This window comes from Ursus arctos, chromosome X (assembly GCF_023065955.2).
Source record: "Ursus arctos isolate Adak ecotype North America chromosome X, UrsArc2.0, whole genome shotgun sequence".
Classification (NCBI taxonomy): domain Eukaryota; kingdom Metazoa; phylum Chordata; class Mammalia; order Carnivora; family Ursidae; genus Ursus; species Ursus arctos.
This window is the reverse complement of record NC_079873.1, coordinates 116,731,939-117,004,944: the sequence shown is the minus strand read 5'-3', so window position 1 is coordinate 117,004,944 and position 273,006 is coordinate 116,731,939. Positions and strand designations below refer to the sequence as shown.

The 273,006-nt window shown below is 44.6% G+C and overlaps 3 protein-coding genes and 1 non-coding gene across 17 annotated transcripts; 2 read left to right on the top strand and 2 right to left on the bottom strand.

Annotated features, from left to right (window-relative positions):
* The first annotated feature begins 21,972 nt into the window (after nucleotides 1-21,972).
* VGLL1 (vestigial like family member 1) lies at nucleotides 21,973-32,189 on the top strand. Its single transcript, XM_048213309.2, has 2 exons — nucleotides 21,973-22,174; nucleotides 31,720-32,189. The coding sequence occupies exons 1-2, from the start codon at nucleotides 21,973-21,975 to the stop codon at nucleotides 32,187-32,189; spliced, it is 672 nt and encodes a 223-aa protein (XP_048069266.2).
* A 51,362-nt stretch (nucleotides 32,190-83,551) lies between these two features.
* LOC113241904 (U6 spliceosomal RNA) lies at nucleotides 83,552-83,658 on the bottom strand. The gene has a single exon (XR_003311746.1). It is a non-coding gene; the product is annotated as a U6 spliceosomal RNA (small nuclear RNA).
* A 43,712-nt stretch (nucleotides 83,659-127,370) lies between these two features.
* Nucleotides 127,371-138,890, top strand: CD40LG (CD40 ligand). The gene is made up of 5 exons (XM_026479732.4): nucleotides 127,371-127,593; nucleotides 129,394-129,525; nucleotides 133,380-133,434; nucleotides 135,245-135,307; nucleotides 137,740-138,890. The coding sequence occupies exons 1-5, from the start codon at nucleotides 127,438-127,440 to the stop codon at nucleotides 138,114-138,116; spliced, it is 783 nt and encodes a 260-aa protein (XP_026335517.1). The 5' UTR covers nucleotides 127,371-127,437; the 3' UTR covers nucleotides 138,117-138,890.
* An 11,091-nt stretch (nucleotides 138,891-149,981) lies between these two features.
* ARHGEF6 (Rac/Cdc42 guanine nucleotide exchange factor 6) lies at nucleotides 149,982-262,409 on the bottom strand. Of its 14 annotated transcripts, none has more exons than XM_044392447.3 (23): nucleotides 261,464-262,409; nucleotides 245,083-245,509; nucleotides 243,808-243,891; nucleotides 217,166-217,250; nucleotides 214,872-214,996; nucleotides 213,386-213,587; nucleotides 203,853-203,923; nucleotides 190,043-190,137; nucleotides 187,354-187,449; nucleotides 185,750-185,872; nucleotides 171,585-171,723; nucleotides 168,926-168,985; nucleotides 167,024-167,170; nucleotides 164,259-164,345; nucleotides 163,389-163,467; nucleotides 162,429-162,571; nucleotides 161,028-161,165; nucleotides 159,478-159,498; nucleotides 158,278-158,371; nucleotides 157,141-157,230; nucleotides 155,192-155,291; nucleotides 153,521-153,575; nucleotides 149,982-152,428 (listed from the first exon to the last, which is right to left on the bottom strand). In XM_044392447.3, the coding sequence occupies exons 2-23, from the start codon at nucleotides 245,245-245,247 to the stop codon at nucleotides 152,288-152,290; spliced, it is 2,340 nt and encodes a 779-aa protein (XP_044248382.1). In that variant the 5' UTR covers nucleotides 245,248-245,509; nucleotides 261,464-262,409; the 3' UTR covers nucleotides 149,982-152,287. The 14 variants fall into 14 exon arrangements, with proteins under 14 accessions (XP_044248382.1, XP_026335518.1, XP_057170798.1 ...); XM_026479733.4 differs by having other exon boundaries at nucleotides 161,028-161,153; nucleotides 261,464-262,407; XM_057314815.1 differs by lacking the exon at nucleotides 159,478-159,498.
* Nucleotides 262,410-273,006: the final 10,597 nt, after the last annotated feature.

Sequence of the window (273,006 nt, the reverse complement as noted above, 5' to 3'; positions counted from 1 at the left end):
ACTGAGGGTTTCAGAGGGGAGGGGGGTGGGGGGATGGGCAAGCCCGGTGATGGGTATGAAGGAGGGCACGTATTGCATGGAGCACTGGGTGTTATATGCAAACAATGAATCATGGAACACTACATCAAAAACCAATGATGTACTGTATGGTGACTAACATAATTTAAAAAAATACATATACCTATATAGTGACTAACATAATAAAATTTTAAAAAATGAAAAAAGAAAAAAAAAGATCTTACTGGCCTTGCAATATTCACGAGATATTTGAAGTTATTCCTGCTTTCTACAAAAGAAACCCGACAGGGCAAATTTGGAGTAATTGGTTGCAAAGGTCTCTGCTTTTCTCCTCCATTTGTGAGAACTCTGTGCTCTTTCTGAAGCCCCAGGTGGCCAAATCTGGTCCATTTGGAAGCCATTGCCTTTTCCTTTTAAGAGCGGAGTCTATTTTTCTGGTATGAAATTATTTGAGCATTCTGAGGCTCGGAGAAAAGGTTGGCATTAGCTGATTTTCTGAATACGCCTTTCTCAAATAATGTGAATCTTTAAGTAAACCAAACATTTCAATGTAATGCCAAGAAGTGCTCTTAATTTGTTTGAACAAAGCCAGGGCTTGGACAATAAGAAGAGGCTTATAAATGTGCCCCATGTGAGTATTTGCCTGTATTCTTAGAGATTATTTTTTCCTTATGAAGTCTCACATACAAACTGCATGCCATTTTGATTTTGATTTTTTTTTTTTTAGACGGTCACTTCATTTAATATCAGACCGCTCGGATGATTTTTGCCTCTTACCGCACCTCATTTACATGACTGGCTTGTTCATCTCTAAGTAAAATACTAGCCTGATGTAAGAAAACAAAGTGACAATTAGCCCTTTATAAAATCACAAATCGGGGACTGCAAACAGCCGAAAATCCCGGACACCAGTTATCACAGGGATCAATTGCTTGAGAAAAATACTTCGTGGTGTAAAGTAGTAAACTTTAAACTGAGTTCATAACTAAGTCCCACAGATTTGTCTCACTTCTCACACGCACATAGAGAACAAAAGCAGGGCCGCTGGTGTCTATAGTCCAGTTCTCTGTAGAACTTCCAGACTATGACAGTGAGGTGCGCTGCTGCTACCGGGCTGGGGAAGGAAGGCGAGCCCAGCGGCAGCACGAAGGTGGCTTTGCCGACACCAGCATTTCCACCACTTCTTAATGCTTCTGCTGCAATAGCAATGGTGATGTGAGAAGAGTAAAGCTCTAAGCAGAAAGCACTGCTTCACACCTGTCAGAATGGCTAAAAACAACACGAGAAACAACAGGTGTTGGCGAGGATGTGGAGAAAAGGAACCCTCCTACACTGTGGGCGGGAATGCAAACTGGTGCCGCCACTCTGGAAACCAGTATGGAGGCTCCTCAAAAAGTTAAAAATAGAGCTACCCTATGATCCAACAATCGCACTGCTGGGTATTGACCCAAAGATACAAAAATACGAATTCAAAGGGATCCATGCACCCCTGTGTTTTACTGCAGCGTCATGTATACTAACCAAATGATGGAAGCCGCCCAAGTGTCCATCCACAGACGAATGGATAAAGAAGAGGTGGTATGTATAACATACATATACAATGGAATATTCTTCAGCCATAAAAAAAGAATGAAATCTTGCCATTCGCAATGACATGGATGGGTCTAGAGAGTATAATGCTAAGCAAAATTAGAGAAAGACAAATACCATATGATTCCACTCATGTTTAAGAAACCAAAAAATGAGCAAAAAAAAAAAAAAAAAGACAAAGCAAGAAACAGACTCTTAACTATAGAGAACTGATGGTTACCAGAGGGGAGGTGGGTGTGTGGGGGGGGATTAAGGAGCGCGTTTGTCGTGTTGAGCACTGGGTGAGGTATGGAAGTGTTGAATCACTATACTGCACGCCTGAAACTAATATAACACTGTACGCTAACTATACTGGAAAAAAAAAACCCTGGGGATGCCTAACTGGCTCAGCTGGGGCGAGGGGGGGGCATGTAACTCCACCTGGGGGGTTGTGAGTTCAAGCCCCACACTGGGTGTAGAGGTTACTAAAATTTTTTTTTTTAAAGATTTTTATTTATTTATTTGACAGAGATAGAGACAGCCAGCGAGAGAGGGAACACAAGCAGGGGGAGTAGGAGAGGAAGAAGCAGGCTCATAGCAGAGGAGCCTGATGTGGGGCTCGATCCCATAACGCCAGGATCACGCCCTGAGCCGAAGGCAGATGCTTAACCGCTGTGCCACCCAGGCGCCCCTAAAATTTTTTTTTAATTGGCTAAAAAATAAAAAAGCATTTTTTGATCTGCCATTCCCAACTTCTTCATAGAAATTAGATTTAAATAATAGTGATAACTTGACCTCTTTTGTTCTTAAAGTATTTTATACTACTTTTAAGCAATGTAAGCTTTGGGGTTTCTGTTTTTTGTTTTCTTTAAGTAACCCACACCCAATGTGGGGCTCGAACTCAGGACTCCGAGGTCAGGAGTCACACGCTCTACCAGCTGAGCCAGCCAGGAGCCCCATAAAGCTTTGGTTTATTGGTGATTCTTAAGAAATTATAGATTAGGGTCTCAAAAATTTATATATCACTTCAATCTTTTTTTTTAAGATTTTATTTATTTATTTGACAGAGACAGCCAGCGAGAGAGGGAACACAAGCAGGGGGAGTGGGAGAGGAAGAAGCAGACTCCTAGCAGAGGAGCCTGATGTGGGGCTCGATCCCAGAACACCGGGATCACGCCCTGAGCCGAAGGCAGGTGCTTAACAACTGCGCCACCCAGGCGCCCCCACTTCAATGCTTTTGCTATCATTCTTCACTGCACTTGATAGCACATACTGAAATACTAGAAGTGTTAGTGTATTTACAGTTACTATAAGCATCTGTTTAATATAATTTGGTTCAATCAATTAACAAGTAGAGATTAGGCTGCTGCTTGCCCATTAATATGCTAGAAGAGGTAGGACGGTGGGGATAAAGGCAGCATTAGGCATAAACCCCCCTCAAACGGCAGTCGTAATCTATGTGAGACAAGGCAGCCCCCGCAATGTGGCATTGGTCCAGCAATCTCATTTCCAGAGCCTAGAACAGTGCCTGCCACATAATAGAGGCTCAGTAAACAGTTGCTGAATGAATTCATTTATGCTATGGATATATTTGCATACCCCCATTCATCACCATTGAAGAAGTTCATTGGCTTCCCCACTACCTTGTTACCATTCGTGGTGGTTTCAGTGTTGAAGTAAACAATGCTGCTCTTCTCCCCAGCCTTCCTGCCCCAGCAGCCCAGCTGTGCAAACCAAGCATCTAGGAATCATTGATTTCTCGGTCTCCTTCACCACCCCGCCACTTCCAAGCCCTGCTGGGGCTTCTAAGCCCAAATACAGCCAGAATCTGAATACTTCTCCCCATGCCCTGCCCCCCCCCCAGCAGTACGAAGCGCCATCAGCCCTCAGAGAGCTTCTGAGCTGAGCTCCCTATTTGTACCCTTGTCCCCTTCCAAGAATTTCCTTACTTTCCAGGGCAATTAAAACTTCACTACGTGAAATGCCCCGATAGCACGCCATTACCGTGCTCCAGTGGCTCTTAGAATAGAATCCAAACTCCTTACTGTGGCCTGCCCACATAGTTCAGAGTGGTCTTGCTGGCCTGCCCGTCCAGACTCATCGCAGCGTGGCTCTCCCTAGCGCACCGCCCTTCAGTCACGCGGGCATTAGCTGTTTCTCATCCTGATCTCAGGACTTTTGCACGTGCCTTGGCCTGAGATGCCGTTTTCCCAGCCAAGCTACATCTGTGTCATCCTTCGGACAGCTTAAGTCTCACCTACTTAGAAATCCTGACAATCCTATCTGCAGGACCCCGCCCCCCCCCCAGCTCCCCCTCCATGCCGCCACCGTGGAACCCTCTTCTGAGCAGTCATACACTCTAACACTTTCTGGTTTCTCTGTTTACTTGTCTTGTTCCCTCCTCCCCTCCCCCTAGCTCCATAACGACCAGGCTTTCTCCTGGCCTCTTCTGTCTCTCCAGGGCCTACAGCAGTGACTGGCACGTAATAGACAACCGAATACCTTTCCAGGCTTGGGAATAATCATCCTGAATGTGTTGTATTCTGTAAGGAGCTCCACATTTTTTAGAGAAATGTGCAGAACTTCAAGTAGGGCAAGGGAAGAGGAGTAATAACAATTATCTATAATATTAAACCTGTGAGAGAAGATTTTGAAAATACGAGGCTCGCTGGTAGAGTTAATCACTACTTGGGGACGTAAAGATTATATTATTACAGTTGTATTATCTTCTCGTTCATTATCTTCATGGGGAACTGGATTTGTATTAGAGTAAAAAGTCTTGGTAAGACATGTTAAGCTTTCTAACATCACCAGGACCTCTCAGAGGGGAGCTTATGGAATCCACATTTCTGGAAATTACTGGATATAAAAGGTCTTTCTTAAACGAATTATGTAAAATTTCCTTTGGAAAATACTGATTTGATTTCTTAATGACTTGATTTGGGGGGCCTGGGGGGCTCAGTTGGTTGAGCATCTGCCTTAGGCTCGGGTCATGGTCCCGGGGTCCTGGGATGGAGCCCCATGTGGGCTTCCCTGCTCAGCGGAGAGCCTGCTTCTCCCTCTTCCCCTCCCCCCTGCTTGTGCGCTCTCTCTCTCTCTCTCTCTCTCTCTCTCTCTCTCTGTCCCTCTCTCTAAATGAATAGACGGAATCTTTGAAAGAGAAATAAAATGACTTGATTCTCTGGCTTCCCACACTCTTCTTCCCTATCATTTATTCTCTCTACCTGCTCCGCAAACTGGAAAATTTTACCACAAATCTGTGACGTTACCGACTTGTTTGGGTCCCTTCCAGTCTGACTAGACACGTTATCATTAACCATTGGAACTATCTTCGTCTTTGATGACAATGAAGAAATGAGAGCCAGAGATTCAAATGCAGATGTCAGCACTACTGTAGGGATTTGGACCCGTTGGCAAGAAGACTACATTTCATTTACATATTTACTGATAGCTCTGTTACAAATTCGCTGCCCTAATACCCAGGCCGGGAACTTCATCTCCAGTTCCGCTTGGATGTGGAAATCACCCAGAATGATGACAGGGGTGATGGTGAAGCCAGCAAACCTCTTCAAATGAAAGAGTGGGAGTGTACAAGCATTTGCATGGAATACAAGAACAGGTCTACAAATCTTAGACTTTTATATCTGAGTCCCATGCGATTGGGAGTTTGTTTATAAAACTTTCTGAAGTGGGGCGCCTGGCTGGCTCAGTTGGTGGACGATGCGTTTCTTCTTTTTTTTAAATTTTTTTTATTATGGTATGTTAGTCACCATACAGTACATCCCTAGTTTTTGATGTAATGTTCCACGATTCATTGTTTGCGTATAACACCCAGTGCACCATGCAATACGTGCTCCCTCCTTACTACCCATCACCAGTCTATCCCATTCCCCACCGCCCTCCCCTTTGAAACCCTCAGTTTGCTTCCCAGAGTCCATAGTCCCTCGTGGTTCATTCCCCCTTCTGTTTACCCCCCCTTCATTCTTCCCTTCCTTCTCCTACCGATCTGCCTGCTATTTCTTATGTTTCATAAATGAGTGAAACCATATGATAATTGTCTTTCTCTGCTTGACTTATTTCACTTAGCATAATCTCCTCCAGTCCCGTCCATGTTGCAGCAAATGGTGGGGATTCATCCTTTCTGATGGCTGAGTAATAATGTGACTCTTGATCTCAGGATGGAGTTCCAGCTCCACATTGGATGTAGCGATTACTTGAAAATAAAATCTAAAAAAAAAAAAAAAACTTTCTGAAGTATTAGTTCCTTTGCTCATTCATCCGAAGAACTCAAACTATGGGCCAGACATTGTTTTAGGTCTGTGAATACAGGGATTAACAAGAAGGAATTGGGGGAGAAAAGGACAATACTCATATATTTTTAAAAGATAAATTCAGGGGGCGCCTGGGTGGCTCAGTCGGTGAAGCGGCTGCCTTCAGCTCAGGTCATGATCCCACTGTCCTGGGATCGAGCCCCACGTCCTGCTCAATGGGGAGTCTGCTTTTCCCTCTCCCTCTGCCCCTCCCTCTGCACGTGCTCTCTCTCTCTCTCTCTCTCTCAAATAAATAAATAAATACAATCTTTTAAAAAAGATAAATTCAGATAGTGCTGGAAACAAATCAAATCAGGGTGAGTTGCTGCAGATGATTTGGTAGAGAGAGAACATTCTTTAGGGTGATAAGAAGGGAAGGTGGCCAAGGACGTGACATTTAAGACAGCACCCAAATGATGAGAAACATCATGCCAGGTGAAGAGCTGGGGAAGACGGTTCCGGACAGAGGGACTAACAAACAGAAAGGTTCTGAGGCATGGCTCGAGAGCCATGGAAAGGCTATGGGTTTATTTGGAATGGCGTGGGAAGCCATTACAGAGTTGATATTTATTTATTTATTTGAGGGGGAGGGGGAAGGGGCAGAGGGAGAGGGAGGGAGAGAACCTTAATCGGGCTCCACTCTGGTCATGGAGCCCAATGCGGGGCTCCATGTCACCATCCTGAGATCATGACCTGAGCCAAAATCAAGAGTGAAACGCTTAACCGACTAAGCCACCCAGGCGCCCCGAGAGTCGATTTGTAAGCAGAGCGGTAATGCAACCTGATTTCTGTTTCAAAGGGATCTTTTTAACTGCTGTGTAGAGAATGAACTAGAAGAAAGAGTAGAAAGGAGGCAATTTTGGTAGTCCAGGCAAGTAGAGATAGTGGTTTGGACTCGGGTCATAGCTGTAAGAGTGGTGAGAAATGCTTGGGTTCAAGACACATTCCGGAGGTAGGTATAGTGTGGGAGATGAGGACGTTAAGAAGTTTGGGTTTTGTAAGTACAGGTGTTTCTACTATAACGATGATTCTGAAAACCTTCACATTCTGCTAAAGCATGTGCTAAAAATAATAGGGTTTGGGGAAAATCTAGGGTTAACGTAAACCACCTCAAAACCCCTAGAACATTGTAACCAAAGCATTAAGAAGAGCAACACCAATTCCAATAATAGTAATATCTCTGCTAGAGTTCTACCTCTGATGGCATTTGTGCCCTGTGTCCCCCAGCCAGTTAATCGTTCCCCCGCCTTCAACCCCGGGTGGGCTTCCTCTTCCAGGATGGGAGTCCTGGAGGGCGTTCCCTTCTAACAGACACCATTTTCATTGAAGTTAAATAAATAATCCAGGACATAGGCTTTGTTATTTTTCATCATTTTAACATGGGAGAAATGCCTTTATAACAGCTTCATCTGTACTCACAGCTTTGAGAGATAGCTTCCCATAGAAAAGACCATAGCCGTGATCGGAACCACTAAGCTAGCCACACTAGCACTAAGGGAAGGTCTCCATAGATTTCCTGCTTTCTGCTTGGGCTCTTCCTATATTGCTAAGGTCTGCTTTTTAATGGTGAGGACATTTGCCACAGATTGCTTCAGATGTTGCCGTGCTAGAAAAACAGCATGTGAACCAACACAATTTCTGTGTTATACCAACGTCAGTCCCCTATCGCTTATCGCTTATCCGGTAATTCCCACCAAAGAAACACACACTGTAGCAAACAGACGGTACAAGAGAAAGCCTTTTGAGCTTCTAAGCAGAAGAGTGATGTGATCTAATTTATGCTTCAGAAAGATCATTGTAGGGTGCCTGGCCAGCTCAATCGGTTGAACATGCATCTGGAGATCTTGGGGTCATGAGTTCAAGCCCCCCATTGGGTACAGAGATTACTTTTAAAAAATAAAATAAAATAAAATAAAATAAAATAAAATAGGAAATAAATAAATAAATAAATAAATAAAAGATCCCTGTGACTGGAGAGGAGAACAATGCAGGAGAGGGCAGGAGTCCAGGTGACAGATGATGGTGGTTCAGACTGGACAAGTAGCAGTAGAGATGGAGAGAAGCTACCGCATTTCATCCAAGTACAGTTCGGAGGTAGAGGTGACAGAGGTGACAGCATCCGCTGATGGAGTGGATGTGGGGATTGAGAGCAAGGGAAGACTCAAGCATGACTTTCTAGGATTGTGTCCTGGCCAAGTGAGTGACTGCTGGTGCCCCTCGCTGTAGTAGGGAAGCCTGGGGAAGGGACGGGTTCGACAAGGGGAGCAACGGATGGCTTCCGTCCCAGCCACATGGTTTGAGATGTCTATATGACATCTGCATGAGATGCCAAACAGGCAATCTGATATGCCTTTAAAGCCCCGGGTTGAAGTCAGAGCTGGAGATTGAAATTTGGTGACATCAGCATAGAGATGATATTTAAAGCCAGGGGCCTGGGTGAGGAGTCTTCAGCCTTCCAACATTCCTGCCATATCTGACTCTGGTTCTGTCTGTCTGTCTCTTCCAACTGTTTTTTGCCTTTTAATACGTCTTGTAAGTTCTTCTTGTCTTTTCTTTTTTTAAAAGATTTCATTTTTTACGTCATCTCCACACCCAGCGTGGGGCTCAAAGCCACAACCCCGAGATCAAGAGCTGCATGCTCCACTGACTAAGCCAGCTAAGCGCCCCTGTTTCCCCCAAAACTCAACTACTAACAGTCTACTGTTGATTGAAAGCCTTACCAATAAAATAAAGCCAAGTAACGCACATTTGGTATGGTGTATGTATTATAAACTGTATTCTTACAATAAAGTAAAGCTAGAAAGAAGAAAATATTATTGAGAAAATCATAAGAAAAAAGAAAATCATAAGGAAGAGAAACTACAGTTCCAGTAATGTATTTTTTTAAAAAATCCGTGTGTAAGTGGACCCGTGCCTTTCAAACCCACGCTGTTCATGAGTCAACTTTCCCTTCCCCCAGGTCAGTTAAGCTCTGATAAAAGCCCTAGCAACTTGCTTCTCTCGAGGGCAGACCTTGTTAAGAAAAAACAATGCAAACAAACAAAAACCCCAGAATGGTCTGATGTGTTCAAAGTGCTCCGTTGCCCCCTCCCCCTGCCAGAAGCAGGAGGCGGGATTTTTCTTGGAGAGTCAGCGGGAGAACCTGACCAAGCTCCTAGAGCTAAAACGCACAAAATTGTGGCGACCCACTGATGCCTGGGCTCGCCTGGACTCTTCGGTCTCTCGCGCGAAGCCTCCAGCGACATGTCAATTACATGGCAGGTTTCCTGCCCTGCGCTGCTTCCCCTGGAGCTTTCTGCTCCGGGAGGTTGTGATTCTGTACTCGCCTGTCCGTCCCTCCAGTTTTCAGGGCAGCAGTTTGCCCTGTGACCTCACTTCTCTAGTGAATGTCAAAGAAGAGTTGTTGATTTTTCAGTTGGTTCAGCTCTCCGCTTGTTAGGACAGAGTGGTGGCTTCCAAGCTTTTTACTTGCCAGACCTGCATGGGGGAATCTTTTTTTTTTTTTTTTTTCAGTGGGTTCTATTAAATCACGTAGTGTGCTGCTGGGATGCCACAGAAGGAAGGAATGGCTGTGCAGGAGAGGAGAGCATAATGGCCGAGTTCAAGCCCCGGAGTAGGGCTGTTTCAGTGGGAGGGATGCAATCAAGTGGCCTTTGGCTGGGCAATTTCATTGATCGATGCGAGTTGTCTAGTGGCCAACATCACCTATAGCCCTGCGTTGTGTCCAGCAGTTTTCTCATCTCACCCTACCAGGCCAAAACACACTTTGTACTTTTCGTTCACTTTGGCCACCGGACTAGCAGAACAGTCTGCTTAAAAGTCGCATGTTGAATCGCAGTGGAGATCCGGCACTGCAGAGATGGGCAGCAGTCCCCCAGCAGTGCTGGTGCCTGTAGGAGCACAGCCTGGGGACTCCCAGAAATACTCTGGGGGGAAGAAGCAGACCCAACAAGGGCTTAAGAGTCCTGCAAAAGTAGGTGATCAAGGGAGCTCAGATCATTTGAATACTAATGTCAATGTGACCTCGTTTGTGCGCAGAGACTGACAAGGCTCTGGTGAAGTGCTCTTAGGTCGGTGCTTCTTAAGCATGTAAAACCCAAAGGACTCGTGAACACTGCTCTCCCTCTTCAGAGATTGTGATTCAGTAGGTCTGGGGTAGAGTCTGAGATCCAGCATTTCGAGCAGGATCTCGGGTGCCACTGCGACTGCTGGTCTTCATAGGAGTCTGGTCTGGGACCAGTGGGGCCCAAGGAAGCCCAGATTCCTTCTCAGTGGAGGAGGTCAGGAAAAGCTTCGTAGGAGAGGTATGTGAGCTGCAACAGTGTGGAAGTTTGGGGAATGCCGGCACCAGGAGGAGTTGAAGGGCGTTTATTTATTTGTGTGGTGTTGGCAGCTGAGATTAAATTGGTCACGTGGCAATGGACACCGATTGTTAACACAAGCATAATGAATGCATCTGCGACCATTCCAAGGAAATACTGATTTCAGGTAACGCAATCTTATTGGATGTGTTTTAGTAAACAAATACGAGGGGGGAAGCTTTGAATGACCCTTGGTTATTTCTGTACTGTGAATTTAGATTATAGGAATCATAATTCATTTATAACACTTTTTTAAGTGTATTTTTTTTGCTTTATTTTTAAATTTCTTTTGATTGTATTTTTAGAGATTTTATTTATTTATTTGCGAGTGAGTGAGCACTAGAGACAGAGAGACAGCGAGCATGAGTAGGGGGCAGACGGACAGGGGGAAGCAGGCTCCCCGTTGAGCAGGGAGTCCAATGCGATGTGGAGCGGGGGCTTGATCCCAAGACCCTTGTATCATGGTCTGAGCCGAAGGCCGATGCTTAACTGACTGAGCCACCCAGGCGCCTCTGTCTTAATTTTTTTTAAGTTTTTTTTAATTCATTTCAGAGAGAGAGAAAGAGAGAGTGAGAAAGAGCGCCAGCAAGGGTGGGGGAGGGGCAGAGGGAGAGGGAGAAGCAGACTCCCAGCTGAGCAGGGAATCCAACATGGGGCTTGATCCCAGGACCCTGGGATCATGGTCTGAGCTGAAGGCAGAAGCTTCACCGACTTAGCCACCCAGGTGCCCCAAAATGTATTTTTTTAAAAGTAATCTCTGCACCCAACATAGGGCTAGACCTAAACGACCCCGGGATCAACAGCCACATGCTCTTCCGGCTCAGCCAGGCGCCCCTAATTTTGTCTTGTTTTTAAATTAAGCAAAGACTAACAGTGTTATCAGTCTCTCTGGAGTTTCGTGCCGATGAACGGTGTTCATGTTGAAACCCCGCAGCTGCCTTGCAATTATCTTGTTACAAATCTGAAATCTGTTTTTGGGATGCCTGGCTGGCTTAGTCAGTAGATCGGGCGACTCGATCTCAGGGTCGCGAGTTCAAGCCCCATTAGATACGGAGCCTCCTTAAAAAAAAAAAAAAGAAGAAGAAGAAGAAGCATTAAAATCAAAAATCTGTTTTTGTGAAATGCAAATTTATTTTTGCATATCTTTTAGTATTTCTTTAAAAGAGACTTCATAAAGTAGCTTCCCTGCATCATCTTTCCTGCATCGTAAATCAGTATATTCTATATTTTCATTGATGCTGCCAAATTGCCCTCCACAAGTGTGGGACTCACACCACCACTCAGAGCAACAGTGTGCAAATGTGTTCAGTCTCCTCTTAAAGGAGGTTTTAGGAGTGAAAGGAAGCAGAGGTAATGACCAGCTGTGGACAGCAAGTTCAAGAAGTCTTGCTGAAGGGGAACAGAGGAATGGAAGTGGAGGCAGGCGGTTGATAAAAATGCGAGATACGTGGGCGTATTTGAACGATGATGGAAACAGCAGAGATGGGGAAATAGAAGCAGGAGAGAAAGGGGATAACAGAGGTTTGGGATAAGCTTCCAACTTGATTCATTACCAAGTGAATTGGCAATTGTCTCAATACCATCAATTGATTAATCCATCTGTTCCCTACTGATTTGAAATCTTAAAAATATGAAAATTTCAGGGGTGCCTGAGTGGCTCAGTCAGTTAACCGTCCAAGTCTTGGTTTTGGCTCAGGTCGTGATCTCAGGGTTGTGAGATCAAGCCCTGAGTTGGGCTCTGTGCTGGGCATGGAGCCTGCTTGAGATTCCCTCTCTCCCTCTTCCTCTGCCCCTTTCACCCTGCTCCCCCCCTCCAAAAAAATGAATTTTCCCTTGTGTACTTTACAGATCATTCCTCTGATCGTCCATGACTTGGGCTTCCAAGCACGTTATGTCCATTGCTAATCACCTTTCTTATTTCGGCGATTATGTTACCAATTTGTAAGAACTCTGCCTCACTCTCTTGATTACTTCTTTTTCATAGCAGACTGATTTTGTTCTATGGACACAATATTCTCTTGGACATCTCTCAAGATACTGATTGGCATTTTTAAAACGTTTTCCACATTGGCTTTTCCTTGAAAAGTCAGTGGTTTTGCTCATTCATCTTAGTTTTTCTCTGCTGTGCTGTTGGTTTTGTTTAAGTGTCTGGTGATTGGCCATTCATCGGAAGGACTAGATCACTACAGTTTGGTAAGTGGTTTGGGGTCCTCTGCGGTTGTGAAGGTCGCTGTTCACCTGAGAGGTTTTTCACTCTGCCTTTGACACAGCTGTGCAGGGGAATGGTTGGGGGTATGCCCACGGGAGGATTCCGATTTCTGAAGCAGACGTAGGGAACAGGTTGCAGTCAGTGTCTTAACCAGATGCATAGAACTTCAGAGACTTAAACTGTTCTGCTGGGGTGCCTTTTGTCTCTAAATTCTTACGGCTGGTCCCCCAATTACCTGGGCACTCCCTACTCTCTCCAACCACAAAGTCCATGCTGGGCCCCCTCTCTGGGCACAAGAAGTGCTTTATTTAGAAAGCCGTTCTCACTGGCTGTAGCCAGGGGTGAAAACTACAGCAAGACACTGTGCACAGAGTTGGAGAAGGGCCCATTTGCCTTGGCAGACCTTTAACTAACTTCTCTGCTTTCTGCTCCATGACTCACTCTAGCCCCTACTAATTCAGAGCTTTTTCTGGGGCTCTATTTGGAAGATTCATAATCATTTCTCCAATATCCTTCTCTTATTCCTGTGCTAGCAGGCTATGGGTTCCACCTTATGATTCCCAGAAATTTCTTATTGTTTTCGAAAGGTCACACTGCTTGGCTTGGACAGTTCTTAACCTCTCTGTGGCTCTGTTTACTGTTTTTGCAGTGTGAAATTTTATTTTGTTGATATTGCCTCATTGGGCTAGCCCTATAGCATCGGCAAACATTTTTTCTGCTTCTTCTTTTTTTGTTGAAGTGTAGTTGACATAACAATATGTTAGTTTCAACATAGTGATGCAACGTTTATATACATTAGGCAGTGATCACCCTGATGCATCTAGCTACTGTCTGTCCCCCGCACAGTGTTGTTACAATATTACTAACCATATTCCCTACGGGACTTACTCATTGTATAACTGGAAGTTTGTATCTTTTAATCCCCTTCCCCTTTCGCCCAACCCCCTCTGTTTACTCATCTTTCAATTTGGATAATAATAGTGCCTGTTTTGTGGAATTATTTAAATGGCTTAATACATGTAAATTGTTTAGTGCTGCGGTGGCCCATTGGAAACACCGAATAGCTCTCAGCCGGTCCATTCCTCTGGTCTGCTAGTGAGACCTTTTCTGGTTTCCCAGCATTGCTCCGGAGTTGTTCTTATTTTTATATTTCTTCTGGCATTTTAGTGGGATTTTGGAAGGAAGAGGCGGTGAAATACATAAACTCTGTCCATCACCTTGAACTGGACGTGAGCACTTGCTTTTGAAAACGGTAAAAATGAGCGTTCTGGGTAGTTACTTAGACTAGCACAGCTATAGGAAAACTTGGAGACCATCTAATAGAGCTCTCTCTCTTTTAAAAGGAGCAAAGAAATGAGAAATACCTTCCCCAAGTTTGCGGATCTATTTAGAGGGACAGATCCTTGCTTCCCAGTCCAGTGTCCCTACCACTAAAAACCAGAAGTACCAAGGTTACAAACTTCATATGTCTGTGCCCATCTTGTACCCTTTCCTCCCCTTATGACAGAACAGTCCCTCCTTCTATCTAAAGCCAATCCTTCCACCCGGACTTTCATCCCATCCTCTCCGGCTTTCCTCGGCATTTTCAACCTCTTGCTTTAAACTAGGTCCTTTAATCATGTGGAAAAAGAAACAACAGGGGCATCGGGCTGGCTCAGTTCGTGGAGCGTGCAAGACTCCTGATCTTGGGGTTGTAAGTTCGAGCCTCACATTGGGTGTAGAGATGACTTTTAAAAATCTTAAAAAAAAAAAAAAAAGAAAAGAAACAACAAACCTATTGGAGCCCTCCCTCCACCCCCAGACTCTGCTGCATCTTCCTACTCCTTTTCACCTCCAAACTCCTGCAAAGTACCCTCCCCATTGTGCTTTCCTTTCCCCCCTCCACCCCACTTGCATCTGCCTCTGGCCTCGTCACTCCAGCACACATCTCTCATTAAGATCTTGTGTGACCCCCATGCCACTCAGTCCAACAGAACATGTTAAGGCACCAGATTCTTCCAGTTCTCGGCAGCGCTGGACCCAGGTGCTGAGCTCCGCCCTTTGTGAAACCTGTTCTTCTTTGGGCTTTGGGACGCTAACACCCTCCCCTCTTTTATCCCACTTCCTTGCCCAGTCCTTCTCAGTAATGTTTGCTGGCTCTTGATGCCAACCTGGCCAGTCAATGTTGTGGTCACACAAGGCTTGGTCTTCCTTCTCTTTTTCCTCATTTTCAAAGTAGCTTAATTCTTTATGTCTCCCTCTCTACACTCCCTGGGTGAGTTAGAGTCCAAGGCTTCGCTAGCCATCCATATACTGTCAGCCCCTGCATTTAGATCTCCAACTCAGACCTCTCCCTCTACTCACTGACTGCTGTCATGTCTTCTTAGATGGCTCCAGGACACCTCAAAATCAACACGTTCAAACAGAAAGCTTTATTTTCTCTCCTGAAGAAGGCACCCTCTCGCAATGTTTCATAGTTCAGTGAAAGGCACGCTAATCGATCAAGTTATGCAACCCCCAAACCAACATTTTCCTTGGTACTCCTCATCCCCTAGAGCCGATTCAGCGCCAAACCTGTCGATTTTATTTTCTGACTTCGTCTTGAATCCATCCGCTTCTCTCTACATCCACTTCCTCCCCAACCCCCAGCCCCCAGAGGCAGCTGCCTTCATCTCTGCCCTAGACCACTGGAGCGCCGCTCTCACGGGTCTGTGCCCGTGGCCTTGATCCCGCAATCCTTTCTCCGCACCACAGCCAGACTGATGGCTTCGGCTGTATCTGCTCAGGTCGATTTCCTCCCCCTCCCTATCCCCACGGCCCTCCACACAGACCTCCATTAAGCCCTTTAGTAGCTTCTTTTTATTCCTGGGAAAAAGACAAAATTCCTCAATATGGCCTGCAAAGCCCTGCTGGCTCTGGCCCCTGCTCAGCTTTCTAGGTCATTCCTCCTCACGTAGTGCTCCCTCTACTGTCTCCAACACCAGCGCGGCTTCCTTTTTCCAACACTCTCTGTGCCAGGCCCCTCCCACCACAGGGCCTTTGCACTAGCTATTCTCCCCTCTTCATGTGGTTAACCCTTTCTCAGCCTCTCAGATCTCAGGCCCCGCGTTATTTCCCCAGGGAAGACGGTCTTCCCTGATGGAGTCAGAGCTTCTTATCAGAGGCTCTTCTAGTACCAGACGCTGACTTAGTACCATTGCTGTTGTACGTTTATTTGTGTGACTGAATAATTTCTCTCTCCCTCGCCACTCATTCATTCATTCACTCATTCATTCCACAAATGTTTACTGAGCCCCCTACTGTATGCCAGGCATTATTTTAGAAGGGGCCACGCACTGTAAAGAAATAAATACACAATATAACGGCAAGCGGTGAAAAGTGCTGGGAAGAACAGGGAAGCGGGGTAATTGGGCAGAGACTATGGGAGCCTGCTGACTTGGGTAGGATGGTTGGAGAAGACTTCTGGAGCGGCTGTCGGAGCAGAGATGTAAATGCAACCAGAGGGCAAGTCCAGAGGCCGTGTGGGGGATGGGCATCCCCGGGGAGAGGAAATGGGAGGGTGAAGACAAGAGGATGTTGACCCTATTCAAGGAACAGCCAGGAACCCTGTGGGGCTGGAGTGGAGTGAAGGGGAGGGTGGTGAGATCAGGATGGGGGGGTGGTCATTCCCTTGGGGCCTTGTAGCCCAGACTTGGGAAGAGAAGCCGTAAGAAGCTTTTAAACAAGGAGTGACTGGATTGTCTGCGTGTTCTCAAATGATCACTGGTGCTGTCTTGAGGTGAACAGATTGAAGCAGGGAGCGCCGCTAGGCTCTGGCGTGGGCTGACGAGCCATGGTGGGCGCTCAGCCGAGGGCGAGCCTGGGGGTGGAGGTGGCTTGAAAGCACAGGATGGAATGCAGTTTGAAGGTAGAACTTTCAGGATTTGTTGATGGGTTTCTCCAGATCCTGCAGTGGATTTCCTTTTCACTTTGAGCAAAAGTCAGAAGCCTCGGCAGGGCCCGTGAGGCCTGTCTCTCCTCCCTCCCTCCTCTTCGGCCATGCTGGCCTCCATGCCCTTCCGTGAACAGACCCAGCATGAGACCCCTTCTGCATTTGGTATTCCATACCCACATGGTTTGATCAAATGTCACGTTATCAGAAAAGCCTTTCTCGGTGGTCCTGTATGTCCCCCTTCCCTGCTTCACTTTCCCGGTCAATTCCTCTGCTGTACTTACTACCATCTGCCCGATACATATAGTGGGTACCTGTAACATGAACACCGGGGCATGTAAACTGTGCATATTTATTCCACAAAGGCAGACACCTGGTCTGTGTCATTCATGCTAGAACAGAGCTCCCAGAACAGTGCCCGGCACACAGCAGGTGTTTACTAAAAGTTTGTGAAATATTGTTGAAACGGAGAAACGAATGGAGCAAAGAATGGCTCCAGGGTCTGGGACCTGAATGACGGTGTTGCCGACCGGGGTCATCTTGAAGATTTTTCAAGGTGAGAGTCGGGACGCCCTGCTCCAAGCCTCCAGCTGTGGTCCCTGAACTGCTTCATACTGTCGCGGGTTCGGAGACACACTCCCTCCCTCTGGGGCCCACGGAAGCCCGCGACATGTCCAGAATTCTAGGAGTCTGGGCTCCCCTTCTCTTCCCGCGGGGAGAAGGGGAGAAAGTCGTGATGAGCCAAACACGCTTGCCCAGTTCCTGAGAGTGAAGGTGTCATCAGTCTAAGGCTAGCCCCATAACTGACGTTTCAGACATTACTGACTCTGTATGTGGTTTCCGGCAAACAACTGGCAGCCTACTTTAAGACACGATATCACTAAGTGCTTTTTTTTAATGCAAAAAGAAAGAAATAAAAAAGAGCTACCTATTTTCCTCATTCCTGCAGGTGCCCAACCCGAATGACTTGTTGGAGCGCATTTTCTGCATTCTTAATAGATAGCCAGCAGGAAATGCCTCTTATAGCCCGGGCTGGAGGGGTAGAAAGTAGCGAGGGGAGGGTACAAAATCCCCAGCCCCAGCTTCCGCAAGCATTGAGCTGCTCCTAGGTGGGCCCAACCACTCAGCATCACTACACGCCTTTGCTCAGCTATCTCCGTCCATGGTCAGGAATTAAGGTAGGAGAAGCTGGTGATTTCTGGGGGGCAGGGAGGGATGGAGATTCAGCTGGGCAGGAATTGGGGCAGGGGGAGCAGTGAGCATCACGTGCTTTGCTCACCGCGATACAATCTGGTCCCTTTGGGGCTTTCGTTCCAAGTGATCCCTGTGACAACCTCTCTGACACCCCAGCCCACGCCCAAGGTGCTGGGTAGCATTCTGCAGCAGGGTGGTAACCGTGTCCTTGCAGGCAGACTGGTAGAGTTGAGGCCGAACTGCTGGCATTGGATGCCGTGTTAAAATATTGTGCAGACGTTTGGGCATCATTTTGAGGTCGAATTGGAGCGCTAGGTGTCTTTATAGTTTGTGCGTTGGGGAAAGGTTGCAAGGTGCCGTGTACTTTCGTAATTACGCTATTTTAACTGCACAGCTAGCAAAGCTTGACCTCAGGGTTTTGTCTGCAAGGGGCTTTTACCACAAGCCAGGGACTGGGACAGGATCGTCTTCTCCCAGAAAGTCCCCCCCTCTCTTCCCCTCACTGCTGTCCCCTCGGTTCCAGCTTTGCAGCACCCCTTCTCCTAAGCCAGACCCCAGCCAATTCACCCCTGCATCAGGAGACCCCTCGCAGAGGGCTCAGTTGGAGATGGAACTGTCCACGTTTCTGCAGAGGGGGCAGTGAGACGGAGCTCTGCAAAGGCTGTAGCCAATAACGGTTCTCAGAATTTCAGTATCCCCGAGATGCACATCTTCTCCACGGAGGTCTGAGTGCAGCCCGGAGAACTGCTTGAGAGCTCAATCCAGAGAAGTAAGCCTGATTCTCCTTTGGGAGGTGTGTCCGTGTGTTTGGGGAGAGGTCGCCCTTGTACCTTAATCAGGATCCCAGTTGCCTAAGGTCTGATCCCTCCGAGGTGATGGGGATGAGACAGTGCTTCTGACTTTTTCCCTCTCGAACCTTTCCTGGCTGTGGCCAGTAGCCTGTGGTCTCTGTGGTCCTTACCCGAGAAGACTAGGAGCAATCTCCATGGCCCTGATGTCCCAAAGGTCTGGTCGGCTGCCTTCCTTGTAACTTCAAGGGGGACTCCTCTACGATAGATTTGCAAAACTGTGTTAAGCCTGAGCCTAGAGAAGTGGCCACTGGCATCTCCAGGGGTAAAACTGTGAGTCTTCCAAAGGTGCTAAGCAGCCCTTGCAAGCAGAGGCTCTAAGGAGAAGCCCGGAGGGAGGGAGTGGACAGATGTTTTGTCTGCGGTCCCTAAAGGAAACCAGATGGCCGGCTTACGGCCTGGCTCAAGCCTCCCTAGAGATCAGAAGTCCAGCCTTCACATTTGATAAATGGGGAAACTGGAGCTCATGGAGGGGTTCTGTGAGTCCCACCGGGTAGACAGCAAGGGATGGTGGGGAAAGGACAGACCTTGAAGCCGGAGAGCCCTGGGTTCAAATTCCAGCTCGGCTCCCACCTAGCTGTGTGGCATGGGCAGTTCATCTCACTTTCTGGGCCCCAATTTGCTCATCTATAAAACGGGGCTAATACTACCTACGTTGAGAGTTGTAAAGACTAGAGAAAATATGCATAGAGCTTCTGGCACAGAGGCGGTATTTTGTAAACTGTAGCTTTAGGAAAAGGGCTGGCTCCAACATTTATCATTATTTTATAATTTGTAACACCTCCACTTTCTTTTTTCTTTTTTGGCTGTGTCTGGGAGGTAGATTTGACGTATGACTGTGTAAATTTCAGGGGTTACATGTTAGTTTGATAAATTTATGTATTGTAACATGATTGCCATTATAGTGATAATTAGCACCTCTATCACCTCGAATAATTATCCTTTCTTTTGAGTAGCTTGAATAACTTAGTCCTAGTCTCTTTGCAAGTTGGGGGAGTGTGCTGCTGTACTGTGCCTTGGATCTCAAGGGCTTATTTACTGCTTGTGACATTGTACCCTGAACAACACCTGCCCAGTCCCCCCCAGCCCCCAGCCCCCGGTAACCACCATTTTATTCTGTTTCTAGGAGTTGAACTTTTTAAAATTCCACGCGGAAAATACATGGGTTTGAGTTGCGTGGGTCCACTGACGCGAATGTTTTTACAGTGCAGTGCTGTACGTGTATTTTCTCTTCCTTAGGATTTTTTTGCGTTTCTTTTCTCTAGCTTACTTTATTGTAAGAATACAGCGTATAATACGTATTCAAAATGTGTGTTAATTGACTATGTTGTTGGTAAGACTTCCGGTCAACAGTAGGCTGTTAGTAGTTAAGCAGTCAAGTTATATGCAGATTAACTCCAAGAAGCTGGATATAGAGCATGTGGTTTTGTTTCTTAAATCGAGAAACAACTTACCTTTAGTGACATGCGCAGATCTTAAGAAGCATACAGTTTGATGAGTTCTGACAGATGTTGCCAACACCGCGGGGAGTTCCTCCCTCCCCTCCCCATTTCTGCCCCACTGCCAGCCACTGTTCTGATTTCTGTCCCCACAGTTTGTTTGTGCCTGTCCCGTGTAAGTGGAATCCTATAATCTGTGGTCTTTTGTGTCTGGCTTTTTTTCCGCCCAACATGATGTTTTCGTGATTCACCCATGCTGTTGGGTAGATTGGTAGGTTGTTCCTCTTTATTGCTGAATGACAGTCCATTCTGTGACAGTGCCACAGCTCGTGTATTCATCCTCTCGATGATGGGCATTTGGCTCGTTTCCACTTTTTGGCTACTTTAGACAAAGCCGCTGTGAACCACACGGACGAGGCTTTGTGCGGACATACGTTTTCGTTTCTCTTGATTGTACGTGCCTAGAAGTAGGATTGCTGGGCTATATATAAGCGTGTGTTTCCCTTGAGAAGAAACTGCCCAACAGAGTGGCTGTTTGCATGGCTTTGGGAATAAGGATGCAATGGATTCATTTTTCAGGTGGTGCCTGGTTCTGTTTAGCACGGCTGTCGACCAGGGGAAACAGTGATGTGCTTAATGGAAGGCTTCTGGAGATGGCAGAATGCAATGATGGCTGGGGCCAGAATGAGTCTGAAAGGAGACCTTTTTAGAAGGGCCCCCTGCTCGCTGCCAGATTCCTTCTTGACATTTCTAGCAGGACCATGAAAGAATAGGCTGCAGAATTCATATTCTCCAACCTCTTATTTTTACCCAAGAGGAATCTGAATCCAGAGAGGCTATGTGCTCTCCCCAACATCACACAGCTGAGGAAAACCCCAGGTCCTCTGACTCCTAATTGGTCTGATTTCCTTGCATTGTGCTTTCTCTGCATGAAATGCAACTCAGGCATTCAGCCAATTGTTTACTGACCTACTTATGCTAGGTGCTAGGGATAAAGAAATGAATAAAAAGCCCCCCCCCATCAAGGACTAGAGAGGAACAGAGACTATTAAACTCTAAACAACTGCATTAGATTCCCAAGAACGAATAAAAGTGCCATTAGCCAGAGCACGCTGCCAAGTCCGGTCGGGTGGCTAAAGTTAAAGAAGCTTCTGGACAGGCTACTTCTAGTAAAGAGATGCTGTGCGGCCTTCCTTTACGGTGTGCCCGGTCCTGACTTTGGTGCATGAGGACAGCCCCTGCTCTAAAGGAGCTCGCGGTTAGGATGCTGTGATGGAGGCCAAGTTTAAGGCAACTCGGCCAACAGCAATTGCGCGCCGACTCCGTCTCAGGCTCTGTTCTAGGTGCGGAGGATACGGCGGTGAACAGGGTTGACAATCGGACAATCTTCCAGGAACTTTGCACCCATGTTGCCACATATATTAGCGTAGAAAACGTTGGGTTTTGAGATCTGTATTTGGTTCAGAATGTGTCTGTCTGGAGGCCTTAGGCCTCGTGTCGTTTGTAATTGGCCGTTCCTGGCGTGGGGTCGGGGGGTGGGGGTAGGACACCATCGGAGGCGGATGGCCGGCAACAGCGGAGTCTGAGAATTTGATGTGTCTTATTCTCGCACGCAAGGGGTCAAGATGGAGAGCAATGTTTGTTACGGAAAGTGAAGTCGGGGACTAACCACTAGATGGCTTAGTCAAGTTCTCCAGGGGTGCCCAGGCCTTTGTCCAGGGGCATCTACGTGCAGTTCTGGGTCAGTCTTGGCTCATTTGGTTTTGGAAGAGGAAGGCACTTCCCCAGAAGTCAAGTTACCCTTTTGTCCTCCATGCCTTTTTTTTCTTTAAACTTCCCGCTGTTCTTCTACGTGGGTCGTCAGATGATAATTCTCCTGTGTGATTCTTGAGGGCCCCTTCGGCACCTCGTAGAGCTCTGTCTTGTTCCCAGAACATCGATCGGACGAGGCTCCTGACCTGGTCCTCAGTGGCTCCCTGGAACGGCAGTGAGACCTGGTACTGCTTGCCCCCAAAGCGCCTCTCATTCAAACTATAGCCAAGCCACCTGGAAAATAGAGCGCCAGTAACATTTTGTGTTCGATCCGCAGCTGTCCCCTGCCGGTGTTGCTCACCATGGAAGAGATGGGGAAGACTGGTGTCCAGCTGCAGAAACCTGTAAAGACTGAGTGGAATTCCCGGTGTGTCCTGTTCACCTATTTCCAGGGGGACATCGGCAGCGTAGTGGACGAACACTTCTCCAGAGCTCTGAGCAATATCAAGAGCCCCCAGGCATGGAGCCCCTTGAACCAGAGCTCAGATGTGATCCTGAGGAATGGTGAGCATGTTGGGAGGGGGGAGGCTGGAATTCTCAATCCAGGCGATCACGGAAAGAGCAGTTCTCCCATGCCCTGGATGCACTGGCGGGTGTATGTATTTGCGGAAGGCAAGTCACACTGTAAGTGAGAAGCTGCACCCATTTCTTGGAAGTTTAGTGTGAAAATCAACACTGTAATCCAGCTAGTTCACCTATTTCATTATTTCCTTAATCCAGTGCTGGGTTCACTGCTTAGTACACTGTAAGAGCGCCATGACGGTTCACCATGACTAGGCTTTATTATTTATTTCTTTATTTTAAAGATTTTATTTATTTATTTGTCAGAGAGAGAGCAGGCGAGCACAAGCGGGGGGAGCGGCAGGCAGAGGGAGAAGCAGGTTCCCCGCTGAGCAAGGAGCCCAATGCGAGACTCAAACCCAAGACCCTGGGGTCATGACCTGAGCCGAAGGCAGACGCTTCACCGACTGAGCCCCCCAGGCGTCCCAGCCTTTATTATTTATTATTATGATTATGACTACTGCTCCTACTACTGGCCTGACAGTGTGTCCTGGGAAGGTGCACCCAGCCTCCTTTCAGCTAATAGCGGATGATCCGCTGAGCAAGGGCAGGGCTCCAGAGAAGTCCACGGAGAGTCTCGCCGCACCTCTCTCCCCGCCCTTAACAGCATCGGGCCGTCAATTGCACACACTGTTTGGTAATTTTTTAAAAAATAAGCATTCCTGGGGCGCCTGGGTGGCTCAGGCGGTTTAACGTCCGACTCTTGGTTTTGGCTCAGGTCATGATCTCAGGGTCATGAGGTCAAGGACCGAGTTGGGCTCTGTGCTCAGTGCAGAGTCTGCTTGGGATTCTCTCTCCCCCTCCCTCTGCCCGCCCACTCCACTCGTGTGCGCTTTCTCTCTCTAAAATAAATAAATAAATAAATAAATAAATAAATAAATAAGCATGCTTACATCTCCAAACAAGTATTTCAGGAAAGCTGTGTCAAAGAGTTCTCATCAGAATACCCAGGTTTGGGGAAAGCTATAAAAATTAAGCTTGCAGGGCTGTTAGTAGGACTTTCGTGGACCCTAGCCACTTCTGACTCTATGGGCTTCTTCCTCAGTACAGCTATGAAAGAGGACATCTTGTGAGTGCACTGGTATAAAAACAACTTTAATCCAGGCTGGATTCATTTTTATGTATTCATTATTTTGTTATATTCGTTTTTCTTCGAATTTAAAAGATGTTAAAACATTTTCATGGGCCCCTAAAAGTATCTGTGGGCCCCAGGCACCGTACCTGCGGTGCCTCATGGAGAAGTCACCCTCACCAGATGGTTGGGAGTCCGTCCGCCATTTTGAAATGTGCAATAGACCAGGGTCTGGTTGATTTTAAGAACTCTCTGTTGTAGTTGCCCAGCACCCACGTTGAATGCCTGGCCCCCACTGGAGGATGTACATGCCTCCAAAGGGTTGTTCACTTTGTGCAAAGATGCCAAGTGGGGGACGTCTGCCTGTGGGGGAAGATCTCCCCTCTTTTCAGGAGCCATTGTTCCGGCTTTGCTCTTTGGGCCTGGACGGGGAGTTGGTGTATATCTGACGTAGTCACCTTTGCAGAATTTACTTCTGTCCTAGAAATCATTTTTCCAGTCAGGTGACGAGATTTTCGGAGACTCTTGTGAGTTAAGTAAACATGTGGAAGGGGATGTGGTAGCAGTAGACAGAGGAAACGATGTAGGGTTTGCAGTTACAATGGGCACAATGGAGGGTGGGGTGGTGATGGCCAAGAGCGCATTGAGTACTTCGGAGCAGGAGCAGGAATGACTGATTGAGTCATTTGGGGAATTAACGTGTAGTAAGAGCTGATAAATGGAATAAGTGGGTTTCGGAGGATCTAATCGGCTCCTTGGAAGAGTCAAAACCCCAAGCTCTTCATGCATGGATTTCACATGCATGGACCTTGGCTATTTGGCTTTGATCGACTTCTGAACACGTTGGCTTGGATTCATTATAATCATTCCCTTGTAAGCGCCATCTACCTATAGTCCCTCACGTCCTCCGTCCCGCTTGCCTGATAAAACCCAGCCTGAAATAAAACCAACTCTTGGCCTCTTGCCCCATTTCATAGCAAGACTCAAAAATGGCACCCTTGCACACTCTGTCCTCTTCCTCTCCTGCTCTTTGGAACTCACTCCACTCAGGCTTTCACCCTTATCACTCCTTAACCACTCTCATCAAGGTTAGCCAGTGACCTCCACTTGCCAAATCAATGGTCTTTCCCTGTCTCCATCTTTTTTTGACCTGTCAGCAACATTGGCTGCAGTTAGTTGCTCCCCCCTCTTAGAAATGCCTCCTTCCTTGGATCTCATAACATCACATTCTCTTGGTTTTCCGCCTTCCTCCCAGGTTACTACTCCTTGGTCTCTTTTGCTGGATGTCCTCTTCTCTTCAGCTTCTAAATGTTTGGAGGCCCCAGTGTTCGGATCTCGGACAATTTGTTTATCTACACTCACACCCTAAGGGATCTCTTCTGTCTCTTGGTCTTAAGTACCATCTGTATCAATTCCAAATGCATTTACCTCCATCCCAGACTGCATTTCAGTCCTGTCTATCCAGCTGCCTACTTGATCCCTTCACATGTCTACTAGGAATCACAAACAATGAGTGTCAGGTTGAGCTCTTACTCTCCTCCCCGAGCTGCTCTGTCCACTGTCTCCCCGTCTCAATATACGGCAGCTGCATCCTTCCAGTTAACTGGAAGTCATGTTTAACTCCTCTCTTCATCCCCTACCCCATGCCCAGCCCTTTGAAAAATTCTGTCCGTTTTACCTTCAAAATATATCCAAGTTCTGACCACGTCTCCCCACCTCTGCTGCTATCATCTTGGTCCAGGAAACCGTCATCTCACCCCTGGATTTTGGCAGTAGCTTCCTGACTGGTCTCCTTGCTTCCACCTTTGTTCCCCTTCTTTCTGTTCTCAAGATAGCTGTCGGAACAATACCACTAAATGGAAAGTCTCATCCTATGTCTCTTCTGGTCAGAACCCTCCAGGAGCTTCTCGTCTCACTTGGAATCAAATCCAAAGTCTTGCACGGGGCCCCGTTTTCATTCTGATTTCATATCCTACCACCCCCACCTCATGTAATCCAATCTAGCCTCCTCCTATTTGTAGAACATGTCAAGTATGATCCTACCTCAGGCCCTTTGCACCTCCCCACCCCTCTCCCTGAAATGCTCTTTCCCCAGATAACTGCATGACTTCCCCCTTTTCTCCATTCAGGTCTCCATCGGAATGTCCCCTCTCCAGCCAGGCCCTCTCCGCACAACCTCCTTTAAAAATAAGAACACTCCCCCACCGTCACCCTCTGTCTTCTTACACTATTTTATTTTATTTTTTTTAGCATTTGTCACCACCGGGCATATTATATATTTATGTATTTTCTTTCTTATCTCCTCCCATCCTCTAAACTCTGAATTCCGTGGCAGCAGGGACTCCGTTAATTGCTACTTCCCCAGTACCTAGCCCAAAGCCTGACACACGGAAGGTGCACAGTCAAATATTGCTTGAATGAATGAAATCGTGATTCAGATCACAGGGTACTGATGTCTGCCACGGATGGAGTCGCCGAAGAGAGTGTGGTGTATGGTTTATTAACCATGTGATCTCAGGGCACATCACTCCCTCTATCTGTGCCTCAGCTTCCTCCTCTCTAAAGCTGGGTATTATTCAACTATAGGAGGAGTCCGTGAGATCATGCGTGTCCACTGGCACGCAGTGCCATGTAGGTGTTCGTTATGTTTGTGTGGTGGGTATGAAAGCTTGGCGTATTGAGTGGCTAGGGCGGATATGGGGGCCTGCGTTCAAAACAGTAGGATCACAGAGCAGCAGGCCTCTTCTGGAAGACTGTGAGTTTTCTAGGGGGCTTCTGCCATGTAGCAGCTGTATGGTTTCCTATGCCTTCTGACTTCTTTCTATTCTGGGACACCCCTGTGCATGAAGGGAACTGGGACGTGGCCCTGTTTCTTGCCCAAGCCAACCTTCCCAGGCCAGACAGAGCGGCAGCCATCTTTTCCGCTTACCTTCTTGGTTGCATTTACCCTGTGGGAATCTCATGGGTCCCTTGACTGTGAAGATGTCTTCCTCACAGAGTGTGGGGCAGGCAGGGCAAAAGTTGGTCCAGCTGACTGAGCAAAGGAAGGCCTGTCTTCCTCAAGGCCTCTCATCACGGTTAAGAATCAAGTTTCTCAGAGGCTCTGCTGCCTCTCGGGAGGCCCCCGTGAAAGAAGGCCAGTCCCCCAGTGGTTCTCACAAGAGGTGTTATGTGAGAGCCCCGCAGCAGCTTCGGAAATGGTGGGAAATCCATAAAGTGGCCTTTCATTACTGACCGTTAGCAGCCTCTCAGTCCCTGCAGGCCAGCCCCAGGCCGCCAAGCCCTGGCTGAACCATGCCCAACAGAACAGGCTCCCATTCACAGGCTCCCGTTACGGACTCGGCCACTTTCTAAGGGCGCTCTGTCAAGCCAAATATGCAAAGCCCAAACACAGAGGCCCATGTGGCTAGGAAATGCCATCGAATTTGCTGGCTGTTTTTCCCAAATCCAAATTATTTTTTTATTTACTTATGTATATTTTATACTGGCTGGACTTTAGAAAAGAAAACACAGGCTGGAGGCATTTTTGAATGATCTCCCTTTTTAAAGGACATTGAGGATTTCAGAGTAGGTAACCAGGGAAGCTTCAGTAGTTGCCACTTCCGGGGGGGGGGGACAGGGTCCGGATGCACATCCCACTCCATGGTCCTCCCCCCGCCACGGGAAAGGGCTGCGTGAGAAGGTGAATGAGCACCCAGAGGTCTTCTGTAGTGAGACCCAAAAGATCATACCTCCTCTCTCCCCTCAACCATAATCCAGTGAGGGTGGGGGAGAAACACTGGGGTTTTTGTTTTGTTTTGTTTTTTGAGTGTGAATATCCATTTGAAATAGTCATGTTAGTTGTTCCTGGCTCCCGTGAACACTGATAACTTCGTGTCTTTCTTTCCAGTGAGGGAGAGGAATCCACACCAACATAGAGTGAGCTCCCACTGGATGCGAGACCCCATGCTCCAGTGACTGTAGGCACTTCAGTCCTCAAAGGCCACTGAGATTTCGGAAGGTCAAAGATAGGCAAACTGAATATGGTGTCAGAAAACAGGAGAGCCGTTACCTCTAGGGAGGTGGGCTCCTGGGATGGTGGCCATGTTCTGTTCCTTGATCTGGGTGCTTGTTACCTAGTTCGTGAACATTCCCCCAGCGGCACACGGGCACATTCTCCTGCAAGCCTGTTGTATTTCCCAAAGCCACTTTACAAGGGGTATTAATAGCCTCACTTCACGGAGGAGGAAGCGCAGCCCAGGTAGGGTTAAACGTTGAGATGGGTCATACAGCCAGTGAGGGCTAGAGATTGAAACCCAGGGCCATCGGACTCTACTAGTCCACTGTCCCGCCTTTGTAGACCCTCCTGACAGCACTCCAGTGAGAGGGCTAATACGCAGGACTATCGCTAATGCTGTTGACAATGGCTAAGAATTCTGGAGCACATCCTGTGTGCGGGGCCCTTTGCTGGGGGCTCCCACATGGATTAGCTCATTGAATCCTCACACCAGCTAGTGGTTAACTCTCACTGTGCCCATTATCCTGGGAAGGAAACTGAGGCTCAGAGAGCCAAATGACTTGTCCAAGATTCCACCGCCAATAAGGGGTGGCTCTTCGAGACCAGGGCAGTTTGACTCCGATCCTGAGCTCTTAGACACTTTCAAATACTGCATTTCATCTTCCTTTTCATCTGGGCAGAGTCTCTGGATAATCAGCAAAAGACTGGTACCCTGGGGAGGTGACGGTAAAGGAAGGAGTGGGACTGAGCAGGCCACCCTAGCGCCTTGGAACAGGACCGTGTCCTGTAAGCTGTCCTTCTGTCCCCGGTGTTGTTTCAACCTCAGCTAATACAAACAATATCCTCTTTGTTTCTGGGGTGAATGAATAAGAGGCCAGTGCCACTAGCCAAGAAGACCGAGAAGGGAGAGTCAGTGCGCACAGATCGGACAGGCCGAAGGTTGGACTGTCACGGTGCAAGATGTGAGTGTGTTCGGAGGGTGCTTGGTCTTAACTTCGTCATAAAGCATGATTTGTATTAAAGGCAGAGACAGAGAGAGGGGAGGCGGATGAGAAGCAAGGATGGGTGGAAGGAAAGCCACCATTATGCATTGCTCTTTTACAATTGCGACTCTGATTCAATGAGTGAAGTAGCTTCCTCAGTTTTTACTTAAAAAAAAATAACTTTTTTTAATCACAAAAGTACTGTTATTTTTTGAAAATTAGAAAACGAAGATAAGCATTCAGGACATAAGCACATGTGTATCTATGCATACATGCTAAGTTTTACACTGTAACATCATTTTGTACTTAAGTCGTGTATGTGTGTATTTATATATATATATATATATATATACACACCTGTATATATACATATATATGTGTGTGTGTGTGTGTGTATCCCAGGACCCCAAGATCATGACCTGAGCCAAAGGCAGCCGCTTAACTGAGCCCCCCAGGTGCCCCTACAATATCATTTTAATGGCTCCAGAGTATCCTTTTCAGAGATGCACCAAATCTGTTACACTTTTGGACATCAGGTTGTTGCCAATTTTTCACTATATTATAAATATCCTTTTGAAAACCCTCGGAGCTACGTTTTTGCACACATCATTGATTATATCTCTCAGTTGTTATAAGGGGAATGACTGGATCAAAGGGTGCGTACAAATAGCCCCCAGAAACGAAATGCCATCTGCCACCATCCAGCCCCCCGTGTGTGAGAGCACCCAGTTCACTGCATTCTCTGCAGTCCCGGGGAGGCAGAGCTGCTAAGGGCATGAGGTTTGCAATCAGCCAGCCAGAGCGTTTGCCAACTGCGTGGCCTTAGGCGAGTTACCTGAGCCACTCCAAGTCTTTATTTTGTCATCTGGGTCGCCATGAGGATCACGTGAGCTCACGCGGGCAGAATGCTAAGCGAAGCGCCTGGCCCCTAATAAGCGCTCAGGAAACAAAACTTGTGGATTTGCGATCGCTCCTACCTGCGTCTGGCGTATCAAATCCTGGAAATGGACACGCGCTGAGCAATGGCTTCTGAAAATTCTCTCCTGCAAGTACTGTCTACACCACCCGCCCTCCATACCTGCCCTCGAGTGCTGCTGCTGCTGCTGCGGGCTCTTGCGCTCAGCCCCGGGCTCTCCCCTTCCCCAGCACTGTCTGAGGCTAGGACGGGACTGAGAGGCACGGTCTAGATGCTCAGAGTTGGGGTACATGGGATGGAAGCCTTCTGTATCCCAACTGAAAGGAAGATCCAGGCGGCCCCAAGAGTCCCAGAACCAAAACGTTCCTGGACTGGTCTCCATTCATTCATGTAGTTTGGGGTTTGATAAAGCAGCAGTCTTCCCTGGGGCTCCCTCTCTCTCATCTCTAGAGGTAACTAAGAGGCGGGGACCTTGGGTAAGAAAGTGTCACCAGGGCCACTTCTAACAGCGGCAGCAGCCACCTCGAGCCAGTCAGGGCTGTGGCTTAGAATGCCTTCACGGTTGACAGGGTAGGTGAGTGTGGTTGCAGCAAAGAGTGCCCCCCAAAAAATTCAGGGTCTCCACTCCACGGGGCACCAACATCCAAGTCTGCTCTGGAAAGATGGCTTTCCCTAGGTCCCCCAGGATCCACTATGGGTTTGCTGTGAATTTGGGATTTGGGACACTGCCTCCCCCCATGCTGCCATCCAAACTGTGCTCTGGTGCAGTCAGTGACCAGATGGGCCTTGGACATTTTGATTGGAAAATTCTGGAAGGCCTAAAAAAAAAAAAAAAACAGAAAAGAAAAGAAAATTCTGGAACGGAAACATTTAAAGGAAATACTCAAAAGCCACTGGGGTCCTGCCTTGTCTATTTCAAGCATTCAGTCTCTAGGTCATATGTATGAAACCTGTAAGGCCAGTTCAGATGGCAACTGCCCGCTTGTCGGGCTACACATTGTTTCTAACTTGTGCTCAGAACACGTAGTACACTTATTCAACGTGAAGCACGCCTCGCGATTATACTAAGTCAGCTTAATCACTCTCTTTGTGCTGCACAGTGCCCTGAATGGCTACCGGTCTGCAGATACCAATTCTCAAAAAGTAGCATTCATCCCCAAGAACAAATCTTAGTATGTTTCCTTGCCCTTGGTTTCATTAAAAGAGGCCAACCGTCGCCCCCCGCTCATTGCGAGCAATGTGAAATGTTGGGTAGAATATTTGTGCCACATAGGTTTGGACTTCTTTTGCTCTTCTGTGTATTACATGAAAAGCTATGATGGGAGGGCGAGCGGAGGGAGGGAGGGGGGGCGGGCGGGCGCTCCGGTGTCGCTGTGCAGACCACTCAAGACGCTTTTATCTTGTACAAAATCCAGGCAAGTGGAACATTCGGGAGAGCTGGGAGAGGCACACATGGACTGGGGGGGAAGGGGGGGAGGGGACCAGACAGTCTCTCCAGCCCTCCAATCTTCCTTTGTCTCCACGCCCACGCCCCCCTTCATTATCTTGGATAGATGAGAGGCTCTAGGCTTTAAGCACCATCTGCCGGAGCTCTCTCCCTCCTCCCCTCTCGCCTGAGTGGGTGTTGCGAATGGGGAAAACATCCATCCATGTCATGAGCTGCCCTAGACTTTTCGAACACTCAGATTCAGCTGCTACCCTAGGCACAGTTAGAATAGCATCTATGAGACCAAAGGAGACCCCCCCCCCAGCTAGTCCACAAGAACTTTGTGAGAAGAAACTGAGTCACTGCTTGACCTGGAGCACGTTTTTTTTTGCTTTTGCAGAACGAGGTCCAAGCAATCCCTTCCCTACCCGTCACTTCTTGCTGCAGCTCAGATCCCTGTTTGACTGATCTGCTTTGCTAACTTGGTCCGGTCTTAGCGTCCCCATGCCCCCGATCCCTCTAGAAAATGGGGTTTCGACGCCTAGACTTGGTATGAGTGACTTGGACGCAGGCAAGCGTTAAGCCCTTTATAAAGCCTGTGGAGGTGTCCTTCTCTCTGGTGTATTCAAACCGCGAGCTATGAAATCAAGCCAACCAGCAATGACCGAACACACATCACATGGAATCAAGCAATTGTACTTCTAGAAAAGTTTCCTGGAGGGGCTCATTGGACATGGGTGCAAAGATGTTCATCACGGTGTTGTTAATATAAGTGAATCCCATGCTGGCGCTGGCTCTATTCAGTGCCATGGGAGGGTATTTGCGATATTTTAATGATGCAAAAGCAGCCTTAAAAATCCTATGTGATGTGAAAACCACGTGGACCTGAATAGAAACAAATCCTAGAAAGAAGTATACCTAAAGGTTGTAGTCTGAGTGGGGTTTGTTTTTTGGGGTTTTGGTTGTTTTTTTTTTTACTTTTTCTACATTTTCTTCACATTAAAAAACAGTCTGTAGTCACCCGAAACAATTAAGCTATTTCCATTTTGAAAGCAATAAACACCTAACATGTCTTGTGAATCTTTCCTTCCCAGATACTGACATGCCTCCAAATCAGTGGCGTTTCTCTTCTCCGTGGACCAAGCCAGAGCCAGAAGCATCTTTTGCATATGGCGCCACCCACTGCAACTTGCACGGGCCCAGTCTCCTGACTCCGGATCAGTACCCAGTGTCCCTGGCAGGGAGCCCCTCCGTTGAGTCTGACGAGCTGTGGCATTACCCCTCCCTAGGCAGCCCCAGCTCCTCAGAGCTTGGCTACCCTCAGGCCTACTCCAGTGGGCACATGGTTCCAGAGCCCCAGCCTGATGAGAAGTACGAGCCCTTCCTAAGTCTCCTCCAACAAGACCGACACCTAGTCCACCCTCCGGAATCGGCAGTGTGGGAGGATTGCAGCTCTGCCCAGGTAGCCAGAAGCGTGGGATTGCTCTGCGACTTGTCCTCCAGCTCAGCCCACGGTAGGGAAATGCCTCTAGATACGTGGAGGATGGCCTCTGATGGGTTGTAGTGGAGAGGGAGTTGGCAATGAGATGGGGTGCTAAGGCTAATTGCTCCCTCTTCAGACATGGGGCTTCCGAGGGATGGAATGTTCTGCTTCGATGTTCTGTAGATCTTCACTAAGCTTCATCAACATTCACAGATTAATGAGTCAGGGTTACAGAGATAGGCTGCCAGATGGACTTGGCCCCGGATATTCACCCCAGTCTGTTGACTTAGACTTATTCTAGAAAAATGATTTAGGCTGCTGCCTAAAATCTCGGGGTCCTGCGTTCACCTCACCGTCAGCCACCAAATAATCCACTTGTAAAACAGAACTCTCTGACATACCTACAGGCTCTAACTCTATTCTCTAAACAGGTTGGCAACTTGCAGTGATGCCAGGTTCCTGGGCAGAAACAAGGGCAATCTATACCAACCATCTGCTCCAAACATTAAAATTCAAAGCCACCGTAGAGGCGGTCGCATTGCTGCCTGGAGACCGCCACAGTGCCTGGCTGTCTTTGGCTCGCGCCTGCGCCCTGGGTCCCTCCTGCTCGGTCTCCCTTGGGTGCCTGTGTCCTGGGCACCACCCCTCCCTCCTGAACGAAAACCACCTTATAAGGCTCATTCACTTCTTCATTCACTCATTCACCCAACAAATATTTAATGAGTGCCCCTACTAGGTGCCAAATGCCTACCAAAACACAAGACTCCCTTCTTGAAAGGCTGGGGGAGAACTGGCCTGAGGTAGACTTTCACCAACAGAACAACCCCGAATTTGCCTTTCATATGAAACATTGGTAATAGTCTGTATTTTATGGTTTCATGGGGCCAAGTCCACATCCTCTGGCGTTCTGTATACTCGGGATGAATTTTCTTTTACAGCCCCCTAGTCCGTACGTGTCTGTAGTTCTAGTGTTCCACGCCTGAAAGAAATTGCTAGAAGTTGCCTTTCCTCGGAACTAAATATACAGTACACAAAGGGCCTGTTCAGTGCAGCCTACCGAAGTCAGGCACTGTGTTCCAGCCTAATGTTAAAAACAAATTTCCCATTAAAATACCACTCTGTCATTTCCAGAGTCTGATTAGGAATGTACTTCAAGAGTAAATCATAAAAGTGTCATGCTTGGGAAACCCATGAAAATTCCCACCCCTGTACTCTTTTTCAAAAATCTGTTCCTCCTGGATTCAGAGGAAAAATTAGGCCAACTGTGTTTGCATATATGCCTGTGCATACACACAGCAGAGCCCTGTTTCAACAGTTGGTTAGAACACAGATGGCTCCAATCCTCACCTCCCAAACATAACAACTATACGGTTCAAGCCCAATTCAGCAAATATTTAGTGAACATCTACTATACGCCAGGAGCATCGTGGCAAAATTAGGATGCAGGCGTGATCCTATTTCTGAAACCTCTAGACAATTCCTAAATGTTCATCACCAAGGCTGACTACTGCGAACTTCACGCTCTCCTACTAACATTGACGTTAGTTGTATTAATTGGCCCGATGGTCTAGGATTCTGTTGGGGAAGACAGGAACACTGCCTGTAAGATGGGAACAAGCCCCCAAGGTACCTTAAAAACAGAAACTTCCCTGTTTTTGTAACATCTGATAAGAGAAAATATGCCCAGTGTCTATCAACGGAGGGGGAGGGGGCGCCTGGGTCGTGGCTCAGTTGGTGAAGCGTCTGCCTTGGGCTCAGGTCATGATCCCAGGGTCCTGAGATCGAGCCCCGCGTCCAGCTCTGTGCTCAGCAGGGAGCCTGCTTCTGCCCCTCCCCCTGCTCATGCTCTCTCAAATAAATAAATAAATAAATAAATAAACAGACAAACAAATAAATAAATAATCTTTAAAAATAAAGCGAGGGGCAGGCCATTTGGAGTCCCTGGAGATTTCTAATCCTGTGTTCTTCCTTTCTAGATAAGAAAATATATTTCCCCCCAGATGGTGGACCTGCCGTTGCCAACCTTGCAAGTGAAAGTAAGTATCTGGTTGTGCCTTTCACACTTTGTCACTAGAGCCTGAGAACAATATTGGAGGAGAAGCTCATGGTGTGAAACCCAGGCTCTTCCGCTGATAAGACCCTGATTTCTCTTACTTGGTGTTTTCATAGTTGGACTTTGTTTCATCTTCATCTCAAAGAACCCATGCGCTTGGTGCCTTGTAAAATGTCTTGACCATTTTCTTTCTTCTTCTTCTTTTTTTCCCCATTTTCTTATTTTGTTCTCCGAGCAGCTGAATTGAGTTCTTTTACCTGAACTACATTTAACCCAGATGACTCAGCGAAATGAACAAATTCATGAGGATTAGTTTGCTTGTCCCAGATGTTTCATTTTCAGCCTAGGACATACGGCCATGCCAGGACTCTGTGACCCAGGAAAATGCCACTTGAGGCTAATGACCAGGACTCTGGGCTCCATGCTCAATTTGAAAGTGGTGTCAGGAGAAACTTACAATGGGGAGCAATCTGGGTGGAAAGGCATGAGGATCTTTATGGCCTGGATTCTAATCTGGGCTCATGACTTACTAGCTTCAGACACGTGGGCACATTTCTTAACCCCTCCGTTCCTCAGTTGGCTCATTTGTAAAGTGAGGATTAAGATAGTGTATCCCCCCATAGAGTGTCTATGAGGATTAAATGACATAGCATATGTAAATGCTTAGGACCTACATTCCAATGTAAATTAGCCGCAGTAAGCCATTAAAAGTAAGCTACCAAACCCACAGAGTAAGACTGGCACACACTAAGCCATCAGAAAGTGACTGTTGCTCCGGGCTGTGGGTATAAGGAAGGCAAGAGCTGCCACCGTGGCCCCGATCTCAAATGCTTTACAGGCTAGTGTCGAGTGGGGGGAGGGCGGCAGTAGACCTCATTAGAATGTTAGCTCCATGAGGGCCAAGACTTCGAGGGGCGTATACCCACATCCCAGCACCTGCAACAGAGCGCCGCACAGAGGGGAAGACGTATTTGTTGAATGGATGAATGAGTGAGTGCTGGAAACAGTAGAGAACGTTGAAGACAGAAATAGTAAAAATACTACATCACCGATCCAGTACAAATTCTTTTGTTTGAAGCCCTTGTGTAAGACAGACCAACAGACAAGCCAGAACCACCCTTGGTGATTAATTGGCCGTGCCCAAGTGAGGAGAGGGATTTAGGGCTGGTTCAAGAGCTTTAGTGTGGCTGAGTCAGGCTTCACATCAGTCTACCCAAGAGGCTGAGTTCTGCTAGCCTACTAATGAATGACAGTCGGGATTATAAAGTCTCCTCTAAGTATTTGTTAATAGTTTGTACGTTTCTTAATGTTAAGCCTTAGAATTACTGAAAGCTTGATGCTTTAAATCGTTCCTAGGCCAAAAATAACAGCAACAACATGTACGGGGTTGGGGGGGGGACTATGAGCCAAATCCCACACGCGCCATCCTGCTCCGTGCCCACAGTGACCTTGTGAATGGGGCATGTGCATATCTTAGGTGCCTGAGACAACAGGTCTTCGGTGAATAGGGATTGAACGGATGCATAAATACTCTCATTTCATAGATGAGGAGACGGGGTCTCAAGCAGGTGGCAGGGGTGTTCCTCTCTTTGCTCTCAGTCTTAAAGCCGTCCTCAACCATAAATGACAATACACATAAATCCTGAAAAACAATTCCAAGTTAAATCAAGTGTACCACAGTGAGAGTTGGCAACGGTTAAGATCGTTTCACTGCATATGGGTTCACTATCTGTGGCCAAGACACTGTCCTAAAATAAGCCGGGGCGCGGGGGATGCTTGGAAAGCAGGCACAGGAACAATATCACCTTGGGCAAAGGGCAAGTGGATGGACTTTCCGAGCAGAGAGTGGTTGAAAGGAGATGGGGAGTGGGACCCTGGCTATGCCAACAGTCCCAAGTCAGCTCTCCTGCCACTGTGGCTCTGGGCACAGGGAGGCAGCAGGGCCCAGGGACTGGGAATGGGGTCCACTTCCGGGAACCCCAGCAAAGCCCCTGCTTTTCAGCATGCCGCCAGGTTCCCAGTGTCTGCTGATGGTGAGGACCACGGGGGAGCGTGGGAAATGCACAGATTCCACGTCCTCACTTCCTGTGGGTTCCGCACGGAACTCCATTGCCTCTAGACGTTCGATTCTTTGTATATTTTGTATGAACCTGATTTCAAAGTGAACTGGATGAGCCTTTCAGTAGGAATTTCAGTAGTTCTGAAAGATTCCGTGTGTGAGGCCCCAGATAAGGATTGGTCAAAGGAAGGAAGGTTGAGTCTCCTCCTGCCCCTCCGATATGGGTCCAGTCCCCTCCTGCTAGCCAAGGCAGATTACTTAACCTCCCTACACCTCCCTCAGCAACTTTTCCTCTCCCCCCATCCATCACGCTCACCCACCAAAGCCTCCATCCCAGACGAACCTCACTGTCTCCCTTCTGTGAATCACCCTAAGCAAACAGTGCTCAGGAAAGCCACCCCACCCGGCTGTTTCTACTTGCGACTCCTGACCTCAGACTTCAGCTGGGCACTCAGGAAGCTGATGACTCCCATACTCGCCCACTTTTCAACCCCCAGATTCACACTCTCAGCTGATGCTCTAGCCCCAGGGTTGATGGAGAAAGCAGGGTTCATCTGATTAGTGCCCTTGACTCCCCACAAACAAACGTGCAAATTGACTTGCACCTGTGTCCTTATTCTCCTTTAAGATTTTATTTATTTGACAGAGAGAGAGAGAGAGAGCAAGGGGAGGAACAGAGGGCGAGGGACAAGCGGACTCCATGCTGAGCGCGGAGCCCGATGGGGGCTCCATCCCACCACCCTGAGGGTATTTGCAAGTGAGTGGCTGTAACACGGGAGCCTGGTCTCTGAGCTGCACAAAGAAGGACAGAAAAGGGGGCCGATGAGGGGAGATGGGTAGTGGAGGTCGATGAACTGGAAGATTAGGTTATGGAAATATGTAGCGCTAAGACGACTTACGCCAATGACATGGGAGGTGGTGGGTGGAGAGTGGATGTTTGAAATGGAAATGGCAAGGGTGCCCCCTGTGTAGGCGACAACCGAGTCTAGTGTCTGGCCGTGGGAATGGCTGGCTGAGGTAGAAGGAAGCAAAAGGTCATTAGAGATGAGAACGGTAAGATTCACGGAAGTGAAGCAAAATAAGAACCAGTAGCTACCTACAAGGCAGGTACTATTATCCTCATTCACAGGATGGGAAAATTGAGGTTTAGGGAGGTTAAGTAATTTGCCCAAAGTCAAGGTGAGTGAATGCCAGAGTCCCTTTTCTCTGACTTCCAAGTCCTTGGTCTTCCCTACAATGCCGATTCCACTCTGCTACGTATAAAGACAGTGCCTCTTTAAAAAAATATATGTGTATATATATATATGTATAAAGATTTTATTTGAGAGAGAAAGAGAGAGAGCGCGAGAGGGTGTATGTGTTGGTGGGGAGGGGCAGAGGCAGAGGGAGAGAGAGAGAATCTCAAGCAGACTCCCCACGAGCACCGGGCTCGCTCTCACAACCCTGAGGTTGTGACCTGAGTCGAAAGCAAGCATCGGGTGCTTAACCGACTGAGCCACCCAGGTGCCCCAAAGACACTGCCTCTTTAACAAAATAGTAGCTAACATTTACTGAGCATATATGCGCCAGACACTGTTCGTAGGGCTTTCCGTGTGTTTAATTGACTTGCATTCACTCACCTTTCCAGAACCTTGGGAGGTAGGTTGCATTAGCGGCCTCGTTTAACTGATGAGAATGTGGAGCTCAGATAGGCTAGGTAACTCGTCCTCGGTCGCACAACGAGGGGAGTCAGGATTCAAACAGCTTCTTCCTCATTATGCTTATCCTGTTTTTCAGAAAACCAGGCTCCAGAACGAAGAAATGTGTTCTTTTACTGAACCTCAGTCCGAAGAAGAGAATTCCTTTTTCCAAGCCTGCTTGTGATTTTCTACTGTGAATCTAGAGGGCCTAGAGACCGCACCGTCCTTTTCCTCTTTCCGTCACCTGTTTCCCCTTAAAATTCAACGCTTCTCTTGCTTGGCACCTATGCGCTGCGGCAGGCGTTTTCAGACTTCAGTGACTCCCCAGCGCATGACATGGTTAAAAGAGCAGTTCAGAGATGGGAACCATAGAGGACCCCCTCCCCCCCCCCCGCCCCGCTTCTCCCACCTTCCCTGCACCTGCTGCCTTCCTACTTAGAAATCAGTCCCCTTACCCTCTACCAGCAGGGTCTTTCAAACCAAGACTGACCACGTGGGGTCCTATGGGGTTGTCCCACTTTGTTAACTGAATGGAGGAGATACCAGGAACGGCCCAAAGGTTTTTAACCTTAACCCAGACTATGGCCACCTGCCCTCCTGCCTCTACCAAAGGCAAAATGAAAACGGGGTGGGCAAGACCCATTGAAGAAGTTGAGGCTGGGTATTCCCTGCATCTTCAGAGTCTGGAAGGAAGCTGAGAAAGTTCAGGAAGGCTCTCATGAATGAGGTCCTTTCGCTTGGGATTTCTGATTCCTCAATTCTAAAAAAAAGTGATTCCCAGTGGAGTTGCTGAGAAATCTGAGAACTAACTTATTGGAAATTAGTTAGCAGACTGCCCCATTCTGGGCTGGGCCTACACTAAGTTCTGTGCCAAGAGCATTTCTTAGTTGCGGATCCATGAGTTTCTTTCTGCCCTCACTTTGAGGGCGAGGCCTCTGGCATCCGACCTCCTGTGGGTGTTCATCTGGACCTTGGTGACAACTTCCAGCCGGACACAGGGGCCCACCTGGCTTCCACAAACAAGGAAGCCTTCCCTTTAGCTCTTTCACCGTTAGTGACATCTGGGAACCATTAGCTCTTTTCAGCACAGAGCCGTTGTGGCCACCCATGTGGATAGCCACAGCATCTTAGACAAATTGGAGGGGAAAGACAAGGCTTCATCTAAGACATGGCAGCAGGACCTCCCTACAGATTGTTCCAGATCAAAATGACATATTTCTTCAAACTCCTTCATGGCTCTAATCTCCTTGTGGCCAGTGTGAGCTTGGCACTTAGCCTGTGACAACCCCAGAAGCCCTTGCTGTCAACGCCATCCATGCAGCACCCCTCCCCCCTGCTTGCTCCTGTGTCATAGCTCGGAGGGTGGATAATAAAACCACTCTTGGGTTATGCTATTCTTGGTTCCAAATTCTTTCACATCCATGATCTCATGCCAACTTCCCAGCAACCCTGAGACTGGCATTACCTCCATGTAATACATGTGGGTACTGAGGCTTGGTGTTGGTAAGTGACCTGCCCAAGGTCTCCCCACCATACTGCTTATCAAGGGTTAACATCAGCGTGGCTTTTCCATCTTTTTCCTCCCGCCTGCTGTGTAAATAAAGACCACAGCTCTTGTGTGAGTGAATCCATGACCTTGGCAGTTTAATACAGTAACTGTCTCGAGACTACAGCTTTTCCAGTGTGTCACATATGTTTCCTAGATTTAGTGAGAGAAAAGATACTTGGCTAATACAGTTTCTGAGTTACCTTCAAAAGCCATGTTCTTTTTTAGGTGATGGTTGGGGAAATTCAGGGTGGGGGCTCAGCCTAGCACTTTGCTGCATAATCACACAAGTGTGTGTTTCTCTCGACTCACTCTAGAAAGATTAATCTGTGCTCAAAGATAGTATGTACCATCAGGATCGAACTCTTAATATGCTATTTAGGGAAAAAGAAGAAATGATTCCAAGAAGGCTGGCATCTTCTGCAGACTGGTAAAATCTGATCACATTTCCTTGCGGATTCCCAAGCTCTCTCTTGAGTAAAGCTGAAAGCCATAAACCATGTTCCCACTGTAATAAAGAGGGAAGACCAGGCCTCCTGACATACACCAGTAAATCCCCACCCAGATCAACTCCTACTTAATCCTAGAGTTAGACTTCTGGCTTTCTATACCTGTCCTTTGTTTCCTTTCCCACCTCACTTCCAAAAGCTACCTCGAAAAGCACTTCTTTGACTCACTTTTGGCAATTTACTCTCGGAATTAAAAATCCACACACGAAGGTGGCGTGGCTGGCCCTTTGTGTTGTCTGTGGCTTCATCTCCACTCCTAGTTGATAATCTTGTGAGATGCTAGTTTGGGGGTGAGGGGTGTAGAATTAGCAGATGGATCAAGGTTTGAACCTGGGAAGTTGGGGCCCAATAGGGCTAGAGTCCACAAACCTCGTTTACAACTTTATAATTTTAGGAAATGGGCGAGTGACCTGATTGACTCACCAGCTGCCGCCCCTCCCCCCAAAACACAAGCCCATTCCTGAACTTGACAGTTGGGAAGAATGGTAATTGCTTCAAATGGGAAACTCCCATACTTGAATGATGCCTGTACCAAAAAAGCAAGGAGAAAAAGGTGACAACTTACTTTTTCTAGAAGCAAAGACCATCTTAAGAATTCCAAGTAAGAAGGGTGCCTGGCTGCCTCAGATGGAAGAGTCTGTGACTCTTGATCTTGGGGTTGTGAGTTGGAGCCCCATGTCGGGTGCAGATATCACTTAAAAAACCCCCACTAAAACATTAAAAGAAAAAAAAAAGAACTCTGAATAAGAATGTTGTTTGCAGATCTGACTGAGCTGGTGTTTCCATTCCACGAATCAGCATCACGGGTAGTACTGGAAATAAAGTCATCCCTCCACAAATGAATGCTAACTAGAATATAACTGTTCTCTCTCTCTCATAAACACGGTTTCTGCCCTTTCCATAATGGTTTTCCTAGCTTGATATAATGAATTGAAAATAATTTAGTAAACCATTTGTATCTTCCACATGTGCAATTAATAATGCAATGGCCCATCTCAATGCCTTTACCTTGTGTAAGATTTTAAAACCATTTGTCGCTGTGAATTTTTACAGATTAGTGGGGATGAACTGGGCTCTTGCATGTTTATAAGGCTTACAGTTTTATCGCTATTTTTTAATAAATTTAATTAAGATTAAGTTAAGCCTCAAAGATCTTCTCAAAGAGCAGTCTGGTTATTTTTTTTCCTTTTAATGATTATGCTTTGACGCAAGTTGAGTCTATTTATAGCAATGACAGTTACGTTTTTGGTGAAAACACGGTGACCCTCCACTAATCTTTCCAAATGAGCAGACTTTTTTTTTTAAGATTGTATTTATTTATTTGAGAGAGAGAGGGAGAGCACATGAGCAGGGGGAGGGGCAGAGGGAGAAGCTTAGCAGGGAGCCTGACATGGGGCTTGATCCCAGGATCCTGAGATCATGACCTGAGCTGAAGTCAGACTCTTAAAAAGACTGAGGCACCCAGGCGCCCCTCCTTTTTTAAAATAATTAATTAATTAATTTTAGAAAGAGTGTGTGCGAGTGGGGGGAGGGGCTGAGGGAGAGGGGGAAGCTCGACAAGGGTCTCCATCTCATAACCCTGAGATCATGACCTGAGTGTAAACCAAGAGTCAGACCCTTAATGGGCTGAGCCACTCAGGCACCTCCAAGCAGCCTTTTCCTAATGCTGCTGCAAGCCCGGAGCGAGGACCCCTGGGTTCCAGTCCTGACTGCAGCGGGCTCTCCTCTCCATTGAGGCCCCCACCCTGCCCGGTCTCCTTTTCTCTTTGTAGAAAATGAGATGATCCCTAAAGTCATTTCCAGCTCTGATGGGCTGCATTTTGAAACAAATGTATTTACAACAAGGCCTACCAAGAGTTGCCATACCGGGGCTCAAAGAAGCAGCCAGGGTCGGGAAGACTGAGGAGCAGAAGGAAGAACTGTGCGGGTCCCAGATTTGCTTTTTCGCTGCCGGAAGGGCGGTTCACTGAGTGCCTGGCCCGAGTCTCCCTCTGTTCACCTCCGCTTCCTCCCCCCTTATACCTTTCACAGGTTGAAGCCCCCAGAAGCTCGCACCCCTAACTCAAGTGCCTGCTTCCTCTTCCACTGTCAAGGATCCTTGCGATTACCTTGGGCACTAGATAATCAGGATAATCCCCATTTTAAGTGAAACTGATTGGCTAAGTGAAACTAATTTCATCTGCACCCTTAGTTCCCCTTTGCCGTGTCGCTGAAGATAGTCATGGGGTTCGGTTCGGGGATTAGGACGGGGACCTCCCTGGGGCTATTATCCTGCCCTGCCACATCAGGGCTGGAAACCGCCTACCTATCTGATGTAATTGCTCCCCCCACCCCAGGCTATCGTATCGGAGGCCCTCTGTGTGGCAAATTCCCATGACAAAATTAGCAGTTTTTCTTTTAAATGAAGTGGCCACTCTTTCAAATAGGCATACCCCTTGGCCTGGCAACCTCACCTCTAGGGATGTATCCGAGGAAAATAATTTGACAAACGCACACAGATTTCAGTATATAGGTGTTCAACTCTGCATTGTGTAGAATGGTGAAAAATCAGCAACAGCATAAATCCCCAACTGCAGGGCATTTGTTAAACAAATTACATTTCATCCATCCACTCCAATCCAATATAATGTACAGCCTTTAAAAATGATGCTATAGGGGCACCTGGCTGGCTCCGTGGGCGGAGAATGCGACTCTTCATCTCGGGGTTGTGAGTTCGAGCCCCACATGGGGCGAAGAGATGACGTGAATAAAAAAATAAATAAATAAACTTTAAAAAAACGATCCTGCAGGTCTATAGTCCTGAAAATGCACATTATTAACTACAAAAACCGACCACACATGCACTGCACACACAGAGGGACTTAAAGCTCATTGTACAATAGCCGCATATTACTCGAAGAGGTGTAATTGTTTATTACAGTATTAGTAGTGGCAAAAAAAAAAAGCTAGAAGTGACCCCAGTTTCTGTCAAAAACAAATTGGCTAAACAAATGATAATACATCTCTACGATCGAACACTGGGAACACAAAGAGTCAGGTAGATTTACGTATGCCGAAATGGAAAGCAATATCATTGAGAAAAGCAAGTTACAAAATAGCAGTTTGGTGTTATCCTTTTGTGGTTTCTTGGAAAAGGAGAGGTGAGTGTGTGTGTGTGTGTCGGGGGGAACGAGTGGTTGCTTTGCCCGGTATTATGCAATTTCAGGGGTACCATTCACTTTTATCATGATCTTTTTTTAAAAAATTTTTTATTATGGTATGTTAGTCACCATACAGTACATCCCTAGTTTTTGATGTAAAGTTCCATGATTCATTACTTGCGTATAACACCCAGTGCTCCATGCAATACGTGCCCTCATTACTACCCATCCCCGGGCTAGCCCATCCCCCCACCCCCCTATCGTGATCTTCTATGGAACTAAGGGTCTCTCTGAAACACAGGGGGTGTGTATGTGTGTGTATGTATATGCAGGAATGCGTGTGTCTGTGTGTCTGTGTGCATGTAGCCAGTGTATGCGTATTTGTACATGCATAGAACATGCATGGATACTTAGTGGGAGAATCTCAATCTGTCAACCGTGATTTCTTTGCCGAGTGGGTTTGGGGAGCTGATGTGTGCATAGTGTGTATTTGTGTCCGGTGGTGTTGGTCAGGGAAATTTTACTTTTCACGTTATACCCTTTTGCGCTGTTGGAGCTTTTTACAAGCATGTGTAATTTTCCTGAGAAAATAGTTTTCATACGTGGCTTACGCAGAAAATTCTTAGAAAATGAACCGTGGTTCTCTCTAAGTGGTGTGATTATTGTGAAGCAGCAAATGTGTTCTGTTCTTTCAAAGCTTCCCTAATAACCCAGAGCCATTCTCTTTTTGAGTCCTGGTCCTTTTGTGAGACTGGAGGAGAGTGAAACACTCCCGGGGTCAGACACAGCCTGGAGAGATGACCCAGGCCAACCCCCCCCCCCCTTCAGACGCTCACGTTATTGAAGTGATTCAAGACAAATCATGGTTTATCAGGAAGTGTTAATAACCTTCTTTGGGAAATACTAATTACCTGTATTCAATGATTATTTTCTTTCTCGACTGGTTACAACTCTGTAGACCTAAAAATGAATTTTCTAAAAACACCTATTGTCTGTTCCGAAGTTACTTTCACACGCACTGATCCATTTTGAACAGCACAGTGACCCATGCGACTGACAGACAAGGAAACTGAGGCTCAGGGAGATAGGTTTACGTGTTGCCAACAACGGGAGAAGGGACGGGGTGAGTGTTTAATGAGCACTGCCTATGTGCTCGTCACGGCATACAACTTACTTCATTCTATCTTTCCCCCATCCTGCAGATGAGGAAATCGAGGCTGTTAGAGGGCCAGTAGTTTCCCTCAAGGCCCCTGTCTCGCTCCGTTAGTTGCCATAACGAATTAGCAGACTGGGTGGCTTCTGAACCACCGAGATGTATTTCTCACACTTCTGGGGGCTGCAAATTCCAAGTCCAAGGCACGGGCAGATTTGGTGGGTCATAGACGGCCATTTTTGCTGGGTTCTCACAGGGGGAAGGGGCGAGGTTGCTCTCGGGTCCCTTCCACAAGGGCACGGCTCCCATTCATGAAGCCTCCACCCTTAGGACCTAATCACCTCCCAAAGGCCCCACCTCCGAAAACCGTCACTAAATACTCAGGGATTAGGGTAAAGCCTAGAAGTTGGCCAGGGCCGGCGGGGGGGGGGGGGGGGACGGGGAGGGGACAAAAACATTCAGTCTATAGCCGCCACACAACTAGAAACTCGGCCGAGCCACAATTCCAAACCCGCTCTTCCCTTGCCCCCCGTTCGCCCCCAGGGATCTCCGCGACTTCTCCCTGGTGCGCCTGGAATCCCTCTGAGATAGTCCTGCAATTGCAAAAAATAATAATTTTAACTTTTTCTTTTTACAGAATCCTGCATGCAAAAGTCTCGAAGCTCCCGCTCCCCTCCGTCGCGAGCAAGGAGGGCTGGCAAACAGGAACTCGGCTCCGAGATTTGGTTAACAAAAGATAAGACATCACGACTGCAGAATCATCCTTTTGTTCCCGCGGTAGTAGGCCCCGGAGCAAGCGAGAGCTGTTTGTTTTTGTGATAATGACTGCTTTTTCATGACAATTATTCATTATTCGCATATTTATATATTGTAATTTAATAAGCACGGTAAAAACACAGGCCCTTAGAGGAATACGTGCCTGAAGTGATCCCTTCGTAAACGCTGTTAGTGGAGGAGGGGAAATTGGGAGGTGTATTTCCCCAGAATCACAGTTTCCATTTTGTGAGATGGAAAGTTCTAGAGATGGGTTGCACAACAATGGGCATGCACTTGATAGACTGAACTATACACTTAGAAATAGCTAAGATAGGCAATTTTATGTTACATGCTTTTGAGCACATTAAAAAAATTGCTTTAAAAACCCCTTAGAGAGTGCTGGGAGCTTTAAGAGCAAGGAGGTGGACGCGTTCTATTCTTTGCTCTCACAGCGTGAGTGTGTTCCTTGCTCTCACTCTGTGGTTAGTGCTGACCCGGACTCTGCAAACTGCAGACCCCAATCTGTGGTGCTGACGACAGGTGAGGAATCAAGCTGCGAAGCTCAGAATAACAGCGTGAGGAAGCGACCATCTCCTCGTCCTGACAAGCTCTATTATGACACAAGCCACTGACCCGAGCCTTTAGAGACGCTCTCAAAGAACTGTGAACTTTAAAAAACCCATTTATGTATCACTTGTATTGGGACGTACCACTAGATGGTACAAAAAACCTAGATTTCTGGTAATAATTTGTTCATGTTGTGAAGGCAACAGCAATGTTTGTCATTTGAGGTACTCTAAATCCGGTCTCTTGTTAATTTGCTTTCTTCTAGCTAAGGACAAAAAAGCATTTTGGGGGAAGCCATTTGGGATCCATTTGCCAAATTTTCCAAGCCTTTGGCTGGGATTTTGTGTCTCAAAAGCTCATTGCAATGGTGAGATGTCTGCTCAAACTGGCTTAACCTCAGAAGCTTCTGGAATTATTGAAATTATGCAAGAAGCCTTTCAATTCTAGGTCAGGAGAGCTTGGTATCTTGAGAGTATACTGCCATTTGTACTGAAAAGAAATACTTTGGACTTCCGAAAGGGGAAGTAGCAGGATCCCACATCTACATAGTTTAAAAACAAAAGCCCGGCAGAACAAACCTATGGTGTAAAATGTCAAGGTTATAAAAGACCTAAGACTAGAATTGAAAAATGAAACCAAACCAAACCAAACCAAAACAAAACAAAAAAGCACCAAAAACCCAAAAAAGACAAACTTCGGTGTTAACATGTCTGTTCCTATCACCCTCAAAAGCGGAAAGTCGGTCTGCAAGACTCCACTAGCTGATACCAGAAGGTACAACCTAACCAGAAGGTTCTGGAAATTCAGGTACACTTTCCTACTCGCAAACCAATGCTTTCTGTGATGCAGAAGGAACAGATAATCAACGGATGTTTAAGCCAGGCAGAAAGCCAACCAATGGGATCTTCAGTCTTAGTTCTCCTGTTATGTTACCTGCAGCGGATCGAGTTGATCATTCTGAATAAACCGAAAAGCATCACGGCCACCACTTCCTAAAGAAAAGAGCCCGCTTTCAGAAGGGCAATCCTCATGCCTGAGTCATCTCTGTATTTTATCATGCCTTGCACGGTGCCTGACACAGGCACCTCATTTGGTACATTTTTGTCCAATAAATAAATGAATGAAAACGGCATCGTGCCGCTGACCCATTGCTATTCCTATTGGCTGACAAAGACAACAAGTGAACTTTGTGGATCCTTCGTGGACTCCCACAGCTGACCCTTCGAGGGGGCTCAGGGCATCCCCTGACACCCGGGCTCTGAGAGAGCTAAGGCTGGAAAGAATGGGTTTCCCTCTAGAACAAAGTTGACAGGGGAGATTTCGTTCTAGCCATCCGGAGCAAGGCTTCAGACGCACAGGGTTTGCGGTCCACGTCCAGTTTTGTGACCAACTTTGGGCAATGACTTGATCCCTCTGAGCCTTGTTTCTTTGTCAGGGTTTGTGGTGAGCATCTTCTCAGGGCTGCCGTGGCCCACGCTCGAGGTGCGTGTGCGTGCACAATTCTGAAACTCCGATTTCCCGCGTACTCACCGTGCACCGGGCTCCAAGCTAAGTGCTTTAGACACATCAGCTCATTGAATCATCACAATAAGCCTACGAGTCATGAATTAGAGTCACTCTTTTGCAGAGAAAGGAAAATAAAACTCGGAGTGCTCAAGCGAGGGACCCAGCCCACGCAGCTGGGAAGCCGCGGAGCTGGGATGCAAGCCCGGTTTTGTCTGACTCCAAAGCCCATACTCTTAACCCCTACACTCAACTGCTGTAGCATAATTAAGGGGCATTAAAATGGAACCCTGTAAAAGCCAGAGAATAAAGTAAATAAATAGAAAGCTTTTGCTTTCCCTTGAAAGGCCATTAGTTCCAGCGGCCTTTCGGTGTCAAATGGGAAAGATAATAAGGTCGGCCCATCAGTTAGCAGAAGCAGGCAATCCACTTTACCACTATGCCGGGCCCTTCCTCCCACTGCTAGCTAAAATAATTACCGTTCATTCAGCCCCTTTAATGACGCCCAACCTGGGCCTGGGCGGCTTTCATTTGGCTCTCTACTTCACCACAGAACATCAAATTATACGTAGATAGGCAGCCCTCTCGAAGGGACCTTTGAAAGCGCTATTTAACAACAACAACAAAAAAAGCAGAACTTTCCAGTTTTCCATCTTCTAAAGCCAGGAATCCTTTCCAAATTCTGCACGACGTTTTGCCAAACGCATTCAAGTGGGAAGCTGTCCTGCCCCACAGGGTTTCGGGCCTCAGGGGTACTGTGCCTAACTTCACACTGGGAATGGCCTTGGTGACTAAAACTGCTCCCGTTGCCCTAGTTTCAGGCCGAAATTTGCAAACTGCTTAGGTTCGGGGAAACATTTTAGTCAAACCGGGCCCGATTTCCACCCCTTTGGAGAGAGGCCAAATGCAGCGCAAGGTTAGAGACGGAAGGAGGCCCGGCCCGGATGCAGGCGGAGGGGTGGGGGTGGGGGCTTGTGGGCAGAGGGGCCCGGACTCGGGGGTCTCTGCTGCTCTCTGCTGGCCGCAGGCGGGTGCTGTCGGCGCCGAGGAGGTGACTCCTTCACCCTGCCGCCGCTGGGGCTGCCCCGGCTGGGCCACCAACACTCGCGCTCCCGCCAGCTCTGCCGTGTGGCAGGGGCTTTCTCTCCATGCCAGGTACCGAGCGAGGTGCCGTGGAGCCAGAGACGGCAAGTTCTGGTCCTTGGCCTTGGCGAACTCCGTCTAGTGGGGAAGACAGAGTCCCAAACGGAGAATTAGAATCAAGGGTGTTTAGTGTCACGAGAGAGCGTGGAACAGGGTCTCTGCGCTCTTTCCAGCCGCACTACTGAGCCCCTACTCTGCGTCAGCTGCCAAGTGCGAGCCGGCCACAGAGCCTTACTGTCGCAGCCGTGCGCCCGGTACACATCGCATTTGAGCATCACAACAAGCTGGTGAGGTATGCAGAGCAAGCATGAATATCCCCATTATATAGATCAGGCAACTGAGGCTCAGACGGGTTGCGTGCGTTGCCACATGGGACACGGCTGCCTGTCAGGTTACAGAGCTTGCCCTTGACTGTACCTTGGAGCCCACTCGCTCCATCGCAGTGCGCAGCTTTACGCAGCTCACCGAGAGCTCCGAAGAGTAACAGCGAAGGCCAAGTGCTCTGGAGTCCCACTGCTCTCTAGCTGTGTAGCGTCAGGCCAAGGACTTCTCTTTGCCGCGTTTCCCCCCTCCTTTAAAAGGGAAGAAAAACAGCTCAGTGTTCAGTCTTCGGGAGATGATACTTTTTTTCTCTTGTCTCCAAGAGTCCCTGCAAAAAGAACAGAGCTCAGAGGACGGAGGAACTAATTCGGCCCTAGAGGGGTGACCTCTGCCGTTCTGGGGGCAGGGGCAGGGACAGGGGGAAACTACCGGAGGGATCAGGACTTGTAAGAGAGAATTGTAGAACATTCTTGTTAACAATCTCACCAGGGGGTGGGGGACCTGTCCATACTGCTGTGGACTCATGGGGAAGAATCGCTTGCCATTCATGCCAACGACCCGACTTAGGGCTGACACATTAGCAGTCGGTTTCAATTATATTTTAAGAACAAAAATGCATGGTATACATTTTAATAATTAGAGTTGGCTCCGATTAACAGCCCATGTATCAAAGACGGTCCTTATAATACGCACACACATACACAGTTGGAGATTTTTATCTGGCTGGAAGTAAATGCATTTTGTAGCGAAAGGGAAAAAAAGAATTAAAAAACATTGAAAAAATTCTCAAGAGAATTTTTTTAAACCATAGGGAATTTATTATTGGACAAAATTTATCTTATCCATATCTGCAAAACAAGGTTAGTAGGGGTTGGTCCTGGGAGTGTGGGCAAGGACTTAATTCTATAATAGCATTGAAATGGAATCTTCTGGATCCCACGACAGTCCCTCTTCCCCGTTTGCTCCTTCCCTTAAATCTCTCTGAGGCTCCTCTTCGGCATCTTCATGAACTCTTCTTTCCCTACCATCTCCTAAATGTTAGTGTCCCCCAGGGATTTCTCGTTGGCCTACAGCTCTCACACACTGCACCCTCTTCCTAAGCGCATCGTTCCCCATAACATCAGTGACCACTGATAACCAAGGTGATTGCTCCAGAATCCCTGTATCCTGCCAAGACCTCTCTTGGGAGCTCCACACTTATCACCCACCTGCCTTCTGGACACTGGTACCCTAAAGTCCCACAGGTACCAGCCCTTCTCAGATGGCTTCGTCCACCTGTTCTCTCTGCATCACTTAGTGAAGCCATCCTTAACCTAACCAGTCAAGGTTAAGAACTTGGAAGTCATTCTTTTCTAAAAATTGAGATATAATTTGCATAGCCACCCTTTCACAGTGTTCAATTCAGTACTTTAAGCAAATTCACAGTTGTGCAACTGGCCTCACAATCTAGTTTTAGAACGCTTCATCACCCCCCCCAAAAGATCCCTCTTACCCATTAGCAGTCCCTCCCCATCCCCTGCTCCTCCCACCCTTGAAAACAATGAGTCTACTTTCTGTCTCTTTGGATTTTGCCTATTCTGGGTTTTTCATATAAATGGGATCCTACAGTGTATGGTCTTTTGTGACCGGCTTCTCTGCCCTAGCATAATGTTTGCAAGGTTCAACCATGTTGTAGCATGGGTCAGAATTTCATTCTGTTTTATGGACGAACAATATTCCATTGTATTGTATTTCATTGTCATTCCATTCATCAGTTGAGAGACCTTTGGGTTGCTTCCAGATTTTGGCAATTATGAACAATGCTGCTGTGAACACCCATCTACAAATTTTTGTGTGGACGTATGTTTTCGGTTCTCTTGGGTGCATACCCAGAAGTGGCATTTCTGGACCATACGGTAATCTATGTTTAGGTTTTTGAGAAACTGCCCCCCGTTTTCCAAAGTGAATGTGCTGTGTTACACCCGCCAGCCTTGTATAAGGGTCCAGTTTCTTTGGGAGTCAATCTTGATTCTTCCTTCTCCCTGAGTTCACACGCATCTAATCAATCACCCAAGTCTTGCCAATTGAACAAACTCAACATCTCTTCAAACTGTTCTCTTCCTCTCCAGTCCTACTATTATTGGCTTTGGTCTGTCCTACGTCATCTTGCACCTGGACCATTGCAATTACCTCCAGACTGATTGTTGACTCTGCCTTCTCTCCTCCACTCGCTGTCGTAATGGGCTCTCTACACAGGCACTTGACAATATCTTTGTCCTGCTTGTGCTTGAAACCCTTTAATGCAGTGCCTCTCAACCCTAGCAGCTTCGCAGAGTCACCTGGACAGATTTCTTTCTTTTTTTTTTAAGATTTTATTTATTTGTTTGACACAGAGAGATAAAGCATAAGCAGAGGGAGCAGCAGGCAGAGGGAGAGGGAGAAGCAGGCTCCCTGCTGAGCAGGGAGCCCAACACGGGGCTCCATCCCAGGACCCTGGGATCACGACCTGAGCCGAAGGCAGATGCTTACAGGACTGAGCCACCCAGGCGCCCCACTTTGACAGATTTCTAATATCCTGATGCCCGAGTTACACCCAAGGCTGATTAAATTGGAATCTCGGGGGTTGGGAATCCGGGCATCAAGCTCTCTGGGTGATTCCGATACATAGCCAAATAGAAGAAACGCTGATTTCGTGGCTCCCTATTGCTCATATGCTAGAGTTTTGGCTCCTTAACATCCAGATTCTTCACCATCCAACCATCTGTCCCCCTCTTCATCTGCATCTCTTACCCTTCCCAGCCTCACACGGAAAACCCCAGCCGGTTGACATTGCCAATGTCATGAGTCTGACTGGGTCCTAGAATGGCTTCAGACCCCCTGCCCAGGACTTCCTCTTATGCCCGGGTTCGTAGAGGCTACTCCAAGGGCATTATTTGGACCCAATAGGGGACCACCTTCACAGGTGGGTTGCCTTCCCCTCAGGCCTTTAAGAGTTTATTCCCATGATCCCACCTCTATTTGCGAAGGAGCCCCAAACCCACTCTTCTTTGCAGCTTGGCCTTTTAAAATCCTCCCTTCTGGCTTTAATTTTTGGCTTGTTCTTTCCTGTGTCCAAACTGAAAGCCCAAAGTGAGAGAAACCCACGCTGCAGAGTGACTCGCTGGGGTTTGGTGCCAAAAACCTTACAACGCCCACTTTCCAATCAAGGGTGACTAAATTATGAACTAGCACCGCCCCCACCCCCTCCTTTTTAGTTCCTCACTCCCTTGCTATCACCTATTTTATAATTAGTAGTTGATTAGCATGAAAAAGATCTTCCTTCCTGAATGAGGCCTCACAATTGGGTTTTTCAACTTCTGACCCAAATTGCCGGACCATTTAGGGTTGTTGTTTGCTTGCTTGCTTGCTGGCTTCTTCTTTTCACTTGCCAGATCCTTGAAGCACATTTGGAATTAAACAGCTTGAAAGCAGTTAGTCTGTTTCTGCACACAAACAGAAGAGCACCTAAGTTTGCGTTTCCACCAACGGTAGAAAAACTACTTTTTCCTTTTGTAGGAAAAGATAGAGATCAACAGCCATGGGGACCAAAGTTAAAGCTTCACTGGAGGGAAACCGGATCCCGTTTCCCACGTGACACAGAGTTTGTATTCCCAGGGCAGGACTCGACCAAATCAGGGCTCTCTCGTTTTCCGGGAGAGTGTGGATTCTGCACAGTTGGGTTTTTTGGGTGGACCCGATGGATGGTTTTGAAACGTTTCCCCCACTGGTTTATTACGGGCCAAGACAGAGGCAGCACTGTCGCTCTGTCCCTGAGAAAGCTCCTCTTGCAAAGCGTCCCACTTCCTTTACAAAATTTACTGAATTTCGCTCATCAGCAAGAACGTGAAAATGTCTTTTTCACTTCTTTGTGATCATCTCCCCAACTCAGCAACTTCGTGCACCCCTGTCACTTTGATTTATTCAAATGATGCGAAATGTCAACCTATTGAGATCTGGAGGGGACCGTGGGTAGTGTCACCCAGTGCCCTGAAAAGCCAACGGATTTCAACTCTCTGAACGGATGTCAGAGAGGGGCCAAGCTGAGCCCGTGGGACCTCTTCCTGCCATGCTTCCTGGTGGAGGGCTTCAAGGTGACTCGAACACACGGAGGAAGCCACACGGCACCATCTTGGCCAAAAGCAAAAGAGTCACTGAAATAACGAAGCAGGACCTGTTGGTCCCAACCACCATCTGATCTTACTGGATGGGCGACAGCCCCAGGAGAGTGACAATCTTCATGAGGGTGTTACTGGTGGAGAACTTCATGGGAGGCCTCATTAGTTAGTCTGTGAGGATGGCCTCTTGCGGGGCTTGGCACGGAGGTAGGAAGCCCTCCTGGCACGTAGCTATTGCTATGATTAATAAAAGTTCATTTCCATAGGGTGCCGCGAATGGCTGACTCAGCCTCAGACACACCGCGTTCCCGAGGTCCCTCCTGCTGCTGGCTGGCCTGGTGCTCTGGTGCAGGCAAGACCATCACAAGAACCCTCAGGGAAATGTCTCAGTTCTCCTAGTGGGCTGGAATTCAGGGAACTCTAACGGCTCTGGAAATAACTGGATCCGTGTCTGAGGCTGGGAAAGGCAGGAATTCTCTGTTCCTATATGGCATTCGGTGCGAATGTTGCAGGAAGACCAGACCTATGGTACCTTGCTTGCTTCCTAAGGAAGCAAGCTGGTGGTCACCTCTCAAGAAAAGGCTAAGACACTTGGCAGGGCCTTGTGCCTCTGTCACAGGGAGGGGCACCTTAGCTCCGTGTGAAGGAAGTCGGTCATGAGGTGCTATAGATAACAGAACTCTGACCTTGAGTCGAGGTCAGGTTGGCTTCCTCTAGAGCCCTTGCCAAGTGGCCTTTGTGGTTAAACAGCACACTGAGCTCTCTCTTAACTTCTTTAGAGGGGGGACAAAAGGGTGAATTCGCCGGGCTGGCTGCAGTGAACGTTAGGGAGCGTCCTCTGTGCTGAGGCCTGGACAGTCCCAGGCGAAGTCCTCCTGAAATTCGCAGTCTCGGTGGAGACACAGATGGTGACAGGCTACAGCCAGCTCCTACTGGCTCAGGAGAGTTCATAAGTGTTCGGGAATATTGCAAACCAACTGTGAAACACACCAGTATTACAAATTAAATTATATAAACTAACCATTAGATAAAATCCAATTAAAACAAAGGTAACGAGTACTCAAAGCTTAGCACTTCCTAATCCTTTTTCTCTGCCTTTTATTATTCTCTCTGCTCTGGAGGTAATCCATGGCTATTGGAACTCTATGGTGCAAATAATATATACAATACAGAGTCTAATAATACGATACCCTGTAATGCTGTGCTGCTGACATTTCTTCCCAGCTCAGTGTTGAGTGACCTCACGCTGGTAGCCTGAGATGGGCCACGGCGGGAGTACTTGTATCATGGAAATCAGCCACCATGAGAACGCAGGAATTTTTTTTCTTCCAGAAAACCAGTTGTTAAACATTCCCCAGGACCGCACCAGAGACAGACTAGCACATAGGTGATTACGGTCAATCCGGTGGTCCCCACCGCTATGGGATTTCAGCATAGGATTGGAGGTTGGGGGGGTGGGGTGGGTGAGGAAGTGTCACAGAAGGCTTCAGAGAGGAACCAGTGCTGAAGAACCCCCCTGAAAGATAATTAGGAGCGAAGGCCCAGAAGCAAGATGGGGTAGAACCGGAGAAAACGGTGAGATGTGCTGCTTGCCCTTGGGGCCTCTCCATGCCGTGAGAGAGACCGATGAAGAAACAGGTGGAAGGAAATGCAGGGGCTGCTCTGGAAGCACAGAGGAGGGCACCCCGTTAGTGGGGGGAAAGGAAGGTTTCCTGGAGGAAGTGATGTGATACACTTTTTTAAAAATGATTTCTTTCATTCTTCCTGAACTATTTTGTAAAGCTTATTTATTTATTTTTTCATAATCTCTACACCCAACGTGGGGCTCCAGCTCACAACCCTGGTGCCTGGCTGGCTCCCGCGGCAGAGCATGTGACTCTTGAACTCGGAGTTGTAAGTTTGAGGCCCACGTTGGGTGTGGAGATGACTGAAAAATAAAATCTTAAAAAAAGAGATTGAGAGAGAGAGTCAGAGTCGAATGCTCTTCTGACTGAGCCAGCCAGGTACCTCCAGGATATCAGGATATGCTATCTTGAGCTGAGATCAAAAGATAATTAGGAGTGGCCAACTCTCTTGGAAACAGAGGTAGAAAAGTCATGTTCTTACATATTAAAATATGTTACCCAACATATTCTTCATAAAAGAGTAGTAATTGTTCTCTCACCCAATGTAGGGCTCTGCTTTATATCAGCCCCGACCAAGGGCTTCCAACTTCTGCCTGAATACGGGTGTGGTGGTGGTAGGGAAATTGGGGTCATTTGTTGAATTCTGACCTAAATGGGACCCAATCCCTTGTTTGCGGGAGTGATTACTAAATCCTATCTTCAAAGGTCTGGTGTTTGCTAAGCCCTTGGATTTCATGGGCAATGCATAAACCGCACCATTCTCTTCCCAATACTATACATTCTTATAAACACCATGGCCTAACTTATCCAAGAAAGACTGGCCCCGGGATAAGGATGGAGTACATTCTGGCCTACGCGTCAGGATCAGGCCCTTTGCATTGTGAAAGGGTCCCTACCTACAGAGAATCTAAGAGATGATGTTGTCTCACTTTGGTAATAACACTTGGGGAAAATACCTACTCTCTCTTTGCATTTGGGGCCTTAAAAAAAAAAAACCTAAAGGTCAGATTAGCAACCTAAAAATGAAACTAGAATGGAGGCCAGGCAAAGAGTAGTGTAATATTTGAGTCCCTGCTGGGAGGAAGCAGATCGAGTTATCCGAGCACCCGGATGTGAAATGTTCGCCCTCCGTGTTACTAACAGGATGAATCCCTCTGCAAATAAACTCTTGGAAAGAAACCTGGGCTCAGCTTTCGCAGACACTTTGAGTTTTCATTTATTCCTTTGTGTTCTACCCAAGTTTCTCGTTGGCGGGGAACAGAAACCCACCAAGCTAGTTCGGATGAGGATGGGCGGGGAAATTGAATTAATTCAGAAATAGTTACTTGAGGATCCACTGTGCCAGGTTCTGCGCAAGGATTCCCTGATAAGCAGTGACTGACATGGACACAGCCCCTGTCCTCAGAGAGTGTACCGTCTAGTAGAAAAAACAAGCACCAAACTCATCATTAGGCACTTTGTCATGGAACCGTAAATGCGATGTGCCCTCTGAGGGAAAGGAACCAGACTGTGAGATCCCATAGGATCCCAATCTAGTGGGACTGGAGGAAGGGTCAAAGAAAGCTCCCCTAAAGAAGTGACATTTATCACTTCATAATGTATATACATGTAGAATCACTATGGTGTGCACCTGAAACCGACATAATATTGCGTGGTAACTACACTCCAATTAACAAAAAAAGTGATATCTGAAAACACTTAGGAGTTTGCTTTTAGCTGGGATAAAGGAGGCACATCTGGTCCAAAATCAGCATGAAAATGGGAAAATTAAAACTCAGAAGCAATGTAGAAAATAATCCTCCAAATCTATTTTATTTATTTTTTGAAGATTTTTATTTATTTATTTAACAGAGAGAGAGAGAGAGCAGAAGCAGGGGGAGCAGCAGGCAGAGGGAGAGGGAGAAGCAGACTCCCCGCTGAGAAGGGAGCCTGATGAGGGGCTTGATCCCAGGACCCTGAGATCATGCCCTGAGCCGAAGGCAGATGCTTAGTGACTGAGCCACCCAGGTGTCCTCCCCCCTTTTTAAAAGATTTTATTTCTCCAAATGTATTTTATACTTGCAGGATCCTCCAATCAGAATGCCCAGTTATGTTCCCAGAGCTTCCATTCACCCGGAGTGTAATTTCTTGGCTACCCCTGACGAAATGCCGTCTAGTATGGCATTTCAAATGTCTGCATCTCCAGTGCTAGACCCAGCCGGCACCCCAGAAAGGAATTTGCACTGGTGAATGGATGGCCTTAGTCATGGGAATGATAGGACCCAAAGGCTGTGGGAGTGCTGATGGTTTCAACAGGGCATTATTGGATTTTAAAATTTTAATTCTCTGGCTTCGCAAACAACTGTCTCATCTATTCAGGCTGCTTTAACAGAATACATTCCACTGCAGAACCGAAATGTATTTCTCATGGTTTTTGGGACCGGGAAGTCCAAAATCAAGGCACCAGCAGATTGAGCGTCCGGTGAGAGCCCTTCTCCTGGTTTATAGATGGCGTTGTGTGGCTGGGTCCTTACATGTGGAAGGAGCAAGGGAGCTCTCTGGGGTCCCTTTCAGAAGGGCACTGAACCCATTCATGAGGACCCCACCTCATGACCTCATCATCTCTCAAAGGCTTCATTCCGTGATACTCTCATCTTCGGGGGTCAGGTTTCAACATATAAATTCGGGGGGAGGACACAGTCCATTGCAACAGTGATTTATTTTCCTAGTGCTGTTAAATTAATAACACTGTTGACTTGTGTTTCATACTTCACATAGCAGGTATCATGTGCTTTTGGAGTGCTGCTGTGTTTCCATAGTTACTTCCCATCTGAGAAGTTGGAGAGGAGGCATTTGTACTGACGCCTACCCACTCTGGCCTCATCAAACTTGCCTCTGACTGAGAGCGATTAAGAGCACCCCCCGAAAGGTGCCTGGATACATCAGCAAACACTGAGTCACTGGGCAGGATCCTGTTTGTACCGTTCTTATAAGCATCTCTCTGTCCCCGCCCCCCACCAAGATAACTACTGGGTAGAGAAGAGAGCCTCTTCTCTTCCCCCACCTAGTTCTCTCTTCTGGCATATGGCTCTGCTGGTGTAGACAACAGAGTTGTTGAGCCTAGGAAAGCCAACTGACCCAAGGTTTGTGCAAAATTCAGCACTTCGCATTTTGCAGAAAATTTTCAGTTACATTTGCATAAAAGAGCCTTTCCTCTTTACATTTCACTTTGAATTCTACCTTTGGCTGAACCCAAATATCAGAGTGAAACTCAGTCAAAACCACAGTGTAGACCCCAAAGAAGTAAAGGTTTACTTGAAACTTGAAGATTTTCTCAAAAGTTTTTGGGAGGGTGCAGGCAAAAGACCAGCCTTACTCAGATTTATAGGAAGGACTGCCGTCTCAAACCATGGGTTGTAAGGCCTTGGTTACCACTAGAGGTGGGGGGTGAAATAAAAATAATGATACTACTAATAACATGATCACGATGACAATTACTAGTAACACCACTATGCGTTGGGCTTTTACAAGATGCCAGGAGGTGTCATGCTAGGCATTTTTTTTTACTCTCATTGGCTCATGCAACCAACCATCTGGGGTAGTTATGATTATGAGCCCACTTTACAGATGTGCAAATGAGGCTTACAGAAGTCAACACACATGGCTCACGTTCTCACAGCCTGTGAGTGTCAGAGCTGGGATTTGGATATGTTTACCTTGACAGTGACTGTGTTCTTAACCCAGGCCAGGTAGAGTAGGAAATATTTGAACTCATCCTGGGCTCATTTCCAAAGCAAAGGAGCAGAGTGCCATTATGTCTGGATTCCTATAAATTCATGACAAATATCACACCTCTTATATATACAATTATATATGCTCTCTAAAGTTTAGGATGCTGGTGCTCTTGTTAATTCTTGTTCTGACTAGACATGAATTTCACCCTCATGCGAGTGCTTCTTACTGTGTTAATAAAAATGTGTTTTCTTGGGATGCCTGGGTGGCTCAGTTGGTTAAGCACCTGCCTTCGGCTCAGGTCATGATCCGAGGGTCCTGGGATGGAGTCCCGCATCGGGCTCCTTGCTCAGCTGGGACCCTGCTTCTCCCTCTACCTGCTGCTCCCCCTGCTTGTGCTCTCTCTCTCTGCCAAATAAATAAATAAAATATTTTTAAAAATGTGTTTTCTTGGGGTGCCTGGGTGGCTCGGTTGTTACGGTCTGCCTTTGGCTCAGGGTGTGATCTTAGGGTTCTGGGATCGAGCCCTGCATTGGGCTCCGTGTTCTGCTGGGAGCCTGCTTCTTCCTCTCCCACTCCCCCTGCTTGTGTTCCCTCTCTCACTGGCTGTCTCTCTCTCTATCAAATAAATAAATAAAATCTTTTTAAAAAAATGTGTTTTCTTGCCCGTCTTGAAAACAAGGAAGGACTAGGAGGAGGCAGCCTGATAGGGGACCCCATGCTTTAGCGGGGTTAAAAAAAAGAATCTTGGTTTTCCTTGGGTCCACCACTCTGGGCAAAGCCACCCACTTTGGCAATACAATTTGGGGCTGTTATACATGGCGATGAGTTTGGGTCAGGAAGGTAGGTGAGTAACAACAGCACTAATAAAGAACATATATACAGACCTCAGGTAATGAAGGACCTCATACATGGAGTCTCTCACTTGCTCTCCAGATGTTTTTTGTAACATTTTCTGTTGAAATAATTATAAACTCCCAAGAGGTTGCAAAGAAATGTACAGGGAAGTCTGAAGCAGCCTTCCCTGAGCTTCCCCTAATGTTGACATCCCACACAACTCTAGTACGATGTCAAAGTCAAGAAACTGACATTAGTAAACTCCACAGAGCTTATTCAAATTCTACCCATGATACACAGACACATGCACTCGAGTGTGTGTGTGTGCACGTGTGTGTGTGTGTGTGTGAGAGTGGCTCTGTGCAATTTTATCACGTGTGAAGCCTTATATAACCACCAGCACAATCAAGATACACAACTATACCATCACCACACACTCTCTTGTCTTACCCCATGGTCACACCCCTTCCCTCCCCTCATCCCCGGCAACCACCAGTCCGTTCTCCATCATTATAGTTTTGCCGTTCTGAGAATGCTATATAAACGGACTTATGCAGTGGGTACTCTTTTGAGATTGGCTTTTCTCCCTCAGCGTGATTCCCTTGAGACTCACTCAAGTTGTTGCATTTATCAGTGGTGCGTTCCTTTGTACTGCTGAGTAGTATTCCTTAGGAGGGATGCCCCCTGGTTTGTTTAACCAGTCACCCATCGAAGGACAGTCGGGTCCTTTCCAGTTTGGGCTATTACGAATAAAGATGCTACCAACATTTGTGTACAAGTCCTTGCATGAGAATGTTAGATCTGTGGCGTTTTTGTGGTATTCCTTTATTTTCTAATGGCTGCAGCATCGGCTGTGATATCCTTATTTCATTCCTGACGTTGGTGATTTGTACCTTCTCTCTGTTCAAACTTGCTAGCGGTTTATCAATTTTATTGAGTTTTTTTTTGAAGAACCAGCTCTTTGTTTCATTAATTTTCTCTATTGATTCCCTGTTTTCAATGTCATTAATTTCTGTTCTTATCACTATTCTTTCCTTCTTTCTGCTTCCTTTGTATTTACCTTGCTCTCCTTCTCTAGGTTCTTAGGAAGGTTCGATTATTGATTTAAGACTTTTTTCCTTTTCTAATGTAAGCAGTTAGTGCTATAAATTCCCCCTTTTCGTGCTGCTTCAGATGTATCTCATACATGTTGACATGTTATATTTTCATTTTTATTCAGTTCTGTGTATTTTCAAATTTCTTTGCAGACTGCCTCTTTGACTCACGGATTGTTAAGTGTGTGGCTTCGTTTCCAAGTGTTTGGGGATTTCTCTTTTATCTTTCTCTTATTGTTTCCTAGTTTGATTTTGGTCAAAGAACATGCTCTGTATTTCAATTCTAAATTTAAATTTGGTAAGTTTTTTTTTTCTTTTTTAATGACCCGGGATGTAGCTATCTTGGTGAATGTCCCATGAGTGCTTGAGAAAGAGCGTGTATTCTGGGGCGCCTGGGTGGCTCAGTCGGTTAAGCATCTGCCTTCGGTTCAGGTCACGATCTCAGGGTCCTGGGATCAAGTCCTGCATTGGGCTCCCTGCTCAGAGGGGAGTCTGCTTCTCCCTCTCCCACTATCCCCTGCTCATGCTCTCTCTCTCTCTCAAATAAATAAATCTTAAAAAATCATTTTTAGGGTTCCATTTTATTTATTTATAATGCTTTTGAGTAATTTGGTTTGTATAGTTCTCTTCGTGGTTGCTCTGAGAATTACTACACACATACATATATTATCACGGATTACTAATGTTGACATTTTACTACTTTGAGTGAAGTATGGAAACCTGAATTCCATTTAGGTCCCTTTACCCTCCCTACTTTTCAGATATAATTATCTTAAATATTTTCTCCACATGCATTGAGCTCCATATCAGATACTGTTATATCATTTGCTTTGGCCATAAAATATTAAAGAAACTCATGAGGTGAAGGATAGTCTGTCATGTTCGCTGCTATGTTTACCCATTCTGTGTGCTTTTTTCCTTTCTGAAGGTTGCAGCCTTCTTCTGCTGCAATTTTTTTCCTCTTTAAAGATTCTTCCTTTAGCTATTCTCTCAGGAAAGGTTTGCTAGTGGCAAAATCTCTTAGCTCTCCATAATCTGAGAATGTCTTGATTTCCCCTTCATTCATGAAGGTTAGTTTCAATGGATACACACTTTGTGGTTCACAGGTCTTTTCTTTCTGTATTTGAAAACTGTTGTGTCACTTCCCTTTGGCTTCCATGATGTCATATGAGAAACCGACTATAATTCAAATGGGGTGTTCCCTATAGGATTATCTACAATTTTGTGGTTCTCTTTGGCTGCTTTCAAGACTTTTTCTTTGTCTCCACTTTTCACAAACTTCAGTTTCTTGAATCCGTAGGTCTATATCTTTTGTCAACTAGGGGGAGTTTTCGTCTATTATTACTTTGAATGTTTTTTCGGTCCCAGTCTCTCTGTCTTCTCTTCTTGGGACTCTCTATAAATGGATGTTTTTATGTGTTTCAAGATAATTTGTAAATTCAAGAGAATTTTCAACAGATTGTTGAAGTATTTTTATGGCATCTGCTTTAAAGTCCTTGTCAAATAATTCCAACTTATGAATCATCTCAGTATTGGTATCAGTTGATCGTGATTGTTTTTTCACTCAGATTTTCGTTTTCTTGGATTTGGTATGACAGGTGATTTTTAGATAATTTTTTTATTGTATCCTGTACATTTTGACTATTATGTTAGGACACTCTTCATTTTATCTAAATCTTCTGTTTTATCACGTAGTTGCCCTGCTTAGTTTAGCGTGTAGGTCCTGCTTTACATGTGTGGGCTCTAGTGCCAATGAAAATTTAATTTTTTGAGCTTTTGGAAGCCATCATCCTGTAGGCATCTGTTCTGGGTTTAGGCCATCTCTAAAGATTTTTGAAACTCCCAAAGAAAACTGATTTTAGTGTTCCAAGCTTCTGTGAAGTCCGTGGGGTTTCTATTCAATTATAATTTTCTAAGGTCATAGAGATAGAGCTCAAAACCTTCTGTTCTGCTACGACAGTTACCAGTACTTTAGTAAATTATGTTAATTACAGAGAATTTTCTCACAATAATTGTGATATTTTTGTCCACTCTATTTAAAGTTGGTCAATGCTGAAAATTATACCTTCCTTAATGTCTTGCATCTACCTTTTACTTACTAACAGATTTTCTTACAGAATTCACTCTAAAACACTTTTCCCTCTGTCATCTTCATGAAATGGTGGTAGTTATCTTAAATATGTATTGTAAACAAACACATTTTAACTTCAACTAAGAATTTTCAAGGATATTCTTTCTGAAGGACTAAGAAAAGTCATACTATATAACTTTTCTATACTCTCATTTTAAAAAATTACTTTGTTCTCCATCACAAACAAGATAGTAGGTGCAGTTTTCAATAGAGTAGTCAAGGAATGCCATCTCTGAAGAAGGTAACATTTGAACTGGGATGACACAATGAGAAGGAAGCTATGCAAGCATCTGGGGGAATAGTCTTCAAGGCGAAGGAAACAAGTGCAAAGGCTCTGAGATGGGAACATACTAAGTGGGTTTGGGGAAAAACAAAGAAATCAGTGGGGCTGCAGCAGCATGAGCAAGGAGGCAGGTAATAAGAGATGAGATGAGATAGAATAATAGGAGTCAGTCCTAGAAGACCCCATAGACCATCGTCAAGACTTTGGATTTTAATTCTAAGGGATTTCACTTAGATGGGTAGCAAGGCATTGGAGGACTTTAAAAAGATTTTGAAAGACATGATCTGACTTACATTTTAGAATGATCACTCTGGCTGTGATGTAGAGAATGAATTGGAATGGAAGCAAAATAGAATCAGGGAGACCAATGAAGAGGGTGACTTTACAGTGGTCCAAGCAAGGATGGCCAGTTTCTCTGAACCATACTTAAAATAGGGGAGTGGGTCATGATGGAGATGATGAGCGGTGGTCAAATTTTAATATACTTTTGAGATACGGCCCATTGGAATTTTTGAGGGTTTAGATGTAAAGGATGAAGAGAAAGTGAAGAATCAAGAATGACTCTTGGGTTTTTGCTTGAACAGCTATTGAACTGAGTTGGGGAAGGATGTGAGAAGATTGGGTTTGTAAGGATGGGGTAGAAGATAAGGAATCAAGTGTTCTTCTTCGGCCATGTTAAATTTGAGATGTCTATTATACATCTAAAGAAGTGGCTAAGCAAGAGGTAGTATACATGAATGTGGACCTCAGAAAAGAGGTCTGGACTGAAGATAAAAACTTTGGAGTCATCAACATACATAGATAATATATAAAGCCACAGGATTTGATGAAATCATTTAGAAAGTGTAGGCAGATCAAAGAGTTCAAGGTCAAATTCTAGAACATGCCAACATTTATAGATGTGATTAAAGGGAAAAACCAGCAACAAAATTGAAGGAAGCAAGCAATTTGGGTAGGAAATTATGGTGTCACTGAAATCAGGAGAAGTAATTATTTCAAAAAAGAAGGAATGTTCAATCATGTTGAATGATTAAGAGTTCGAATAATATGAGAATAGCAAAGTGACTATTGAATTAAGCGATGTAGACGTCATTAGCGACTTTGACAAATGTATTTGTAGTGGAGTGCTGGAGATGAAAACCCAATTGGATACTACTGAAGAGTGAAGAGGCAACTGACGAATGAATAAACAAAATGTAGCCTATCTGTAAAACAAAGTATTATCAGCCATGAAATATTGATCCGTGCTGCAACATGGACGAATCTTGAGACATTATGCTAAGTAAAAAGTAGCCAGTCTCAAGATACCACATATTATATGACTCCATGTATATGAAATGTCCAGAATAGGCAATTCTACAGAGACAGAAAATAGATTAGTGGTTGCTTAGGGCTTGGTAGGATGGGAGGGGTATAGAGGGTGATAGCGAAGGGTACAGAAATATTTTTGAAGATGAAATGCTCCAGCTCTATGAGTATACTAAAAACCATTGAAATGTACCCTTGAAATGGGTGAATTGTATGATATGTGAATTATATCTTTAATAAAGCTGTTTTTTAAAAAAAGAGTGAATGGAAAATGAAAAAAGAGAATATAGACAATTTTTTTGCAAAAATTCTTTGCAAACATTTTGCTTTGAGAGGAAACAGCTGGAGGAGGATATAGAATCAAAAGGGATATTTTTTTAAGATAGGAATTAGTAGAGTATGTTTGTATGTTCATGACCTTGATGCAGCAGAAAGAGTGAAATTGGTGATGCATTAAAGAAGGGATCCCCATAGATATGTCCAACTACCTGCAGGATAGCTCCACCTGGATGTCCTATTGGCTGTAACTCAAAATTTTATCTCAAATCCATTCAGTGTACTCCACCTCCATTTGCTACGGCCGTGGCCCAAGCCAGCAGCATTGTTCACTGGACTCTTGTAAAAGCCTCCTGACCTGGTCTGTCTGTGGCCACTCTTGGTGTTCTCAAATCCATTCCCTACCATGCAGCCAGAGTGATCTTCCTAAACTGTTAATCTGATCTCGATTTCCCTACTTAAAGCCCTTCGGTGATTCCTCATTGCTCTTACAATATACTATAAGCTCCTTAACTTGGCCTAGAAGACTCTCCAAGATCTGATGTTAAGTCTATATCTTCATCCCTGACCATTCTCCCCTTTATACATTAAGCTGCAGTCATAGTGACCTTCTTCCTGTTCCTGGAATTCATCCCCATGTGTTTTCTCACCTCTGAACATTTGCACATGGATATTCATTCTCTCTTATTACAACTCACCTCTCGCCTCATCACCCTGTGGCATGCCTTACTTCTACTCATCCTTTAGGACATTTTTCCTAGGTTGTCTTCTCTGACCACCTATATTAAATTAGGTCCCCCTCTACGTATTCCCATAAATCCGAGGTCTTGCTCTCACAGTGTGTGGCATACATTTTTGTATCTGTTGAATTATCTCTCTTCCTCACTAAAGTATATGCTCCAGGAGGACAGAATCTAGGTTTTCCTTATTCACTGTTTGTGTTATTTGCTAAGCCTACTGTTACAAGAGACCACAAACTGGGTGGCTTAAACAACAGAAATGTATTGTCTCACAGTTCTGGAGACTAGAAGTCAGAGATCATGTTTGGGCAGTGTTGGTTCCCTTGGAGGGCTGTGAGGGAGAATCTGTTCCAGGCCTCTTGCCTAGCTTCTGGGGATTTGCTGGCCATCTTTGGGGTTCCTTAACTTGTAGATGCATCATACAGATCCCTGCCTTCACGTTCACACGGTGTTCTCCCTGTGTGCATGTCTCTGTGTCCAAATTTCCCCTTTTTATAAGGACACTTGTCATGTTGGATTAGGACCCACCCTAATGACTTAATCTTAACTATCACCTCTTTAAAGACCTTATTTCTAAATAGGGTCTCATTCTGAGGTAGTAGGGATAGTAGGAGTATGGTCAACGTATCTTTTTCAAGGGAGACACAATTCAACACAAAACACCGCTCTATCTCTAGCACCCAACACAGTCCTTGGCTCCAGGCCTTTAATTCCCCCAGTGAATACTGAATGAACAAAGGAATGAATCCATGGGTGGATTTTTTTTTAAGATTTTATTTTTAAGTAATCTCTACACCCAATGTGGGGCTCGAACGGACAACCCCCAAGATCAAGAGTCACGTGCTCTACCAACTGAACCACTCACGCACCCCTCCATGGATGGATTTTAAAGCATCTTCACAACGATAAGAAATATGGTGTGTGTAAAAATAGAAATGGAAAGAAAACTTCCAAACTCTTTCTATGAGGCCAGCATTACTTGATCCCAAAACTAGACAAAGACCCCACCAAAAAGGAGAATTACAGACCAATATCCCTGATGACCATGGATGTAAAAATGCTCACCAAGATCCTAGCCAATAGGATCCAATAGTACACTAAAAGGATTATTCACCATGACCACATGGGATTTATTCCCGGGCTGCAAGGGTGGTTCAACATCTGCAAATCAATTAATGTGATACACTACATTAATGAAAGAAAGGACAAGAACCACATGAGCCTCTCAAGAAATTCAGAAAAAGCATTGGACAAAGTACAGCATCCTTTCTTGATTAAAACTCTTCACAATGTAGGGATAGAGCGAACATACCTCAATATCTTAAAAGCCATATATGAAAAACCCACAGCAAATATCATTCTCAATGGGGAAAAACTGAAAGCTTTTCCCCTAAGGTCAGGAACATGGCAGGGATGTCCACTCTCACCACTGTCGTTCAACATAGTCCTAGCCTCCACAATCAGACAACAACAACAATAAAAAATAAAAGACATTCGAATCTGCAAAGAAGTCAAACTCTCACTCTTTGCAGATGACATGATATTCTATGTGGAAAACCCAAAAGACTACACCCCCAAATTGCTAGAACTCATACAGGAATTCAGCAACATGGCAGGATATAAAATCAATGCACAGAAATCAGTTGCATTTCTATACACTAACAGTGAGACAGAAGAAAGAGGAATTAAGGAGTCAATCCCATTTACAATTGCCCCCCAAACCATAAGATACCTATGGATAAACCTAACCAAAGAGGCAAAGGATCTGTGCTCAGAAAACTGTAGAACACTCATGAAAGGAATTGAGGAAGACACAAAGGAATGGAAAAACGTTCCATGCTCATGGACAGGAAGAACAAATACTGTTAAAATGTCTATGCCACCAAGAGCAATCTATATATTCAGTGCAATCCCTTTCAAAATACCATCACCTTTTTTCACAGAGCTGGAACAAATAGTCCTAAAATTTGCATGGAACCAGAAAGGACCCTGAACAGCCAAAGGAATGTTGAAAAAAAAAACACCAAAGCTGGTGGCATCATAATGCCAGACTTCAAGCTCTACTACAAAGTTGTAATCATCAAAACAGTATGGAACTGGCACAAAAACAGAAACACAGATCAATGGAACAAAATAGACAACCCAGAAACATACCCTCAACTCTATGGTCAACTAATCCTTGGCAAAGCAGGAAAGAAGATCCAATGGAATAAAGACAGTCTCTTCAACAAATGGTGCTGGGAAAACTGGACAGCCACATGCAGAGGAATGAAACTAGACCATTTCCTTACACCACACACAAAAATAGACTCAAAATGGACGAAAGACCTAAATGTGAGACAGGAATCCATCAAAATCCTAGAGGAGAACACAGGCAGTAACCTCTTTGACCTCAGCCACAGCAACTTCTAACTAGACACGTCTCCAAAGGCAAGGGAAACAAAGGCAAAAATGAACTCTTGGGACTTCACAAGATAAAAAGCTTTTGCACAGCAAAGGAAACAGTTGACAAAACCAAGACAATCAGTAGAATGGGAGAAGATATTTTCAAATGTCTTATCAGATAAAGGGGTAGTATCCAAAATCTATAAAGAACTTATCAAACTCAACACCCAAAGAACAAATAATCCAGTCAAGAAATGGCTAGAAGACATGAACATACATTTCTTCAAAGAAGACCTAGAAATGGCCAACAGACACATGAAAAAAAATGCTCCACATCACTATAGACATCAGGGAAATACAAATCAAAACAACAATGAAATACCACCTCACACCAGTCAGAATGGCTAAAATGAACAAGTCAGGAAATGATAGATGTTGGCGAGGATGCGGAGAAAAGGGAACCCTCTTACACTGTTGGTGGGAATGCAAGCTAATGCAGCCACTTTGGAAAACAGTATGGAGGTTCCTCAAAAGATTGAAAATAGAGCTACCCTATGACCCAGCAATTGCACTAGTGGATATTTACCCCAAAGATACAAAAGTAGTGATCTGAAGGGGTACCTGAACCCCAATGTTTATAGCAGCAATGTCCACAACAGCCAAACTATGGAAAGAGCCCAGATGTCCATTGACAGAAGAATGGATAAAAAAGATGTGGTACACACACACACACACACACACACACACACACACACGCAATGGAATACTACTCAGCCATCAAAAAATGAAATCTTGCCATTTGCAATGATGTGGATGGAACTAGAAGGTATTACGCTAAATGAAATAAGTCAATCAGAGAAAGACAATTATCATATGATCTCACTCATATGTGGAATTTAAGAAACAAAACAGAGAATCATCGGGGAAGAGAGGGAAAAATAAAACAAGATGAAATCAGAGAGTGAGACAAACCATAAGAGACTCTTAATCATAAGAAACAAACTGAGGGTTGCTGGAGAGGCGGGGGTTGGGGGGATGGGATAAATGAGCACTGTGTATTATATAAAACTGATGAATCACTGACCTCTACCTCTGAAAATAATAATAATAATAATAATAATAATAATAATAATAAAGAAATACTGTGTGTGTGTGTGTGTGCGCGCATGTGCACGCACATGCATGTGTCCATGTGCATCTGGGTCCATGTGTTTCTCTAGAGACTGGACCCCTAGCCTTCCATCAGATCCTCAGTAATTTGTGCCCTGCAAGTGCTAAGACCCACTGGTTTATAGGGCAAACACTGCTTTGCTGTGATATGGGAGCCCATCATAGGGCTCCACTGAACTCTGCAGCCTAACCTTTTACACCTTCAACACCTTGTCTCCAGTCACACGGATGAACTGTGGATTCCCTTCATGAGCCATTCTCTTGCTCGTCTCTGAGCCTTTGTATATGCTGTTATCACCTCTGCCTCATCCAGAATCCATCCTAGTCTATCTGCCAGATTCTTACCCATCTTTTAAAATATCAGTTCTGGGGTTAGCCCTTCTAGGAGAATTTCTTTGACCTCTCTGGAGAGAGGTAAGCATTTCTCCTTTTGGGTTCCCATGTTCACACCTTCAGTAAAGAACATACCATAGACAATTACGTCTGTGTCTTCCACTAGACCCTGATGTCCTGGAGCATGAGGACCAACTCTTACCTCTGAATCCTGACACTAGATGAGTGTCATTCACAGAATAGGTCTTTAAGAATGAATTTTCAAAAAGAATGACTGGTGGCTGGGTGGCTCAGTCAGTTAAGCGTCTGACTTCGGATCAGGTCATGATCCCAGGGTCCTGGGATCGAGTCCCACATCGGGCTCCTAGCTCTGCAGAGAGCGTGCTTCTCCCTCTGCCTGCCACTCCCCCTGCTTGTGCTCTTTCTCTCTCTCTGACAAATAAATAAAAATCTCTAAAAAAAATGAAAAAAGAATGACTGCCCTGAGGAAGACAGGTTCCAACTTAAAGAATAAGTTTCTCACTCTACCAATAAAATGTGTTGCTTAGTAACCTAGTGTTTCTCCTCTAGACACTGCATGGCCACTCATGATGAATGATACTCTAGAAAGAGGATATGCACAGGTGAGAGGTTGGCCTGCATCTGGCCAAGTTCTTTTCCAAATCTGAGAGTTTCTGATTCCCTGAAAGTTTGACCTTCATCTTTAATTTCCTTCTGACTGGAATTGGGCTTATGAATTGGATGACATGTCACCTTTGAGCTGACTTACTAGGCCAGGGTTAGAAAAGGTACTTTCCAGAAGTTCACCATCCCAGGCAGACTCACAGTGCCTGGCTTTGCCTTCTCGGCACCTCTGACGTCCCATCTGAAAACTGACTAATACTTGCTAATTTTATGTTTTGAAATTCTTTGATGAAAAGGCCATATATGTAAGTATCAGGTAGTGTTATGAATAATAAAAAATGGATGAAGTTTCTATTGCTCATTCCTTGAGTGACACTAGAAAAAATGGATGTCTCTTGCAAAATTACAGGTCATGTCTGCATTGGAGAAAAGAGACTGGTAAAGCATATTCAATCCCTCAATCCTTTGAATTCAACACAGCAATGTATTCGCTTTTTCAAGACTCTCCTGTCTTAGTCCATTCCAGCTGCTGTAGCAAATTACTGTAGGCTGGGTGGCTTATAAACAACCGAAACTTATTCTTCATAGTTCTGGAGACTAGGAAGTCCAAGAGTCAGGTACTGGAAGATTTGGTGTCTGGTGAGAACCCACTTCCTGCTTCATAACTGGCCATCTTCTGGCTGTGTCCTTCCGTGGCTAAAGGGTGAGGGAGCTCTCTGGGCTCTCTGATAAAGACACTGATCCCATTCATGAGGGCTGCATGCTCATGACCTACTCTCCCCCCAAAAGCCCCACCTTCTAATACCATCACATTGAGGGTTAGGATTTCAACATACGCATTTTGAGGGGGACTCACACATTCAAAATGTAGCATCTCCTGATTATGAAAATGCCATAGGACCTTTCTGTGTCACTGTGGGCTGTGCTCAGCAGACTTCCATCCAACAATGGAGCCTCACTGCAGTGGCTATCCAGTGCTCTGTCTACTCAGAGCAGCGCTCCCTTTCTGGGAAATGCTCCCTTCTCCACTCCAGCCTTGCATTGGAAGGACTGCAGCTATGTTCTTAGAGAACTCTGTTACCTGGACACAGTGATTGGTATAGACACAAGCACCTGATCTCAGGTAAGCCAATCCTTCCTCGGATCTTTTAATACTTGACATTAGAAAGAGTGAGTAGTGGGGCGCCTGGGTGGTTCAGTCGGTGAAGTGTCTGCCTTCCGCTCAGGTCATGATCCCAGGGTCCTGGCATCGAGTCCCACATTGGGCTCCCTGCTCAACAGAGAGCCTGCCTCTCCCTCTCCCTCTGCCCCTCCCCCTGCTTGTGTGCTCTTTCTCTCTGTAAAATAAAATAAACAAAATCTAAAAAAAAAAGAAAAAGAAAGAAAGAAAGAGTAGAAATCCTTTCTGGCAGAAACTCTGGGAGGTATGAGCACAGAACTGGCCAGCTGCCATGCATCCAGCTCTGCGAAGAGATTTTCTGAAAGAATGAAGCTGACACTCAGAGAGGCAGAGATGGGAGTCAGAAAAAGAAAGGGAGAGGAAAGGGGAAAGAGAGAGAATCCTGTCAGTTATTCAAGTCCTTCATTCCAGTCGTCTCTGCCCTTCCCATGGCTTGGTTATGTGAACCAGTAGGTCTCTCTTTTTGTATAAGCAAAATTCCAGCTGGGGTTAAGTCACTGGCAACCACAAGAATCCTGAGTAATATACACATGGAACATGCCATTAGCTCTGGAAATGAGTGAGGAGCCTTATGCCTCCAAGTACTTTCAGCTCAAGACAAGGTATTTTCTTTTTTCTTTTTCAAACCACTTTATTGAGATATGACTCACATATGAAGAGCTATACATCAAATATCAACATATAAAACTTGATGAGCTTGGAGATAGGTATACACCTGTGAAATGATCATCATAATCTTTTTTTTAAAGTTTATTTATTTAAGTAATCTCTACACCCAACGTGGGGCTCAAACTCATGACCCGGAGATCAAGAGTCACATGCTCTTCTAGCTGAGCCAGCCAGGTGCCCTTGATAATCTTTTCCATGAACATATCCATCACCTTCAAAGTCTCCTCCTACCCTCTTTATCATCGTCATCATCATCACCATTATTTTGTGATAGGAACACTTAAATATAAGATCTATCCTCTTAGCCAAAATTTCAGTATACAATACAGCATTGGGAACTCTAAGCACTGTGCTGTACCATAGAGCTCTAGGATTTATTCATCTTACAACTGAAACTTAGTACCCTTTGACTAATATCTCCCTGTTTCACCAACCCCCAGCCCCTGGCAACCAACATTCTACTCTCTGCTTCTACGAGTTTGACTATTTTAGATTCCTCATTTAAGTGGGACCATATAGTATTTGTTCTTCCATGTGTCTGGCTTTTTCACTTCACGCAGTGTCTTCCAGGTTCATGAGACAAGGCATTTACTACCCAAGGAACTTCTCTCAAGACTCAAGAACGTCCACTCCTCCTCCCATGGCAATAATCTTGGGGGTCTGTAAAAGGAAAGAGAAGGAGCTGACTTGCACATGAGAGGGGCTTTACAGATCACATGGTCAAACCTTCATGGTATAGATGGGGAAATGGGGCTCCAGAGAGGGGATGAGTTGAGGATCCCAGAGTCACACAGTAAATCAGCAGCATAGCCAGAACTAGATTCCAGTCCTCTTCATTTCTTCTAACTCGCTAGTTTTCCAATGGCTCCCCAGTCTGAAATTATATAAAGGAAATTGCAGTGCACTTTTAAAAAACACCGAATTTTGTTTTCTTCACAGATTATGCATCAACCTCTGCTCCCACTCATTCTACTCTTTCAAGTTAATGACTATGCAAAATGTCAGGAATTTCAATTTATGTACCTGCTGGAGACTTACGGCAATAACACTTAAAATTTTAGTTCTGCAAACTACTTTGACTCACAGCCAATTCGAAACTTTGGCATAAAAGTCTAATGAAGGATCAGGTCCTTAGTCTTTTATTTTTCCTCTTACAAAACTGCCGCTGTTTTTGGCCTTTAAAAGAATGATGTGGCCAGCTTTCATTTTGATAATTGTATCCTCAAGACTTCCACAAACTGATGAAACTGTCATTGCTGTGGAAGTTTCCTGCAGCCATTAAGGAAGTATAGTAGGTATTTTGGAAATGATTTTGACATTCACGTCATTGTCAGGACCTTAAATATTTCTTCAGAGGGAAATGTGCACAAGTGAGATATTGCTTGTGATCAATCCGTTTGTTGGCCAATCAATCAATCAATCAATCATTAAGTGCCTGGTAGGTACCTCGCAAGGCTGTACTTGGGGAACAAAACAAGTAAGGCCCCTGAAACACTTAAAATATAGTTCTATCGATATGTTTTCTGTTTTATTTTTTTAAGATTTATTTATTTACGTTGGGAGGAGGGGCAGAGGGAGATGGAGCGTCAAGTAGACTCTGTGGTGAGCGTGGGGTGGGGCTCTATGCAGGGCTCTATCTCATGACCCTGAGATCACGGTCTGAGCCCAGGCTTTGGAATCAGGCCGTGGTGGAACTGAATGAACTTTACTAATTGTGCAAACCTGAAGAAGTTACAGCCCACCGCAGCCCCTCGCTGTCTTCATCTGTAAAGTTATTATAATAAACAGTATATGTATTAATAACACTATTGATAAATAATATCAGTATTTTAATTAATAGCTAATAATGCACACTGTCAATTAGTGCTCAACATCAACATCATTAATGCTAGTATTATTAATCAATATTATTAGTAATATTAGCATTAATAATTTATATTAAGATTAACATTAATTGATATAAATGTTGATATTTGTTATAAGAAATAATGTATTATTCTAGCAATTATACTTACCCTTCAGGGTTGTTCTGATAACGGAAGGATATCATTTACCTGGCATATAGTAGGTGCTCAATAAACGCTAACTAGTATTATGAAAAACAATATATGTTTATGTCCAATTGTTCACAAAAGTGTGACAATTCAGGAAAGCAGGCGTAATCAAGAGCATGGGCTCCCCAGTCTGACAGAATTGGAGTTCAGTCCCAGCCATACCAGTTTAACTAGCTGTTGTGACCTTGGACAGACCACTAGACTCCTCAGATCTTAGCGTTCTTGTCTCTCAGATAAGCATAACAGAAGAACAGAATCTACCGCATAGAGGCATTGGCCCAGTTTACCAAGACGCCGTCCGGAGAGCACTGAGCACAGTGCGTTCGCTCAGGGGTGAGGCTGTCAGCATCTACACTGTAGGGACACTGTGGCCACTTTACAAATCACTGTTATTTAGCTACCATTTCCTTTCCAGTAATCACAGGTAGGAACAACTGAGTCACTCATTTTCATCTGTTTTTGTCATAAGGGTCTGAAATAGCAGCAAAAAATAGATTTAAGGATACTTTTTAAAAAGCACTTAAAGGTTTTCAAGATGATCGCATTTCCAGCGGTCTGTTATGTTTCAGGGCGAGAGATTCAGTTCTTCAGCAACGACTCTTCTAGATACTAACGTCACTAAGTAATCTAGTGTTTGGGGAACTTTGAGAGAAGAGGCACACTGCAAATACATGGAAGTGTTTACAATGAAGTGAAATTAGTCTTTTAAGCACTCTGAGATGGTGTACAAATTAATATTTCTTTTTTTAAAAGATTTTTATTTATTCATTCGACAGAGAGAGAGACAGCCAGTGAGAGAGGGAACACAGCAGGGGGAGTGGGAGAGGAAAAAGCAGGCTCCCAGTGGAAGAGCCTGACGTGGGACTCGATCCCAGAACGCCAGGATCACGCCCTGAGCCGAAGGCAGACGCTTAACGACTGAGCCACTCAGGCGCCCCTAATATTTCTTTTTTTAATAGTTTTTTATTATGTTATGTTAGTCACCATACAGTATATCCTTAGTTTTTGATGCAATGTTCCATGAGTCATTATTTGCGTATAACACCCAATGCTCCATGCAATACGTGCTCTCCTTAATACCCATCACTGGCCTATCCCAGTCGCCCACCCAACTCCCCTCTGAAGCCCTCAGTTTGTTTCCCAGAGTCCACAGTCTCTCGTGGTTCATTCCCCATTCTGTTTACCCCCCCTTCATTCTCCTACCGATCTCCCTGCTATTTCTTATGTTTCATAAATGAGTGAAGCCATATGATAATTGTCTTTCTCTGCTTGACTTATTTCACTTAGCATTATCTCCTCCAGTGCCGTCCATGTTGCAGCAAATGTTGAGAATTCGTTCTTTCTGATGGCTGAGTAATATTCCATTGTATATATGGACCACAGCTTCTTTTTTTTTTTTTAAGATTTTATTTATTTATTCATTCGACAGAGATAGAGACAGCCAGCGAGAGAGGGAACACAAGCAGGGGGAGTGGGAGAGGAAGAAGCAGGCTCATAGCGGAAGAGCCTGATGTGGGGCTCGATCCCAGAACGCCAGGATCACGCCCTGAGCCGAAGGCAGACGCTTAACCGCTGTGCCACCCAGGCGCCCCTGGACCACAGCTTCTTAATCCATTCGTCTGTTGAAGGGCATCTCGGTTCCTTCCACGATTTAGCTATTGTGGACAATGCTGCTATGAACATTGGGGTGCATATGGTCCTTCTCTTCACTACGTCTGTATCTTTGGGGTAAACACCCAGTAGTGCAATTCCTGGATCATAGGGTAGCTCTATTTTTAACTTTTGACGGGACCTCTGCACTGTTTTCCAAAGTGGCTGTACCAACCTGCATTCCCAAATCCAACTGCTAATATAGTTCTAAAGGAAAGATAAGACAGTCCAAAGACTGCATTGTTTCAAGTGTATTTTGTAAGAAAAGAAAAAGATGCATTTAAACATTTTCACTGCATTAAAATTCTTAAAGTTAATTTTCTTAAATCCATTTTTGAAATAAAGAAAGCTTGTGCTGGATACAGCATCAGGAAGCAGAAGAGGGAAAACTCATCGACTATCGGCCACGTTACCCGGTCTCAATCTTCACAACAGCCCCATGAGGTGGCTGCTCATGTTACCCCATTTTGCAGAGGAGAAAACAGGCCCATGACATGATGGAGTTTGTTTTAGAGCCCACGGTGAAGCAGTGGTTCAAACGCAGGTCTATTTAATTGCAAGTTGCATATTCACTCCAGACCTGACCCTTGCACTGCCACCTATGACCTCAGTGATCTTGAACATGTCATGTCGTTTATCTGAATTGTTGCTTATGTTGCTTTTGGCTTCATGGAGTAGAGTAACCAACGTCAGTTTAAGCAATTAATTTAATTTTCTCACATAATAAAAAGACTTTGGAAACAGGTGGCTCTAGAGAAGGGACTGCAGCTCGAGCCTCCAGTTCTCTCTTTCCACTCTGCCACCTTCAACGAGAAAGCAAAGTCCCACCTTGGCAGTGTACTCAGCAGCTCCAAGGAGATCACACAGGCACCGGACAACTTCCAGAATCAGGATGTGGGTGGAGGGAGGAGACTTTCTCTCTCTATGCCTCTCTCTTTGATCAGAGAGGAAAACCTTTCCCAGAAGCCTCCCCCCTTTTCCGCCAATGGACTTCCTCTTTGTCCCATTGGCCAAACTAGGCCACGTGACCAGCCATAAATGTGGCAGTGGGATCCATGCTTGGCTTGGACCAATAGTGACAGCAGTCGGGGACACCCTGAGATCAAGAGCTCTTGGCTTGAAGGCCTGATACAGTCAGGGTTCTGCTGTCAAGAAGACGTTGAGGCAGCAAGGCCAATGAGCAGTATCCAACAGGATCATTTCCTTTTCAACCAGTGAGAAAGTTGTTCCTGGGACACCTCTCAATGAGATGGAGGAGAAGGCTCTAGGTGCCGTTAAAAAACAAAACAAAAGGGCCCTCAACACCTGAGACAGATAAAAACACACCTCATGAACATATGCACTGCCCCCTCACATTCTTTCTCCATCCCTTAAACTACACTGGTCTTTTATAAGTCCTTTTCCCCATCAAAGCTGAACTTGACATTCCTTTTAAACTAGTTTGTGAAGGTGGTAGTCCTAGGAGTGGGAGCGCATAGATAGCACTTTGTCCTTCCTTGGTCTCCCTCCTCCCCCCACCCTACCATCCTAACATCTGATCACCATCAATCTGGGTATAGGAACTAGTCCTGTCAAAAGAAAGAAGGAAGGAAGGAAGGAAGGAAGGAAGGAAGGAAGGAAGGAAGGAAGGAAAAGAGAAGGAAAGAAGGAAGGAAGGGAGGAAGGAAAGAGGAAAGAAAGAAAGAAAGAAAGAAAGAAAGAAAGAAAGAAAGAAAGAAAGAAAAAGGGAGGGAGGGAGAAAGAGAGAGAGGGAGGAAGGGAGGAAGGGAGAAAGTGAGAAAGGGAGAAAAGAAAGAAAGAAAATACAGTGAAATAGTCCCCTGCAGTAACATAATAGATAGATCCAGAACAGATCTGTTTTCTGTTTGATTTCTAAGTGAATTTTATTTGACCACAAGTCTATCCCAATCGGAAAATTTTCTACCACATTTTATATTGTGCTAAAAAAAAATCAGCAGTTGTCACATTCTCTTTAAAAGCGACTGTCAGATTAAATCTCGTAACAGCTTAGTGACTTAAAACACCTCCCCAGAATGGTTTAGGGATGTGTGCTATGGTAAGAATTCTCATTTATTATTTTGTATTCAATATTTTACCATCAGCCTTTTACCCCAGGGAAATGTAGAAACTGAATGCTTGTCAAAATATTACCTAGCCTTTCTGAAATTGCGGTGCTGTGCAAACTGTATTTGCTCTGTAATGTGGAGTCTTGATAATACTATCTTTTTTCCCCACGATGTAGAAAATTTCCTTTCCTTTCTTTATGGGAAATGTTCTTGTTTTCCCACAGGTTTTTTTTTTTTTGAAAAGACTTAAGGCAGACCATTTTTGCCTCTCCAATGATAGTGATTTGGTTATCATTTCAACCTTTTTCTCTAGTCCTTTTTTTTTAAGATTTATTTATTTATTTGACAGAGAGACAGCCAGCGAGAGAGGGAACACAAGCAGGGGAAGTGGGAGAGGAAGAAGCAGACTCACAGCAGAGGAGCCTGATGTGGGGCTCCATCCCAGGACTCCAGGATCACGCCCTGAGCCAAAGGCAGGTGCTTAACCGCTGTGCCACTCAGGCGCCCCTCTAGTCCTTTTAATTACTTCTTGAGCTGGGAAAAAATTGAGTACCTGACTCTTCTGTGCTAGCACCCCAACTATTTCATCGAGCAAAATGAAGTTAAGAGGGAGTAATTATCTTGTGAATCCGATCTGTCCTCACTGTGGATAGCCAGCCTAGAACCCTTCACCTCACCTTGGTCTCAACAGCCTTGGAAAGAGGAAAGGCAAAAATGTACCTGACTTAGGACCACTTACCCCCTAATCTGGCCTTGACTGTGTCTTCATTCATTCATGCACAATCACTAGCTGTGCCCTTCCAGGCACCGAGGAAACGGCAACGAAGAAGACAAAGTTCTCTGCCCTCCAGAAGTTTCTACACACCCTGTGTTGTGGAAAATTTATATCCTCCAATGAGGCAGGGAGCTCAAATTGGAACCCGTATCTCTGGAATAATCATACTTAATATTTATTAAGTGCACTGTGCTTTATCTGTAGAGGTTAAAAGATTCAAAATGCTAGTATTTGATTTTTTTTTTTTACCTACAGAAGTGAGAATTTCAGAAGGTTCGACCTATCGTTATCACACGAAATTCTCATAACAATTTTATAAGGTCAGTAATACATCCTCTCCACTTTACATATGGGGAAAGAGGCTGGGAGAAGTTAAATAATGTAGCGGCTTGAGAGGAGTTCAATAATGTAGCCACTTGGCACGGCTGGGCTTTGAAGTTGGATCTGTTTGCTTTTAGCCTCTACACTATGCTGCCCTCCTAAGTTAGTGTCCCTACTTCCCACCGTGCTGTTTCTTGCCCCAGGGACCACATATTCAATTACTGATATATTCACTGAAAAGCAGAAATCTGGACTTCACAAATTCAGCGGTTCTAATGAAATCAATTATACAGATACTCATTGCATAGCCTGGATCTGAAGTGTCAAAATAATTCTTATGAAATTTCTTACAGATTTGAAAAGCTATTTTGAAAACAGTCTCCTCGGATGTTTGAAATCAAATGATGGGAGGAATCAAGACTATTGTAAAATTTGTGCTAATCTAAAAGCAGGATGTTTGGATCACGTCCCTGGTCCTTCTCTACAACTTGATGTCCCTCTCGTACAGCTTATGTCTGATGATACGTCGCTATATTCGCAGACCCCCTGGCTAAGGAACCTCAAGATCTTTTTTTTTTAAAACTCTTCCTCCTTCATCTTTTGACAATATCTTCTAACCAATTAATCAGCAAAGCCTGATAGTGCTACAAAGCTCATCTTTTAAATCCAACGTCACGTCCCCCATTGCTACTGCTCGGCAGCATGAAGGTAGAGCAGAAGATGACACCGAGGGTCCAGCTGCACACATGTTTTTGTCCACCCAGATAACATGCGCAACAAGAAGACAGGGTTTCTTTTTGGTAAAGAATTTTCATTTTTATGAGGGAGGGGGAAGGGCAGAGGGGCAGGGGGAAACGGTCTCAAGCAGACGCCACGCTGAGCGTGGAGCCCGATATGGGGCTGGATCCCATGACCCTGTGAGCATGACCTGAGCCGAAATGGAGAGTCCGCCGTCCAAAGGACTGAGCTGCCCAGGCGCCCCAAGAATGCAGGGTTTCTCGACATTGTTCTACTTGTGTGTCCTGTGTCCATGTGATGCTCAGCACATCAAGGGAGTGTGGCCCTCCACTTGGAATCCTTGACAGCAGAATCCCCATGAAAACCTGAAAAACTCTAAGCTCAACAGAAATTTGAAAATAAAGTTGCCTAAATGGGAGTCTTCTTCAGTGGAGGATGGATGCCTGGTGCTCCGTGGCGGTCTCATGAAAGGTCAAACATCAGATTAGGGCAGAAATGAGATCGGGGGTAAAGTTGAAGAGGCTTATTCATCAGGCATTAGTATCCCCTCCCCCAAAATCTCTCCCAACCATATGTGTTAGTTTCCTAGGGTTGTCACAATAAACTACCACAAAATGGTGGCTTGAAACCACAGAAATGGATTCTCTTGCAGTTGCAGAGTCTGAGATCAAGGTGTCAGCAGAAAGGCTCCTTTTGGAGGTGCTGAGGGAAAAATCGGGTCCATGCCTGTCTCTCAGCTTCTAGTGCTGGCTGGCAACTCTTGGCCTTCCATGGCTTGTACCTGCATCACCCCATTTTTTGCCTCCATTATCACATGTCCGTCTTCCCTGTGTGTCTTCACATGACCTTCTTATAAGGACACCACTCACGGGCTTTAGGGCCCACCCTAATCCAGTATGACCTCATCTTTTTTTAACTTATTATTTCTGCAAATACACTATTTCCAAACAAGGCCATGTTCAGAGAGGACAAGAATTTTGAGGGGGGCACTATTTAACCCAATACACCTTATACAGAGATTAAGTACCAACAGAATTATAATGGGTGCTTGATATGATGACTAGACTCTTCTTTAACTTTTTCCTCCTAGGGGAAAACAAACAAAAACAAAACTCCAGTTTTGAAGGGAATGTACATAATAGCAGAATCTGAATGGAATGTTTCTGGTTGCTTTTTTTTTTTTAAGATTTTATTTATTTATTTGACAGAGATAGAGACAGCCAGAGAGAGAGGGAACACAAGCAGGGGGAGTGGGAGAGGAAGAAGCAGGCTCATAGCGGAGGAGCCTGATGTGGGGCTCGATCCCAGAATGCCGGGATCACGCCCTGAGCCGAAGGCAGACAGTTAATCACTGTGCCACCCAGGCGCCCCTCTGGTTGCTATTTTGTAAGCTCCCCCTTTCTTGGAAAACATGGAAATGGGAAATGTGTTTACAACTTCCCATTAGTAGATGGTGTTAATGATTGGCCTCTGATTCTTACTGGAGTCAACTAGTTCATTCTCAAGACATCTTGGTGTTGCCCTCCCCCCATCTTTTGCTTTTCTGCCAAACCATGTATTAACATACCAACCAGCTTCCAGCAACATCAGCTGGGTAATCATTGTAATTTCAAGGAAAACATAGTTCGTCTCATCAACTTGGGCAAAGATTCTTGGAAGCAAATACCATGACATAATTATCAGATCAAATAATCATAATATTACCCATTATCTACACAATTCGTGAACATCTTATTCGCATGGCCATTGGTTAGGACTGTTACGAATGCTGCAGATTGAAGCCAGCTGATGTTGGAGTCTCCAAACAGGCTACAAATTCCAGGGCTTTCCCATCCTGTGACTCCTTAGAGGAGGGCCTCATTCACAGTGAAGCTTGCCAACTGCAGAGTCGAAGAAGATTCAACAGCTCTGCTACCAAAGGAGCGAAATCTTCTTACAATTGCTTTCATCTTTGAAATGGAAATCTCAAGAAAGAGACAGCTGTTTGTGGTGAGAAATATAGCAAAGGCCCCTGTCTTGGGCAAAGTAGGGGTGATGAGAATTCAAAACTATATCATGATGAAAATGTGGACCCCTTAGATCATCTGGAAAACCTTCTTCTTTCTGTTCAGGATTGTCTGTTTTGTTTGCTTCATGATAACATAAAAGCCTCTCACCCTATCTCAAGGAGAAGGCTGAATGACATGCAAGCAACTGTTGAAATCCTCATGTTTGCTCAAGTTCTGTTTTGGAGGGAAAATTCTATTGCTTACCAGCCATATATATATATATATATATTTAAAAACTAAGCATGTCCAGTGTATTCTTCTCAAATTCACCAATCAGATAAATCACTTCATCAAATAAGAAAGAGCTTACTAGTAATTCCTGGGAAAAGATTTGCATTGACAAATATTTCAAATCTATTTCATCCCTGTCACCTGACACGTCATTTTGTGCAAAACCAAGCCAGTCAAAAGAACTTCAGAAGATCCTTTGTTGTTGATGGTTTGTAATTATTTATTTCATTGAATGAAAAGACTTTTTTTTTGCTGTGACACAAATGTGAATATCTCCACTCTGTACCCCCACCTCACCTGTACACTTTCAAACAACTAGAGAACTCAAAAATAAGCCCCCAGCTCCACTCAGATTGACCTACTGTGTCCCTAAAGTGCAAGTATACATAATAAACATAATGATGGAACTCAAGGGAGAGGATGTGGTTCATTCCATCCTTTTCATTGGTCTTTAAATAAACATATATGTGTTTACTACCCTTCCACTTTGGAGAATTTTTTTTCTGTCATTTGCTGTATGGGGGAAATGTAGCTCCAAGAAGCACTTTTCCCAACAAAGTGTGAGCTCGCAAAACAACACAAATGTCTAATGATGTGTACGTGTGTGTTTGCTTGTTTTTTTTTCACCTTTATGGAGGTTAATTGACAATTAAATTGTAGCATATTGAAAGTACAATGTGGGGCTTTGATATACATATACATTGTGAAAGTCTCACTATCAAATTAATTAATGCATTCATCACCTCGTATAGTGATTTTTTCTGCAAGAATGCTTCAGTTTTACTCTCAGCAAATTTCAACGATACAATACAGTATTATCAACTATTGTCACCATGTTATACATTAGATCCTCAGAACTTATACATCTTATAACTGGAAGTTTGTACCCCTTTCCCAGCTCCTTCCAATTTCCCCACTTCCCAGCTCCTGGCAACCCCCAATTCTACTCTCTGTTTCTATGAATTTGACTTTTTTTCCCTTTTTCTTTCTTTCTTTGAAATTTCACATATGAGCGATACCATGTAGTATTTCTCTTTCTCTGTCGGGTTTATTTCACTTAGCATAATGCCCTCCAGTTTTATCCATGTTGTTGTAAATAACAGGATTTCCTTCTTTTTAAAGATTGAATAATATTCTATTGTATCCGCACATACACCACATTTTCTTAACCCTTCATCCATTAACAGGTACTTGTTTCCACACTTTGGCTATTGTAAATAATACTGCAATGACCATGGGAGTACAGATAGCTCCTCTAATAATGGTTTCATTTCCTTTGGATATAGACTTGGTAAGTAGGATTGCTGGATTGCATGGTAGTTCTATTTTTAATTTTTCGAGGAGCCTCCGTTCTGTTTCCCATCGTGGTTGTACCAATTTGCATTCCCACCAATGGTGCACTAGGGTCCTTTTTTCTCCATAACCTCTCCAGCATTTGTTATTTTTGGTCTCTTTGATAATAGCCATCTTAACAGGTGTGAGGTAGTCTCTCACTGTGGTTTGGATTTGCATGTCCTGATGATGAGTGATGGTGAGCATCTTTTCATATGTCTGTTGGCCATCTGGATGTCTTCTTTGGAACAATGTCTATTCAGGTCCTTTGTCCATTTTTAAATTGGGTTATTTGGGTTTTTGTGGGGTTTTTTGTTTGTTTGTTTTTTGTTGTTTTGTTGTTTTGCTATTGGGTTGTATGGGTTCCTGGTTTATTTTGGATATTAATCCTTTATCAGATATGTGGTTTGCAAATATTATCTCCTATTCTGTAGGTTGCCTTTTCATTCTGTTAAATATTTCCTTTGTTGTGCAAAAGCTTTTTAGTTTGATGTAGTCCCACTTGTTTATTTTTGCTTTTGCTGTCAAATCCAAAAAAAAAAAATCATTTCCAAGACCAATGTCAAAGAGCTTATTCTCTTATGTTTTCTTCCAGGGGTTTTATGGTTTCAGGTCTTATGGTCAAGTCTTTAATCCATTTTGAGGTGGTTTTTGTGTGTGGTGTAGGACAAGGGTCCAGTTTCATTCTTTTGCGTGTAGCTGTCTAGTTTTCCCAACACCTTTTACTGAGGACTCTGTCCTTTCCCCATTGCATAGTCTTAACTCTTTTGTCAAAAGTTAATTGACCATAGATGCATGGGCTTATTTCTGGGCTCTGCATTCTGTTCGATCAATCCATACGTCTGTTTTTATGCCAGTACCATATGGTTTTGACTGTGAGGCTTTGTAATACAGTTTGAAATCAGGAAGTGTGGTGCTCCCAGCTTTCTTCTTTTTTCTAAAAATTGCTTTAGTTATTTAGGGTATTTTGTGGTTTCATACAAATTTGAGGATTATTTATTCTGGTTCTGTGAAAAATACCATTGGACTTTGATAGGAATTACATTGACTCTGTAGATGGCTTTGGATCATATGGACATTGTAACAATATTAATTCTTCTAATCCATGAGCATGGAACGTCTTTCCATTTATTCGTGCCAATTTCTTTCATCAGGGTCTTCCAGTTCTCAGTGTACAGATCTTTCACCTCCTTGGTTACATTTATTCCTAGGTATTTTATTCTTTTTGATGCTATTACGAATGGTATTGTTTTATTTTTTGAGGCATTTTAGAATGCTTTATTATTTTTCTTTTTTTTTTAAAAATAGGGAACGCTTCATGAATTTGCATATCATCCGTGTGCTGGGGTCATGCTAATCTTCTTTGTATTGTTCCAATATGAGTATATGTGCTGCCGAAGCAAGCACAATGGCACTGTTTTCTTAATTTCTCTTTCTGATAGTTTGTCGTTGGTGTATAGAAACATAGCTGAGGGGCGCCGGGGGGCGCAGTAGGTTAAGCGTCCGACTCTTGGTTTCTGCTCCGGTCATGATCTCAGGGTTGTGAGATGGACCTCTGCATCGGGCTCTGAGCTCAGTGGGGAGTCTGCTTCTCTTTCTCCCTCTCTCTCTGCCCCTCCCCCCACTCGTGCGCGCTCTCTCTCTCTCTAAAATAAATAAATAAATCTTAAAAAAAAAAAAACCCGCAACTGATTTTTGCATGTTGACTTTGCAACCTGCTACCTTACTAAATTTCTGTATTAGTTCCAACACTTCTTTGGCTGCAGTCTTTAGGGTTTTTGATGTATAATATCATGTCTTCTACAAATAGAGACGATTTTACTTCTTCACTTACAATTTTGCTTCTTGCTACTTCTTTGGATGCCTCTTATCTCTTTTTCTTGCTTGATTGTTCTGGCTAGACCTCCAGCACTATGTTGAATCAAAGTGGCAGGAATAGGCATCCGCATCAGAATTACCTGTGGTTTGTCTTTTAAAAATACAGATTTCTGGGCCTCTTCAACTCCCTTTCTCTTTCCCCACATTGGCATGCCCCATCCTCAACTTCTGCTTTCTACCTTTACTTACTTTCCTATTACTATTCCAACTTTTTTAGTCTATTCTCAACACAGGAGTCAGAGTGATCCTTTAAAACTCTTAAGTTAGATCCTGCCTCTCGTTGCCTTTCCTCAAAATTCTCCAGTGGCTGCAGTCACAGGGTCCTTCCTGCAGAGTTCAGTTCTCATGGGGCTTCTGGACTGTTCTTTTCTCTCCTTGTACCTTCAAGCCGAGGAGTCACTTGCCCCTACCCCATCCCTGCGATCTCTGTTGACCTTGTCTCTTATTGCCCTTCCCCTGGGGTCACTCTACTCCAGCCAGCAAGCCTCCTTGATGTTTCTCAGGTCTGTTTCTGCCTCAGCCCTTCGTTTTTGGCCCAGATACCCACATTGATTATTCCCTCACTTTTTAAAGTGTCCTGTCCAAATGTCACCTTCCCTGAGAGTCCTTCCTTTCCTGTAAAATAGTCCCGCCTTTCCCGTCCACACCCTGCTGGGCACTGCCCAGCTCTCTCGCCCTGTCTTATTTTCTCCCTATCTTCACCCAGCATATTACAGCTTCATTGTTAGTTTGTTTACTGCCTGTCTCTCTGCACTAAAATGTAAGCTCCAAAAAGGAAGAGGTTTTTAAAAATATTTTTTAGAGACTTTATTTATTTGACAGAGAGAGAAAGAAAGCACGAGTGGGGGGGGGGCAGATGGAGAGGAAGAAGCAGACTCCCCACTGAGCAGGGAGTCCTATGCAGGGCTTGATCCCAGGACCCTGAGATCACGACCTGAGCGGAAGGCAGACTGAGCCACCCAGGCGCCTAAAAAGGAAGAGCTGTTGTTGTTGTTGTTGTTGTTGTTTTCTCGCAGCTCCAGCCCTAGTGTCTAGCCTGGCACACAGGAGGCTGTAAAGAAACATTTTTTAAATAAATGAATGAAAGAATGAACCACATAGAGGCAGGTAAATGCCGAGATCAAGATGGATACACACTAAACTGGTCATAACGGTACATCTGGGGAGTGGGATTATGGAAGGGGGACTTTCATTTTTGACTTCAGCTTCTCTACTGTTTGAATTTGTATAGCAAGCATGTGCTACCCTTGTAATTAGAAAAATAGAATTAATAAGGATTTTGAAAAGAAAATGAGCGTTCAAGGGCCAAAAAGCTGCTGAGGAGATTAGGTCGGGCAGCAGGTGGCAGGGTTGATTCAACTTGGGCTTCGCACTGCCAGGGTGCTGTGCCCCGGAGCCCGCAGGCACGCTGGCTGGTCCGGGCAGAATGCCAGGGAGCGTGGTGTGAGTAGAGCAAATAGGGCTGCAATTAACACACAGAGGGATGTGACCAGCGGCTGTATCTGGGTGTGGGGTTACTGCAGATATGTTTTTTTTTCAATCTTCTGTGGCCTTTCGTGTATATTTTGATTTTTTTTCCATGATGAACATAGGGAAAAGGAAAGTGCTTCATCTTTTGAAATGAACGTTTTGAACGGTGTCAAATCTTGCTCCCCCCGCCCCCCAAGCAGGAGGCTGCCCTGGGTCCAGAGTTTAGAACTTCCCTGTCCGTGTGAGCCTCAAGGAAATGCCTTCAGCTAACTTTGGGAAAATAAACTGGGCATTCAAAGTTCCCAATGTCAGTAGGTTGTGGGGTCACTTCTGCTTCAGTCTACTAGGAATTTTCCAGGTATTAGCTGAGGAGTTTGGAGTTACTGTTTTGAAACTTTAGTAGATTCATGACTACAGCCCATATATTTCTCTATACTGAAAGAAGAAAATCCAGAAAAATATTTTCATCAGACTCTTCTCTCTTACTCATCTCCCCAAGCTTCTTTCTGCTTGATAACAGCTGCTCTCACCAAGAAGCATTTCAAAAACAGGATGATTTTGTCCTTGCCAACAGAAACCAATGATTAATGAAAGGCACAGCTCTACACGGCTGAGGCTGGAGGCGGGCGGGGGGGGGGGGCAGTACTCCCACTGCTGGCTGAGTGGGACCATCCTCGTGCCAGTTGGCCTCCAGGATCTACGTACGTATCTCACCTTGGTGTGAAGCTTTTGCTGTTAGTGCCCCCCCCCACGCCCCCACACCTGGCACACACAGACATACATGCGTGTGTACACGCGCGCACACATCTCGCCTTGGACACGAAGCTCAGGAGGCCCCTGTGTATTTCACCCTGTCACCAGGTGCATCTTCCTTCGCCCCACCTGTGCGGCACCCCACCCAGTGGCCAGGGCCGCCTGGGCCACGCCCATCATCCACTTGCGTGCGTGCTTCCCCAGCACTCCCGCATCTTTACTCCCAGCTCCTGCTGCTATACCCGTCCTGCGTGGACTTCAGTCAGAGCTCCGTTGTGCAAGGAACAGAGACCCACTCAAGCTGGTTTCGCAACGACGTGTGGGAGGGGGCAGGCGGGTGGGCCATGGATTCTCAGGAGGAGATCGAGATCTTAGGGCACTCCCAAGACAGCCAGCGCGGTGGGACCTGGAACAGGGAGCGTGGCAGCTACAATTTCTGGGGCTGGAAGCCCAGGATCTCTCTCGGGGTCTCTGGTCTGCTCTGCATGCCTGCTCCTTCCTCTTCTTTCTGTTGACTGGTTTCCTCCTCACTTTTGCTCATAGACGGTCCCTCACCTTTGACCCCACTCCAAGTCTGCCTTGGAGCCTTTCGGTCTCAGTCGGTGGCTCAGAGTCTCAGCGGCCTTCTACCCTATTCCCAAGAAAGGAATCCGATTGCTCAAGTTTATCTCTTCAGCCAGGCCACAGTTCTCCAGAGAGCGCTGACCTTCCTAGGGACCGGCCATCATTAGTCAGATGCCCACCAATCCTGCTGTAATCAGACAACGTTGGGTAGGGCGGGGTCTCAGGGACATTTAGGCTCAGAGAAGCAACATGCAGACCTCTTGTGGAAGGGCAGGCAAATTATGAGCTTGTCTAATACAGCAAGCCTGGACACTGTGGTCTGGTGCAAACCCAGACCAAAGGGCCCTGTCCACCGACAAGGACTGACAAACCCTCCATGATATTTGTGTGTCCCATCTGTTCTCGGAGAATCCCAGAACTGTCAGGTCCTAAGGTTCATTTGGCCTTCTGATGCCTGTCCCAGCCCCTGCTCACTGGTCCCCACTAAGTCCTTTCGTTGAAACAAAATGTAAATTCGTAATATAGAATATCACGCAGAGGAATGAGGTACTGAACATGCTATAACACAGAGGAACCTTGAAAACATGCTGAGGTAAAGAAGCCAGTCACAAAACACCACATCCTATATGATTCCATTCATACGGAAGTCCAGAATAGAGACATCGACAGAGACGGAAAGAACATCAGTGGTTGCTTAAGATGGGAGGTGGGGGGGTGTGAGGAAGTGTTAGCTAAACAGTATGGAGTTTCTTTTTGAGGTTATGAAAATTCCAAATTTCTCAGATTAACTCTGGTGATGGCTGCACACATCTGTGAACACACTCAAATTCACCTCTCCCCAAAACTCCACATGGCAGAACTGCAAAAATCCTTTCTCTCAGACTGGTGAGAAATTGTTCGAGCAAGAGAACTCTAACTTCCAATTAATTTTGCCTCATCCTGAGATGAGTTGGGACACAAATCCCAACAAAGGTAGTCAAGCGTGGTAGCGAAATTCCATCCCGGAGCGCACGAGTCCCCCCCACTAGTTTTAAGAATAAAAGCATGAGGGGATAGACATGTGGGAGACGGCATTAGACTTTCCCAAGGAAGTTGTTACAGTGAGCAGAGCAATTGCTTTTGCCTGTGGGAAGGGTTGCATTTCGATGTGGGACAGGTGGTGGCCAGGAGGGCAGAATTCCTTTTGGGAAAGTGGAAAATGTCCCATCTCGTTTGACTGACCACCGAGCGATTTGCCCTATACCTCAGCTGCGCTGTAGCATGCCACCGTATCATCTCCAAGCATTTCTAAAGGTAAGCAGAGAGGGGCGCCTGGCTGGCGCAGTCGTTAAGCTTCTGCCTCCGGCTCAGCGCGTGATCCCAGCGTTCTGGGATCGAGCCCCGCATCAGGCTCCTCCGCTGGGAGCCTGCTTCTTCCTCTCCCACTCCCCCTGCTTGTGTTCCCTCTCTTGCTGGCTGTCTCTCTGTCAAATAAATAAATAAAATCTTCAAAAAAAATAATAAAGGTAAGCAGAGAAGCACCATGTTTCCAAAAACGAATAGCAGAAAAGAAATAGAGGGGAAAGAGGAGAACAGACAGGGCACACCATGAGGGACAGACCAACCGTGGGGCAAACTTTGCCAAGCCTGACCTTCCGAAAGGCTAGTTTATATTACTTAGCTCTCAAGTTCGGTGTCTCTGTTAGAAGTTTTTAAATGTGTTTATCTATTAAATATCTTTATAATTAGAACCTATTGCTAACGCACCAACATGGGCTCGCAGAGAACTCATACAAATAGCAAAGAGCAAAACACGCTTTCCACAATTAGTTGGTGCTAAAAAAAAACCAAACAAACAACTAAGATGTGATTCATATGCTTATTTAGCCTTTATCACAGAATTTTAAAACAGGGAAATTGAATCACTTTAATTGACACTGAAAAGTACAACAGAGAACAAGGTAAAGCAATTCATATTAATGGGTTTTTTAAAAAAGATTTTATTTATTCATTTGACAGAGAGATAGAAAGAGAAAGAGCATGAGCGGGGGGGGGGGAGTGGCAGGCAGAGGGAGAAGCAGGCTTCCCACAGAGCAGGGAGCCAGACTTGGGACTCGATCCCAGGACCCCAGGATCATGACCTGCGCTGAAGGCAGAGGTTTTGCCCGCTGAGTCACCCAGGGGTCCCCGTATTTACATTTTTGTTTAAAATATAACATATATCACAAAACATGTAAAAATGAGAATAGTGAGGCATTCTTTTTTTAAAAAAACCTCTCCCACGACACGCACTTTACATGAGGAATGAAGTTTCCTGATGTCCATGTCAGCTGTAGTACTAAGTTTTATTTCTTTTTGCTGTCGTTGTTTGTCTTAAGTTTATTTCTTAACTTGCTTTTTGTCACCCAGTGATAGGAAAATCCCATTTTACAAAGGTCTGTGTCAAAAAAGGAGGAACACACACCGCACAGCTGGCAGCATTTGGAAACTCTTAGAATAGACGACTCTAAAACTCATGAAAGATTGGATATTCTACAGCTGTTTTCCTCCAATTTTTGGAAGTGGGGCGGGGCTGGCCCATCCTCACTTTGAAATATTCTGGCTTCTTCCTTGCTTGATGCAGACACAGTTTAAAGACATAAATCTCTGTTCCTTTTTTTAAAAAAGATTTTATTTATTTATTTGACAGAGTGAACGAGCACAAACAGGGGGAACAGTAGAGGGAGAGGGAGAAGCAGACTCCCCGCTGAGCAGGGAGCCCGATGCGGGGCTCGATCCCAGGACCCTGGGATCATGACCTGAGCCGAAGGCAGACGCTTCACCGACTGAACCACCCAGGCATCCCCTAATTCTCTGTTTCTGCTGTCAAACTACTTCTTTTCTGTCACAAGCTCATAGGAAACGAGTGGCCAAAATATACACATTGAATAGACAAGATATGATAATAATATCACAAACCTACGGCACCAGAAAGACAATCACGGCCCATTTCCTCACCTCTTCAGCCCAGAGATGGCATTAGCACAGAATTAGTAAATCCTCACTCAGCTTCCCTTTGCAGAGATTGCCAGAGCCCTAGCTCTCTGTGCTAGCAGTTGACCTAGCCTCCAAAATAAAGTAAGAAATTTTCCACTGCAAAGCTTCTGCCCGCTCTTGGGGTAGGTGGCTCTGTGGTCGGTTTACTTCCTTGCCTCTGGAGCAGTCTGAAAGCAGGAGAAAGAAAACACCGGCACTTGCTTTGTGTAACAATATGATTTGGCAGGGCGAGCCTGGCAGGTTTTGGGACCCTTTGGAAAGTGTTTCTATTTCTCACTTTGATTTGGACTGGACTGTCCTTAATAATTAATGGGGCCCCATTGGAGACGTGTTGACCCTAGAGGATCAGATCCCTCCTAAGGGCTCTTGAGTCAGCCTGCCTATGTTCACATTTACCATTTACCAGCTGTGGGGCTTTGAGCAACCTTAAGGTTACTAGCTGTGTAACCTCTCAGAGCCTCAAATACATCATCTGTCAAAGGTTGATAAAAACAGTCCCTCCATGGGCGCCTGGCTGGCTCAGTCAGTGGACCGTGCGACTCTTGATCTCGGTGCTGTGAGTTCGAGCCCCATGTTGGATGTAGAGATGACTTTAAAATATTCAATGGGGCACCTGGGTGGCTCAGTCGGTTGAGGGTCCAACTCTTGATATCAGCTCAGGTCTTGATCTCAGAGTCATGAGTTCAAGCCCCACATTGGGCTCCACGCTGGGTATAGAGTGTGGTTAAAAAAATTAAAAATTAAATCTCAAAAAAGAAAAATAGTCCCTCCACGATGGAGTCGTGATGATTAAATTGTCATATCTCATTGAATCTAAGACATCATCGATTGTAGGATAGACCGTTATTTTATGTACCACTCAAAAAGAAAAGACAGGTTACTCCTTAAACTCTATACACCTTGAACACCTTGATTTTGAGACATCCTGGTTTCAGAAATGTTAAAATATGAGATGTGCACATTTCCTGATCAATGAAATACAGTAGTTAATACTGATAAGGTGCTTACAGCAATGGCTGGCATACAGTAAGTGCTTCAAGTTTGCTGTTCTGGGGTGGGATCTCCCAAAAGGAAGGCAGCCATCTCTACCTTGAAAATGGAAGCCTTATTGAGAAGTGCGCAGCCTTCAATAGGAGAGAGCGAGGCTGGGAACCCGATGTGTCCACAAAGGACCCTTGTATAGAAACTAATTCTTTCATGCTTTCTGTTGCACAGCACAGAGGCAAAAGCCACATTTAATGTATGGCTCCCATCGTCTGTCCCTCGTTGAAATTCTCTCCAGTTACCCTCACCCCCGCCCCTTCGCTGAAGTCTGACACTCCTACAGAACTGTGTGTGGTGGGGTCTGAGAGGACTACAAGGGGAGGAGAGCCCATTCCACATTCAGCTTGGAGCTGATGCCCAGGCAGAGGCATAGCAGCACCCCAGGAAGGGCCACTGTCCAGGAGCTCCACGGGGTGACAAATTTGGCCGTGAGCAGTGGCCCATAGGGAAGAATCGCTGAGAGTGGCCTGGGGGGACCCAACCCCACACGAGTGGCTGCCCAATGAACACCTGATTGAGGAGTAAATGTGAAGGCAGAAAACTTCCTTCCCCAGGATTTTAGAGAAAGAGAGACCTTTGGGGTGACAGAAGTGGCTAAGACTTGGGTCACGTCAATGACGCTATTAAAAGACAATCCACGTAATTCATGCCAGCAGTCTCTGAATTGGATCTATATCTTTACTGTATGTCCTCATTTTTAAAAAGAACATTCTCCACATTTGATTATTTCTGAAATCAGGATGTATAATTATGATGGTGGTGATGAGAATAAAAATAATAATAATAGAATAATAACGGCTAACGCTCATATACAACTTAACGTGTGCCAGGTGTTCTTCTAAGTGACTTATCTGCATGAACTTATTTATGACCCTGTGAGTTAGGTCCAGTTATTATCTCCTCCTTCACAGTTGGGGAGACTGAGGCACAGAAAGGGGAAGTACATTTTCCAAGATGTCACATGTGCGCATCTATAAAGAGGCAGAGGTGTGCAGAGCCATGACCCTAACCATGACACTGGCATCCAGTTTACCAAAACCATGGCATTTGTGTTCTTTCCCAAGGCTATCTCTCAGCCAGTGGTGCCTCGTAGATACCCAGTGGTATCTTAAAATTAAGGAAACCCAAGTGGTGGTGAAACAGTCCCTACAGTCCAATTTCAGTCCCATCTTTGTGCACCTGCGCGGGACAGGACAGGACAGGACAGTTTCCTATAAGATGAGGATGATCACAGCATTTTCTTTTTTTTAAGATGTTATTTATTTTAGAGAGAGAGGGAATGTGCGTGTGCATGGGAGCAGGGGAGGGGCAGAGGGAGAGAAGCAGACTCCCCGCTGAGTGCAGAGCCTGACATGGGGCTTGATCCCACGACCCCGAGATCGCGACCTGAGCCAAAACCAAGAGTCGGAGGCTGAACCGACCGTGCCACCCAGGTGCCCTGGTTATAACATTTTCTACCTCACAGAGCTGCTGTGACAATAAAAAGAAATAATGCATGTGAACTTCCTTGAACACAGCAAGTGCTCAATAAATGGAGACCATTTTCATCTCTCATTTGACTTCCTGGAGTACTCAGATGAAGGGCCTTCCCCTCCAGTGTTCAGTGAAGGGGGTGGTTCTTACACAATGAAGACTAGCATCTTTAGACAGTGCCAGCCCTCAGCCAGCTCAAGCTTTCTAGACTCTTCTCAGTGCTTTTAGAACACACAGTAAAGGGCTCACTGCAAGGCCGCCATACACCTGGGGAACCGCCACTACCACAAACCAAGCATGACTTTGTCCCGGATGGGAATGTATAACATTTGCTCGTTTAAACTGGAAAACAATGCCTCTTGGTTTTTGTTTCGTGTCATTCAACCTTTTTGAATATTTCAAACCTGACCTAGGTTTGCAAGAAGCCCCCGAAGACTTTGTCAGGAACAGCAAACATTCAAGCAAACAAAAATCAGACAGTGCCGTCTTGAAGCGATGAATGGCCACATGCCAAGTAATAAACTGGAAATTAATGATTCAGGTGCTGAAGTGATACCTAATTAACGAGTGGAGAGGATGTTGGGAGTGAGTCTGTGGTAATCAGACAAATCCCCTTTGCTTAACTGTAAGCTTATGTCCTCTTGTTCTTCCTGTGGAAAAGAAGGCAAGCTTTTAATCCTCCCCTAGGTAAAAACCCTTTTAATGGGTTATTAGCATGGAATCAGTGAATTTTAAGAAGGGGTTTGAGAAGAAAAGTGTGGTCGAAAAGGGAGAGAAAACTGCCAGATGACCTGAGCGCTGGGAGAACCCAAGGCTGCGCTGTTGTCTTTTATAGGAGACATCTTGAAATTGGCCCATGGATTACAGTAAGTGAGTCCTGTTCCTCGGGGAATGTGCATGGATCTTTGGTGTGAAGATTTCAGATTTTTCCCCTCAGCATGTGTCCTGAGGGGCAAGACACAAACCACAGCCAACCATCAAAGCAAACTCATGGCCCTCTCATTATGAGCACACTGCTTCAACCAGCTAACCAGACACAACTAAGGCAATCAAGTCATCAATCCAACTGCTTCCCCAGGGCCCCCGACACGATTTCTTGCTGTGTATAATAACCAAACTCTGGGACCTCATCCGAGTATTCAGGCAAGTTTTGCCTTGGCTCAGTGTCTGAAAATGAAATCAGTCATTTCTGAAAGCGGAATATCTGCCAGGGCCATCTCTGGGCATGGGGCCCCCCAACTCATAGTTTCCAGATAATATTATATGGTGCTCATTTGGGCTTCAGCAGTTCACAGCCCTGATTCTCTGAGGAAGGAGCAGGTATGACAAACACTTGAGGGGAAATGTGTGGGTGGGTAACAAATAATTATAAGCCAGCTGGTAAACATTTGGTGAACTATTCTAAGTGGGTTGAATCCTTAGGGGCTAAGTCACCACCTCTGATCTTTTCTGGAAGTAGTTGGGAAGGAGATAATACATGGAATAAGCAGCAGAGACAGAGTTTACGCAAACACACGGAGCAGCCGGGAACACTGAGAGCTGGGTAACACTTGTTGCAGATGGTGGAACAAACAGGAATAGCATAATGATTAAGAGACAGGCAGAGGAAGTGGGCTGCCTAGATTTAGATCCTGCCATGCCATTCCACAGCTGGGCAAGTTCATTGATCTCCTCAGGCCTCAGTGTCCTCATCTGTAAAAAGGAGATAATAGCAGGATAGCTACCTCATGGTGTTACTGCAAGAGTAAGTGTGTTATTAAATAGAAAATTATAGGGGTGCCTGGGTGGCTCAGTCGGTGAAGTGGCCGACTCCTGATTCAACTCAGGTCGTGATCTCAGTGTCCTGGGTTGGAGCTCCCTGTCCTTGGGCTCCGTGCTCAGCAGGGAATCTGCTTGAGGTTTCTCCCTCTCCCTCTTCCCCTCTGCCTGCTCATGCTCTTGTCTAAAATAAATAAATCTTAAAAAGGAAGAAAACTATAACAGCACAGCTAAGCAGGTGCTAAGTATTGTTCCTGAGTTTTTTTTTTTAAGATTTCATTTATTTATTTATTTGACTGAGAGAGAGAGAGAGAGGGAGGAGAGAGATAGCACAAGCAGGGGGAGCGGCAGGCAGAGGGAGAGGGAGAAGCAGTCTTCCCGCTGAGCAAAGAGCCCAATGCAGGACTTGATCCCAGGATTCCATGATCATGACCTGAGCTGAAGGCAGATGCTTAATGCACTGAGCCACCCAGGCACCCCTATTGTTTCTTAGTTCTAAATGTTTCGAGAATGTTCTACCGACCTCGGCTGCTATGCCAGTTTACTGAGCAGCCATTAATTAAGGGCAGGGCAATTCAAAGGTGGGTGAGAGGAGAGCTGCCATGAGGAAAACTTCCAAATTCAGGTCATTGATTACCACGCAAAGTCTAAGTTTTTTTACACACCCACATTTGGGGGACAGGGGAAAGTGGGAGTGTTCCCACATGGAAATGAAAGACCAAAATTGCTTATTTCAGGAAAGGCAAAAACAAACAATATGGAGATGCAATTGGGGCCGTCCCCACCTACTTCCTAGGCGGCTTCATAGGAAGCTGGCATCGGTCCTTTGAGCAGTGTGGGGTCATCTGGGTCTGGTTCTGTCACACACCTACTCTTTTCTATTCCACCGTGTAACAAAGAACCAAGTCACCGTTCTTGGGTTACTGATCACTCTGATGAGTGCGACTCTTCATTTCCTAGTAACCGTTTCCTTCCTCATTACTAAGCCCTACCAACCGAAGGCCTCTGAGCCCTTCCACTCTGACTCAAAACAAGAAGCCCGCATGGCAAGCCCGACGCCATGAATCAGAGCTTTTCCAGTGTTTGTTGATAGGAAGGGAAGAATGCAGGTATGGCAACGGTGATCACAAGATCTACGGCTTTGGAAACCTCTCAAACCAATTTCTAGTCACCCGTCATCTAAAGATTTTTCCTGAGGGGTAAAGCACCTTGATGAGAAGGCGGAAATGATGACACAGAAACTGCAAAGGGCTCCCCGTCTACCCCCACCTCATCCTATGCTCCGCTCTGTCCCGTGGCCCCCAAGGGCTTCATTGCTCGGGATGGGGAGGAAGGGATTTGACACCAAATTCACATTAAGGTGTTAGCAGTCATCAGTGTGACCCCTTTAGGTAGTAGGATTTACAACTTGAAGGGAATCCCGGGCACGGTGAGAAATCTCTAGTGGCGGACACCCAAGCCCTGGGACTTCTAGTCCCCAAGCCCCAGAAGAAAATGAGCTGGTTTGGATGAGACTTTTCTCAAGTATCACAACTAAACCATTTCTCCAACCCTGGTCAATCTCTAACCAATTACCCCCTTCCATTTTCTTCATTACACTTATCACTATCTGAAATTGTCTTGTTCGTTGACCTATGTATTTGATTATTGTCTGTCTACCCTCCTAAGAATGTACTATACATTAGGACAGGGACTTTGTCTGGTTCGTTCACTCCTAAATCCTTTAGGACCCAGAACAGGGTCTGCCATATAATAGGTGCTCAATAAATACTTGTGAAGCGAATGAACGAATAATGAACTGAAGTGATTTTTTAGCAAGTTTTCCTGAAAGTAAATTGTTTACCTCCCCACATAGCCTTTGACAATTCAGACCCCATAATTTTTTTTTATGGAGCAAAAAGACTGTCCCATCCTCCCTATACATTAAATAGCATAGGGTTGTGGCAGTAATAAGAAGATGTTTTGTCACTCAAAGGACTTTTGGGAAGAGGTGAGCTGGAATTTGTGCTGCCAGAGGCCAGAACACTCTTGTGGATATGTGTACACCAGCTTGGGGCCAGATGGGAACACGTCACTTCTCACGTAATTGAAATGCTGGAGAGGAATTTGAAAGATGAAGAGAGCAGGTCTCCACATGACATCCCCATGGCTCTGAAGGTTCAAAGGTTTCTACTTTGTTAGATGTACATCTTCTAATGACTCCCCGCTCTCCATGGCATTTGCTTACGATAACCCTCACAACAGGGAAGGGGTTTGGAACAGTTCCCCCCCAAGAATGTGTCACTCTGGCATGTGGGTTATTTTGAGTCAACGGCAATCGAGACCCTGCAGGCTCAAGAGAAACTTTTGCCCCTCCCTTAACTACATAGAAGAATCTAAATTGGAAGGTCTTTCCAGAATAAGGGTTATTAGCAGAGATACATTTTCTCTGAGTGACCTACCCGTATGGCAGAGCAAACATCAAATTACCAACATTTGCTCTTCTTATTGCCCTGTGAAGTACTTTCCTTTTCTCTGAAGTCCCAGACCCCTACTCCCTTCTCCTTAGTTCAGGATGACACACAGACCTCAGTCTGCCTGTCTTTGGAATTTCCACGTCTGTGTGGATTCCCTGTAGGTGTGCCATTAAATTTGATTTTCTCCTGTCAATCTGTCTCAAGTCAGTGGCTTCTTAGTCCAGCTAGAAGGACCCTTGAAGGGGACAGGAATTTTTGCTCCCCGACAACAACAGTGAGGTGCGTAGGTGGCAAGTATTATTAGGCCTCTGTGCAGGTGGAGAAAGTGAGACACAGCCAAGGTGGGTGAGTTGAACCAACGAGGTGGCCTACTGCGTATTCCATTCAAGCTGACACTCACTGAGCGCCTGCTTCGCATGGGCATAACTCTCGAGCTGTGTCAACCAATCGCCCATGTTATTTTTCTCATTTAGATAGGCCTGGGTTCGCTTAGCTCAGGAGTGGGAAAGGCTTCTGTGAGAGCCTAGAGGCTGCGCTCGAGCTCACAACCACCAACGAACAGAGTTGGGAAGGCCAGAGCCCCTGTGATGACACCCAGTGCTTAAGAGTGGTGGGTTTCCTGTATAGAATGAAAGGGACCTTCTGACTGGTTCGTGATCACAAGGCTCCCTCTGGGGCCAGGCTCCGTGTCTCCCTTGCGTGATCTCATTAGGTTCTCATAACCCTTGAGGTAGGAAGTCTCTTTATCCCCTTCTACAAAGCTTTACAAAAGCTCACTGACTTGCTCAAGGTCGCAAAGCAAGTAAGTGGCGGAGCCACTTAAATGGGGATCACCTGGGTCTCCCTCTTTCTGGAGGGAACCCTCGGGCATTTGTTTCCAGCTGAAGACGTACCCACCGGCATACTACAGCAGCCAGCTGGAGCACTGGGGCTCTGGCATCCCACGCAGAGCAGAAAGCTCATTCAGCTCGAGTCCCACCCAAGCGCCACTGGCATCAACAGCACAAGCGCTCAGTAAGTGTGTGGTGACCGTGTGAATAATGTTGGTAATGAAGCCATTTGACCTTTCAGAAAGGGTGACCACATGTTTAGAGTCTTCCGTTGGAAAGTAATATTTTAGAAAGATCTCTATCCAACAACACTGTCATCTGTAAGTTCCCACACATAAAGGGCTGGCCTTCAGTTATATGGAAAATGGGCTTCTGTGGAAGAGCCCCCCTGCCCCCCCCCACTCAGTTCTGGATAGCTGGGCTTGTTTGCCTCCACTGTCCCCCCTTCCTGCGCAAGGACAAGGCCATGGTCCATTGCAGGGATTGTGCGCATAGGCTCTGAAGTCAGGCTGCTGGGGTTGTAATCTTGGCTCACCCACTTGTGAGCCCTGTCATCTTAGGCACACGACTTCATCTTTGTGCCCTCCATTTCCTCACCTGTCGTGTAGATGAAAAGAGTTCTTATTCATAAAGCACTTAAAACAGAACCTGGCGTGTAGTAAACACTGCATAAGTTATCACGCTGCTTCCAGTAAGAAATGACCCTGTGACGACAGACTGGCTCGTAGATAGGCCCCCCAATACACAAAGTAGAAGCAGCATGTTGAAGGTTAAGCCTAGAAGGTACAACTTCCGACACCAAGTATTTCTCTTTCCTCTTTCCACTGCTTGTTGGTGAGCTCCAGCGTAGTTAGTGGCCCACTCGAAGCCACACTCTGTGACCACCAAAACTCAGAATTGCCCACCTTTATCTTCTAGCAACTCCACTAGGGTGACTCAGCACTCGCTTTGATCCCCCCTGAGCACTGACGCCCGAGGCGAGCCCAAACCACAGCAGTGGGTGACATGGGCAGTGTGTATCGGGCAGCCCCTCTCACTCCTTCCTTCAGAGGCTCCCTCCTCCAATCTCCCAGGCACTCAGGGCCCTCAGTGTGGGAGCCTGGTGGGACAGGACTCCTGGCAGAGACATCCCTCAGGCTATTGGCCTTCCCAGTCTGGGATCCTGAGGGAGCAAATCCTACCTCTCCAGTAGCTAGCTGGATTCAAATGGCCGAAGCCCTCATTCACGGAACAAATCAACTTGGCCTACAACAGCTTCCTAATCTTTATTAGTGATCTGCAGGACTGTTCCAAGATTGTTGTTTTTTTTTTTTCCACCCCCTCAGGATGTCCTCCTTCCTCTTGCCAGGCCACCCTTGACAGCTATGACCTCTCTTTTTTTCAAAGTCAGCCATGGCAAACCACATCTTAGGAGCCTCTGGATACGTCTATAACATCCCTCCTTATGTTCTCAGTGGTGAAATGTTGGATGCCTTTATATCTTTTTAAAAAATTTCTGAGGTAATCTGTTAACTGTTTTTCTTTTAAGGGTAAGAGATTTGGGGAAGGGGCCCCTGGCTGGCTCAGTTGGTGGAGCATGTGACTGTTGATCTTGGGGTTGTGAGTTCAAGCTCTACAATGGGTGTAGAGATTACTTAAATCTTTAAAAAGAGAGAGAGAGATTGGAGAAATTTACATGTATAGAAAACTCCAGAAGATTAAAGGCATGGTTGTCTTTTTTTTTTTTTTGATTCAGAAGAGCACATTTTATCAGTAAAATATAAGATCAATTCATGGAGAGTTTTCATGAAACATTCATTTGTCCTTATGAAATGTTGTATTTTGTGCAAATAGAAGTATATGGTGTATGATTTTAGTATCGAGTTGATGGCATTGCATCCCTGATATCTGACTTCTCTTACTTACCAAACACTTTTCCCTTCACTAGGCAGCCCTATGCTCTGATTTCTTTCCACTCTTCTGCTCCTTTCCACTCCCTCCTCCCTACTCATCCCACCTCCATCATTAGTTGCCCAACCCAACTTATTGTAGAAACAAAGACAACATGCTATGGGTTGAGTTGTGTCAAAAACTCAAGTAATGAATCATGGAACTTTACATCAAAAACTTGGGATGTACTGTATGGAGACTAACATAACATAATAAAAAATTTTTATTAAAAAAAACCTCAAGTGTTGAAACCCCAAGCCCTAGTACCACATAACATGACTATATTTGGACACGGGGTCTTTAAAGAAGTGATTCAGGTAAAACGAGGTCATAGGGGTGGGTTCTAATCCAAGATGACTGGTGTCCTTATCAGAAAAGGAGATTAGGACACGGATGCACGTGGAGGGAAGACCATGTGGAGAAACAGAGAGAAGATGGTCATTTATAAGCCAAGAAAAGGAGCCTCTGAAGAAACCAATCCTTGGACTTCTAGCTTCCAGAACTATTAGACATTAAGTTTCTATTGTTTAAGCCACCCAGTATGCGGTTTTTCGTTACATCAGTCTAAGCAAACGAATACACTACATGTATGTGCGATTAATATTATTCGTTTTGGATAGGTAAGGTGATCAAGGACCCAAATTTTTAATAACCTGAGGGGCCAGGTATCCTGGGCCGAGTCTTCAACAGCACAGATATATTCTAGAGCTCAGGGCCACTGCTGTGAAATAACCGTTAGCAACAATGCTCTCAGCACTTTGTCCTTAGGGTCTGGCATTCTGGCACCAGGAAAGTCTGTGTCATAGTTTGTTCTGTTTATGGGGAACAACAAAGCTAAGGGGGCCAGATCCACTTTCCAGATGCCTCTCTCCTGAGATCACAGCCCACATTGTCTGAGGCCTGTAGTTAAGAGGTACCAGCCCCAACTTGAAACGATAAGCCTGACTGCCTTGGCCACTGGCATAGGCTCAGGTAATGAGCACGGAAGAAAGAAAAAGAACACACTCTAGAAGCATAACAGAAAGCAAAAGGCCCTGGGTTGAGAAACCTGGCTTCTCAATCTTCTTCTCAAGGACCTTGGATAAGTTAACCTAACCTCTCAGGGCCTCTTCGTTCATATCTGTAAAATGGATAAGTTGTACCCCCTTCCTGCTAAGGCAGAGGTTCTCAGGGTGGGGTCAGCACGAACCAGCTGTAGCACAATCATCTGGAACATTTGTTTCCAGTAAAATCCTGGGCCCTACCCCAGACCCACTGAACCAGAATCTCGTATCTTGGGGCCTTGGAATCTGCATCTTAAACTCTGTCGCTCTAAGGTCTCTTAATTTTTTTAAGATTTATTTATTTATCTGAGAGAGAGAGAGTGAGAGAGAGTGAGTGGGGGAGGGGCAGAGGGAAAGGATCTTCAAGCAGACTCCCTGCTGAGTGTGGAGCCTGACACGGGACTCAATCCCACAACCTGTGAGATCATGACCTGAGCCGAAACCAAGAGTCAGATGCTTAACCGACTGAACCACCCAGGTGCCTCCAAGGTCTCTCTCAACTCAAAATCTCACCAGTCTATGACCCATTATCCACTCTGCCTATCCCCCTTATCTGCTTAGAACTAGGATCATTTTCTCGCTTGGACCCTCTGTTACTTTTAGCTGTTGGTTTGATCCTTAGTGTAGCTGGTGATATCCTCAAGGGTTTTTAGCTATAAAAGCCATATTTGTACTTTTAAGCAAGGAGAAAAGCAAAAATAAAGGTTTGGTGGTGAATAAGTTTGAAACTACTAGCTTAACATAAACTTTTGATATTGTCTGGCTTTTAATTCTCCAGAACTTGTTTGGTTCTCATGGACACAAATAATCAGTGGGTAGCCTCACTAAAAATTTCCTTGAACTTGTTCCTTTGACCAAAAACAAAAAACTAAAAACAAAAAAAACCCAACAAAAAACAGCAGAGAGAAGGGTTCACTAATCATTTGAGTTCCACCAAACATCACATAATTGTTTTGCATATCAGTATTTTGGCCTTTCCTGCTTAAAGGTCTTTCCTTGGGTTTGCAAACAGGAGTTTGAGAAGAGTCCTGGTACTGACTGAGCTTTCTTGGTAATGTCACAAAATTTCCAACCACAAAGTCTATCTCCATTTGAGTCAGAGCAATTAGAGGAAGACTAATGGCTGTGGACAAAAGTACTAAAATATTTTATTGAGGAAGCCAAATAGGTAATTCAAATGGGAAAATGTCTTTTTACCATGGTGGGGTACAATCCGCTGCCTTTTTAGCAGGGAGATGCTCAGAAGATAGTCTTAAAGAAGAGGAGAAAATATGAATATTCGAGACTCTCACAGGCTGTAGGGAATGGCATTGAAGGATGATGTCCTGGGCCCTTCTGTAACATCTGTTTTCATGCTCTTTCTATAGCTCAACCTTTAAACCTTCATTTCCGGATGATCTGGGTTGGTGCCTCAGGGACAGGCTTATTTCAACTAGTCTCAGATACTATTAATCAAAGTCAATAGTAAGTTCACAAACACGCGTGATCTTGGGCTCAACATAAACACATACCATAGAGATAGTTAGAAAAGTCATTGTTAGCAAAGCTGAATAGTGGTTAAAGGAGTGGTACCCTGTACAGAAGTCGGAATCGGTAAAGCCACCAGATGTTCAAATGGCTCTTTTCACTTGAGAATACACTGGCGTTGGTAGCTTTGTTATTTCCTGACCATTGGCAGCCAGTGATGAAGATTTTCTTGTACCAAGATCATACTTTTATTTTTCATGGAATCCATGATAATACAGAGGGTCTATACTTAAAAAGAAGCTCACAGTGCAAATGATTTGGATTGATAATGCTTGTGTGAATCAACGAAGACAAGTTACAGATGGCAAAAATGTCCAAACATTTACAAGGCTCTAAGTAAAACTTAGGGTTAGAAGTTTTCAGCAATGTGACAAAATGCAGTTACCCTTATCAGGACTATAGAGTCTGGGTAACACCTCCATCAGCTGAGCCACTTAGAGTCAGAAAGATTCTGCTGCTCACCTTCAGGTTTCATTTGATGCCCTCCAAGATGCTAGAATCTTCTCACTAGGTTACCACGGAGTAAGGTGTAAACCCATCAGGGTACACTCCACCAAACCAACCAACCAGATTAAAAGGGTGTGGGAGAGGCCTCCACACATACAGCCTCCACATCAAGGCCCCTGAAACGTCTCTTTAGCTAGGAGTAGGTGATATAGGTGCCAATACAGAATCCGAGTTTGAGGGCGGTAAACTTGAGCTGCTGAAAATGGTTCATCCAGTTGCACCCGTACGTACTCCATTGCTCCTGGAGGGGTATCTGCTTAGACAGCCCAGAGATGGATGATACTCATGCCTGGGGGCTCCAACCTAAGGGTCTTTGAAGAAATGACTGTCTTCACCAGACAGAGTAAAAGCTCTTTGAGAGCAGCTGCCATGTCTCCAATCTCTTAACCCTGTGCCTTTTGCGGGTAAGTAGGAGAAAAACCACAATCTCACAGTGATGTGATGTTATTAAAAAGAAAGCATTCTGTTATGCTGCCTTTTAAAACGGGGGTCAGGGGCACCTGGGTGGCTCAGTTGGTTAAGCGTCCAGCTCTTGGTTTCAGTTCAGGTCATGAGCTCAGGGTTCTGGGATCGAGCCCCACATCTGACTCTGCACTCAGCGGGGGGTCTGCTTAAGAGTCTCTCTCTTTCTCTTTCTCCCTCCACTCCTCCTCCCTGTAAAATGAATAAATAACTCTTTAAAAGAAATGGTGGTTATTAGAATGTGGAGCAACATCAGATGATTAGTAGGAAAGGCTAAGTGGAGACACCTGTGCGAGGTGACGGATGTGGTAATTAACTCAATGGGGACACCCTTCCACAGCGCGTACGTACATCAAATCATCACAATGCACACTTTCAATATCTTACGATTTTATTTGTCAATTATACCCCAATAAAGGTGAAGAAAAGCTAAGTGAAAAAAGCACCATGTAGTCATTATATAGATTCTATAATCACAGCCATGAAAAATTTTACGTGAAGGAAAGACTAGAAGGAACTATGACAACAATGGTTACGCTAGGAAGGTAGGTTTATGAGTAATTTTGTTCCTTTTCTCTTTTTTGGCAGTATCATGAAATAATACTTTTTTCAGAATTATATTTAAAAGAGGGGTTTTTGTCTAGTTGTTATAAAGTTAAGTTTCCAAGTTGAAAGCATGATTTGATTTTTTTTTCCCCTGGCCTAACCCAATCTTCCAGAAACTGAGAATCTCAATGAAGTGAGCAGTTCTTCATCCTAAAGAGGTTGCCCAGGAGAGGAGCTCAGCGGGGCTCTTAGCTTCAGTGAGTGGTCCTGGAGAAACTCTGAGTCATCCCAGAAACAAGAGCCAGGAGTCTCATTCCTGTCCTGATTCCTTCTAAGTCAAGGCCATGGTGCGACCCGTGCTTCTGTGTGCCTGCCAGTGTGGTTTCAGAGGGCTGAGTCTCAAGGAGGATAAAGAGCAGCTGGAAGCCCCTGATTTGGGCTCCTCGTGGACGGGCCGGAAATAGGGAAATGGAAATGAGCATGCTGGGTAAAAGATGATGTCTCCTCTTCCTGGGAAGGAAGATGACCTTTGTGGCTAAGTTTGCCACTTAGAACTTTCCCTGTCCCCACAGATCATCAGGTGAATCACCAGGTTCACCAAAATCTTTTTGGGAGGGCTGCTTACTACCTTGACACACACACACACACACACACACACACACACACACACACACACATTCAAAACCACACTTGAATTGATCCTGCAGTTTTGTGTTTTGTTTTTTTTTTTAATGTAGAGAATGAAGGGTCAGGGCACCATAGAAACTTAATACCTAGTGTTTGGTGAGACAAAAACAATTAAGTGCCAGTACCTGGTGCTACATAATTGAGCGCCATATGAATGGAAGAATGCTCTGAGGTTACCAGAGCAACCTCCAAAGTTTTCTGCCTCCCTCTGGGCTCTGGAGCTGTTTTCATTTATTAGGCTTTTGTAATTAATAGTTATGGAACGTGCTTCTGAGAGACAGGGCTGAAATCATCTTTTCATTTACAAAATCAGTTCCTAATAGGGACATATTTGGCAACAACTTAAATAGAAAAATGCTCACCCCACCCAAGGTTCAGTGGAAAGTGAGTATGAAGTTCTATGCCCAGTATGAATCCAGTGATGCAAAAGTTATGTATATTTATTTCTTTATTTAGAGAGACAGTGCATGCAAGCCAGTGAGCCTAGAAGGAAATACTCCAAAATGTTATCAGTGGTTATCTTGGGGTTGCGGGTGCTTTTTGTTTCCTTCTTTATATTTTTCTGCATTTTAAAGTTTCCCACAATGAGCACTTATCAGTTTTCTCATCAGAAAACCAGAGCTCCATCAGGCATTCGTGGGTGAAACATTCTAAAAAGAAGAGCCCTACCTAAAAATAATAAAATGGGTTTAAGAACAATTTTAAAGACATCTCTGGCTAATTGAAAATGAATTCTTCACAGAAATGAAGTCTCTTTGAGGTAAACTTTTTTTCTGCTGAGATCTAATGGGGCAGCCGCACCCTCCCCCAGACTTGCCCTTGTATCTTGACCAATCACCCAGGGCCTGAACAAGCAGGAGCTGAGGGCCTATGGTATGCCCAGCATTGCACTGGGTGTGATGGGGCTGCAGAGGTCTCTCCTCTCTGTTGCAAGTGAGCTCAGCCCCCATTAGCTATGGGAGGAATTTGGATTTTTTCTGACCGTGCTTCCTCCAGCATTTCCTACTGTAGTGAGAGCAATCATGCACAGAGGTTCAAAACACGAACCCCGGAATCAGATTTGGATTTTCATCTGCTCGGTGCTGCTTCCTAGCTTGGCTGGGTAACCTGACCCTTCCCAGCTTCAATTCTACCTCGCAAGCTGCTCATGGGCGCCTCCGGTGAGATAAAGCATATGAAATCCTTGGCATGGACTGGGCATACCATAAGTACCCCAACTATGCTAGTCCCATCCTGTTTCTTCCCACTGTCACCCCAAGTTCTGGAGTATTGCAATATCTTGCCAGGTGTCACACAGGAAAGAATCACAGAAACAACAATATAAGGCATTGGGTGGGGAAAAGGGGGATGGTAATGTGGGATGAAGTGTGAATATTTGATACCATTTCCTAGCCATCCAGAAGAGACACAGACTTTCTCTATATAAGGAAAGGCCCAGTTGGGTGATAGATGATTTAGTTGCCACAGGAGCTTAGATAAAAGAGAGAATCCTATGGGGCTTCCTGGAGGAGGTACAGCTGGGGTTGAGTCTTGGAGAGAGGAGTGTAGGGAGGTGTAAAAGGAGAGGAAGATATTGTAGGGAAGGTGAATGGAGGGGAAGGCATAATGGAGGCTGGGCTGTTGGTCTAAACTCATACCTTGTTTACAGCAGTAGTTTGCAGGTAGAATATAAAAACAGCAGAGTCCTTCAGGGAACATTCTGTGGTCCAGTCCCCTCATTTTACATCTAAAAAAACTGACACCCAGAAGGGGAAGGCCACACCGTCACACAGCTGGTCAACAGCACAGCCAGGACTAGAACCTTGGTCTTCTGCCCCATCCAGAGCCCAGTGACGTGGCACGAGACTGGGAGAGCCTTGAGGGCAGGGATCCTGCCTTTGTTGAAACTGAGTGGGGGTGGGAAGGGAGGAGTAGGGCATGACTGCAAAAGGGGATGTTCTAGAATTGGATAGTGGCAACGGTTGCACAATTTTGTGAATATACTAAAAAACCATTGAACTGTACACTTTATTTTTTAAGATTTATTTATTTATTTGAGAGAGAGAGACAGAAAGTGCGTGGGAGGAGGGGCAGAGAGAGAGGAAGAGAGAATCCTCAAGGAGACTCCCTGCTGAGTGTGGAGCCTGATGTGGGGCTCTATCTCACCGCCCTGAGATCATGACCTGAGCCGAAATCAAGGGTCGGCCGCCCGATAGACCAAGCCACCCAGGTGCCCCTGAACTGTACACTTTAAATGGGGGCATTATATGGTATGGGATTTATATCTTGATAAAGGTGTTATAAAAAGTGGGGTGCCTGGGTGGTTCAGTGGGTTAAGTGTCAACTCTTGATTTCGGTTCAGGTCATGATCTCAGGGTCCTGGTATCGAGCCCCACGTTGGGCTCTGCACTCAGTGTGGAGTCTGCTTGAGATTCTCTGCCTCACCCTCTGCCCCTCCCTACCCCCTCTCCCTCTCTCTCTAATAAATAAATAAATAAATAAATAATTTTTCAAAAAGCATACTGAAGACCCCAGGGCCCATCCTGGGTTGCCAGGAGAGGAATGGGGCAAGGGAATGGCAGGACAATAGAATACTGTATGGTAAAGACCATTTATCAAGGGCAAAACTTCACACACACCAAGCAAAAACACCTGGGTGCCTTTGAGGTGAGACCTCGAATTCATTCTCTGAAGTTCTTCGGTTTGGCCTTAGATGCCATTTCTCCCCCTCCTTCCCTCACTCAGAATGCCCTTGATCTCTTCATAAACAGTTGAGATCAGATGGTAGGAGTGCCAGGTGTTAGGTTCTGGGTGCTGGCCAAGAGCTAGCGGCGTGTGTGGAGACCCTGTGGTTTGGGAACTGCTCAGGCCATCAGAGGCCCCAGGCAGCACCCCCATTGCCTCTGATAATATGGCAGGCACCAAAGAGGGATTCAGCTTTAATGTCTACCTGGTTTACATGCTCTACAGCTTTCCAAAACCTTCTGTGAAGTTGTAAGGAGCCCCTCAACTTCTTGAACACAGTGGTAAGGCTTTCGATGAATCAAAACACATGTATCCACAACTGTTTTCCCTTAGTTCTCATTCATTCTTCTTTCATTCATTTGCCCATTCGTTCCACAAAACAGAAATGGCCCCTTCCCTTGTGGACTTTCTGATCTAGTGGGAGAGAATCACTGTGACAGGCAGAATTCTAAGATGGTCCTTGAGAGCCCTACACCCTGAGGTACGTGCCTTGTATAATCCCCTCTACTTGCATGTGGGCGGGACCTACGAGTAGGATGGGCTATTACTCCTGTGCTTATGTTACGTTGTATGTGAAGGGATGCTGCAGATAGAATTAAGGTCCGAAATCAGCTGGCTTTGGGTTACTCAAAAGGGAGATTCTTCTGGTGGAGCTGACTTAATCAACAAAAGAAATTGTCAGATGACAGCTGGGATAAACATTACAGAAGGGGAATGCAGGGTGCTGAAAGGGTCTACAATCGGGGTATTTAACTATATATATTTATATATAACTATATATTTATTTAACTTTATATATATTATAAAATATGTTATTTTATGTATATATAACTTTAGTTACCACCTGACATCATGTATACTGTTTTCCAGGTGCTGTTCTTGGTGCTTTGTCTAGGCCTTGCAACAGCCCTAGGAGCAGAGACCATTGTCCCCATTTTGTAGATGGTGAGATGAAGACACAATGAATTTACTAAGTTGTCTGATGCTGTGTGCTTGGAAAGGGGTGGGATTGGGAAGCCAGGCAGTGTGGTTCTGGTGCTGAGGGTCAGTCCAAGCCGATGAGCCCGGGAAAACCTTCCTTGAGTGCAGAGGTAGGCAGTGCTTCAGGGGAGACAAGAAGGATGAGCTTAGTTCTTGCATCTTTTCCCTTCTTGCGTGTCTATGGTACCACCCAGTCCTGATTCTCTTTCGACCCTCTCCTCACTTCTCTTTTTTCTTTTACCTAATTTTGAGATTCTCCTAAGGTTTGGTTGCTTCCTCTCTACCCTCTTTTTAATGTCCTCTTCCTTTCTGCAAGTGCACCCACTCTAACGAACGGTCTTTTAGGGTATTATGGAGTCAGCTGGCCACTTCTGAATAATGAATCAAAACTAATTTCAAAATTAAATGGCATATATGTCAATTTGCGGAAAGGTAGTAAACGTGTCTGGAACTTCGAGAGAAATGGTGGCTGCACCAGCCTGCACGTCTAGCTACCCAGTAGAATCTCGTGAGAAAGCTACTCAGGTGATTCTAATGGGTAGCCAGGGCTGGGAACCATTGGCTTAATACCAATAAAGCCAATTAGTACAATCTGCCTTTAAGGGGGTCTAGGAGTTAGCATGGAGGGGTGGGCGTGAAGAGTGTTACTCCGTTGACAAGACCATGCATGAGTAAACACAAGCTAGAACAGCAATAAAAACATCCTACATCCACTGGTGCAAATGAAAAAAATCAGGAGAACAGAAAAAAGATAGTACATCACTTCCCTTAGTCTACTCCACACAGAAAGTAAGGCAGTTAAGAAGGTGGGAGGAAATGGTGCTGTGTGATAGATAGGACTTTCCATATATATTGCTGAATCCTCATGACACTTAGAAGCAGATATTATTATCCCTATTTAAAATACTTGTTTTGGGGGCGCCTGGGTGGCACAGCGGTTAAGCGTCTGCCTTCGGCTCAGGGTGTGATCCTGGCGTTATGGGATCGAGCCCCACATCAGGCTCCTCCGCTATGAGCCTGCTTCTTCCTCTCCCATTCCCCCTGCTTGTGTTCCCTCTCTCGCTGCCTGTCTCTATCTCTGTCGAATAAATAAATAAAATCTTTAAAAAAAATAAAAAAATAAAATACTTGTTTTTTATTTAAATTCAATTAATTAACATATAATGTATTATTGGTTTCAGAGTAGAGGTGAGTGATTCATCAGTCTTATATAATACGCAGTGCTCATGACATCACGTGCCCTCCTTAATGCCCATCACCCGGTTACCCCATCCCCCCACCCACATCCCCTCCAGCAACCCTCAGTTTGTGTCCTGTGATTTGTTTAAAATATTTAGAAACTGAGGCACAAATGGGATGCCATATACCCAAGGTTATAGAGATAGTAAGACTGAAAAATACACGTAACTTATGAATGAAGAATGTCAATATTCTTCCTCTTCTAAAAGTATTATTAGGAATTGATGGTGAATTTTTTGCTTTTCCACCATGGATTACAATAGTGTTTTTTCTTTGTTCTGTTATTAACATAAATTTGATTAACAGATTTCTCTAATATTAAACCATTCTTGCATTACTTGAATGGGTCCCTCATCGTGAAGGTGTATTAACATACTGCTGATTTCCCTTACTAATATTTTACTTGGCATAGTTTCAATACATATTTATGTGCGATGATAGGCAGTTTCATTTTTTACACTCTTTTTTAGGTTTTTACATTTTATTTTATCATAAGAACACCTGAGATTTATCCTCTTAATTTTTTTAAAAGATTTTCTTTCTTTGAGAGAGTGAAAGAGAGCACAGAGGGGAAGTGAGAGGGAGAAGCAGACTCCCCACTGAGCAGAGAGCCCAACGTGGGGCTGGGTCCCAGGACCCTGAGATCACGACCTGAGCCAAAGGCAGATGCTTAACCGACTGAGCCACCCAGGCGCCCCTACTCTTAACAAATGTTTAAGCGTGCAATACATTATTGCGAATATAGGCAAGATGTTGCACAGCTGATCTCTTGAACTTATTCATCTTGCTCAAACTGAAAGCTTATGCCTGTTGATTAGTAACTCCCCGTCCCCCCCCATCCCAGCCCCCAGCAAACACCATTCCAGTCTTTGGTTCCATGAATTTGACTACTTTATTTAAAAAATTTTTATAAAGTTTTATTTATTTTAGAGAGTGTGAGAGAGAGCAGGGGAGGGGGGAGGGACAAAGGGAGAGAAAGTCTTAAGCAGCTCGGAGCCTCAAGTGGGGCTCGATCTCATGACCCTGAGATCACGACCTGAGCCAAAACCAAGAGTCAGACGCTTAACCAACTGTGCCACCCAGCTGCCCCGGAATTTGACTATTTTAGGTACCTTATATAAATGGAATCATGCAGTGTTTGTCTTTCTGTGACTGACTTATTTCATTTAGCATAATTTCCTCAGGGTTCATCCATCCTTCTTTTTTAAGGCTGAATAGTATTCCACTGTGTGTATGTACTTCATTTTCTCTTTCCGATCATCTGTCAATAGATATTTAAGTTGTTCCCACATCTTGGCTATTGCTGCAATGAACATAGAAGTGCTACTATCTCTTCAAGATGCTAATTTCAATTCTTTTGGATAAATGCCCAGAAGTGGGATTGCTGGATCACATAGTAGTTCTATTTTTAGTTTTGTGAGGAATGTCCATACTGTGTTCCATAGTGCTGCACCATTTTGCGTCTACACATGCAAGGGTTCCAATCTCTCTATGTTCTCAGCAACATTTGTCACCTTTTTTTCTAATAGTAACAATCATGACAGGTGTGAGGTGATGTCTCATTGTGGTTTTGATTTGCATTTCCCTGATGCTGAGTGACGTTGAGCATTTTTTTAAATATACCTACTGGCCATTTATAGGTCTTCTTTGGAGAAGTGTCTATTTGAGTCCTAAGCCCATTTTAAAATAGAGTTGTTAAGCGTTTGTTTTTGTTTTTGTTTTTACTCTGAGTTGTAGAAGTTCCTTATATATTTCAGAGACTAACCCCTTATCAGATATACGGTTTGCAAATATTTTCTCCCTTTCTGTAGGTTGCCTTTCATTCTGTTGATTGTTTCCCTTGCTGTGCAGAAGCTTTTTAGTTTGACATAGTCCCACTTGTGTATTTTTGTTGCCTGTGTTTTTGGTGTCTTATCTTTGAAAGCCTTACCAAGGCCAATACCATGAGGCTTTTCATCTATGTGTTCTAGGAGTTCAATGGTTTTGGGTCTTATGTTTAAATCTTAAGTTCATTTTAAGCTGATTTTTGTGTGTGTAAGATAAGGTCCAATTTCATTCTTTTGCATGTGGATATCCAGTTTTCCTAACATCATTTGTTAAAGAGACTATTCCTTTCCTATTGTGAATTCTTGGCATCTTTGTCAAATATCAGCTGACAGCATATATGTGGATTTACTTCTGGAATCTCTATTCACTTCCAATGGTCTTTATGCTGTTTGATTACTGTAGCTTTATAATATATTTTCAAATCAGGAAGTATGAGGCTTCCAGCTTTGTTCTTTCTCAAGATTGTTTTGGCTATTCAGGGTCCTTCATTGTTCCACATGATATTTAGGATTTTTTTTCTTTTTCTGTAAATAATTCCATTGGCATTTAGTCAGAGCAGCATTGAACCTGTAGATTGCTTTGGGTATAGACATTTTTACATTATTATGTCTTTCAATCCTTGAACATGTAATGTCGTCTTTCCACTTGTTTGTATCTTGCTTAATTTTTTCATCAATGTTTTGTAGTTTTCAGTAGACAAGTCTTATACCCCCTTAGTTAAATTTATTCCTCAGTATTTTATTCTTTTTGGTACTCTTATAATGGAATTGTTTTCCTAATTCCCTTCTCAGAGAGTTCGTTGTTAGCGAATAGAAAGGCAACTGGGTTTTTTATATTGATTCTGGGTCCTACAACTTTAGTGAATTCGTTTATTAGTTCTAACAGTTTTTTAAAAGGAATTTTTAGGGTTTTCTATATATAAGATCATGTCATCTGCAAACAGGGATAATTGTACTTTGTATTATCTGATTTGGATACATTTTATTTCTTTTTCTTGCCTGGTAACTCTGGCTAGAACATCCAGGCCTATGGTGAATAGAAGTGGCAAAAGTGGGCATCGCTGCCTTGTTCCTGACCTTAGAGGAAACTTTCAGCTTTCCATCATTGAGTATGAGGGTAGCTGTGGGCTTGTTCTATATGGCTTTTATTATGTTGAGGTACTTTCCTTCTATTCCTAGTTTCTTTAGAGTTTTTATCATGAAAAGATATTGGACTTTGTCAAATGCTTTTTCTGCATCAGTTGAGATGATCATGTGATTTTTATCCTTTATTCTATTCTTGTAGAATTATCATGTTGGTTGATTTGTGTACATTCAACCATCCTTGTATCTTAGGGACAAATCCCACTTGGTCATGGTATTTGAGCCTTTTAATGAGCTATTGAATTCAGTTTGCTAGTATTTTGTTGAGGATTTCTGCTTCTATATTCATTAGGGATATTGGCCTATCGTTTCCTCGTGGTATCAGGTATCATTGTGCTGACATCATAAAATGAGTTTGGAAGTGTTCCCTTCTCTTCAATGTTTGGAAAAGTTGGAGAATGAATGGTATTGATTCTTCTTTGATGTTTGGTAGAATTTACCTGTAAAGCCATCTGGTTCTGGACTTTTCTGTCTTGGAAGGTTTTTGATTATTGATTCAATCTCCTCACTCATACTGGTCTGCTCAGATTTTCTAGTTTTTCATGATTCATTGTTAGTAGGTTGTATGTTTCTAGGAATTTATCCATTTCTTTCAGTTTATCCAGTTTATGGGTGTATAATTCTTCATATTAGTCTCTTATGATCCTTTTTATTTCTGTGGCATCAGTTGTAATGTCCCTTCTTTCATTTCTGATTTTATTTATTTGAGTCTTCTCTCTCTCTCTCTCTCTCTCTTTTAGTTAGTCTAGCTAGGCATTCACCAATTTTATCTTTTCAAAAAAATCAACGTAGTTTTGTTGATTTTTTTCAATTGATTTTCTATTTCATGTATTTCTTCTCTAATCTTCGTTATTTCCTCCTTTCTGCTAACATTTACAAGCAACTTTTGAGTTAAAAATGTTCTGGATACGGGGCACCTGGGTGGCTCAGTTGGTTGGGTTCTGCCTTCAGCTCAGGTCATGATCTCAGGGTCCTGGGATCGAGCCCCATGTCTTGCTCCCTGCTCAGTGGAAAGCCTACTTCTCTCTCTCCCTCTGCCTGCCACTCCCCCTGCATGAACTCTCTCTCTGTCAAATAAATAAATAAAATCTTTTAAAAAATGTTCTGGACTTCCTGAAACTGACATTAATTTTTCTTCTCTGTTTCCTCTACTTCCTTTTCCCCATCTGTTGAATCAAATCTCCTGCGTTAGAGGAGGTGGCTAAAGAAGAGCCACAGAACTAAGTGAGGGGGTGGGGAGAGAGTGGAAAACTATCAGAAACCTTCATTGGGAATTAGATTTTTCCTGCCTCCCCCCTCCTACCCAAAAAGGCCTACATTTCTTCCGGGCCATGGTTTGAGCCTGCCATTCTAGAATGTTCCATAATGCAACTATTACTTTCCTGCAGAGGTCATGAAATGTAGATTTTTGGCTTTCCGGTCTTGCTCAAAGATCGTCTTCATTTCAGTGAAATACCAGTCCAGAAGCTACTTTGAAAAGTGTCATATGCTGTCCCCAGCCTCGGTTTAGGAATAACTTGTGCAAAAGCCACAATTGCTCTTCTTTACAAAACCTCTACTGTGGTTTTCGCACATCACTGCTACCTTGAGCACAGTCTTTCCTCTTTCTTACAGGAGTAAGAGAAAGTATTAGTACTAAGTCAGCTCTGTTCACATTTCCGGTTTCAGAGGAGCTAACTCTGAAGTTGCAGTAATTTTCATTGTTCACCAACTTTGTGAAGGATACTCCCCAAACCCACCCCACTGATAGAAAATTCTCTTGAATCCTAAGCTGTAAAAGAACATTTTGCTTTTACGTGTGAGTAGATTTTGAGAACGGTTTTTGTTAATAATTATGAAAATAAGGGGCGCCTGGGTGCCTCAGTTAAGCGGCTGCCTCCAGCTCATGTCATGGTCCCGGGGTCCTGGGATCAAGCTCCCTGCTCAGCAAGGAGTCTGCTTCTCCCCCGCGCCGCTTGTGTTCTCTCTCTCTCAAATAAATAAAACCTTTAAAAAAGAATTATGAAACTAGGAACATTGGTAACTGACAAAAACATTAATTCCTAAACTCAGCCACATGAGTGATATCCTGGGTTGGCATTTTGTATCTAGAGGCTCCTAATGTTAAGAAGTATGCAGTGTTGGAAAAGAGGGAAAACCCTCTCGGACCTCCCCTGCCATACAGCTCAAAGGCCTGGAAGACTTCCTTTACCAGAATACATATGGCTCCACCTGGACACAGAAATGTGTGATCTCCCAAAATCTTTTGCTATCAAAACTGTACCCTCTCCTTGTCTAGCAAATTAGCCAGGAATGATCCTTAATTAAGATGGTGGTGTGAGCTTTCCTTTTTAAGGCAACTTCCTTACCTACGATGAATTGGCTCATAATCCTCCTTTAGCTTCCGCTTCCTGTCCTGGTGTATGTGAAAGAGGCCAGGAAAGAGAAGAATTGTGAAATCCTACAGGGTCTCCAGAGCTCTGCTCCTGACCCCAGTGCTCAGAGGCCCGTGACCCTCCCCCCGTTTCTCCAATTTCTTGGCTGGCTTCCCAGCTTCCAGAGACCCAGTTCTTGGCACCGACACTAGCCACATTACCCACCCCCACCCCAAACCCTTCCCCGGGCAGGGCAGCGGGTAGCTTTAAAGCTTCCTGGGAATTTGCCCTTGAAAAGAAAACCTGGATACAAAGCCCGCCCTCTGGGAGTGCCACCAACAAGGCCTGGTGGGAATGGTGGGAAGGTGTCACCCTCGTGGAGGATGAGGGGGATATTCTTAGGAGAAAGCATGAGAACTGGAGGTTGGGCTAGGGGTACAGCCAGGGATGGAAGTGTCTTCTGCCTGCCCCGCCCGACTTCCTTTTCCCTATTTGTTTCAACAAATCTTCCTTTTTGACTTACTTTTGGACACTTTCTGCACTTCTCTTTTTCTGTTCCTGAACTAAGACGCTTCTGTAACCACTTGGCTGCCATTTCCTCTCTCTGTCTCTGTGTCTCGGTGTCTCTTGATGTGCTCCTTATGTCAGGACCAAGTAATTCTGCAATTGAGAAGCCCGCCCATCTGCAGAGCCTACCCTCCCTTTGGCCCTGGATCTTTCTGCTGGGTGGTGCTATTTTTGGACAAGGAGCTCTTTTTATTATTTATCCATCTGTCTGCCTATTTATTTTAAAGGTCTTATTTTTGAGTAATTCCTGCACCCAATGTGGAGCCTGAACCCACAACCCCGAGATCAAGGTTGAGCCAGCCAGGTGTCCCAAGGAGCTCTTTCTAGACTCACCTTGAATCGTACCACATAGGTACCCCATTGTAGGTGATATGAGAGGTCATCCCTAGAAATCAGATATTCTTTGCCTGGGGGTGGGGGTGGGGGTGGAGGAGCAGAATGTGGAAGGACAGAGACTGAGAAGAGAATGGGATCCCTTCAGCAATGCTGCTACCTTTTGCAGAGCACGGAGGCTTGAACAAAAATGTTCCTAGTAGCAGAAAATGCTCTGGGGGAGCTTGCATTTGTCATATTCATTCGAGGAAATGTACTGACCACCTACTATATGCCGAGCACCATTCTCAGTGCTGGAGAGATAAGTCCTTGGGCAACAAGACAGGCAAAAAATGCTGTCCTTATGGATCTTACATTCTAGAAACTTCTACTGGACCAGGTGTCAGGACCATGAGTGCTAGTCACAGCCCCATGAGTTATTAGCTATGAGACCTTGGAGAAGTTCTTAAACAACAATCTGAGCCTGATAATTCTCATCAATCAGAGGGGTATGAGGTTGAATGGGTTGATGGATATAGAAGTATGCTCTGTAAAGAGTATCAAATACTATATAAATATATGGTTTTATTTTTGTCTACCCTCACGTATGGCAGGGCTTTTAGGGAGTAGTTCCTAACTGTGGGCCTATAAGAAATGAGGTACCCTGGGACTATCTCACTTAGAAGGAGTCTATGAGTGCATGAGAGTACTAATAATCAAAGATAGGGAGGTGGATAAATGACAGGTGGATAGAGACACATATTTTTAACACAAGTAATACATATTCATTGTGGGAAACTTAGAAAATACAGAGAAGTTAAAGCAAACAGATAAAGACCTTCCAGAATTTATCACTCTGAGATGAGTCTTGTGGTACCTTCCAGGCTTATTTCTCTATGCATGTACAGACCAGTGTAGAGCATAATCAGAGGGGTCACAGTCCTTATGCTTGAGAGCATGTCCTCTGTTGATGAGCGTTTTTCTCATCATGTCACGACCGGCACAGCATTTTACAAGATGGGGCCAACTTTTTCCATACAAGTGTTGTATTCGTTTCCAATGGCTTCCATAACCCTACAGCAAGCTTGCACACTCCGCACATAAACTACCACACATCAGGAAGCTTAAAACAACAGAAATTTATTCTCTCACAGTTCCGGATGCCAGAAGTTCAAGATCAAGGTGTCAGCAGGGCCATGCTCCTTCTGAAGGCTCCAAGGAAGAATCCTTTCTTGCCTCTTCCAGTCTCTGCTGGTTGCCAACAATCCTGGATGTTACTTGGCTTGTGGCAGTGTCACTTCAGTCTCTGCCTCTCACATTGCCATCTTCCTTCGGTGTGTGTCTGTGACCAAATTTTCCTCTTCTTATAAGGACACCAGTCATAAGGCCCATCCTAATTCAGTATGGCCTCATCTGATTTCAACTAATATCTGCAGAGATTCTATTTCCAAATAAGGTCACATTCACAGATTCCAGGTGGACAAGAATTTGGGGGGGATGCTATTAGACCCAGCACAAGCATCAACCCCATTGTTTATTTGAATGTGCCTCAGATATGGTTGGTTCTTTGGTGTCAGGAGAGCAGTCTCCAGGCATCCACGACCCTGTCACAATAGGGGGTGCCAGGGTGCTCCTCGAGGCAGAAAACACCTTGAAGTCAAAATCCTTGATTGGAGGGGCATCTGGCTGGCTCAGTTGGTAGAGCATGCAGGTTCTGATCTCAGGGTTGTGAGTTCAAGCCCCATTTTAGGCATAGACATTACTTTTTAAAAATCCTTGATTGAATTAGATGCTGGATGAGATGTAGACGTGCTCTGGTGGGAGCTGTTCTAAGTCTGCCCTTAGCAAGATGGCACCATTCGCTGTGGAACATTGTGAAGGAGAAAAGTTCTCAACTCTGTTTATTTGCAGGTGAACACTTGAGCCACAACAGCTCTCAAAAGTGTGGTAATCGTTTCCAACTATTAACCTGTGGGCAAAAATTAACATGGGCGCAGAGAATGGAAGGGAGCATAAAACTCATTTCTAGTTAGCACTTATAGGCACTTTGGGGACACTCTCAACTTACTCTTACACAAGTGAACTATGGAAACATTCTATTTTTGCCTTGGTATTTGTACTGACTCTATCACAGGGGTCCTTCTAAGCCAATAAATATCCTTCTATACCAAAATATATTAAACTACTGGTCCTAAACCCTTTGATACAGCCCTTCCGCTCCTCCCCCCTTCCCCCTCGTGGTCCCTGACATCTTACCATCTAATTGAATCTCTTCACCTCCTTTTGCACCCCCACTCTGCCAGAAAAAAAAATGCTTCCTGCCCCTGGCCTTTCCTTAATTATATGCAGACATGGTTGGATGTTCTTTGCTAGGCTGCTGAGTCAGAAGCCTGGACGGGCCAGCTGCAGTCTTAATGAACTGACTCAGGAAGGAAGTGCTAACAGAGATGGTGCACTGTGCACTCAGTGGGTGGGAGCCGATGGCGGCTAGAAGACCTGAGCCTTGTGAGGGGCAGCTGATTGCCAGGAAAGAGCATTGGCTGGAAGTTTGGAGGCCCGTGCTAGTCTCTGCTCTGCCACTAACTTGCTGCCTGACTTTGGTAAGTCATCCCCTTTCTCCGAGCCTCAGTTTCCCCACTTATGAAAACATGCGACTGGCCCCAGGAGACCCTGTGGGAGAACTAGAGGTCCTCTGAGTGAGGTCCTGCTAAGAAGACAGTCTCCTGCAAGGTTATGGAGGAAATGGATTAGGGGCAGAAACGCTGTTTCAGAAACAGCGCCAGGAGTGAACCACAGGAGGGATCAGAGAGGGACTGCTCAAGCCTAGGGTCAGAACTAAATCATGGAACTTTACATCAAAAACTAGGGATGTACTGTATGGTGACTAACATAACATAATAAAAAAATATTAGAAAAAATAAAAATAAAAAAATAAAGAGCGCAGCTTGGAGAATAGTAGTTACAAGTTGGGGAGAGACAGAGTGAGAGAGACAGGAGAGAACCCTGAACTTGTGGAGTCAAGAAGAAGGATTGGGTCAGGGTAAGTAAGAGGGGCCCAAGGAAAGGCTGTGTGGCGGGGTCTTGGCGCATTGGAGCTAGGGGCCAGCCTACCAAAGTTCTGGAGCTCCAGGGGAGGTGCAGAAGGAAGGCTGAGACCGGAATGAGGGATGTTAGAAATGGGCTACAACCACACAGACAAGCCTTAGATGTTCAGGCTGATTTCTGAAGGAAAATGGGTGCCAATAATGTACCCACCCGTAGAACACTTGATCCCTGAGACTCTTCACTCTGGAACAAAGGGGATTTTTTTTTACTGTAAAGTCCTAATATTCTGTGCTCCACCTTAAGGGCCCATTGGAAGAAGGTGGGGTGCAGTACAGAGCCCAGAGCAGGGCTTTGATCCCAAACATGCAGCCTCAAGAGGAGAAAGAATCTGAAATCTCTGGGACTTTGCATGTGCTATTTCCTGTACCTGGAGTGCATTCTACTCTCATCCAGAAAATTCCCTCAAGGCTCTAACATGACCTCTTCCAGGAACCTTCTCTGACCCCCTCACACCTCATCCTCACTCCTCCTGCGTGCTCCCACAACCCCATCTACTTGCCCTATTGTGATGCTTCCCCAGTGCACCTGTGGTTGACTCCTTGCTTTCCTAGCTCTTTAACTAGCAGTTCTTTCTTTTTCGTTTTGGCTCCCCAGACCTATCAGAGAGACTAGTGCTTGCTAAGTGCTGGGCAAATATTTGCTACATGGATGTTGACTACTTGGTGTCAGCCACAAGGCACGTCAAGCAGTCCTGACATAGAAGACAACAATGGGAAAACCTTTGGGAATTATACAGAAAGATGCCATGGGACTTGTGTCTTTCTGCTAGACACACAGCAGGAAGTGTTAAACTCATCCAAGGGGTGCAGCAGCCTCCAAGAGCCCAGTTATGCCTAGAAATTTCTTCTAGAATTTTCCTCAAAACAGGCTGTTCCTGCTCTTTGGGGTTGGGGAGAACAGCGGGAGCGAGGGGACAGAATTCTGCATCCAGAACACAACACTGGAGTTTTTATCCTTAGATCCAGAAAAAGAAGAATCACTTACCCATTCTCCCTCATGTAAGGGAGCTGCTGACTGCCTCAAGGATGAACTTCTCTCCCTTGGCCTCTTTCCAGGCTTGGCCAGACAGGTAGAGAGAACACCAATGAACATTTACCCTGTCCCACATGGAGTAGATTGCCTTACATAATTTTCTCATCTAATTCTCTGGACAACGCTATGAAGTAGGTACTATTGTTATCTTTGCTTTATAGACAAAGCAACAGAGGCAGAGAAAGGTTAAATAGTTCGCCTAAGATCCCATAGCAAGTAGAATAGTCTGGAATGTCTGTTACCAAATTCTGGCTATTTCCACCACCCTAATCTACCTCTCAGAAGGATTGTTACACCCAAAGACTCTTCCCTAGTCAGGTTAATGACATTATTATTTTCAAGTAATTGTTTTAAATGATCATGCTCTATCTTTTTGAAAAATGTTAGCAACAAAGAGGACATATGGGTAGCATAAGAGCACAGGCAAAGATGTTCAACATCATTAACCTTTAGGGAAATGCAAATCAAAACTATAATGAGGTAATTATTATAGACCTGTTAGAATGGCTAAGATAAATAATACAGATGATACCAAGTGCTAGTGAGGATTAGGAGTAACCGGAACTCCCAGTCAGAACTATCTTTGGTGGGGCGCCTGGGTGGCGCAGTCGTTAAAGCGTCTGCCTTCGGCTCAGGGCATGATCCCGGCGTTCGAGGATCGAGTCCCACATCGGGCTCCTCCGCTGAGAGCCTGCTTCTTCCTCTCTCACTCCCCTGCTGTGTTCCCTCTCTCGCTGGCTGTCTCTCTGTCACATAAATAAATAAAATCTTAAAAAAAAAAACAACTATCTTTGGTGATAAAAGGCAGGAGAGTGGTTACCTTTGTGAGAACTAGAGACGACTGGGAGAAGACACGAGGGGGGTTTCAGCGGTGCTGTAAACGTCTACATCTGGGTGATGATTACAATGGGTATGTTTACTTCATAAAAATTCATTAAGCTTATGATTTGTGCATTTTTCTGTATGTAAAGGTTTGCTTCAATAAAATCTTATTAAAAATAAATTCTTATAAAAGTAAAATATGTTCACGGTAAAAAATAATGCAAAAAGTACAGAGGGTATAGAGCAAAGAGTAAAAGTTGTCCCCCCACCTCCCAGTTCTACTTCCCAGGGGTAATCAGTGTTACTTGTGTTTCTTGTCCGTCTAAGCATATAGGTAAATATAGCTTATTTTTTCTTACGCAGATGGGGAGTGGAGGCAGAGTGCCCACAATTCAGAAACAAAGAGTGAGCATTTGCCAACAAGATTCACTTTGGGGATCTGGGATAGAGGTAGGCGACTGGTAGTAACAGAGATTGAGGATTCTGGTTACACTAGCTAAACTAATACCTAAAACTAGACCAATATTCCAAACATCCCTATCCCCAACATCATTCATCTATGCTGGAGATGATTATCCCCAAACCCCTCCTACCTTTTTCCTCCTGAGCCTTTGGAGTGTCAGAATCAATACAGTCAACTAGAAGATTTACTGCAGAATGAAGAGATGGAAGATTCTGGACTAGAAAAGCCAAAGTAGATGGACACTGAATGTTGCGATTTGTCGGTGGAGTGCTAAAAGCCAGGATTCAAAGTTATGACAAGTATGTCTTCTCCTAGGGAGCCTTCCCTGATATTTTTTCTATCCCAGCCACCTGCTGGGTAGGTACTCTTCCTTAACGTTCCAAAGCAGTCTGTGTTCATCTCTACTGTGGCACTTCTCACATTGTTTTATGTTTGTCTGCTCATGTATTGGTTGGCTGCTCTGAACTGGGAGCTCCTGGTAAGGTAGGGACTATTGTCTTTATCTCTGTATCCCCAGCATCCAGCTCAGCACCTGGCCCACAGTAGGCCCTCAGTGAATGTTGATTTGAGCAAATGAACTGATTGAAAGAAATGTCTCCTGTAATTGCTTCTTACCAATCCAGCCAACAAGGGCAACATTGTGGATGGAGGCACCAGAGAGCACATCATCTCTGGCTTTTTGCTGCAGATCTACGTGGAGAATCCCACATGGGGCAACAAAAATTCTCAAGGCCAGATAGGACTTTGCGTTGGAAGCTTTAAAATGCAATATCTGGCTTTGAAGAGGATGTATAACACAAATAGTTTACTATGCATCGATAATGGAAACTTCCATATTCTGTTGTCTAATAGAAAATAAACAATAATTTTTAAATTCTCTTCCTTTGAGTGTGATGTGTTTAGGTTAACATGTTGATTGTTCAATGTTTTTTTAAAAAAGATGTGATTTTTTTTTTGCCTTCCAGATCTCACAGAAATGCCTGAAAAGAAACTTTAAAAAAATGATTAAGTACAGGGCTTTTTGTTGTAGTATTATTACCTTTTAAAAAGATTTGTTTATGTGTTTATTTATTTGAGAGAAAGAAAGAGAGAGAGAGGGTGAGGACAAATGAGGGGAGGTGCAGAGGGAGAGAATCTTCAAGCAGACTCCCCACTGAGCTCAGAGCCCGACTGGGGGCTCAACCTCCCGGCCCATGAGATCATGACCCGAGTGGAAACCAAGAGTCAGACGCTCAACCAACTGAGCCACTCAGGCGCCCCTATTGCAGCATTGTTCAATATCATGTGACTGGAAACAACCTTAATGTTTATCAATAGGGAACTAGTTAAATACATTGTGGTATGTCATTATACAATGGAATACTATGCAGTTGTAAAAAAGAAGAGTAGTAAAGAAGCCCTTTGCTGACATGGAATAATCTCCAAAATATATTGTTAAATGAAAAAACAAAGATGCAGAGCAGTGTATTGTACACTACTGTGTGTAAAAAGCGTGAAAGAGACTATGAACTTATTTGAATGCATGGAAAAGCATCTCTGGAAGATATATAAGAAATTGACAACACTGGTTCACAATGGAGGACTGGGAGAAAGAGGTGGAAGGATGACTTTACATTGCACATTCTTTTATATCATTTAATTTCTAACCATGTGAAAGCATTATTTGGCCAAAAATAAATGTAAAAAGAATGAAATCACAACCATGGGAAACAAGAAAAGGTGACAGCAGTGCGGAATAAATTTTGAGTGATACCAACAAGTAATAAAGGCAATGAATTTGGACTAGAAGAGAAATCAGAGCAGAAAACATTACAATTCAGGAACTCAGGTAGGAGTGGGTTTTCCCAAGGAAACACCAATCTCAAAGACAGTGAATGCAAAGAGCAGGGGTAGGCTGAGAGGTAATCATTATGGTACTCATCGAAGAGTTGCAGTGGAAACAGCTGGGACAGGTGGGCTCTTTTCTCTCTCACTCCCTTCCCCCATGAACCCTTTGTCAGCAGCAGCATTTGGCCTTTGCCCTCAGGCTGAAGATGCCTGAGAAGGGCTCTAGGGAGGGTGCTAAGACCTCTGTGAAAGACAGGAAAAAGAAAACAAAAGGAAAACCAGCATCAGTCAAGAGTGAAACCCTCTAAAGGGCTTCACCCCCAGAGAAAAGCCCTCCTTGTTTTATCAGTTGTGGGGGTCCCTGGCCTTCCTGCCTCTCCACCCACATAACCTAAAGGGAAGCCTGCCCGTTGACAGGCTCTACCCACTGAAACAGAACCCACAGTCAGCCCTCCCATTCCGGAGAAGGGTTTGTGGGGGGAAACAGATCAGTGCAATTGCAGAGGAAACCCATGCTATCCACCCATAAAAACAAACATAGTTCTTCATTCATAAATATGACCAGACAACAAAAGGTCAACAGATATTTGAGGAAAACTATCAACATGAGAGAGAAGGCCCGAAATAAACAAATGGAACTGACCCCATAGGACAGAAAGATAATTAGAGGAATAGAAGAAAACTCAAAACAAATATATTCTGATTTGTATCACCAGAGAGGCTAGCCAGCACTACTCTATCAGATTAGAATGTTGTACAGCTCCCCTTTCTATCCCCTTAAAAGAAAATTCTGCAAATTGGCAGAGATTTTACTAATTCTTTACAATGTGTCAGGAAGTAAGGATTTTGAGATTTTTTTTAATTGTCTCTTTTCTCTAGGAGCTAATGGTAGGGAAATTGAACAAGTCAATTATGAGGTAATGTGGCAAATGCTAGGGTGGATGAAACACAGAAGATGGATTAAGATGGATTAAGCCTCCCACCTTGTCTGCTGGGAGGGCATGTTTCAGAGGGGGTGTCTCTTCATCAACCCTAATGGATTAGGGCAGAGGGAGTCAGCATGTGCACAGGGAACAGCTTGACCAAGAACAGTACATTTAGGGGAATCAGCCTAGCTTGATATGGCTGATCTCAGGGTTGAGCAGGACCAAGTTGCGAGAGATGAAGACAGAAAGGTGGCAGGGGGGCAGATCACGTTCTGTGCTAAGAATTGAGATGCTATGCTCTAGGCGACGGTTTCCCAGACATGTTCAGGGAAAAGAATCCGTGCGAGGCCGTTTGTAGAACAAACAAAATGGTGATATATTTAACTCTTTCCTATGTACTGGAAATAATTTTCCTAGCAGAAACTATGACTGTGCTCTAGGTTATCAATATAAAATCACAACCACAAGCACAGTCACACCAAAAACAAACTGTTGAAGTATGATCCATTGTTTTTTGAACTTTTCCCTTGATACCTATTTGCTGCAATTCAGTCACTGGCTAGCAGGAAAGCAGTAGTAAAAAAAGGGGGGACAGAGATTTCACAAAATTTTGCATAAGAAAAACTGAAAAATGAAATAAGTCAATCCATTAACTTCATTATTTCTGTGAACTAAGAGAAAGATGGTCAATATTTGACTTTGGCTGTAGGCACATTCTTGCACTCCAGAGATCTACAGATTTCTTGGAAACTAAGGTTAAGGATCACTTTTGGGGGGCGCCTGGCTGGCTCAGTCGTTAAGTGTCTGCCTTCGGCTCAGGACGTGATCCCAGGGTCCTGGGATCGAGCCCTGCATCGGGCTTCCTGCTCCACTGGGAGGCTGCTTCTTCCTCTCCCACTCCCTCTGCTTGTGTTTCCTCTCTCACTGGCTATCTCTCTCTCTGTCAAATAAATAAATAAAATCTTAAAAAAAAAAGAAAAGAATCACTTTTGGATGCATTAAGCAGCTGAAGATTTGTAAAGGGGGCCCGACACCAGGGCCAAGGCCACTCCTTCTTGGGGGAGAGACAGGTATGGGACTTCCTGACACAAAGGATGTTTGATCGAGAATAAGAAATCAGAAAATAGAGCCCAAGTTTGGAAGCTGGAAAGGGAGCCAATTGCTGGAGAGGAGCAGGGAGAGGAAGAACAGAAGAAAGAGCAGACTTCAAGGACTGAAGAGCAAGCAGGCTATTCCAGAGCTAATCCCATTGCCGTTGACCATGCCAGGGCACTGCGTCGATCTGTTTCCCTGCGTCTGGTGTAGAATCTTATGGGGTCAAGCCAGATTAGGTAATATGGTTACTTATAAGATTTAGAATTAACATTCTTCTGGCAGTATGAAGGGTGGATGGTGTAGGGCAGGAAGGGAAGCAAGGAGATAAATTCGGTGAGTACAAGTCAGTAATCTAGCAGAGAGGGGATATGGGCCTGGACTCTCATGTTGGCACACAAAAAAAATGGTGGTGGTCAAGAAGCTTTGGGGAAGAAGAAGCTCCTGGGATTGGGAAGGACTCTGGGCAAGAGAGAGGGAGGAAGTCTCTGACCTGAGCCATTAGGTGGGTATAGTAGCACTGTACCCCAAGATAGGAAGAAGCTTGAGGGAGAACAGGTCTGGGTTGGAAGTGGAGTTAAGCATAGGGCATGCAAATATGAGGTGGCTTTGGGATATCCAAGTGGAGATATTCAGAGGTAGCTATACTTAAAAATCTGAAGTTCAAGGTTGTAGTTATAGATTTGGGATATATCACAACAAAGGTGATACGAAAACCATGACAGTGGATGGGAATCACCCAAGGCAAATAAATGTGTAGAATGAGGAGCAAGGAGGGGGTGGAGGAGGGGAAGGGGGGAGAGGAGGATGAGGATGCGGAATACCAAAGTTTTAAGGGGAACAAAGGAAACAGGGAATCACACAAAGACATATTCTGAGAGGCAAGGGGGAAGAGCCCTCAGAAGGGTGACAACAGAATCATAGGCTAACAGACTAATAGAAAGGTCACAAAAAATGAACCCTAAAAAGTATTCAGCCCAAACTATTGAGCTAATAATGGTGGGAGCAGTTTCAGGGTAATATTGGGGACGATATTAGGATAGGAGAATGAGGATGGGGAAGTTAGACTTCAGGAAGCTGAAGTTGAAGAAGTGGGAGGCAGGGAGATTAGACAACAACTCTTTCTGGAAGGTGGTCACGTGAACAAATCCTGACATTGCCTGCATCTCTGTGGTGGTCCCTTTAGCGTCCTCTCCCTGGGCGCTTGGCTGAGCTGATCTTGGTAGGGCCCTTGCGTGTTCCGTAATCATATGAAACAGGCTTTGGAGAAGTCCTCGAGCCCATTTTGGCTCTTGTGATCATTTTCCTTCGGTGGAACTCAGGTTACTTGTCTAAGAACTGAAGTCTCTGACCTGACTGATGAAAGTTTATCACGTGCATCGAAGCCACCTACTTGGCAGAGGTAGTGAAAAGCTGCACAGCTCTGGGCCCAGGACAGGATGCTGGCGCGTGGGAGGGGAAGAGAGCAGGTGCTAACAATACAGACAGTGTGCCTACCAGAGCACGTTGCTACATTTCCTATTTGTCTCTCAAAACAATTTTATAGGAATCACCAAAGTGATCTTATCATGGTTTCTAGACCAGGTTGGGATGTGATGTAGGGATTTCCACAGCTGCTTTTGTTTCAAAGGCAATCTGATAAGAGGACACAAAAGCCATTGAGAAATGCGTAATCCTACACACCTCAATGATTCAGTTCGTTGTCAAAACTTGGGGTGTTTTTTGATGTTGTTATTGTTCTTTTGTTTTTTACTAGTATGTAAGGAGGTGGCAATTATTTGGAAAACTCATTATCTTTGGCTAAACAAATCCCCCCAAATTCAGGATGAGTTGTTTGTCTATTGTTTAACACGTCTCAAAGATCTTTCATGCACATTTTCATTTGATCTTTGCAGCAGCTTTAGGATAGGCAAGGCAGGAGCAACTGCCCCCTTTGGATATGGGGAACCGGAGACCTGGAGAGGTAAAGTGATTTGCCCGAGGTCCGTAGCAATTTGTTGGTAGAGCAAGGACTAGAATTCAGTTCTCTTAACTGGAGCCTGTTTTCTCTATTCTGGGCCATTACATCAGTATCAGCAATTATCTGACAGGCTGGAACAGTGTAGACAAGCAAAGATTCCGACTTTAACCTCGATCCCAGAGTTTTGGACCCATTTCCTTCAATACCCTACTCCTCTTGGCCCTTGAGAAATTTATTTTTCTTGAATTCCCTGTCCAGCTAAATTTTTTTAAAGAAACCGTCAGCACTCCTTTTTCTTCATACCATGTAGGCTTGAAAAGATGCTGGGATTTCGTTGGGTTTGAAGATTAAAGAAGTCTTGAGTAGCAATTAGCAGGGGGTATATCAGTCATAAAATCAATCCAAACTTTTGTTGACATTCGTTTCTTTCCCTATATGCCAGGTTCCCGGTTTGTATTAGTAAGACTGAAATTGAAATAAGTCTGTTGCTGGTGGACGCATTTGTCACTTTCCTTGAAACTGGTGAACCCAGAAAGCTAGCAATAGGAAAATACTGCCATTGTGTGTTAAGAAGTCTATGACATTTCAAGGCAAGAATGAATGTATGGAAGAAGAAACTTGTTTCTTCTTTATTAACAAAAGGGAAAGCCTGGAAGTGAATGATATGGGTATAATTTAGAAAAAAAAAAAAAACCTTTACGTAACTTTTTTGCTGGGAGAGAAGACTACGAAGCACATTTTCCAGGAAGTGTGGGCTGCAACGATTGTGCGCTCTTAACTAATCCTGAGTAAGGTGGCCACTTTGACAGTGTTCTCATGCTGCCTCTGCCACCTTCTCGGTCTGAAGATATCATTTCAACTCTAACACAGCATGATCGAAACATATAGCCAAACTGCTCCCCGATCTGTGGCCACTGGACCACCCGTCAGTATGAAAATTTTTATGTATTTACTTACTGGTTTTCTCATCACCCAGATGATTGGGTCAGCACTTTTTGCCGTGTATCTTCACAGAAGATTGGACAAGGTAAGCTGAACCAGGAGCCCTTGTTAACTCGAGTTGGGGGGTCCTTATTGATTTGCGGGTTGACTGGTTTTACTTCTACCCAGATGATGGACAGAGATGGGAACCCACATAGCTAAAATGGTCTCGTGGCACAATGTTTGTCCTCTAGTTTGTAAGGTCTCCTGTTCTTGTCTCTGGTCGAGAGCTTGGGCTCTGGAGTCAGACTGCCCAGGTTCAAACCTTGACTCTGTCCCCTATTAGCTCTGCGATCCAGGCCAAGTTATTCTATATTTCTGGGCCTCAGCTTCCACATCTGAGAAACGGGGAAGATAACAGTACTCATAGATTAAATGAATTTGGCCTTGTAACCAGCTTAGAACAGAGCCCCGTGCAAAGTGAGCAAATAATTATTTGCTGAAGTTTTGCTTAGAAAGTAAACTTGTTCTGATGGAGACGACTTTTTTAAATTGCTACCTAGAGAAGGAGAGTATGAATTTGATCTCAAACGTCATAGTGTTTCAGATTAGCACAGACACGGATAAGTCTGGAATTTGCAGTCTTAATAGTAAAAGCGGCATTCTCTCTATAACTTCTCAAACATTGATCGTAGTTGCGAGCTGCTCAGTTTCCCTCTGAGATGTCTTACATTCTCTAGTGGCTGGGCTTACAGGAACAAAACAGTAGAGTAACTTAGGAGGAAGGTTTGCATTCTCAGGACAAAAGAACTGTTGGGGTTTGTCCCATTTCGGTGTGTTTACCCACTTCCACTGAGGGGCATTATTGACTGTACCAACGGAATGGCAATCATATATGAAAAGGAGAAATTTGATGAGTTATCTGGCTGTTCTTATAAGTCTGGATGTGGGAATTGTGGACGCACTAGCATCTGGAGATGGCGTTTTCTCGGGGATGTTTGAATGCCCTCTCTCGGGATCTCATCCTAGAATTAACGCCATGAGGTTTTTCATCAGGATAAAGAGGGGCAGTGATGGGTGAGGCAATTCCCCGGGTCACTCAGATTTTCATTGAGTAAAGAGCAGGGTTCTGGGTCTGGTTGTTCGTGCTTGGCCTGGTGGGCTCTGTCAATCAAATGCCTGGACCTAAGCCTAGCCTCCAGGGGGGGAAGCAGCGACCACATCTACTGAAGCATTGAGGGGTGCTCTTCATGGCAGTGGAAGCCGCTGGCTAAGTGGATCTTGTTTTGAATCTAAACATTTCATTTTAAAACAAGAAAATGGCCCAGAATCAGTTGATTATACAAGTGAATTCCATACGTTGAATTATTCTAAGACACTGGAAAATAAAATCTCTCGTTAACTTTGGGGATGAAAGATGGTTTCCTTAAAAATGCAAATGTTTTCCACAAATACTAAAGTTAAAGAGAGAGAGATGTAATTAGAACTCAAGTAAATTGACACACATTGCAAATTAACTTCTTTTTATAAAGCACTGGGGCACCAAATAAAATGAAGTGGGCAACTGAACTCAGTGCAGAACGATTTTATACACTGGCTCCACGATGACCGATCGTTACGGAGCAATGAGGACAAAATGTACGCTTCGTAATGAAATTTTATTAGAATAGCTGTGATTCCTACCTAGAGTTTCGGGTAATAGGACATGTTCATTGCTGGCTTTTGTCGATTTTTTTAACGTCTGATGCCAAATAACAATAATCTGGTATAATAACTTTTATCCCCCATTTGTATCTGCAAAATCCTCCTGCTGTTACTGATGCCATGGAAGTGATTGTAGAGGGAGACCTCATTAGCCGCGTTCTCCGGAGTTATGTTTCTCATGTTCCTGTTATTTCACAAATAGATAGAAGATGAACGGAATCTTTATGAAGATTTTGTGTTCATGAAAACGTTACAGAAATGCAACAAAGGAGAGGGGTCCTTGTCCTTACTGAACTGTGAGGAAATTAAAAGCCGGTTTGAAGCTTTTCTCAAGGTAAGGAGCTCAGTTGTTGATTAAGGGGTCGTTGAAACGTTTCACTGCTTTTGCTGGGTCAGGGAATGAACGCTGAAAGTGTAGAAGTGTTGTAGACATACATTCATGTGTGAGTACGTATATCCATGGGTATATGTATCCAATAAGAAAAAAGGAAAAGTGAAGCCTACCTAAAAGGGAAAGGAAAATTGCAAGTGTGCACATTCATGGAATGTTCTAGAGAGGAACAAAAGAGCTTCCCTTGGGGCTAATACACGCAGCTGCCCCTGTGAACATTATGAAACACATTGAGTTTGGCCCTTGGTATTTTCTTATCTTTCCATCCAAAACTTGCTGCCTTGTCACTGTGGACCCATGGTTGGGTCCCCATTTCCCACAGGAGCGAGAATCACTGGCCGGCCCCAGGGCACGGGCCTGTCTTTACTGAGGGTAGTAGGGACTTCCGAAGGCTGGGGCTTTCACACACGAACGAACGCTTCTCTCCTGACAGAATTTCAGGTGCCATGAAAGTGAGATCTTTCCCTTTTATTGTGAGGAGAGCTGTGGGGAAAGGGGGATGGACTTTCTCAGTGCCGCTCAAACCAGACCCCACAGAACACCACTTGTTCATGAGGCCAGTCCACTGTAGGGCCGGCCAAGCCCTGAGGTGGACAGAGGCCCCTGCGAGGCTTCACTGCAGTCACTGGGGCCTGTAATAGGTACTGACGACAAGAAGCCTTAGAGTGTTTCCCATGTTCTCCGGAGTTATGTTTCCATCCTCACGGACAAGGAGTCTAGAAGCTCTTTCTCCTGAAGCAGAACATCAAGCAGTCTTTCTGCTTGTTTCCCCTCTCAGAACACTGAGTAGAATACCCTTGGCTCTCAGCTCACTCCGGGGTCGTGAAAAGGAGGCAGCTCTCCACGTTGAAGGCAGCCCCGTGCCAAGCTGGCGGGGGGCGGGGAGGTGTGTTGGGTAATCTGGATAAACCAACAGCAATTAGTTCTCGCAGATAAATAATGTATAATTTAACCCAGGAGTAAAGGGCTTGAGATCTTATTTCTGAGTTTATTTCTGTCCTCCAGCTCGAAGACACTAACAGCCTATTCCTGGGTCGCCTACAGGAATCAGAATGCAGCCCAAATCTGCTGCGGGCTTTTGCGTTCCTGACACTAATCTAGGTTTTAGATGAAGACTCCTCCTGGTTGGGCAAACTTGGAAATGAGTTGAGCTTCTCTGGTTGTCCGAGGATTCTGGCCAGTACTGTAGGGTATGGGGAGGTGTTATGAATTAAAATGTGAAGAAAGCCACTTTCAGAACAACAGTTCATATTTATTGGATATTTATTGGATATTTAATGTGCTTGGCCGTGTGACCTCAGGCAAATGGCTCACCTTCCCTGTTTTCTCATCTATAAATGAGAGGGCTGAGATTATCTGCTCTGACATTCTGTAATTATGTGATCAGCCTTGCGTTCCCTCCGAGGCAGTGAGAGTGTTGCTGGTTTTCCCCTTCCCTCTCTCTTTCTTACTGAGAGTCTTACAGTTCAACGGCCAATTTCTGGTGCTTTATTTCAGGTCAGATACGTAAAACTTCCCAAATCAGCTACCCAGGATAGGAGCAAGGCAAACAAGCGGCTTGGTCACTCTGCTTCTGCTTGCATGAAAAAAGTGACAGACCTTCTCAGGCATGTCAACCAGGGCTCCTTACGTAAGGCAGGAGGAAGCCCCTCGCCTCGACGGCCACAGGGGCGGGATCCTAGTCAGTGCCATGTGTCACAGAGTCCTCCGGCTACTCAGTCCTCCCCCGAAGACTGACCCCCTTTCCAATATCCATTCTCCCAAATTTCTCATTCTAAATAGTATTTTGGACTTTAAAAAAAAATCCAACCGGCCACCTGCAGAGTAACCCCAAATTGGATTTTAATATTCTTCATGAGTGTTAGCAGGCTTTCCTTCTGGGCTTCACGGCCTGACTGGTCCAGGGCAACCAACGGTTTGAATTTGGGGGTTCCAAATAATGGGACTTGAAGGGGTCTTAGAAGTCACCAGATCCAATGAGCAACCCAGGACTTCAGTCTTCTCCCCACAGTCCCTACTGAGTGGTCACCAAGCTCTGTTTGGACAGCTTTAGTGACGATAACTCCTTAGCTCCTGAGGCAGGAAGCACCAAGCTGTCACTTTGAGGGGAAGATGGGATTCGGGGGCTTATGCTAGGGGAAGTGCAGGCAGCATCTTGAAGAGTGTAATTTCACGGTAAAACCTACGACTCACCCCACCCCGCTAGACTGGTCAGTTCCGGGGTCGTCTGCCCCTTGAAGCCTGAGAGGTCTTTGTTGGGGGGGGCAAAGCATTTCCTTTTTAAGGTAAAGGTCACCCTGTCCATAACTGCCACATAGACTTCCCAGTAAGAGAGAAATAACTAATCTGAGATTTTCTGAAAAGTCAACTTTAAAAAGTCTTTCAGTCAAGGTGGGGAGTGAAGGAAGGGGGGAAAAGGGCTCTGGGGAGTGTGGCTGAGGGAAAGTTCACAGAAAGGCAAGGCTGGGCACATAAAAGACAAACTTTGCTGACTTCACGTTTTCATCCTGGCCAAGCCCTACACCAGTGCAACCACGTAGCCTAAAAGTATCTCAACCTCGATCATCACACTCCATTTTTGAGAAGACACTAAATACTCATTTGTTTACTGGCTGTCTCACAAACATTTTCCTGTCACCGCACTTTCTCAGCTCAAGTGGAAACTTGAAGGCCCGTAGCCCCTGTGAGCATTTCGAGGCGCAAGCTCCCCAGTAGAGCTCCGTGACTTACACCCTCACATCTGGCAACCAAGCTGAGCTTTCGGCGGGACGCTCAACAGTCCCGACACTAATTCCTTCTGGGGAAGGACAGAAAGGAAGGGCCCTGTAGAAAATGGAGTCCAGTAGTGGGAAGGCACCCAAGACTTTGATTATAAGAGGTGAAAATACCACTGTGCTTCACCCTTGTATTTAGAGCCCAGAGTGATGGCGTGAGCTAAGCCGGCCTCTGCACTTGATCTCAGAGTTTCTGCTCTTGGCTTCAGCCTCAGACTCCTTGGGTGACCTCATACCAGCCTGCTAAGCCCTCGAGGCCTTGTACTCAGTATCTTTAAAATGGCAGCCGTAGCCCCGATTCCCTTCCTGCTTGTGTTGATGGCCGTGCCTGTGAACTTCCCCATTTGCTAAGTGAAAGGAAGCCATTTAAAGAGTGTTGCATTTGCCTTTGGACACCAGCATCATTGGGAGATTACCTGGGTTTCCTATATGCTGATTATTCTAAATATATACAGGCCCCAGAAGGCGACCAACTGTGAGAGAATCTCATCCCCTCGACAGGGACAAGACAATAAAAAATGCCTGAAGGTCTGTTTGTAGTCTGGAATTTCTTCCCAAGGTCAAACGTACTATTACCATTTCCTAAGAGATTTCAGACCAATTTTATTTTAATAGATACATGCCTTGCTTTATGTTTAATAATATTCTATATACCAGTTCCCAAGGTAGAAACATCTCCCCATTCAGCATTATTTGTCAATACCCGTCAAAGGCAGGGAGGCTGGGGTCATAGGAAGGGTCAGCGTCACAGCCTCTGGTCTGGAGAGAGCACTGCAGTGGAGATAATAGGGCCCCGATCCTGCCTCCAGGCTCACCCCTGGGCTTTCTGGGCTGTCAGCTCATCTGTCAGAGCCACGGGCTCCCAATCGCTATGATGGAATTAATGACAGGATCTAAGTCCATGTGATAATCCTCACCAGGAACAGGCAATAGAATCATGACAGATGCCAAATGAATGACACTTCTAAAACCCCACACCAGGTTTCCTGTCAAAATGACCTTTTGCCACGATTCTTATTCTAGGAGATAATGCTAAACAAAGAAGTGAAGGAAGAAAACAGCGTTGCAATGCAAAAAGGTAGGTTGCTATTTATCAATTTTTGTGAATACTTGAACCCGAAAAAGAAGCTTTAGGCTCATCACACTGAACAGCCCACTTGTTGAATTAGGGAACTTTTGGCCCTGGAAATAAAAGAGGACCACAGCGGCCAAATCGACACCTTCTCTGACGTCTGTGATTTGGAAAGGCTTTGTATGTGCACATGTATGGGGCAGGCTGTGTTCCTTTGATGCTGACAATGCCAAGTATGAAGAAATGCCACTATTTTCAATATCTTCATCAAAGCAACCGTAGAGCCTGGTGCCACCCACAGAGGATAAGATGACAAGAAAGTCATCGCGGGCATTCATCGCTCAGTGATAATAGTTTTCTCGTGGGGAACCGTGGCCAGTGGAGTGTCTGCAATCAGGAAATGATTCTGTGTGACAGTGTTCTAGTCTTTGCCCTGTTCTTGATGTCAGAACACCTCAAACATCTCAGGGTTGGAAGGGAGCTTGACTGGAAGGAGAGGTTCTCAAACACAGCACCACCCACAAAAGCACGAATCTCCTTCACGACAGCACTGACCATCTGGCTTCTGATCCAACATGTCTAGGCACCTTTTAGCTCATTAATCATCTTGGTCCAACTTTGAATGGCTCTAATGATTATAATAAGATTACTATACTATTCAGAGAGAGGTCTTTTCTCTTCTGGAGTTGAAATTTGTTCGCTTAAGCTCCACTCACTGGACCCAGTTCTTCCAGGCAGCAGCTCTCCAGATGTTGTAAACAGCAATCATGGCCCCCGAGCCTTTTCTTCTCCAGGCTAAACCTCCCCAGTGTCTTCCACTGTTCCTCCCATGACTCTTTCTGGGGCTTTTCCTCTTCCTGTTCCTCTTAGAATTTAGCACCCCAAACATCATAATAATGTCTAGAGTGAGTTGAGCAGCTGAGATGGGAGGGATGGAGTGTTGGCGGACAAGTGTTATTCTAACGCCAGTGAAAACGATGCTATGGCTTGTGCAAATTAATACACACAAAGAAATATATACATACAGAGATAGATACTGTTTTCTGAGGCAAGGAGAGTACTCAGAGCTTGCTTTAACCGTTGCTTTGGATGCAGTGGGTCATCTGATCTCCATGAAGTTTCCGTCTTCAGAATGACTGTAAGATGTATCGAGCGGTACCATGTTGTCCGTGACTTACAGTGAAATTTGAGGAAACGATGCACGTGGTTGTTGCCTAGCAGTCTTCAGGAAAAGGATCAACTAAACACAACTGGTTATCTAGGTCATGCAATTTGATTCACTATTTATAGGGCACCTACAAAGTGTCTGACAGCAGGCTCATTCCTGGAAGAGGAAAAAAAGAAACTTCCACACCGTCTCCACACATGGGATATCGGCACATCTAATTAAAGAGCGAGGTTTTTTACAGGAGAAACAACCTGAGCTAGGTGCAATAGTTCGGCCAGTTGCTTGACCATGTCAGACCCTGTTGGCGTCAGACGAGCTAAGTGGGCAGACACCACCTTGGGGCCCAGTGAGATTCCCAATGGACGGGAGCTGTTTCTAACAGCAAGATTCAAAGTATGTTTCACAAAGACCAGAAGTTTTAGGTTAAGTGGAGTCAGGTCCTGAATACCCATTAGAAGAATGGGATCAGTGCAAATAGCCAATTCCGTTGTTCAGACTCTAGAAACCAGCTTTCCCTGTGACAGGGATTTCAGACCGTTGTGCTCTTCCTTTTGCATAACCTACTTAAGCCCGGTCTCTAGACCAAATAGTTCTGTGGGCAGTGTCGTATTGCTTTGGCCTGACAGCTGGCTTTTGGTTTCATTTCAGGTGATCAAGATCCTCGAATTGCAGCCCACGTCATAAGCGAGGCCAGGAGTAACACAGCGTCCGGTAAGTCCGAAGCATCCTGGACCGGTCACCCGGGCGGGAAGGCTGGGATGCGGAAGCAGGGCAGCCTAATGACCAGGCTCCTCTCTTCCTCTGGGGCCCAATTTACCAACCCACCCATACACCTCTCATATGCTCTCCTTTGTCTTCAAAGTGAGCTCAGATGCACAGATGGGACTTGAAGGGACAAAAGGAGGTGGGAAGCAATCCCGATGTTCTCATTATGTTCTTGCTCAATGGCCAATTCTAAATGATGAATTGCTGGGTGGAGGGACCATTATTCTGAGAACATAGACGAGATGGCAGGTAGTGACCTCCTGGCTGGGACCATCCTTCATGCTAACCCCTCTTCGCTGTGTGTAAATGGGCCTCAGGGGGTACTTCCTGCCATCTGTCAATCCCTGTATGATTAACCCCAGCCTCACAGGGGCCAACCTCAGGGAAATTAAAGGTAAAATCATTCTGCAAAGATCAATAGGTGCCAGGACGTTAGATTTTCCAATGAAGTAACAACAGACGACATACTGTAATCTTTTCACCTCTGAATGAGTTTATTTCCATATATGTTCTGCCATCATTCTAGCTCTTAGATCTTTTTTCCCAAACCTGTACCTTGAGAGAGCTGGTGCCGGAGAATGTGTCGCATCTGATAAATGGATGGAAACATGCCCGCGAGCACGAAACCCCCTCACTAGATAAATGCAGTCTGAGGGCATCAGAGCAGTCTTGGAAAAATTTAGCAGTGCTCCAGAAAGGAGTTCTCAACAGTGTGTGTGTGTGTGGGGGGGAGAGAAACACACACACAATGAGAGAGAGACAGAGACAGAGACAGGGAGGAGATACCGCCCCATCTCTGAGGCGGCCTGGGCTTCTCAGTGGGCGTAACACATACGTGGTTATCACGGATCATGACAAGGAAGCAAGAGCACTGGAAAGGAAGTTTTTGAACTGAGATTCTAGAACCGTGTCTACCACTTGCTAGGTGACCTTTACTGCCGTGTGCCGCCTCACTTATCTCACAGGGTGACTCTCAGCGCCAGACCAGCTGCTATGGAAGAAGGTCACACTATCACGTGCTAGACAAATGGAACGTGCCATTCCTTACCTTCCTTTACTGTGGTTTAGATGTCGGAAGAGTCTCAGAAAGCCCTTCATTAATACCAGTTATTCCTACCGTATGTAATAATTCTGCCAGGTAGCCGTTGTCAGAAAATACACTTTCGGGAGAACATCCCAGCTGTGTTGGCTTGTCCAGGGTGGCAGTCCGCATGACACTTGCACACCCGGATTGCTTGACTGCAACAGAGACACCACCTAAAAGAGTACCTTCCCGCTGGTCTTTGCCCACGGGCACTGAAATCCTTGCCCTTGGATAGATTTCATGGCACTCAGATTCGGCCAAAAGGCCAAGGGTCGATAGGGTCCCAGAATCTCTCGGTCCGCCTCCCAGGAGGTCCCCAGGGGATCAGATGTGAAGGCAGTAACATTCCTCACCCCTCCTCCAGTCCCAAACCCCCCACTCCCGCCTGGCCACGCTGCCACAAGCTAGGTCTGCAACCCACAGCCAGGACAAAAATTAGGTATGGATTTAGGAAGATAATCCCAGTGCTCTGAAAGATAGCGAACCTGCCCTTGGCTTCTCACATGGCCTGAAAGTGAAAACATCATCAGGAAGCGTCATTTCTGGAGTGGTCCGGAGGGCCAAGAAATGTCAGACATTTCAGGACGCCTTTCCTGTTACTAAAAGATGAGTCTTCACAGCCTGCATCTCACACCCGATAGATCGCCAAACAGGAATTTTTAAAAAGGGCTCAAGGAAGCAAATGATCAGTACTTTCACTTCTCCCCAACCCCCGCGCCCGGCAGCCTAGCTCGCTGTGGGAGCTGAGATTTGAAATCGGGTGCACACACTACTTTGAACCCACTCAACATCCCCGCCGAGAAGATGGCCCACGGTTGGTGGGTACTCGGGTTCAGCCACAAGAACACAGGCACTTTCAAGTTGGTGGCGCCCGCTGCAATGGAAGATGAAAACACCCAGGGAGACGGCAGGTTCATTTTCATACTCCCTTGCCTAATTTTAGTCCTTGCTGTGGGAGGCAGGTCGGGTTTGCGACAGCACGAGCAGGTAGGAAGAAATGGGGTCTTTCCCTTTGTCAGCTCAGCTGCAGAGACTGGCAACTCTTTGACTTTGTGAAACCCGAGGAAGGCGAGATAGCAGTGCTCCTATCGGCAAGGATTTAGTCTGAATATCTTCTAAGGATGCATACCCCTGCCGATCATTCAGCCCCAGCCCCCCCAGAGACTTAAGAATCCCTGGCGCCCCAAACTTCCGGGCGTATAGGAAGCCAGTATCGAACAGGAAAGTCTATGTTCTGTTGGAGTGGGACCCATGCGTGCTTCACCTCACCACGAATGCCCCCTCTCCCTTACAGTTCTCCAGTGGGCCCCGAAAGGCTACTACACCATCAGCAGCAACCTGGTAACCCTCGAAAATGGGAAACAGCTGGCCGTGAAAAGACAAGGACTCTATTACATCTATGCCCAAGTGACCTTCTGTTCCAACCGGGAGACTTCGAGTCAAGGTCCATTTATAGCCAGCCTCTGCCTGAACTCCCCGAGCGGATCCGAGAGAGTCTTACTCAGGGCTGCAAACCCCCGCAGCTCCTCCAAACCTTGCGGGCAACAATCTATCCACTTGGGAGGAGTCTTTGAATTGCATCCCGGTGCTTCGGTGTTCGTCAACGTGACTGATCCCAGCCAAGTGAGCCACGGGACCGGCTTCACGTCTTTTGGCTTACTCAAACTCTGAACAGCGGCCCCTCGCAGGCTGCGGCCGAGCTCATGCTGGTGGTCTTCAGAATACAGCAAAGAGCAGTGAAGACCACCCCCTGTCGAACTGCCTATTTATAACCCTAGGATCCTCCTCGTGGAGAACTATTTATTATACACCCCCAGGCATGTAGGGCTGCAGGAAGGGAATTTCGGGGCCGGTGAAGCCCCGGCAGGCCCCGGTCCGTAGGAGTTTATATTCTGGAAGCAGCAGCCCCACTGATGCAGACATCCAGAGAGTCCCATGAAAAGACGAGACCATTATGCGCAGATTGGATTCTGAGTAAACAGCAGATCGTTAGTCAAGTTTCGTTTCGTTTCTTTGCATGCGGTGTCTTCCCGTGGATAAACGTATTTGATTTCCCAGTGAAGATGCGGAAGGGCAACGGGGAGCCTCAGCTCGCCGTCCGCCGCCCCGATGGAGGGGGCAGGCTCTAGAAAGTCTGATGCAGCGGAGAACTGAAAAACCCTGCCCCCACCAGCCGCCCTGACACTCATTCTCTCCCTCCTCCGCCCCCCCAGACACACACAGTCAGGCTGTTGCTATTCGGTTATCTTATTTCAACCCTGTCGCGTCGCCACCCCTGTAGGCGGGAGGGGAGAGCAGAGGCGGCGGCTCCGAGGCTGCCCACTCCTCCTCCCGGAATGACTGTATTTAAAGGAAATCTCTCGTATCTACCTGCAGTCTCCATTGTTTCCAGAGTGAACTTGTGATGATCTTGTTATTTATTTTTTTTGAATAATAAAGTGCCCTTAACGTTATCGTTGTCATCTAGCACCTGAAGCCCTCGGCCGGGTTGGGGGAGGCGGAGGAACCGTTTGGAGGGGTTCTTCCCAATCTTTGTGATGTGTTCGTGAACTTGGCGCTCAAGCTTCTTACGCCACAAAGTATCTTGGCGACGGCACCCTCCCTGGCAGTCTGCGATAGGCTTTGATGGATGGTGTGAAGCTCGTTTGGTGAAAAGCAATCTGGGTCTTTATTTCCAGCCAGCTCTGGATGAAAAAGAGACTTTCTGTTCTTGATTAATCACCACTAAGCGAGGCTGGAGGGAGGGCCTTCCACGAGAAGCCGTTGCTTATATTTTTACTAGCTGGCTAGGTGGTCCTACCTTGGGCGAGAAGAAATGGAGCTGGGACAAACTGGGGAGAGGTACTGGTCCCCCGTTCTTCCACTGAAGCCACAGAGCTATTCTTGGTCTCTTCCAAGAAACCCAGAGTGGCTCGTTCATCTTTACTGGTCGAGTGTGTTGCTTAAAGCAAACACCAGAGGATCAAGCAGGAAAATCCTACTGTAGGAATGAGAAAGGGGAATGAGGAGGCGGGGGTCCACTCTGCCCACCAGCTCTGCTCTTCGGTCCCGTGGACCACACAGGCCCTCCTGGGCTGAGTCACTATGAAGACGTTCTAGCATGAATTTCTAACACAGGGCCGCAGTCGTGCTCGTTGAAATTGCTCGGCTGCATACCGTCTTCAACGAGAGAACTTTGGTATGAGCAGAGGTGACACTGGTTGATTCAGGGACTCATGGATATGTCCTCAGTACTGTCTCGTCCTCCGGAGTGAAGATCCGTCTACAGCCTTGTCCTCTGCACGGGACACTTGAAGGAAGCGGGGCAGCGGCCATGGCAGCAAGGAGACATTGGTCATAATATTCTCATAGGTATGAGGCTCCCTTAGGAAGGTCAGGACCCCAGGTCCAGCTGAGAAGAGGGCCTGGCCCAGTCCAGACAGAAGAGACAATCCATGGGCCATGACTTTCCCTTCCTCACGGTGGCTGACTGCCCACTTTGGGGAGACAGCCGTACTTGCCCAGCTCGCAGGGGTGAGACACGGGGGTGCGGGTGGGCAAGTGGCATTACCCCTTTCGTAGGGTTCCTGCAAAGGGAATCCACGTCCAGCCCGGACGAAACTTTTATAGTCTTCGTATACTCACACGCCCTGATTTAAATATTACCCTCATACCTCACCCTACCTTCTTCTTCCTTGGACATCCTATCTCCCAATTATCTCTGCGTCTGGTCACCAAGTTGCTAAAGATATCTGTTATCAGAAGGAATGCTACAGATACAAAAACTACATTTTCTAGTCTATTTCTTCTGCTCCCACACTTCCTACTGCTCGCTAAAAGACACCTTCCATAGCTCCCGTCCAGAACTTTCCCCTGCACGTCAACCTCACCTAGCCAACTGCCTTCAACCTCTGGGACTACTTCTTCATGAGGTCACCTTGTCCTTTCCAAGAACCCCAGTCCCACCCTTTACCCTCTTCTCTTCCTGTCCCACATGCTCACAGTGGGCTGTCTCCCCACCCCCCCAGCTCATGGGTTCAACCACCACCCTTATGCCTTTGGTTCTGACCTGCCTCCTGGAGTTTGTCCCCTCAAACCCAATGCATCCAAATGGAACTCCTCATCTTTCCCCCAACACAATGGGGTCCACTTTCAGTGTTTCCCATTCCAGTGAATGGCAGCCTCCTCTGCCCTCTTCCCAAGCCAGAAACCTGGCTTGACTTCTCACTGTCCTCACTCCCATGTCTAATCCCAACAGCATAAACACATCACCCCTATTTCTTAAATAGCCCTTAAATTAATTTACTTCTTTCTATCTCTGCTGCCACTATCCTGGTCCACACTACTGTCATCTCTCTCCTGGAATACAACAACAGCCTCCTAGCCTCCCTGCCTCCACTCTTGCTCCCTCTCATTCATTCTCCATGCACCACCAAAGTGAATTCTTAAATAAAAGTCTGATTTGGGGCACCTGAGTGGCAGGCGGGCATCTGCCTTCAGCTCAGGTCATGATCCCGGGGTCCTAGGTCAAGCCCTGAGTCAGGCATCTTGCTCAGTGGGGAGTCTGCTTCTCCCTCTGCCCCTTCCCCCATGCACTCTCTCTTGCTTGCTCTCACTCTATCTCAAATAAATAAATAAAATCTTTAAAAAAATAAATGAAGTCTGATTTCTCAACTCCCTTGCTTCATCATCTCCTGCCAATACCTCTCTCAATGTCTTAAGTTCCAACCCTCAGTTCCGCTAAGCAAGGCTATGTGTGCTCTCCCGCCTTGGGACCCAGGCATGCTGTTCGCTTGGAACCCCCATCCCCTTCCCCACTGCACCCTGCACTGAGCTTCACGGCACTTACCAAAGTTGAGGTTTTTCCCACTATGCTGTGAGTTTCTTGAGGACCAAGACCTTGTCCTGTTCACCTGTTCGTGGTGACTCCACGGTCTGCCACGGGGCCTGGCATAGCCTTGGCCCTTGATTCATTGTATGAAGAAAAACATGAATGAATAAATGCCCCGGCTTGTAACTCGGTTCAGTAGTTCATGAAATAATTCTGTGTGTTGGTTAAAGCATACATTTGCAATACTGGAAAAATATTTTATGTCAACAACATGTATATGATAAAACTGTGCTCAGGGAGTGTGTGACACTGGAGCTTGGGGTCGTGAGTTCGAGCCCCATGCTGGGTGTGGAGATAACTGAAAAATAAAATCTTTAAAAAATAAATCATCTATTTCTGTTATGTGGTTCATGATAGTTTGCAAAATAGTACATAAAGTGCTTCAAACTTCACTTGAACATTTTCAGAGTTGTTCTCATCAATGATGGGGACTTGAGTACATTTCCGATCTACCTATAATATTCTTTTTTTTTTAAAGATTTTATTTATTTATTCGACAGAGATAGAGACAGCCAGCGAGAGAGGGAACACAAGCAGGGGGAGTGGGAGAGGAAGAAGCAGGCTCACAGTGGAGGAGCCTGATGTGGGGCTCGATCCCATAACGCCGGGATCACGCCCTGAGCCGAAGGCAGATGCTTAACCGCTGTGCCACCCAGGCGTCCCTACCTATAATATTCTGATCATAAGTTACCTAATTTCATCCCATTTTTATAAACACATTACTTTTACATTCCATCTAAGGGTTGATGGGGAGGGAATGCTTGAAATGACCAATAATTTTTATTTCCAGATAAAAAGAGAATGAACAAGTACGAGGTATTACTATCACTGCTACTTGGTAGGAAGCAAATGTCCAAAAAATGCAAACAGTGTTCCCTAGCAAGCTGTCAGTATGGGGCACCCCAGTTAAAGGAAACAACATAAAGACTCCCGGGCTTCAGGAGGGAACACATTTCGCACTGCATTTGGCTATTTCTGCAGGGCCTGATACCGCTGTGTTGGAGGTCACACCTCCCTGGGCCTCTACGGCATTCTGAAGTACTGTGGGACACAGAAACATGGAACATGAGGCGAAGTAGAATTTTTTTTTCTCTGTGAGACGCACCACCAGTTAAAAAAACAAAACCAGGGACGCCTGGGTGGCTCAGTCAGTGAAGTGTCCAACTCGTGATCTCAGCTCAGGTCTTGATCTCGGGGTCGTGAGTTCAGGCCCCTCACTGGGCTACACGCTGGACAAGGAGCCTACTTTTAAAATAAATAAATAAATAAATAAATAAATAAATAAATAAACAAAACGTTTTTTAAGAACCCCAGAGGGGGGTGCCTGGGTGGCTCAGTTGGTTAGGCATCCACCTTTGGCTCAAGGTCATGACCTGGGATCGAGCCTCACGTTGGATTCTCTGCTCAGGGGGAAGCCTGCTTCTCCCTCTCCTTTTGCCCCCCTCCTTTCGCTCTGTCAAATAAAAAAATAAAATCTTTAAAAAATAAATAGGAACCCCAGAAATAGTCACTGTAGTGTAGTGGTGGCATGTGGAGTTAGACAGACAGTCTTAATCTAGGCTCTGCTGTTTTACCAACTTTATAACCATGGCAAGTCATGTCTCCCCCTCTGGGCCTCAGTGTCCTTGTCTGGAAAGCGGGGATGATAAGAATGCCTGCTTGGCAAGGTTTGTGGGGGGTTAATGAGATCGCCCACAGGAAGTCCCCAGCAGAGCCTGCTCCGTGGGACAGAACACCAGTCTGCAGCTGGTGGTGCAAGTAGACAGGTGCAAGACTACTTGCAGACCTCTGAGACCACGGAATACAGGCCTTGCCCATTGTAGTGCACCAAAGACCACAGCCAATTTGAAGGAAAGGAAAAGGAAAAAAAAAAGGCACGGTTAGATCACATACCTAACATTATAGTAGATTTGTGTGTAGCAAAGACTCTTACAGTTTCATTGTCAAAAACAATGAACCATTGGAGCCTTGGGGTTGCCAGATATTTCAGCTGGCTTGAGCAGTTCCACATTTAGCCTTTAGGAAGGTTTCTTTCTCCTCCTCCTTCTTCTTCTTCTTCTTCTTCTTCTTCTTCTTCTTCTTCTTCTTCTTCTTCTTCCTCCTCTTCGTTTCAGGGGTAGAATTTAGTGATTCATCAGTTGCATAGAACTCCCAGTGCTCATTCCATCAAGTGCCCTCCTTAATACCCATCACCTAGTTACCCCATCCTTCCACCCACCTCCCCTCCAGCAACCCTATTTGTTTTCTAGAGTTAAGAGTCTCTTATGGTTTGTCTCCCTCTCTAATTTCCTCTTATTTTATTTTTCCCTCCCTTCCCCTATGTTCATCTATTTTGTTTCTTAAATTCCTCACTGTTGGTGGGAATGCCAACTGGTGTAGCTACTCTGGAAAACAGTGTGGAGTTTCCTCAAAAAGTTAGAAATAGAGCTACCCTACGACCCAGCAATTGCACTACTGGGTATTTATCCAAAGGACACAAACATGGTGATTCGAAGGGGCACATGCTCCCCAAATGTTTATAGCAGCAATGTCCACAATAGACAAACTATGGAAAGAGCCCAGATGTCCATCGACAGATAAATGGATAAAGAAGATGTGGTCCATATATACAATGGAATATTACTCAGCCATCAGAAAGAACGATTACCCAACATTTGCAGCAACATGGACGGGACTGGAAGAGATTATGCTAAGTGAAATAAGTCAAGCAGAGAAAGACAATTATCATATGGTTTCTTTCCTTTGTGGCACATAAGGAATAGCAGGGAGATCGTAGGAGAAGGAGGGGGAAAAACAGAGGGGGAAATGAACCACCGAGAAACTATGGACTCCAGGAAACAAACTGAGGGTTCTAGAGAGGAGGGAGGTGGGGGATGGGTTAGTCAGGTGAAGGGTATTAAGAAGGGCACATATTGAATCGATAAAGAATATCTGGCATATATACACAAGGGAGGTTTCTTTTAAAAAAAGACTGTGATCATTGCTTCCTGATCTACAGGACACCAGCACACAGATGTACCCCTTCCATACCACACCTCTCTGAGTAACCCCAGTAGGCAACTCGGCAACTCGCAAGAACACCAGTGAAATAGACAACGGGTTTCCCACTGCCCACTCCTGGAGTTACGCTGAATTAGCCTTCCCACTTCCCTGCTAACGCAACCCCAGCTCAAGTCCGATAATTTTTTGTCACAAACTCTATTCCTCTCTTCTGTACTTCTCTGCTGTAAACCTTTTTGAAGTCCAACGTGCAACCTTTAACTCAGATTTTATTTTTATTTATTTGAGGGAGAGATAGAGATAGAGATAGCGACAGAGACAGTGAGAGAGAAAATGAGCCGGGAGGAGAGAGAGAAGCAGGCTCCCCGCTGAGCAGGGAGCCTGACTCAGGTCTCAATCCCAGGACCGTAGGATCGTGACCTGGGCCGAAGGCAGACGCTTAACTGACTGATCCACTCGGGTGCCCCTTTAGCTCAGATTTGATTCATGTTTCTTGGTACTAGTTTTGTTTTTTTTAAAATCCATCCACACACGTATCCCACACTGATTGACGTTATACGTTCTGTGCTCAACGGGAGACGAATGTGATCTAGTCCCTGCCCTCAAGGAGCTTACAGTCTTCTGCATAACAGCCGCGCAAATGTTTCAAGCCCGGGGTCAACGCTGCAGCAGGGGTTAGGGACCAGTGTTGCAGGTGATACACGCGAAGGACACGTAACTCTGACAAGCAGGGCAAGGCAGGTGTCAGGAAAGGCTTTCCGGGAGTGGTGGCACAGACTGAGTCTTAGAGGATGTTGCGGGGAGGAAAGGAGCCCCAGGGGGAGAGAGCAGAACACACAAAATCACAGCGGTGTGCACGTGGATGAAGGGCTCAGGGCAGGGGGCAGGAGTCAGCTCCCAGAGGGCCTTGCATGGGAACCAGTCTCGTGAGTGGGCACACAGCTCATGCGGAGGCCCAGTGTAGGAAGAGGCCGAGATGAACCGCCCTCCCGCCTGCTCTCCCAGAGGGGCCCCTCTGTGGCATCCCGGGCTGCGGCGTGCCTCAGGTGGCCCACGGGGCAAGTGTGAGAAGGTGGCCGGGAGGCTGGGCCACAGAGCAGACCCTGCGGGCTTTGAGGCCACAGACAGTGCAGACCCCCAGTGGGCTTCTGCTGCAGACACTGAGGCAAGTTCTCACAGGTTTCCCGTTCGAACTATTTGGAACATTTGCTCGTTCCACGAATATTTCTGCCTGGGCAGAGGAAGCACAGTGCAGTGACAGGAAAAGCACTGTTGGGGTCTGGATTCCCTGAGAAGGCAAGACTCGAGCTCACTCTTTTTTTTTTTTTTTTAGAAATTATTTCGAAGTTACAGAGAAGTTGCAAAATGAATAGTATAAATAACAGCGTATCTTTTTGCCTGAACGATTTGAGGTTGTGTATAAATAAATCATGGCCTCACCCCTAAATACTTCGCGTGTTTTCCCTAAGAATAAAGATATTCTTCTTTATAACCACAGCACAGGTGAGCCCCCAGCAACACAGGTTTGGATTTTTTTCAGTAAATAGAATAAAGTACTATAAATGTATTTGCTCTTCCTTACGATTTTCTTAACATTTTCTTTGCTTTGGCTTACTCAATTGTAAGAATATAGCATATAATTCATAGAACAGACAAAATACATGTTGATTATATGTTATCAGTAAGGCTGCCAGTCAATAATTGGCCACTAATTTAGTTTGGGGGGAGTCAAAATTATAGGTGGATTTTTGACTGTGGGGGGGGGTGGGTTGGCGCTCTTACCTTCGGATTGTTCAAGGGTCAACTGTTCATTTACCAACTTTCGTAAATTTAACACTGATACTGATCTGCCATTCGTATTCCAGTTTCACTGAGTGATACAGTAACACCATTTATATCACTTTGCCCTTGCAGTATGGGACCCAGTCTGGGGTCAGGCAGTGACTCTACTTGTCTTGTCTCTTTAGTCGCTTTTAATCTGGAACATTTCCGCAGCCTTTTTTTGTATGTAATGACATGGACATTTTTGCCTTAATAACAATCTGTCCTCCTTTAAAAAAAAAAAAGAATGTTCCTAATTTCGCGTTTGTCTGATGCATCCTCATGGTTAATTCCTAGTTATGCTTTCCTGGAAGGCAAACCGCATGCATGACGTGTTCTCAGCGAATGCCATCTGGAGGCGCACAATGGCCATTTGCCTCTCATCGCTGAAATGGATTTCGATCACTTGGTGAAGGAAGGTGTTGTCTAGTCTCTGCACTCTAAAGTTACCATTTCCCCCTTTGTAACTAGTAAGCAGTCTTAGGGGAAACACTTCGAGACCACCCAAGTATCTTTCTCATCATCAACATTTCCCCCTTTATTTAGCATCTGAGTGTCATCATTGCCTGAATCAGTCTTTAGTATGATTTGCAAAATGATGATTTTCCAACTCTGGGGTTCCTTCCACATTTACTAGTCAACACTCAGCATGGTCCTGTAAACAAGAGCTTTCCCTTTCTCCCCACTTACTTATTTATCAGCATGGACTCAGAGATTTCTACTTTTTTCAGTGTTTTCTAATTCATTACTATCCTTATTTTGGTGCTCAAATTTACCTTTATTTCGCCAGTGGGAGCCTCTTCAATTTAGCCCCTGTGTCCTTGAGGCATGGCCCTGTCAAGTGCTTTTCTTAGCATTCTGTGACTTTCTGGCACAACAAGATGTTCCAGGCTTATCTTATACCTTCCTTTCTTCAGCCATAGAATCAGCCACTTCTCCAAGGAGCTCTGGTTCCTTTCAGTACAGAGTGTAAGTGTTTAGAAACCAAGTTTTGGGTACTAACTGTGTTCCTTGCTATTAGGGTGTCACTGCTCCTAGGAAATATATATGTATATAAAATACAGAAATATATATATAATATGGAAATATATATATAATATGGAAATATATATATAATATGGAAATATATATTATGTGGAAATATGTATATGGAATATAACATATATAAATATATACTAACTATAAATACGTATATTTATATACACACACACACAAAAGCTGTCAGAGTTAGCAAATAAAAATTCTGGGTACCCAGTTATATTTGAATTTCAGGTAAACATTGAAAAACTTAGTATAAATATATCCCATGCAATATGTGGGGCATGATCTATACCAAAACAGTATTTGTTGCATCACTGAAATTCAATTTTTAAAAAAGATTTTATTTATTTATTTGACAGAGATTGACAGTGAGAGAGGGAGCAGGGGGAGTGGGAGAGGGAGAAGCAGGCTTCCCACTGAGCAGGGAGCCCAACATGGGGCTTGATCTCAGGACGCTGGGATCATGACCTGGGCCAAAGGCAGAGCTTAACAACCGAGCCACCCAGGCAGCCCTGAAATTAAACTTTTTTAAGTAAGCTCTACACCCAACGTGGGGTTTGAAATTAAGACCCCAAGGTCAAGAGTTGCAGGCTTTACTGAGCACCTTGTGTTTTATCTGGCAATCCTAATACATAAAAACATACACAGTACCTACACATATGCAGAGACACACATATATGCACATTTTAGAAATCATGAGTTCACATCGATAATGAGCTGACTGTAAGTGGAAAGGAAAGAATTTGCTCAACGGACAGGGACAGGAAAGGGATTTTAGGCAGGACAAAAGGCATATTACAGGATTTAAGAGAAATTCACGGAGATTAAATTTTACTGTGTGGTGGGGAGTAGCAAGAGATTACATTTTTAACCAAATGAATGACATCGCCCTTTTAGGGAAGCAGGCTACTGGCACCAAAGAGGGCAGACTAGAGAAGGTGACACAAGAGGCAAGGAGATGCATTAGTCTGAGGAAGAGATGACAAGTGCCCAGAACAGGTGATGGTCAGGAGAACGGAGAGGAATTCGGGAGATACAACAGAGTTAAAAGTGGTAAGACTGGATGACTAGACTTATGAAGAGTTAATGCATAAATTTACACAGGGTTAAGAGAGAGGATGGAGCAGAGGATAATGCCCATTTTCCTGACCGGGGCAACTAAGTGGCCAAGAGTGCTGTTCACTGGGATGGGAAACATTGAAGGAGCAGATCCGGGAATAAAAAAGAGGAGTCCAGTTTCGGACATGTTGAGTTTGAGGTGCTGTCGGACATCCAAGCTGAGACTGTCCAGGAAGAGCTGCATCTGTGGGTCTGGAGCTCAGGAGAAAGATCGGGCTGGAAAAATATGGACACGGGAGTCACCTGCATTTTGATCGATGAAGTTATAGGAGTCGACGAGGTTGTCCAGGAAGAGGCCATGGAAAGGAAGAGAAGAAGCAAAGTGTCGAGGATCAGCAAATGTTCAAGGGACAGGCAAAGGAAGTGGAGCCAGCAAAGAAGGCAGGGGTGGTCAGAAAGGTTCAATGAATGCCAGAAAAGTTGGGATCAGAAAAGCCAAGGAAGGAGATATTTATCAAGGAGGTAAGGGTCATATAACATGGAGATGTCAAGATAGGTATTGAGAAGTGTTCCCTGGATTTTTCAATTAAGAGCTCATTAGTGACTTCACAAGAATAGGTGGCTGAGGTAGAAGCCTACTTAGCAAATGCCAAGTACAGAGGAGAAAGCATGGTGGAAAGAACGCAAATCCCAGAGGTGGACAGACCAGAGTTTCGAATCCCAACTCCACACATACGAGCATCTTGTTTGACATCTGTGCCTCTGTTACTTTGTAAGACGGGGCTAACCAATAACGCACAGGGTGGTTGCAAGGGTTTCATGAGCTCCACCATACAAAACGCTTGGGATAGGGCCTAGCACATGGACGTGCGATATTGTATCTACTACTTCAGAGTAGGAAACATAAACCACCAAAGGCATCCCAAGCAGAAAGGTAATACTCGGTGCCCACGAAATCACTGGCAACAGAAGTCGCAGTCTGGGAGCTTCCATTGGACTAATGGCTTCGAGGTCATTGTATTGTATTGTGATCCAAATCTAGCTTCCTCAACTTCTGCTCCTGCACCGCCACCACCACCACCGCTGCCACGACAATCTCCCACGCACAAAACTGTGAGTGGACACACCGGAAGCTAGAACACAGAGGCCACAGACACGTCTCTGGGACTGCCCTCCAGCTGCCAAGCCCCAGGAAGATGGCCTCTGCCTAACGTAAGCCTTCCGAACATTGTGCAAAGGCCTCTCATTGGCAGAATTGAAAATGTATCAGAACCCACATTGTATAGAGAACTGTAGCTGCGGGGGAGTCTGAGATAGGTCTTTTTTTTTTTTTTTCAGTCTTCCAGGGAGAAACACAAAAGGGGTAGGAAGGGATGCTGAGTAGCAACAGATAATATCCAGCACATCTGTCTCGAGGTGGAGCAAATATTTTCATCTTGACAGCTGACACCAGCATCCCAACTGTGGTCAAAATGTAGGCTATCACTGGTTAACAAAATCCTAACACCAGACGGAAAATGGTATCCATACAGTTCCTGGGCTGGGGCCAGAAGGAGGGGGGCGGAGAAGTTAAGAGTGGGGGGCAAATATCACCTGCCCTGGTGGAAACAGGTGGAAGGCGGCCAGGGGACCCGATGAGAGTGGATGGCTAATGAGTACATGGGGGAGGAAGCTGTCACTGCATGAGAAACCTTTCTGCACACCAGCTAGCAAGGAAAAGTAAAGAAATGAAACACAGGACTTAGTTTATAAAGCATCGTTATTCTTATTTATTGAAAATGTCCATTTTAAAAGTCTTCAAAATAAAAACAAGTTAGAAAATTTGAGCTTGTGTAAGAAGGGACATGACGGAAGAGGAACTAAAAAGCCTCTAAGGGCAGCAGTTTAATTACAGGGTAACAGGAACCCACTTACAGAGTATTGTAAACAACACAACTACGGAGACACTGCTCTCGGGTTAACATGGCTTCATTTCCTTTATATTACTGCTTAATGTGTGAGCGCAGACACCACTCTGCACAAGCTTCACTACCCAGAGTACCGAGGGCCTCTCCTCAGAAGGGCCAAGTTCCAAAAACATGCATATGTACACATCGCTTTAAAATAAAGACCTTTCAATATTGTAAGCAATCCTATGCCTTATCAACTAAAGTACTTTGTAATCACAAAAAATGTTCCCTATGGATATAGTTTGTGCATTTACTGCAAGCCACTGATTAACCACAGGCGGGGCAGATGCTCAGATCTGTGTGGTTGCTGTTAATTTTTAGGTGAAGGACGGCATGTCTAAGCTGCTGGGCTTAAAAACAGAACAACGGCCATTTCTAGAAATCTTCTTCACTCTTCAGCTTTCAAAGATGGCTGCCGTGCGGTTGGCTGATGGGGGACTGCAGGACTCATCCCCTTCCTGTGGATGGTGCCATTTCTCCTGTGCAGCAAGCGGGCAACAGCCCTGTACCGTGTAGCTATGGGGAACTCGAGACCCCACCCAGTACTAGAAAGAAAAAGAGCTTAGCGAGCTGGGGGATTCAAGCTTCAAGTATGGTTTCTGAACACCATTTGCAAAACCGACATTTATAGGCGCCCATCAAATGTATCCAGAAGACAACTTTGACCAGTCCATTAGCTCTTTGCCTCTCTTTCCAGTGATCTGCCCCCCTGCCCAGCTGCACCTGTCTTGGGGAGAGAGGGGGCGGGTTGCACTGCTCTGTCCTGGAGCCTTTTGCCGACTTTCATTTGTGCCGAATTTGGCTGTGTTCTGCTCTTCTGGGAACCTCTTCTAAACCTGGTTTACCACAGTTCTAATTTTGGAGACACTTACAAAGGTGACCGTTTGGTTCAATGCGCAACTTTAGGGGACCAGTTCCAAATACTGAGCTTCACTAGCAACCAGCACACGACCACTAGAGGGGTCCTTTCCTTGTGGACATACAAACTGGACCGATAGCACATTTCTGCAAATAATACTTCAAGTCCTACTCCAAGAGGCTGATGACTGTTGTAGTTTCTTGCTGCATACCTGGGAGAGCGATAAAGTGAATTAAAGCGGTCTACTAGGGCACGATATCTCCTCAACGCAGATTGTTTTCAAGGACGAGAAGTCACGAGTTGAATATGCAATGCAGAGGAAGTAACTGCTCACAGTCTATATTTTCAAAAAGTAAGCAAAGCGCACACATACTGCTTCACACACCGCTTCATATGGTTGGCTGGAAGCACTGGGCAAATAGAAAACTTAGACACGAGGCAGAAGGTCAGGGGGGAAAACCTATCATGCGCTGGTCAGGGATGGTCAACTCGGAGGCGGAAAGGGAAGATTGTCTAGTGCAATTTGCTAATAGGTCTGGTGTTGGCAGGGGTGACCGGAGCTTCTGCCCCATAGAGTTAAAATGTAAACCCACACAAAAGGAATAAGGGTGCTACTGTTTTCTTGGCCTTACAGACAACATAGGGCAGTAAAAAAAACAACTGTGCATTGAGGGGTGGCACATGATAGTCAGGGCACGGTGGCTGGGTCACTGGGCAAATGTGCTAGTCTGCCCTAGTCATTGCTCAAGGAGCTTTGCCCTCCTTGGGTACTGAGGGGCTTCCAGATACAAGAAAGCATGAGAGAAAAAGTCAAGTTCACATTTACTAAGCCACGGCCGGCCACTTTGATATGGCGGCCAGCCCCAAAAGAGTGACAGGGCAGGGTGGAGGGTGGGCAATGGCTGGTGCAGAGGCACTATGAATTGAAGGCCGTCTGAAGACCGTTTAAGTCATTTGCCTATACTAGTTTTCCTTTTCTTATTGAATGGAAAAGACTCTGGGGAGACTTCTACCAGCACCTCTCACTTTTACCCCAGTCAAAAAGAAAACAACCAACCAATAACCAAATGACAACAAATACTCAAGCAAACAGCGAGACAGAGAAAGAGAGAGAGAGTGTGACTGAGAGAGAGAAGGACTGACTCAGATACAAAATAAAAACCAAGGAAGTGAGCAAACAAATCATTCAACTGGACATTCTGAGATGCCCCAGAGGCACGTGTGCCCAGCCGCACAGTGATGGTTATGGAAGAATGGAGGTCTTGCTACTGGACTCGGCCCGAATACACTCATCAGTCTGCTTTAACAGCCTCCGGACCAGCTTTTCTAGGTCCCTTCTTGACTTCAATTCTTCTTCCAGGCACTGCTTCATTCTTTTATTTTCCTATGATGGCAAGAGACTTGTTAATTCCCCAACCAAGGGGCCCCTTCCCAGGGCTCCTTCTGCTCATCCTCTTAGCGGCCTTCACCACCGACCGTACTTTCCCTCCTCGGGCTCCTCTCCCTCAGCTTCTAAGGCAAGGCAGCCCCCTGCTTCTCCCACCCCTCTCTGGCCGAGCCTTTGCATTCTTCTTGCTTGCAGTGTAAGCGTCCTCTACGGCTCTGGCCTGGGCCCTCTTCCAACTCAGCTGTCTTTTCACTTAGTGTCTCTTCTCCTTCAACTCAACTCAGGGGCCTCCCAAATCCCTTTGACACTTGACCTCATCTCATCTCACAAGCACTAGGCCCACAGCCCCCAGTGTCAACTTGATATTTACAAGTGCCTCAAACTCATTACGTCCTAAAGTGAACTCGGTGTCTCCACCGTCACCCCAAACTTCTCTTCCTCCTGTGGCTCCTGATCTCCGTGAAGGACACCACCCTGTCAAACTAGACACCCACATAAGAAGCTTCATCTTTAATCCCTGGCTCTCCCTCTTAATCCCAACACCACGGCATCATTTTCCACAGGCTCTAACCCTGCGACGTGCCTCCCCTTACATCCATTTTCCTCCTCTGCAGCCTCAACGGCACTGCCTCAGTTCAGGATTCCATCGTGTCTCACCCTGAGTTTTGTGACAACCTCCCAAGTGGTCTTCCAGTCTCTGTTCTCCCCCCTCCAGTCCATCCTTTACCCCATCACCAGGTACAGCCTGTCCCCAAACACCAGGAAGAGTGTGCATCGTGAAGCACTGGACCACATCTGCAGAGGAGCCCACAAATCAAGATTTATGGTTCTCTTTACACTCACACACTCACGGATGACTTAGCTTTTTAAAAATTCTGTTCACAAATGTCAGAGGACATGAAAGTGGCAACTAAGTAGGGGACCCTACTGTAAACCGCTAAATAGGTATAGGCGCAACCATGAGAAATTTAAACCCCGGACCACATGGTAAAATCAACAAAACCCACCTCGAAGACACAAGAAAAATCCCCACCTCCTCGCGTTGTTCCTGTTATATGACCCGAGAAAATGACTTTTGTATTTCATTACCTGTTTCAGTTCTTTGACCTCATCCTTCAAGGCATACACAGTATCGACCAGACTCCTAGAACATAAAGGTCAGAGATTAAGAGCTGGCACTGAAATACTGTTAAGTAAAACTTAACAATAAAAGCAGCTTTCGAGAACTACAGATCCTGAAAAGCAGTGGACTTTCTAGCTGGTCAGGAGAGAGACTGCTATGAACGGTCCTTGTGGTCCTTATTTTTATGGGCAAACAACCGCTAGCATGCATGGTCATTCGGATGCCATGTCATGGCACCTTTTCTCTATTGCCTTCCTCCTTGGCCACTTGCTTCCCAGCTTGGGAGAGACTAAGGCTCATCGTAAGGTTTTGATTCTTTCTTTGGGGCAGGAATGAACATCACCTAACATGTAATGTGGGTGTCATGAGACCCTGCCTATCCTACGATATCTGTGTGATGGCATTGCTGTTTTCACCTCTCCGACCGTACACAACCCTACATGACACAAAGTGAGGGGTTTTATTTCTAGAGGATCCCATCTGTCCCAAAAGAGGATAAAGTGCCCTGGCTCAGTTACTTCCCAGATGGCTCTCTCCCTGGACAAGAACTCTAGAGATCTGGGTTCCAGTTCTGATCCTACCACTTACCAGTCCTCTAATCTTGGGTAAGCAATTTCCTTCTCCTCCTCTCCTTGTCTTACCTTTTTCACATACAAAACGAGGATAATACCACATGCCCCACAAGCCTCACAAAGTTGATATGGGGATTAATATAGCTCTCATAACAATTATTATTACAACTATTACCATTTATCGAGTGATTACCATGTGCCAGCCTTTATATTTATTCTTCCATTTAACCCCACAGCAAACCTTAAAGTTATTACTGTCATACCCATTTACAGATGGGGAAACCGAGGCACAGAGCAGTAAAGAAGCTCGCCCCAGGTCACACAGCTAACACGATGTAGAATTTGGACCTGAACCAGGGCTGTTCTCTTGAGCCCAAGAGCTTTACCATTTTGCCACATCACTTCATATACCAGATGGAAAAACACATTGACGGTGTCAAGCACTTTGAAATACGCTGTCCTATGCAAATTTCGGCCTGACTTCAGAAATGACTCAAGTTAAACAAATGAATTATTTGGCTACTTTGTGTTTATTTTATGAGCCCATAGGTACTTAACCTGATTTCCCCCCATTAGGTCACCCTGCCTAGGGTACAAAGGTACACTGGGAGCATCATTTCCCTGAGCCTCAACTTCAGTAGAAGTGGTGAAAGTAATGCTTATCTCAGTGGTTTCTGCAGGATTCTAAATAAGTCAAGTATGTGAAAGTCCAGTGTTTGACTCAGTAAATGTGAGAAGCATCCCTCTGGCCAGGGAAATTGGCGCTGTCGCCTTCCCAAGTGCCATCGAGACTCATCTGGAGTGCTAGTCTTGCGTACCCTGAAGCACCTTACCGTAGGGGGCTGCCACCACTCAGGGAGTTCCACCCTCTCTGCCTCCCCTCCCCCTTCCCCTTGTTGGGGGGCAGCCGTTTCACAGCTCCCAACTTCGTGAGAACAAACAAGGATATATACCAGGAGAAGGAGAGACTGTCCTTCAGTGTAGGCTTTGCAACAGATGACTGCCCTGCCGGAACCTTCTTTCCAGCCCCCACACAAATCAGGAAAGGTAGCCTGCTCTACTCACTTCTCTTCAATGATAGTCTGGCCGTTGCTCCTGGTTTCTTCAATGATGAGTTTCTCCTCCTCGGGAAGTAAGACTTGTGGGAGCGAATCTTTGCGAGCACCTACAAACAAGGGTTGTGAGAGGGAGGAGAGGGGAGAGTTACCCAAGGCGACTCTAGATGTTGGCCCCTTCTACTATTGTCATTGGGGGGTCTTTGGTGATGGCACGTTGCTGCCTTGCACCCAGAGAACAGTCGTCCAACATTTGCTGACTAAATCTTCCTGACATGAGAAAACAGACAAATACATCGATTCGATTTTGGCCAAGGCGGGGGACATGTTGTCAGTGAAGCCCATTTTGGTCAAGGGTAGAGCGGGGGTTGGGGATTATCACATCAGCACAAAGACGTGGGCATCCTTATGGCTCTGCTCAGACTGTCTCTAGGCTCTGGGGATGGAAGAGGTGACAGAACAGATAAGGGACTGGACCAGACAGCTCCTGCACCTCCAACCTCCCCCTCACTTCTGGATCCTTCCTCTTGGAGTACGAGCCCTTCATCTTCGATCTTCAAGTTGTGTGCGCTCACTGCCTCCCTGTTGCTGACATGGCAGTGTCTGTGCCTTCCACAGGGCCCAGCACTGCACAGGTGCTTACTAAGCAGACGGCAGATGGACAGACTGACTGCTTAAATGCCACGGGAAGTAACAGCAGTCAGTTCCTGGGAAACAGGACTTCCGGCGGGAGAGGGACAGAGGATGGGAGGTCGCCATGATGCTAGACCCTTGCCGCGTGTCAGCGGCAGGCTGGGCAAGAGGGGCGGAAGCGTGCCTCTTGAGGCCAGAACACCTGCCTGCACCTCCTACAGATCTGCGGGCGCTGTCACTGTGAAGAGAGCGGGTTTGGGGAGCAGATGAGGTCACGTTTTGTACGAGGGATGCTTCTTCTGCTGTCTCCCAGTCCCCCTCTCTTTCCGAGTTTTCGTACCCCAAACTGCTCTCCCTTTCCGTTCCTGCCTCCTTGAAACTTGTTCTCAGAGCTGGGCATGCCCAAAGCCACGGCCAGGACCTGTCTGTGAAGCAGGACGTAGGACAGGCCTCTCTTCACGGTCAAACGTGTTAAGTCTGACATCAAATGCTTTCCTCACGCCAGCCTTAGGGGCATGTGACTTTGAAGGCATCAGTCAAGGCAATCCACCCAAGGGATCCCCACCCCCACTCGAGTGACTGGTCAGTAGCTGTCCAACAGGGAGCACCGTGGACGACTCACTGCTTATGCCGATGCAAACACCTCACACCAGGTCTCCTGAATGTCTATCATCACGGAAGCCAAGGCAGAACCAAATGCGACCTGGTTTTTATAAAAAGCTCAAGGATCAATTAGAAAACCTCATCTTGCTTTCAGTTTGTAGCCTGAAAGGTGCTGGGAGGTGGGGGGGGTACCCTTCCCCGATAGCTCCCTGTAAGCTGCAGACATTCCAAACAGCCCCTGCTAAGCAGCTACCTGTCCAGATTTTCAGAGCAACTCTGAAACTTGAGCTGGGTGAAGCACTGTTCGCTTAAATATGCAGCTGATCAAAGATAGTATTGTGACTTCCTTTCCAAATCTGCCTATGAGAAGAGATTAGCATCAGTTCACAGACACAGGAACTCTCTGGGCTCTTTAATTCCTAACTAGTGCTGGTGAAGGCATCTGTGTACTTCAAACGAGAAGGACTTTTTAAAAAACTTTTTTTTTTTTTCATTTCTATCACCTCCAACTCTTTTACTCTTGCGTCTCTCTTTTCTCTTTGGGTGAAAAAGAAACAGCGGGTAAACACGCCGCCCGGCAGCTCAAAGCACCTTATCGGAAAGATGCAGTTCTGCAAGCGCTCCTCCGCACAGGGTCACCTGCTTTTCTCTTTTTTCAAAGAGGCGCTGAGCAGCCAAAAAGAAGCAGCGTTCATTAGAGAAAGTGGTTTGGGGGGAACGTACTTGAGCCATGACCTTGTTGAAAATTGGCGCTGGTGCAGTAGGCTTCGATCACTTTAAGGATCTGCGCGTCCTCTTCCAGAGCAGCGGTACCTGTCGGATTTAATGAATAATGACTTTGCAGAGAGACAGAGCCGTCTCTGGACCCCCAAAATGACGCAGTGCGCTCAGCAGCTGGGGCCTGGCTTCCCGGACCAGAAAGCCTCCTCTGGCCGCTTTCATTCCATTTTTCTTTTCTGAGGCAACTTTTTCATCGTGTGGGGGCTTCTACTAGACTCCGAGGGGCCACAATGACAGCACCGGGCGTGGCACTAGCCTCGGTTCTCACCCGACATACACCACCACCCACCTCTCCTCCAAACTGCAAGGCTTCCCTTCTCTAGGAAGATTTCCCCCATAGACCGCACCCATTTTTTCTAACCAGCCAGCATGATTCTCCCTCCTTCCCCTCCCCCTCCGACTCGTCTTGAAGGGACTGGGGGGGTGGAACCCTGCTAGAGGGCTGATGCGCGCACCCAGGGGCAGGCTGGGCCATGCAGAAGCTGGAGTCCGGCAAGGATTTCTCCAGACTGTATTTGTGGCTGAGACACCCTTTGTGACGCATCACTTACTCCTTCACGTGTGTCCCAAAGTACCTTGGTCCCAGCCGCAGAGGCAAATGCGTACATGCGGCCCGGCCGACCGACTGTGCAGTCCGCCTCGGAATCAAGCCGTTTCTACGCGGTAGCAGGCTGATTCCTCGGCTAACTGGGAACGTCAGGGAGCATTAAACTTCCAGAAGGATTTCAGCCTTCAGGTCTGTTTAGTCTATCTCAGTAGGGGAAAAACATCTTGGGCATCAGAAACTAAGGGGAAAAAAAACGTATCCCTAGCAAACGGGACCCTTTGGTGGTTCTGAACCAGGTGGGACAAAATTATGGAACGCGAAGGCCACACAGAGGGCGTCTGCCTCAGATCACGTGAAGTGCAGCGGCAGGCAGCTCGTTCAAAAAGCCTAGAGGTGACCAAACCCTAGAACGCGTGCATTTTTCTTTGTGTAACAGGTGATAGAGAAGACAACCTGCTCCAATCATCTGCTTTCAACAACATTCTTCCACTAGCTCATCCATAACCGACTGTCCAAAAGTATAAAACACATACTTTTCCGAATCACATATTCCTCCTCCGATGGCTTTCTTTCCGTCTTTCTTTTATGAAGAAACTTCTTCATCGTTTTGGGGCTTTTACTAGACTCCTGTAAGGATAGAGGTTTCTTTATGAATGAGAATTCTCTCCCCGAAAACAAATTAAAAAGAACAAATGAAATTAAACTGAATGGCTCTCTTATTTTGACCGTTTCCAGAATGCACCAAAATTTAATAACATACACAATAAAAATGGCTCCAATAAACTCTAAAAGGTTACATAAAACAGAGGCAATGACACTGTCTTCTCAATTGCCATAGGGACAGGTGCCATCTGTACAGAAAGTAGTGTGTGTCGATCCTAGGGAAATAATCGTACTCCTAACTTGCTTTATAGTCCTCACTGATACAGTTTTAAGGGAATTAAATAACAACTGTAGTACATTCTGCTTTTCAAAGAGCTTCCAAGCGGTTTAAACACATTTTCCTTAGCAACAGTCCCACAAAGAAGAATATTAATTTCCATTTGTCAGATGGGAAAATTAAGGCAGAGGGACTGAATACTTTCCCTGAAGGCAGAGAGAAGAGCCAAATGAGGGATCTCTGGATAAATAACTTGGGGTCAGGAGTCATGGGTGTAGACCCAAGCTTAAATATACATATAGAAAGCCATATTTTTAATGAGGAGATAAAAGAGCCATGGATTATTGAATTTGCTCTTGCCATCTGAATAACCGGGGTCCATTATCACGTGCCCAAGTAAACGGATTAGAATCTTAGACCCTGGTGACCATTCTTCTCCCAATCTCCCATGTGATGCATATACGTGGTGTTTGGATAATAATCAGTACCTTAAAATATATGGAAGAAAGAATTTAATTTCTTCCACTTAGCCACAGTGACCCACTTTGACTTGAAAACGCATAGACACGGAAAACTCCCGTGTGACAAAAGTAACAGGAAAAAGAGCATTAAAAACCACATACACACAAAGAAAACAGGCATTTTTAGGGCATCTAGGATGACGTTTTCAAACGTATTTCACAAAAGCCTGCTTTTTTGAAGAACGTACTTACATGTCAGATTTGCATCTTCATATTTTAGCCACCAATTAGAACAAGGGACAAAACAAGCATAAAGGAAAGCTTCATTCATCAAAGGTTACAGCACAGCATTATGATGTCACTGTAAGCCAAAGATATTGTTCTACCCTTACCTTTAAGATATAAGACATCCTCTAAAGTGAATATGTAAAGAAAGAGAAGATGAGCGTGAGAGGTCGATGGTTATAATGACCAAATCCATTTATCAATAATTCTAAAACAACATTTGAAATGTTAGTGTTATCATCAATTACACAGAGAGAATATCATCATGTTTCCCACATTAGTCTCAGATGCAATATCGTCATGCAAAAGCCCAAGGAATACAGTTCTGTGCAGAATCACAAATACTGAAAATAACCGAAATACATACTACGTGGTAAGAATATATTAATAACTCTCTTCTCCCAGCAGAAACAACATGATCATGCCTTAGTTTTAATGGATTAGTTCTGTGAAGGATTAAGTCAACTTTACCCTTCAAGGCTCACCTTCACTTGAACTTAGTAACTGACAATTACAAAATAGCCATCGTTAAAAAGGGGACCCAGATAGCTATGAAGTGGTGCTCCCAGTTTACGTAATCAGAGAGGAAAATTGGATGCTTGCAGGTATCACTGGTCCATTTCCAAAGCAAACCTGTGGGACTGTTTCTTGGTCCCATTCTGAACAGAGGTACGTAATAAGGATTCAGCTCGAGCATTATTTCTCCTGTTGTGCCCAGTTGAAATGATCAAAAAATCCTCCGGTGTCCAAAGATTGTTTTATTTTTACTGCACTCGGAGTTGGAGGCAACAATTAACCGAAACAGCACGGTGTTTGAGATCGAGACAAACTTAAAATTGAGCTAAATCTGTGTCATGCATCAAAACACACATTCGATATAGAAATATATGGTGTCTTTGCCCCCTAATTCTAAGATGTGCCTCGTAACTGTCACGGACTTAAACCTTCTCTCGGTAAGACCTAGGTAAAGAACAGTTCATAATAAATGAGGCTCTTTGCTGAAAGCTGAAACGGTGAGAAAAAGCTTAGGGGGAAAAAAACACTGTTTGGATGGAAAAAGTAACAGCCCCCACAGTCAACAGAAGCTGGTGACTGACATTTCTGACCACAGCTTTCAGGGAAAAATAGAAAGAACCATGAAGTCCCCACACTACCCAAATATCCACTGCCCTCTAAGGTTGTTGTCTAGAAGCCTCTATTTAAATTCTTTTCCCTTCCCAACTGCAGCAAAAAGTCCACACCTTCACAGTTCAGACTCATGGCCTGGTCCCATAAGACTTTCTTGGTTTGGCTTTAATAGATCATAAAGGCTCCCACATGCAGAACTGGGTCTGCTTGGGTGGAAATTCAAGTCCAATGAAGTGGCTCTCGTTTGAGATGGGTGGACGTGATTGCCGAAGGTTACAACTGTCGTGTCATCAGAAAGGTGAACCAGAGGCACATCAGGAGGGGACCAGGGAACTCAGGCAGTGCACATAAACCCTGTGGATATTTGATAAATATCTGTGCAGGGACACTAGGGAAAAGGGAAATTACGAAACAAGAAATCCCTGAGTCTAACAATTCACAACTGACTGACATGTATCCCCTAGCATAAATTCTAGCACATTGACATGAGCTTGTCAGAAGCATTTTATATCATATGTAGCGAAATTACCTCTTTATAACCTAGTGCTGCTGATGGTCTAAGTGGAGGCGCAGGTCGTAGACAACTTAAACTCCACGGTTTTATAATTTGAGGAGGTTCCAGGGGTCCTCGGGGCTGTCCAGTAGAGCTAAAAGACTGGGAAAATGTCTGATGAGATGTTGGCAATCTGCCATCTGACCCCGACCTTGGGCCACACGGCGAGAGAACAGCAACAGTGTCATTGGATCAGCAAAGCCAGCCATAGAAAAGGAAAGGTGGGAAAACAAAAGTCTCCAGTTTGAGAACTGGCACTTTCCAGTCCAGCTTATGGGGTCTCTAGGGACAGCACCACATTGACTCAACATCCTATGATCCTGTCTTCCCTCTCTCTTCTGGAATTTCACTCAAGCCAGGGGTGGCTTTCCTTTAGAAGAGAGGAAAGCAGAGTCAACATCGAATGGGTTCAGTCGTGCGTTGGGCGCTCGACTAGGTGCCGAAATAAGTTATTTCAGCGGAATGACCGAAGACGAACCTCAGCAAAGCAATGTAACTAGCTGGCGACGGACAAAGCCAATATTTGAACTCAGGTCTGATGCCAAAGCCCTCGTTCTTCCCACAACACACAGTGCTTGAGACTGGAGTTTTGGCATCACCGGTTTGAGTGTTAACAGAAAACATGGCAATCTTCACTCTCACTCAACAAGTACAGTCAAATCTCATCGATTCCAATTCCAGGAATTCCAAATTTGTGATAACTTAGAAGAAGGCAACACTGAAAGTTTACCCTTGAAGGTGACCTAGTGAATGTGGCAGCATAAATGAGATTACACGGTAGGGCTTTAGTCCTGGTGAGGGTAAACCGTGTTTTGACTCAGCACACAATGAATAGGAGACTAATGGTTGCTAATTAAAACGAATTTTTTTTAAAGATTTTATTTATTTATTCAACAGAGATAGAGATAGCCAGCGAGAGAGGGAACACAAGCAGGGGGAGTGCGAGAGGAAGAAGCAGGCTCATAGCGGAGGAGCCTGATGTGGGGCTCGATCCCATAACGCCGGGATCACGCCCTGAGCCGAAGGCAGATGCTTAGCCGCTGTGCCACCCAGGCGCCCCTAATTAAAATGAATTTTGTGTGTCACCGAAATATCCTGGTGGGACTTCGGATGAGAAAAACTTTGCCAGCAGTTTGTGGGGAGAGGGAGTCCCTTAATACCGTCAAACAAAAGTGCATATCTCTCGGTACACCTTTGTCTTAATTTGGATGGGCCACAACAAGAAATCAGAATTATTGAGGTTTTACTGTACTTCGAAACCTACAAATATAGACAAGCTGAAGGCTAAGGCCATGCTCACTGATTCTCGTAAGTCCCCTGCAGGCAGGTCTGACGAGAGCCTTAACAATGCCCGGACAGCGCGAGGGGACCACTTACGGAATGAGCGCTACAAGACGACGACGACGTTTTGGATAACGAACTGCAGGAGGCCGGTCCCCGGATCAGTCTGCACAGCTGCTCCAGCCACTCCTGGAAGTCCTGGCTGTTGTTGCAGTGGATCACGATTCTCTCCATGTTACCTGCATTGCCCGACGGGGAGCATTTGGAAACAAGAGGCGAGAAGCCTGAGCTCGCCTCCTTCATACACAGACTTGATGCAACTAAGACTTGGGTGTCTGTTTTCAGGAAGGTTCACACCTAGGGGATAACCCTGTGGAAACTTCTATGTCAGGATCAGGTCAAGAAGTCAGGAAATAAATACCTGTAACTGATTTTTAAAACTGCCCTTGACTTCCACTGCTTACAGAATCTGAGGAAAGTTGTCTAAAACTTTAAACAAACTCACAGGGCAAAAATTTAAGGACAGAGCCCATCTTGTTGACAGCCTCCCATGAGAATACCGTACCACTTCACTCACTATTCAAGTTGAAACAAGGCCAACATCTAATCTCGGGCTCCCTACTGGGGAAGAAGGGGGTAAGGCCCGGGGCCATCATCCCAGCATCAGCCCCTGTGCTGTGTCCCTACAAAACATACCACCGTCACAAGGAAATCACACGGGCCTGGCAAAAGGGACCACAGGCCAAAAGATCAGGCCTAGCATTTTGCTCAGTTTGGGCACTTACATCAGTCCATTTTGTTATTCTGAGTTCTAACAAGTGGCTCTTAGGCAAGAAGAGATTGGAACTAATGGCAACACCGAGGCTTCTGAATGACCAGGAGACTGTGTTCTATCGCTGGACCCTAATTATCCCAGGAGAGCTAACATACTTTGCCGTGCCCGGTAAAGCTCACGCATAGAATTATCACAGAAAATAATGGCATTTATTTATTCAAATCCCACTTTGTCCCAAAAAAGATTTCAAGTAGCTACTCAAAAAAGAGAAAATTACCTACCTGTGATTTCAAATGTGTTGTCATTCCCTTCAATTTCATCTAATCTAGTCACCACCATTCCCGCTACTGGTATTTTTCCCTATCAGAGAAAGAACATTTCCATTAATTCTGTGGTTATATGCACCTCTGCTTATGTCTATTAGATTTTTCTGACCCTCTCGGGAATCACTGCTGAATGACGGCTAAACAGATTTCTCTGGCCTGTCAAAAGATAGTATGTTTCCCTGTTTTCAATTTTAATTAGACAAGAAAGCAAGGGGGAAATGTGGGTTGTGTTTTGCTCACACGCCCTAAACCATACGGTGGGGATTTACAAACAGCTTACTTTTTTCTAACACATTTGTGGGAGAATCAGTCAACAAAGTAAAGTTTTTTTTTTTAAAGTCCAATTTTATGAAAATTAGTCATTGCGATGCCAGCTAAAACAGTCAACCATAACTCATGGCCCTCCATATTTGGGGAGCGGGCTGAAGGAAGCTGAACTTCCTAAGCAGTTTCACGACTTGCACCTCAGAACCTCGAATCATGTGATATGACTGTGATCAGACAGTCATAGGAGTGGGTCCCAGCTTTACAGATTCTCAGCAATAATGATATGAGATGAGCCCGTGAAACATGGCTGCTAATTAGAGTTCTATTTAAACATTCATAACCTAGCAGTGGACATTGAAGATAAACCCATTACAGCAGTATAAAGGTTTCCGATCTAAGGAACATCTGCTCTTATAAGCTGTTTAATTACAACAAAGGGTCAGAACATTTTGTGTTCTCTGGCTGGAGCTTTTAATGCCATAGTGGAAATACTGCATCTGGATGGAAACCTGTTTTCATTCTGGGTCCTGCTATTTGCTTTATATGAAATCTACTAACCTGATAGATAAAGCCACTCATCCGAGGACTTGCCGATAACATTATCAAGACACTTGAGAACAACAGGAGGTACCGCTCCTCTTTTTCCTAAAGTGAAATGACACGTGCTTAGTGGAGAACAGAAATTGGACATTTTATTTGTTAAGAATTTCTGGAGTCACTGTTGTATAAGGCAGAGCTTATGCAAGGCAACGAAACACGAACAGTGACATTTAAAAAAAGACACCCAACCCCAAAGCACCAAACTAGTTGAATTTTGTTTTGAAAGGAGTACAAACCCGTGGTTTCTCTCTCTTCCTTTACATAACAGTTAGATACAAATAACCATGCTTGTTTCCCAAGGACGCATGCCTGAGAGGTCACACGGTTCATGCCAAGGCACAAGGCTCTGGGGTCACAAAATGAAAATGATTTTGAAAAGGAGCAAAAACAGAAGGGGCTTTCAGGCAACAGGAAGTTTCCCGTGCTCTAGCACATGTATTAAATTCTTATTCATAAAATCACTTTTAATCGGTAAGAACAAGATAACTATCGTACCCATGTAATGCGAAGAAGTAAGTACTTTTTGAAAATGGCACAAAAGGAAATTTCACACAGAAGGGCTTCTCTGAACCCCTTAAACAGACGATTAGTAGGTGCAAAAAAATTCTGTTCAGCTTACACGCCAGCCGTGCTAGCTACAATGATCCTTATGCTTCTCTCCATCTCTTTCCTTGCACTTGAGAAGGGCAATCCTTCGAGGCTCACTCTTCTAGCAAGTTCTCTGCAGCCTTACATCTTTCTGTACTGCGCTTCACGGATGCTGCGATTTTTACGATTGAAGGTCTGAGCCAACCCTGCGTGGAGCAAGTCCGCAGGCGCCGTTTTTCCAACAGCATTTGCTCACTTCATGTCTCTGTCACGTTTTGGTAATTCTTGCCACATTTCAATCTTTTTCACTATTACTGTATTGTTATGGCGATCAGTGATTATGACTCACTGAAGGCTCCGATGATGGTTAGCATTTTTTAGCAGTAAAGTATTTTTGATTAAGGTACGTACTGCGTTTTGACATAACGCTATTGCACGCCTAATAAACTGGAGTATAGCGTACAGAAAACTTTTATATGCCCCGAGAGACCGAAAACTTGATTTGACTGGCTTCACTGCACTGCTGGCTTTACAGCGGGGCTCTGGAACCGGACCACCACTATCTCCCAAGGATGCCAGGACCCCGTGCCTTGACATTTTCTTGCCAAATTACTTGCTGCCTTCATTTTTCTCCCCATTGATTCCTCCCTAACTGCAGCCCCACTGCCCTCTCAAAGTCATCAATAACTGCCTTCTAGCGAAATCCAATGGCTTCTTCTTGGTCTCCGTACTCCTTGACCTCTGAACCTTCGGCAGCACTCAGCAGGCTGACCACTTTCCACCGCCCCTCCCTGCCGGGGTTTCCATGACAACACACGCCCCCACTTCTCTCTGTCGGCTCCTTCAGGCACTGGCTCCTCCTCCCTTCACCCGAGAGGTTTATCCCAAAGGTGTGAAAGACTAATAGTTAGACTTGTAGCCACATTAACCCTCCCCAGGGCATCTGCATCTTAAATGAGATCGCTTGTTAACCCCAAGTAATGAATCTCTGACAGAGACCTGTCAGGGACTATGGGAAGATGTTTTGGGACCGGGAAGGCAATTCTAACACCCGATAAATCATGCCAGGTGACATAAGCACCCTTCCTCCCCTACTCTGCCCCCTTCCTAAAAGACATCATCCATCTTCAGCCTTGCGTGCTTCTCTCTGGATATTTACTTCCTAGGAAGGCACATCTGTCAGGGACAGCTACACGTCTGCCTCTGACTCTGCCCTCCCACCCGCGTTCCCCTACTGCGGTAACAGCCGCTACAAGACCTCTCCACCTGGAGACCTGCGGTTGGTCACCTGCTAGTGAACAGGCCTAAGGCGACACTAATCATCTCCTCCAGCCCACAGAGCACTGCTTTCTCTCGACTTGCCCTCCTAAACGGGGCTCAGATTTGCCCCCTGCGGTTTCATTTTCTCCCCAACCACCTCCGTGGGGGGGGTGATTCTCACTTTGTAACACAGCTGGTCCTTCTGTGGCCAGCCCCCTCCGCTCCGGTTTACCTGACACACATGCTCATCTGATTACGTATCATCAACACCCCCTTCGCGGTGTTTCTCTACGACTCAAGCCTCTAACATCTCCCTGCTGCCCGCTGTGTGGATCTGAACGGCTCTTGCCCGATGCCCGGGGTTCTCAAAACCCGACTCTGTCTCGCTCCCTCCCTTTCACTCTCCCAGCTCGCTTCCTCTGCTCCCGGCCGACTGGCTTCCCCACTGTCCCGTGGCAAAAGGCCATGCTCCTGTTCTCTCCTGAGATAAGAATGGCCTCGAGCTTATGAAATCCTTGCCTCTTCTCTTCGTGGCCCTCCTGCTCCTGCCCTAGCTCCATACGGTCTTCTTGCTCTCTCCCTTCTCTGAACTTCTGCGGAATCCACTGTGGAGACACAACAACCTTCACTGACGATTTGGGTCTGTTCGCTAGTTGCAGCTTGCGTTTCCATCTCTTTGTAAGGCATTCCTTGAGGGCAGGGATCATCCCGTGTTCTCTCCTCCTATCTCCTGCAGCACCTAGCAGAGTGCTGGGCAAGGAATATCTGCTCAGTTTCTTCGAACGTTCGAGCACTTGACCTCGATGGAAGGACACATCAAAGGAAAAACCCCAGGAAAGATGGAAGCAATGGCATTGAGATTTGAAACATCTTACCTCGCACGTCCCATACTGCACCATTACTTGTGACATAAACAGCACATTTCCCAAGGTTTTAATACTCTCTCCTTCCCAGGCCTGAATAGGCTCAGAAAGTATCTGCAATTCCAGCTGTTTTCTCTTTCTTAGATCTTGGCACTGGCCCTACAGAACGAAAGCAGAACGTAATGGAATAGGAATTCTTGAGAAACAGACCCAAAACAAGACCAAAGTGAGATGAAGCTTTGGACTTTCAGATTTCCACCGAGTCCCTAATCCTCAGCATGATGTGTTCCCAACAGACAGCAAGATCCACTATCCTAACTCTCTAACCAAATGTTTTGTGCAGAAGAGCTACTTTTGCCAAACCATCAAGATAAGGTGGTACCAGGGGCCATGCGTTTGTGTCGTTAAAAGACAGATTTAATTCACTGTGGCAGAGCCCTGTACTTTAGGGACTAGTAGTAGATTGGTATGGGAAAACAATACTAAATTAATGTATATTCCTAAGAGAACCGTGAAAAAGAGATACAACTGAATTCTACACATACAAACTGAAAATACAAGCTAGGAAACAATATGTGGGATATGAATACGGTATATATAAATATCACTGCTGCAGAAAGTGTGAAGTTATTTCTTAGAGTAATTTAACAGTATTCATTCCAAGGCAAATATGAAAATGAGCATATGGTTAGTTATGTTACTGTTTCCAAATAAATGTCATAGTTTTTTGGGGGTGTGTTTTCTATAAAATCTCTGTTGCCCCTTTCAGCTACGTGGAAACTGGAAGACATTGGAAAAATGGTCTGAAAGACATGTTCCTTTTTAAAAAGGAATGTTATATTCCATTTACATAGGACAAAATAAAGAGGACACAAATAGTAATAAACGCTATGGGCGTGAGTGGGCTGTTTGATTAGCTCGAGCCACTGTTGTTGACCTATGACAACAGCAATGTTAACCTAATACCTTACTCTGGTTTTCAACTTGCTCTTTACCTGTGGACACATCAGGTACTGAACTTTGAACAGCAATAAAACTGAGGTGATGGCGAATGTTGCATCACAAGCTTATAGCAAGAATCCATACGTGAGCACAGAGCCCAATCACTTGGAATGGTACAGAAATGTCTAAAATGAAGCTAAACTTGGGGGCGCCTGGGTGACACAGTAGGTTAAGCATCCGACTCTGGTTATGGTCTTGAGGACCTGAGCTGCAGCCCCGCATCCAGTTCCGTGCTCAGTGCCGAGTCTGCTTGGGATTCTCTCTCCTTCTCCCTCTGCCCCTCCCGCTTGCGTTCTTTCTCTCAAATAAATAATCTTTACTAAACTTAATCAATCACCCAAAGTAACACTACCTTTTCTCCTAAAATGCCACCAAGTGGTTTTACATCAGTGGGTTCAAGGAGACATTAATCATCACGCTCAAGATACAAGATTACAGGTAGCTTTGATAGCAATCTATATAAAGCAATTGCATTTTTAGTAGGTTTTCTCCTTTTAGATTTGATGGAGGATTTCTTTTTCATATGCAAAGAATAAACTCACACCTTTTGGCATAAATAGATGAATCCAGTATCGATGCCAATCAGTGAAAGACAAGTTGCACAGACATAAGGTGAACGACATGGGGGTAAAGACAAAGAGACAAAAGGAAACCCCCCACCTACACAGCAATGCTTAATGTGGCAGAGACTTCAAATGTGAGTGCTTTATACCTTCAGCCTGGCAACATTGCAGGTAAGCATGATTTTTTGGAAGACAAAATTAAATGAAGCAATCACGGCAATACTGTCGCCAAAGCTTATTGTTTCCACTCTAAAGACCTTTGCATAGGGAAAGAAACGTTACGCACAAGTCACTCTTTTAGGAACAAAGCATACAAAACGGAGAATTATAATTTGAGAGCGTCACCTACCATGAGAGTTTTGAATGCTATGATTGCTTTCAGAATATCCTGATGATCTGGATGCGTATCCTATTAAAGGAATACATTGTAAAACAATATTAAAGGAGAACAGATCAGCCGTTGCCAGGGGTCAGGGGTGGGAGGAGGGCGTGGCCGCAAGGAGACAGAGGAAATCTGAGGGGATGATGGAACTGTCCTGTATCTCCATCGCAGCGGTGGTAACACGAATCTACACCCGTGATAAAAGCCATTGCTCTGTACGCCAAAAGAAAAAAGTCCATTTTACTGGAGGCTAATTTAAAGATCACAAAATAAGACGGCGCTTAAGCACTTGGTATCTCAGCGCCTCCAATGAGCAGGTGACCAAGAAACGAAGACAGCTGGTGGCGCGTCATGGATTTGGCCACAACATACTAGGTGTGGTTCCTGAGACTGTAGATAATAACTAATCAGCAGTCCGGGGGCATCATCAGGCCATGTCGTTAAGAAATGACAAGAGGTGGGGAACTGTGGGAACCGAGCGGTGGGTAGAGAAAAATCAATCCCGTCTCACTTCCTAAAATGCCTCCATTTTCCCTCTGCAGGCTCAACGTGGCAGGTGGGAACAAAATTCTAGGTTCCGTACGGTTGTGCTCCTTTGTAAGCCCCAGTAGTACCTATGGTCTGCAATCCCATGGTACCTACAACCCCAGCAGGTGGACAGGTTCAAGAACGGCTTTGAGGAATCCGTATCTCCATGACTGCTCATGAAGGGAAAGGGGAGATTCTTGGAGAGGCTGTAGACCTGACTTGGGGGGTAGATGTCTACCTAACCTTTGGGATTCAGCTAGAATAACTGAAGGACAAAGTCTGCTGCTCCACCAGCCTTCAGTAAGAAAACACAGAGCCGAACGGACCTGGGTCAGGAGACAGCGTCTCACCGGGTGGCGAACTCGCGCTCAGGGTGTGGGTTAGCTGATGGTGGGAGATGGAGGCAGCAGTGTAGATGGGCTCCAATTCAAGGAAGCCCAAGATAGAGGATCCGGGCAGTGGGGGTGGGGGGGCGATCTGGAGATTCTTTGCCTCAAATTGAGTGTGTATTAGCACTCCAGCATTGAGCGGTAACAGAAACTGAGGCCACTGGTTTCTGGATTTTTGCGATAAGCAAGGAGGGGCAAACCTCAAACGGTTCGGCAAACTGGTTTAGCTTTTGGAAAGGCATCCAGAGGTCAACACCTTCCCAAGCCCTAACTGAAATTTCATTCCGGCAGGCTTTACTCACTAGCTCCCCACTGCCTCCAGCTTTCCGGCAGGTCAAATAACCTGAGAATGTGGTTTTGCTCAGAGTACGTGCTTTCAATCCTTACAAATGCTGACAAGACCGGCAGCGTGCAACCTTTTTCTTTAAAGATAATCAAACCCTTTAAAACCTCAAAACCTTTCCCCAGACACAGGAAGAGCAACTAGGGTAAACGCAGGGCCCTCCTCTCCCACCCACACCTCAAACACCAGGCTCGATGGCGCAAGGACGACTCTAGAAGCTATCCCTGTTGATTGGTTTTTAATAAAAGGATCTGGTCTCTTGCTGAAACAGCATTCCATGAGCAGGCCTCGTTGCAAATCTTAATATTTAGAAAAGATTACAGTGATGCCACAGCTGTTGCCAGTCAACTCTAAGTTGATAAACACAAATGTGAGGGAACTTTGGGGAAGGTCTATGGATACGTAGACAGATAACCTAATATTGGACTTATTTATAAATCTTTCAGGAAATTTCAGAATGTTTCAGGGTAATCCAGAGTCAGAAAGCTCAATGATCGCAGGGCTCTCGAGATACTTATCCCTGTCTGTAGTGAAAGTGGTATTTATATTTTCTGATGTTTTGCTTTATCTCCCCAGATCAGGTTGGTTCATATACCAGAACAACAGAAGATCTTGGTTGATTTTGACTGAACCGCCATCTACAGAGGAGGAAAACCTAAGTCAACTTGAGAGAAGCAGCAGCACCGAGGCTGGGAGGGAGAATGATCATGATTATTTAGTAAAGGATGGAGACCTTTTAGTTGTAAGATGAATAAATTCTGGGGATCTAACATACAGCATGGTAGTTACGGTTTATAGTGCTGTATTGAATACTTGAAATTCACTGACAGTACATCTTAAGTGTTCTAATCATAAAAAAAATTAATGACTGTGAGGCAATGGAGGTGTGAATCAACTTGCTCAGGGTAATCATTTCACAATCTCTACGTATATTAAGCCATCCCGTTGTACACTTTAAAAAAATCACATTGTACAACCTAAACATATACAGTTTTTATTTGTCAAGCGTACCCCAATAAAAGTGGAAAAAATAAATAAGTAAAAATTAATCTCCAGGGGGGGCAAAAAAGGAATGCCCCCCCTTTTGTTTTAATGATTTTTTATTATATTATGTTAGTCACCATACAGTACATCCCCGGTTTCCGATGTTAGGCTCAATGATTCATTAGTTGTGTATAACACCCAGTGCACCATGCAATACGTGCCCTCCTTACTACCCATCACCCGTCCCCTTTTTATTTCGCTGCATTAAGAGGGAAACTAGAAGCCCAGCAAGAGGGAAGACTGGATCAAGCAAAATGCAAAACCCAGGCTTTCTCTGAATTCCTCAGCGAGGCTAGTCTGCAGGGAGACTGCCTTCCCTTACCTCCATGTGCCGTTCCAACTCTTGCAAGAGAGTAACATACTTTTCCAGTCGCATGAACGGTTTGCTGAGGCTTGTGGTTAAAATGAGGATACCTGGGCTGGATGCGCCTTGACTTTCCATGAACTGTTCCAGGTCATCACTAGCAAAAGAACGACCGTGATTTTGTTACTGCTTTGTAAAAAATCATCAACCCAACATTATTTTCCTGTGTTTTGCACAATATAAAACCAAACAGAAATTAGCTTCACTAGTCCAAATGCTGTCCGATTCACGTCAAGTCCATTCAGTCATCCTTTGCTGGGCCCCTGCTATGCAATCGGCATTGTGCCCAGCTCGGGGGCTTCTGCAGGGAGCCACAAGCTTGTATGACAATCATGCATTGACATCTACTAAGTAACAGGCTCCGGTCTCTGCTGGGGACACAGCAGTGAACAAAACAAAAATCCCTGCCCTTAAGGAGACTGCCCCCACGGACATGAGACTTACAGGCTATCGGATGGCCTCAACGTACGGTTTTTGTCACTTCAAATGTTCTAGTTAGTGGCTGGTCAATTGCCAAGGGTAGCAGCTTACCGCATACTCCCTCCCTATCACCGGACACCCACTTGTAATGTTCAGAATCAAGTTCAGAACTCAGATAGCTGCATGTGTATATGACTAACCACAGAGTCACTTAGCCTAGGATCCGAAACCAGTGCAGCAGACTACATGGACGGTTCCACAGCTTAGTTAGAAGAAAAAGACTATTCATGCGTCACGAACTTGTGCTACAAGCTTGTGCTTCTTCTTTCAGCCTTTTTGCACCATCTGGATTGTCTCCTTTCCAGCAACGTGATACTGAGTCCTGGGGCTGCAAGCTCATTTTAATGTTCACTTGTGCAAAAATAAAACTAAAGAAGGATCCCCACTGCCTACGGGACGGCATGTTCTGAAACTTCTGCTTCTGACTTGGCCCCTTTGGCCTCCTTGCTTGCCCGTGCATATCCGATCAGTCTCAAGTTTATTCCTTTCCATTCGCACTGCCACTGCCTTGGTTCAGACCTTTATCTCCTCCCATCTGGTTCACTCCCAGAGTCCAACTGGTCTCCTGGCTCCCGGGCTTTCTGGCTTCCCAGCCGTCCTGCAGACCTCCGCTCTAATCCTGTTGCTTTCTTTTTTTTTTTTTTTTAAAGATTTTATTTATTTATGTGACAGAGAGACAGCCAGCGAGAGAGGGAACACAGCAGGGGGAGTGGGAGAGGAAGAAGCAGGCTCCCAGCAGAGGAGCCCGATGTGGGACTCGATCCCGGTACGCCGGGATCACGCCCTGAGCCGAAGGCAGACGCTTTAACGACTGCGCTACCCAGGCGCCCCAATCCTGTTGCTTTCTACTCAGGAGCCCCTGATTGCCTGCAAACTCAGGCCTGCACTTTCTAGCCTCCCACGGGTCCCACCCATCTCTCTCCTCACTCTCGTTCATGAACCCTCTCCTACAAAATGACTTACTTATTCTCCCTAGAAGACAGCTCAGACAGGGCAGTGCCTAACCATGGCATGTTGCAATCGGTCGTGAAATGCGTTCAAAGAAACTTGCTATCAGCAGTAAAACACTGCGGGGGGGGGGGCGGCGTGGGGATGGGGTGGATTGCGGGTTACCCCATTCATAGACACATTCCCTCCTTGGGCTTTTGTGAGTGGGAGAGGACGGGATGGGGTCTCGGCTAATGCCCCGGCAACCTGGAGCCCTGCGGCGTCACACGTATGTCGGAGGGAAAAGGGGCTGGGAATCACTGCCATCACGGAAGCTGGATCGCTTCTGAGTGGTTGTGCCTGACAAGCCACATGGGGTATTGTATCCGTTTTTGCCCCAGAAGCCCCTGGGAGGAGGGAGGTGCCCTGGACCTAGAGTCATAAAACAGGGCTGGGGACCCTGGACCAGGTACCTGGCCTCAGCTGACTCATCTGTTTTACAGAGATTAAAGAAACCTCCTTTCTACCAAAATTGTGAAGATTCACCACTGGGGTTTGGAAGGTGACTGTTTCATGCTAAGGTCTTTAATCCTATTTAATATACACAACGGCACTTCAACCCAGGTGTTATCCTCATTTTACAGATGAGAAACCCGAGACTCAGGAAGAATGAGTAATCGGAAGTAAATGGCTAAATTGGGGTTCATGGCCAGGTCTGAAGTCAAACCCTCAAGTCTTTCCATGACACCACACGCCTCTGTATAGAAAAGTATTTTGTAAACTTTAAAGTAGTTTGTAAATGCATTTGTATTACTATTATTACTGTGCCAAGGCAAATACCTTGCTAAAATCACATCTTTAGAAACTACTATTAAGCTGTGATTTCCAGCTTAATGGAAACTCAATTGATGTTAAATTTCCAACCAAGAACATAAAGTGCACAAAGAGGTTTAAAAATTCATTGCATATAAAATATAATTAGGAAAATAACTTGAATTTGGAGAGTGCATTTGAGTAGAAATGTAATTTGGAGAAAATCACTTTCCTAATTTCTTTTCAATTTGGTAAACAAGTCTTATTTTTTCTTTCCACGACTAAATAAGTGCCCCCCGTCCTCAATGTTCTACCCTAATTGATACAAGGCTTGTGACAATTAAAAGCAAATACTAACGTGTACTTTGTTATTACTTTCCATGCAGCATTCTAACTTTTAGGCTTGCTAAATATTATAAAAGAGATTTTTTTTTTATTTTTCAATTTAACATGAGTTCATCGGCTATTGGGAGGAAATGAACATTTTATTGTGCAACAAAAGAATAAAACTGCCTTAATAAAGCTGCCCATTACAATAACTAGATTCTGCAAGACACATTTTACTGAGCCAAATAAACTTAATCCACAAATTAATGTCATTATACAAAAATGTAAGACTCAAATTTATATTGTTGTACCAAAGAACAAGCTGTCTTTTAAATGCGGTTTTTAATTTTATACAGCCTGTTGGAAATGTCAATGGGTTAAGGCTTGTTTTTCAAGCTTCACATGTTCTGTACACGTGATGTGATACAAGAGAAGCAGTTCTCAACATATGAATGCTGCCTTAGACTCAACAAAACATTTATCTCACAGAATGCAGGGTGTATGAGGCTCTGGGATGCTCTGGCTTGGGCTGGAAGGCTCCAGAAAACTATCTTACCTTTTAATACCTCTACAGAGCTTAACCATATCATTTAAGAGTATTTCTGTGGAATCTTTGCATAGATTTCTACTTTGAATGATGAAAAGTCTACCTAGAACAGCTGGAAAAGGATCAGATATCCCCCCCTACCACACACACACCTTCCTGCCCACCCCCCTTTCATGGAAATCACTGGAAAGGGGGAAGTGAGGCCTGAGGAGCTGAAGGCCCCCAGGGCCTCTGGCCAGTGGAAAATCCCAGGGATGCCACTCCACTGGGTTGAGTGGATCCCTATTATCCCTTTCTCATTCATCTAGCTCCAGGGAGCAGGCTGTCTGCTGCTTTTTCGGCCCCACCACTTTCTATTAGTGATCAGTCTCATTCGCTCCCTTCCCCGGTTCCTCAAAGACACAGACAGAACCGAACCCAGTCTCAGAATGTTCCCGAAGTAAGTACATAACACAGCTCTGGGTTTTTCTCAAAGTCTTCATTGCTGACAACAGGGTAAACAGAGTGGCAACTAACAAGAGGAAAAAGGGCACAGTGGTGACACAGTGGTGTCTGTCGCTGCCATGGAGACAGAAGTACGGTTTAGACCTCTCTCAGCGCTCACTCTCTCCTCTCCTTGCTCTCTCTTTCCATCCGGGTTCCCTTTCCCTAGTGAAAAGGATGAAAGCCACACCAAAGCACAGGAGAGAAGTGGGTATTTTTGTAAGGGAGAGCTTATTCCCAGGAAGAAACAAGAGCTACAGTAAGAAGCCTGAAGGGGAGAGAGAGGGGAAATCCCAAAAGACCTCAACCAGGGGATAACAAAAGACTGGGGCAGCCATTCAAATATATGTAAATATGGGGACACATCAAAGTTGGGGTCTGCTTCTATACTCATATTCAGGTAATACTTTACTGCATTTTTAACAAGGTGCCAACATGCAATGAATTTTAAAGCCCTAGGTCGTTGCCAAACATCAGGCGCATTTCTGGTATGATACTGCCACCTGCAGGCTGAAGGGAAGAAGTTCAACTGACGGGCCTGCTCAGGCTGGAGTGATTTTCCTGTGTCCAAGCATCCACCGATTGTGCAGGGAAAGCACCGAAATCCCCTGATGCCCTTGTTTCAGCTGACACCTTCACCTAAAACAGGAGTTTAGGGGCACCTGGGCGGCACAGTCGTTAAGCGTCCGACTCGGTTTTAGCTCAGGTTGTGATCTCAGGGTCAGGAGATGGAGCCCCACATGGGAAGCTTCACGCTCAGCCGTGGGTCTGCTAAAGTTTCCCTCTCCCTCTCCCTCTGCCCCTCTCTCCACTAACCCTCTCTCTCCAAAGTAAATAAATAAATCTTTTTTTAAAAAGACAATAAAACAGGATTTTAGACTGAACTCTCTGTAAATTTCATTCAACTATGCCTTGCCTCTGCCAGTCAGCACAAAGCACCACAAGATGCAGGTAACAGAGCTGAGATTATATTAGAAGCACATCCGGGGAAACCCCCAAGCATTTCAATTTAATTTTTACCCCTTACATGCAAATAAAAGGTAAGATAAAAATGCAGTTCTATGGGACTCCAACAAGTCTCCCATCATTTCAAGGGATATTATAAAATTCTCAAAAAACACCACTAGGGGCACTAGGGTGGCTCAGTTGGTTACGCGACTGCCTTCATGATCCTGGAGTCCTGGAATCGAGTCCGACAGCAGGCTCCCTGCTCAGCGGGGAGTCTGCTTCTCCCTCTCCCTCTGCAGCTCCCCCTGCTCATGCTCTCTCTCTCTTACTCTGTCTCTCAAATAAATAAATAAAATTTTAAAAAACCACCACTAACCAAAATGAAGCAAATAGGATATGATAATCCCCCCCAAAGGTTGAGAACCTTTAAATTAACTCTGTAACTAACTTTAAATCATAATGTTTGAAGGAATCTGCACTGTTATTTATAAAATTAAATTCCTAATGTGGGTAAAGGCAGTCAGTAACATTTCAGCACACAGAGTTAAAACAGAAACTTCTCTGAACACTTCAGAAGTCTGCTCCCAGAGACACACCATTTCTTTCTGGAATGGCTGTTCTCAGATTAAAAGGAAAAGAGGGGGATCTCTTTTTATTGGTATTAAGAAATTTGTCCTTATATACACAGGATGTTTATGTATCCACCACAGGAAAAAATGCTTCTGGATCTTTTTTTTTCTTTATTGAAGAAAGGTAGTAAAGTATGAAAACATTCCTGGAAATGATAAAACCAAATTCAGGACTGAGGCTCCCTGTGGCGTGGGAGAGAGGAGCAGGAAATAGGAGAGAGTACACACAGGACTCCAACTGCGGCTAGAATGTGTTTGTTAAGCTGACTGGTGGCTACCTGGGTGGACTTGATTTTATCTCTGTTTTTTGCCAGCTGGAAATACCGCATACCTTTATTCTAAAAAGCAGCTAGTAGCCAGTAGCAGATGAACGAAGTAGAAATAAGAGTGGAGACAACTAGCTTGTACTAGATGCTGGGTCCTTGTAGACATTATCTCATTTAATCCCCACCCAAACCTATTCTGAGCTGAAGAAGCCAATTCCTGGCCAGCGCGGCTGAGACGGTGGAGGCTTCCTTCTCTACTCAGCACCCCCCACCCCTGACACACAACATAGGGAAGAGGCTCTACCCCAGGACTGGCAGGCTGAAAACACTGGGGCCCAACACCCTCACCTCCACTCACTTGTTGGGCAAAGGTTCTGTGCTGGGAGAGGCAAGCAGAAAAGACTAGAGGCTAGTGGCACAAAGATTTTGCCCAGGGAGGAAGGCAGCCTATAGGAACAGAGAGCTCTGAAACTCTCCCCAGAGGAACTGGTTTTACTTGAAAAAGAGTGTGGGGAGGGGCACCTGGCTGGCTTAGTTGGTAGACCAGCAACTCTTGACCTTGGGGTCATGAGCTCGCGCCCCACAGTGGGGGTAGAGTCTACTTTAAAAAAAAAAAGGAAAAAAGAAAGAGTGTGGGGGAGATCCAAGCCTAAAGGCTCTTGCAAAAACAATGAAGATTTTGGTGGCGAGCAAACAAGAGGGTGCTGGCAGCTGTTTTTAATGAAGAGCAAGAATCTAAACCCTAGGCCAGTCAGGTCACAAGAGAGAACCAAGGAAAGAGACAGCTAGAAACTTCGGTCAAAACAAACTTTGAAGACTGGTCTCAAAAACTACCCCTGCTTGAACTTCATTGGATCAGATGACAGATCAATTTATGCCCCCAGGGAATTGTCAAAAACAAGAGAGCAATCAGCTGGAAATCAGTGGAGCGGAAGGGCTGGATGTGATGCTACGGAATTGGGGTAGACAGCTGAACAGGAGACTCAGGGAAAGATGGGCACGAAGAACCCTGCTAATAAAACCACCGCCCTTTCAGGGGGACTGTGTGCATGACCAAGGCTGGGCCCTCTGAGCAGTGACATCAGAGGGGCACACTGTAGGCAAAACAGACCTCACTAAAAGGGTCTGTCAAGTCACTAAACAAAGAAGCAAACAACAACAAAAACACACCCCCAAGAGCAGAGAAAGGAATCAGAGTCCAGAGTTGCTAAACCTAAAATTACATAAAGTGTCTAGTTTTCAACAACAAAAAAATACATAACACGCAAAGAAACAGGAATGTGTGACCCATCTACAGGAGATAAAAAGAGACAACAGAAGTTGTCTGTGAGAGTGACAAAATGTCAGATTCAACAAAGATGTCAAAGTAGCCATTATAAATGTGTTCTAAGAACAAAAGGAAACCATGCTTAAAGAATTAAAGGAAGCTATAATGACGATGCCTCACCAGAGAGTATCGGTAAAGAAACAAATTATTTAAAAAAAAAAAAAAGAACCAAATGGAAATTCTGGGGTTAAAAAGTATAATAACTGAAATTTTAAAATTTGCTAGAGATACTCAATAGTAGCTGTGAACTTGGCAAAAGAAAGAATCAGTGACTTTAATGATAGATTCATCATTTCACAATCTGAGAAAACGGAGGGAGGGGAGAAACAAATAAAGAAAAATGAACCAGCTTCAGAGAAATGTGGGACATCTGTAAGCACAACAAGACATGCATCATGAGAGTCCCAAAGGAGAGGAGAGAGAGAATGGAGCAGAAAAAAATATTTGAAGAAATAATGACTGAAAACTTGCCAAACTTGAAGAAAATGTTAATCTACATAGCCAAGAAGCGCAATGAATTCCAAGTAGAAGAGATGCAAAGAGATCCATGTACAAATTACAGTAGAAATGCTGAGAGACAAAAACAAAGAGAAAATCTGAAAAAGAGAAAGAGAAAAACAACTCATCATGAGCTAGGGAACCTGAATAAGATTAACCGCTCATTTCTCCTCAGAATTCATAAGGGCCCGGAGGCAGTGAAATGACATACTCAAGGTAAAGAAACAAAACTGCCCACCAAGAATTCTATATCCGGGGTGCCTGGGTGGCACAGCGGTTAAGCATCTGCCTTCGGCTCAGGGCGTGATCCCGGCATTATGCGATCGAGCCCCACATCAGGCTCCTCCGCTGGAAGCCTCCTTCTTTCTCTCCTACTTCCCCTGCTTGTGTTCCCTCTCTCGCTGGCTGTCTCTATCTCTGTCAAATAAATAAATAAAATCTTTTAAAAAAAAAGAATTCTATATCCACCCAAATTACCTTTCAAAAATGTAGGTGGAATGAAAACATTCCCCAATAAATAAAAACAGAGAATTCTTTGCTGGAAGACCCACCTTACAAGAAATACGGAAGTTACATGATAACATCAAGTAAATCCAGATGTAAATCCAAATCCACATAGAAAAAAGAGCACCAGCAAGGGTAATCATGCGATTATGAAAAGCAATATAAATACCTTTTCTCCTTTTTCTCCTAACTAATATAAAAACAAATGTATAAAGCAATATCATGTATCATGGGCCTGTAACATACAGAAATGTAATATATTTTACAACCACGGCACAGTGGAGGTGGGTGGGAGGGAAAGCTCTATTGGAATAAGGATATGATATGAGATAGTAAGTCAAATCCACAGGAGGAAATAAAGATAAACACATAGTAAATGAGAATGTTAATGGAACAGATGCTCTAAATATACCCTTGTTCTCCTTTCCTCTCTCAGTTTCATTAATACACACAAAATTACATAAAATAATATTTATAGCAATGTGTTACTGGGTTTGTAGCATAGAGATGTAAAATGTATAACAACAGTAGCCCCAAAAAGGGAAGAGGACAGAGCCATACTAGGAGTAACATTAATATATCTCACTAGAATTAAGTTAGTGTGAATATAAAGGAGATTCTGATAAGTTAAGATATATATATATATAGATAGAATCTATCTATATCTATATCTATCTATATCTATCTATCTATCTATCTATCTATCTATCTATATCTGTATCTATATATATAGAGAGATATATAGAAAGTCTCAGAGCAACCACCAAAAAAAGAATTAAAAAAATCATGGGAAGACTTCTGGTTTCAGCTCCAACATGTAAAGAGTTTGGAGGGCATCATTACTATGCACACACACACACACACAGACACACACTGAACTATCTGAAAATCAATGACTTCTCTTAGATCCACTGGGAATTGAGATCACAGGGAAGCCCACCCCCCTCCAAATCTGGAAGGACCGGTAAATACAGAGAATGAAAACAGAGATCTGCTTTCCTGAAGGAGAAGCCACTGGAGCCAGTGACTAGCAGCAACACTCAAATGCTAATTTTGATGAGTTTTAAGGGTCTAAGTATAGACTAGCTGGACAGTTAAAAAACTCCCAGTGACCCAGTCTCGGGATCCCAATACTTTTGTGGGTTTTGCATTCAAGAGCCCACGCAAGTTCTCATGGTAAAGATCGGAGAAAAATCCCCTTGCGTACTGTTCTTACACTTAGATTTGTTAAGTGGATAGATCTCATGTTATATGTATTTTTTGCCACAATAAAAATAAAAGGGAAAAATCTTTTTAAAGTGGAGGAGAGGGGCACCTGGGTGGCTCAGTCGGTTATGAGCTCGGGTCTTGATCTCAGGGTCATGAGTTGAAACCCCACATTGGTCTCCATGCTGGGAGTGGAGCCTACTTAAAAGAACAGAACAGTGGAGGAGAAATAATACTTCCTCAGGCAAACAAAAACTGAGGGAAATCATCACCAGTAGACCACCTTTGCAAAAATTGTTAAAAGACGTTCTTCAGAGAGAAGAAAATTTAGATCTACATAAAAAAGGAAGAGTGTCAGAAAATAATACATGCAAGTGAAAGAAAACCTTTTCTTTTTCTGAGTCTTACTGGATCTAATAGATAACTGTTCAAAGTGATAATAGTGACAATATATTGGGTGATTTTACCTTACGGATAAATGAAATGAATGAGAACCATGTTCTAAGAGATGAGGGGGAATCGAGAATACTCTGTTATATGGTATCAGTGCTGCCTAAGAAATGAAAGTGTTAAAGTGAAAGTGCTGTTAGGTTAGTTATAAATGGCTATTATAAACTCCAGGGAAACCACTAAAGTTTTTTCAGAAGTATAATATGCTAGGAGAGAAGAGAAAATGAAATCATATAAAATATTTAATTAAAACCAGAGAAGTCAGTAAAAGGGGGGAGGAGTAAAGAAACAAATAACAAGTACAATGAATAGAAAAGAGTTATAAACATGGTAAACATGAATCCAACTATATCAATAATCACTTTAAATGTACATGGTCTCAATATGCCAGTTAAAAGACAGAGACCGTCAGAGTGGATTAAAAAACAAGACTCAACTGTACATTGTCTCTAAGGTAGCGATAGAATAAAAGGAAAAGGATGCAAAAGATATATCAAAAAATAGCCGGACTAGCTATGTTAATTTCAGGAAAAGCTGACATCAGAACAAGGAAAATGATCAGGGATAAAGAGGGAGCATTACATAAAGATAAAAGGGCCAATTCTCCCACAAGACAAAACAATCCTTAACGTGAATATACCTAACAATGGAACATCAAAATACAGGAGGCAAACAGTGATAGAACTGAAAAGAGAAGCTGATAAATCCACTATTATGGTTAGAAACCTCATCATCCCTCTATCAATAATCAAGAGATCCTGCAGACAGAAAATTAGTAAAGATGTAGCTGAAATGGACAGCACCATCCATCTAGTAGTAATCGAATTTACATTTATAGAATACTTCATCTAACCACAGCAAATTATATATTCTTCTCAAGCTCACATGGAACCTTCACCAAGACAGATCCAATTCTGAGACATAAAACAATGTAACAAATTTATAAGGATAGAAGTCAACTAAGGGTGCTGGGACATTAGACATATACACGCAAAAGAAAGAAGTTGGACCCCTACCTCATACCATATGCAAAAATAAACTCAAAAACAGATTGAAGAGCTAAATGTAAGAGACAACACTATAAAATTCTTAAATAGGCATAAATTGTCATGACCTGGATTAGGCAATAGTTTTTTAGCTATTACATCAAAAGCACAAGAAACAGCAGGAAAATAGATATATTGGACATCATCAAAATTAAACTTAAAATTAAAACTTTTGTGCTTCAAAGGACACCATCAAGAAAGCGAAAAGACAACCCACAAAGTGGGAGAAAATTTTCACAAATCATGTATCTGATGAGAGGAATGTAAAGAAGAACATATAAAGAAGTGTTGCAACTCAACAATGAAACGAATATATTTTCAAAGAAGATATCATAATAGCCAACAAGCACGTGCAACCATGCTCAACATCATTAGCCATGGGAGAGAAGGAGACTGACTGCTACTGGCTACGAGGTTGCTTTTGGGGGAGATGAAAATGTTTTGAAACTAAACAGTGGTGATGGTTGCCCAACCTGGCAAATATATAAACAACCACTCAATTATATACTTTAAAATGGTGAATTTACGGGACACCTGGGTGGCTGAGTCCGTTGAGCATCTGGCTCTTGATTTTGGCTCAGGTCATGATCTCAGGGAACTGGGATTGAGCCCCATGTGGGGCTCTGCGCTCAGCAGGGAGTCTGCTTGAAGATTTCTCTCCCTCTCTCTCTGCTCCTCTCCCAAGCTCATATGTGCGCACATGCACTCTCTCTCACTCTATAAAATAAATAAATCTTAAAAAAATAGGTGAATTTATGGTATGTAGATACTTTCTCAATAATAAAACAAATAATCCAATTTTAAAATAGATGAAGAATCCAAATAGACATTTCCCCAAATGAAGATATACAAATGGCCAATAAGCCCATGAAAGACACTTAATGTCGTTATTTATTAGAGAAATGCAAATCAAATCACAATGAGAGATCACTTTACACCCATAAGGATGGCTATAAGCAAACAGACTGATAATAACACATGGTGGGCGTGTGGAGAAAATGGGACTCTCCCACACTGTGGTGGGACCATAAATTGGTGCAGCCACTTTGGAAAACAGTCTGACAGTTGCTCTGAAGGTGAAAACAGAAGAGTTATCATATGACCTCGCAATGTCACTCCTAGGAATCTACCCAAGAGAAATGAAAACATGTCCACACAAAGACTCGCAGCTGATGTTCAGAGCAGCAGATTAATCACAATCTGTATGTCTGCAAACTGGTGAATGGGAAAACGATATGCGGTATCTGACTAATGGAATCTTCTGTGGCAATTTAAAACACAAGGTACTAGGGGCGCCTGGGGGGCTCAGTGGGTGAAGCGTCTGCCTTCGGCTCAGGTCACGGTCCCAGGGTCCTGGGATGGAGCCCCACATCGGGCTCCCTGCTCAGCGGGGAGTCTGCTTTTCCCTCTCCCTCTCCCTCTCCCCCTGCTTGTGTGTACGCACTCTCTCACATAAATAAATAAAATCTTGGAAAAAACAGAAAATAAAAAACGAGGTACTAATAAGTACAACATGGGTGAGGCTTGAAAACAGTACGACAAGCGAAGAGAGCCAAACACAAAAGGCCCTATGCTGTGGGACTCCACTGAAATGAAGTGTCCAGAATTAGCAAATTGAGAGTGACAGAAAGGACTTTAGCGGTTGCCTTGGCCTGGCAGTGGAGGGCGCCTGCTAATGAGTATGGGTTTGTTTGGGGAGTGATGACAATGTTCTCCAATTGATTGTGGTGATGGTTGCCCAACTGAATATACTAAAAATAATTCAACCGTACGCTTCAAATGGGTGAGTTGCATGGTATGTGAAGTCGAATTCAATAAGGCTGGGAGATAAACAAAAGGAAATGGTAACGTTTTCTTTCTCTTTTTTGGTAATGTTTTATTTCTTAAACTGGGTGGTGTGTACACGGGTGTTCGTTGTATTGTAATTCTTTACATTTGCATTTAAACTATTCTTTGTAGGTAAAATAGTTATCTTAATAAAAATACTGTTTTTAGAAGTCTGACAGACCTGGATGCTAATTCTGGCTCAACCACTTAAGAGCTATGAGCTCTCTGGCGGACTACTTGACCTTCCAAAGTCTTATCTGTAAAGCAGCGATGGTAGTAATAGTAATTTCCTCATAGGCTCTTACATCATGTGCCTGGCGTGCTGTCAGTGCTATTATTAGCCAATATGAGCTCTAAGGAGTTGAGCCACTTGCCTAAATAACTCAGAATCATGGCCTCTCTTTCTTTAAATTCCAACTTCCATATTTGCTCTTCCACAAGAATTCATGACTTCCATCAGGGGAATAAAATGGACCTTCAAGTGGGACTCACTGAATTCTACCTTTAAAATGTCCTTACTTAATGGCTCTATAAAGTCAGTAAAGCTCCTTTTTTTAAAAGACTGATTGATTGACTGATTTGAGAAAGAGAGAGAGGTCACAAGTAGGGGGGAGGACAGAGGGAGAAGCAGGCTCCCCGCTGAGCAGGGAGCCCGATATGGGGCTCCATCCCAGAACCCTGGGATCATGACCTGAGCCGAAGGCAGATGCTTCACTGACTGAGCCATCCAGGCACTCAAGTCAATAAATCTCCTCACAAACCAGGATGAAACCAAAATTTCCACCACTTCTGAGGGTTTGTGTCAGGGGGTTCAGGTCTGAGCCAGATGAAGAGAAGAATATTCTTTCCGGTCATGAGCAGCCCCCAGAATCCATATCCGTTCTGAGTCTCATCGCCAGGTTACATCCTAAAAGACTCTGTGTGGTATTGTTGCTATTGTCTCCATTCCCCACACAGATTTCTAGCACATGGTTTCAGAATTCAAACTGCATCTTTAAGCCTATCATGCAGGGTTCTGGCCCAGGTGAATGCGTCGGTGAATGCGTCAGTGAATGCGTCAGGGATGGGAGAATTGCACGGTAAAGAAGGGCAGGAGAGATATGAACTTATCTGGATCCCTTGCAAGGACTCTTAAAGGAGATAGTGTTTCGTTGTTCCCCATGAATTGGAAACAACAATTAATTGGAAATAATTATCACAGCCCGTTGCTTAAAGTACGTGCCAGATAGTTCACACTCCTAGTTTCCTTCCACCTTTCCATGTTAATGAGTACCTGCCTTCGAGCCACAGTACTGTTGGAAACTTCCCCCACCAGCCAAAGGGAAAGTGAAAAACAGATGAACCCAGGCACTCTAGCTACCCACCAGCAACTCAGACAAACCATTCACGGGGACAGGGGAAGGCTAAAACACTGGATCTAAACAGAGTTTGGCTTCAGGAAAGCCTTCCCTGATCCTTCCCTCACCCCACACTAAGCTGATACCACACTGCGAAGTCTCACGGCATCTTTTTAATTGCCCTTTTGTAATACCACATGTTTATGATGTTTAATTTCATGTCTGTATTTCTCTCGAGATTCTGTGCTGCAGAAGGGGAGGGACTTCCTCTTCCTTGTTTACTGTTGTGTCCCCATCAGCTAGTACAGGACCCTGCACATAGCAGACGCTCACTAAATTATGGGCTGCACTGACAGATAAGCAATCGGTGTCACGACGAACTAATTCCTGCGATGATGAAGGGAGAGGATCGAAAGTTCAACTGGAGACCTTGGATTTCCACATGAAGCGGTCCTAGGAAAGGATCTCACTGCGGAACAGCTTATTTGGGGAGATGGTAACAACTTACCTGTGCTGTGTGAGCACACTGACAGCTGCAGGATGATTGGCACAGTAAGACAGGTACATGGATTTAAAGTGAGGCATGAGGTTCAGCAGACAGCCTCCTACTTTGTGTTGGTTTTCTGGAAACCTAGAAGTAAAACAGACGAAACGCGGAATGTAAAATAAGAAACGGGATAAAGGAAGAGGATTCTGATCAAACCCGGCAACATGCAAACCTTTTGAATTCTTTTGCCAAAGTGCAAGTTGAAACTGTATTATAACCACTTTTGCCATGGAATGCAAGTTCTTGACTGCCACTTTATTATTATTATTATTATTATTATTATTATTATTTTTGACGGGGTAACTGACCATCACTTCAAACTCGAGCTGCCAAACATAGCGCCCATACGTAGGGGCCAGATACTTGAAATTACCAGGTAGGGTTGTTTTTAAAGATATTTGTTTAAATTACAATATTCAAAATTTTAGCCAGGCACCCAGAAAATACTCTTGGCTAATTTCTATGAAGTTCAAGTACAGACAAAAGTAATCAAATCCAAAAATGACACATCACAAAGGAATATTGTGTAGTCTTAGTGGCTTGGTGGTTGCTAGGCAGGATGGCCTCATGACTTTAATTTTTTTAAGTTACAAGCCACCTGTTTTCATTTGTAGACAAATCCGAAAAGTGCAAGAAAGAAAAAAAAAATTACTCAGCATTCCACCATTCAGAGACAGGTGTTAGAACAATTTTGGCATATTCCTTGGTCTTCCTTCTACCTGTTTCTCTATAAAATGGAAAACAAAGATTATAAGTCTAGTTTGTAATCGGTTCTTCTCACTTAGTGACTTGTCTTTCCACATCAATAAGCTGGATCCCTATCAGCATCAAGGACAGCTCCTCAGGCCTCCTCGTGTGTGGGCTCTTTACCATCTTCCTTCTTGGATGACCACCTGTGTCCCAGAAAGCTCAAGAAACAGGCAATCACCCCAATTTCCCTGTAGACAATGAAAGGTGCCAACTTTTCCGAGATACAGTGCTTGGAAAACTAATCTTGCTACAGAACTATATTGCCTTACGATTATTACAGTCCTTTCTGCAGAACGAAGTTGAACACCTCAACCATCGAGCTAGCCTTCAAATATGTATTGTGGTTCACATAAAGATACACTTTCCTTTCCCCACTTTTTGTGTGTTTCACAACTGTTAATATAATAGACAAGATACCAGGCATGATTTAAAGAGAAAAAGCAGTTTATGCAACTGAATGAATCACCTCACTTTTCCAAGTCATTTGCAATGTACAAAAGAAAATATCGAATCAACGTCAAAGGCATCGTCCCTGGTCAATGGAGACCTTCTTTGTCTCTCGTACTGACCAGGAGCAGTAAACCGATATGATTTTTAAATAAAGTCAGAAATAATCCACTGCATATAGAGCCCTGATATACAGCCAGTGGTTTGGCTCTCCCTAGCACGTTTTCTCTGTACTGGGACAATTTATCAGTGTTGTAACAAATGAGTAAATACAAAGCGTCCCTATCTAAGACAATAGTTAGCAGGAAAAGAAAACACACCAAAGAAACGGTGTTGCTAGCTATCCTAAGGCAACGTGCAACACTTACTTGGAACATTCCTCCAAGGCTTGGCAGAGGGTCTGTTGGAACGAGCATACTTCCTCAAAGTTCCCCAGTAAAGATGTAAACTCCACAGAACTCAGACTGAAAAAAAAAACACAGTTTCAGTGGCTAGAACTTCAGGATGATTCCAGTTATCCATCTCTAGTCTAGTGAGCTGGTAATTTGCTAAAAACCGGCAAATGGGACAAGGGATGCAGTCCCTAGATTTTAAATTTCGCTTTTTAGTTTACACCAGCTCTGTGGTCTTAAACAACTTTTAAAAGCATCTTTCCTTGATTGCCTTTTCTACAGTAAGAATAATGATCCTAAAGTAAACAAGTGTTTACTAAAAACATTTAGGTGTTTTACAAGTGATGAGTGAACGAATAGCAAGTACGTAATATCTAAGTATCTCAAGAGGCAAAATATATCATGGCTGGGGATACATGTAAACAATTTCGAGTATTCTCTTCTAGAGGAGCTAGGAGAGTAGTTGAAAGATATTCTATACACTCATAGACTGCACAGGGAAAAATCGCAAAATCAGTTTCTCCCAATTTAAAATGCTCATAAATAAACAAAAGGAAATCTTTATCAGAGGAAGTAGAGGAGAAGAAAATAGTACTGATTTGTTTGTTTGGGGAATGGAATGGAATGGAATGGAGCAAATAAAGGCAAACTGAACAATTTTATCCAGAGCCTCCATACCATGAATTTTCTCCATTCTGCTCCTACCAAACGGTAGGTGATAACACGCGCCAACAGCACTCCCACAGCACTTAACACCCCTGCAGGCGTTTCACAAATAATAACTCATTTTAACCTGACAATAAGCTCACGAGGTAGGTGCTATTGTCTCATTCTTACATGTAAGGAGACCCAGGCACAGAGAGGTTAAGGAAATCACCCAATGTCACAAAGCCAGTAAAGGGTGAAGCCAGGATTTAAACCACAACATTCTAGCTCTTAAACACTTTTGGGGAGATAACTTTTCTGAAGATTTAAAAGGCCAGTGTCGGCCACGTGTTTCCACCCCGAGCATAAGACGCGCCCAGTTCCTCTGCCATCACGCCCATCTGAACCACAAGCTGGAAAACCCCTACCATGGGTGTCAAAAGCGAAACCCTCAGCCAGCCAGCTTCCCTGACTTCCCTCCCTCATGGCCCCGAGAAGCTGACTGGGGGGCCGACTTGAACCTGATGGGGGAGGGGGGTTTCTTGGGCCCCTCAGGATCAGACAGCAAGCAGTCTGGTTTGCTCCCGTCACCCTGGGGGTCCACAGGACAGCTGGTGGAAACTGACCCTGACTGTGTTGTGAATTTATCTGGCAACAGTGAAGTTCTGAGTCAGGCTCCTCGCCTCCTTCATATGAAATCTTACCATCTCCCCTCCCGGGGTCCCCACCTCGGTTTCCTGCCTCTGCCTGTCACCTCCACAAAACGGAAGGCACATTTCAGTGAGTGGCAGGAGGCGCGCTGGGTCGAGTCTGGCCACTTACTGCCTGTGGGATGGGAATAGCAGTAAGCCTCTCTGGACTTCAGTTTTCTTATTTGTTCAATGGGGATAGTCATTTCTTCCAGGGCACTAGACCCAGTGATTCACTGAGGTTCCTTCCATTCAGCTCTAAGAAGTATGATTCACACGATTCACTTCATGTTTTACATAATAATAACAAAAGACACTTTGCTGTTGATCGCGGTTCAACTCTTACAAAACACGGGAATACAAAATCCTTTCACACTGAAGTGAGATTCCCACAGTGCCATGGAAAAGAACCAACTGGGAAATTCAGCAAGACCTTATGCCTTAGCAAATACGCTTTGGAAAAAAAAAGGGAGGGGGGGAATCGCGAAATATGTTAAACTTATTTAAGCCTGAATCCCAGTAGTTGAGGCAGCTGGCCAGCCAAAGTAAACTCTTACTGGGGCGAAAGAGGCTTTTGTCCTCCAGTATGTGGGCCCACAGCTCAATTTTCTATTTGACTTATAGATCCTGATCTCTAGTAAAATGCAATCAATTAAAATAAAAACGCGAACGAATGCCGTTAGCCACTATTTGTTAAACAGGCCATGCTTACAAGCACGCACACACACAAAATGGTCAATATTTTTCTTCTGTGAAAACGAAGTTTTCAATTCAAGCCTCAGTCACTTCTAAGACCAGAGTAAAGTTTGAATATTTTATTAAAAACAAAAACAAACAACATTTGAACAGCTCTATCATTCACTTTGGCCTGGGTGAAACACGAGCTAGGTGCCCTTACAAACATTCACAAAATGCCACACTCTTTCCACTGTCAGACTGTAGGAAAGACTTTCTGCCCCGGCAAGCAAAGGTCAGGGGGAGCACAAAACTTTCCAGGTTACATGTTTTCTGCATAAAAACACCAGCAGGCCCTGTTTGTGCGAGGTAAACCTGCATGTATTGCTTTTAAAAATGTACAAGGTTCACAATTGTGACAGACAGAAATGCAGATGTGCTCATTCCTTCCACCGCCAAAAGAGACAGAAGGCCAAGCTCTCCAGCAGCAACATCTTGTGTAATTTCCGTTGCCTTGACCATGTTCTTGGCAACCTGTGATCTGTGGAAATTCTTCTAAAGGGCAAAATCAATTATTCAGTGACATAAGAGCAATGACTCTGGATGCTGACATTACCTTGCTTTATTTAGCAAGGGGTTTAAAATGTAAATCTTACTTGTTATTGGACTGCAGGGGTCTTAAGTAAGTGACAAGTAGAGACTGAAGTTCTTTAGCATAATCCTTTTCAGTGTCCAGAATGTTCTGTAACACCTATAGAGAAACAAAGGTCAAGGTCAAGATCTTGTATTTGTCAGGACAGTCCAAAGGTAAGGCAGAGCTTTAGATACTTTAACCAAATTACCAGACTAGCACGTAGTATATTTTAACCAAATTACCAGGCTAGCACATAGTAAGTAAGAAGCGCAAAATCTGGACGCAAACTAATAATTGCACAACAAACTTCGTTCTAGCAAACTAATAATTGCACGACCACTGGTTATATTGCATAATTCATATGAATACAATTTTTCACAGTTACTCATAACCGGAAGGACCTGGCCATTTACACAGCGCTGTTGAGAATGCTTTCATGGGCTTTAAATCATTGATCCTCGGGAACGGTCTCAGCAAACAAAGGATCATATTCCCATTTTATGGATGAGAACATTGAGACCAGGCTACCTTAAGACATCCAGATTCGATGTCAGGGTAATTTCACGATAACTGAGGTCAAATACCACAAAAGGTTTTTCTTTAAGTTACATTTCAATAAGACCTTTAGGGGACAAAACCTGAGGCCACAGTGAATTTTTAAGTAGAGTTTGAACTGGTCTTTTAAGAAAGGTAAAAAGTGCTAGTATGAACATTTCAAACAGAAGAGGAAGCTGAAGTGGGAGGAATTTAACAAGGAAAATAATGCCCACCGGTTATTATGAAGAATAACCAAATCAAAATCCTCTAGGCAAAACAACCAACGTACAGAACGCCCCAGAACATTTCTCTTGCCCCACCAGTCCTAGGGGACTGCCCCATTCCCCGGCCTCTTCTGGAAGTAGCTACAACCTACATTGCAAGCTCCTAGAGCTCGCCAAGCTAACACTTCAGTTGACTTTCCCTCCTATCTCCTAATTCACCCAATAGCAGTGTCCTGAATGTCCACTCCGTGCCCAGTGCCACGCCGTGGGTTCGCAGAGCGGGACGTCAAACAGAGGATCACAGGACAACGTGAAGCATTCTTGGCTGCGAGAAGCCCCTCGGGCAACCAGCGTTCCAGACACAGACTCACAGGACAATGCATGATGATCCGCTTTTGAAAGGTTGAGAGGGCAAAGCGAGCGGAGGCCCAGGTAACCGTGGGCTTTGGGGGAAACCACCAGACGGGGGGCGCTCGTCCAGGCTCTGCTACCGACGGACAGGTGGCTACAGTTTTAAGGCTTCACTCACCTCACCTCAGATTGTGACATTTCACCTACCTCAGGGACCATTGTGAAGAGGCACTGAGACACTGTACAGGTAGGTGCTGAGTGAGCGGGAAACAGTCCCGCCAACGTAAAGGGTCACAAAAGGGTTCACCACGGTGGCGCTACTGACACTTGAGACCGGACAACTCCTTGCTGGCAGGGGCTGCCCCGTGCGCTATGGGATGTTGAGCAGCGTCCCTGGCCTCTACCCACTAGATGTCAGCTGCATGCCACCCCCCCCCACCCGGTATGGCAATCGGACACGTGTCCAGACATTGCCAAACACCATCTGAAGGACAATATCGCCCCAGTTGAGAATCCGTGGTTTAGAGGGCACAGGCCACAGCGTGGCTTCAAAAGCGAGGGCTTAAGTCATACCCCCTCCTCCCCAGCCGCTCATGTCTCCTTTCAGTTCCTCTACTCCTCAGAAACTACTCCCAAAAGATCTAAGTGTCAATAAATCCCAGGGCCTGGAGGCACTAATGCTCTCTGAAATTAAGCCAGCGATGGAATAGAAATGATTCCCCCCACAGAAAGCTGAAACACCGCAAAGGAAATCGGCAACTCTCTTGAGATGAACAAAAAAGAAAACACAACATGAAAAACGCATGGGGGACGCCTGGGTGGCTCAGTGGGTTAAGAGTCTGCCTTCGGCTCAGGTCATGATCCCAGGGGCCTAGGATGGCGTCCCGCATTGGGCTCCTTGCTCAGAGGGAAGCCTGCTTCTCCCTCTCCTTCTGCCTACCACTCCCCCTGCTTGTGTGCTCTCTCTCTGACAAATAAATAAATAAATAAATAAATAAATAAATAAAATCTTTGAAAAAATAAAAAATAAAAAAAACTCCTGGGAAGCAGTTAAAGCAGACAAATATATAGCTGTAAATGTCCATATCAAAAAAGAAGAAAGAGGACTTCTGGTTTCTGGTCCAGCATTTAAGCAGCGTGGCAGTCATTACTCTACCCTAACAATAAGTAGATAGCTGAACTAACTGGGGGAAAAAAAAAAAACGCCTAACTTTTCTTACATCTGTCAGAGAATTGAGGCCACGGGGGGAAAATGCTACCCCCAAAAGTGGAGAGACAGACAGGCAGATACAGAAAATCAAAATTTGCTGGAGCAGAAACCCATGAGCAGAGGCCTCCACGGAAATCAGGAGAAGGGCAGGAAAACCTGAGCTGTAACTGAATTGCTGGGGGTGCAGTGTGGACAAGTCTGAGAGTTTAAACCCCCAGGGGGCCCAGTCACAGGGCAGCACACCCACCTTTTGTGGTACCTCCGGCAGCTCTACCAGGCTGTCACAGCAAAGAGAGGAGGAAAATCTCCCTCCTTCAGAAGCAGGAAAGGAAAGGTAGCCATTTTGAAATACACCAGAGCATTCTGTCCATCTTAACAAGGTCTGCCCTCAAGAGAGAAACTGTTTCACGAGAGCCTAGCCTATCAGGTTTTTACCAGGGCCCATCCTAGCTAGGGGAGGGGAAATACCCTACCTCAGCTCCCTCTAGGCTTCCTGTCCCCCCCTAAAGGAGGAAAACAACCTGAGAAGCACACTGATGAAGTTCACAGTCTAGAGAATAAACTCACCAAAACATTGAGACCTAATCGGTGGACTTCAGAATCCCTCCCCTGCCCCCACGCCTCACCACCATATTACTTAAGACCTACTTACTCCAGCTCCTTTTACCCAGTATGTCATGTTTGGCTTCCAAAAAAAAGGTACAAGGCATACTAAAAGGCAAAAAGCACAGTTTGAAGAGACGGGGAAAACACTGGAACCACAGTCAGGGATGACAGGAGCATTGGAATTATCAGACTAGGATTTTAATATGACTATGAGTAATATGCTAAGAGCTCTAATGAAAGTAGACAACACACAAGAACAGATGGGTATTGTAAGCAGAAAGATAGAAATACTTAGAATGAAAATGAAATGGTAGCAATCCAAAACACTATAATAGAAATGAAGAATGCCTTTGATGGGCTCATTGGTACACTGGACCACCGAAAAAAGAATCTCTGAGCTTATGGTTGAAGATTTTGAAACTGAAAAGCAAACAAACAAAAAAAAAGACTTAAAAAATGAAACAGAATACCTACGAATTGTGGGATAACACGTGTTTAATGAGAATACCAGAAGGAGAAGAAAGGGAGAAAGGGACAGAAGAAATACTTGAAACAACAATGACTGACAATTTTTCTAAATTAATGTCAAACACCAAACGACAGATCCGGGAAGCTCACAGATAACCAGCAGGATAAAGGCAAAAAACAAACCCACCTAGGCAAGTCACATTCAAAGTCCAGAAAAAGCAAAGATAAAGAAAAAACCCTAAAAGAACCCGGAGTGGGGGGGGGGGAACCCCAGCTTAACTATAGAGAAGCTAAGATAAGAATTATATCCAATGTATCCTCAGAAACCATGCAAAGAAGAGGGGAGTGGAGTTAAATATTTAAAGTGTTGAGAAAAAAAAATCCCACCAACCTGGAATTCTGTACCCTGTGAAATTTTCCTTCAAAACTCAAGGAAAAATAAAGACTTTCTCAGGCATACAAAAATTGAGGGAATTTATTGCCAGTAGACCTGCCTTGCAGGACGTGTTTCAAAAAAGGTTCTTCAGAGAGGAGGAAAATGCTATAGGTCAGAGACCCAGATCTACATAAGGAAAGAAAATATGAGAGAAGGAATAAGTGAAGATAAAATAAAAACTCTAATTTTTTATATTCTTAATTGATGTAACAGATAACAGTCTGTTCAAATAATAGAAACAATGTATTCAATTACATATATATAATTAAGATAAGCATTATATATGCTTACAAAAAAGATAAGCATATACATATGCTTATAGACAGGCATATATATAATGCTTATGTATGCTTATGCATAAATGAAATGAATGACAGCAAGAATACAAGGGATGGGAGGGAGGAACTAGGAGTACTCTGTTATTATAAGGTACTCGTGCCACCTATAAAGCAGTATAGTGGTATTTTTGCACTAGATCTAAATATACATTGCAAACTCTAGGTCAACCATTCAAAAAAGCAAAAAGAAAATTCTAGAAAGATACAAACTACCAAAACTGACTCACAAAAGAAACAGAAAGTCTCAACACCTATAACAAGTAAAGACATTGAATAAGCATTCAAAACAATTCCCATAAGTTAAAGTCCAGGATGAGATGGCCTTACTGGTTGATTCTATCAAAAGTTGAAAGAATTCATATCAGTCCTTCACAAACTCTTAAAGTCCTGGAAAAGAACAGAGTAGAGGGTACACTTTCCAATTCCAAAACATACCACAAAGCTACAGTAACAAGATAGTTTAGTACTGGTATAGGATAGATATGTAGATCGGTGGAGTAGAATTCAGAGTCCAGAAATGAACCCATGGTCAACTGATTTTTGACAAGTGTACCGAGACCTTTCAAAAGGGAAAGAACAGTCTTTTAAACAAATGGTGCGAGGACTGCTGGATGTCTACATGCAAAAGACTTGCACTCCAACTCTATAACGTATACAAAAAATAATTCAAAATGGACTCAAGCGTTAAAACTACCAAACTCAGAAGAGAACAGAGGAGGAAATCTTCATGACTTTGGATTTGACACCAAAAGCACAAGCAACAAGAGAAAAAATACATAAGCTGGAATTCATAAAAATTAAAAGGGGCAAAGCACATTATCAAGAAAGTGAAAAGATAAGCCACAGAATGGGAGAAATATTTACAAGTCATATATCTGGGAAGGGTCTAGTATCCAGAATTTATAAAGAATTCTAACAACTCAACAGTAAAAATAATCACTTGAAAGTCAGCTAAGTATTTGAATAGCCATAGAGTTTCACCATATGACACAGCAGTTCAATTCCTAGAGAAATGAAAACATATGTGCACACAAAAACCTGCACATGCATCTTTACAGAGCATTATTAATAACAACCATAAAGTGGATACAATCCAAAGGTCCATCAACTGATGAATGGATAGACACAACCTAGTATATCTATACAATGGAATCTCAGCCATAAAAAGGAAAGAAGTACTGGTACATTCTACAACATGAACAAACCACGAAAATAATACACTAAGTGAAAGAAACCAGACACAGAGGAACAAATAATGTATGATTCAGTTTATACGGCATGTCCAGAATAGGCAGAATCCATAGAGACAGACAGTAGATTAGCGGTTGTCAAGGCCTGGAGGAAGTGATTGCTAATGGGTACAGGCTTTCTTCTTTTTTTAATTTTTTATTGAAATTCAATTTAGTTAACATATACTTTATTATTAGCTTCAGAGATAGACTAATGATTCATCAGTTGCATATGACACCCAGTGTTCGTTCCATCAAGTGCCCTCCTTAATGACCATCACCCAGTTACCCCATCCCCCCACCCACCTCCCCTCCAGCAACCCTATTTGTTTCCTAGAGTTAAGAGTCTTATGGTTTGTCTCCCTCTCTAATTTTGTCTTATTTTGTTTATCCCTCCCTTCCCCTATGTTCATCTGTTTTGTTTCTTAAGTTCTACGTATGAGTGAAATCATATGGTATTTGTCTTTCTCTGGCTGACTTATTTTGCTTAGCATAATACGCATAATACACTCTAGTTCCACCAACGTTGTTGCAAATGGCAAGATTTAATTCTTTTTGATGGCTGAGTAGTATTTCATTGGAGTATTTTATTTATATTATATATAAATATATAATATCACCTCTTCTTTGTCTATTCATCTGTCGATGGACATCTGGGCTCTTTCCACAAGTTGGCTACTGTGGACATTGCTGGTATGGGTACTGGGTTTCTTATTGGGGTGGTGAGGTGATGAAAATATTGTAAAACCAGATAGTGGTGATTGTCACATAACTCTGTTAACTTACTAAAAATCAGTGACTTGTACTGTTTAAAATGGTGAGTTATGTGGTATGTGAATTATATGTTAATAAAGCTATTTTAAAAAGTCAAAGGACACATTTCTCATCTGTTAAGAGAAACTCTTTCCGGTTTTTCTCTCGGACTCCAAGTCCTCATCCAGGAGAATGTCCTTCCAAACTCGAATCTGTCCATCACAGAGCTCTCTGCCCAGCTGGCCTGCTGTTCACTACGGTACCTCTGCTCATCACCTATATTCGTGCTCAGCACTAATACTCATTTTGTATTCTTAGAAATGGCGAGAACTGCACCAGGATTCAGCAGTATCATTTTTTATTAAGGAAGAGGTAAAATATACACAGACGGCTTTATTAACAGTATTTATTTGTCTATAGGATTTGTATGGAGGGCAGGGAAAAGGATGGTGGCATGCCTTCCTGCTCATGTTCGGGAAGGAATGAAGTCATCTAATCATCTCCTTTTGTTCACATTTTTCTAAAAAGACCATGTCTGGAAATGAGCCATCCCACATCCTCAGCCTCCTTTCAAGCACTGTTGCCTATAACTGTCACCCTACCCACATTATAATGTCTGCTGGAAACAAGAAAAACAAAATAAAAAAATATCAAACTAGATCCAGTCATTCATTGCCTGAAGGGAATTTTTAAATTAGAAAAGTCAGACATTATTTACATCATAAAATGTGATTTTTACAACAAACAACACTGCTTTAATCCGACCTCCCTCTCACCACTGAAACAGCTTTATTATTTCAACTTCCTTTAAAATACTATCATCTGGGGCTCCTTTAAAAGAAACCACTAAGATTTTGCAAAGGAAAAAAAAAGAAAAGAAAAGAAAACGAAGTCACTGAGATTTTGCAAGAAGGGTGCCCAGTGTCCTGCTCCCATGGGTGTATTTGCTAGGTGAGGAAGCACGCTTCCTAGGGGTCCCAGTCTTGGTGGACCCACTAGCCTGGGACCCAAGAAGGCAAAGGTGAGTTATGCAGGCAGACACCTCCTGGTGCCTTTGGGTGGGTTCTGGAGAGCTAAACCGAAAATATATGTTAACTCATATTGTTGCAAGTTTTGAGGGTGGCTGAACTAAACTGACAAAGGTCGTCAACGAATCCTTCATTAAATACTGCAAAAAAGAATATTGAACGGTAACATATTAAAGAGCCCTGCCCTTGCTGAGGCTTGATTAGTAGAAATGCTCATCTGGGTGGATGCTTGGGATTCTTTCCCAAATTCATTTGGGCTTTTATTGCTTTCCTCAATCTCAAAAGACCAACTGATGAACTTCTGAGACTGGTTCTTTATTTTTCAGGCCACAGGGCATCTACTGTAAGAGGATAAAAAGGGAAGCAGACAGAGGAGGCTATGTGTTCCCAAACAGAAGGCCTCAGTGGTGAGTCAGAAGGCAAGGGTTTGGCAAGCCAACCAGCTTCAGAGCAGTACAGTTTGATCGAGATGAAATCCATTCGAACTTACTAAAATAGACTGCGGCCAGACATCTCCTTTCTCCCTGCCTCTGTCTTCCCAAGGACAACTGAGTATCCTTTTGCTCCATTAACCTTTGACTAAATTCAGAATAAGACAGATGGTGAGAAGCCATAGAAAAAGAGGTGGAGGCCTTTTGTGCCTCCATCCCGGGTTATTGATTTTCCAGTAAAATATATTTCCCACGTTCCTTGGAAAGGCTTGAGAGTGAGTTCATTTTTATAACTCTTTCTTCCAAAGGGAGAGAGTCATAGAGAATGAAGGAATTATTTTAAAAGGCAAAAATGCATAACAAAGGCTGAAAACAGAGAGATGTCCAATGATGAAGGAGGATTCTAATGGCTCAGGAAACCTTAAATCAAAGCAGAGACATACTATAGGAATTCTGAGATAATTATGATGCCTGTAAAAATGAGTTCATGTTGATAAAGTCCTATGGGACCTAAGAAGGCACCGTATTACTGTATTACTGTCACCTTTGGCTTATATGCCAGTAGAGCCTGGAAGCCAATTCAAGTGCAGTGATTGGTCTCACACCTCGAGGTCCTTGGATTTCCCGGAACCAGCAGCACTATCTCCCGATCAACAGACTCTACGAATTCTGTCACCACCTCTACCTCCAGCCTTCAGATGGAAGATAAACAGTTGACCCTCGAACCACACGGGTTCAAACTGCGCAGGTCCACTTAGACGCAAATTCTTTTCAATAAATACAGTACAGTACCGTAAAGGTATTTTTTCCCTTATGACTTTGTTAATAACATTTTCTTTTCTCTAGCTTACTTTACGATAAGAGTGCAGCATATAACACATATGACATACAAAATAGGTGGTAATCAACTTCTCATGTTATCGGTGAGGCTTCTGGTCAACAGCAAGCTATGAGTTAAGTTCTTGGAGAGTCGAAAGTTATACGTGGATTTTCGACTGTGCAGGGGGTCAGCGCCCCAACCCCCAAGTTGTTCAAGGGTCAACTGTCTATGGATGAGTGAGACAGGAAATGGGTAGGTGAAAAAGTACAGGGGATACGGAGAAGGAGTAAATGGGTAGATGTATAAAGTAGTTTAGGTCGGTAGATTAAAAAAGGGAAGGCACACGAGGACTTTCAGGGCAGTGAAAATACTCTGTATGATCCGCTAATGATGGATACATGCCATTATACATTTGCCCCAACCCAAAGAACATACCACACCAAGAGTGAACCCTAATGTAAACTTTATATATATATACGTATATATATATATATATATATATATACGTATATATATACATATATATATATATATTTTTTTTCATTCTTCGGTTGTCACCTGTCCCTACTCTGGTGGAAGATGCTGGTAGTGGGCGAGGCTGTGCAAGTGTGCGGCCGGGGGCGGGGGGGTGGATGAGAAATCTCTGTACTTTCTGCTCAGTTTTGCTGTGAACCCAAAACTGCTCTATAAAATAAAGTCTTAAAAAGGTGGGGGGATGAATAAGCACTAGACAAAGATAGAGAAAATTCAGGTGGGAGCAAGTGGGCAGACAGATGAGTAAGAGAGAAAATGGGGTAAGCAGAAGGTAGGTGATGAGAGCAGAAACTGCCAGAGGTTTCCTGGGATTTTTATGTGATCTAACATTGCCACACACTTCCCACCTTTCCTCCCGAATGCAAGTTCTTTAAGACACACCCTTTAGGCATCCGCCACAAGTTACGCAGAAGAAAGGTAGAAAAAAAAAATACTGCTGGCCCTTACTGCTTGTATTTTTCCGTTTGGGTGTAGGCAGACAGCCCGTCTCCCTCTGCAGACTGATGCTCATGGCTGGAATCGAGCCTTCGGATTCCTGTGTGTGGCAGGGCAAAGGACAGCACCCTTCCCGTGTGCAGGAACGGCTGCAGTGAATAAAGCATTGTCCCTTCCCAGGGCATTTCGATGGGCAAACAGAGACAGCAGTCCTCCCTGTGACCTGCAGGGATGGACGGCAGGCGGGGACGGACTGCAGGCATGCACACTCCTGCCTGGGCAGCTGTGCCCAGATAGTGCCTCCCTGCCTGAACTCCCTTCCAGCTCTTCTCCGCTTATCTAAGTCTTGACATGCTTGAATCCCATCTTCCACTGAACCTTTCCCTTTATTGGTCCTCCAACGTCAGTTTCCTGAGCTTCAGAATACCTGTGGGCGGGGGCAGTGGAAGAGGTGAGGAAGGGGCTGAAGGAGTTGTTAAAAATGCGATTTCCTGAGATCTGGGGCCAGACATTCTGAGGTATAGCAAGTAAGGTATGGGGCCCAGATATCTGCACGTTTAACAAGCTTCCCGGGGGGCGTCGGATGCAGGATCCCTCAACCACATTTTGAGAAACCCATGTTAGGATACTGTGTACCTTTACACCATTCTCTGCCAGGGGGCTTACACTACCACGTCTGTCCTGCCTTCCCCACGAGGCCGTGGGGGCGACAACCTAGGTGCTGCGTGTAAATTAAGCCTGATGACGAAGCCCCTGAGATTCCTTTCTCTGTTCTTCATTTTTTCAGTTTTACTGAGGTACAACCGACAAATAAAAAGTATATATATATTGGAGGCATATAACATGATATTTTGATAAAGGCACACACTGCAAAATGATCACCTCAATCAAGCTAATTAACATCCCTCCCCTCACATTGGTACCATTTTCCTTTCTTGTTGCTACTGTTGCTGTTGTTCTTAATTTTTAAATATTTCAAAGAAAGCCAAGGAGCAGGATAAGATTATCAGAAAAACAATGAATAGGAAAATGATACACTGTTTTTCAATGCGGAAACAAGTTCAACAAATGGCAGCATATCTTGAGGACACGGAAGGAACCAAGGTCAGGGGCAGCACAAGCCTCCTCTGGGCTGCCCCAGCCCTAAAGGATGCTCAACACCCATTCCAAGCAACAGGCCAGGAGTGGCCCAGCCTCAGACACACTGATGTGCCACCAGAATGCATCAAGGCCTGAATGGGGCAGAAATCAGGAGACGACCCCTTGGAAACTTGAAAAGGGGGAGACGATATCTACAGACTTGCCAATCAAGAGGTCTCTATCCTGCCTAAGTTTATATGATGTGATGGCTAATTGAATTTTATTTTTTAAAGATTTTATTTATTCATTTGAGAGAGAGAGAGCACACATGAGCAGGGGGGAGAGGAAGAGGGAGAAGCAGACTCCCCGCTGAGCTGGGCGCCCAACACAGGGCTCGATTTCAGGACCCAGAGATCACAACCTTAGCCAAAGGCAGATGCTTAACCATCGGAGCCACCCAGGCACCCCGTGATGGTTAATTTTACATGTCACTTCACTGGGTCACAAGGTACCCAGCTTAAACATTATTTATGGGTGTGTCTGTGAGTGCGTTTCCAGATAAGATGAGCCTTTGAACTGGTAGAGTGAGTAAAGCAGAGTGCCCACCCCAATGTGGGTGGGCATCATCCAATCTGTTGAGGGCCTGAATAGAACAAAAAGGTAGAGGAAGGGAGAATCGTTCTCTCTGCCTGACGTCTTGAACTGAAACATCAGTCTTCTCCTACCCTCGGACTAGAACTTACACCATTGGCTCTCCTGGTTCTCAGGCCTTTGGACAATTTAACTTCTCAGAATCCACTCTGCACATCTTTATATACAGTTTGCCAAAGTCCTATGTATCAGATTCCTCACTGCAGAACTGTTTATATAAGCAGCAAGGAACTAGAAGCCATGCGCATGAACTCTAACAGGAGGTGGGAGATACAAACTGCAGGACATCCAGAATTTATATATAAAATTTACATGAGGCCCATAAGAATCACAGAGGTTAACATGCCTTGGATAATCCCAATGAGATCTGAAATTGGTAGAATCATTGTATGTACTTACTACATCTTCTTTATCCATTCATCTATCGATGGACACTCGGGCTACTTCCATATCTTGGCTGTTGTAAATAATGCTGCCATAATGCAGGGGTGCGTGTAACCCTGTGAATTAGTATTCTCGTGTTCTTTGGGTAAATACCCAGTAGTGTGGTTGCTGGATCATAAGGCAGTTCTATTTTTAACTTTTTGACACACACACACACACACACACACACACACACAGAGGAATATTATTCAGCCACAAAAAAGAATGACATCTTTCCATTTGCAACAACATAGATGGAACTACAGAGTATAATGCTAAGGGAAATAAATCAGTCAGAGAAAGACAAATACTATATGCTCTCACTCATATGCGGAATTTCAGAAACAAAACAAACAAGCAAAGTGAAAAAAAAGACAGAGAGGCAAAGCAAGACACAAACTCTTAACCACAGAGAACACAGTGATGGTTACCAGAGGGGAGGGGGTGGGGTGGGGGGTGGGGGACACAGGGGATGGGGATGAAGGACGGCACTGACTATGATGAGCAGGGGGTGATGTGTGGAAGTGTGGAATCACTAAACTGTACATCTGAAACTAATAATACACTGTATGTGAACTACCTGGAATTTAAATAAAAACTTGAAAAAATACATTGGTAGAATCAGCAGAGGCAGAGAGAGCTCCAAAGCAGCTTGATGGCATACTTCAAATCCACAGGGAGAAGAAGCTATGGTCATATTTTCATCCACCATTTGACTGCATTCTTTCTTTAAAAATTAAATCACTGGGGCGGGGGGGCGCCTGGGTGGCTCCGTCAGTTAAGCATCTGACTCTTGATTTTGGCTCAGCTCTTGATCTCAGGGTCGTGAGATCAAGCCCTGTGTTGGGTTCCATGCTCAGTGGGGAGTCTACTTCTCTCCCTCTCCCTCTGCCCCTCTCCCTACTTGTGCACCCATGTGTGCTCTCTCTCTCTCTAATAATAAATAAATCTTTAAAAAATTAAATCACTGGGGTGGGGTGGCTGGGCGGCTCAGTCAGTTAAGTGCCTGACTCTTGGTTTTGGCTCGGTCATGATCTCAGAGTCATGAGATGGAGCCCCCTGTTGGGCTCTGTGCTCAGTGCAGAGTCTGCTTGAGAGTCTCACCCTCTCCCACTCCCTCAGCCCCTCTCCTGACTCATGCTCTCTCTCTCTTTTTCTTTCTCTCAAATAAAAAAAAACAAAATCTTAAAAAAAAAATTAAATCACTGGGGGTCACCTGGAAGCTAAAAGAAATGGTCACAGAGGAAGGGAGAAGGGAGCCCAGCTCTGTTGGGTAATATACTTTAACCTCAGACATGTAAGGAAAAAAATAGTGATAAAATTGTCCCCTCTGATTATTGTCCATGCCACCTATGAAGCTCCTTCCTGAATTCTCATACCAACTATTGCTCACGTCATCATTATGGAGCAAATTCACTGAAGAGCGCAGTTCTGTCTTTAGAAACGCCATGTATAGAGATGTTTAAAAAATATCCATGCACAGAATGAAAGGAGTATGCAGCCCAAATACATATCTAATATTGGGTGAAAAGTGACACTGTTTCAGCCAAGGTGGGGGACGACGATGACGAAGCTACCAGACAGGAAAACTTAGAGGTTATGATGCCTTGACCTTTTCATTAGTGACTGGGCCAAGTCTGGAAAGGAGATATGAAGGAAAGCAGAGAGAAGATTAAGGAGAGTAATATGATTTTTTTTCAAATGGGAACTTATTTTGAATATTGCACATGCCCTATTTACAGCTAATAGATTTTGACATATCTGTGTTCAAGCCAGAGCCCTTTCATTCTTCCCTCTGTGCCAAAGGGCAGTCTTCCCTTCAGGCTCTCCTCGAACACAAGGTTGATAATATTTTCGAGGACATCATAATGGATTGATTGGTTCTAAAATAAAATCACAGTATGCAATCACTTAAAATTTATTGCTTAGAGGAACCTGGGAATTCACCTTCTAAATATCTGGTAAGGTTATATCTAACTGCTGAATTTCCCCATAACGCCTACATATGAACCGATTTCTCTCTCGGCACTGTTTAACAGGCCTTGCTCTGAGTCTTTGTGCTACCTTTGAATTGTTCAGTACAGTGAATGTAAACCTTCTAGACACTGTACGAGGCCTACAAGCAGAAGAGTTCCACTGCGGCGCCCCTGACATTATACCCTTGCAATACTTGACCCAGTCTCCCGTAAGTGTCACCTCAACGCATCAGTGGCTCAGCCAGTAAAAAGGTTCCAAACAGACAGTCCAGAAATTCTTTGGTTATGATCTGAACACTCACCACAGTATAATAGTTCTTGGTAAGCGGAGTAGTCTCAAATCCTTTGACAGCCTTGGGGGAGAGAGGTCTCTCTGTGAAAAAGACGTTTAAATTATGTTAATAACATACAAGGCTAAGAGGAACATTTTATAACATAGGTCAACTAACCTACTATAAATATTGTCAAATGGAAGGATCAGTGGAAATGTACATTCCTCAACAAGTGAAACTATAATTTTACTAAGCTCTAGATGGTCCGAGTGAGATCTTGTCCAGACCCCCTCAATCTCTGAGGAGTCGAGTCCAGGAACCTAACTGAGGGTTGTGGAAAGAGAGGTGGGTGGGCGGATGGGGTAACTGGGGGATGGGCATTAAGGAGGGCACGTGCTGTGGTGAGCACTGGGTGTGATATGCAACTGATGAATCACTGAACTCTACATCTGAAACTAATGATGTACTATATGTTGGCTAATTGAACTTAAATTTTTTTTAAAAAAAGGCTAGCTAATGAACGTCAGGGACCAGGGCAAGAACTTCTCCCCGTTCGGGCATGTTTATTCACTGCAGTCTGTTTCTCCACTCAACTTCTTCAAAACAGGTAAGCAAAGCCAACGCTAACCAAATATATGTATTTGTAACTTGTAAGTTACTATACGAGTATAATATAACATAGAGAATAGCAACTATCCTTTCCTGGGGCTCTCTACTGTGCCAAAAATAAAATAATCAGAATCTCTAACACCCTGAAAACTAGCAGGAAATTCTTGTTTCCTTTATGTATCATTTTAATATCATGACATTCAGCGATAAAATGATTTCTTTTACAAAGTTACCCTTACCTATCAAACTCATGACTAAGAGACATCTGAACACATTCTTTCTTTAAAAAAACCACTTCAGATAAATACAAGACGGTGATCTTTCCTACCCTCGTTTTCTCCTTTGCTTCATTTTGTTTTATATTCCATTTTTATCTTGCTATATTGTATGCTGCTTTAAACTCTTTCTGGGGTATGGTGAAGTATATATAAATAACCAAATGATATGATATCATCACGCTTGATTTTTCTTTTTAAAAAATATTTTCTAGTTTTAAATCTATTACATTCCCACCTTAAAAAATGCAAATCTTAGAAAAGAAAAGAAAAACTAATGATTAGCTCATCACTCAGAGCTAACCATCATCAGAGTAACATTATGAAGTGTGTGTTCCCATCCTTTTCATGTATGTATTTGTGAACAGACACAAACACACACACACACACACACACACACACACACACACACACACACAGAGGGATCTTTCTTACTTTACTTACAGTTTTGTAATTCTCCTAACAACCTTTTTTTAAAAAATTTTTTTATGTAATCTCTATCCCCTATGCGGGGCTCAAAGTCAAGATCCCAAGTTCAAGAGTCGCACGTTCTACCAAATGAACCAGTCAGGTGTTCCTCTGTAATTCTCCTATCACAACATTATTTCATGAATATTTTCTCATCTAACCTTGACTTTTCATTATTATTATATTAAAAATATCCTTTACAGGAGCGCCTGGGTGGCTCAGTCGTTGAGCGTCTGCCTTTGGCTCAGGGCGTGATCCCCGCGTTCTGGGATCCAGACCCGCATCAGGTTCCTCTACTGGGAGCCTGCTTCTTCCTCTCCCACTCCCCCTGCTTGTGTTCCCTCTCTCGCTGGCTGTCTCTATCTCTGTCAAATAAATAAATAAAATCTTTAAAAAAAAATATCCTTTACGGGATGTAATGAGCACTGGGTATTATATAAGATGACCTCTACTTATGAAACCAATAATTTATTATGTTAAGTAACTGAATTTAAATTAAAAATAAAAGTATCCTTTATATTTATTTGGCACTTAATAGCTTTTAAGACGTTTTATTTGATCCTCACAACAGCCCCGTGAGGCAGAGATGATCTCATTTTGCAGAAGAGATCACTAAGGTCAGGGAGATGAAGTCAGTTGCCTAAGGGCACCTAGGTATCTAGTAAACGGCAGAGGCAAGATTGAAGCCCAGATGTGCCTTTAGAAGAGTCTGTGCTCCTAACCCATACGCTGTCCAGAGATAAGGCTACTGAAGGGCTTGGCTGATGGCATTGGCAGTGATTCCTACTGGAGTTCAGAGGGACCATCAGTTTGAGCTGGGATGGTCAGAGAAGACTTTGCCGGGAAGGGGGCACTTTTTTTTTGAAGTGAGAGAGAGCATGAGCAGGCGGAGCTGCAGAGGGAGAGGGAGAAGCAGACTCCCCGCTGAGCAGGGAGCCCAACATGGAGCTCCATCCCAGGACCCTGGGATCGTGACCTGAGCCGAAGGCAGATGCTTAACTGATTGAGACACCCAGGTGCCTCATGGGGGCACTTGATCTAGTCCTGGAGGGTGGTGAGAATTCAAACCGGGAGAGAAACAGTAGAGAGTTTTCCAGGCAGGGAAGATTCCAGAAGCACAGTTGTAGAAATGGCAGTGCCCAAGGAGCGAAAATAAGGCAAAAAGGCAGCAATCTGGGCCAATTCTGTCACTTCCAAGTGATGACAAGTGGGGCATAGCCAGTTTCTGGGAGCTTTATGCTATTTCAAAATCCTTGATCTACCTGGTGGCTTCACGAGGCCTTACTGGGCAAAGTAGAGCAATGCAGAGGCACCTTGCCTGTACTTGAGATTGTAGGGGGCTGAGCCACGACTTGAACCAGGTACTGTATCGCCAAGTGCACTGTGCTTTCCAGCCCGCCACGGTGGTGTACTCTTAGACATACTCGAAAGTGACTGCTACCGAATTCTTTTGAGTTTTTTTATCAGGCCAGTTTTCTACAGTGTAGCGATAATGGTTCTACTGAAAACTCACAGAAATTTTGTGCAATGATAATGTAAACCGGTCTTGATAAAAATGAAACTTTCTAGAGATACCAGCAAGATGTGGTCACCTTTCAAAAGCCAGGCTGAAAGGGAGGGTAAACAGGAACGGAGAGCCTGCCAAGAAACGGAAGAGGGCAGGAAGGGTCACGGGAATGGGCGATTGCAGCTCAAACAAAATGTTCACTATGTCAAGTAGAATGTAGAGACACGAATCGAAAGGAAAAAAGTGGCCAGTCCGGAGATTCCTGGGTGGCCAGACGTGCTGGTGCTTTGGTAAGATCAATAACATTGTCAAACCTCTAGTAAGACTGACAGAGAAAAAAAGAGAGAGAAGACACGAATTACCAATATCAGGAGTCAAACAGCGGATATCACTACAGCCCCTGGAGATATCAAACAGATGAGAGATACTCTGAGCAACTCTACACATGTACATTTGATAATTAGATGTGAAATGAACCAACTCTTCAGAAAACAAGAACTATCACAACTTACCCAATAGGAAATGGACCATTTGAATAGCCTTATCTTATAACTATTAGGGAAATTGAACTTCTAAATTTAAAACTCGTGAAAAAGAAATCTCCAGGCCTGTATGGATTCGCTGGAGAATGCTATCAAATGTTTCAGGAAGAGGCAATACCAATTCTTCATATCTCTTAGAGAAAATGAGAGGAGGGATAACCTTCCAACTCAGTTTACGAAGTCACTACTACATGGACCCCGAAGCCGGACAGAGAGTCTAAAAAAGAAAACTGCAGACCAGCAGCCCTCATGAATATAGATGCAAAAAACCTTAACAAAACATTAGCAAATAAAATTCAGCAATATTTTTAAAGCACTGTAGACCATGGAATTCATCCCAGGGATGCAAGGTTGGTTAAATATTCAAAAATCAATCAACGGGACCTACAATATTAATAGTCTAAAAAGAAACATCACATGGTACTATCAATCAATGTGGAAAAAGCACTTGACAAAACTCAACACTCATTCTAGGGGAAAAAACTCCCACCCCCCAAGCCCCCCAAAACAAGAATGAAAGTAGAACTCCTTCAACTCAGTAAAGAGCATCTACCAAAAACCCGCAGAAATAGTGCGAGATGGAAGGCAGAGTGCGCGCCCCCTAAGATCAGGAACAAGGCAAGGTGGTCTCTCTCACCACTCTTCCTCAATTCAAATCACTGACATCAATCAATTTGAATGAGGAATTCAAATGGGTTATCTGGCATAAGAGAACTCAGACAACAGCAGTATCACACACACAGCCCTAAGAAGCCCTCCTAATCCTGATGTAAAGATCCCTTTCCAAGTAACCTCTGGTTCCTTCCCCGCCCTTGTCGCTATATACGGTCCTACTGCCTGTGGTGGGGATTGGACAAAAAGACAGCTAGTGACAACTAGTCTCTCTGGATATGAAACATCCATGTGACATACCCAGGGGACTACAACAGGAAATCTAAATATAAAGCTCAATCCTAGTTTCGGTTTACAATCAGTAGGAAGAGCCATTTCTTAATCTGCCTTAATACAAATTTAATTAGAATGCTACCTAATCTCATTTGATAGCTCTATTTACCTGCTAATAAGAAGTTTTAGGAAAAGGATTTAATGACCCTTTCACTGAACCAGTGACAGAAGACAGAATTTGCTTAAAATATCTGTTCTGATCATACTTGCTTCAATACCTCCTTGGCATGGAAATTTGGCCAGGAAAACTGTAACGCTAAGTCCTGACAGAACCCTTAGCTTTTCCCTAAGTAACAGAGAGAAAAACGAAAAAGAGATATAATTTACCATGTTGCTGATGTATTGGCAGAAATTTCTTGAAGGTATAAATAACATGTTAATTTATAGATCACCACTGATTTTTAAGTAAAGGACCGAAAATTCTATCAATGGCTAATTTTCTTATTTATAACGTATCTGACTCAAACAGAGGAGCAAAGGCCCCTAAGAGAGCCTCTGTAGCTTGCATCATGACTAATTCATTCATACATGTATTTTTCATGAAATAAAACCTTTGGAAAAATATTTTTGCTCAAATTCGGGCTTATTTTTCTCACGGAATAAGAAAACAAGAGGTACGCAAGTAGGACTGGGAACCATGGCTTCATAATGTCACCACTGTCCAGGTTCCATCATCCTTGGTGACAGGCTTTTATCCTCTTGGTTACAAAAACCTACTCTACCTTCAGCCTCAAGCTCATGTTGAAAGGAGTTTTGTACGTGTGTGCGCGTGCACATGCGTGTGTGTGTGTGTGTGTGTGTGCGTGCGTGTGTGTGTGTGTGTGTGTGTGAAATACTCAAATATTCTATTTCTGAACTTTCTACAGTGGTAGATCGGTGGTTCCACAAGTCCTTAGAAACCAGCCTCCTCCTGAACAGAGGGAAGAAGCTGCCCCCGGGGCTTTGGCCATAATTATCCTCTATACAAAAGCTACAGTGGAATCTAAAACTTAAAATGCCACTCCCCAAGGGCATTTACCAGACCACACAGCGCTCTTGTCGATGACAAGCTCAAGGGAAGAAAACTGCAGGGCGAGGGTTTGCCCGGGGCTGGGGTTGCTTGGTTTTGCTTTTAAGACAACATGAAGGAATGGGTGATGTCGGCCTGAATGAACGGTACCCAAGGCTACCATGAATGAGTTTGTCAGAATTATGGACTATTTGAGTGACCTCTGTGTTACATGTCTGACCCTGTCGTAAGCAGACAGAGATCACAGGAGTCCTTTAGTTCGATGCCTGATTCAGCTTCACAGATGACCTACGAGGTTGCATGGCCGTGAGTTTAAAACTCGAAAAGGACAGTGTCGTTTCTATGAGAGATGCATTTCATCTATGAATCATTTTTTTAGAAAACTCCTTAAAGACAAATATCCTTTCCTCAGCTTACGCATCAGTATGAACTTCGTGGAAAGAAATTGCAAAATTGACAGGCACTTTCTAAACCAAACACAGAACAGCACAGCATTGAACCAAAAATGTCCCTTAACAGCATTCTTGATCTTCCCAACAAGACATCTTCATTCCTTCAAGCTGATCTCCTCCACCATTCCCCCCTGCTCTCTCTGCTCAGTGCTGCCACAGACGCTCTGTGGCTTTTGTCCTGTCCCCACCAATCACAGTGACTTGGATTGTCCTTCCCTCTCATCCGGGCCTATCCACAGCCTCCATGTCTTTGAGGCCTACCTCCTCCACAAAGCCTCTGCCAATCTCTCCACCCGCGGCTCACTCCCTGTGCGCTGATGTATCATCTTCTCTCACTTCATACGGTCAGTTGTTGGTTTCATCTCCAGCTGTTAGCTCTCCCCAACCCCGACTCCAAATCCATAAGGACAACTACCTGCTGGCAATCTTCCAAACTATGATTCTCCAGGGCCTCTAGTCTCCAGCTTAGGTGCCGACCAACCACCCAACACACACAGAAAGTTGACAAAGCTGAGTAAGCCCCCGTCACCCTGCATGTCTGGTGAGTCAGGCGTCCCTCTTCGGCTCACCGCTCTCCACAGCACCCCGCATTTAACTCCATCACTGAGCTTATCCTACTACATTCTAAGAGAACTCCCCGCCACCCCCAGCCCCCCGTGAGACTAGAAACACGAGGGCATAGCTCATGTCTCGGTTTCTCTGCATCACCAGAGCCCAGGACAAAGCCTGACACTACAGGCCCTTAAAGACTTGGAATTATCCTTACCTCCTCCCTTTTGCTCATAACAAATCACCGGTGAATTTTCTTGATTGTTAATTTTAACAGTATCTACCGCATCCACCCACTTCTTGTTCCGCTCCACTATCACAGAAGTGGCCCATACCACTATCTGGACTGCCTAATCTCAGCTAGAGCCTCTACTGGCTTCCCCCACATCCTCGTTGCTTATCCCCACCCCTTCTCTGCCATCCAGCCCCCACACTACCGCTAGAAAGAGCTTTCGGAACCACACACGATTCCCCACTTTTTGTTAACATCCTTCTTCATGTGGCTCCAGCCAAGGCCCCACTCCTCTTGACTGGCCTTCCCCTCAACCCAAGTCACCCTACCACCCACTGCATGCTCTCCAACTTCCATTCTTGAACTTACTAACGCCCTCCAACCTTCCACCTACTGAAGCTTCTTTTCATCCTTCAAGACCCAATTTAAGTGCTTCCCCCCTGCCCTGAGGTTGTTGTTCACAGAATCATTTCTTTCCTGCTACAACAGCATCTTATCTGGACTTAGTGCGTTGTCTGTGCTACTTATCTTGTGCTCTCCTCTTACAGTTGGTTAGGTCCACACCTATCTTGACCACTAGACTGTAAGGTCCTTGGAGGCAGGGTCCATGAGGACAGACTATTATAACGCCCCCCCCACTACTACCCGGTATCTAACTGATGCTCAGTGACCAAGCTGAACGGAAGCTGAACGGAATGTAATGGCTGCCCCACAGTACTCATTCATTTTACAGAGATGAACTGAGCCTCAACAAAACAGAACATCTCTGCCTTCGTGGCATGTGCATTCTAATGGTAAGATATAGACAGTGAGTGAAATAAATAAGCACATGTACACCATGTTAGATGGAGAGAAATGGTAAACAAAACAAAACAAAAAAAACAAAAACAGAGCAGGGAAGGGGGACGGGGGCAATGAGGATAGGGTTCAGTTTTCTCAGGTGACCAGAGAAGGCCCTACTATGAGGCAGACAAGTAAGCAAAGACCTAAAGGAGGTGGGAGAACCAGTCATGCGGGTATCGGGGAGAGCGTCCCAGGCAGAGGGCCAGCAAGTGAGGCAGGTGCCCATGTGGCTGAAGTAGAGTGGGGGGAGAAAGGTCAGAGAGGAGGTCAGAGGGGCAACAGGAAGCCAGATAATGGAGGGCCTTGTAAACTAGGGAGATGACCTTGGCTTGTACTCTTTTTGAGATGGAGAGCCATTACCCCAGTTCCATTTTGAAAGCATCACTCTGGCTACTGAGTTTAAATTAGGTTTCATTTAACTAATAGGCTTCCTGGCCCCAGCTGTCCAGACCTATCCTTGACGGTTGGGTAAGATGCTTCTAAGGGTTACCTAGGTGCTCAAATCAGAGCCAGAGCTCCTTAACTGAGTTCCAGACCAAAGAGAGTATAGGAGAAACTTGAAGGGAAGGGCCCAAAGCCCAGGACCAATGGCCCAGGGCAGTCCACAATACAGCAGCCAGACTGCACTATGAGGCATCTCAGTGAGGGACATGACAACAAGGGCATGTTGTCTGTCCACTTCCCGTGTCCTCTCAACAATGCTTGAGATTCCCAGGCAAGGCAGCAAGTGCTGTGCCTTTTGATTTTGCAGATGAAGACACTGAGTCAAGGAACAAAGCTAGAGTGAATCTGGAAAGTTAAAGACCCTAACCACCAGATCAAAGTAATTGAAAGATGTAGCAAGGGGTAAAAATCAGCTGTGGGAATCATCAAACCCAAGGGAATTCCAAGCAAGGCCTGTGAAAATATTTCAGGGCTCAACAGAAACGTCATGATTCCCAATAATGAAAAATGCTAAGGGGCGCCCAGCTGGTTCAGTTGGTGGAGTATGTGACTCTTGATCTCAGGGTTGTGAGTTCAAGCCCCACACTGGATGGAGAGTACTTAAAAATAAAATCTTTGAAAAATGCTAAAAAATCTGCACATACATATATAATTATAAATCCGTTAGTAAACATTTATTCCATCAAAGGAGATGCTCCCCCCGCTGCCCTTAAATGAACACACAACACAGAAGGTGTGGTTATCTGGGGGAGGGTCCAAAGGAGAGAGGAATTTATTTTATCTACATTATACATCTCTGTAATGTTTTAATTCATTTATAGTGAGCCTGTAATTATATAGTTAATAGTATTAATTTTGAGGCATTAAGAAAACAATAAAGACATCTAAGAGAGAAAAGAAGCACTGAGGAGCTAACCACTCAAAGGAGCCCTTGGGTAAATATTTGGGGGAAATAAAGAGATATAATAATGTGAATAACTGAGCCCTATGTTATCTGGATTGTGACATATCTCTAAACATCAGGGGTCTTTAGTAGCATAGGCAGGGTCTACTTTCTTAAATAATAAAAGGCAAGGAAGTTAGCTAAGCAAGTTCTAGAAAGACTACTGAAGAATTATTAGATTTCATTCTCTGGGTATTTTTATGAAAGAGGATAAGCAGTTAGCAGTATGCAACGAGTTAAGGACAATCTTCTTCAGAATCAAAGCGGCCAGACAGCTTTGCAGTCCTATGATTGTTATTTCTCGAACATATCCCTGAGGCATTTAGACTTAGGTCTGCTGAAGGAGCTTAGGGCTAAAAAAAGGAAGTTAGCACATGGCCTCTCTTATTATTGTATTCTATCATGGTGAGTCTTGGAGCAGCAGGAAGGACTATGAACTGTATCCCACGGGCTAGAATTAGTAGACAGAAGGGGACATAGTTAAGGTGGAACAGTTGTCTGAGCTTTGCATTCTTTGGCTTTTTTAGGTTTTTGCTCCCTTGATGTAATCTAAATACAACCTTGTTTCAAAATATCTAATCACAGTCTTCCCTCCCCCCACCCCAGTTCTCTTCTCCCTTATTGTTGGCGTGCACATGCAAATACAAAAAGGTTCTGGGAACCAATAAAAACTACAAAATTCACAGTAGGAACACAAGAAAATACAAGAGTCACGTTCCGAAAGGCTGTTAAAAGATCCACTTACCACTGGATTTAATTTCTCGGACATAATTACTAGGGAACCAGCCTGTTCTGCCATTTAATGTGCCTTCCCACCAGCCTCCTTCTTCAACTCTGGTGACATAAATGATGTCCCCTTTACGAACCGACAGTTCATCTTCGTTAGTCTGCTTAAAGTTGAATCTTGCCTTTACGACCAACTGGTGGCTTCCATTTTCCGTCATCTCCTAGAGAAACAAAAGCAGCCATCTAAATGGGGCAAGGGCAGAAATTAAATGAATTGAGGGAAATAAAGTGGGGTGAGCAAGGATGAAACCCCAGGTCTACCTCAGTCCTGAGTTTTGAGCTGAGGAGTGGGACTGGGGGGTGGAGGGAGGTTGCTCGGAAGTGAATGCAACCTTTTGCATTTGTGAGAATGTGTGTTTTGAAGGGGGTCATAGCTTTCATTTCCCTCTCCCTCACCAATTACCTGAAGATACTTATTTAAATGAGCCGGGAAAGAGAGTAGAGTGATAAACGATTCCACCCTGCCTCTACCCAACACAGAGACACGGTCTTACATAATTACACGGCCAAGATTAGGTACTAATCTACCCATAAAATCTGCCTCCCACCTTCCAATTGCTAAGAATATCTTAAATCGGCTAAGATGTAGTCATGCAAACATCACATACCCCAGAGTTACCTGAGTCGGGAGTTGTTAACCTGTCACGGGCCCCTTGGAGAGGCTAGTGAGTCCAGTGGATGTTTACCCAAAGCACACCCCCCACCCCCGTCAGTTCACACGCAGGAGATTTTGCACACAATCTGAGAGGGGCCCAGGGCTTTGGACCCACAGTGTTCATCAGCTCCTCAAAGGGATCGTGATCTCAAAAGGTTAAGCGCTTTGGAAGTAGTTAAAGTGCCTTGGAAGTTAAGAGCCCCTGATGGTTTAGAGCAAGTGGGTGGCTTCTGACAAAGAATAAAGTCTCTAACGAGCAGAAGATAGGCGGTTCTTCCCAAATAAAAGCTCCCATTAAGACCAGATGCAAAGAGAACGGGGCTACAGCCAATGCGGGAGCTGCTCACAGGCTCCCTAGGAATGCAAAGAGAAAAAGAAAATGACAATAACGATGATGAGAGCAAGTAATAGATATTGATTGCCTCGGCTGTGCCAGGCACAATTTAGTTCTAATAAACCAGGGGTAAGGGAAAGAACAGCACACTGCCATCAGGAAGTAGTTAGTATGACTCCCATTTGCATAGCCTTCTCCGCGAACCGACTCACTCGGTTCCAGGACGGGAAAGAACTCCAGGGCTTCAACCCAGAGTCTCTGACCCTCTGACCCACAAGGCCTCTGACAGGTGCCGGCGGGCCAGCCTGAACCTGAGCTGGGTTTCAGAGTAGTTTCGGGGGCGACGCCCCCAACACACAGGCCGGCTATCTCACCGCAGATGCAGATGAAATCGGGATAGGGAATCTCATTTGACGGATTTTAGAACAGGCAAGGGGAATTGGGTTCTATACTTACCACTGCCTTTGACTGCCTTTGCAGGCCTGGAGCTGTGCTAACAACTGCTCCCTGCGGGTTTGTCTGAGAACTATTAGCAGCACTAAGAGAAGAGGAACGTCCACATGGTCTTTCTGATAGCTGATCTGTGGAAAGAGGAAAAGGCAAGATAAAGGGAACCACTCATGTCAGAAACACAGCTACAACATCACATCATCGTTCACGGGACATTATCAAAGGCACCGGGGGCCGTCCTCCTCGCTGTTACCAGTAGGAACATGCCCAAGTGTATTTCATTCCACCCCACCCCTCCTCCATTTTGGTGGCTAACTTCCTTCCATGTAATCTTACTGGCCATTGCTGTCCAGTAGAATGAAAAACAGCGACAAAGCCACATTTTCGCTTAACCCATTTCCCTACCACTCTCCCCTCTTGAACCAGTTGCAACAGTACGCCCTGTTTCCAAGACAGAACTATATTGGGTACCAAACAGCTGTTTGTGGCTCTTATTACTTTGAAATATTTCAAACTTCTCTCTTTGTGTTTTGGCCCTTAACTGGGTGGTTCTTGTCTTCCTCGTAGGCAGCAGTATGTGCCGCGTTTGTAATGTAAACTCTCCCCCAGAGCCTGGGGGTGGGGGTGGGGGGTGAGGGGGTGGGGGGGCAGAAGGAGAATCGGAGACAGAATGTGTGTCTGTAAGAGATGCGATCTTGATCCCAGGATTCTTCTTTTAAGAAATCAAACTCAAGAACCTTCTCTTCCTTGAAACCTTGTGAAATTCGATCAGACCAGCACTGAGTTGGAGGTTTTCCGTATGCTGGCTTCTTGACAAATTCAAATGAGGGTTCTTTTCCTCTCCATTTATTTTTAAAAGACATAAACTGCAAAAGTCTAAAGCCCAAACATTCCCTAGGCGACAAGCTCAGTATCCAAGTAATTTCCTTGATGCTGTGGGTTTTAACTTTCACCTCCTTGTATTTTATAAATATCTGTGGCAAGGGAAGAGACTGTAAAACTTGCTAGCAGAGTTTGGCAAAGAAACGTATAATTTGTATGGCGTAATGTTAGAATTATACGATCCTCCCTGCCCAGCACTGGGTAGTTGTCATGTGTGTTAAATATAGTTACTTGAATTAGCTGTACTTTCTGCTATACGCCTTGCAATAACTCAAAAGCATTTTTTTTCCCAAATAGCAAAAGAACAACTCTAGAGAAGTATTTTTACATGTATTGCTATTATATACAGCTCTTTTGACTAAAACTATAATTACTTGATAGCTTCCTAGATGCTCCATTCTATTTGGCACTTGACTATATTGTCTGCTCTTGTTCTCTAATTGTTTCACGTGGGTAAGTTGAGTCTCCCTAAATAGACCGTCATTTTCTCAAGGGCGGGGACCATATCTTACACTTCCTTTGTAGCACCTGGCAGTGCTGGGCACACAGCCTATGGACGCTCCAACGGTCTGAACCCCAAGAGCCATGATCAGGCATAAGGGTCCTGGGGTCAGTCCGATGTGGGTTTGAATCCCAGCTCTGCCACTTTCTAACAGGGCAACTGTGGGCCTGACTTCCCTTATCTGTAATATGGACCTAATAATAATAATACCTACTCCCAGAGTTATTTCAAAGATGAGACCACTGATGGTTCTTAGAATGGTTTCGACCCATGGTGAGGGCTCAACGCATTTTAACTCTGGTTATTTCCACCCAGCTGTAGGTAAGATGCTGTCTCACAGAAGGAGTGAAGTTATACTCCAAGGTATCAGCGTTTTCTTCACATTTATTAGGATTTATATTCAATACCTCCAATGTGGTGGCTATTAAATGTTTAAATAAAAAAATATATTCTTTTCACTCACTATGAACCTAAGGTTTCATTTCCAGTGCAAGGTTACTGACGGCTTCCTTTACATGGACAGATAACATACGAAAATCTATGAGAAAAACATGTCTGTAGTGAGGACAGGGAAGTAACAGCTACCTTCTGTAAAGTTTATGAAAAAGAGAACTGGTCTTTTCCTTTTCATTTTCTGTCTTGTTACACTCAGTGGCTCATTCCATAGCTTTGAACGAAATAGTTTCTTGGTTCTTATCATTACATGAAGGGCATTACAGTAACATCTGTGAGAGGCATGTTAAAATCCTAAACTATGAACAATTAAAGCATGTGACACCCACTGGGATTTATTTGCCAGGAGAGGAGAAATCTGCCCCAACTGAACAGTCGTGGCCACAGTTGGCTCCTAGGGGAATGAGAAGCCCGTGGATCCAAACATGTCACGAACTGCTCATAAATCACAAAGCCTGCTTACCTTCTGTTGCTTTGTTGACAGCTAAAAGAGTGCTCAGAACCTTGGAGAAGTTGACCCCTGAATAAAGGTCATCCGGATCAAATACCTATGAGAAAGGAAATTGAAACTGTCAGACACTGTAAGTATTCAACTCAGCAAACCAAACTATCAAACGGCCACTTCCTCCGGCTCTCAGGAGACAAAAATGTACAAGCTGAGACCCAAACCTCTGTGTACCTACGGGAGAAGTGAAAGCAGCAGCTGAGCCACCTAATGACATGTGGCAGGCCATCGGTGAGTCAGAGCGAAGCGGTGATGGGAAATGAGAGCCAAGCTGAGAAGCAGGGCCCACAGCAAATGCGCCTGGCTGACCTGAGCAGGTCAATACTCAGCCCAGTTCCAGGAAACCTGAACGCATGGGTTACAGTTCATGCCCGTCACCTACAGAACATCCTTACAGCCCACAAAGAAGGTGGTAGAGCCTTTCTGACATGTTTCCAAGAGTGCAGCTCAATCACTGGATTCAGTAGGGCCACTGTCCACACTGCCTTTTCCTCTGCTCCCCGTTCTCCCCACTGCCACCCACTGGGTCCCAATGGCCTGGGATCCCAAGTCCATGCCACCCAAACTTTTCCAGGCCTGCCTTTGGCTCCCAGCCTCGGTTCCTGGTTTCTGCTGCTTGACCTCGCCCCTCTCAGCTCGTCTTCATGGATTTGAACCTGTGCTGGCTCTTTCTGGCCTCAGGTGACTTTTCCAGATGGGACCTCTGGCCTTCCTAACACTACTCAACTGTCAGCAACAAAACATGAAATAAATACAACATTTCACTTTGCCTTCATTCTGATATGCCAGTGTCCCTAGTGAAGACACCAGTCAGCTGTTGTTTTAAATACAACTTAATTGTTGATTTATAAATGTATTCGATGTATTAAAATGTATGGACAATTCTTCTAGTCTCATATGTGAGTATTTGAAACTAGAAGTATTTTCAAACATAGGTACAATCTATGAATTTGCCAGCCAACGATGTAGATAGACTTATCTATGGGAAACCAGATGCCATGTTCTGGATGGAAATGTACCTTCTAAAAACATTTCATTCCATGAGGTCTAGAAGTCTGAATCTTCTTTTCCCAGATGCAGTGATAGGAATAAAATGTACCTGTCCATGTGGGACATGATTGGTAATGGGCCTCACCATTAGCTAGAGCCAGCCGTGTCATTCCTAATCTGTGTGTTTTCTGGGAGCCATGTCAAGGCAAAATTTTCTCTCCTTTGTGTATATATTCTTCAAGACCTAAATTAAACTCTGCCTCTAGAATGAAAATATCTAGTAGCCATTTTTTTTCCAAATTGGGAGGGGGCATCAATATCGATAATATACGCAAATGTGAGCCTATAGAAGTCTGCCTATTCTGGGAGTCACGACTGTACTATTTGTTTAACCAATGAATGTTCTGCATTCAAACAATATGACTCAAAAGCCCAGTCACATCTACAAATGACATGCTAGAGGCAGCTGGGTGGCTCAGTTGGTGAAGCTGCCGCCTCTTGATTTTGGCTCAGGTCATGATCTCAGGGTCCTGGGATGGAGCCCTGCCGCAGGCTCTACGCTTAGTGCGGAGTCTGCTTCAGGATTCTTTGTCTCTCTCTGCCCCTCCCCCCAACTCACACTCGCGCACATGTGCTCTCTCTCTAAAATGAATAAATCTTTTAAAAAATAAAAATAAAAATAACACATTAATCTACTTTTAGTAAAGGGGTAATCCCAATACTACTAAAGAGTCAAATGATAACTACAGTCCAAATATGTTTCTCGATGTTGCAATATAAAATTCAAGGTTGTCCAGGAATAAATAGATAGGCATTCTGTTTTAGTTTCCCAAAGTCTGGGTGAACAAGATACAACAGACCCTGGAGAGAGAACCCAGTATCCCTGAGCATTCCAGATTCACTGACCCTCCCTTAGAGCACATCCATGGGAAAGTGTTAACGACATGTATGCCAAAATGGCAACGAAGCAAAAAATTCTTTTGTTTTTAGCCCATAATTCCTAACGGGAGTGTGAGTATGTGTGTGCACGTGGATGCGTTTGTTGGGTAGGTGTGGTGGAGATGGGGAGAGTCTGAAATAAGAAGCAGAAGTAAATATTAGCAGAATAAGGTAGGAGAGCAAAAACTGTGATAACCTCCCCTTTCTTTTTCTGTTGCTCCTTATCCAGGTTAACTGACAGCCCATATGTGGAAATACTGGCATTATTCACTCAGAAGGGCACTTGGCTGAAATCAGGACAAATAACCTGATCAGAAAATGAAACGTGCATCATCAGCGAGAGTCCATGCATCTGCCTGATACACTAGAGTTTACCCACGGACACTGTTTTTCTCACTGCAAGCCTGTTCTGTAGCACTAGGAGCTACACAGGAAGGAGCTGGGAGAGGCCTCTAGGGAGGAGTAGAGAAAGCAAAGCCTAAGAGTTACGATTTCAAAGTGGCAGAAAGATTAAATATAACCAGGAACACCGTCCATGGCACCACACCCTTCCAAATCTCAAACTGCACGCTAGTAAACATTCCACCCCGGACTCTCCGTGCACGGAGCCTGCTCCCCTGCTAAAATGGAAACATTTGGAGGGAGCACAACACTTTCAGCTGTTAACAGTCTTTTAGACCTTCATGGAAATGAGAGGCAGGAGACCAAGTTTAGAGAGGATGGCATGGAAAACCTAAAGTCACTGGTGCTCAACTGGGAAAAAGCGGAATTGTCCAACGTGGAGGGGACATGGGGAGAATGAGGAGAAGTAGGTTGCAGTACAGACCATTTGCCTTGGACTAATCCCAACCATTTATACGTACAAAATGGAGAAGCAATTCCCCTTTTCTATCTGCAAAGCACTGGGGCTTGTAAAAGGAAATGCAAATTTGCATATTTACGCCGCCTGTGCTTTTCCAACACGAAGCCGAAGCCGTGATGACACTCAGCTTCTGCTACTCTCTGCAAGCCTCACTAGCCTGTTTAGTATGGCATGAAGCTGAGTCCCAGATGAGCTGAACTTTCTCTCTACCATTTGGGTCCAGAAATTAGCTGGTTAGATTCCAGTTGGCTCTGTCAAGGTCGGATGAACAGCAGGATTCCCTCCCTCCATTGACCACGACTGTGACGCAGACAAGAAAGAAAGGATTGCTTCTCAGACTACTGCTAGATGCTCTCAAGGTCCTGCCCCTGCAATCGGATGATGTGAGGTTCAAGGATGACAACAACAACAAACATTTATTCTTCTCTGGGTAAGCGACAGGAGAGACAGAGATGAAATCATGAAAGATTTTTTTTTCTTTAAGTACTGTTGACCCTTGAACACCACGGATTTGAATGTGGATTTTTTTCAATACAGTAGAGTACCATACATGTATTTTTCTCTTTCTTATGAGTTCTTAATAACATTTTCTTTTGGGGCGCCTGGATGGCACAGCGGTTGAGCGTCTGCCTTCGGCTCAGGGCGTGATCCCGGCGTTATGGGATCGAGCCCCACATCAGGCTCCTCTGCTATGAGCCTGCTTTTTCCTCTCCCACTCCCCCTGCTTGTGTCCCCTCTCTCACTGGCTGTCTCTATCTCTGTCAAATAAATAAATAAAATCTTTAAAAAAAAATAACATTTTCTTTTCTCTAGCTTACTTTATTGTAAGAATGCAGTATATAATACATATAACATGTGAAAAACGTGTTAATTTACCGTTGATGTTATCAGTGAGACTTCCGGTCAATTTACATAAGGTTACTTAGGTCCAACTTTACATCAGCCACTGAACTCAGACAAGACATTTAATTATTTTTTAAGATTTTATTTGGGGCACCCGGGTGGCTCAGTCAGTAAAGCATCTGCCTTCAGCTCAGGTCATGATCTCGGGGTCCTGGGATCAAGCCCGGCATTGGGCTCCCTGTTCAGAGGGGAGTCAGAGTCAGCTTCTCCCTCTGCACCTCCCCCTGCTCATGCTCTCTCTCTCTCTCCCCCCACCAAATCAATAAATAAAATCTTTAAAAAACAAAATTTTAAAGAAGATTTTATTTATATTTGAGAGAGAGAGTGTGTGTGCATGTGGGGGGGTGGGAAGGGGCAGAGGAAGAGGGAGAGAGAATCTCCAGCAGACTCCTTGCTGAGTGTGGAGCCCAATGCGGGGCTCGATCTCACAACACTGAGATCACGACCCAAGCCAAAACTGAGTCAGATGCTTAACTGACTCCACTACCCAGGCCTCCCACAAGACATTTAATTTTTAAATGTTGCCTCACATTTTAACATTTTGGATATCCACAAAGACAGCAAAATTTCTTTTCCATCCACTAAACACCAGGTGTTAATTCTGAACTGTTGGGGATCTGGCAGTATAAACCACACAGTTTATATTTTCATGTCTTTACAAATAGACCCTTTTGGAGTAGTTTTCAGTTTCAATATGTTGGCTATTTTATGACATTTTCCCTAAACTGACAAACACAGGAAGCACATGAGAAGAAAATCTCCAACCCCCGCCCCACTCCATTCCCTCACTAGTCTGACAGGGAAAGGGTACTGATTTACTGAGCCCTTGCTATGCGCTGACACCATGGTTGCAGGTATATTATATATATCTCCATTCATTGCACGTGATTCTCCCAGCAAGCCTGTAATGTAGGTATGATTATTTCCCCCATTTTATAGATGAGCAAACTGCACTCAGAGTGCTTAATTCACAAGGCAAGAAGACACAAGAAAGTGCTCTGAGGGGCAGTTTAGCCCTGTCTGCATACTTTCCACTGTCACGAGGCATTCAAAAGAAGAAAAAGAAATCTGCAGCAAGTTGGTTACAACCTCTAAGATGACTAATTCAACTAATCGTGGCAAAGAGAAAATCTCCCATATGACAAGCCTGTCTCCATAGGGGCCGTGCCTCATTCCGGCGCTGGCCTTCTCATTTCAAGCCCCGACCCGACCCAGTAGGCACCTGCCGTCCATGTTTTTGAGGTGTCAGCTAGGTGGGGGTCCAGCCCGTGGTTACCATTCCCCAGCACCTTGCTCTAACCACCTGAGATAACCAGTGACAGCCCTGGCCACATCCTTGTTCGGAGAAGAAGCCACACCGTATACTCGTTCGGAACAGGGGAACGTCTCTAATGTCCTGGGGCTCTGGTACCATTCAATCGACTTCCAGTTAGGGTTAATTTAGGGTTTGGGGTGATCACAATAGGCTCCATCACTCAACTGTTAAAACCTCATCAGCTGTAAAGCAAGAGATTCAGTGGAACCACATGGACATAGCTTCTGTTTCGGGCCCTTTAAAAAAAAAAAGATTCCAAATATTTTAAGAACATTCCATGTCTCCCTTGTTCCTACTGAATAAAATCTCAAATTAACTTAGCCCATCTTGAATCACATTCTCCAATTCTCACAGCTGAGCACGCTGCCTCCGTTAACCCCTGAACTTTGGAGGAAATGTCATTACATACTGCACCAGAGTGAGCAAATCGGAGCTGCTTAGTCATATTTCACTGGGTGCCACTGCTCCTGGCTCTGTGAGCACAACAGAGATGGTTCCAATAGCTCCCACTGAAAGCAGTCACAGCGTCAGCAACAAACAATGCTCTTAGCTCAGAAGCGGCACTCAATGAGCCACCGGCACTCCCCTTCCTAGAATACGGTGGGTGGCATTTGTACTGTGCCTGGTTTTAAATAATAACTTCCTATTTGATAGGGAGCAAACTTAACAGAGCAAATCCTGCTCTGTGCTCCTCTCTTGTTTCCTTCCTTTCTCTCCATTTCAGCCATTCAGGGAATAAGATCGGACCTGGGTGTAGGGCTGCAATAACGTCAGTGTCTGAAAAGAGCTCTGGCGTGAGGGTCAGAAGACCTCGATTCCAATCCCAGATTTGTCACTGCTGAGCAGTTGTGAGCCCCTTAGGAAGGTCACACCACTTTTTTGTGGCTCTGTTTCCCATCTGGAAAGTGAGAGATGTCTTTGACCAGACCAGCACAGTGAGGCTCACCAGGGCCCATCGTCTGAATAGGGGCTCTCAGAGGCAGCACCTTGGCTGTGTCCCCAAGGTCCAGGATCTGGTTTTCAATTCTCACGGCTCTTGAGAGTGGACTCACCCTAACCAAGTTCACAAAAGGCCAATGCATCAACCAAATGGCCAATTTGCTAATTTCTGCTCAAAGAAATAGACCATTAAGAAGATTGGATAGTCCCATTTTATGGCCAGCATATCACTCTCTCCCAAGAGAGAAATCTGCCTGGTAAGCCAAATCAGAATTAGAAATTTGTTGGATAGTACACAATCAAAGCAAAGGGAGTCTGGGGTATCACAAGCTAATATAATTACTACCTGTTTATAAGTAGACGTCTTCAAAATGTCATTTTAAAAATGACCTACTGGGGTACCTGGGTGGCTCAGTCAGTTAAGTGTCCAACTTTTGATTTCAGCTCAGGTCATGATCTCTGGGTTGTGAGATCGAGCCCCTTGTTGGGCTCTGCGCTGGGTGTGGAGCCTGCTTAAGATTCTCTCTCTCCTCGGCCCCTCCCCCTTCTTCCCTCTCTAAAAAAATTAAAAATAAACGAACAATGACCTATTTAAAAATTCTGGCTCTATCTTGCTGCCACTGCCTGGAGGCACTTGGCCTGTGATTATGGACAGCTTTAACCAATCTATGCTCTTTTGCCTCTGGATTTATATAGTGTCATTTTACATGAGTAATGTGGGCTTCTAGATTGCCTGGACCTTACAGAATCTACAGCCAGGAAGCTCAGCTCCATAGAGCTCCTATGATCAGACCGAAGATCTGAGTGTAACCCCTCATGGCTCACACCTCATTGCAACATGACCAAATCCTCTTCCTGACGGCCCCTACAGAATCACCAACCCCTTATGGCCTCCATTCTTCCTTGTTAGCACTCCTTTAGGGGAAACAACACTTGCTTCACAACAGGGAGTTCTCTTCAATTGAGCATTTTTTTTAAAGATTTTATTTATTTATTTGAGAGAGAGCACGTGTGCACGAGAGAGCACAAGCAGTGGGGAGAGGGAGAGGGAGAAGAAGACTCCCCGCCAAGCAGGGAGCCAGGACCCTGGGATCACCACCTGAGCGGAAGGCAGATGCTTAACTGACTGAGCCACCCAGGCGCCCCTCTTCAGTTGAGTATTACGTGTTCGGGGAAGAGCGAATGAACAAGGAATGATAGAGGTATCTTGGCCAGGACAGTGGCAGGATTAAAAAGAGAAAGAGACAGAATAATGGATTTTGGATCATTTCACCAAGAAGAGAGTAGGCATGAGGGAAGAAAAAGATGAAATCCCTGTTGTTAATAGGGCTTGCCAAGCCCAGGACAGGAAGCAGGGCGCCTAGGACCAGCTGCTGCTCAGCCAGACGCCATTGCGGCCTCCCCCCCCCACCTCCTCCTACACTCCAATCACTAGAACCTTCTCGGGAGCCGTATTGGCTGCCGGTTTTGAGGGGTGGGGTGGATGGGTAATTCCTCAGCTGCCAGAGCATCTGGGTGCCAGACCTGGGGGCGTGCTCCCCAAGCTCCTCACCCCCACCCCTTCAGGAAAGGAGTCTTACTTCCTAGCGTTTCAAATTGGAATGCGGAACCCATTTTCCCAGAGACATAGGGTCACATACACCACTGAGTGTGTGAATTCTATAGTTCAGCCACACTTATGGAACAGGCTGTCGTGGGCCAGCTGGAAAACTTAATCAGCACGTAGAACCTGGTTTCTAGGGGGAAAACGTTTTCTGTGTTCCTAACAATAACTTACTAATCAACTTTTGGAGAAGACTCCATTTTACACTGAAGAATGTCTGGTCGTGTGGTCCCAAATTAATGTTCACATCTGTTATACTTTGTCCTTGTCCTTTCAAATAAAGGATGAACAATCACTCTAGACACTCCAAGTACTATTTATTTTAGATCTGCCCATGATTAGAGAATCAAGTGATACAGAGGAAGACGACGCGAATCGCCTCAGAAACTGTAACAGGTGACAAGTCCTGCCTGTTTAAGGAAGAGACTCCCCCGGGAAGAGAGGGCTCCTGCAGCCCTGGCTTTCCCAAGATCCTGCCTGGGTTGGAGCCCGGGAGCCCAGCAGAATCAACAGCTTTACTACAGAGTCCATGCCCCGGAGAGATGGGTGTTAAATGAACCCCACGCAAAGATGAGGGAGGGAGGAGGGCCATGAAAAGAGGAACCACTGCAGGTTGCTTTCCACGGCAGCATCTCTGGCTGGTTAATCCGCTGCCTTCCATAAAGCTCTGCATCGCCTTACCCTCAGGCTTCTTTCTTCGGAACTACGCCAGCCTCCCCATCCGTATCGATGCTGCCCACTCAAGCCCTCAACCAGCTCCTACTGTCATGTTCTCTATTTATTCCATGGCTGTTACGATTCGCTCTGGACTTCCAGTTAGAAGGGGGTCTCCTGGAAGCCCAAATTGCCCCCCACGGACCCCCCAGAGCAGGCACTTAATAAATATTTGATGAATCGAGGAAAGTTTAGAAGCTCTTGCCAACAGATGATTAATCACAATTGAAGAAAAAGCACTGCCAAAATTACAGTAAAGTCCAAAAGAATAGGATTAAGGAAGAAACCGTCAATTTCCACGTGACTTTCCAGTAACTGCTTATTAGCTAGAATAATACGTCCGTACTCGTCAGCAAAATGAAGCCACGCAACAGGGAGATGACCAAAGGTGCTTCAAACTCCAAGGTTGTGGATTGCACTGAGTTTGCGTCCAGTTCAGGCCAAGTCTGCAATTGCTGGCCTGTCCCGGGTAGTCCAGGAGCCTTTCATTCTCCTCACAAAGCGCCACGACCTACACATTACAGAGAAAGGAAGCAGGAAAGAAGTGTGGGATTTGACTGCTTTGCTGGAGTTGGCTATCTTTTTTGGACTGTTTCACGGTAAATTGCTTAAAGGACAAACACTATAAGGCAAACTCACCCTTACTCCAAAACAGGCTCTGAGCCACAGCAGGAGCACAGTAGGATGTGGCAAAATATGCCAAAGGAACTCACAAGAAGCAAGAAGGGGTGACAGGCAAATTGAAAGCCTGCAATCCACATGCCCCACGTCCCTCTTACACCAGCTGATCTGGGTAGGAAGGATGTTGTGCCAAAGTTACAACTCTTTTCTTTATTTAGAGATCACCCTCAACAGCACATTTGGCAAAGACTTTTGGCACTCCTTGCTTATGCCTGTGTGTCACCTTTTCAAAAGTATGTCATTTGCAGAGATGTCCATCAATACCTAACAGAGAGCAATCAATTAATTAATGTTCTTCCATCTGATCTCAAACAAGATTTACACCTAGGATACAATCCAAATATGGTGAGATGGGTATCTGGGAGCTCACCTATCAGACACATCAAGGAATGGTGCTTTCCATGAACATTTATGTCTCTCAGCCTAATGGAACCCAGCCTTTAAGTGCCTACAAAATCGTATTTCCATCTTCAGGCTGGCATTCAGATTTCTGCTCAAGCCCCTCATGCCTCACCATTGTCAACTTGTATGCCCCAGAATCCTTCACTTTCTTCACTGTGCCTCTCTCCAATATGCACACTTCTCCTTATGAAAAAGTCCCCTCAAACCATTTGAATCCCAGCTGTTTTTTAGGGCCCAGACGACATCACTCCCCAGACCACGGGGGTCTTCCCCAGACACTACACCTCAGTACACAATGGGCTTCTTCTTCTGAATTCCGTTACGCTCTCGACTCTGGACCCACTAACTTGGATACGTCGCTATACACTGCCATCCACACTGTTCAACTCCACGATTTCCCGTCCACCTGCTGCCTCTTCCCACAATGCCACAGGCACAGCACCCACCATACAGACAGCGAACAAGTACTTGCTGACTATGATGCTTTCCTTTTCACCTAAAAGTTAAACAGGTATTTCTTCCTCCAGAAACACCTGTCCTTCTGGCATGCCCTTCCTGGAAGGAAAGACAGAGGAAAGGTCATTTTTTTTCTGGTAAAACTTGATCAATCAGGGCTCATCTATTTTTCCATTGCTTGGTAAAATAGAGTCTTCTTTGGAAGGCTGTGATTGAGAGTCATGAAGAATGCTGATGGAGCATTTATCTCACCTAAAGGAAGCGAAGGTACTGCCTGGAATCACTTGGGAGAATCACAGTTACAGCGTCCTAATGTGCAAGTGTCACACCTTGAAAACCCAATGAAATCGAGAGAGTTTGGGTCACATAAGAAATAAGAACTGTGGGGCGCCTGGGTGGCTCAGTCGGTGAAGCATCTGACTTCCGCTCAGGTCATGATCCCGGGGTCCTGGGATCGAGCCCCATGTTGGGCTCCCTGCTCAGTCGGGAGTCTGTATCTCCCTCTGCCTGCCTTCTTCTATCTCTCTCTGACAAACAAAGAAAATCTTTTAAAAAAGAAAAAGAAATAAGAAGTGATCTGAGGACTGGAAAAGCAGAGAAGGTCTTCCATATGATATTATGGGACCTAATTCTCATACCATTAATTTTCTTCTTCTTTTTTTTTAAATGAAACAGGTACTCCAGCTTGGCACAAAGAAACAGAGTAAATACTGTATTAGGAGAGACTCAGCTTTCTTTTTATCCTTATTTTCATTGACTAAAGAGTCATTTCTATGAATGAAAGTCAACTCTTGATAATCTACATATATACAAGCTATCTAAAACACATTTTTAAAAATTCATCTGGGGGCATCTGGGTGGCTCAGGCTGTTAAGCATCTGACTCTTGGTTTCAGCTCAGGTCATGATTTTGCAGTCGTGGGATCGAGGCCCACGTCACGCTCTGCACTGAGCGTGGAGCCTGCTTGAGAGTCTCTCTCTTCCCTCCAGCCTCCAATCGCGCTCTCTCACAAAAAAAAAAAAAAAAGAGAGAGAGAGAGAGAGAGAGAGAGAGAGAGAGAAATCATCCAGTCATTTCCCATTTAACAAATATTTACTGAAGACCTAGTATATGCCAGGCACTAAGAGGTAAATTTGTTGTAAGATGAGAAATAAAAAGGATAGTATGTAAAATCTGACACATAAAGGAGTCACCCACAGGCTCACCAAAACCATTGTTTTCCACGCTGTTGTCTTTCCTGGAAGGTAATTTTGCCATCCCAAATCAAGATTTTCCCCAATCCGTATCCGTAACATATTCCTAAACACCAGCATGTCTTCAAAGAATGCAAAGTGGTCATTCTACAGCACAAATGCTTATTTGCACTATCACAACATATACGCCCCCAAAGAACTGGTTACATTTCTTTTGTTGTTAAAATATTGCATTCTCTTAGTTTGAGTACATTTCTCACAAATTATTGGTAAATAGCCGCAGTTTGCTGGAGACCTAGCCATGAAGAACAAATTATAAGATGGAATATTCCTTAGCGTTCAGGCCTGCTTCACAGGCTGGGCTCTTCATAAAAGATGTGAAGAGCTTGACACCTTAAAGATGCCTCTTAAAATAATGTCCACGCTTCCAACGGTAGAAAAACCTGCCCGCTATTGTCTAGAGCGAGACAAGCCCTTAATAACGGTGTCACTCACTGCTTTGCAAACTGCTCCCTTCCATCTCACCTTAATCTAATCCTTTCTTTTCCCTATTGCCCATTTCAATCCCTCAGCTGATGGGTCTGATCTCTGTAATAATACTCCAGTCCCCAAGAAAGTATAAAGCTGGGATTTTACTCTATTTGTTTAAGCAGAACTTAATTAGGAAGGTAAATCTTCTGCCAGAAGTCAAGTAGAAATGATGGGTGGCACTATGTTCTTTTGAATGAGCCACATCTCTGAACCCATACACCCCTCTGTGTGGTAGGGTCCAAGTCGGCCAGGGTACGACAAAGCCTGGAGCTGATCAGACAGATGTCTGGTGTCCTAAGTCTGTCTTCCAGATGACAGCAGAGGATGTGGCAGTGTCGCTACTGAAATGGAGATGTGGAGCAGCTTCTGAACTGGCTGGACATATGTCCCCTCTAAAAAGATGGTAAGCAAAGGCCCTAAAAAACTGACAAGTGCCCTCACCCTTCTTCATTTGCAGTTCAAAGGCTAGACCTTGCACTTTCTTTTGGTACTAACCCTAAAGTCATCACCAATGGTTCGGCATACCTTCTCCTGTGCCAGCAACGATGGATCCTTGGGGGCTGCCTCGACTACAACATATGACCAGATTAGAATGGGGCTGGAGTAGGGGATAGCTGGCCCAGATTGTCTGGTTCTAGTAAAGAGCTATATTGTGCTCTGGTGCCCCCCAAAACAGCCTGGATTAGAATCAACATTAAAACCAAATACGAGTGAGTGAGATTTAAAACAAGGTAACTTGCATATCTCCCATCAGGAAGACTCAACTGATCAGACTGCCTAACAAAATGCATTCCTTTCAGTGTTATCAATATACATTCAACCCAATCCAGAGAGGACGTGTGTCCTTTTTAAGAATTACATACCATAGTTTGTTTGGGGTTTTTTGTATAAAGGCAATTGATTTTGATTTTCCCCCTCCACCATGCCCAATTTGACAGATTTATTACTTATTTCCTGGGAGCAAGGGGAGACGTTTTTTGTCGGTCGTCACCAAAAATAGAAAACCATTTGTTGAATTGTTTAATTTAACTAAAACAACAAGCATCTTGCTCTGGGATGTATTTTTAAATTTCAAACCACTGTAATTATAAAATGAATGTGTTTATTTTAAAAGACACAAAAATTAAAAAAAAACAAAACAAATAAAAGACACAAAAATTAAACTACTTCATCCAGGTAGTAAACATGAGAAACTGAAAATATTCTTTTATCGCCTTCTAGTTTATGCAAAAACTAGAAAAGAGCAAAAAGCATTCCTGATTTTTCAATTCCTAGAGGAATCCATCCAAACTGTTTCTATTATTAGCACACAAAATGGTAGCTAAAGAAGTTACTGTGGTTAACAAATGAATAATTCATAGTCTCTGAAGAATTCGGTCTCTTCGTCTTTTCCAGGTCCACCTTAGAACTGGAGCCCCACGCCTCTCTAGTCTGGAGTTCTCATAAAGGAAACCATATAGAAATTGTTTTCAGCAGTTAAAAATTGGCCACGATAAGCATTGAGAACAACAGTAAGACAACAAGCTGGAGACCTTAATATGAACCTTTATAACTGATTCATAAAACTCTTAAGATTATACAAAAATTGACAGAAATTATCATTAAAGTTTCCAGTCTCTGTTCCATGGATATCGCTGAACTGGGATATCACTGAGATTTAAACTGTCTTTAAGTAGCCCTCCAAATAAAATACGTCAACAAATTAAATAGGACATATAAATAATTTTAAACACATTTCAGTACACTCTAATCTAAATTCAAATTATTTTCTATGATGTGAGGCACTGAGAATTTCAAGTACAAAAAAAGAAAAGCACTTCAATTAGTGAGTGGAAGATGTTAATAATGTTGAAAGGCCTGATGCGTGCGGGTCAACACAAGAACAGAGGCCAAAGCCGCCACCACAATTCAGCCAAAGTTCCCAGAAAACACTCAACTTGGTTTTGCCTTCAGAAGAGGGGTGTCAAGTATTAGAAAATATGTGGGCATTTTTACTTTCAAATTTCCTTTCAAAAAAAAAGGTTTTTTTCCACAAACAAGCAGTCTCTGCCCAATAAAGCATGGAACTATGGGACAAGATGGTTGGATTTTGTTTTCCTGTTTTAAGGTTCCTCCCTGTTTAAATTCTCCAAGTAACTGGTGGAAAAGCTCAGAAACCTGGGAGAAGCCATCATCCACCAGAGACCACAGTTTACCCCTGCCTGTATCCAAGTTTTTTGTTTGTTTCAGTAAGCACCACGCCCAGCGTGGAACCCAAGATGGGGCCTGAACTCACGACCCTGAGATCAAGACCTGAGCTGAGATCAAGTCAGACGCTTAACCAACTGAGCCACCCAGGCAACCCCCAAGTTGTTTTCAATGTTAAGGTTTCAAAGAAAATCTCTCTCTAAAGCATGACTCACTTCTTAGAGTTTGCTTAACATAACGAAAGACTCGAGTGAACTTTTTTTTTTTTGATAATGCAATGTTATCATTTGTGAACATGAGTCTACCGGGATATATTAAAATTCCAGTTAGGAACTAACTTTCATTGAGTCTGCTCAGTGCCAGGCACTGTGCCAAGTACTTTCTCGGCTTTCTCTCATTTACAGCTAAGGGGTAGGGTATACCTGACAATAACAAAGTAGCACATACCCAGTATTACCTTACCGCTACCACCACAGAAGTTAGCACACACCTAGTAAGGGGCCAACCCAGGTCAGTTCAAGTCCAAAGCTCAGGCTCTTACGCACTGCACTGCTATGCAACTTCTCAAGGACACAGGGTTCCCTGACCAGGATTCAAACCCAGACCAAGGTACGGAAAGTCACAAATTCGAGCCACTGGACCGCACAGCATGTGCTGAGCTGTCTGACCCCACACCAAAAGGCCCCAGGTGGTTATGTATTCGGGGGTCTGCTTTTTAGGGTTTTCCTGTTTCCTTTCCTGGGGTGCTGTTGATCTCATTTCTTCCATGCTGTATGTGGATATGTACCCTTTCTACTGCTGCCAGCACATCTAGTCCCTAGCAGCCCCCCTTCTCCCTTTATCATGACCTTCTATCTCGATGCTGTTCTCCAATTTACAAAGTGCTTCCACATACCTTATCTCATCTAATCTAATTTTCCATTTCTAATCCGTTTGGGGATGAGCAACCAGATTACCCATAGTTCCAACATGCTTAGATAAGTAAAAGTCATTAGGCTCCAAGTGAGATCCTGAGGCAGTCTCCCAGGAATAAAGTGCGGAAGCCTTAGTGCAAAAGATGGGGGGGGCATTTCTCCCGCAGTCCTGACGTTCCCTCACCATTCACTCATTCTACAGGTCACTCATTTAGTAAACATTTACTGAGTACCTGCTATGTGCATATGTTATATTGAGTGCTAGGATCATAAGAATGATCAAACTCAACTTCCTGCCTTAGAGAAGTGCCAAGACTAAGAGAGAGATAAACATGTCCACAGATCCCTATAATGAGAGTGGCCCGCCAGCATTAAGATAGCCTGGCACAAAGGATTATGGGAATGGTGACGATACTGCCCAGTCCAGCAGAGAAGATTTTCTAGATCTGAGGCTGTGGAGGAAGCTTACTATCATCTTTTTCTTTATGGTTCTCAGCTAGGTGGCAGACACTGGGATGGTTAAACTCTAGATAAACCATGGAAATGGTTCTCAAATCTGGCTGCTCATTAGAATCACTTGGGGACTTTTCAAATCAAACTAATGACAAGACATGGTGACTCTGGGAGACTGTCAGGCAGTACCTACCCAAGCTGAACAGATACATACCCTGCGACCCAGCAGTTCCATTCCCAGGTATGAACCCAACAGAAATGTCCACCAGAAGCCAGGCACGAGACATACACAGCACATAGCAGCACTGTTCACAGCAACCCCAACCTGGAAACGACCCAGCTGTCCACCGGTACATCCACAGGATGGGATATGACTAGCAATAAAAAGAATGAGCCATTTGTATCCATGACATGGGTGACTTGTACAAATGTCACCCTGAGTGAAAGAAACCTTATACAAATGAGCACCTGCTGTATGGGTCCACTCATATAATGTACCCAAACAGAAAAAAATGAATCTATTGTTTTAGAAGTCAGGGCTAGTGGTGCCCACTGGTGAGGGGTGTGACTGGGAAGGGGCATAAGGGTGCTGATAATGTTGTGTTTCTTAATTGGTGTGCCGATTATATGGATGTGTTCAATTTGTAAAGATTCATCAAACTCTATACTTAGAATTTGTATGATTTCCTGAATTCATGTTATATTTCAATATGAAGTTAATTTAAACATTAAAAAAAAAAGAACTGCCAGGGTGCCTGGGTGGCTCAGTTGGTTAGGTGTCTGACTCTTGATTTTGGCCCAGGTCATGATCTTGGGGTTGTGAGATTGAGTCCGATGTCGGGCTCCATGCTCAGCGGGGAGTCTGCTTCATATTCTCTCTCCCTCTCCCTCTGCCCTCCCGTGCACTCTCTCTCTCTCTCTCTAAAATAAATAAATAAATATTAAAAAAAAAGATTCTCTCTTCCTCTTTCTACCCCTTTCTTTCTCAAGAAAGAAAGAAAGAAAGAAAGAAAAAGAAAAAAGAAAAGACAAGACCCAGGCCTGGGCCTCACTACAGACCAATTACGCTCAGTGGGGGTGGTGGGGGGAGCCCAACATTTGTGTTTTGTAGAAGTGCCCCAGATGGCTCTGATGTACAGCCATATCTGAAAACCAAGGGGTTTGGTGTTCCTGTATTTATCAATAGCTCCTTTTGGGGAACAGCCTGGCACATGGCAAAGGGAATGAGTTCTGGAGTCAGGCCCATCAGCAATGAGGTTCTGATTTGCACTGACGGTGTGGGGCATTTGTCTGGATGATTCCCAAACCCCCGTTTCCTCCACTGAATAACGGGCATACCACCACCTCCCTCCCAGGATTGGGAGGATGAAACAAGGTAATATACTTAAAGCACCTAGCACAGTACCTAGAATATAGTTGGTACTTGAGGAGTGATAGCTACTCCACTCCTTTTCCTCCTTTGCATCTAAGTTCCTAAATACAGCGATGAGCAATCTCTGTAAACACACAAAACTCACACTCTCCAATTTCTCCTCCTGAATGAGTTTCTTTGTAAAGACCGAAGTAATATTATACCTGGACTAATGATGTCAAACGAATATCGGACATTTCTGGGCCCTAGTTTGCTCACTCTATTCAGCACCTGCTATCCCTGAAGATGAATGGAGAGGACCCAGACCATCCGTAAATGCAAACCACAGACCCTCCTTCGGCAGGCTTTACTCCTGCCCTCATCCTTAAGAACAGTGCCAGCCCCGTGCGAGCAAAGACAAGGCCAAGATGTGAGTTGGCAAAAAGAATAGAAAAAAATGAGTAGCTTGGAAGACATACCATCCATAAAATGTGCCAAATGAAATGCTTTTGTATAAAATGTCATAGTTTAGTAAAAACAAACCCAACAAAATTCTGAGCTCAGAGCAGAAGATCCAGGTTGGAGTTTTGATGCTACGACTGGTAAGCTGTACGACTTTGGTTAACTAACTTTTCAGTTTCCTACATGCTTTACAAAGGCACAGTGAGTTTCAGATAAGGTAGGTAGAAGGCATTCTAAAAAAATTAAGCAGCAAAAAAATGCAAGATGACGATACAAGCTGCAAATTTACTTTATTCCAAACTCCAATCACCAACCACCACCACCCCCGGAGACTGAGAACTCTCTGATATTAACCGCTTCGAGCACACCCAGCCTGAAGCTCACTTATGTAAGAAGGGACTGCAGCACCGCCTGGCATGTAGCATAATACTTTGCTTAAGAGAAATCCTTGGAAATGCCTCAGCTGAAGTACAAGGACAGGCCCAGGCCTTAACGTTTTGGAGAGAGGTGCTCTCAGTCACAGAACACCAGAACTGTGGCTGGAGCAAATGATGTCATCCAAGCTCCTCTTACCATAGTCAATGTCAAAATTAAGATAGGAAGTTCAAGGACAAATTGTGGGCTTTCCATGCAAATAAAAGTTAGAAAAGCAGTTTGGACCTTAGAATTGTGCTGTTAAAATTGTTAATACTTTACAGAACATCAACTGAAATTTATCCTATTCTGTGATGGGGGGGTTACGTGAAGCTTTTATTCAAAAAACCATAAGTTGCATAGGCAAATATATTCCCTTATTCCATTTGTATTCCCACTACACATTAAGAAAAGAAAAAAAATCATGTGAGTCACCCCTATAGCCCAAAACAATAACAAACCAAAAATAAAAATAAGATTTTTGAAGAGACAGAGATAAACTCAAGGGCTCTCCACTCTAGAGCTAAGAAACGAAATAGCTCAAATACCTGTTGGGTTCCTAAATGACTGGAAAATAAAAACTCGAAATTAACTACGGGCACGTTGGTACACCTTGCGGAGTACAGATCTTCCCCCATCCACAACCCTTTCCTGCGACAGACCTGTGTACTCGACGCCCAAAATATCCCCAAATGTGCGGATGCCGGGGACTGAGGGGGTGGGGGCGAAGCATCAAATTAGTATCGAAAATAGTACTGTTGACTCCTGTCCTGGTTCCGGGGGAAAGAAGGAATCCTGTTCGCTGCAAAGCCGGCGGCCAGAGCCGGACAACTCACCCCTAAGTTTGGCGCGTCCACGCTCGGCGCCCTCGGCCCCCGCTCCCCCCCCACCCCGGCCCCCGGGATCCCACGGCAGTGCCAGGCCCTGGCCGAGCACCGACCACGCGGCTGGGGCTGCGAGCCACGGCAGGGGGAGGAAGGGCGGCTCCTCTGCATCCCGGGTCCTTCGGCACCACCCTGGCCCTCGCATTCTCCCCTTCCCGTGACCCCCTCGCCCCCAGGCAGGTCACCTGGCTCGGCCGCTGCCCGCTGCTCCTCCCGCTGCTCGCTCGCTCGCTCCGGCCACGCCGCCCCGCCGCCGCCACCTCCTGGAAGCGGCTCGCCCTCGCGAGTCACGGGGCCGGCGAGCGGGCGGGCGAGCCCGTGCCAAGGCTGCGGGAACCGTGCACCCCAGCCGGAGCTGGGACCCTGCCCTGAGCGCGGCCGCCACCGGAGCGAAACTGGAGAGCTGGGCTCGGCTCGCCCGGGCGGGGAGGGGCGGCTGCAACTTTGCTCCTGAACGCGGGCGAGGAGGGGGCGCCCGTCTCCAAACTCCGTGCCGCGCCCGCCACCTCTACAGCCTAAGGATTTTTTTTATGCCCTTTTTTTTTTTTTTTAAATCTAAAGGGAAGCCAGATTCTTGTCCTCAAGTTCTTGCTGCCAGGGCCGTGCGGCTTGGCGGGCGGAGGAGCGCGGCGCCGAGCGGGGTGCGGGAGACGCGCCCGCGGGGCGCGCTGGCGGCGAGCCGGGCCAGGGCGCGCGGGGCGGCGGCGGGCGGGAGCGGCTGCCCGGGGACCCCGCCGGGCCGCGCGCGCTGGCCCCTCTGGGCCCGGAGCCAGAGCCCGGCAGGGAGAGCGGCCTGGAGGGACCGGGCCAGCGGTGGGGAAGCGGTGACCCGGACCTGGATCGCCGAAGTAGGAACTGGAAGTGACAGCGGCAGGGCAGAGCAGCAGCCGCCACCGCCGCCGCCCGGGTAGCCGTGGCAGCGGCACAAGCCGCGGTGGAGCGGCCGCGGCCACACTGCGCATGCTGCTGCCGCCGGCTCCCGCCGAGCCCCGGGCCGCTGGCGCCTGGCCTGCCGCCCGCCACTGCCAGAGCCTCAGGAGGGAATCCCGGCCTCGCGGACTAGCCCTGCCTGGTGGCCCGCTTTCTCCTGCCACTCCCCGACTGGAACCCCCAGCTCCGTGCCCAGCTGCCGAGACAGCGAGAAAGGAAGCGCTCCTCCGCGGCCCTCCACATCCGTCCCTTCCCCAACTATCCTGGATGTCCTTCCCCGGCTCTTTGATAACAGGACCCCAGGCAGAGGGGCCTGTTAGGAGCGTAAAAAGGTTCTTGATAGATGGGGGATATTTACCGCCTTATTGAAGTCCAGTTTTTACAGAAATACGATGCAGTCGGTAAAAGCTTAGGATGGCCAGAGCTCTGGGTGTCAGTCAGTGTAACTCAGGGAAATTCCATTAGAAGTGTCAGATTTGCTCAATAGAGAAAAAAAAAAAACACCTTACCGAAATCCTTAGTCTTCCCACTAGCACAAATTGAGCAGCTAAATATACAAAGCTCTACCCAGAAGAAACTCATGGAATCCGGCCAGTTAAAAACAGAGTGTCCAACAGTTCGACATTACCAGTCCCTACTCTAGTCTCCTCTTTCACAGATGAATCAACCGAGGCCTGGGGGGGGTGTCTCTGGCTTCACACAGGTGGCAGACTTGGCCTTGAAGGAGGGTCTCACTGATACCCATTACAGCTACTGGTTAGTTACCTGAAGAAGGTAACTAACTAGAAGTCAGTTAGCTGACTTCACGCCTCACTCCTTCAAGATGGTTCTGCTCTCCTAGAGCTGGAGCTCTCTTATGGGAGATTTAGCCTTGACTCTTGGTCATTTGTAGATCTGTCTTCCTTCCAGAACTGCCTTTGTGCAGAGCAGCCCCTGGGAAATGGCAAACCGTCCATCCCACAGGCCCCACTTTGGGGATGGCACCCATGCTGTTCCAGTGACAAGGCAGATGGAGTGACTCAGGGAGACAGGAGGCAGTGAGGGGGTGGGGGCAAAGAAAAGCCATACTGATACCAGCTGGTACTGGAAAGAGATAGAGAGAGAAAAGGAAGAAGGGAGGGGGGAGAAAGAGAGAGAGACAGAAGCACTAATTGAGTCTCATAGACATTCAATGAAATCCTTCATGAGCAAAACATCTTTTTATAAAAGTAGGCTTGGCCCAGGAGCAGAGTAGGAGATAGTAGGGTATCCCCGGCAGTGGGCTGGTAGTAAAGGTGGCAGGGGACGAAGCAGGAGTACCACCTGGGGACGAGGCCAGGAGGAGAGCACCGGGGCTGTAGCCAGAACAGTGTAGTCAAAGAGATATCACCCAGGCCACTCTCAACTGATCAGAAGAACTCTATCTGTCCCTCCTCTTCCCAAGTTCAAAGGCAGCACGAAAACAAAACTACCACGGCTAGAATAGTGTTGTCAGAGGACTTCCCGGTCACATTAGTGACACTCTACCTAGACATGAGGGGTTTTGCATATGTTGTAGAAGATTTTCTCTTGAGGCCTGAGGGTCCTCCCTGCCTTCTCCATTCTGTAAACAAATAAAAAAGACAGAGTTGGTTCACAGAAAAGGAAATACAAATGGACTATAAAGGGGTCAGAAGATGTTCAAACTCACTAGGAATCATGAACCTCAAATTACAGTGGTAAACGAAATACCATTTTCACCTAACGTTTTAGCAAACATGAAAGATAAATAATACCCAGTGCTGCCAGAGACATGAGGAAGAAGGCACTTCCTACTCTACTGGTGGGAGTAGAGCTTCAGAGAGCAGTTTTGTAGGGGATCTGAGAATATATATCAAATTCTGACACAGTAATTTCATTTCTATGAAGAAAAATTCTTCAAGAACAATCATAGATGTACACAAATCTATCTCTATGTGCACATACAAGCACATGACCCACTGGGATTTATCCCAGCAATGCAAGATTGATCTAACATAAGAAAATGAATCAAAGTAATACAACAAGTCAAGATAATAAAGGAGAAAAACCAATGGTCATCTTAACAGATACAGAGAAAGCATTTGACAAAACCCAGCACCCTTTCAGGACCAAAATACCCTCAAAAACTAGGACTAGAAATGAACCCTTCAATCTGATAAAGGGTATATCTATGGAAAATCCACAGCTACCATCCTACTTAATGGTGAAAGACTAAAAGCTTCCCCCTAAGATTAAGAACAATGCTAGGATGTCCACTTTAATCACTTCTATTCAACATTGGACTGAAGGTTCTAACCAGGCAAATTAAGCAAGAAAATGAAAAAAATGCATCTAGATTGGAAAGGAAGAAGTAAAACTATCTCTATGCACAGATGACATGATCTTGTACAAGAAATCCATAAGGAATCCAAAAAACCATTAGAACTAATGAATAAGTTCAGCAAAGTTGAAGAATACCAGATCAGTATGCAAACATCAATTGTATTTCTATACACTTGCAATGAACAATCCAAATATGAAATTAAGAAAACAATTCCACTTACAATAGCATCAAAAGGAATACAATTCTTTGAAATAGACTGAACCAAGGAAGTATACAATGTACACACTAGAAACTACAAAACATTGTTGAGTGAAATTTTAAAAGACCCAAATAAGTAGAAAGACATCCTGTGTTCATGGATCAGAAGACTTAATATTGTTAGGATGGCAATACTCCCCAAAGCCATCTACAGATTGAACACAATCCCTATCAAAATGCCAGCTGGGTTTTTTGGGTGTTTGTTTTTTTTTTTTTTTTTTTTGTCTTTTTGTTTTTGTGGAAATGGACAGGCTGATCCTAAAATCCATATGGGCACCCAAGGGATCCAGAATAGCCAAAATGATTTTGAAAATGAAGAACAAATTTGGGAGACTCATGCTTCCTGATTTGAAAACTTAATACACAGCTACATTAATTGACTGAGTGGGGGAAAGAAGAGTCTTTTCAACAAATAGTGTTTAAGAGAATGAATTTGGTGGGTGCCCGGGTGGCTCATTTGGTTAAGCATCTGACTTTGCCTCAGGTCATGATCTCAGGGTCCTGGGATTGAGCCCCATGTGGGGCTCTGCACTCAGTGGGGAGTCTGCTTGTCCCTCTGCCCCTCCTCCCGCTTGTGCTCTCTCTCTCAAATAAAGAAAATCTTTTAAAAAGAGAGAATGAATTTGGACTCCTACCTCACACCATATACAAAAATTAACTCAAAATGACTCAAAGACCTAAATGTAAGAGCTAAAACTATAACACTCTTTTTTTTTAATTATGTTCAGTTAGCCACTGTATAGTACATCATTAGTTTTTGATGTAGGGTTCAATGATTCATTAGTTGCCTATCACACCCAGTGCTCATCACACTCTTAGAAGAAAACATAAGTATAAAGCTACATGACCTTGCATTAGACAATGGTTTTTTAGACATGATACTCAAAACACAAGCAACAACAACAAAAATAGGTCAATTTGACTTTGTCAATTGTTTTTCAAGATTTTATTTATTCATTTGACAGACAGAAACAGCGAGAGAGGGAACACAAGCAAGGGGAGTGTGAGAGGGAGAAGCAGGTTTCCCGCCCAGCAGGGAGCCCAAATGTGGGGCTCGATCCCAGGACCCTTGGATCATGACCTGAGCTGAAGGCAGATGCTTAACGGCTGAGCCACCCAGGCGCCCATGACTTCATCAAATTTAAAAAAATTCTGTGTTTCAAAAGATACTATCAAAGTTGGGGAGGTACTTTAGAGAGTGTTTTGTTTCTTAGATGTTTCAGCAGACCTCCCTGACCAGTTACTAGTTGTGTGATCTTCTAGAGACCCCAGGACGACACTACAGCCATATGAGAACACAAAGATGGAGGTCCCTTGGAGAGGCCCACTAGCTACCCAGAGGTTCGGAAGGCAGCTCTTTAATGGGGCTGCAGTGCCCCACAGCCAGTACTCAAGATGTCACTATGCTTTCATTTTTCTGCATTTCCCAACTGACCCTTTCAAGCTGCCACTTTTTCTTTAGATAAATACTAGTGTGTTCTGGGGGCGCCTGGGTGGCTCAGTTCGTTAAGCCTCTGACTGTTGATTTCAGCTCAGGTCATGATCTCAGGGTCTTGAGATCAAGCACCCCCCCTCCCCCCTCCCCCCCCCATAGGGCTTCATGCTCAGCAGGGAGTTCTGCTTGAGATTCTCTCTCTCCCTCTGCCCCTCCCCCCCACTTGCACTCTCTCTCATGCCCACTCTCTCACTCTCTCTCTCTCTCACATAAGTAAATAAAATCTTAAAAAAGTCAAACTCGACAAAAACAGTACAATGGTGGTTACCATGGGATGGAAAGATGGGGAGATAAAAATTGATATTGTTTAAGGGCACAAACTTGCAATGAGTATAAAATAAGCCACAGTGATCTAATGCCCGGCATACTATTGAATACAGACAACAATATTGTACTAGTATTACGTGATGTGATAAATATCACTGTGATGGCAATCATACTACAATATATAGATATAGCAAAGTAACATGTTATACACCTTAAGCTAACATGTCATAGGTCTAATATATTCAATTAAAAAATTAATTTTAAAAACTTTGTAGATATTTGTGTCTCAGTTGTGTCCTAGCTGCCTGGGAGCTTGAGACTGGGTGGTCAGTGTTCCTGGCTCTGGGGTGCATTATCTCATTTGATCCTTAAAACAATCCTATGCAGTACATATTATTAATGTCTCCACTATACAGATGAGGAAACTGAAACAGAGAGAGGCCAAGTAACTTTTCCCAGAGTCCACAGTCAGTAACCAAGCCAAGACTCTAACCCAAGTCTGTCAAACTAGAGAACGTTCTGTGTTGAGCCATGGAGCCAGATACTGCCTTGTTCCAATACACCCGACAATGGTCAGGCCAGCCTCAATGATCAAAGAGAGACAAAAATATGCCCAGTGCCTTCCATTCAAGAAATGAAAATTAGCATATACTTCTCAGGAAGATTTGTATCCAAAGTGGGTGAAAATATTTTAAGCATTGGTACTTAAAGGAGTAAGCATTAGTTATCAGAAAAATCCACTTTTGTGAAACGACTTATTCTCCCACAGTGCTAGACCCGGGAGGTGTTTCTGTATCACCTAGTATTCTTAGAACTGCAAAGAAGCTCAGGATACCTTCTGGCAGCTTCGTAGTGCAGAAATCATTGGCAACCTCACCATGTTTTTATTTGTCAGATAAAAAAGAAAATACCATGATCTGTTCCACAGTAGACATTATTCTAGAAGATATATGGAGAAGTCTCGGGCTACACCTTCCTCAAAAGCCACACACACACACACACACACACACACGTGCCCATGCAGACACACAGCTAACAGTGGGCAAGAGGGACACCTGGAATAAAATATTCTGAGACAACTATAGCCTGATGCTGTAGCTAACTTTAGGAAAAATTCTGAAGCAAGCCAAGTTTATCTGGGGCAAAGCGACTTGTATTACTACTACTACTAATAGCTACCACTTGGAGAATACTTAATATGTGCCAGGCACTCTTCTGGGGACATGAATTCATTGACCTCTTATACCAATCTTATGAGATAGGTGCTGTTATCATTCCCATTTAATAGGTGGGGAGACTGAGGCACAGTCACAGAACATGCCCAAGGTCACAAAGCTACTACTGAGAGAGAACTGAGATTTTGAACCCAAGCAATCTAGCATCAGAGTCCATGATCAACGCACTACTCATACTTCTCCACAAATAATACTGCTAAAACGTGTCTATACTTATGTCCTTGGTTCTCTGCTGAGCACTATACATACACTGTCTCATAGATCTTTTTCAGGTCGAAGCTCTTAGCTCTAAATTATTATGTAGTATCACATTTGATCCTTAAAACAACCCCATGAGGTAGCAATTATTGTGTCCATTTTACAGATCAAAACACTGAGGCAAATACCTGAAGAAAACAACACGAATTTAAAAAGATATGCACCCGTACATACGTTCATTAAAGCATTATTTGCAATAGCTAAGATATGGAATTAGCCCAAGTGTCCATCGATAGGTGAATGGACAGAGATGTCATCTATATTCTCAACCACAAAAACAAAACAAAACAAAACAATGAAATCTTCCCATTTGTGACAACATGAATGGACCCAGAGGGTATTACGCTAAGTGAAGTCAGACAAAGATCATTACCATGTGATTTCACTCATATGTGGAATCTAAAAAACAAAACCAAACAAAGCAGAAACAGACTCATGAATACAGAGAACAAACCCAGAGGGGAGGGGACTGAGGGGTAAATGGGTGAAGGGGACCAAGAGGCACAGACGTCTTACAAAGTAAGGCACGGGAATGACAAGTACAGCATAGGGAATACAGTCAATAATATTGCAGGGGCGCCTGGGTGACTCAGTCAGTTAGATGGCCGACTCTTGACTTCGGCTCAGGCCATGATGTCAGGGTCCTGGCATCAAGCCCCATGTCAAGCCCATCGTCAAGCCCCCATCAGGCTCTGTGCTTGGTGGGGAGCCTACTTCAGGCTTCTCTCTCTCCCTCTGTCTCTCCCCCCCAACTCTCTCTGTCTCAATAAATAAATCTTCAAAAAAATAATATTGTAGTGACGCTGTGTAGTGGCCAACGGTAGCTACACTTACTGCGGTGAGCATTGTGTAATGTATGGAATTGTTGAATCACCACACTGTACATCCGAAACTAAGGTAATATAATATGTCAACTATACTTCAATTTTAAAAACCTACAATCTTTTTTAAATGAATGTATAAGACTTCAGCATCATTTGGATGTACTATAATTTATTTGACTATTCCCCTAATGCTAGATACTGATGTTGTTTCCATGGTTTTTCCTTCTGCAAATAAAGATGTCACACACACACACACACACACACACACACACACTGAGGAACAGAGAAGTAATTTGACACTCAGACAAAAGTATCACCTCCTTTCCAGCAATACTCCCATATGTACTCTAAGGATCCACAGAATATAAAATAATGCAATGTAATTTAATACACAATTTCTATCACAGGGCCAGGTTCTCCGGGCTTTTCAAGGCCTCTGTTCTAAAGTGTTAATGGGGAAAAGTGACAATATACTTTCCTCTCTTCCCAACTCAGGGGTATTACCGTGACCCCCTAGAGCAGCCAGTACCCGCTAGCAGGGTAAGCTCCGCATACAACCTCTGTCACCGGAAGCCTGCTTTCAGGGCTCGGATGCTGTATTCAAAGATATCCTATTCTGAGTTTTGATTTCGTTTGGTTTCTTTGCTTTTGGCACTGGCTTCTGGAAAAGACAAACTACCAAGCCACCCCTAGAGACCACCAGTCTTAACCATGGTTTCCATAAACTGCTACCCCTGTTTAACAGTCGAAATCAACCCAGTACTTGTAGTACAACACCATCCTCGCCAGCGGGGCAAGGCACCCCAGGTGGGCTTACCTCCACCTGCAGGGTCGCACATCCTTTCAGGAAGTCAGCGATGTTGCTGAGGCAGTCAGCTTCGGTCTGGGGCTCCGCACAGTACTAGAGAAACACAGTCAGATGTCACTCGGACACTGTCATCCCATGCCAAGCACACCATAGTCCCCATGCTCTGATAACTAGATAGGTAGGCTTTTTAAGGCAGGGAGCCACATTGCTGTCAAGCCAGGAAGAGAAATAACCACTGGAGGAAGTGATGTAACAGTCTAAACGGTCGGTCTATTTCAAATGTCACCAAACTTTCAGTCCCAAACCATCTATCTCTACTGACAAACATTTTTTAGCCTTCTGCCAAAGAGTGGGGGTAGCGAATTGGATCCAGACTGGTTTTTGAGCTTGGTTCTTGCTTTTAATCTATTACCTTGCTCCCTCCTCCCCATGAGAATGTATGAAAATCCTGTCCTCCCGTTTACTGCTTGCTACATTTGGTTACAGTTCTGTATGCTGTACTACCGCCTTAGCACTGTTTTTTCAAGTTTAAGGAAACTTACAAGTAAATCAATTTGCTCAATAAAAATACAAACCGGTTCAAGAAGGCAAAAGAACTCACGTTATGCTCACAGTCACGTCCCCTGCTAACCTTAAGAAAATAGCTGTAGGATTCAAACTTTAAACTTACTTAGAGTGCCTACTTTAGAAATTATCCATCTTCGTGATCACAGCTTTCCAACATTAAAACTTTTGGCTTTTTAGAAGAAGAGTAAGGTTAGTTTCACTTTGAACACATGTTGCATTCAAAACATATATCTGGTTTCTATTGTTTTAACAAACCTTTTCTGACATTTTGGATTATTTCTCCTGGTTGCCTCTGTTTCAAAGGATATTTTATTTCTTTGAGGAGAAAATCGACATTGATTTTAGCCAAACTGTCAATACACACCATCAATATCTGTTATAGATCATCCCATTATTACACAGACTCATATACACCCCAAGTTCAAAATATGCCCTTGGTCCACGTATCCCTATGACAGAGCAAACAATATGGGTATTTTCTCCTTGTCCCCTGGCACCAACGGTGTATCATGGTTATATTTGGGGGCCAACTGCTAGAGGATAACCTTTCATTTTCTGAGTTCTTCAAACGACAAAAACAATAAAAGAGAATGCCAAACTCTCAGGAAGAGATTCAAGTGGGAGAGTCCCATGACCCGGGCAACAGAACATCGCAAGGGCTACATTATTGCTGCTCTGGTGGTAAGCAATCCCAAAGAGACTGCCCATTTCCCTTACCTTTTCTAGAGAGCCAGGCCTAAGTCTGTTGAGCAGTTTGCAGAGCACTACCCCATTCTTCAGCGAGGACTTCAAGAACTCCTCCGGATCACAGATGGTCTTTTTGGGGGAATCTAAAACTCCCAAGGATATAAGCCATGTCACGATTCTCTCTTCTGGATTCATCGCTGAGGACTGTATGCTCTGCACAGCTCCCTGGGGCAGCTGCAAGGACTAAGCCACATCCGTAATTGCATCTGCTACTGCCTTCCGTTTTTCTGAGTTCTCTCCTGGGGCTTGCAGAGCAAAGCGTTTCGACAACTTTTCTTAGATAACAGTGGAACCCACTCAAACTACAGGATCTTAAAGCCACAGAGATCACACTTGGAAGATGTAGAAATAGAAGAAATAAAAATCCTTGGATAATGCTGGGTTTCTTTTTCCAAACCTGCGAAACAAATTCATTAGGATTTAAAAAAGAAGAAGAAGAAGAAGAAGAAACAAACACCACCCCCCCCAAAAAAAAACCCAACAGTGCAAGAGGCTGTAAAGGAAGGAAGTGCGGAGGATGCTGGGGAGGGAGGAGAGAGAAGGAAGCAAGTGCTCTTGGAAAACAGAGGGGACCTTGGAAATGAGACACTCATGGGCCAGTCTGTGAAAACACTGTCAATAAATAGTCTAGCCCCAGTGAAAATCTGGCTTCTGTCAGGAGGAAGATGCCAACTGGCTGTTTAGTCAGACAGATCTGAGCCTCGTGGGGAAGGTAGTCTGAGAAAATTCTTCCAAGAAATGGCCACATGTCCTCATCCTGTCTCACAGAGATGGTGTGTTATGATCATTCCTTGTAGAACACCTTGAATTGCATGGTGATAACGTGCCAAGCAAATGAAGACTGTGCCTTCTGTCAGCCAATCACTGTGTATAAGCAGCAGCTAGAAGAATGGCATTTTACTTTGCAGCCAAAAATCTATGTTTAGGGAAATAGGCTAAGGATAACATCTGACATCCTGTTTACTTGCATTCTTTAGCAATTCTTTTTCTGGACCTGGTTCCACGACATAATCCAGCTGCAGTACCCCTAGCAAAGGCGCAGACACAGTCCCATGAGTGGGTACAAAACCCTTGAAAACAGAACTTTCAAGAACAAAAGAGCGCTTGTCCTCTCTCTATACTAGTCTGGAAAGTTGATGCTTCCCCAACAAGAAACACTTTGCATTAAAAATGATGCTCTGAAAAAAACAAACCTGGTCTATAACAAGAGATCTTGTTATTCTCAAACATTTCCACAACCAGTTGAAATAGTCATACTATGGGGAAATGTATGAGGAGACCAATGTGAACAGCATAGCCTTAAACTGGCAAATGCATGGTCCTCCCCATTAGTCACTGCCCCTCCTCACGCACGGGATCCTGCTAAGCTTCCAAATCCTTCTCAACACAGCTTTAAACATATACTACCAAATAATCAGCTTAGATAATCCTGCTAAATGTTTTCAAAGCTTCCCCTTCTTGCCCTGTTCCTAACACTTATCACACTTCACTATTATTAATTGTTGATATGTCTCCTCCACCAGAATGCAACCTCCTTAGAGTAGAGGTCTTGTCCATCTTGTTTAACACTGTTCCCAGCAGCTCTAGGTACACAGATGTTTAAAAATGCTGAATGAGGGGCACATGGGTGGTTCAATCGGTTGAGTGTCTGCCTTTGGCTCAGGTCATGATCCCGGGGTACTGGGATGGAGTCCCAAGTCAGGCTCCCTGCTCAGTGAGGAATCTGCTTCTCCCTCTCCCTCTCCCCGTTTCCATCTCCCCCTCCCCCTCTCCCTCTTCCTCCACCCCCCGTTCATGCTCTCTCTCTTTTGCTCTCTCTCTAACAAATAAATAAAATCTTTTTCAAAAAAATGCTGAATGAATGCACAAATGAATGAATGAACTCATGTCTTAAAGATTTTTCCTTGCTAAGGATTTTTACTTTTATTGAGATATAACTGACGTATAATCAATTGCACATATTTAAGATGTCCAATTTAATGAATACTGACATATGTATACACCTGCGATACAATCACACACACACACACACACACACACACACACACACACACAATCCAGGTAAAACTTTCTATCGTCCCCAAAAGTGTCCTTGTGCCCTTTCAAACCCCTTTTCCCTCCCTTCCCCTCCAATCGGCTTTCAGTCTCTGTAGATTAGTTTGCATTTTCTAGAATCATATATAAATGGAAGCATACAGTATGGTACTTCCCTTTCTCTGGTTTCTTTTGCTCAGCATCATCATTTTGAGATCCATTCATGTTGTTTTGTCTATCAATAGTTCTATAACAAGGATTTGACCTCCAAAGGTTTGGTTTGATGTAATTATACTTAGAAGCAAAATAAGTATAGTCAATCAAAAGTTTTAATTGACTTTTGACCATAGCCAAAGCTATGTCATAGAAAGAAATATAAAATCCATTCGTTGGTAAATTAAATTCCCAAGTCAGACCTACTTGAATACATTTTTCTATGTCATTTGGACAATTTTCACAATTGCTTATCAAAACTACTCTACAGACAAACAAATCTGACAGTATTATTGAGGTATCACTTACATATTCAGATCAAGAACAAAGCCTAAGTAATTTCAGGAACCCAGCCTAGCCCAAAACAGGCTTGAACCCAGTGAGGTCACTCAGATAAAAATCCGCCTCATTGCAGCCAATGGCTAGAGCAAATTACATAAATACTAAAGTAAAACCAGAAGAGCAAAGCCTCTTCCTCAAGGCAGTTCTATTAGTAGGAAGATTGGAAGTTAGGGTTGGTATGGAGAGCAAGGAATGTCAGGAGAGCAAGGAATTCCAGGACTGGAGCAAGCAGGGGGCTGAATGACTAGCCATGGAACCCAGGCTGGGGAGGAAAAGCAAGTGACAACACAAAGTAGCTAACGAACTGGGGGCGTAGGGCGGGACCCTGGAAGACTAGAGGTCACAGTGATACAAAGAGCAACAGGCTTCACAGAACAGCATGAGTAAAAAGAGAAAAGGTTTCTCACTCGACTGCCAAGCCTTAGCAGTGTGCACCCTGGGCCACTGAGCCAGCCTCCTCGCTCACTGGCTTTTCCACCTGCATCCTCTCCTCCTAATGGACTCTCTGGCAGAGCACAGTTCGGTTGATTTTCCAGAAACACCTCTTTGATAGTGTAACACTCCTGCTTAAAAACCCTCAAAGGCTCTCCATCACCTAAAGCCCTGATTTACAAACAACAATGTACAAAAATAAACACCTCTTGCAAGGGAAGGTGGAGAAAAGACTGAAGAGTTGGGAGCCCTAGTCCCCAGTGCCCTACTTCAGATGATCTGCAATGGGGCAAAGGAATCTGTATTATTAAATACCCCACTTGATTCTGACGCAGGGAGACCAAGGTCCCACTTGGAGAAACAAGTTGGTTTATAACTTTCCACTCCACTCCAATTTCTTTTTCTTTAAAGATTTTAATTATTTAATTGCAAGAGAGAGAGCATGAGCAGGGCGAGGGGCAGAGGGAGAAGCAGGCTCCCCACTGAGCCAGGAGCAAGATGTGGAGCTCCATCCCAGGGCTTTGGGATCTTGACCTGAGCCGAAGGCTTCACTGACTGAGCCACCCAGGCACCCCAATTCCACCCCAATTTCTGCCCACATCTGGGTCACGACCGCTCAGTTCCTTGCCTTCCCTATTTGTGATTGACGGATTACAACCAGCCCCTCTTTAGGCCTGCTCTGCGAAAACGGACCTGGGTCTTTAAATCATTTTTACTTTGCCAGCTGGCACCATATGAAGTTTTATCAGTAGCTGCTGGTGGAGAGACACCGCAGGAAGAAGGGGTTTTACTTCCTGTTTCCTGTGCGCTCTCTCCACAGACTCCCAACGAGCTCCCAGCTTTCCCTGCGCTCCCCTCCTGCGACATTGGCTTCCTGCTGGGCACAGGCGGGTAGCAGCTTCGCCTGCACCACCTTTGGGAGGGATCTGTAGCAAAGTATCTCTGGTGAGACACCTCGCCCGTGAATGGAAAACAAGCACCCTCCCAGGGCCCTTTTTCAGCAAGTTCTAGAGGGCGGATGGCCAGCAAGTTCCACTGACTCAGCCCCATGGCAACTTCTATAATAAGGCGTGGATCTCAGCTGCAGGTGGGGAGAGGAGGTTCTCACACCTCTAGGGGAGTGACTAGTATGTATTATTTCATATTGTCTGCTATTATATATTGTATCTGCTATTTCCTATACTCTTTTAGAGTTCTCTTTACTTCTTACTAGTCAATCCCTCATTATTCCAATCCCCTGTTACTAATTATGCAAAACTGGGATGCGTGGGTGGCTCAGCTGGTTAAGCAGGTGCCTTTAGCTCGGGTCCTGGGATCGAGTTCCACATCAGGCTCCCTGCGGGGGGGGGGGCTGCTTCTCCCTCTGCCTGGCGCCCCCCCCGCTTTTGCATGCTCTCTCTCTCTGACAAATAAAAAAAGAAAAATCTTTTTAAAAAAATAATTATGTTAAACTTTTCCTGTTCAAATCCCTCTGTGGTTTCTCTGTCCTGATTGGACCCAGACTGACAGGCCTCCTTATCTTCAAGGAACACTCCTCCGCTTTAGCCAACCACTTGCAAGGTCAAAATTTGTACTTTGTCATCACATAAATTTCTCTGCTTTCCTAAATCATGAATTCAAACATTAGACTTTCCAACCACAACCTACCATCTTTCCTGCTTGCTTGTTTGGCTTCTCCCATGACAACTAGCCCTTAACCCTGTAGGGATCTTCAAAGCATTGTTTTCCAAAATGATTATACAATTTTACTTCCCTGCAACCAGGTTCTGATTTCCCATTGCTCCATATCATAGCTAATACACATTTCAGACTTTTAAATTTTTTTTATTTTCATGGGTGTAAAATTTACTTTTCTATGACTACTAATAAAGTTAAAGCATTTTTTAAAAATTCTTTTTTAGCGAGGGAAAGAGAGAGGGCAGGGGAAGAGGCAGAGGGAAAGAATCTTCAGCAGGCTCCACGCCCAGCGCAGAGCCTGACCAGGGCTCCATGACACAACCCTGAGATCATGACCTGAGCTGAAATCAAGAGTCGAATGCTTAACCAACTGAGCCACCCAGGTGCCCCTAAAGCATTTTTTTCATACGTCGATTGGCCATGCGTATTTCCTCTTCTGTGAAATACTTGCTCATTTCCATTGTCTACTTTTCCACTGGTTGGTTGTTTTTTTGTTATTGATTTGTAAAAGTTTGTAATACATTGTGGATGCTAAACTAATGTGTTTGTGAATATCCTCTTATACTCTTGTTTTTCATCATAGTGTAAAATGTGGTGTATTTTAGGAAATAGAAGATCAAGACAATTTTTAAAAATTTACAAAAATTTTTATCTCACTCTCATGTAAAATAAATCTAGAATTTGGCAGTCCAAGGGTAACATGCAGCTTCATAGTCATCAGAGACCCAGGATTCTACTCTCCTGCTACTTCACCATCTTTAGCTTCCCACCTCATGGTTCAAAATGACCATTTATGTGAACTTGAACTAGGCAATAATGGTTTCTTAGATATCAGACCGAGGCTACAAGCAACAAAAGAAAAGAACAGATAAATTGGTCTTCATCAAAATTAAAAATTTTGTACTTCAAAGGACACCATCAAGAAAGTGAAAAGACAACTCCAGAATGAGAGAAAATATTTGCAAGTCATATATCTAATTAGGGATTTGTATCCAGAATATATAAAGAACTCATAACTCAATAACAAGAGGACAAATAACTAAAAATGGGCAAATTATCTGAATAGACATTTCTCCAAAAAAGATATACAAATAGCTAAAAAACTCAGGAAAAGATCCTCAACATCATTAGCATTCAGGGAAATGCAAATCAAAACCACAATGAGATTCCACTTTATACCCATAATCAAAAAGACAAACATTGAAGTGCCTGGCTGGCTCACTCAGAAGAGCATGTGATTCTTTTCTTTTAAAGATTTTGTTTACTTATTTTAGAGAGAGAAAGAACAAGCGGGGGTTGAAGCAGAGGGGGAGGGAGAGAGAATCTGAAGCAGATTCCCTGCTGAGCATGGAGCCCAACAGGGGGCTCAATCTCACTGTGAGATCTTGACCTGAGCTGAAACCAAGAGTCAGATGCCTAACCTACTGAGCCACCCAGGTGCCCCAAGAGCATGCAATTCTTGATCTCAGGGTCATAAATTCAAGCCCCATGTTGAGTGTAGAGATTACTAAAAAAAAAAATGTTAAAAAAAAACAAAAAGATAATAACTAGTGTTGGTAAGGATGTGGAGAAATTGGAACTCTCCTACATTGTTGGCGGGAATGTCAAACAGTGCAGCTGCTATAGAAAACAGTTTTGCTGTGCCTCAAAATGTTAACATAGTCACAATATGGCCCAGCAATTCCTCTCCAAGAGAAATAAAAACATGTGTCCACATAAAAATGTGTACACATATTCATAGCAGTATTAGTCATAATAGCCAAACAGTTAAAACAATCCAACGTTCATCACCTGGTGAATGGATAAATAAAGTGTTACAATCAAATATTACTCACTCATAAAAATGAATGAAGTGCTGATACAGGCCACTTCATGGATAAAAATTGAAAACACACTAACGGAAAGAAGCCAGACACAAAAGATCATACATTATATGATTCCACTTATACGAAATGTTCAGAACAGGTAAATCCATACAAACAAAGTAGAACAGCAGTTGCCCGGGACTGGGGTGGGGGTTGAGAGGAAACTGGAAGTGACTGCTAATGGCTATGGGGATTTCTTTTGTGAGGGAGGTGAAGAAAATGTTCTAAAAATGATTTGGTGATGGTTGCACAACTCTGAATATACTGAGTGGCTGTAGGGTTCTCCATCATCTGTTTCCCTTCGCTTGAGGATCAACGTCCTGCACGTCCTGCTTGTTGTCTCAGTGTCTGGAAAGAGTCAGTTTATACACTATCCAATTTTCTAGTTGTTTATATTAGGAGAAAAAGTCCATACCACATAATCTTTCATGGGTAGAAGCAGAGGTTGGCTTAGTCTACTTTTAAGTATTCTTCTACATCATGCAACAAACGAGACCTAATACAGTTCGTTGTTGTGATAAGGGCTCTTTAGATATTCGGGATATTGACCTTTTGGTATATATGTTTTAAATTTTTTCCTAGCTAGTATTTGTCTTTTATCTATTTCTTAACAACTACTATACAGAAATTTAAAATTTTGTAGATGATTAAATATACCAAAATCTTTCCCTTTATGATGTGTACCTTTTATATGCTTAAAGTCCTTCCTCAAATTCACTTTAGAAACTTATCCTAGGGAGAGGCGCCTGGTGGCTCAGTCGGTTAACTGTCTACCTTCAGCTCAGGTCATGATCCCAGGGTTCTGGGATTGAGCCCCACATTGGGATCCCTGCTCAGCAGGGAGCCTGCTTCTCCCTCTCCCCCGCTTGTGCTCTCTATCTTGCTCTCTCTCTCAAATGAATAAAATCTTTAAAAAAAAAAGAAACTTATCCTAGGGAAATAATGACAAGTTCAGAAGATATATGTTGATGACAATAAAACCACAATCCGGGGCACATGGGTGGCTCAGTCAGTTAAGCATCTGCTTTCAGCTCAGGTCATGATCCTGGGGTCCTAGGATTGGGCCCCATATCTGGCTCCCTACTCAGTGGGAAGTCTGTTTCTCCCTCTCCCTCTGCAGCTCCCCCTGCTCATGCACTCTCTCTCTCTCTCTCTCCAGTAAATAAATAAAGTCTTTAAAAATAAATAAATAGGGGCACCTGGGTGGCTCAGTTGGTTAACATAACTTCGGCTCATGTCATGATCCCAGGATCTTGGGATGGAGCCCAGCAGGGAGCCTGCTTCTCCTCTCTCTCTATCCCTCCCCCCACTCATGCTCTCTCTCATGCTCTCTCTCTCTCAAATAAATAAAATATTTAAAAATAAATAAAATCACAATCCACAGAACAACAACAACAAAAGAATGAATCTAGCTTCATCAAATTTAAAAACGTTTGTTCTGTGAAAGCCCACTTGAAGAGGATGAAAAAACAGGCTATGAACAGGGAGAAAATAGCACAAACCACATATCTGCTATAGGCCTACTATCTAAAGTACATTTTAAAACTCTCAAAATTCAACAGTAAAAAAAAAAGCAATCCAATAGAAAATGGGCAAAAGACATGAACAGATATTTCAGGAAACAGAATAGGTGGATGGTAAACACACACATGAAAAGGTGATCAATATCATTAGCCAGTAGGGAAATGCAAATTAGAAACCACAGTAAGATACCACTACACACACATCAGAAGAACTAAAATTAAAAATGCCGACAACACCAAATGGTGCTGAGGACGCAGAGACACTGGATCGCTCATACATTGCTGATGGGAAGGGAGAATGTTAGAGCCACTCTGAAAAGTAGTTTGCAGTAGTTGGTACTTGCTGTACAACTCAGCAACGACATGCTTGGGCATTTATCACAGAAAAAATATATATATAATACCTATACATGAACATTTGTAACAGCTTTATTTGTAGCAGCCCCAAACTAGAAACAATCCAAATGTTCTTCCTTCGATGGGGGAATGGTTAAACAAACTGTGGCATATCGAGATTACAGAATCCCAGTCAGCAATAAAAAGGAACAAACTACTGATACACGTGACAACCTGGGTGGATCTCAAGGGAATGATGCTGAGTGAAAAAGAAGCCAATCCCCAAAAGTTACATACTGTATGATTTAATTTATATAACATTCTTGAAATGACAGATGCCCAGGGGCCTCACAATGCCAAGGTACAACACACATGGAAAACCCTTGATGTTGACGAGTAATACAAAGACATATAGTATTATATAGTCTGCTTCCCCAAGAAGTGGATTTCCTCCTTCTGGAAGGGCAACTTGAGAAGAGTCATCATATAGATCCCCAATAGAGCCATTAACTTTGCCTTTAAGGTTAAGTTTAAGCAGGTATTCTTGGGACAGGTGCACAAGCATATAGTTTTGCAGGTATTTTGTGGACAATCTGGCATCCTGTGGTACACTGGGGGTCACGTCTTTCAGCTTTTTCTACTCCTTAGATTTTGCCAGAACCCACTTGGCAGCCAATATCGGGAAATCTGTCAAGGAAAGAAAATTTAGCTCTCTTCCTTTCTCCACCATCATGGTGTGTGTGGTTGACTGTGTTGCTCACCATGTCTCCTCGCAAGACTTTCATGATCAAGCAATTCCTGGCCAAGAAACAAAAGCAGAATTGTCCTATTCCCTGATGGATTCGGATGAAAACTGGTACTAAAATCAGGTACATCTTGAAGGGGAGACGTTGGACAAGAACCCAGCTGGGTCTATGAGGACTTGCACATGAGATGGCACGCTTATTTATGCTGCATCAAGGTCACTAGCATCTTACTATAGCAAACTGGAAACATCACCACTATCTGGACAGCTGGTCCTGTTTTATTGGGAAAGTGATTGTTCTCTTTGTTTCTATGTGTCTGCACTAGTAGGTTGTTTCAGTAATATCCAGTGAGAACTTTTGTTTAAAAAAAAACCTCAAAGGCCTAGAAGACTGTCTTATGAAAATCACAAATGGGATGGCCAGTGTGGTCTCCCCATTCCATACTTGGAAGTGGTAGGTGATGATACAGTCTGGTTACAAAGAACTGATATCACATATGGTAGGACCTTCATATATAATGGGTAGAAGATTTTCAGAGATGAATGTGGAAAAGCCTTTCTCAAGAGTGTATGGTCCAGGGCTGCCTGGCTGGCTCAACCAGCAGAGCATGTGACTTTTGATCTTGAGGTTGAGTTTGAGCCCCACATCGGGTGTAGAGATTATTTTTTAAAAAATCCAAAAACCAAAATACAAAATAGCATATAAGGTACGATCCTTTTTAAAAATAAATGCTTACATATACCTAAAATTGAAGTGTATAGAGGCACCTGGGTGGCTCAGTTGGTTAACTGTCTGACTTCTGCTCAGGTCATGATCCCTGGGTCCTGGGATCAAGCCCTGAGGCGGGCTCCCTGTGCAGTGGAGAGCCTGATTCTCACTCTCCCTCTCTCCCCCTCCCCCCACTTGTGTGTGCACTCTCTCTCTGTCTCTCAAATAAATAAATAAAATCTTCTAAAAAATTGAAGACTATACCACAGGTATTATCACTGAACACTCATTAGATATTTCTTTATCTTCAGATGCAGAGTGTCCAATTAATCATACTCCTCAGTTTACTATGCATGTAATCCTACATGAGGACTTCCCTCATACTTTTCCTTCATTCACAAACTCCCCTCATAGACACCCATTCCAATGTGTGTGATAAATGTCCTTAAATATCCATGTTCTCTCATAAAGTTTATAGTTTGCTTTACATAAATGATATCATGCCATAAATCTTGTTCTCTTTCTTACTCTTTTTTTTTTCATTTAACATAATAGTCTCCAGCATCTGGCTTGGTTTGCTGTCTCTCTTTGCACCACGACAACTGCCACAGTTCTTGGTAACTTCCATATCCAATGCTGGCCTCTGACTGCCTTGACTTTCTCATTTCCAATGACCTTGGCTTTCACTCTCTCCACCCACTCACATAAGCATATTCAAATTCATCTCATTACCAAAAATGCACCACCCCTAAAACCTCAAATTCAAACATTCAGTACTCTAAATACAATCTCACAGGTTTCCAGATCATTTCTTGTAGTACCCCTATCCCAACCATCTTGTTATCCACTTGACCCAACACCTCTTTATGGTCCATCACTGCCCTCCTGTCACCACTCTCCTTGTTTTGTTTTTTTAAGATTTATTTATTGGGGCGCCTGGGTGGCACAGCGGTTAAGCGTCTGCCTTCAGCTCAGGGCGTGATCCCGGTGTTCTGGGATCAAGCCCCACATCGGGCTCCTCCACTATGAGCCTGCTTCTTCCTCTCCCACTCCCCCTGCTTGTGTTCCCTCTCTCACTGGTTGTCTCTCTGTCAAATAAATAAAATCTTTAAAAAAAAAGATTTATTTATTTTGAGAAAGAGCACACTTACACGCGTGCGTGCCCGCTTTTTGAGTGGGGGTAGGGGCAGAAGGAGAGAATCTTTCAAGCAGACTCCCTGCTGAGCAATGAGCCCACTGTGGGGCTTGCTGAGGGGCTCGATCCCACAACCCATGAGATCATGACCTGAGCTGAAACCAAGAGTCAGATGCTTAACCAACTGAGCCACTCACGTACCCCTACCATTCTCCTTGTTAACCAGCTTAGATTCCATGGTCCATTGTTAGAATTATTTCCTTGCAAATTCCCTCACCTTTCTTCCTCCACTCTCACTCCACCATAATCACCTGCCAAAATCCCAAACCTGGCTAAATTCAACTTTGCACTAGCTGAACATGACCCGAGAAAAACTTTACAATAGTGATGACTGTACTCACTTCATCACTTCACACCTCCCCCTGACACTTCACACTCATATATCAACTGCTTACTTGTCATTTCCACCTGACTGTGGCACATCTCTGTGAATATACTGAAAACCATAAATTGTACACTTTATTTTTTTTTAAAGATTTTATTTATTTATTTGACAGAGACAGAGACAGCCAGCGAGAGAGGGAACACAAGCAGGGGGAGTGGGAGAGGAAGAAGCAGGCTCATAGCGGAGGAGCCTGATGTGGGGCTCGATCCCAGAATGCCGGGATCACGCCCTGAGCCGAAGGCAGACGCTTAACCGCTGTGCCACCCAGGCGCCCCATAAACTGTACACTTTAAATGAGTTAATTGAATGGTATATGAATTATATCTCAATAAAGTTGTTGTATATTTTAAAAAAGAAGGAGGAGGAGATAAATTTAACCCATCTCACCCCCTCAAATAGCCACGATTATTTTTAAAAATAAAAATAAAGAAGGGATTTTACCCATAAGATACCAAGACATACCATAAGGCTACAATAATTAAATAAATGTGGTGTCGACTCAAGATTAGGAGAGAGCTGCCCAGAGGCTAACTCATGCCTATGTGGGAATTTGGTATATGATAGTTGTAGTATTTTAGATCAATAGGGAAAGACTGCCTCCTCAATAAACGATGTTGAGACAATTGGCTACCCATTTGGAAAAGAGGTAGATCACCAACTCATACCACAAACAAAAATACATTTCAGAAGAGATGGATTCAATCTTTATATGTATAAAACTGAACTAAAAACAGAAGAAAATGTAAAAGGACAGGTTTTTGGCTTTGGAGTAAGGTATTCCCAAAAAGGACCTCTCCTCCCAAAAAAGAAACCCAAACCATAAACACAGGCTTCTTTATACTACATCCCAGAATTAGGCAGACTCACCGGCATAGCCAAAGCTGTTTGCCCGTTTTCTGGCCAGCACATGCCTCCTCCAGCTGCTGGGAGAGCCCAGCTAACAGCTTACACCTGCAGCCTCCTCCTTAGAATTGCTCTAGCTGTTGGGGACTACCTTGCTTTATTACTCTTTGTTAAAGCAGGACCAAAATAGCTACAATTTTACAGACTTGCTATCTTCTAGTTCTACAGGTCTGAAGTCCAACATAGGTCTCACTGGGCTAAAATTAAGGTGTCAGAAGAGTTATGCTTCTTTCTAGAGACAAGTTCTAGGCAGAATCCATATCTTTGTCTTTTCCAGCCTTTGGAGGCCATCTGCTGCTATGGTCTGAACGTTTGTGCCCACCCCCTCCCCAAAGTTCACCTATTGAAATCCTCACCCTCAAACATGATGGTAGTAGGAGGTGGGGCCTTTGGGAAGTGAAGAGGTCATGAGGGTGGAGCCCTCATGACTGGAGTAAGTGTCTTATAGAAGAGACCCCAGAAAGGGCCGCCTGGCTGCCTCAGTTGGTGGAGCATGTGAATCTTGATCTTGGGGTTATAAGTTCAAGCCCCATGTTGAATACAGAGATTACTTAAAAAATAAAAATAAAAGTTGGGGCACCTGGGTGGTGCAGTCATTAAGTGTCTGCCTTCGGCTCAGGGCGTGATCCCGGCGTTCCGGGATCGAGCCCCACATCAGGCTCTTCTGCTGGGAGCCTGCTTCTTCCTCTCCCACTCCCCCTGCTTGTGTTCCCCCTCTCGCTGGCTGTCTCTCTCTCTGTCAAATAAATAAATAAAATCTTTAAAAAATAATAAATAAAAATAAAAATAAAAGAGGCTTCAGAGAGCTCTCTAATCCCTTCCACCAAGTGAGGACATAGTGTGAAAGCACTGGCTATTAATAAAATCATAAGAAAAAAAAAAGGACACCTGGGTGGCTCAGTGGGTCATGATCAGGTCATGATGCCAGGGTCCTGGGATCAAGCCCCGAGCCCCATGTCAGGCTCCCTGCTCAGCGGGGAGCCTGCTTCTCCCTCTCCCCCGCCTGCCGCTCCCCCTGCTTGTGCTCTCTCTGTCAAATAAATAAATAAAATCTTTAAAAGGAAAAAAAGAAAGCAAGCACTGGCTCTGAACTAGGAGGAGGGCCTTCACCCAATCATGCTGGCATCTTGATCTTGGACTTTCCAGCCTCCAGAATTGTGAGAAGTTGTTTATAAATGACCCAATCTGGGGTATTTTATTCTAGCAACCTGAACAGACTAAGACACCTGCATTCCCTGGCTTTCAGCTCCCTTTCTCCATCTTCAAAGCTAGCAACAACAGGCTGAGTCCTCGTATCACAGCTCTGCCCCACTCTTCTGCCCCCCCCTTCCATTTTTAAGAACTCATGTGGTTAGACTGGTACCACCTGGACAATCAAGGATCATCTCCCCATCTCCCTTAATCACATCTGCAAAATCCCTTTTGTCACGTAAGGTAAAAATTCACAGGTCTCAGAGATTAGGACATGGGGGCGTCTGCCTTCAGTCGGGTCATGATCCCAGGGTCCTTGGATCAAGTCCTGCATTGGGCTCCCTGCTCGGTGGGGAGCCTGCTTCTCCCTCTCCCACTCCCCCTGCTTGTGTTCCCTCTCTAGCTGTCTCTCTCTGTCAAATAAATAAATAAAATCTTTTAAAAAATTAAAATTAAGAAAATAAAAATTCATTAAAAAGAAGAGATTAGAGCATGGACATCTTGGGGAGGGGCCATTATTTTGCTTAAGCTGGAGAAATACAATTTTTTAAAAAATGAAATATTCTCCAAACCCAGAAATCATTCCTGTAATGGTAGTAGAGAAAGAGAACACTTCTATTATTGAATAAGCATTAAACCAGAACGTGATGTGCATCATAGGTAATCTACTAAGAGATTGCCAAGACAGAAAGAAATCTCACCCTTTCATAAAACCAGGCAGGTATAACCTATTACATGCATGTTCTGAAGATAAAAGAGGGACTACTTCTTAAGGAAGAGTGCCTGACAGCACCATTTGTCACACATAGCTAATCCTAACTTTACTGGGTAATTGGCATGAATATCTGTGTTAGCGAATTGGCTTTATCGAGATAAGAAATCAACTTCCCAGTGGCACCTAGCTAGGTTAGTTGGTGGAGCATGTGACTCTTGATTTTGGGGTTGTGAGTTCGAGCCCACATTGGGTGTAGAGATTACTTAAAAAATAAAATCTTTAAAAAGCCAAAAAGCAGGGATGCCTGAGTGGCTCAGTCTGCTAAGCATCCGGCTCTTGATTTCGGCTCAGGTCATGATCTCAGGGTTGTAGGGTTGAGCCCCTTGTTGGGCTCTGTGCTCTACTTAAGATTCTCTCTCTCCCTCTCCCTCGGCCCCTTCCCCGCTCTCTAAAAAAAGGAAAAACACAAAAACCAATAAATGAAAACCAACTTCTCATATCTTTATGACAGGAAGTAGTTTTGCAATTTAGAGCAAGGTGCCCACTAAAGTTAGGCTCCTACCCTCCTGCAGAAGCTAGGACATAGCTATCTCTCTAAATATTTTTTTAAAGATGTATTCATTTGAGAGAGAGTGTGTGTGTGTGTGAGTGCACACCCAAGCAGGGGAGGGAGGGGCAGAGGGAAAGGGAGAGGGAGAGAAGCCAACTCCCCACTGAATGCAGAGCCCATTTAGGGGTTCAATCTCATGACCCTGAGATCATGACCTGAGCAGAAACCAAGAGTCAGATGCTTGTGCTCCTGCTCTCTCTCTCTCAAATAAATAAGTAAACTCTTTTAAAAAAAGAGTTTTCCTTTTAAGGCCAATAAATTTCCCCGAGGTCTATCGATTACATAAGCAACATCACATTTACACGATAATTTAGGCCCTTCGGTAAATGTTCCATCTTACCAAATGTTTTTTTTCAGATTTCAAATACAAAAATTCCCATGTCCACCATCTATATCAAAGTCTTATTATTTTTTTAAAAATTTATTTATTTATTTTAGAGAGAGAGAGAGAGTTGCAGGGAGGGGCACAGGGAAAGAATCTTCAAGCAGATCCCCCCCGCTGAGCATGGAGTCCGATGTGGGGTGGGATCCTACACTCCGTAAGACCATGACCTGAGCAGAAACCAAGAGTCGGATGCTTAACTGACTGAGCCCTCTAGGTGCCCCTCAAAGTCCTATGAGGAGGCATCAGTTCAAGAGTACAAATGGAAGCTCTGCTGTTCACTGTACATGTCTGTAATGTCTTAAGTCTTGAGGACATACAGAGCCTACAGGTCATTTTTCACATTGGTATGAATCAGTACTTGTATTATTTTAACAGTCAACTGAATCTCTATACATAACGGGCATTCATCTCTGTTTATCCATCTGTACTGGGACTGGAGAGAACTTACCTCCCAACGTTAATCTCGTGATATCAGATCTGACTTCTGCAGTTTCTATCTCTAGATGCCAGCTTTCTGTTTGTTAATTAAATGTTTTTGCTTTTCTATTTTCTACATCAACCTTCCAATCAAACCAGTCAACAAAAGATTTGTGTTAAATTTAGAGCTTGACTACATAGATGCATAGTAACCACTTTTAGTTTGTTACAGTCAAAAATTACTAATAAAGATGGTCTTACCTCTACTGTGCCAATAATCAGAATGCTGGGTTTGTAAACCCAGATCATGTCCATACCAAGAGCATGATGTAGAGCCAATCACAATATGTGGGAACCATTACTTGGAGTGCAGAAAGAAAAAGTAGTGTAACAACGCTTGTCTTCTTAGTAAATGTGATTCTTAAAGTAATTGGAATAAGCACCACCATGAGCAGGATACCTATGTAGCCTATGAGAATAGTAATCAATTTTCTAGACTAACACTTTCCAGTTGAGTTCAGTATCAATATCCATTATTCTAGAAAAGTCCTTCGTGGGAACCACAGTGCAGTCTCCCTGTGGTGCTGACTTCCTGTGGTGAAAGCATGAACCCAGCTAAGTCTCTCCTTTACTTTGCTGGCCATGTGGGTGTTCAGCAGCACTTGACAGTGTACCTTTCAGCTAGGTGCCAGCCCGTCTTTCTTTTGGAGTACCTTTACACAGATGAAGCTTCCCCGTTGATAGAGGGGGTAGACTTCTTCAGGCAGGTCCTTCCAGGTCCTATGACCTTAAGTCTCAAGGTTTCTAAGAAAGAGAGAAGCCCTTTTAAGTGTTGAACATGATTATGAGAAGCTTCAGTCAAATCAGGCACAAACTTGGCCTCAGACCCGAATTCATAGACCTGCCCCACTAAGTTCAAAGGGAGAGAGTCCCTGCTTGCTAAAGCAGTCACTTTAATGTTTAATAAGCCTCTAGGTCACTTTAACCTGGTAGACTTCTGAATCTTAGCCAAGGAGTTTGATTCATTTGCTCTGCATATCCAGGGGACTGAGGCTTACAGGAAGCTGCAAACATTGGCATAATTCCTGGACAACAGTAGAAATAAAATGACTTCCTCTGTCCTAGTTAGTATGCTCCAGTATCCCAAAGGTGGGAATTATGTGAACTAAGCGAGGCTTTACCACTGTCTAACTTCAGCTTTTGAAGTGGGAAAAATTTCAGGCCATCTGAATGTCATACGTATCATCACAAGACAAAATCTCTTACCTTCTGCAAGCATTAGTTCTATGAAATCCAACTGCCACCAGGCTCCTGGTAAAATTGGTGAGGGAGATGCCCTGGTGCTTACCTTGGGAGTGGCCTGTAAAAAATTCTACTGATAAATAGCACATCTCTTTACTATATTTTGAATAATTTTATCTTTCTGGGAGGCATAGTAAGAGTTAAGTGCCAAGTCACCTGGGTGGCTCAGTCGGTGAAGCCTCTGCCTTCGGCTCAAGTCATGATCCCAGGGGCCTGGGATCGAGTCCCGTATCGGGCTCCCTGCTCAGCGGGGAGCCTGCTTCTCCCTCTGTCCCTCCATCCACTTGTGCTTGTGCTCTCTCTCAAATAAATACAATTTTTTTTAAAGAGTCAAGTGCCTTTATTTTTTTTTAAAGATTTTATTTATTTATTCGACAGAGATAGAGACAGCCAGTGAGAGAGGGAACACAAGCAGGGGGAGTGGGAGAGGAAGAAGCAGGCTCCTAGCGGAGGAGCTGATGTGGGGCTCGATCCCAGAACGCTGGGATCACGCCCTGAGCCGAAGGCAGACGCTTAACCGCTGTGCCACCCAGGCGCCCCTAAAGAGTCAAGTGCCTTTAAAATGCCCTTTTATTCAGATGGTTTTGTTAATGACACAACACTAACTGGGGCATAAAAAATATTGTCGGGTACTTCCCATAGCCCAGGTCAAATTTGGCTTCTTTTTCCATCCGTTTGCCCATCTCCTTTGGTGAAACACATTATTTATTTTTCACACTGTTTTTAATAACAGAAGTTTCGTACTATAGGAAGAAGAGAGTTTCTCAGCTTGGAGTCTGCCATGCTTCTCCAGCACCGCTGCAATGTAGTCAGCAAAATGAACTACTACGATCTGAGCATTGCACTATAAAGTCCCTGACGAATCAGCTCTCAGTTTTCCAGGAGATATTTTGTCCATGAGATATTTTTTTAGCTTAATAAAGGAAAAATCCTCTACTCTTTTCTAAGTTGTGCTGTTGCATGACCAGCACCAAACACAGAATAATTAGTAGATTTTAGATGTTGGTTTTAAGTCCAGAACTAAGAATTGCAGCTGTAGGAACTGGCACTAACTCGTCTGCTTGCACGGGTTTAATTCCAGACAAAATGTGAGCTTCCAAGGCCGTATGATAAGTCATCATAGCATAGGAGGCCTTACGCCGGCCACTTTTAGGCAGAGCACATTACCCATTGGTAAATAGTATTATATCTGCATTTTGAACAACATCATATAAATCTGGGGCGCCTGGGTGGCTCAGTGGTTGAGCGTCTGCCTTCGGCTCAGGGTGTGATCCCGGTGCTCTGGGATCGAGCCCCGCATCAGGCTCCTCTGCTGGGAGCCTGCTTCTTCCCCTTCCACTCCCTCTGCTTGTGTTCTCTCTCTCGCTGGCTGTCTCTCTGTCAAATAAATAATAAAATAAAATCTTTAAAAAAAAAAAGAACATCATATAAATCAGGTCAGAGTTTTCAAAATTTGGACTCCTCAATGCCAGGAGAGAGGGTATTATCAATTTCAGTTTCCAAAAGCCTCTTCAGATTCTAGAACCCAAACCAGAAGGTCTGGAGGATTATCATGCATTTGCTTCATCAGCGGTTGTATCTACTCCGCAAAAACTGGAATCCACTGTCTACAATGTTGTACTGGGCTCAAAATTGTCTAAGTTTTTTTTAGCAGGCTGTTTGATCTGTCAAATGGGTTGACTCCTAGATTGTCACACTCTGTAGCCAACAGCTGACAACAGATGCCCTAAATCTTCTACCTCAGATAAGCAATACTGCAATTTGTCTAGTGAGGCCTTATGCCCTTGTAAAGCAAAAAAGTATAAGAAAGGCAAAGCATCAATCAGTTTTACGTTGCTCTTTGGTTTCTGAGGCTGCCAGCAAACCATCTACATTTTGAAAATTATAGATCCCTCTAGTGGAACAAATTTCTCAAAGTTTTCCTGTAAATGATTAGAAAAAACAATAGGGGAGCCTCAAAACCGTTATGTTCCCTTGGAAGGAAGGAAGGAAGGAAGGAAGGAAGGAAGGAAGGAAGGAAGGAAGGAAGGAAGGAAGGCCGGCCCGGTGGGAGGGAGGGAGGGAGGGGACATGAGGGATGTGAACCAGGACTGGTGATAAGAGATGCTATTACAGAGGAGGGCTCCCTAATAGCAATTGGGGTGTTAGGACTCTGGAGTACGTGAGGCCTGGTAATAGCACTTAACCATCAGAAGCAAGGTGGGTATAATCACCATAAAGGGCAGTCAGGTTGGAATGTCACCAAGGCGTGCCTGACCCACGGGTATCTAATGAGACAACTCATAAAACATTGCGTCCTAGGGGCAAGAGAGAACAGCCAACAAGGGTAGCACTTGTATATGTGATATCAAGCCAACAAGGTATCACTTGTGTGTGTGTATATATATATACACTTAATAAAAATTAGATAAGCAGAAGTCTGAGGTGGCTATAGTTGGCTGTATCCCCCTCAAAATTCATATGTTGAAACCTAACCCCCAATGTGAGGGGATTTGGAGGTGGGGCCTTAGGGAGGTGATGAGGCATGAAGGTGGAGCCCTCATGAATGGGATTAGTGCTCTTATAAAAGAAACCCCAGACAGCTCCCTCACCCCTTCTGCCATGTGAAGTTATCGTGAAAAGATGACTTGGCTGTCTATGAACCAGGAAGCGGGTTCACAATAGGCACGGAATCTGCCATCACCTTGATCATCCCAGCCTCCAGAACCATGAGGAATAAATGTTTAGTTTATAAACCCCCCAGTCTCTGGTGTTTTGTTCCAGCAGCCCAAACAAACTAAGACAAAAGTCATCCACCCCAATGGAAAAGTCACAACCCTTTTCCAGAACGAAGCCAGTTCACAGAACCCAGAACCCATAAAACAAAGGAGAGGCCAGGTTCCCATGAGGAAGCACCCTACGACATGACAAATATATCAGTAGTGAGTTCCCCAGGCCCTTCTCCAAAAGCCTGTCTGACCATTTCCTCAGCCAGCCAGGGAAAGCGGAGTACACAGAACTTTTGAGGTGTAGCACAACCAGGAAGTTAAGCAGACACTGATACCAAGCCCATAGTGCTACTGCAGGTACCTGTTAGAGAGGGGATTATGGGGGTCAGGCAATAATAAGGAGATAAGGAACACTGGCTCAGATCCCAGAGTAGGTCCAGCGGTCATCTACATGGCTCCCAGATGAAGAGTTGCAATGAATATATTAGCAGTTAACAGAATCCTTACATCAGTTCCTTGATCTACAGAGTAAGAGCTACTGTAATAGGAAAGGCCCTAACCGAAGCCTCTGAAACCCTCCCTCCCACGCACAAAAAACATCCTCCAGTGACCAAGATAGTAAATAAAAACAACATCACATCCCTGGGTAGGGGTGCCGGGGATGGCAAAAATTAGTGTCACCCTCAAAACATCAAATGATGCAAGGGTCATGGGCCCCCCCTCGTATCCGCATTTAATTATTAGTCTGGCACCTGCCCAATAATCGTCCCAATTACATTTCCTGGGCTGGATGTGGTGTCTTTACTGGAGCAGATTAACACAGCCTCTGGCAGGTGGCAGGTGTCTACGGGTTTGGGAAAATAAATTCTTTCATGCCGATCTGGAAGAAAAATCAAAACCAGTTTCCATTCTCATGGAACAGACACCAATACAGATTCACAGTCTTCCCCAGGGCTATGTTATTTCTCCTGTTCTCTCTCATAATATAGCACCAAGGTACCTAAACCATCTGGCTATTTCATGGAACATCATATGGGTCCATCGTATTGATGGTATGTAAATTAGATCTGATGAGTGAAAAGCAAAAGTCCCCTGAATGCCCTAAGACACATGCACTCTAGGGAGGCAGAGATAAACCTTACAAAGATGCACTGATAAGCCACATGAATGCAATTTTTAGAGATCTAGGGTCTGGGAAAGGCCGAGACATTTGCTCCAAAGTGATTTGAACTCTGAAACTCCTCCCTCAAAGAAAGGGTATAAAAGTGGACCTCTTCAGGTCTGGAAGCAACATGTTCCATGGTTGGGAATACTTCACTGGTCCATTTATTGGATGAACTAGAAGGCTACTAGTTTTGAATGAGGCCCAGCACAAGAAAGGGCTCTGTAGCAAGTTCAAGCTGTAGTAAATGCAAATCTGCCACTTGGGTCAGATGATCCAGAAAGTTTCATAATACTAGAAGTATCTGTGGGTTGTTTTTTTTTTATAGTTTTCGGTTTTTTGTTTGTTTTTTTGTAATCTCCACAACCAATGTGGAGCTTGAACTCGAAAGTCACATGCTCTTCCGACTGAGCCAACCAGGTGCCCCAAAATGTATCTGTGGTTAAAAAAAAGTGCTGGGGCACCTGGGTGGCACAGTCAGTTGGGCAACTGACTCTTGGTTTTGGCTTGGGTCGTGATCTCAGCTCAGGGTCATAGGATCGAGCCCTGAATTGGGCTCCATGCTCAGCACAGAATCTGCTTGGGATTCTCTCTCCCTCTCCTTCTGCCCCCCCCCGCTCACGTGTGCGTGCGCTCTCTCTCTCTAATAAATAAATCAATCTTAAAGAAAAAAGTGCTGACAACCCAAAATGGAGCAGCGCAGTGCAGATCCTTAGGGTTCTGGAGCAAGGCCATGCCATTTGTAGGGAAGCAGAGAACTATCATTTGAAAAGGATCTCCCGACATGCTATGGGCCCTGGTAGAGATTTGAACACTGACCTTGGGACATCAAATGACATCATACTCCCAGAACTGCCCATCGTGAGCTGGGTTCTGTGGGATCTACCCAGTCCTAAGTTTGCACAGGCCCAGCAGCAACCGATTAGAAGATAAAGTGGCACATGCAGCACGATCGGGCTCAGGCAGGCCCAGGAGGCACAAGTAAGCTGCGGGGACGGGTGGTCCAGATACCTAAGTCCCCCACCACTGTTGCACTGGTGCCTCTCCTTCGACTCACACCTATGGGCATATAGAAGGGGGGCATCCCTCATGACCATCTGACATGAAAGGAGAGAGCTCCAACTTGGTTCATGGATGGATAGGCTCAGTTCGGGTTCAAGCTGAAAATGTGCAGCTGCTTCCCTCTGGCCACACTCAAGGATTTCTACGAAAGACACGGGCAGAGCTTTTGGTGGTACACTTGGTCATCCACTTTGTGTGGAAGAAGTGTCCTGGGGTTATAACATATATTGGTTCATGGTCCCAGCGGATGGTTTGGTTGGCTGGTCAAGGGCTTGGAACAGAAAGAGGGAAAGATTGGGGTCAAGGAGGTCTGAGGAAGAGGCCTGTGGGTGGACCTAGGGGAATGGCACGACATGAAGGTTTTTGTCTTTTCACGTTAACACCACCAGAGAGCAGAAGCAGCACTAAATGACCAAGGAGACAGAATGACCTGGCCAGTTGATATCAGCCACAGTGACAAGAGATGGATGCATGAGCCCAGGAGCATGTCTTCCTCTTGCCAAGGCGGATCTACATATTAACGGGGCCAAATACCTGAGCTTCCAGCAACAGAGACCAACACTAAATCCCCAGTACAGCACCATCCCTTGATAGCAACCACTGACTTGGTGTCAAAATGATTTTACTTTGACCCCTTCCCTTTGGAAAGGTCAGTGGTTCATTCTGGCAGAGAGTGACACACATGTCAAGTATGGATGTGCCTTCACTGCCCGCAAGGCAGACCTCAGCCAGCACCACTATCTACGGGTTCACAGAACATCTGATCTATCAACATACACCAAATTCCTAGTCCCAAACTCACAATTCAGCATGTCACTCCTCCTCCCAGGGAGGAAAGTAAGTGAAGGAGACAGAGAAGTGTTACTTTAATAAATGTCCCTCTACCTGAAAACTGGGGGAATAAGGAATAAGTAACCCCCCCTTGCCTAGGGGTGGGTTCCCCAGAAGCAGATGCTGAGATGAGAATTCATGTACATGGAATTTTTAAAATAGATTTATTTATTTTAGAGAGGAAAGAGCACGGGGGAGAGGGGCAGAAGGAGAGAGAGGGACAGAGAGAATCTCAGACAGACTCCCCGCTGAGCGCAGAGCCCAACACAGGGCTCAATCTCACAAGGGAGACACTTAACCAACCGAGCCACCCAGGCGCCCCCATATCCATGCAAGTAACTTAAAGAAGTGCTCCCAGGAAAACCTGGTAAGAGAAGGGAGGAAACTTAACAGGAAACAGGAAGAAGCTAAACACGTCTCATTTCTGGCAATATCCCTGTGGAGGACTGCTTCAGCATGATCCACCAGGGGGACTCTAAGCACCAATTTTGCCTCGGAGTTTGTCTCCACTTGAGCCAAAGGAACCAGCCTTTCTTACTCCCACATCGGTCTGTCATGGGGTAAAGACCGCCCATGGCTTGCAGGTGAGGAGGAACAGGATTGTGGAAGGGTGAAAATCAACTCATAGGCATTGCCAGCTCTCTGCACATGCAAGTGAAGAAGCTCCATAACCCCCCCCCCCCCGACATTCCCACAAATCATGTTGGATTATTTATCTAGGCATTCCACAGCCAAGTTGACGCATAAAATGAACCATCCCAGGTACCTTGTGGTTTGGAGCAATTGGTACTTTTCTTCTAAGTTTTCAAATTTATGAGTGTCAAGTTGTTCCTGACACTCCTTTTTTATCCTTTTGGTGTCTGTAGGATCTGTAGTTTGATTCCTGATACTGGTATTTATGCCTTTCCTTTTTATCTTCATCAAACTTGCTAGAGGTATATCAATGTTTTTATTTTGTAAGAATCACTTCTTGTTTCACTGATTTCTCTATTGTTTTCCCGTTTACAATTTCAGTGATTTTTTTCTTAAGAGAGAGGGAGCGGGGCAGGGGAGGGGAAGAGAGAGCGAGGGAGAGAGAGAATCTTAAGCAGGCTCCACGCGCAGCACGGAACCAGATGTGGGGCTTGATCTCACGACCCTGAGATCATGACCTGAGCCAAAAATCAAGAGTCAGACACTTAACCAACTGAGCCACCCAGGCAGCCCTCAATTTCAGTGATTTCTGTCCTTATTTTTATTATTTCCTTTCCTTTTGCCTTCTTTGGTTTCATTTTGCTTTTTGTTTTCTAGTTGCTTAAAGAAGGAAACTTAGGTTCTTGATTTGAGAATTCTCATCTTTTCTAGTTTTAAAAATTTCTCTTTCATGGGATTACAGAATGGTGTAGTCACTTTGGAAAAAAATTTTGTATTAACTCAAAATGGTAAAAATGAGTTACTTTATGACCTTGGGTGTATATACCCAGGAGAACTGAAAACCCATGTTCACACCAAAACCTGCACAGGAGTATTCCCAGCAGCATTATTTGCGATAACCAATACAAGTGTGAACTACTCAAATGTCCATCAGTTGTTGAATGGGTAAACAAAATGTGTTCTAGCCAAACAATATCATTTGATTAATAAAAGGAATGAACAACATGGATGCTACAACATGGATGAACGTTGAAAACCTGTTAAGTGGGGCACCTGGGTGGCTCAGTCGTTAAGCGTCTGCCTTCAGTTCAGGGCGTGGTCCCAGGGTCCTGGGATCGAGCCCCACGTCGGGCTCCCTGCTCCGCTGGGAGCCTGCTTCTTCCTCTCCCATTCCCCCTGCTTGTGTTCCCTCTTGCTGACTGTCTGTCAAATAAATAAATAAAATCTTAAAAAAAAAGAAAAAGAAAAAAGAAAACCTGTTAAGTGAAAGAAGCCAGTCACAAGAAGCCACATATTGTAAGATTCCATTTACAAGCAAGAGGAGGCAAATCCACGGAAACAGATTAGTTATTGCTAGGGCCTAGGGGCAGAGAGCAACAGGAGGAATGGGAAGTAACTGCAAATAGTTACGGGGTTTCTTTTTAGGGTGATGAAAATAAATTAGTGGTGATGGTTGCACAACTCTCTGAATATACTAAAAACCACTGAATTGCACACTTTAAAAGGGTAAATTAGATCTCAATGACGCTACTATATAAAAAACATCTCCCTTCTAGGACTGCCTTAGATGAGTCCCACATATTTTGATATGTTGTATTTCAGTATTTTAAAAATTTGAGATTTTCTCTTTGATCCATGGATTACTTAAAAGTGCTAAGGTTTTGGGGCGCCTGGGTGGCTCTGACGGTTGAGCATCTGCCTTCAGCTCAAGTCATGATCCCAGAGTCCTGGAATTGAGCTCCGCATCAGGCTCCCTGCTCAGCAGGAGCCTGCTTCTCCTCTCCCTCTGCTCCCCTGCTCCCGCTCTCTCGCTCACTCTATCTCAAATAAATAAATTTTTTTTTAAAAAAGTGCTGAAGTTTTATTTCCAAATGTTCATTGATTTCCCTGTTGCATTTCTGTTACTGATTTCTAGTTTGATTCCATTACAGTTAGAAAACATACTCGTGTGTGGTAGGCTGAATAATGGCTCCCCACAAAGATGTCCATGTCTTGATCCTCAGAACCTGTGAATGTTATGTTACTTGGAGAAGAAGAGTTAAGGTTGCAGAGGGAATTCAAGTTCCTAATCAGTTTACATAAATAGGGAGATCATTCATATAGGCCCAATCCAACCACAAGTCCTTAAAAATAGAAGATAGGAGCAGAAAAAGTCAGAGATGCAACATGATAAGGACTCAACCTGCCATTTCTGACTTTGAAGATGGAGGAAAGGGGATATAAACCAAAAAATCAGTCGCCTCTAGAAGCTCGGAACATCCCCCAGTTTTACAGTCTGCAAGTAACACAGATGTTAATTCTATAACCTATAAGGGGGCGCCTGGGTGGCGCAGTGGTTGGGCGTCTGCCTTCGGCTCAGGGCGTGATCCCGGCGTTATGGGATCGAGCCCCACATCAGGCTCCTCCGTTGGGAGCCTGCTTCTTCCTCTCCCACTCCCCCTGCTTGTGTTCCCTCTCTCGCTGGCTGTCTCTATCAAATAAATAAATAAAATCTTTAAAAAAAAAAAGGAAATGAAATCTGCCAACAACCCAAATGAGCAAGGAAATGGATCCTCTTGGTTGTTTCATTACAGTTTGTCCAGTTTTACAATTGTGGTGGGAACGCAGGTTTCATACCAATTACTCCATCATTATCAGAAGTGGAAGTTGCTTGGTTTACTATTCTGCGTGTTATACTTCGATATTTTTCATGTTCTTAAAAAGTTAAAGGAAGATTACTACCACGCACAGGTAGAATCACCCAGCGATTACCCCTCAGAAATAAAGATTTAGGCTATGACACCAAGTAAATACCACCATTAACTGAGGTAAAAGGGAATATAAAATGGATCTCTTAGGAAGAACATTATAAATACTAATATGGTATTGTGACCAGTTACCAAAGCAAGTGTTGTAGATTCCACTCGAATTTTGTCCCCTACTCTATCATACTCATTTCCTCCCAATACTTTATATAGAATATTTGGAAATGGGGCACCTGGCTGGCGCAGTCAGTGGAGCATGTGACTCTGGATCTCAGGGTTGTGAGTTCGAGCTCCACATCGGGTGTAGAGATTACTTAAAATCTTTAAAAAAAAAAAGAATGTTTGGAGATAAATTTAACATTTTTAGTCCATATATTGGAGAATAGGAAGCTCCCAGAGATTTTGCACTTGGGAGTTGAATGTAATTATTCATGAAACTCTAGAGTGTCATTATTTGGGGTGGCCATGAAGCAATACATTTGGGGATATATGCAAAATAAAGTATGTTAGGCGGACACATTTTTGGAAGAATATGAGAAAAGCATATTCATTCATTCAATACATATTTGTTGAACTCCTACTGTGCTAGGCACTCACTTAAGCTTTTGGGATACATCAATAAACAAAATGGGCAAAGTTCTCTGATCTCATGGAGATTACAGTCTAATAGAGAAGACAGAAAGTAAACAACAGATATAATAAGTAGGTAAATTACATGGTATGTAAGAGAGTAATAAGCATTATGTGGGGGGGACTAGAACAGGGTAATGGAGCCCAGGCACGCTAGGAATGGGGTGAGATGGGACAGACAGATGCAGTATTAAATAGGACAGTCAGGGTAAGCCACATTGAGGGGGTGGGCAAGATGTGAGCAAAGACTTAAGAGAGGTGAGGGAGTGAGTCGAATGAGTATCTGCAGCAGGTAGTCAGAAGTCCAAGCAGGCCGCACTGTGTTCTCTGTTTTGGGGAACATGTCAGGCTAAAATCAAGGTGTTGGCCAGGCTGGCCTGGGGGTATTCCCTGAACTTCTGGGGAAGAAATCTGCTTTCAAGCTCATTTTGGCTGATGGCAGAATTTAGTTCCTTTCCATTGTTGGCTGTCAGCCTGGGGCTGCTTTCAGCTTCTACGGGCTACCTTTATTCCTTGACATGCAGCCTCCCCTCCATTTGCCAGCCAGCAAGCAAGAACACACGAAATCCTCATGATCTAACCTCTGACTTCCTCTTTTACTACCAGCCAGAGACAATATCTGCCTTTTTTTTTTTTTTTTTTTTACAATCTCTGCTTTTAAAGAGCTCATGTAACTATACTGGGCCTACCCATATAATCTCCCTTTTGATTAACTCAAAGTCGACTGATTAGTAACCTTAATTATACCTGCAAAATCCCTTTTACTTTTATGTTTATTTTAGTAATTTCTACACCCAACAGTGGGGCTCAAACTCACAAGCCCAAGATCAAGAGTCACAAGCTCTTCCGACTGAGCCAGCCAGGTGCCCCTCCCTTTTACCTTGTAACCTAACACAATCATGACTATGACATATCATAGTCACAGCCCTGGGGATTAGGGAAAGAAATCTGGGGAGCTGCTTCGGAATCCTGCTTACCAGAGACAAAAAGAAGTAGAAAACCTGAACAGACCTATATCTACTCAAGAAATTAAATCTAAAACAAAAAACAAATTAATAAACAAAAAGCAGAATCAGACCTATAAATACAGAGAACAAACTGATGGCTGCCAGAGAGGAGGAGGATGGGAGGCTGGGCAAAATGGG

What these genes read in the sequence shown, in the direction of transcription:
- VGLL1 (XM_048213309.2), top strand. Translation starts at nt 21,973, where the DNA reads ATGGAAGAGATGGGGAAGACTGGTGTCCAGCTGCAGAAACCTGTAAAG. An exon ending in AGATGTGATCCTGAGGAATG is followed by an intron (nt 22,175 to 31,719) that starts GTGAGCATGTTG and finishes TTTCCTTCCCAG; the next exon opens with ATACTGACATGCCTCCAAAT.
- CD40LG (XM_026479732.4), top strand. Translation starts at nt 127,438, where the DNA reads ATGATCGAAACATATAGCCAAACTGCTCCCCGATCTGTGGCCACTGGA. An exon ending in TTCACAGAAGATTGGACAAG is followed by an intron (nt 127,594 to 129,393) that starts GTAAGCTGAACC and finishes TTTCACAAATAG; the next exon opens with ATAGAAGATGAACGGAATCT. An exon ending in GGTTTGAAGCTTTTCTCAAG is followed by an intron (nt 129,526 to 133,379) that starts GTAAGGAGCTCA and finishes TTCTTATTCTAG; the next exon opens with GAGATAATGCTAAACAAAGA.
- ARHGEF6 (XM_044392447.3), bottom strand. Translation starts at nt 245,247, where the DNA reads ATGAATCCAGAAGAGAGAATCGTGACATGGCTTATATCCTTGGGAGTT. An exon ending in AAAGGCAGTCAAAGGCAGTG is followed by an intron (nt 213,588 to 214,871) that starts GTAAGTATAGAA and finishes TTGTTTCTCTAG; the next exon opens with GAGATGACGGAAAATGGAAG. An exon ending in CAGACTATCATTGAAGAGAA is followed by an intron (nt 153,576 to 155,191) that starts GTGAGTAGAGCA and finishes TTTATGTTCTAG; the next exon opens with GAGTCTGGTCGATACTGTGT.